General features: G+C 41.1%; 9 protein-coding genes, 5 long non-coding RNA genes and 1 other non-coding gene across 20 annotated transcripts in view; 11 read left to right on the forward strand and 4 right to left on the reverse strand.

Annotated features, from left to right (window-relative positions):
- The first annotated feature begins 12,056 nt into the window (after nucleotides 1–12,056).
- On the forward strand, nucleotides 12,057–16,139 carry LOC118213385. 2 transcript variants are annotated; one of them, XR_004762404.1, is made up of 5 exons: nucleotides 12,057–12,626; nucleotides 12,900–12,998; nucleotides 13,155–13,462; nucleotides 14,807–14,884; nucleotides 15,955–16,139. It is a non-coding gene; the product is annotated as an uncharacterized LOC118213385 (long non-coding RNA). The 2 variants fall into 2 exon arrangements; XR_004762405.1 differs by having other exon boundaries at nucleotides 14,807–14,875.
- A 3,994-nt stretch (nucleotides 16,140–20,133) lies between these two features.
- LOC118213033 lies at nucleotides 20,134–219,887 on the forward strand. The gene is made up of 24 exons (XM_035391633.1): nucleotides 20,134–20,149; nucleotides 20,268–20,404; nucleotides 21,256–21,379; nucleotides 21,691–21,803; nucleotides 90,949–91,017; nucleotides 179,815–179,890; nucleotides 187,342–187,683; nucleotides 187,831–188,178; nucleotides 189,853–190,035; nucleotides 191,562–191,609; nucleotides 192,040–192,087; nucleotides 193,413–193,508; nucleotides 194,979–195,065; nucleotides 196,727–196,801; nucleotides 197,398–197,505; nucleotides 197,964–198,047; nucleotides 204,872–204,955; nucleotides 212,324–212,416; nucleotides 213,429–213,512; nucleotides 213,865–213,957; nucleotides 214,235–214,330; nucleotides 214,502–214,517; nucleotides 214,741–214,819; nucleotides 217,968–219,887. Exons 1-24 carry the CDS (start codon nucleotides 20,134–20,136, stop codon nucleotides 217,995–217,997), a joined length of 2,529 nt encoding a protein of 842 aa, XP_035247524.1. The 3' UTR covers nucleotides 217,998–219,887.
- On the forward strand, nucleotides 51,910–64,840 carry LOC118213388. The gene is made up of 4 exons (XR_004762408.1): nucleotides 51,910–52,031; nucleotides 59,483–59,578; nucleotides 60,549–61,577; nucleotides 62,202–64,840. It is a non-coding gene; the product is annotated as an uncharacterized LOC118213388 (long non-coding RNA).
- LOC118213383 lies at nucleotides 71,042–76,500 on the forward strand. Of its 2 annotated transcripts, XR_004762402.1 has the most exons (5): nucleotides 71,042–71,134; nucleotides 72,545–72,628; nucleotides 73,294–73,386; nucleotides 73,721–74,418; nucleotides 75,610–76,500. It is a non-coding gene; the product is annotated as an uncharacterized LOC118213383 (long non-coding RNA). The 2 variants fall into 2 exon arrangements; XR_004762401.1 differs by having other exon boundaries at nucleotides 72,545–73,386.
- On the reverse strand, nucleotides 77,939–85,357 carry LOC118213384. Its single transcript, XR_004762403.1, has 2 exons — nucleotides 84,910–85,357; nucleotides 77,939–78,049 (listed from the first exon to the last, which is right to left on the reverse strand). It is a non-coding gene; the product is annotated as an uncharacterized LOC118213384 (long non-coding RNA).
- Nucleotides 78,377–81,639, reverse strand: LOC118213377 (protein NYNRIN-like). Its single transcript, XM_035392294.1, has 2 exons — nucleotides 80,141–81,639; nucleotides 78,377–79,086 (listed from the first exon to the last, which is right to left on the reverse strand). The coding sequence occupies exons 1-2, from the start codon at nucleotides 81,624–81,626 to the stop codon at nucleotides 78,920–78,922; spliced, it is 1,653 nt and encodes a 550-aa protein (XP_035248185.1). The 5' UTR covers nucleotides 81,627–81,639; the 3' UTR covers nucleotides 78,377–78,919.
- Nucleotides 91,301–174,529, forward strand: LOC118213375. Its single transcript, XM_035392292.1, has 19 exons — nucleotides 91,301–92,422; nucleotides 93,323–93,664; nucleotides 93,920–94,267; nucleotides 95,534–95,635; nucleotides 105,756–105,851; nucleotides 106,776–106,868; nucleotides 108,746–108,820; nucleotides 115,215–115,328; nucleotides 115,929–116,051; nucleotides 117,003–117,089; nucleotides 117,249–117,341; nucleotides 118,668–118,751; nucleotides 120,563–120,655; nucleotides 120,925–121,023; nucleotides 121,189–121,207; nucleotides 121,516–121,594; nucleotides 145,928–146,005; nucleotides 172,889–172,954; nucleotides 174,149–174,529. The coding sequence occupies exons 1-19, from the start codon at nucleotides 92,281–92,283 to the stop codon at nucleotides 174,176–174,178; spliced, it is 2,163 nt and encodes a 720-aa protein (XP_035248183.1). The 5' UTR covers nucleotides 91,301–92,280; the 3' UTR covers nucleotides 174,179–174,529.
- On the forward strand, nucleotides 126,421–126,492 carry trnae-cuc. The gene has a single exon. It is a non-coding gene; the product is annotated as a tRNA-Glu (tRNA).
- On the forward strand, nucleotides 141,687–144,310 carry LOC118213387. Its single transcript, XR_004762407.1, has 4 exons — nucleotides 141,687–142,074; nucleotides 143,440–143,523; nucleotides 143,797–143,889; nucleotides 144,167–144,310. It is a non-coding gene; the product is annotated as an uncharacterized LOC118213387 (long non-coding RNA).
- On the forward strand, nucleotides 149,513–152,785 carry LOC118213381 (translation initiation factor eIF-2B subunit alpha-like). Of its 2 annotated transcripts, XM_035392300.1 has the most exons (5): nucleotides 149,513–150,106; nucleotides 150,239–150,306; nucleotides 151,013–151,149; nucleotides 152,000–152,116; nucleotides 152,439–152,785. In XM_035392300.1, exons 2-5 carry the CDS (start codon nucleotides 150,294–150,296, stop codon nucleotides 152,652–152,654), a joined length of 483 nt encoding a protein of 160 aa, XP_035248191.1. In that variant the 5' UTR covers nucleotides 149,513–150,106; nucleotides 150,239–150,293; the 3' UTR covers nucleotides 152,655–152,785. The 2 variants fall into 2 exon arrangements, with proteins under 2 accessions (XP_035248191.1, XP_035248190.1); XM_035392299.1 differs by having other exon boundaries at nucleotides 149,514–150,306.
- A 1,303-nt stretch (nucleotides 219,888–221,190) lies between the features above and the next one.
- Nucleotides 221,191–227,561, forward strand: eif2b1 (eukaryotic translation initiation factor 2B, subunit 1 alpha). The gene is made up of 9 exons (XM_035392073.1): nucleotides 221,191–221,621; nucleotides 222,129–222,230; nucleotides 222,670–222,806; nucleotides 223,619–223,735; nucleotides 224,045–224,157; nucleotides 224,585–224,653; nucleotides 225,546–225,621; nucleotides 226,169–226,294; nucleotides 227,366–227,561. Exons 1-9 carry the CDS (start codon nucleotides 221,609–221,611, stop codon nucleotides 227,519–227,521), a joined length of 909 nt encoding a protein of 302 aa, XP_035247964.1. The 5' UTR covers nucleotides 221,191–221,608; the 3' UTR covers nucleotides 227,522–227,561.
- A 1,472-nt stretch (nucleotides 227,562–229,033) lies between these two features.
- ddx55 (DEAD (Asp-Glu-Ala-Asp) box polypeptide 55) lies at nucleotides 229,034–236,474 on the reverse strand. The gene is made up of 14 exons (XM_035392070.1): nucleotides 236,273–236,474; nucleotides 236,107–236,157; nucleotides 235,914–236,000; nucleotides 235,646–235,737; nucleotides 235,506–235,568; nucleotides 234,550–234,699; nucleotides 233,903–234,092; nucleotides 233,440–233,522; nucleotides 232,634–232,765; nucleotides 232,052–232,144; nucleotides 231,459–231,573; nucleotides 230,878–231,046; nucleotides 229,922–230,214; nucleotides 229,034–229,415 (listed from the first exon to the last, which is right to left on the reverse strand). Exons 1-14 carry the CDS (start codon nucleotides 236,378–236,380, stop codon nucleotides 229,212–229,214), a joined length of 1,830 nt encoding a protein of 609 aa, XP_035247961.1. The 5' UTR covers nucleotides 236,381–236,474; the 3' UTR covers nucleotides 229,034–229,211.
- Nucleotides 236,475–237,630: 1,156 nt separating this feature from the next.
- Nucleotides 237,631–243,575, reverse strand: LOC118213244 (transmembrane emp24 domain-containing protein 2). The gene is made up of 4 exons (XM_035392075.1): nucleotides 243,327–243,575; nucleotides 241,467–241,659; nucleotides 239,999–240,106; nucleotides 237,631–239,222 (listed from the first exon to the last, which is right to left on the reverse strand). Exons 1-4 carry the CDS (start codon nucleotides 243,522–243,524, stop codon nucleotides 239,098–239,100), a joined length of 624 nt encoding a protein of 207 aa, XP_035247966.1. The 5' UTR covers nucleotides 243,525–243,575; the 3' UTR covers nucleotides 237,631–239,097.
- A 1,083-nt stretch (nucleotides 243,576–244,658) lies between these two features.
- Nucleotides 244,659–257,044, forward strand: ptpn11a (protein tyrosine phosphatase non-receptor type 11a). 2 transcript variants are annotated; one of them, XM_035392071.1, is made up of 16 exons: nucleotides 244,659–244,945; nucleotides 248,560–248,682; nucleotides 249,344–249,538; nucleotides 249,959–250,151; nucleotides 250,792–250,911; nucleotides 251,380–251,493; nucleotides 251,585–251,681; nucleotides 252,256–252,353; nucleotides 252,548–252,706; nucleotides 252,991–253,122; nucleotides 253,622–253,776; nucleotides 254,035–254,102; nucleotides 254,421–254,572; nucleotides 254,709–254,821; nucleotides 255,535–255,630; nucleotides 256,278–257,044. In XM_035392071.1, exons 1-15 carry the CDS (start codon nucleotides 244,932–244,934, stop codon nucleotides 255,602–255,604), a joined length of 1,803 nt encoding a protein of 600 aa, XP_035247962.1. In that variant the 5' UTR covers nucleotides 244,659–244,931; the 3' UTR covers nucleotides 255,605–255,630; nucleotides 256,278–257,044. The 2 variants fall into 2 exon arrangements, with proteins under 2 accessions (XP_035247962.1, XP_035247963.1); XM_035392072.1 differs by having other exon boundaries at nucleotides 252,256–252,335.
- Nucleotides 257,045–264,820: 7,776 nt separating this feature from the next.
- LOC118213240 (rabphilin-3A-like) overlaps nucleotides 264,821–268,068 on the forward strand; it is a 34,811-nt gene continuing 31,563 nt past the window's right edge. For both annotated transcript variants that reach the window (XM_035392067.1, XM_035392069.1), the window contains exon 1: nucleotides 264,821–265,093. The gene's annotated coding sequence lies outside the window, so the exon portion shown is untranslated. The remainder of the gene's footprint in view (nucleotides 265,094–268,068) is intronic.

Raw genomic sequence — 268,068 nt, forward strand, 5'->3', positions numbered from 1 at the left:
TGCCACTGGTACGTTTTTCTTGTCAGTTTTGCAGGTAGCTAGCTAGCTAGTATTATGTTAATTGCCTACCGCATGTTCTGTGTTTGTTGGATTAGTTCAAAGCACCCAAAAACATTCACTTGCTAGTTAACTAGTTTCTATATTGGAGCCTGCCCACTTTGAATGATCAAACGAGCCAGTTAACGTTTCAAATCCATGGTTTATTTAGAAACCGGCTACTGTGGGCCGTAGCACACACCAAATAAACACAAGAACAACAATCCGTGTATGTGCAGCTTTTTGGGAAGATGGGCAAAACCAGGAAAAGTGCCAGGACTTCCACTTTCTCATCTTGATGGTATAGTAGTTTCTGGTTTACATCCAGAGGAGAAGTTTTCTACCAGAATTGGTTGTCAGTGCCTTCAAGACTTGGCAAAAATAAATGTCAATGATGTCAACACAATTGTTGACATGTTGTCCTCTGCCTGCTCAAGCAAGTTGTGGATTACAGGGGAGTTTGGGGTCTGACACCTTGATTGAGACTTGAACCCCTTCTGAAGGAAGTAAAAACAAAAGTTTACTGTGGTTATAAAATCTTTTCATTAACTAAGCCATTCTTATAGTAGGTGTAGTAGTATGAATATTCGTAGTAAATATTCAAATGTGTTTCCGTAGCCCTGTCTAATGAAATATTGTACTACAGTTTTGTTCAGTTGATACCATTTCTTAACCATTGAGTTTGCCTGAGCACAGGGGTGGCAGAGGGAGCTGAGGTCCCACCAAAAAGACCTGAACCTCCCTGATCACAATCCCCTGAAAAAATCATTAAAAGTCACAATTCCTTTGCAGAGATTTCAAACTCACAACAGTGACAGGGCCCTCATTATGAACATAGTTATGTACTAATTGGGTTGGTGCCATCTTGAATTGGTTGCCATTTTGTATTATATTTACTAATTTATTTCTTATCTGCTTGGCTGGTTCTTATGAAACTCTGCATATTGATAGAGGGTAATATCCAATAACACCAAAAAATAATACCCTATCCCAGATTTGGTTGTGATTGGCCACTTGGTGGCACTATAATAGTCCATTGAATTTGCACTTATTAAACAAAACTCCTGCTGTGTTTGACCTAGAGACTTGAAAACAATGTCAGTAGATGTCAATGTACAGTAGATGTCAATGTGTCAAAAAGATGTCAACAATGTCAAGACCACCACTTTTTATTTTCCACTGATTTGAATTTTTCAAAATACTCAAAATGCTTCTTCTCCTATAAAAATTAACCAATTTGCACGTGATTTGGTGTTTTGGCTCAACTCACATACTTTTATACAGGCATTACTTTTCTAGTACTTCTTTAAAAATATGGACAAATTTAGAGGCAACGAAATTGCAGCAGGTGTGGCTTTTCTCCAAAATGCTAATAATTCCATAACCAGATGACATAAATCATGAGACGTGGTAGGCTTATTAGTGGCTAAATTAAGACTCAAGGCCTAAAGTTGTAGCCCAGTCCAACCATGTGGTGGTGCTATAGAGATCCAAATATAAAAAAATATTGAAAAAAAATCGCTTTGAAAATCACTGTTGCATCAGACAATTCCCTATGTTGATTGTGTGCTCCGTCATCTCAGTTGGAACCTATATATCTAAAGTTTGTATCAACCTTCATAGATGTTCTGTGCTTGTCAACTGTTGTTATGCTGCTTGGACCTCAGGAGTTGCTGCTTGCAGCTGAATTGTAACTAGGCTTGCTAGCTCAAACAAATTTCCAATAGGGTTCCCATGCATCCTAGGAAATCTGGAATCTTAGGGACTAGTTTTCCAATCATGGAAAGCATCTGGAAAATTAGTCCTGGAAATATTTGTGACATCCTGGAAAACTGTAGGCTAGGTTATAAGCTATTAGTGTTGAGAGAGCATATTTTTCAGTATTTTTAATAGAATTTTTAGCCGCCGAGATCACATGTCAGCCAAAGTTTTGATAGTTTGTCACTGCCCGTTCGAGTTGTTTAAACACCCCACAGGCTGCAGCAATATTGGACACTCATGAATGCACCGTAACTTGTCTAATTGCAGTTTGTTGTTGGTTAGAAACATGCAAGTCATTATTCATATTGCAAATATTTGTCACTGATGAATAAGACTCTACTTAAAAATATGTTTGCTTCACATGATGGCTAAATTTCTTTGATGTATTAATTAGATGTATAATTAGCAACTTTGTTTTCTTGTGAACTTAGCTAATGTCAGCCAGCTTAGCTAATGTATGTAAGCTGCATGTCTTCATTCCCTACTCAGTGTGAAATGTAACATTACACATGGAGATGTAATTGTAAGGCACTCATGCATATGTTTGTCACTGATTAATGTTCAGACACCCGTGTAGTTCCAAAAAGATTTAGTGGAAAATGAAATATTGGTAACTTTATATACAAAGAGGCTTGGAAACATAAACCTTGCTTGAACTCGGATGTATTTTTTCTGTTGTTTGATGTTCTCATTCTGGCACTGAGGGGAGTTCAGGAATAAGGTGCATTTTTTTATCATGCATTTTCGGTATTTTCTCAAGAATAACATCTATAACATAACAACTTTGCCTGTGCATTCAGTTTCATTAGCCCAAGAACGAGGCTGGGGCTCACCAGTTTTGTTATGTACTAGCTAACCTACGGATTATGCCCAGAATTTTAGGATGTAGGCTAGTGGTGCTGGGATGTATTTCATGATATCATATGATAGATCTACAACTTGAATCACCAGTTTTTGGCTTAAGGGAACTTTGACAAGGTGGACCGGACAAAGTTTTATAAGCACGCTAATGTATCATACTTTATTAAAATAAGAAAGTGTGCTTGGGTCACTTTTGAACTATTATGCACTATTTTATGCACTATTTTTGAGTTTTATTGCTTGTGTCTGCTGTTGCTCGATTGCTTTTGTCTGACACGCATTTTCTGTTTGTGATGAAAGGAGTGAGGGGAAGGAGGTGTTTGGAACTTAACTTAACTAACTGAACTGTAGTTTATTAAAATCCGATTTTGGATTAATTTTGGTTGTATTTTGAGATATAGCTAAATAAAATATTACCTAGTTCAAGGGTTTTTTCAGTTATTGCTATTTAGTAAGAGCTAACTAAGTTGGTTGGATTCCGCACCTGGTGGTTCTTTTTCATGTTATTAATTCAATTCTTAACTTTAGATAGTTAAAAGTGCCTTTTTCCCTCTCCGATTTCTGCTGTTAGTTGTCTGTTTTTAAGTTGTAGTCTTGGTCTCTCCATCTAGGCAGTAACTTACTTGACTTAGGGAGAGATGGGGTGATAGTTAGGGGGGAAAAATGTGGCCAAAGCTGTGTGAGGGTTGCAGGATGATCGCTCTGCTGGAAAGCAATTTCCAAAGGGAGTTCATCTGCCATTGTTGAGCAGTTTGAGAGCAAGATCCTTGATCTTGAGGGTCAGTTTGCTGGACTGCACAGTTTGCAATTGGTAGAGTTCCAGGAACTGAGTAGCATGTCCTTTAAGGAACTGGCATGCATGTCATAGCTGGGAAGGGGGGAGAATCCAGAGCAGGCAGGGAGAGATAGTTGGGTGACAGTAGGGGGTTAGTGCAGAAAAGGGCGTGCACACCTCACAGGGACAGGATCTCCAGAGGTTGTGGTGTCAAACTGATTCCAGCTCTTGTAGGAATTGGACCTGGTATTTGACCCTGAGAGTGGGAGGGCCACATGAAAAAGGGAGTTGGTGATAGTGGGGGACTCAGTTATTAGAGCGGTAGACAACATAGTCTGTTTGCACAAAAAGAAATCCTGTACCGTGTGTTGGCTGCCTGTTGCCCATGTAGGAGATCTCCTGGAGTGTGTGGGCAAGCTCCTGGCCAGAGCGGGGAGGGATCCAGTGGTCATGGTTCACATAGGAACCAATGACATCGGTAAGGGTAGGTTTGAAATTCTGCAGGACAAATTTGTTGAGCTAGAAGAAAAGATTAGGAATGCTCTAATGGAAGCTGTCGAGGCAACCTATAGGCTAATATTGTGAATACCAATTAAATCAATCAAAACAAAATTTTAGTGAGGGTGGCTTGGGACGTCGGGGGCTGAGGGAATGAGAGAGGATGTGTTGAAGTAGCCTAATAATCTGAAATGGTTTTTTTATGCTAGAAGTATTAAAAAATTCATTTTTTGGAACTTGAATGTGCTATGTGAATAGTGGGGGTAATGACACAGTTGGGATTACAGAGACATGGCTTGGGGAAGAGGATGGGGATGAATATAGCCTAATATAGAGGGGTACAAACTCTTTAGGAAGGATAGATCCAGTAAGAGAGAGGGTGTAGCTTCCTATGTAAAATAAAAAATTTTAATGTGCAGGAAATTCCAGAAATTGACCAGCTCATGCCTAGAGAGAATATTTAGATTAAGCTCATAGGGGAACATGAAAGGGCCTTATGGTAAACATGTTACCCGCCAGCTTCAGACACTAGTATGAATTCAGTGCTCTTTGGAAACATAAAACAAGCTTGTCAGGAAGGTGAGACTAATATTATGGGTGACTTCAATTACCCTGCTCTTAATTAGGAATTAATGTCAGGACAAGGAAAAAGTACAAATTTTTAGATGTTATAAATGGCATTTTTTGGCACAGTATGTCAGTCAGCCTACAACAGGGAAATCAATTCTGGGTCTGGTGCTGTGTAATAATCACAACAGAATTTGTAGCATAGAGGTAATAAAGCCACTTGGGACTAGTGAGCTTTCTACAGTTAGTTTTGATGTATTTTGGTCAAATTAACAAGGCCTTGTCTACCACCAGAATGTTTTATTCTATATGAGCAAATTTTAACAAGATGCGGGCAAATTTAAGTAATGTTGGCTGGGTGCAACTTCTTGTCTGCAAGACTGTAAATGAAAAGTGGGGCAGGTTCAAAAGGGTTATTCTTGAGGCACGATGTCAATTTATTACAAAAGTAAGGAAAAGTAAGTTGAAGAAGGAGTCTCCCCAGTGGATGAGCAAAGCCACACAGGAGAGTTTGAGAAAAAAATTAACTGTATAAGATGTATAAAAATGATAGCACTGAGAGCAATAAGGCTGAATGTTGTAATATGCGTGCTAAGGTTATAAAATAACTACAGGAAGCTAAAAAGCTGTGAAATACAAATTTCCCAAGATGCAAAAGTAATTTAAACATTTCTTTTAATGCTGCAGTGGGAAAAGGAAATTGAAGGAGGATATCAGGTGCATCAGAAATGAAGAAGGAGCATTGCTTTATAAGAATAAATACATTGCTGATTTCTTTAATAGTTATTTTGTTGAGAGTTTTACTTTAGGAATGTCATATCAGATATTGAGAGAGGATAAAGAAGTACTGGATGAATTACTTAAACTAAAGACAAATAAGGCAGCAGGCCCTGATGGCATATACCCAAGGGTATGTAAAGAGTTAGGTGAGATCGTCTTTAAACCATTGGCAGGTATTTTTAGACAGTCTTTAGAAACTTGAGAAATACCTGAGGACTGGAAGCAAGGTAATCTAGTATCAGTATGTATGTAAAATACTGGAATCTATCATTAGAGGCAAGTTAGAAGTGTTTCTTGAAAATGACAGCATCCTAAATGATAGCCAGAATGGTTTTCGCAATGGAAGGTCATGCCTGACAAACCTCCTGGTGTTCTTTGAGGAAGCTACTGTGGGAAAGAAGTGCATTTAAAATCACAAGCCATCACCACCATGATGGATCATATTATTAACAGAAGAAGTACATGTAGAACTAACAACGGCCAGATCTTGGTCAAAGCATTAATAATCTGTAGAGGTTTGCACTAAATATAAAACACAAGCTGTAAAAGTCCATATACAATGTAAGCACAGCTTCTGGCATGCAAACTAGGCCTTTCATACAAACGTGTTGTGAATGATAAAATCCAGCAGTTAGATGAGGCGAATACATGTTTTGCGCCAAGAAAGGGAGGAAGAGAAGGGAATGCTTATTTTTTAAATAAAGAAAGGAAGGGGGCTTGGAAATAATGGTGTCTGAAAGATGGGAGATAATGGTGTCAAGGACAGAACCTAAGAAACCAAAGCGAACAGGTGGGAAGTACCAAACTTAAGCTTCACAACAGGAGGAGCTGTCAAAAGTGAATAAAAGGAAATGGAAAGCCCCAGGGGTTTGCAGAGTGTTTGGGGAATGATTGAATGTCTTCTCTCTGCGTTATGAATGATTGTTTGTATTGGTCTGTGCAGATCAGCCCGGGTTCTTGTATGTAATCTTTGATTCACCTACAGTAAATCCAGTTGCATCAGACTCTGTGGATTGTGCATAATTTTGAAGAAGCATTCAACAGTGTGAGGAGAGCGACCCCGGCGCTTCTGGCCCAGGCTGGAGCCTGTTTTTCCCCCACACTACCAAGCGTTTTGACTATAACAAGGCTTATGATATTACATACTTGGATTTCCAAAAGGCATTTCATAAGGTACCACACCCGAGACTTGTTAGCAAAATGATAACTGAAGGAATTAGAGGAGGAGTCCCACAAGGATCGGTGCTGGGACCACTCCTCTTCCTCTTTTATATCAATGACCTTGACAGGGACATAGAAAATACATAAATACAACAGGCAGGATTACTTTATGGGAGGAATAAAACTGGAATGTGCTCAATTTGAAAAAGACTTGGGAGCAATGGTTGATCAAACCACTGTGCTGTAGCAGTAAAAAAAGACCAACAAGATGCTCAGATATATAGCCAAATGTATTGAGTATAAATCCAAGGAAGTTAACTTATACAATACATTTATTTGTTAGACCACACTTGGAGGATTGTATGTAGTACTGGGGACCATACTACAAGAAAGATATAGAGGCTCTGGAAAAGGTTAAAAAGGGCCACCAAATTGATTCCTGGTATGAAAGACAAAAACTATGATGAAAGACTTAAGATGCTTAAACTCGGGGTCTCTCGTGGCATAGCCTGTTGAGCACTGTCCACATGCTCGTTATGAGCCATGATGTCGGCGGTTCGAGTCCAACCGTCTCTTCCTCTCTCTTCCCCGTTCTTCCTGTCTCTCTACACTGTCCTGTCCGATAAAGCTGAAAAGCCCATAAAAAGTTTTTTTTTTAAAGATGCTTAATCACTTCAAGCTTAGTCAAATATATGATCTAGTCTGTAGGTAATCAGAGCATTGACAAGCATTGTTGGGCTGAATAGCCTGTTCTCATCATTATGTTATGCTATGAAAAAGTGTGCCAGTTTAGACCTAAAGTTGCCAAAGTCAGACTAGTTCACATGCTGCCTACAGTTTTTAGTTTCTTTTTCATATCTTTGTGATGGGGTGCAGTGCTATGATGGAATTATAAACAGATTGAGTGGGTGATTGAGGGTTTTTTTTGTTGATGTATGGTAGGTTTGATCTAAAAAAATATTTTTTAAATGCCTGTAATGTAAATGCAGTGACAGCATATAGCCTTTTTTCCAAGGGTGGTATTTCCCAATATAATCGTGCCGCCATGGTGACACATTTCTATGGATGCGTGTCAGGCACTCTTCTTGGAAAAAAGAAATTTTAGGACAGCTACAAAATATTTACGAATATTGAGAATTGAGAATATTTTGACATGTTGATGGAGGTGGAGTATTTGACTTAAACTTCAATCAATGAACCTCAGTCAGGCTAATATATTTAGCCTATTTTGTACAATCTTCTAGACCTGCTGCTGCCACAGGTTGCAAGGGGAGGGAGGTGACAGGCAGCGGGAAGGCAAGCTACTTTTTCAAGAGCATACTTCTTTCAAGAGCATGCAGTGTATACATTATATAGAATTTTACACCTCTAAAGACCGATAATATTGTAACGGACCTAGAACCACCCGTAGGCAATCGCCTGCAATACTAGGTCGTTTTAAAGTAGCGTGAAGCTGCCATCACCTTATTTTCAACTGGTCTGGTCCAGCGTCAGAACCCAAAGAACTCAGTCACCCAATCACAGCGTAGAAAAATAAGTCTTTATTACATACTAAATTCATTCCAGCCTTAAACCAGTCATGACCAAGTCATTCTGGGTTTAGAACTAACACTGACAAGAAGGGTGTGTACACCAACAAAGGCCATAACCACACTAGGCACGCCACCACTGCACACAATCTCAATCCCAACACACAGAGCTAGGCTACATTCTTTGATTATACAACATACGTGAAGAAAAGAACCCACCCCACCCCTTTCAGTACAACCCCCTAAACCGCCTGTCTGCCAGCAACTTATTTAAAAGCTTTTTTAAAACAACACACACGCACAAAACGTTAGGCTAATCACATTACATAACTATTTAAAATATCTCACTTCCTAGTTCACCGACAAAGCCCATCCATCGGGTTCCAGTGAGGGGGTAAAGGTAGAAAGTTGGCCCAGACGGTACCGCAGTAACTAGCGGGCAACACTGAAAATGTCTGAAAGCCCTCTATAGTAACCACCCTATGCTATCTTACTGTAGCTCGCTATCTATCTATCTTCATTGCCAGGCAAACCCTAAACGGTCCTGAGCGACTCAAAGCACCCACACAATTCCCTTAGGGCTTCTACTCCTCTCCAAAGGACACAGAAATACCCCCAACCCATCAATGACTGCTCACCCAACTGCAACTTCCCAGCTCTGCTATTGAAAAGTTCCCAAGAGTCCCAGACAGAAACTTCAATTATCCACAGGTATCGACACTTTTTCATAGAATCACTTAATCAAAATTGCATGCCATGCCCAGCAGAGTGACACGCCATGCAAAAATTCACCACAATATTATTTGGTTACCATGTGTCCATTGGAGTCCACAAATGGCCTTTTTGGAAACCTGCCTAGACATAGCTCAGAAAAAACAATGCAAAAAGCTTATTTTCGGTGGTATTGTCACCAAATTTGAACCAAAATTTGTCCAGCATTGTGGCTGTGGCTTCACTGTGCTTCTTAGCCCACAGCCACAAGCATCTGTATCCACCCAAAAATATCTTTTAGAAGAGAAAAACCTTCCACTTCCACTGTGTTTGAGCTTCGGTTACTTTGTTTAAGTAATATTTAAAGTAATCCTGAACTTTTCAGAGGATACCAAAATTATGCATATATTCAAAAGGTTTCAACAATAGAAGCCAATTTATTTTGGGTAGGTCATTTTCAGGCTTTTGTTTAAAAAAGGGAGAGTTACTTAAGGGGTTAAGCCACATTATGTCTGAAATAGATATGCTTACCATGAAGAATAAAATATTCTTCCCATATTCACATTTGCGCTATATTGCAGATGATTGCATGATCTTTTTAACTAAGCTAATCTAATCAGGAGGTAAGAGCGGTTGTCTGGCAGTCGGAGGGTTGCCGGTTCGATCCCCCGCCCTGGGCGTGTCGAAGTGTTCCTGAGCAAGACACTTAACCCCTAATTGCTCTGGTGAATGAGAGGCATCAATTGTAAAGCGCTTTGGATAAAAGCGCTATATAAATGCAGTCCATTTACCATTTACCATTTAAAGACTGAGGTGAAACTGAGGCTCTTAATTGGTGAAAGTGTGAACACCTGGCTACTGAAACTCATTTGGTAGATAATGAAAAATGGCTCACAGTCAGTGTTCCAATTCATCCCTAAGGAGTTTAATGGGGTTGAGGTCAGGGCTCTTTGCAGGCCTGTCAAGTTCTTCAACACCGAACTTGGCAAACCATTTCTTTACAGACCTCATTTTGTGCATGTGGGCATTTTCATGCTGAAACAGGATAGGGCCTAACCCAAACTGTTCCCACAAAGTTGGAAGCACATAATTCTCTAGAATGGCATTGCATTGTGTAGCATTAAGATTTCCCTTCACTGGAACTAAGGGGCCTTGCCCAAACCATGAAAAGCAGCACCAGACCATTATTCCTCCTCCAAACTTTACAGTTGGCACTATGCATTCAGGGAGGTTGCATTCTTCTGGCATTCCCCGAACCAGATTTGTCCATCAGACTGCCAGATAGTGAAGTGTGATTCATCACTCCAGAGTACGCCTTTCCACTGCTCCGGAGTCCAATGGCAGTGTGCTTTACACGGCTTCAGCTGACACTTGGCATTGCATATGGTGATCTTAAGCTTGTGTGCAGCTGCTCAGCCATGGAAACCCATTTCATGAAGCTCTCAACAAGCAGTTCTCCATAGTGAGTGTTGCAACCGAAGACTGATGATTTTTACTCAATAGGCACTTCAGCACTCTACGGCAGTGTGCTGTGAGTTTGTGTGGCCGACCACTTCACGGCTGAGCTGTTGTTGCTCCTAGATGTTTTCACTTCACAATAACAGCATTTACAGTTGACCAGGGCAGCTCTGGCCAGGCAGAAATTTGACTTGTTGGAAAGGTGGCATCCTATGACATTGCCACGCTGAATGTTACTGAGCACTTAAGTACGACCCATTCTACTGCTAATGTGTGTCTATGGAGATTGCATGGTTGTATGCTTGATGTTATTCACCTGTTAGCAATGGGTATGGCTGAAGTAGCCAAATCAACTTATTAGATGTGGTGTCCACATAATGTTGGTTATGTACTGGCAAAAATTTTGCATTTTGTGATACAAATGAACCTCATTTTATTACTCGCTTATTAGAACTGATGGTATAGAGTATCATGTGAATATAATAAAATATGTTATTATTCATTTGCATTGAACCTTTTCAGCTGTACTTTTCTTTATTTTTATTTTTAATTTTTAATTAAGAAATACCAGTATTGAGGGTGCAGGTGTAGACTCTCACACCATATGCCACTAGTTAAACCAAACACCGTGGCAAGCCTGTTTTGGTGTAGGTTTCTTATAATGTTACAGGCTAATAACCCATACAATAAAGCTTCTGAATATCATTTGATGAAAATTCTATACCATCATTCATTGCCAGAAAAAAATTATGGCAGAAAAATATAATAAATCCAGTAAATATAACATGGTTTTTCTGACTTAATGCCAACACATTTTCTTTCAGATTTATGTAAAAAGGTCCTTGATGTGCTTTTTTTCATTCTTAAAAGAACAACCTACCTTCTGCTTCTGAGCATTTTTTCAGAAAAGGATAAAGGTATGGAATTTGGTATTTGTTGACGTGAATATTCATTGAATTATTTTGCTGTTCTTGATTGATTAAGCTTAGTCTGCTCCAGTGTATTGGACAAAGCTTAAGACTGGTTGAACATTTTTGTATAATGGATATATTTGTACATGTATAGGACTGGGAGAAGTACTGGGGAAAATCACATTGTATTTATTTATCATTACACATTATTACATTTTCCATGCTACATCACATCTCCACAATTCTTGCGAGAGTTTAGATGAGCACATGCTCTCCTCAGAATCTCACCAGCTGCTTCTTTTCACACCGCGGCCCACAAGCCAAGCTTTGCACAGACAAGAGTCAGAGGAAAACAGCAGCTTTAGCAAGCAGATCACAGGTTTCTGATTAACCAGTAGGGGTCACGAGAAAGCATTGTGGATCCTAGCTGACTGAACCCTCCCTAAAATTTGGCTGATGCTCCTACTAATTACGCATCACCTTGTTGGGCCATCGGCACAGTTGGCATTCAGTCCCCAATCCTGGGGCTCATCCATGCCCTAGAACAGATACCCAACCGTGGGGCCTATCCAGGCTGTAGAACGGTGACTCAAGAGATACCAGACCGCGGGGCCCATTCATGTACAAGAACAGTGACTTAACAGATACCAGACCATGGGACCCATCCATGCACTAGGACAGTGAGATGAGCCACCCGACACCCCAATGATTACATTTATTTACAAAAGGAATGCCTGCCCTTTTTTAATATTTTTAATTATTCAAAGAGGGTGACAGGCTCACAGGGTGCCATGGCAGGGGATCGGACCCACACAGGGGGATTCATCCTACAGACTGTACCACACATCTCACCCCCATTATTACATTATTAACCACTGCACAGACTGCAGTCTGTTAAAATACACGACATTATCAGCCAAAATTTTCAGTACTGGAAAAAACACTTGAATTCATTAGCTCTTTTTTGTTTAATTAAAAATAAATTCAAATTTTGAAATAATTTCATTATCTTTTTCATAACTTTAATGAACTGATATTTGTGTTACTGCAGATTACCTGGCATTGATGTCTTTCATTGCATTCCTCTACATCCTGAATGCAATACAGCAATTTAAACACAGCAGTAATTTCCCTGGTACAGTATCATTATAACATCAATGCATTTTAATCATTGATTATGCAGCTTAATAGACTTTCAACTGGTTTTAAATAATATTTTGTTGAAACACACAGCCAGTCTGAATTTTTCATTTAACGGACTTCCCTTTGTTTTTCTGATTTGACTGAAATTAAGAAATATGACTTAAGAAAAAAACTTTTTTTCCTGTATCAGGAGTAACTGTAGAACCAGAAAAAAAATTAAAAATCAGTTTGTGTTTTGAACTATTTTCATGCAAGTAAAATTGAAAATAGTTCAAAAAGCATGGCGAGATTTTTTTGCCTTAGTCTTACATACTTACTAAAACAGGCCTGATTGCTTTTCAGCTGTTCTTCATATCCTAGTATATGTGTTTGGTTCTGCTGTCCTAAGTGTCCTTAATTCAGCTGCTCTAGCAACAGAAGTCATTCTGAAAGCAGGTGAGTACAGTAAACACCATTTTACATCTTAATGAAAACATCTGAGGTGATTACTTCCTTTTCTGGGGGAAGTCAAGTATTCTTATCTAAAATTTATACCTACTGCCTAATTTACATTGTATTTTGTACCACCCACACATTCATAGGTGTTAAATGCCAATTTTAAACGTGACCACGTCTGATAAATGTGACTAATGTGCTAACTCTGGAAATCACAAGACCAAACTGTGGGATTCTCTGTAAGGGTTTTTGTAAACGCGTGTTTAATTTCAGAAAATGGGGAACGAACTGTGGAAGATCTTCGGTTGATCGTCTTTCCCCTTGAGTCTTTCTTTTTGGCCTGTTGGCTAGTTTTACAGATCTATGCATACTGTAAGTATCCTTTGGAAATATTACGTATTTGGTACATATCAAATATGGCTGATACTCGCATATAACTCAGATTCCTTCAAATTGACAAGAACATTATGCATGTATAAATGGAATATTTAGGAATGTTGACCATCTTTGTTACTTTCTGAAATGCAGGTATGCAGAATACAGGGTAAGTACAAACTACCTGTAGTAAATGCATTTGACTAATTATGAGTATGTTTATCTGTTATAAATCCAACTAGGCTTTAAGTCTTAATACAATTTAAGCCTAGTTGTATAAAATAAGTTATAATGTAAAACCTTCTAAATTAGCGGGACTGTGTCTCAATCCGTAAGTTCCTTTCACTGTTTGTGGTAACACTACCATTCCATTTTACCTTAGAATTAAAAAATACTTGAAGCGCATTGTCCAGAGCTGCAAAATCTGTGGCCAATCTTCAACATCATCTCAGCAAAATCAGGTGTGTTGTGAGAAGTGCTATGGCAGTTAAAAAGCATTTTTCTTTCATAAAATGGCCATGCCATCTCCTAATGTTGAGGCTGTCATTGTGCTGATTTCAAGGGCCATCAGCTATTGTTGCTTGAAGCAATGAAGTTTCTTCTGGTTTAGTTGTCAAACCACCCACCTGGCCCTGCCAGACAGGATATATTCAATTTATGTTTTAGGAGAGCAGTCAGTTTGCACTCCTTTTTTTCTTCACTTTATTAAACCAGGGGGCAGCAGAGATGGTTGCAGACAGTGGGGCAGCAGAAAGGGGTACAGACGGGGCAGCAGAGAGGGGTACAGACAGGGGGCAGCAGAGAGGTTTACAGACAGGGGGCAGCAGAGAGGGTTATAGACAGGGGGCAGCAGAGACGTTGCAGACAGTGGGGCAGCAGAAAGGGATACAGACAGGGGGCAGCAGAGAGGGGTACAGACAGGGGGCCGCAGAATGGGGTACAGACAGGGGGCAGCAGAAAGGGGTACAGACAGGGGGCAGCAGAGAGGGGTACAGACAGGGAGCAGCAAAGAGGGTTACAGACAGGGGGCAGTAGAAAGGGATACAAATGGGGCAGCAGAGAGGGGTACAGACAGGGGGCAGCAGAGAGTGTTACAGCCAGGGAGCAGCAGAGAGGGGTACAGACAGGAGGCACTAGAGAGCGATACATACAGGGGGCAGCAGTGGGCAGTAGAGAGCGATACAGACGGGGCAGCAGAGAGCGATACAGACAGGAGGCAGCAGAGAGGGCTACAGACAGGGGGCAGCAAAGAGGGTCACTGACAGGGGACAGCAGAGAGGGGTACAGACAGGGGGTGGCAGAGAGGGGTACAGACAGGGGGCAGCAGAGAGGGTTACAGACAGGGGGCAGCAGAGAGGGCTAAAGACAGGGGGCAGCAAAGAGGGTCACTGACAGAGATGGGACGAGAGTACAGAAAGTCCCACAGCTGGGATTCAGACTCCCAGCAGCTTAGAGGTATTTAGTATTCAGATCAAATACCTGAACTACAGTTTTAATTCACTAGGGAAGCAGCACATACACGTTGTTAATGGGGGGATATTGTTCTCACAAATATACACTATCACCAGTTGGAAAATATACAGTGGGAATGAGATAGAAGTGCAACAGTTTCAGGTTTTAACTACGCTGCCAGTATTTTAAGTAATTCATGGTTTCTAATTAATACAAAACAAGAGAGATAATCCTTAAGTGTCAATCCTTAATCCATCAAAGTGTACTTGAGTGCATCTCTTTGAATATTCAGATTGTCCGACTTCCCTAAAATTTATGTGTAGGTAAAATTTCATTATCATTTCTCTTTGTAGACGCCGCAGGAACTTCAAGAGATAGTACCTCTCTCTCCACCTGAGCAGAGTACAACACACACACAGGAGGTATTTTCTGTGAGTCAGTCCATCACAAGAGAGAATTCCTGCAATCCTCAGGATGGCAAATTGCACAGTTTCTAGTGCAGAAACACAGTGAAGACGTTTAATTTGCAAAGCATACTGGGAAATATGGTACTCAGACTGGAATTCATTGTTCCACACAGCAGTGTAGGTCATTTTGGGTAATGTAGTATTTTTAGTATGGGGCAGAGTTTATCGGGGATGAACAAAACAAGAAGCTCAATCTGGGCCCCAACTGGATCAAGACAATGACCCCAAACAAAATCACAAATCAACCTAGAAGCAATTAAATGGCTGAAAAATGTTGTCAATTGGAAAAATGTCTCTAGATTTTTACCAAATTTAAAAATTTTGGTTTAAATTGAAGGAGACAGTCCACATTTGTAGAACGAAGGTTCTGAAGGATCTTTACTGATCCTGTGGTCAAAGATCCACCCCAACATATTCTCCAGTCTCATAAAAACACCGTAGAAGACTCAGTACTGTTATCCTTGCAAAGGCATAGACCACAAAGTACTGAAAACAAAGGTGTGAATATTTTCAGCTCGTATGTTTTAAGGAAATAAATGAGAAATTTGAGAACAGTGTTGATGGATTCAATTAAAACACTAAAACTTGAATGTTTTCCACATTTGAGAATCAAAAGAAAAAATCTCAGTACTTGTTTTATTATTATTATTTTTGTTCATCTTATTCAAAGGTATAAATTATTTTGTAGTGCAGTCTATATTACACATACACACATTGAGCAGAATTACTGTGAGGGAATATTTCCATTTCATCCCAAATAAAACTATTATGTACACACAGACTAATGGATAGTGTTAAATCAGCTATATTTTTTATTGTGTGGAGCCCTGTTAGAGTTCAGTTCCACTGAACATCTTACTGTGCGGTATACTGTAGCTCAATAGCATTGGCTCACATCAGACTGAACTCTAATTCATATTTGGGATGAGATTATGTCACACTCACATACTGTCGTCCTTTTTAACCACATCACATATTTTCAGCCTCTGAGTTCTTGTGTAATGATATTCATTTTTATCTCTGTGGTTTTACAGGGAACAGATGATGGTCTCAGTGAGGTGTAAAGGATCCTTTCTCATCTACAAAAGGACACAGTCTTAAGGCCTGATTCTGTGTACCCACAATGCACTTTGTAATATTTGTCTTTGCTAATTGGTACACAGAATTATGACGTCATTCGTCTCAAAACATCACTCCTACGTTTCCGTGCTAATACTGCTCAATGCTGAAAAATTGTTCCTGGTTTATTTATCACAGTGTTTCTCAACCCTGGTCCTGGGGACCCACTGTGCATACTGGTTTTTGTCATTGCCAATCTCTTAGTTGATCAGTTAAGGTTGTTGAAAGTGTGCTTTATCATAACTGTGTGCTTAAACTTATTTTAGCACAATGAAGGTTTGGCTTGTTGCCATTTGCTGTCAGTAAATTCCTTTCATTGTGAGTAACTTGCCATTTTTGCCAAACGTGTTTTTCTTCAGATATTGCCTACAGCACAGTAAATGAAAGCATAAGTTGGTCTGACCAATTGAAATTCCTCGGATGTGAATATGGCACATTCATTTTTACGGGCATATATAGGTATTTCTGGCATAATGTGGGTTTAAGGGGGCACTTTTTGTAACTAAGGAAAGACTGTGGCCTCTTTGTACACTGATGCATACGATCTAGAGAATCTTTGAACCCCAGTTGCAGGAGGAAAATTGTAAACATTTACTTATTGGAATTTTGTAAGTAACTTATGTTGGGAAACAGTGTGCAGACCTTTGAGTTGCAAGAGAAGAGAAAGGACACTGACCTAGAAAGAACTGTTTTGCTATATCTAGTTATTGTATATATTATATTCTATTAAAATGAATAAATGAAAATCAAATGAATAACAGCAACAGTAATAGTATACACGTATTCTGTTAGAACATGTTGATGTGTTTGTATATGAGTTAAATATTTCATTTGGATTACAGCATGTATTGAATGCATTTAAAGTGCATGTACATTGGAACTGGAAGATTAAACAATTGTTAATCATGAGAACAAATACTTGTTTTTCAAGTCATGCATATACATACCTCTGTAAGTGTGTGTGGTGAAATATCTGTCATTTATTGAAATTGAAAAATAGCTATTGTTAAACTAGCTGGTGAAACATAAGTGTGACCTAGGCTGGGATTGGTTGTTTTAGAGGGAAGATACATCATGGTAGAGGGAGATCTGAATGTATAAAAAAGGATGTAAAATGTAATTCGGAGAGCTCTCTGTGTGTCTTTATGGTACTGGAGACCTCCCATAGGCCTGTGTGAAATAAAAAGATAAGAAGAATAAAATAAAGAGTATTAGAAGAAATCATAGTTTCTAGTCTTTCTTCTTACATCGCCGACTCACCCATCGAACCTAAGAGGAGGTTTTCCTCCACAGGATGCTTTTGTTCCCCAAGAACATCTTGGTTGCATTCCAGTGAACCTAGCTAGTTATATTCAATGATGTAAAAAATAACTTGTAGATCCAGATGTTAGTAAACTGTCGCTGTCGCCATTTTTGTTGAATTCATTTCCACTTTGTGTACTGCAATTTCTGTTTTACAGACACTGTCATAAAGACAGATTAGAGGAAAACTGCACTTGAATTGTACATTATGACATTGCTGTGCAAATAAATTGATGTTACTTGTCTTGTTTGCATTTGTATTGTGTGTGTGCCCTGCAAAGGATTGGTGGCCTGTCCAGGGTGTAACCCTGCCTCTTGCCCAATGCACGCTGGGATGGGCTCCAGCTCCCCTCGCAACCCTGCCCAGGATAAGCGAGTATAGTTAATGGATGGATGGATGGATGAAAAAACATTACAAAAAATGATTTTGTTTTTATTAATTAATGTCGCTTGACTGTATTTGTGGTGGTTTTATATGGTGAAAGTTGTCAGTGGGTGGTGGATGTTAAGCATAGTGTCCTTGACATTATGTTCAGCTCTGAGACTAGTACATTCGTTAACATGACGCAGGTTTCGCTCATTATCATTTACAAAGCAATTAGGAGTCTATTGATTCACGTCAGTCTTTAATATGATCAGTTCTTTCTTTCTTTACCTCTCTTTATGTAATGTAATACAGTACAATATCAATATGGGACTTTTATTCTTTGTGGCATCCATAGCCATTTCTGACATAATGTCGCCTAGGAGGACAAATAATCCTTTGAGAGTAATTGAGAGTAATTTAATTTAATTGAGAGTAAGTTAACTGCTGGTTGAAATTCTGGTATTGCGTGGAACGAATGTGGTTGGAACGAAAACCAACATACACGGGGGGTCCGGAGGACTGAGTTTGAAAAATAACTGCTTTAGACCACAACCGCAGGAAGGGAACTATCACTTTAACCTTTCTCCAGTGTTCGTTGCTCCCCCCCTTATTATAGTGTTTGCAGCCGAATTTGGCCGGTCAGTTTTAACTGCTCTTATATTAACACATAAACCATAAATCATCACCAAATTTTGTTTAACAGTGGAGGGCGGGTGGGAATGGATGAAAGGGTGGGGGGCAGATGGGTGGGGGGTGAGTGGGTTGTAGTTGTGGATGTGTGGGTGAGTGGGTGTGTGTATGGGGATGTTTTCCATCTTCTGGATGAACATAATATACAGTAGTCTTACCCATTCATTTCCAATGGTGGTCATTTTAAACCCGGAACACCACAGGTGTGACAAAGTCGACTAAGCCACTCAAAATTCAATGGAAGTGGTGATCAGCAATTTTATATGTTCAAATGCCGAGTGTGGAGGAAAACATAAGGTCTCGAGGCAATCAGATGAAAAACACAATATTTATGATTTAGGAAAGTTGTAATTCGGTCATATTTGACCCGAACACTGGAGGAAGGTTAAGGTTTAAAAATCTAAGCTCTCTTGTAATTCACCCTCCGGCACGGTAGACGGAGGTAGCTGTATAAGAACCCTCCACCCGCTGATTAAAATGTGATTACGCACGGGATATGAGCGAATGTGCAGATTACAATTGAACTAAATTCTTTTGTAACAATAACTGGCCGACTATCTCGATTGCAAATAAATACATAAATACACATATAGCTAGTTTTCTGAACAACATTTGCTTTTTGGTTAGCCAGCTAGGCAAGCACTGGAAAAAGCAAGGTGTCAAGCTGTCATAGTGATAACTTGGTTATCAGTTACTGAGGCAGCTCATCATCCTCGCTTGTGAGCTAGTTAGATAAGCCTTTTATGTTTATAGATTCTCTCCGGTTTCGGGAAACATTTTAATCACGAAAATCCACTGTTCGTTAATACTGACCGTTATCTGGCTGGCTAGCTAGTCCCCCTGGTCCAGCTCTGGCAAGAAAGACATCTGACTGCACCCTCACCGAATGAACGAAGACGGTACGTTATCTTACTTTGATGCAAACGCAGTACTGATTCCAACTCAACGTGTTTGCTTTTTTCTTTTTTTACAGTGCTATTAGATTAGCCATCTATAACAATAACTGAAACCAGTACTTTTGTTAGTGGTCTGTGTTTTATTCAGTTTTGTTTTTATGAATAGGCTGGTTAGCAAAAGTCGCTAGTTTACTAACATTCTTTATTGAGTATCTGTAAGATATGTTACCTTTTATTTCAATCTGGTAAATTTAGTGAATAAGAAGTAACTTTTCATTCAAATTTACGGAAATTATGTAATGTTCAATTTTGTTCACTGCAAATTGCTTGTTTTGGCGTTAGAAGATCAATTGACCAGTGTGCTTTCGCATAACAATATATATGGAATAGGTCCTTGTCTAACTGGATTGGGGATAAATTCAGATTGATTTTTTTCAGAGTTGGTAGAGTATTTTAGGGCTCAGATGAGGCAGGATCCGGATGTGGCCTCTGCTGTCGCAGCCATCCGCACTCTGCGTAGTAGAGGTACGTAGTTCGTCTAACATGGGCCTAAACCGATAAGTGTTTTGTAAACTGGTGGCAAGTTTAATCTAGACACAGTAGCAACTATTTTATCTACTGTCTTCTAATTTTACTAAACAAATGTGTACAAATGCTATTTTTGTTTATAAGTCATGGAGATATCAATTTAAATATTTTTCTTAATTGTTTTTGACTCCAGTGAGAGACTGTTGGAAATATGAGGACTTGAATGTGTGATGAGTGAACCGAGGACGTGATTGGTCCTAACAAACGTAGGACATGTGATTAGCCCCAAAAAACAGAGGACGTGATTGCTTATGACTAACAGAGGATGTGTGATTGGTTCTGATCGGTTCTGACTGTACAGCCCTGTGTTGTGATTGTTTCGGACTGCACGGCCCTATCCTGTGATTGGTTCTGACTGCACGGCACTGTGCTGCGATTGGTGCAGGTGAAACCATCCAGGGTCTGAGGGAGAACCTGACGCAGGCCATCGACCAGCTGACGGGAGCGGACTCCTATGTGGCCGTGTCCTCAGGAGGAGAACTTTTCCTGCGTTTCATCAGCCTCACGTCCCTGGAGCACGATGTGTGTATCTCTCTCTCTCTCGCACGCACACACACACACGCACACACACACACACACACACACACTCACACACACTCCCCCCCCCCCTCCCCCACACACTGAATATGCACTTGAAACACACTAGCAAAATGTGAAAACAATCCTGCAGATCCCTGAATGATTTTAATGTAATCTTTCACCAATCAAAATGTGCATATGAAAAACTACATTTTACGGTTAATGAAACTAATTCATTTGAGTTCATTTTCTCTTTGAAAATGAATATCAAAGGGAAAATGAGAAAATTGTTCTGTTTCAGTCCTCTAGACTAGAGTAAGGTCAGAGGTTAAAATGCTCTCTGACTGATTCCATCAGACATTAGGAAGAATTTTTTCACACAGAGAGCAGTCAATGTGTGGAATAGCCTGCCAGGTTATGTAGTAGAGGCAGAAACTCTGGGGATTTTCAAGACTAGGCTTGATACAGTGTTAGATACCATCTAGTCTGTAGGTAATCAGAGCCCTAATTTAGTTAGGAAAATGGCAAGCATCGTTGGGCTGAATGGCCTGTTCTCGTAATTATGTTATGTTATGTTATGTTATGGTATATTATGTTTTGTTAGGTGCATTAATTCCCTTGAGTGAAGACAAATGCTAGAAGCCCCTAATACCAGAACTGGGTAAAAAATGTATTCTGTTTCTCAGCAGCAAAAATCATACCAGAGTGCAAAGCTGAACATTCAACCGAGTGCACACATGGTCATGATAGCCTGACGCATGTTTGTCTTTAGATCCTCCTGCTTACAGGCTAACAAGCCACCAGCATGATATCAGGAGTCTAAAGCAACTAACCGGGCTGTTTCTTTTCCTCAGGATCTGTCACGATGCAAGAAAGTTATGGTTGAAAGAGGGGAACTTTTCCTGAAGAAAATCTCTCTCTCCAGGAACAAAAAGTTGTGTCGCCAAGCTGTGCCACACCTTCATAAAAGACGGAGCGGTGAGGGTTGTCGTGTTCTGCGCCCTGTCCCAACACTCTTCAGACGCAACATTTCAGTAGGCAGAGCAGATGAGGCTCCTTCTAAATCTCTAAATATTTTGGGACATTCAGGTGCATAATTAGCATGGAACAGTATACGAAAAAAAACAGAGAATCTGACACACACGTCATTTTTTCTGTTGAACATTGCAAACATTGTTACACTCAAACTGAGCTGAAGTGCCTGTTTGTCAGAGGAGAGTAAAAAGAGTTCTGGGGGCCCCCCTGTCCTGTTCCTGCCTCATATACGCGCTCCTCGTTCCCTCTCACAGAAAATCCTGACGCACTCGTCCTCCAGAGTGGTGCTGAGGGTGCTGGAGAAGGCAGCGGCCGAGAAGAAGCGCTTCACCGTGTACGTCACAGAATCCCAGCCGGACTCCGCAGGGTAAGCAATGCTCTAAACGGGGGAAACACACACACATGCGCGCACACACACACGCACATGTACACATGCACACACACATGCATATGCACACACACACTCACACACACACACACTCATACACGCCCGTTCATGTTCTAACTTTATGGTCTGTAAGTAATCTAAATCCCTCATTTAGGGTATCTACTAAGCAAATATTAATAAAAACATTAGTGATTTTTTTTTCTTACTGTTGCAGGAAAAAAATGGCTGAGGCATTGAAAAATCTCAACGTTCCTATCACTGTAGTTTTAGATGCTGCCGTGGGGTAACGCTTTCTCCTGTTCTAAATTCACCACGACTGTTTAAGGCCTCAGATGTGGGCTGTATCTGGGCTGTGTCTGGCTCTCTGAAAACAACTGCTGAGGGTTAGACAAACAAGAACAGCACATACCTTATCCATTCCAATGGTCAAACAGTTTGCCACGTGTGTGTTATCAGCCCAGTCAAACATACACATTTCAATCCCAGCAAATATCCTGCATATTAATGATATTAATTAAAAATATATATATCTGTGCCCAATGTGGGACTGAATACATCCAATTTCCTCCCTAATTTGGCATTTTGTGGAAGCACGTTCATGTACGATCACCACTGCCGATTCAGGAGAGCGTAGACATCCACGGTTCTCTGAAAGTGTCGCAAGCTGCTTCATTTTACACTGCAGACCACAGCTAAGCTCACACAAAGCGGAGGTGGAGGAAGACCGTTCATATGTGTCACTGGCCGATCGGCCACCAGGGGCCGCCAGAGAGCTATGAAGTGCAGACACCCTGACTGACCGAACCCCCCCCCCCCCCCCCAAACCCTGGACGATGCAATTGGCTGACTGTGCATCTGCCCATGCAGCTACCTGCTACAGTCCGCACTGGCACAGTCCGCACTCGATCTGAGACTGTGGGGCTCCTCCACCAGTCCCCCAGCAGACCCCATTTATGATATTTTTCAGAGAACCAAAGATTATTCACCAGTACCACAGAGTTCTTTCACGATTGTACATTTTGAATCGGTACTGAAATCGAAATTGAAATCCCTCTTATTTGCTATCCTTTCACTCTGTAGTTGCCATTAAAATGCGAAGGTAGCCCAGGAGAGTTTCTGGGAAAGTGTTGTGATTTTCTGCAGGTACATCATGGAGAAGGTCGACCTGGTGATAGTGGGAGCGGAAGGAGTGGTGGAGAGTGGAGTAGTCATCAACAAGGTGGGTCCAGCAGCCCAGGCAGTGGGAAGGATTCCACAACAGCCATTAGCAAAAAGAGGCTAATACTGAAACCACTATAAAATCCATCTATTTGAGTCTTTTAAAGGGAAACTAAACCCTAATGTCACATTTTTGAAGTAATTATCCCTCCCCCATTAGGTAAAAAAAAGAGGGAAAAAAATCATTTTGACAATTGTCAGACACAATCTGTTGTGTTGCAGTTGTTTAGATATCTTACTTGCCACACAGTGCATCCAAAGCAAGCTTCTCTGTCTTTCTGAGTTGTGTGGTTCATTCAGGTATACTGAGTCAGGAGACTGGAAAATCAGTTTGTGTAACTGGCCCATTCATTATTATTGGTGGAATGACCTACCATCAAAAAGGTGCGAGTGAGGCAATCGAGCAAAAATCGATTTTAGAGTGAAGGTTCCCCTTTACCACAGTGTTCCAGTGTGGGTACGTTTCATTTTTTTAAAACCCATTTGTAGAATCTTGAATGCGGCCAGTTGCCTATTTTTCATCGAGGCTGGGTGCAGGAGCTCAAGCACTGCCACAGTGCTTACAAGCAGTAGATGGGGCTACGGACTCTCTAAGGCAAGCACTGCCACTGATAGGAACACAGGATGTGGGAATTATTGTGCCTCACACTGTCCTTGCTATTTTGACTGAAAAAAATCTTCTGTAGTCCACATATATAGCTAGCTAGAGTGAGAGCACCTATTATCGACCACCTTCGTTCGACAGGCAGGAAAACGTAAACAGATTTGCAAATATATTTTGGCGAGATTTTATGTTGGACTGTAAAATGGAGATTACCAGTTAAGACTGGGCTATTTTTTGTTGCGGAGTAATGCCCTGCAGTGCATACTTTGTTTCTTGTTACATTTGTTTGTTTTTAAGAGAAGATGATTGAATAAAATATTGAAATATTAATGAGACAGGTTTTTGATATTTTTTTGGGGTAAATTAATTGTTATATTAATCGAGTAAAAAAAAATCATCTTTGGAATAATCAATAAATTAGTCGTTAGATTCATTGACTAATCGAAAAAAAGAATAGATTAATCGATAAAAAAATATTCGTTAGTTACTTAAAAAAAACCCTATTACTTATAATGTCCGCTATATTGTACTATATTATATATTCCGCTATTTTCTGCCATTTTGGACGTTCTGAGAAACACTCATTGCTTATTCTTCTGTGGATGACACTGGTTTAATTCTTCTGTGGACGACACTGGCTTAAACCAAATCATATGTGCTATAACTTTGGGGGACACTGTGTGCTGCAGTCTGTGGGGCAGCTAGCTCTTAAACATAACATAACATAACATAACATAATGTTATGTTGTTCTCGTTTGTGTTAGTGTTAATCAGTTTAACCTTCAGGGTCCAAGTTGAACTATGCGGTTGTTCCCTGCACTTGGACCGGTACTTCTCTCTAGGGTTTTCGTCATACTTGTTCCTGGTTATGGTTATACACTTTGTTGTACGTCGCTCTGGATAAGAGCGTCTGCCAAATGCCTGTAATGCAATAATGACGAGAACAGGCCATTCAGCCCAACGATGCTCGCCATTTTCCTAACTGAATTAGTGCCCTGATTACCAACAGACTAGATAGTATCTAACACCAGGGTTCGTACGGTCATGAAAAACCTGGAAAAGTCATTGAAATTTAAAATGCAATTCCAGGCCCTGGAAAAGTTATGGAAAATAATATTTTTTCAAACGTTTTGGAAAAGTAATGGAAATATAGCTAAAGTTGCATCAAATATAATTACTAATTAATCCAATCATACAAATAGTATGTATAGTAATAAAACGTAAATTGGCACGTAACCTTCGCGGTATTTTCGTGATGTGAGAAGTTAATTCGGTCCGGCTCAGTCTGTTTACAGGCACGCCTCTGCTGATGTAGCAGTTAGTAAACGTAGGCCCTACTGTGCCGACAATATGCCAAGGAAGTGCAGCTTCAATAATATATCAGGGCTCGAAATTAACTTTTTTACTTGGTAGCACTGGTGCTCCCAACTTCAAAAACTTAGGAACACCCACCGAAATGTAAGGAGCACCAACAATATATGCAATAGATTTTTTATTGATAAAAACGACAATATAACAGTACGGTTTACAAGTAACAGTTAAACTGTCACGCATAAAATGTGTCGACTCTTCAAGGAATTGCGTGTTATGCATTCAAACTACAAAGCGCTTCTCGTGACATTAATACCGCTAATTAAATCAACCGCCAGTAAACTGCATCGGAGAAATTAGCTGTTCCAACCGGGTCGCTACCAGAGACTGTAAAAAATACACAAAACGTCCGCTTCAACTTTTCAGCTTTCGATAACGCTAATAAAGTGAACATAAACTTTTGTCTTCAGGTAACATTAGTTAACGCGTTAGCTCTCTGTGTCGCGTGACAGTGGAGTGCAGCGAAAGGGAGTGATTGAAGGCTAATATTAACCAATTTAAAATCAGCATTAAAGGTAAGAATGTCAAGCTCGCGATTGGTTAGAAGGGTCACCGTCAGCTCACAAGGGACATGCTGAGTGTACTAACTAGCGAATGTACAGAGAAAGAGACGTTAGAGTGAAAAAAGAAAAGAAAAAAAAAAGGTCGTACCAGAACAATTATTTGCACTCGCACAAATGCTCCCAATTATATTTCGAGGACGCACAGATTAAATTTCGGGAGCATATGCGACCAAAATGGTCGCAAGTTCGAGCCCTGTTTGAGACATTGACAAAAATGTTAAACTATTCGAATTAAAATATGAGAGAATGTATCTAAGTGTGTCTGTCTGGTGTTTATTTGTTTTAGAGAGGCACCATATGTTTCAGATGCAGACCTAATTTTACTTAGTGTTATTTATTTATTTATTGACCTTTCAGCATTATTACAGGTTCATAAAGACAGTTGTCATTAAAAACACTGAATTATTTTGCTGTTACAATAAAACATCAATACTAAGTAGACAAAAAATTTTAAATATTGCAATTATCTAAGCTGAGATCTAATCTCGTATCCCAAATTTAAATTTAAAATCCGCTGTCATTTAGGAGTCTGCACATATAGGGGATTGGTGATCTCCTGTATCTCTCAGTTCGACATCTTGGGATGGCCAGTTTGTTTGAGTTCCTTGTCTGACGACCTGTGAGCTCCTCCCTGAGGGGTGGTAGCCAGTCACTGAAGTTGGACTTTAGCAGCTTTCTGGCAAAGCCAAGACACAGTTGAGTGTGTCTCTCTGATAGAGTGCACAATCCGAGATGCAGAGAGCCTCTGGGTACCCTGAGTACCTCTGGCCAAGTATGGTTTTACAAGCCCGTTTCTGCTTTCCAGCCTTTTAGCCTGGTCTTTAGTCAGGGAACTGTGCCAGACAGGGACTGCGTACTCCAGCACCGGGCGCACGTAGCCTGTGTAGATGGAAACCAGTTCTGGGTCTCGGACACCAAATTTCTTCAGGCGACGCAGAGCAAAAAGCTTCCTGTTCTCTGAGGTCAGCATGGTGGACCAGGTGGACCACCTGACTGTCCCAACGCAAATTACTCTGGATGGTGACCCCCAGGACCTTGACAGTGTCACAGACTTCCAGGATGTTCTGCTCAATGGAGAGAGTCGGCAGGGCGGGTGGATGCCTCATGTGGGTGACATGTAAAACTTTACATTTCTTTGGGTTGAGTTTCATTTTGTGCTCCTCTACCCAGATATCAAGACCATTCAGGGTCTGTTGGAGGGTACAGGGTAGTTGGAGCTGTTACAATAAATCATTTTAAATCGTCCCGCTGAGATAGTCATTTGTTTTGGTCATGGAAATTCAGTTAAAGGTTGTGGAGAAGTCATGGAAAAGTCATTGAAAATCATTGGTGAAAAAGTGTATGAACCCTGTAACACTGTATCGAGCCTAGTCTTGAAAATCACCAGAGTTTCTGCCTCTACTACATGACCTGGCAGGCTATTCCACATATTGACTACTCGCTGTGTGAAAAAATTCTCTTGAAGAGGTGAAGCATCTTATGTCTTTCCTCATAGATTTTATCTTTCATACCAGGAATTAATTTTGTTGCTCTTCTTTGAAATTTTTCCAGAGCCTCTATATCTTTCTTGTAGTTGTGAACCCCTTCACCGACCATGCAGCTGGGGGTTCGACACCCACCGTGGCACCCTCTGTACTGCGACCCCATCTCCATCTGTAACCCTCACGGCTCTCCCCTGGTTTCAGGCTCTCCTTTAACCCTTTGAGGTGCGAGATGACAAATATGTGATTCTTAACTGAACATTCAAATGCTGATGTAGCAATCACTAATATTATTTGAAAGCAATGGAATTCTAGGAACACTGACTAGACCAAAAGTAGACCAAAAAATCTACTCTTCAAAAGGATTAAAACATAACTTCAAGCAGAAGATCCATCCAACCATTATCTTTACCCGCTTATCCTGAGCAGGGTCGCGGGGTCAAGCAGAATATATTTTGATTAAACTTTTTCCTTTTTTTTACATTTTTTTTAAATTTTTTTAAAGTGACCAGAATTTGGATTTTGCAGTAATGGGACATGCTTACAGATGCATTTAGGGATTCTGAACTGGGGTGAAATGGGGAAAGGATAAGTACTGTTTTTATTTATGTCATTCAAAACATTTTAAGTCAGAAAACGGTTGAAAAACTCAGCACCTCAGTAACTTGCAGTACCCATTTCCTGATAGTGTAATGGTAATATTATGCATGCATGGTTTTGCTGATGCATCAGATCTTTTTTTGTCAAACTAGAGTAACTTTTGTGTGACTAGAGGATCACATTCTATCAGCTGGCTTTTTCGTGGTAACAAGAAATGAATTAATCATTACTTAATGAGGTTAATCAGATTAAGATGTAACCCATATACACTTATAGCAGTGAGGTGTTGTGTCATGATCAAATAACAAAAGCTCAGCTGCTGTTGTCTCTCACAGGTTCAATAGACCTGAGTCACGTCATGTATTTAATTCGTGGCGCGATGTTGTACGAAGGGTCCGCCTCGTTCTCAACCGCAGGCGCACGCATCTATTTACATCATGCATTACAACGTCTTGAGACAGTTAATAATTTTACATGCAAGTATTTTTATGTACTTTAGAGGGCGCTGTTGCAATACATGTGGTAAAGGCGCGGTAGCCATGGAAGTGAAAGTAAAAGTAAGAACCTTTTTTTTGTTATTGTGCGTTGTTAGAACGTGTATGTACGGAAGAGGATTAGGGCCACAGGTGAAAAAAATTTTTGAGTTCTGACTTTAAAGTCAGAATTCTGACTTTATTCTCAGAATTCTGACTTTAATCTCAGAATCTGTTATATCACAGACTTGCCAAATACATGGCGGTATGCAGTCTGCTATCAAAAAAATACCCAGAAAAATGGCCAGAAGAAGCAATGGTTTTGATTGTTTGCCCGTTACAATCAGTACAATCATTTTCCCCAAACAGTGGCAAACTGATGTGGGTCTGTGGAAAAGTTTGCCTCCGGTAATGTTTTCTGGTGTACGTTTCAGACCACGCCTAGCCAAAACACTCTGATTGGTTGGGAAAATACAACTAGCCCGGGAACATAGACATATATACCTGGGAAGGTTGCCTGCTTTGTTTATGCCTAGAACGTCAAGGCATCGGCCAGGCTTTGTTGAACGAAATGAAAAAAGAGACTGGCTCGCGAGGCTACATATTACCTAACACAGGATCTATAAAATGGGACTAACAGAATTGGTCATATGCAAGCACTGCACCTTAGACACCCCGGACAACTATTTTCATGTCAACTGCTTCTCTCGACAATCAAATGCTACAATTCAAAGAAAATGGGGAGCCATATAATAAGACTCTAAATCTATCAACATTTTAAAACACCACCCAAACTTACCTTTTAACCAGTGCCTTCACGCACACACACACACTCTCGATACACACAATCGCACTGGTTAACACATAATTCACACACAACACACACACACACACACACGGTAGCTCAGAAACACATACCAACACACACTCTCACAATGATTACCCCTCAAACACACATGCCTATACACAACACACAACACTGGTTAGTTCAAAAACACACAATTCACGCACCCCAATTAGTTCATAAGCACACATGCCTACACAGTCTATACACTCCCATATACATTACATACCCTATGACTACATTCTTATTATTGTTGGTATTATATATTATGTAATTAATACATATTCTTTTTTTGGTTAATTTTACATTTTTGGTTCTGCATGTGGGAAATAAACACATTAGGCAGGATTACTTTATGAGAGGAACAAAATTGGAATGTGCTTAGTATGAAAAAGATTTGGGAGTAATAGTTGATCAAAGCCTTGCAGGTTCTAGGCACTATACTGTAGCAGTAATAGGATGCTGGGATATATAATCAGGAGTATTGAGTATAAATCCAAGGAAGTTATACTTTTCTTACATAATACATTTGTTAGACCACACTTGGAGTATTGTGCACAATTATGGGTACCAAACTACAAGAAAGATATGGAGGCAGTGGAAAGGTTTCAAAGAAGAGCAACCAAATTGATTCCTGGTATGAAAGATATCAGCTATGAGGAAAGACTCAAGGTGCTTAATCTCTTCAAGCTCAATAAAAGGAGACTTGATTGAGGCGATGGTGATTTAATTGAGGCTTTTAAATTCAAAAAGGGGATCAACAAAGAGAACTACAAGTTATGTTAGTAAAACGAGGGAACGTAAATGGAAATTAGCAAAAGGTAAATTCCGTACAGACATTTCCGTAGACATTTTTTTCACGCAGAGAGTAGTCAATGTGTGGAATAGCCTGCCAGGGCACATAGTAGAGGCATAAACTCGGAATTTTCAAGACTAGGCTTCGTGCAGTGTTAGATACTATTTAGTATGTCGGTAATCAGAGCACTAATTTACTCAGGAAAATGGTGAGCATTGCTGGGCTGAATGGCCTGTCTTCGTCATTATGTTATGTTAAAAGACATTTTAGGAAAGGCACTGTCCTTAGATGAATTAGAGCATACGTGACAAGACACCCGTGTACAAGTTGTTTTTTCTGACAAACGGAACAACTGTGGTTTATCTGCCTGCACGAACCACAAGTGCCTTTTTGAATTTTTTTTGTCACCATTCTACTCTCTCCACTCATGAAGATTTTTTTTCACATGCAGCAGCACTACATAAAGGGCTTGCATTTGCATTTGCATTTGCATTTGCATTTTCATTACATTACATTACAGATATTTAGCAGACATTCTTATACACAACTCATACACAACTTACACACAATACAGATGATTCAGAATGCTACAGATGATTCAGAATGCCACTGCCCGACTCATCTACAACCTCCCCAAATTCTCCCACGTCACTCCTCTGCTGCGATCACTTCACTGGCTACCGGTCGCCGCCAGGATCCGGTTCAAAGCCCTGACCCTTGCCTACACTGCTGCCAACAGGACAGCCCCCATCTACTTGCAGGACATGACTCAATTCTATGTGCCTGCTCGACCACTCCGCTCTGCGGCAGCAGGGCGCCTTGTAACCCCTCCCACCCGCCCAAAGGGATCACAGAGTTTCTCCACCCTAGCTCCCCAGTGGTGGAACGAACTCCCCGTCCCTCTCCGAACCTCCCCCTCACTACCCATCTTTCGCCGTGGCCTGAAGACTCATCTCTTCAGACTATACCTAGACTAACCACCACCACACTGTATATTTCACTCTTTTTTTTTTTTTTTTAAACCCTTTTCCTGTCACTTGTTACATGTTGCCTCATCCCAACACCTCTTGGTAATTTGTATTTGTCCTAATACTGTAGCTTATTCTTCTGCCTAATTGGCTTTGCAGATGTTAGGCCAGAATAGTGTTCACTGTTCTCGGCTAGAAATAGCTGTACAAAATAAGTATTGTACCTTACTGAACCCGTGTTTAGCAGTTGTCTACGACCATGAAATGCACTTTTTTGTACGTCGTTTTGGATAAAAGCGTCTGCCAAATGAATGTAATGTAATGTAACAACTCTTACCTAGCATTTACATTGCATCCATATATACAGCTGGATATATACTGAAGCAATGCAGGTTAAGTACCTTGCAGGTTAAGTACCTTGCTCAAAGGTACAACGGCAGTGTCCTACCCGGGAATCAAACCTGTGACCTTTAGGGTAATGCACTGTTTTAATATTGTCCCGTGATTTTACATTATTTCTTATTTTATTTTTTCACTTTGTTTTATTGTTACCTTCTGTAAAGCATTTTGAGATCATCTCTGTATGATGAAAAGCGCTATATAAAGAAAATGTATTATTAAAATGTATTACAAGACCAGTTACTTAGCCATTATAGTACAATGCCACCCTTTGCACTCCTAAGTGTAGAGATCTCTCCATGCTGCATGAATAAAGAAGCCTTACAGCCCTTAACAGAGAGCGGTGAGGTCTATACTGTTGTATGCTAAGTTCAATGTAAGTAGATGATTGTATTTTGTTCTATCCTATTATGTGTGATCCTGTACAGTTCCTGTCAGTATTGTGAGATTTTCTGTGCCACGGTTTCTAATTCTACTTCATCACCTATCTCTCTATATGCCTTCAGTTTGTTGTGTTGTCTGGATCTTATCTTGTATGCATCTTAATGACCATTACACAAAGCAGACATATACAGTTTGTGGCCAATAAGGCCAGAACACTGACGTGAAGTCACTTATTAGGGAGTTGGGCACCACATGCTACCAGAACAGTAGGTATCCAATGTGGCACAGAATCTTCCAGCACCTTTTTCTATAAAAATCAATCAACTATTACCTTGATGACGGCCTGCCTGTTCAAACCCTCAATTCAAATTTTCAGCCAACTGTTTTTGACTTCCTTGACTTTTTCCTTGTCTTTCCCTCACAGTTCCATGCTAACATTGCCTTATACTTTTCCTCATGAAACATCAGCAAATCAAGTTGTCTTCATCACTGAAGCTCCTGCCAGATGTGCCCCAACAAATCACCCCACTTTCAAATGCTCTGAGGTCTCGTCTTCTAACGATTCTAACGAACCAGGCCCACCAAGCATTTTTGTATGTGACCCTAAACCGTTTGGGATAGTTAATGCAGTTTAGTGAGTTTTCAGAGCAAATTAAAACTCACAAATTAATATGCAAATTAATCAGGTAACTCCAAAGAAGCTTGTACAGTGACATCGTGACTCCAGAGGCTGTGTGTATTTCACCTAATTATTTAAAAAAGACATTTATTCTCATCTTCAGTTGTAAAGTTGCGAGAAAAAGTTTGTGAACCCCTTGGATTTACCTGGATTTCTGCATTAATTACTCATCAAATGTGGTCTGGCCTTCATTTAAGTCACAATAATAGACAAACACATTCTGCTTCAACTAATAAGACACAATCAATTGCACTTTGCATGTCTTTATTGAACACATTGTCTGAACATTCACAGGAAAAAGTGTGTGAACCTTTGTATCTAGTAACTGGTAGGACCTCTTTAGCAGCAATAACATCCATCAAATGTTTACTATAACTGCTGATCAGACTTGCACAATGGTTAGGAGGAGTTTTAGATCATTCCTCCTGACAAATCTGCTTCAGTTCATTGAATTTTCTTCTTGTGGCATCACCCAATTTATATTAAGGCGACGGCTTCAGGTGACGGACTGCTACCCTGACATTCTGCTGTAAAATGTCTTACAATTTTGAGTCCTTTGTACCCTCAATGATTACAAGCTCTTTTCCCTGAGGTAGCAAAGCAGCCCAATCCATGATGCTCCATCCACCATGCTCCACAGTTGGGATGAGGTTTTGGTGTTGGTGACCAGCACTTTTTCCTTCAAAAATGTACTTTGTGCATTTCTGCAAAAAAGTTCAACTTTTGTCTCATCAATCCAGCCAATATTGTCCCAGAAGTGTTGTGGAACACCCAGGTGGTCTTTTGCAAACATGAGACATGCAGCAATGCTTTTTTGGAGAGCGGTGGTTTCTACTTTGGTGTCCACCCATGAATACCATTCTTGTTTAGTGTTTTTCTTATTGTGGACACACAAACACAGAACACAAGCAAGTTTCCTCTGTTTGTAGACAACTTGTCTTATTGTGGATTGATGAACGCTCAGGCCTTTAGATATATTTTTGTAGCATTTTCCAGCTTTATGAATCTCTACAGTTCTTCTAAGTTCCTCTGATGCAGGTCCTCTAATGCAGAAATAAGTAAGTAAGTCCAAAGGGTTCACACACTTTTTCTTGCAACCATATTTCCTGTGTTGTAAGAGCGCTGCACTTACGGAAATAAGTGACACGGCTTCCTGTATCAACAGTACTGCCCATGGAAATTAGCAAAAGGTAAATTCTGTACAGACATTTCCGTAGACATTTTTTTCCACACAGAGAATAGTCAATGTGTGGAATAGCCTGTCAGGTCACAGAGGCATAAACTCGGGATTTTCAAGACTAGGCTTCATGCAGTGTTAGATACTATTTAGTATGTTGGTAATCAGAGCACTAAATTTACTCAGGAAAATGGTGAGCATTGCTGGGCTGAATGGCCTGTCTTCGTCATTATGTTATGTTAAAAGAAATTTTAGGAAAGGCACTGTCCTTAGATGAATTCGAGCGTACGTGACAAGACACCTGTGTACAAGTTGTGTTTCTGACAAACGGAACACCTGTGGTTTATCTGCCTGCACTAACCACAAGTTCCCTTTTGAATTTTTTTTGTCACCATTCTACTCTCTCCACTCATGAAGATTTCTTTTCACATGCAGAAGCACTACATAAAGGGCTTGCATTTGCATTACATTATAGGCATTTAGCAGACATTCTTATACACAACTCTTACCTAGCATTTGCATTGCATCCATATATACAGCTGGATATATACTGAAGCAATGCAGGTTTAGTACCTTGCTGTCAGGCATGGGGTAGGACTCAGACGCAGACCCGGAAATTCAGAGAAATTCTTGGCGATTTATTATCACAAAAACAGGGTAACAGAAACAGCAACAGTCTCGTAATCACTATACAGGCGTAGGTCGAAAATCCAAAATCCAATCAGGCAAAGGTACAAAACAGGAGCTGAGACCAGGTCAGGTAAACAGGCAAGAATCGAAAACCAGAAGCAAGAATAACAGAGCAGGCAGGCTAAATTTGTAGTCAGAGTAACAGGCAAAAAATCGAAAACCAGGAAATTCAGCTAAACAGAATATAAGGCTCAAACGGCACTGAGAAAAACAGAGGCACGATCTGGCAAAGACTACATGAACTAGCAGGGAATAAATACCTGGCGAAATGAGTAAACGATGAGTTGCAGGTAGAGACGGTAGCTGAGGCTTGATTGAATAATTGACTAATGAACTGGGTGTGGCAGAATGGCTGGCAGGAACTGGGGGTGGAGTGTGGGTGAGAACCAGGAACTCAAGGGATCTGAAACAAAGTGCAAAACCATGCGCACACCCACACACAACTCATGCGTACATACCGAAAAACAAAAACAGAAAAATAACACAAAGGAAACTGAGGCAGAAGTTCTGACAGTACCCACCCCGACCCCCCGACGGACGCCTCTTAGCATCTCAGAATGAGGGTGCTGGTGGTGCAAATTTTGGATGAGTGACCGGTCCAGGATGTCACGGGCAGGTACCCAGCTTCTCTCTTCCGGACCATAACCTTCCCAATCAACAAGGTACTGGAAACCTCGACCACGGCAACGGACATCCAACAGTCGCCTGACTGATTAGGCGAGCGTCCTATCGATGAGTCGTGGAGGGGATGGAGCTGGGGTAGGAGGTGAGTGAGGATCTTGATTTAAGAGGTTTAATCTGGGAGACGTGGAAGGAGGGGTGTACTCGGCAGAGGGAACTTGGAAGCTTGAGGCGGACTACTGATGGGCTGATGATCTTGGAAATGAGGCAAGGACTAATGAACCGGGGCGCCAGTTTTCGGGAGCACGCCCTCAGCGGAAGGTCCCGGGTGGACAACCAAACCCTCTACCCACGTCGGTAACGGGGAGCCTTGGTCCTATGCCGGTCCGCTGCCCTCTTCACCCGTTCGCTGGACCAAAGCAAGGCCGCACAAGCTCGCCTCCAGGTACGCCGACACTGTTGGATAAACGCCTGGACAGAAGGAACACTGGTCTCCTCCTCCTGAGAGGGAAACAGAGGGGGTTGATAACCAAGGCAACATTGGAAAGGGGACAACCCAGTGGAAGCTACAGGAAGCGAGTTGTGAGCATATTCCGCCCAGGCCAAGTGCTGATTCCAGGAGGACGGGTTCAGGGTGGCTGGGCAGCGCAGCATACGCTCCAGATCCTGATTAGCTCGCTCCATCTGGCCATTGGTTTGGGGGTGAAAACCAGAGGACAGGCTGACGGAGGCTCCAATGAGTCTGCAAAACTCCTTCCAAAAGTTGGATACAAACTGAGGGCCTCTGTTAGAAACGATGTCAACAGGTAAGCCGTGAATTTTAAAAACGCGAGCGACCAGAAGTTTGGCCGCTTCTTTAGCAGATGGGAGTTTGACCAGTGGAATGAAGTGAACTGACTTAGAAAAGCGATCAACTACTGTAAGGATGGTGGTGTTACCGTTGGATGTGGGAAGACCAGTCACGAAGTCACGAGCTAGGTGGGACCATGGGCGTCTAGGTACCGGCAGGGGTTGAAGCAGACCAGCAGGGGGTTGGTTGGAGGACTTGTTACGGGCACAGACTGAGCAGGCGGCTACGAAGTTGTTAGTCTCTTCAGACATTGAGGGCCACCAGAACCGCTGCCGAATGAAGGCCAGAGATCTTCTGCACCTGGGTGGCAGGTCAACCGGGAATAGTGCCTGTACTGGAGAACCTGTGAACGTACAGATCTTGGGACGAACAGCAAGTTAGCCGGACAGTTATCAGGAGGGGGTTCTCTCTGCTGGGCATTGCACACCGCGTTTTCGACGTCTCACACCACTGCGGCCACTAAACATCTCGCTGGTAGGGGCGACATAGCTCAGGAGGTAAGACCGATTGTCTGGCAGTCGGAGGGTTGCCGGTTCAAACCCCGCCCTGGGCGTGTCAAAGTGTCCTTGAGCAAGACACCTAACCCCGAACTGCTCTGGCGAATGAGAGGCATCAATTGTAAAGCACTTTGGATAAAAGCGCTATATAAATGCAGTCCATTTACCATTTGGTAAAATGGTCTCAGGCTTGGGGCTGTCCTCCGAGGTGCAGAACTGGCGGGAGAGGGCGTTGGGTTTGGTGTTCTTGGAGCCTGGTCTGTAAGACAACGTGAAGTTAAAACAGGCAAAAAACAGGGCCCAGCGAGCCTGATGCGAGTTGAGGCTGTCATGTCTAGGAAACGACAGACTTCCACGCCAATCGTCAATCTGTAAAAAACAATTTCACAAGGGAAAAGACACAGCAGCAGCAAGCTCTTCAGAAAGTTTAGACTTTATTGCACAGGTGCACAAGGATTGTGCACCTGTGCACAATCCGATTGTCAGTTTTGCACACATTTTATACACAAATTGCGCCCACAACCCCCCTTTAACACATTCCTAAAAGGTTTTTTTTGGCACAGTCTGGAGTTTGTGGTTTCCTGTTCATAGGTCAACGTGACTTTCTTGGCACAAAAATGACATTGCTTTCTGTACTTTTTCTTTTTTTTACTTTATTCAGGTTACACAGGGGTCACAGGTGTTAGTTTTCTAGCATATCTATTTGGCACTAATTTTCTGCTGAGTAAGTATGGGTTTTTTAAGCCTTCTGCATTTGCCTTTTTTCTACAGTGTACACTGTGGTTTCTTGCGTTTCCATAAGCTTAGCTGCAACTACTGATATAGGTCTATTGGATTACATATTGATTATATTAGTATATAGTTATACATGTGATATATTTTTATCATGCAGCATCGAGAGTTTGGAGGAAACAGTCTGATCAACATTGATGGGAATACCTTAACTTTAACATGTGACGTCATCACACTCATGGGGAGTCTCAAAATTCTCCTACAAGGCGTTTAGCCGTCCATATGTACTAAGTTTTTATGATCAGTGTAGACCAAAAATGGGATCTCTGTGCCCTCCAACCAGTGACGCCACTCCTCAAGGGCCAGCTTCACTGCCAGCAGTTTCCAATGTCATAATTCTGTTCAAAGGGAGTGAGATGGTGAGAAAAAAAAAAGCACAGGGGTGAAGTTTGTTATCCCGGCCCGAGCCCCCACGCCCATGTCTGAGGCGTCCACCTCCACAATTAACTGATGGGAGGGGTCTGCGGGGATCGAAATGGGTGCTGTGGTAAAGCACCTTTTGAGCTCGTTAATGTGGAATTTTTAAGAATTCAATTTATTCCGTCGTACTTTTGTTAGTAGAAAAATAAATGCAGGCACGTCTTCGTTTCAAAATAGGTCGTTTAATGTAGCAAAGGAACTAGTGGGTCTGTTACCCAAGTACAGATAAACACAGAACCAACAAATGACGGAGACAGTGAATACTTATACCCTGTTCCTTCAAGGAAACAAAGGGCCAAATGGTTATCTTAAACACATCACGGGAAAAGGGGGGGGGGGAGGTAATCAGACATTGGGGGGATAGAAACAAGGTGTGGGGGAGTTGGACTGAAGTAGGGGGTAGAGGATATCACACAATGGTACTGCATATCAAAGTGAGACAATTTGACTGGGCGAGGGGGTAGAGGATGTAGCACAAAGGGTGTGATTAAAAGGTTAATTTAACTGAGTGTGGTGGTAAACAATCAATGTTGTCTGTAACTGGCCCACTACAATGTGAGACACCTCAGAAGGGTAAACTGGCTCTCATGTTTTCCAACAGTTAAATGCCTTATTGGCACTGTCTGTCCAATAGAACTTAATAGCAGTATAAGTAAGGGCAGTAAGAGGAGTGGTGACCTTACTCTAATCCCATACAAATCTCCGGTAGAAGTTGGCAAAGCCCAGAAACCTCTGGAGGTCCTTACGGGTCTTGGGGATGGGCCTCTCCGACACCGCCCTGACCTTACTGCCATCCATCTGGATGTTTCCGGCAGAGACAATGAACCCCAGGAAGGAGACTGACTGCTGGTGGAAGGCACACTTCTCTGCCTTTATATACAGCTGGTTCTCCAGCAGCCGTTGTAGGACCCGCCGGACGTGCTGCACATGCTCCTGGACTGACTTAGAAAAAATCAGAATGTCATCAATATAAACAAAGACAAAACGGTTTACCACATCTCCTAAAATATAATTGACAAGAGTCTGAGTCTGGAACACAGCAGGGGAGTTGGTAAGGCCGAAAGGCATGACAAGGTACTCGTAATGTCCGGTAGGAGTGTTAAAGGCAGTCTTCCACTCATCTCCCTCTCTAATGGGGACCAGATGGTAGGTGCTTCGGAGATCCAGTTTTGTAAAAACAGTAGCCCCCTGCAGGAGCTCAAAAGCAGATGACATGAGGGGTAACGGACAACAATTTTTTACAGTAATCTCATTAAGGCCCCGGTAACCAATGCACGGACGGAGGGAGCAACTCTTCTTTCCCACAAAAAAAACCCTGCACCAGCAGGAGAGGATGAGGGACAAATAATCCTGGCAGCCAGAGGCTCACTGATGTACTTGTTCATCGCTTCAACCTCTGGGGAAGACAGCAAGTAAAGACGACCCCGGAGAGGTGAAGTACCAGGCAGCAGGTCGAGGGAGCAATCATACGGGCGGTGTGGGGGCAGCAAGGTAGCTCGGGACTTGCTGAAAACTGTCTGTAGATCCAGATATTCAGGAGAAACCAAAGACAGGTCAGGGTAATCCTCCTGAGGCACTGGGAGAAAGGGCATGAAACACTGGGCAGACCAGAGACAGTGGGTGTGACAAAATGGGCTCCAACTCATAACAGAATTTTCTGTCCAGTTAATGTGCGGATTGTGTTTAACCAGCCAGGGATGGCTCAACACCACAGGATGCAGAACAATCTCTTCACAAAGGTTGCCAGAAAGGAGAAGACTCACCGGGGCTGTGACGTGAGTGATGCTGGCTAATCTTTGCCCGTTCAAGGTATTGGCCACCAAGGGAGAGCAGAGGGCAGAGACGGGCAGTCCCCACTGGGCGGCAAGGGAGGCATCGATGAAGCTCTCGTCTGCACCGGAATCAATCAGAACAGAGAGGGGGCGCTGCTGATCCCCCCACAAGAGAGTAGCGGGTAGCAGAGTCCGAAGGGCTGTGGAATTCAGGACAGGGGTGACGCTCACCAGTACTCCCCGTTCTACTGGCGAGCGTTGTCTTTTACTGCACAGGTGGCAATAAAGTGTCCAGTCTGCCCACAGTAGAGACAAAGCCTCTCGCTTATCCTCCTCTGCCTCTCTGCGAGGGTCAGGCGGGTGCGGTCAACCTGCATGGGCTCCGGATCACGCAATGGAGTAGGCCTAGAGACAGGTGAGACATGCGACTATAATTCTGAAGATGACCACAAGGGGGCACTCACGTCTCTCTCCCAGCGACATTGGGTCAGCCGATTGTCCACACGGATCGCCAGATCCACCAGGTCATCAAAGTCGGAGGGGAGCTCACGGGTGACGATCTCATCTTTAATGTATTCGGCCAGACAATTGAGGAAGGTGTCTTAACAAGCCGTCCTGTTCCACGCACTGGTAGTGGCGAGAGTGTGGAACTCAATAGCATAATCGGAGACAGATCAGCGACCATGGCGTATCTGGAGCATCTGGCGACCGGCCTCTCTCCCATGCGTGGAGCGATCGAACACCTTGCGCATCTCGTCAGCAAAAGAACTGTAATCATTGCAGAAGTTAGCACCAGCCTCCCATACAGCAGTTCCCCACTCCCTGGCCCGACCCGACAGCAGTGTGATAACAGCGATCTTCCCTTGCTCCGTAGGAAAAACGGAGGGTTGTTGATCAAAAATGAGCGTGCACTGAATAAAAAATGACCAGTATGTACCTGGTTCACCGGCGTAGCACTCTGGAGGAGGCAGGTGAGGTTCCTGGGCTGGCAGGGAAGGTGGACTCGGAATGGGTGGAGTCGGTGGTGGACGCAGAGTGCTGGTTTGTGACCACTGGAGCTGCTGTAGCTGAGCAGTGACCCCCATCATCATACTGGCGAATGATTCCAGCGCTTGCTTTACCGACTCAAGCTGGTGCTGGTGTTATCCCAGCAGGGCTCCCTGCTGTCCCATGGATGATTGCAGCCGACTTAGGTCTGCTGGGTCCATGTTGGCCAGATCGTACCGTCAGGCATGGGGTAGGACTCAGAAGCAGACCCAGAAATTCTGAGAAATTCTTGGCGATTTATTATCACAAAAACAGGGTAACAGAAACAGCAACAGTCTCGTAATCACTATACAGGCGTAGGTCGAAAATCCAAAAATCCAAAATCCAATCAGGTACAAAACAGGAGCTGAGACCAGGTCAAGTGAACAGACAAGAATCGAAAACCAGAAGCAAGAATAACAGAGCAGGCAGGCTAAATTTGTAGTCGGACTAACAGGCAAAGAATCGAAAACCAGGAAATTCAGCTAAACAGAGTAGAAGGCTCGAACAGCACTGAGAAAAACAGAGGCACGATCTGGCAAAGACTACATGAACTAGCAGGGAATAAATAGCTGGTGAAATGAGTAAACGATGAGTTGCAGGTGGAGACTGTAGCTGAGGCTTGATTGAATAATTGACTCATGAACTGGGTGCGGCAGAATGACTGGCAGGAACTGGGGGTGGAGTGTGGGCGGGAACCAGGAACTCAAGGGATCTGAAATAAAGCAAACAGCATGCGCGCACCCCCACGCACACACAACTCATGCGTACATACTGAAAAACATAAACAAAAAAGGAAATGCAACACAAAGAATACAAAGGAAACTCAGGCAGAAGTCCTGACACTTGCAGGTTAAGTACCTTGCTCAAAGGTAACACGGCAGTGTCCTACCCGGGAATCAAACCTGTGACCTTTAGGGTAATGCCCTATTTTAATATCGTCCTGTGATTTTACATTATTTCTTATTTTATTTTTTTACTTTGTTTTATTGTTACCTTCTGTAAAGCATTTTGAGATCATCTCTGTATGATGAAAAGCGCTGTATAAATAAAATGTATTATTAAAAGACCAGTTACTTAGCCATTATAGTACAATGCCACCCTTTGCACTCCTAAGTGTAGAGATCTCTCCATGCTGCATGAATAAAGAAGCCTTACAGCCCTTAGCAGAGAGTGGTGATGTCTATACTGTTGTATGATATGTTCAATGTAAGTAGATGATTGTATTTTGTTCTATCCTATTATGTGTGATCCTATACAGTTCCTGTCAGTATTGTGAGATGTTCTGTACCACGGTTTCTAATGCTACTTCATCACCTATCTCTCTGTATGTCTTCAGTTTGTTGTGTTGTCTGGATCTTATCTTGTATGCATCTTAATGACCACTACACAAAGCAGACATATACAGTTTGTGGAAGTCACTTATTAGGGAGTTGGGCATCACATGCTACCAGAACAGTAGGTATCCAATGTGGCACAGAATCTTCCAGCACCTTTTTCTATAAAAAGTCAATCAACTATTACCTTGATGACGGCCTGCCTACTCAAACCCTCAATTCAAATTTTCAGCCAACTGTTTTTGACTTCCTTGACTTTTTCCTTGTCTTTCCCTCACAGTTCCATGCTAACATCACCTTATGCTGTTCTTCATGAAACATCAGCAAATCAATTTGTCTTGACAGATGTGCCCCAACAAATCACCCCTCTTTCAAACTCTCTGAGGTCTCGTCTTCTAACGATGCTAGGCATAATTATAGGCAACCAGGCCCACCAGCATTTTTGTATGTGACCCTAAACAGTTTGGGATAGTTAATGCAGTTTAGTGAGTTTTCAGTAAGTCCAGATGGTTTTTGTACGCAAATTAATCAGGTAACTCCAAAGCAGCTTGTACAGTGACATTGTGACTCCCGAGGTTGTGTGTATTTTACCTAATCATTTAAAAAAAAACATTTATTCTCATCTTCAGTTGTAACTACAGTTGCAAGTAAAAGTTTGCGAACCCTTTGGATTTACCTGGATTTATGCATTAATTACTCATCAAATGTGGTCTGGCCTTCATTTAAGTCACAATAATAGACAAACACATTCTGCTTCAACTAATAAGACACAATCAATTGCACTTTGCATGTCTTTGTTGAACACATTGTCTGAACATTCACAGGAAAAAGTGTGTGAACCTTTGTATCTAGTAACTGGTAGAACCTCTTTAGCAGCAATAACATCCATCAAATGTTTACTATAACTGCTGATCAGACTTGCACAATGGTTTGGAGGAGTTTTAGATCATTCCTCCTGACAAGTCTGCTTCAGTTCATTGAATTTTCTTCTTGTGGCATCACCCAATTTATATTAAGGCGACGGCTTCAGGTGACGGACTGCTACCCTGACATTCTGCTGTAAAATGTCTTACAATTTTGAGTCCTTTGTACCCTCAATGATTACAAGCTCTTTTCCCTGAGGTAGCACAGCAGCCCAATCCATGATGCTCCATCCACCATGCTCCACAGTTGGGATGAGGTTTTGGTGTTGGTGACCAGCGCTTTTTCCTTCCAAAATGTACTTTGTGCATTTCTGCAAAAAAGTTCAACTTTTGTCTCATCAATCCAGTGAATATTGTCCCAGAAGTGTTGTGGAACACCCAGGTGGTCTTTTGCAAACATGAGACGTGCAGCAATGTTTTTTTGGAGAGCGGTGGTATCTACTTTGGTGTCCACCCATGAATACCATTCTTGTTTAGTGTTTTCCTTATTGTGGACACACAAAAACAGAACACAAGCAAGTTCAAAAGATTTCAGCAGGCCCTTTGTTGTTACCCTAGGGTTTGTTTTGACCTCCTTCAGCATTGCGCAAAATTTAATTTTTGCAACAGAATTTAATTACAGAATTTCCTCCGTTTGTAGACAACTTGTCTTATTGTGGATTGATGAACACTCAGGCCTTTAGATATATTTTTGTAGCATTTTCCAGCTTTATGAATCTCTACAGTTCTTCTAAGTTCCTCTGATGCAGGTCCTCTAATGCAGAAATAAGTAAGTAAGTCCAAAGGGTTCACACACTTTTTCTTGCAACCATATTTCCTGTGTTGTACGCATCTTGAGAGCACTGCACTTGCGGAAATAAGTGATACGGCTTCCTGTATCAACAGTACTACCCATGAGAGAAGAACTTCAATGCAGCAACAAATCAACAGAGGAAACTGGTTGAGCAATTTTGATTTGTGGGGAAAAGTGGCAAAGACATGTTCAAGTCACTCACACCAACTACTTTTAGACCACCAATATCAAACTGCAAACTGTCATCTATTTCATAGTCAGACATCATCGTAGCTTCAATTTCAATTTGTAAGCAGCTTAGCTAATGTTAGGTATGCAGAAACAGGCAGTGTGCTAGCAGCTTGGCTAACGTTAGGCATGCAGAAACAGGCAGTGTGGTAGCTGTGTAGCTAACGTTAGGCATGCAGAAACAGGTAGTGTGGTAGCAGCTTGGCTAACATTAGGCATGCAAGATCAGGCAATGTGGTAGCTACCCTTTGGCCAGGCCATCAGCCTCTACACTATGCCTGTCTGGTCCTTAACCTTGGAAGTGAAGAGCTTGTGCCACTTGTAAACAAAGAAGGAAAGTACTGGTATGGAGTAAAAGGATGTTCAAATTGAGATAATGGATAATTTAATCCTTTCTAGAGAATTTAAACATGTTGCAGTGAACATTTGTCAAATACACAGTGGCCATAGAAAGTTTACACACCTTTCAAAATGTTCAACTTTTATTGCAGCTGTTTCTGTAGACTTGTTCTGCTGGGTACTGCATTGCATTGTAAAGAACAAGCAACAAGGGGCTTTCAATATCATTTAGAGATCAAGTTGTGGACAGACATAAGTCAGGAGATGTATAATAGCCCCTTTGCGCAAACCCTCTCGTGGCCAGGACGCCGACATCATGAGATTTCTAAACTCAGAACTTCAGTGCTCCTGCAACCGTTCTACGAGTGGAAACAACAAACTGTTTATTCTAGCTTTATTAGTACATGATACACTACAACAATACTAAAGACGGAGTTCATAAGTGCCACCATTGCTGTGTAGTTCATCAATTTAACAAGCATCCCCAGCCCAGTCTCATCTGAAACTATACCAACCAAGCGTGACAAACTGGACAATCTATCTTGGAATTCATAAAAAATATTCTTTCACCACCAAAAATTCATAGTCCACCATAGCAAACAATAGTCCAAAGATATGCCGAAAATGCTGCTAACTACAGTATACACTCACCGGCCACTTCATTAGGTGACAGGAGTGGCACCCGGTGTTGTCTTCTGCTGCTGTAGCCCATCTGCTTCAAGGTTTGACGTGGTGTGCGTTCAGAAATGCTCTTCTGCATACCTCGGTTGGAACGAGTGGTTATTTGAGTTACTGTTGCCTTTCTATCAGCTCGAACCAGTCTGGCCATTCTCCTCTGACCTCTGCCATCAACAAAGCATTTTCGCCCAGAGAACTGCCGCTCACTGGATATTTTATCTTTTTCGGACCATTCTCTGTAAACCCTAGAGATAGTTGTACGTGAAAATCCCAGTAGATCAGCAGTTTCTGGAATACTCAAACCAACAACCATGCCACGTTCAAAGTCACTTAAATCACCTTTCTTTCCCATTCTGATGCCTGGTTTGAACTTCAGCAGATCATCTTGACCATGTCTGCATGCCTAAATGCATTGAGTTGCTGCCACATGATTGGCTGATTAGATTTGCGTTAACTGGTGCAGTTTGCAGTTCAACAGTTGTACCTAATGAAGTGGCCGGTGAGTGTATAAGGAAATAAACCAGTGAAATTCTAGTGTAATTATAACACGTAATTCTACTATGAATATCAGCTATTAAATATGGAATAAATACACAATCTGAATACCTTCTGAGATAGCTGTGCATAAAACCACACATGCTGTGTATGCCGTTGAGACCTAGTTCATTTTCTAGTTCATTCTGGCTTGATCACCAATTCTTTTGTCAAGTAAAGGACAGAATAAGCTTTCCAAGGATGTATGATGTGACACGGGCATTGATCATGAGGGCGTCCCACAACAACCTACGTGGACGTACTAAAGGAAGATACAGGGGCGGAAAGTACTGGCGAGCAAGCCAGATGCATGGAGGATCGAGATGACTGGAAACGCCGCTGGAGGGCTCGTCTGAGGACGACCTAAAAGAAGAAGAAGAAGAATGATGTGTCTAATTGAATGTTTGGAGCAGCGATTTAAGTCCAGGTGTAATAGCAAGTTTGGTCATATGGTCACAGCTTTACGCATTCAGCCACAGTGTTAGCAGGAAAAGACACGCATCCGATGAGGTGTAAATGTTGTTTTCCTTAAATTTTTTGAAAATATTATTCATCTTGAGAAAGTCTCAGCATGGCTGAGGCATATCCTCCCCTAGCTAATATGGATTTTGGGAGTGAGTCAGAAGAGGAGTGCGAGGGAGGCTACAATTCTTTTGAGGAGTATACATACAAACATGAAAAAGATGTCCTCCTCAATATGTAATTATTACTGTTTGAAATATTTCAATTGTGTATGTTTTTTCACTCCACCTTTGCCTTTACCATATTTCTGATATGGTACAGTGCTTTGAAAAAGTATTCATGTTTTTTTTCAATAATGGTATGTCATCCAGGTCCTGAGGCAGCAAAGCAACCCCACACCATCACACTTCAACCATGTTTGATGTTCTTACTGTGTGGTAAGTGTCATCCATAAAGTTTCACTTTTGACTCATCTGTCCACTGAACAGGTGCTTTTTTTGCAAATGTGAGATAAGCATTGATATTCCTCTTGGTTAGCAGTGTTTCAATCAATCAATCAATCAATCAATCAAACTTTATTTATATAGCACAAGTCATACATCAAATTCAACTCCAAGTGCTGTACATAAAAAGTGAAAATAAGAGTAAGTTAAAAAGGACATGAGTTTAAATAAAAAACATGAAAATTAATAAATAAAATGTAGTATAATAAAACTAATAAAAAGATAAAAAATAACAGTAAAAGTGCAAGTCGAAATCAACACACACTAGATAAAAGCCAGCCTAAAAAAGTGTGTTTTAAGTTTTCTTTTAAAGATATCCACACTCTCTGCCACCCTGAGGTCCTCCGGCAAGCCGTTCCACAGGATGGGGCATAGTGGCTAAAAGCGGCCTCGCCGTGGGTCTTGCCACTCCCCCATGAATTCAATTTTTTCCCTGTCTCTTTCTTATTGTGGTGCCATGAACACAATAGCTGAGGCTTGAGAGGCCTGAAATTTCTTGGATATTCCTCTGGGATCATTAGTGAGTTTTTGGATGTGTTGCCACTGCAATCTTGGAGAAATTTTGGAGGGCCAGTCATTCCTGGGAAGATTTACCACTGTTCCAAGTGTTCCTCATTTCGAGATAATGGCTCTCATTGTGGTTTGGTAGAGTCCCAGAGCTTTAGAAATGGCTTTGTAACCCTTTCCAGACTGATATATTTCAACAACTTTTTTTCTCACTCTTCTGGAATTTCTTCTGATTGTGGCATAGTGTGCTTGTAGAAACTTTGTGGTGGCTACTTCACCCTGATGGTTCAATATGAGTAAGGTTTAAATTCAACAGGGCTGGCTGCAACCAGGCCCATCTCTGTTCAATCAGCTGAATCTAATTATCAATTCAAGTTAGTTAATAGGTTGATTGAGTAACTAAGAGGGCAAGTACTTTTTCACATGGGTGATATGGGTGTTAAATAAAATAAATAGTAATTTCAAAAATAAAGTTTTGCATTTACTCAGTTTCTCTTTGTTAAACGATACATTTGTCTAAAGATCTGAAACCATTCAGTGTGACAAACAATGCAATATGCAATAATAGAGAAAATCAGAAAATAGTTTACTTTTCGCAGCACTGTATTCGCATTGGTCATAATCGACAAGGCCGATTTGCCTTTGCTAATAACACTCAACATTGTATTGGGAGCTAGCTAACAGGTATTCACTGTTATTGAAGTGAATTGAAGACTTTTTGTGGCCAATTTTGTCAGAATTCATACCTTTCACAATGAAATTGAGTGTCTTTCACGAGGTTAGCACTATTCTTTAATGAAGACATTTCATATATTGCAGTGTAAGCGTTCGTTGGTGGCTCTCGTCTTATGTTTGATGCACCATTCTGCCGTAAAGCTAGAATATTGGCAGCATTTTCCTGATGGTGGCATATTATCTTTTTATTGTACATAAGGTAGACTATGGGGTATTAGTGTCTCCATGAGCATGGAAAGTAGTTAATCAAATTTTCTGTACTGATATGTGCTAGATGAATGTAAAATGTTAGGATCGTGCTGTTTGGCTATGTAAAACTGTTGAGAGCGAGTCTAGTAAAAGACCTAGCCTAATTCATTGTGTTCATACATTGTTTCTCCTAGGTTACCACAATCCTCATCAATCTGTTTAGTAGCTTAAAATTCCTGCCATATTGGATTTTCTGAAAAACACTTACTGCTTATTCTCCTGTGGGTATACTGGCTGAATTATATGCACTGTTACACCAGTGAGGGTTTTTTTTTTTTTTTTGTTTTTTTTCGAAACATGTGGCATTGTTGAGTTTGAAATCAAATCATAAGTGCTCTGATTTGGGGGGACCGGGTGGTGCAGTGCATTTTTTTTTTTTTTTTTTTTTGAAGTGAACAGCATTGGGATTTAGCTATGGGACATGCCTACAGGTGCGGTGCATTTAGGTATTCTGAACTGGGTTGAAATGGGGATAAGTAAGGATAAGTACTGTTTTGTCTGTCATTCAAAACATTTTAATTCAGAGAACAATAGGAAAACTCAGTATCTCCGTAATTTGCAGTACCCCTTTTCTGACAGTGTGATGCCCATATTGTGCACGGATAATTTTGCTGACACATCAGATTATTGGTCAAATCACTTCCCTTGCCAAGAGAAGCGCATTATATCAGTTGCCTTTTCGTGGTAACAAGGAATTAATGAAGTGTTAATTTATTAAATTATTCCGATTAAGATTGAAATTACCCATATAATCATATAGTAGTGAGGCTTTGTTTCACGACCAATAATAAAAGCTCAGCTGCTGTTGCTGTTGAAAAAAAATGTAAATTCCGTACAGACATTAGGAAGAATGGTCAATGAGTAGTCAGTGTGTGGAACAGCCTGCCAGGTCGCGTAGTAGAAGCAAAAACTCGGGGATTTTCAAGACTAGGGTTGATACGGTGTTAGATACAGTATTATCTAATTTGTGGGTAATCAGAACGCTGATTTAGTCAGGAAAATGGCGAGCATTGTTGGGCCGAATGGCCTGTTCTCGTCATTATGTGATGTTTTACCTGAGTCACGTCATGCATGTAATTCGTGAGTTCCTTAGTCGCCTGATGCAATGCGAACTGTTCGCCTCTTTCCTACCAACAGGTGCTTTTCGCTATTTTCGTATAATAATGAGTGCCTGCGTTGTTCCATTTCCGTTTACCCGATAAATAAACAGCTTGAAACAAAGCACCACTTGTCACAAACACATACATATATGAACTGTAAGGTCAGCTAACCTTATTTTCTTCCTAGTGGGAAAACTAAAAGACATTCGCAGGCTAGTATTGCCGCACGGCTAGCCTACCCATAGACGGATAGCCCCCATTCAAAGCCTGCGAGAGTAGGCTGTCAACTCTACCGATATCGTCGACAAGTGCCAAATTGTTTCATTTTATGCACTCGGACAGGGTGATGTTTATTAAACACTTCATAATATGCCCATATATGTTTGGATGGACAAGAAATTTCACACAAAGATAGATTAATTACCCTAAATACGGGACAACTACTTTTTTGCCCACGTCCTTTCGAAATTTTCAATGAAAATGACGGGACACACCACAAGGGAGCGTGTCAGCCAATTGATCATTCTACGTGCAAGTATTTTTCTCAACTTTAGAGGGCTCTGTCGCGCTGCAAGTGGTAAGCCACAGACATGAAGGTAAAAGTAAAAATCTTGTCGTGCGTTGTTAGACGTGTATGAAGCAGCGTTTTCATAATTCCTTTTCAGTAGCCAACTTTAATATTGTTTTCGAGTTTTAACGTACTCATAAAAGTTTGCAAATTTTGTTGACTTTCGTTGACCTAATGATGAAAATCAAGATGAGAGTTTTCTGTTGGCTTCTGTCGTTGTTCTGCGCTATCAGGACTGAAGGTAAACTGACTTTTCTCAGAGGTAGCCTACGGGAACAACTGGTGTTTAAACGAAAAAAAGTCATATATAACATTTAAAAGCATTTTTTCTAATTTTCTTAAATGAAGCATCTGTGCGTGTAATTTCTATATTAGCCGATGTAATTAAAAACATTTGGATTGCTACATAATTAGTACCGTTTTAATTCAGTTTCGTTTTTAATTATGTTTGTGTTTTACGAATATACTTATTTTGTTGCTATATGGTTTTGACTCCATTTGCATTCTAGCTTCGGTTTGGTATTATAATTTGTTCATGAAATAAAACGGATGCCACGGGATTTTTATACGTTTTTGCACGTATTGTGAAGGAATTTCAAACTAATCTATTTGGTTCCAGGATTTGCAGTGCGGAGTCCTGCAATGCCCCTAATTGTCCAGTTGGGGGCATCTGTAACGTTGCCGTGCTCTGTGGATACCCCACTACCTCTGCGCGAGCTGAAGGTGCAGTGGATGAGGGAGGATTCTGAATCCCTGGTGCATCTGTTCCAGGAAGGAGAGAGTAGGCCAGAATCACAGAGCCCAGCTTACAGCGGCAGGGCCGATTTTTTCTCTGAAGAAATCTCCAAAGGAAACTTCTCTCTGCTGCTTAGGAATGTTACTACTGAAGACAAAGGACTGTACAAGTGCGTAGTTCACACTGTTCACAAGTCCAATGAAACAAAGGTGAAAATAGATATTGGTAAGTACGCCCAGCCCACTTGCCCAAATGCAGATTCAGACAGCTCCGTTGTTTGTTGTGGGTTACATATCTGAAATGAAATTTGTTGGAAAACCAGCTGAATTTTCAATTTATATGTAAATAGAATTAATTCATAAAGTTAACTGAATGTATTTACTTGCATGCATAGAGGAACGTGAAGGTAGAATATGCCACAGCCTATAAAAGGGAAATGAAAAATGTAACTTTTTTTTCAGAACGGCTGGTTGTGACTGGTGCAGACCTGCCGATCTTTGCATATGCGGGTGAAGATGTGATTCTGAACTGCTCAGTGGACACCCATGTTCCTCTCAAAGAGTTACAAGTAGAGTGGATGAAGACAAATGGGGAAATCCTGGTGCTGCTGTTTTCTAAGGGAGAGAACAGACCAGAGTCACAGCATGAGAGATTCAGGGGGCGTGCTGAGTTCTTCAGTGAGGAGGTTCCCAAAGGAAACTTCTCTCTGAAACTGAGGGATGTAAAAACAGAAGATAAAGGAGAATTTGTGTGCAAAGTCCATACAGACAGAGAATCAGCCAATGCACCGGCATGGATACGAGGACTGGGTAAGTAACATGACCTCACAAATTCACTCCAAAATGTACCAGAAAAGGGGAAAACACAGAGAATTTAGTGTTTTAATTGTGAAACATGGATTTTTAAAAATGACATGTTAATGTTGTGAAAGACAAAATTTTGTCATCAAGTAGGTTTTGTCATTATTGTCTCACATTCAGATATTAATTATTAAAATTAAAATAATTAAAATGACTGAGTCAGGCGATAAATCTATGCAATCATGTAAATCATTTTCTTTTAATCCATAAATTACAGTGGTAATATAGTGTATGAAAAATACAAAATCTTCACAAAGTAATGTTTTTGTGCATATATATACAAATCTTTAAGTTATAAAATCATAGGTCGATACTTCTGTCTGAACTCTGTTATAAGATCATTATTTTACTTTTTTTCATGATTCAGTCCGGGCTTAAGTACACTTAAACATGTGCGGGTGTTTTCATCAGATCTACCAGTTAAGACTCCTACACTAAATAATTTTCTGTAAGATTTTATAATTGTTTAATGTGTGATTAAGTCCTGGCCTCTGCACTAATGAATGTATTTGAAATGCCCCCTTATACCAGTCAGGCCCAAAGCAGTACTACCAGCTCTTATATGCATTGTTTCAGATCTTTGTCCTCATATGTCCATCTTACAGTTTAATGTTACTGGGAAAATTAACTCAGAGATAATCCTTTGTGCTAATTCCTTTTTTTTTTTTCATGGTTTTTCATTTCTCTTCTTAGCACTGGTTATGGGTGCAATCTGCATGTATCAGGATTACTATTTTGGCTCTTGGTTAGCAATGTTTTCTTGCACAGGTGCTGTAGTGATGTTGTATCTTTACTTACTGTTGTGTCTTTACTCAGTTGTGTATCTTTACTCACTGTTGTGTCTTTACTCAGTTGTGTATCTTTACTCACTGTTGTATCTTTACTCAGTGGTGTATCTTTACTCACTGTTGTATCTTTACTCAGTGGTGTATCTTTACTCATTGTTGTATCTTTACTCGGTGGTGTATCTTTACTCACTGTTAAATGAATGCTAAATGAACAAGGCTCTTCAAAATGAATGCCATCTGTATCTTTTAAACTTCCCAATCATATGTTATTATTTATTAACAATTATGAATTGTTTGATGCTTAATAACATTGTAATTTTTAAAGTGGTGTAATGCAAGGAGAATGGGAATAGAGATGCCTCTAGACCCCATGAAGTTTGGTTATGGGGTTACTACTAAAAAGGTAAAAAAAAAAAAAAAATCTCCCTTACGGAAGAAGAGGAATTAGGACCAAATCATTAGGACCAATCATGCATGTTCCGGTGGTGCTACCACATTGTCTTATGTTCAGTCATTGATTCATTGAAATCTCTGTTATAGGTTTTTCCTCCTTACATGCATGTGTCCTGGTTTTAACCATCGCTGCTGCAGCTTTTGCAGTTTTAAGCTGCATTCCTGCTGTTTGGTGTTTTAACAAAGCAGGTATGTGTGTTTCAATTTTTTTTCTCCTATTTCTATTTACTATCCAATTATTTAACACTTTGTTTCACACCAGGTTTAAATTACAGGGTCTTTGGTTAGAGCAACGATAACTCGCTGCACACAATTTCACACTTAATGTATAATAAAATACTGACATAAAATTCCAAGTTAAATCCATATATTATTACTTACTCTTATTTTGGTAGCAGACCTGAATCAAATACGTATTTGTTTTGGATTCAAATACTTTGCTGTGCTCTATTGATCTTGCCTGGTGTAATTGAGCCTGCCAATATGACCAGAAGGTGGGGTTGCACTTTTTGAGAGTATTTAATTGCTTCTAATACACCAGGCAAGATCAGTAAAGTGTAGAAAAGTATTTGAATCCAAAACAAATATGTATTTGACCCAGGTCTGTTTGGTAGTAATCTAATCAAATAGAGCTTAAATGTTCATAATTTTACAGGTATTTTCATACATTTCCCATCAAGCATTTCACTGATATCTCACAGACATTTAAAAAAAATTGCAATGAATTATGGGTGCTTGAGGCAAGGGAATAATGGAAATGACTGAGTATACACAAACACATTTGAAGTTATGAATGTTTAATATGAATGTTTTACTGACGCACAACTTTTCTAAATCTTAGTAGCACAATCTTGTCAAATAGGCAGTGGTGGACAAAGTACACAACTCCATTACTTGAGTCAAAGTATAGATACCCCTGGTCAAATATTACTCCACTACAAGTGTGAAAGTTGTTCAGTCAAATTATTACTTAAGTTAAAGTACTGGAGTACTTGCTTTTAAAAATAATTAAGTATTCAAAAGTACATTTTCTTTTTAATGCCAACGCACTGTTGTATTGTTTCTATGATGCATTTACAGAAGCTCATTTACAGATGCATTTTTACTGTTATTAGATAGCAACACATGAACAGTCGGATGACCCTTCGCTCAAATTCCATAAAATTTCATCTGACCAATCCTAGCATAAAAACCGCAACCACTACAAGCTCAGACAACTTCATACTTAGCAAACGGGCTACAGTTAGCTAACGTTTACATACCTCGACCTCAGGGGTTAAATTGGGATTTGGGATCTGGGTGGACCCTGAGATCCGGTGGCAGGTGGGTGAAAAAAGGTACAATGAATGTCTCTGCTCAAAACAGCTGTATCCTTAATGTATTGTGCGCATATTTGTAATTAAGGAAAACAATGTTTTAAAAAGAATGTATACTATTGATGCAAGCTTTTACATAATATATTTCAAGTTTACTGAGTGTCATTAATGCTGAGGATTTTTTTTTACCCACGAAAATAATCAGTCATCCTCCTCTTGTCCTCACTTTCTTCCTCCTTTATCCATCTTTCTTAAACTGGTGAGGCGCAAAACAATCCTTTAAACTAATCATTGATCTTAAACTGTTTTAATTAATTTTCAGTGATTAACAAGCATGCAAACATCTGACTAATCAATTGGAAAGGGACACAGCATTCTTCGCATTGTGTTAGGGAGATTAAATGATAAATGTGATTTAGAAAAATCAGTTTTAATCACTAAGCAGTGGATTTTCATTGAGTATCAATACAATTAATCCACAAAATAGGCTAGGCCTACTCAATACTATCATATATAGCCAGCTCTCCACCAAATAGGCAGTTTTAGTGAGTAGCCTAGGCCTTATAGCCTACATTTATTTACATTTGCAATACGAAATTGTGCACATTTTGTTTGCGGATACATGCATTTCTTTCTCCTCACTCGTATTCATGGCAAATATCTGCAATGCGTAGATTGTAAACAAAACTGAAATGCAGGTTTTATTTTTCCTGGGTTATTCTGAAACTAACACGGTAGATAGCAGACTGGTGTATCTTGTTTGTTAAGTGTAGACTACTTGGTGATTAAAACGGATTTTTAATGGATAAATTGAATTTATGATTTAATCCCTCAATTACAGTAAGAAGACGCTGTTTGTTAGGCTACTTGCCATTTGATTAATCCGATCGTTGGAATGCTTTTGATTATAAATGAAAATTACTAATGAAAACTGGTTGAGATCAATGATTAGTTTAAAGGAAAGTTCTGTGCCCCACCAATTTTCAGCTCACCAGTCGCCGCTGAATAAAACGTTATGTAGGCTATGTGGGAAATGTTCAATCCTAGCTTAGGTGCTGACCAGCAACCTGCTGATTTTGCTCAAGCAATCAAAGTTGCCGTTAATAATAGCCGGCGTTCGTGGGGGCTGTTTATTCATCTCTCTTTAAAATGTTGCATAGATGAAATTACATGTTAATGAAATTACCTACCGCGTCCGCTTCCAAACAATCAAGACAATCAATGATATTTTTCTTTCTGTGCCTGTCTATATAAACGAATGTTCCTCCTGAGTTTTTTTTCTTCGGATTTTTGATTGGTTGAGCGAGTAACTGGCTAGAGGGAACACGTGGACTGGAGCCTACGAAAAATGGACTGGATTGTCATAGTTATTTGTAAAACTGCCGGTCAAAATTATTTATTTATTTATCAAAGGTGGGTGGACGCCGTCCACCCGCGTCCACCCCCAATTTAACCCCTGCTCGACATGCTTTTTCAGGTTGTACGGCGAGTTTGTTGAATGCAGCGATGTAGTTCGTGCGCGGTAAGCAAAGCAAACATTTAAAACAATATGAATCTTTTTGAATTTCACAAATCTCAAACATGGACTTGAGATATGGCCATGGGTGCTCTGGTGGCGAAGAATCATCCTTATCTTCTACCATCGCCATCATTACCGCTGCCAAGTTCAAATTGAACTGTTCAATCACTGGTGCAACAAGCAAGCACTTTGAACTTGACCGACAGCATATTAGGAGTAGGCTACTGTGGTTGTTCTCCTGTGAGGAACACAGCTTGTGGCCAGTCGCATTTTATAAAATAAAAAAAGATTCAACTGCTGACTTCAAAGCTATGCTTCAAAGTAACGAGTGTGGAATTTTTAAGAGTTCGATTTGTTCCGCCGTACTTTTGTAAGTAGAAAAATAAATGGCACGTCTTCGTTTCAAAATAGGTTGTTTAATGTAGCAAAGGAACTAGTGGGTCTGTTACCCAAGTACAGATAAACACAGAACCAACAAATGACGGAGACAGTGAATACATATACCCTGTTCCTTCAAGGAAACAAAGGGCCAAATGGTTATCTTAAACACATCATGGGGAAGGGGGGGGGGCGAGGTAATCAGACATTGGGGGGGGGGGGGGGGGGGGGGGGGGGGGGGGGGGGGGGGGGGGGGGGAAGAAACAAGGTGTGGGGAAGTTGGACTGAAGTAGGGGGTAGAGGATACTGCATACCAAAGGGAGAGGATGTAGCACAAAGGGTGTGATAAAAGGTCAATTTAACTGAGTGTGGTGGTAAACAATCAATCCTATCTGCAGCTGTCCCACTACAATGTGAGACACCTCAGAAGGGTAGAACTGTGGCTCCCATGTTTTCCAACAACGAGTAACGACAACCTTCATAGAAATGTAGTGGAGTCAAAAGTTCAATATTTGTCTTTCAAATGTAGTGGAGTAAAAGTCATAAGTTTCCAAAAAAATAAATACTCAAGTACAGTACAGATACTCGAAAAATGTACTTAAGTACAGTACTCAAGTAAATGTACTTCGTTACTGTCCACCCCTGCAAATAGGGCATTAGACATGCACAATCTCTGGGTGTTTGCATTATCATCTAAAGAAAGTAAGATACATTTTTTATTATTAGGGGGGATTTTCATTTTAAGCTCTACTGTAAATTATGATCCAGTTCTGATCAGATGAAGCTCTTGCAAGTTCTCAAAACATTATTCAGTGAGAGGGTCCTCTAGACTCTGGGTGTTGGATGAGACTGTAAACTATGGGGCATGGCAGGCTGTAAAATACATTTTATATTTTAGGTAATTACTCAGACAAATATCAAGGCTGTTGTGATCCTGTACATGACTCATAAAATACAGCTGAGGCCAAAAGTTTACATACACCTAGTCTAAAGATATTCAAACTCAGTTTTTCACAACTCCGCACATTTCATGTTACTGTAACCTTTATTTGTATCAGCCATGTGTATTATTTAAATCTTAACAATTGTCATTTTTGTAACTGGTAATACTGAACTATTTACATTGAACTCTTAAGTCTATACATTTCCATTTATACGCATATTGTATTCAGTCTTCATTAAATATTTAAGTTCCCCCTCTTGTGTTCCCCCTGGGACCTTAATTAGGGAACACATCTTGGTATGGTTAGTTTTGGGAAGGAGGATTGTGCTGGTAACATGCTGCTGTGCTACTGCTCCTGCCATGTTGGCTACTTCCATTAAATGTTATACCTGACGATACTCATTGTAGCCCAGTTCATTACACCTTCGCCTCGACCGAGACTTGGAGAACCGCCTCTTCCAAATATTCAGGTAACATTACCATACATTTCTTTTGGCAAGTCAATTAGGGCATCTACTTTGTTCACATCAGAGGTAATTTTAAAACAATCAAATAGAGAAAGATTTATTTCAGCTTTAATTCACTATATGTATATACAACTGAAGGTACCACGAGCATCTGTAAAAACAATTGTAATCAAATTTAAAAATCTTGGAACCACACAGACACTGCATTTTTCAGGAAGGTGGCTCAAATTAACTCACAGGGCTGAACGAACTTTGGTCCGAAAGGTTCAACCAGTGGCGTCGGTTTCGTTTGAACATTGGGGGGGGGACACATTAAGGGGGGTCTGGGGGTAGTCCCCCAGGAAATTTTGAACGTCAAACACTTCATTTCCTGCATTCTGGTGAATTTTCATGCACCAATTTGTGCCTTTTCTGCATCAATTTATGGTGGAAATGTAAAGGAAAACAAATTCAGGGGGACAAATGCACATGTTATAAATATTGAGGGAGAGCTAACAATAAAAAGAGATATCCATAGCTAAAACAAACTTGTAATTTTACAAGACGTGTCCATAACGTTAGACAAACATTGGCTAAAATACTAACACTGCAACATGGGGTGTCACGTTAATTCCCTGCTTAGCAACCGAGTGCAACTATCGCCAGGTAGTTTTCTAAGTTACGTGAACATCACATTCAGACAGTGTACCGACAGCTATTAACTAGCTAGCTATTTATGCTATCAGATATTATAGTCCATTCATTGACAACTAGCTAGCTAACAATGACGTTAGCTGGCATACTGATAGGTAACGTTACAAATATAAGATTACCGTTACCGTTCTTTCCAACCGCTGTGAGTCACTGACTTTAGCTGACGTTGTCATAAAAGTTTTCCAGATCGTGAAAACTGCCTGGCTTGTTTACATTTTGGACAGATGCTAGTTGGTAAATCTATCGCTGTTTCCGTCGCAGAACTTTCGACACAAGCAAATTCGGAAGCACTATCCTAAAATTTCTTCTTACCATTTTTATTTCTATAAGGGTCATGGGAAGTGAAGTCAATAGTATGATCGGCTTGAGCAATCACCTCTAATTGTTGACTACATATCCCATTTGTGCTTTCGTAAGCTCAAACTTTTCGTGGCCCTGGGGGCAAACCACTGCTACTGTATGAAGAGGGGAGTCAATCATTCACGTTATGTTTACAGGCATTACAGTCCTTTCCGCATAATTTTGAAGTAATCTTTTATTGCTGTTGCAGTCCTTATTGAAAGCTTTACATGGGAGAGGGATCAGTTATGGTTGGGGGGGACAATTAGATTCTTTACAAACATTGGGGGGTGACACGTCCCACCCATCCCACCCGGTTCCTACGCCAATGGGTTCAACTGAACCCCAAGACAACAACAAAGGAACTGATGAAGGTGTTATAGGCATCAGGTACCAAAGTATCTACATCCACCATTATGAGAATCCTACATCGCCATGGCCTGAAAGGCTGTCGCACAAGGAAGAAGCCCCTACTCCAAGATCGGCATAAAAAACCCAGAATGAAGTTTGCAGGTGATGACCAGGATTAAGACCGAGCCATAATGATCAGCGCTATGTATGGCGGAAAAGGGGTGAGGCTTTTAATCCAAAGAACACCATCCCAACTGTGAAGCATGTGGGTGGCAGCATCATATTGTGGGGGTGTTTTGCTGGAAGAAGGACTGGTGCACTTCAGAAAATAGATGGCATCATGAGGAAGGAGGATTATCTCGAAATACTGAAGCAACACCTCAAGACATCAGCTAGAAAGTTATAGGCCTAACTTGGTCACAACTGGTTCTTCCAGCAGGACAATGATCCTAAGCATACCTCTGTCATAAGGTTGATAGAACTTAGCTGAGTTATTAAATTTAAATTAATTAATACTATTGTATTATTTCAAATTTAATTAGGGGGCCACCCTCAGCTACCCTGTCAATGGCACAGCCCTCTGAATATAGAACCCAGAATAACTGGAGATCACCCTTTATCAACCTCAACGCTTAAAATTAGAGGGAATTGACCCTCGGCACTTATTAATTCAAATGTCTCTATTTGACTTTGTTGGTGGATCATTCCATCAGCATGAGAGAGGAAACACAAACACGCATATACAAAAATATAAGCTTTAATGACAACTAATTGTTATTATAAGTTAAGCAGTTTGGTTGTAATATGGGATAAGATACTGGTACAGTATAGCACGATACAATTCAGCTATTATTTTGAAATGACCTCTTATGGAAATAAAGTAGATACCCTAATTGACTTAACACAGGAAATGTATGGTAACATGAAATATGTGGAGTTGTGAAAAATTGAGTGTGAATGTCTTTAGCCTAGATGTGTCAGGAGTGGGTGCGGGAATGGACCCAAACGCAGAGTAAAAACTGAAAATCCAAAAATGGGGAAAACAAAGGACTTTAATAAACTAAGACAGGGAACAAAGAGTCTCACAGGGCGAAATTTACAAACAACGAAATCCTCAAAAAAACAAGACAAAAAATACAGAAACCCAAAAACGAGGAAAAACTGGGCAGGTAGGGCACAGGCAGGCAAACAACAGGTAAACAGGAATCAGGGCACAGGCAGGCAAACAACAGGTAAACAGGAATCAGGCAGGAACAGGTACAAACAGGTAGCAAGGCAAACAAACCAAACCAAAGGTTCCAGCGCCTGAGTCTGGGGAGAGGGCGATTTAAATAGAGAGACGCAGACGAGACACAGGAGGGCACGATGAACAATCAAGCCACAGAGAGGGAGGGGAACACGAGACAAAACGCAACTAATAATTAGATAATCAAAAACAATAAAACAATTAACTGAACACAAAACCGAGGTGCCGCCATCTGGCGGCCCAACGGAGAAACAACACGGGGGGGGAAGACACAGAACCCTGACAAGATGTATGTAAACTTTTGGCCTCAACTGTAATAGTTCCATAACTCCAATAATGTGTGCAATGATATGCGTGTGGTGATTGAATTTTTCTTATTTCTTCACAGATGTAAGCAACAGGGCTCTGTTGCTATACTGCCTTCAAGTCTCAGTTCCATGCATCCTGATATCCATCGCATTCTCCATATGGGGGAAAATTGAAAGTAAGTCTGTCTGCTTTGTTTTACTTAGTTTCTTTTTTTTAAAGTTTTCCATGCCCAATTCCCTCCCTAATTTTGAATGTTCTATTAGCTATTTACAGCTATGCTCATGCTGCGATACTCGTGGCTGATTTGCGAGAGTATAGACAAGGACGCATGATGTTGCCAGCCTGATTCTTTTCACATCGCAGCCCACAGCCAAGATTTTTACAGACATGAGGCAGAGGGAGAGTGATTAAACAGGGACCCCTAACTGACTGAACACTCCCATCCCTGGGCAACGCATTTGCTACTGGCCCTGGTCCTTGGACGCCATACATGACTGTGAAGCTCAGCCATTCTCCAGAACAGTGCCTAGACCAGATGAACCACCCAGCAGCCCTAACATTATATTTTTATTTGTCTTTTTTCTACATTGGTACACAGAGCACATGTAGGTGTATCGTGCCATTATTAGGTGACCTATGATATGTTTGATAGTATTTTTAAAGAAAAATAAATTATATTACTTGTTCTTTTGAATTGATAATTTTAAGACAGTTTACATGGATGGTCTACACTGTCTGATATCTGTTAAGGCGCTGTCCAAGTGCATGAATGGTCTCCACCGTCTGGTATGTGTTAAGGCACTGTTCTAGTGCATGAATCTGCGCTTCATCGCACTCTAGTGAACCCCAATGACCAGTTTGCTGCCAAAGCTGCATATGAAGTGTCTTCCTGTGACTTATGCCTATGCAAACCTTGGCTTGTGGGCGGCGGTGTGAAGATGCTGACCTGACATGCTTTGATGGAGAGCGCATACTCATTTACACTCTCCTGCATTGGCTGCAGGGATACCAGCATCAGGGCAGCTGTATAGATCAGCCATTCCAAAATGGGGAGAAAATTGGGGAAAAGTGTGAAAAATATAAATAAAAATACAAAGCTGCATATTTGTCACTGCTTACATTTTTATGTCCTTTTTGTTTTGCAGGCTCTTTTGTAGAGGCTAATGTTTGCAGTACCATAAATCTCATGAGGATCCTAGTGATATTTAAGGTGGCTCCATATATAAAGTTACCCCACACCTGTGACATTGAAGTATGTAAAAACCTACTTCTACATAAGCTACGTAAGTTAAAGCCCCATCTCTGCCCCTCTTCTTGATTGATGGATAAGTATTATGTATTCAGCCCGTCTAAAACGGCTGCACAAATTACCTTGCTCATTTCAGCCCACCTGCGGTCAAGTTGTAACAGCCTTTTTTTTTCATCTTTAGATTAACGTAGGTAGAAATCCTTTTGAGTCTTTCTTTGTTTCATGTTCTATATTGTTCTTTAGCTCTATATTTGGCACTTATTAGTTTGTTAGTGATAGTAATGTTAGTATTTTTATAGTTCATTCCAGTCCCAGATCTAGACTGCTGTGATTGGGGGGCAGACATAAATTTGGGGGGGACAACTTTTTATTCAAGGCACAGTACGTGCTATAGTTTTCAGGCCTGCATTGCTTACTGATTTTTAAGAACTTCATTATACAGATAAGAAATGAAAATACAGGGAAAACATACCCTGCATTCCATAAATATAGATATTGGTCTGACATTTGTGTTTTTTATTGAACATAATATTTACACATCTGTTGGCAGCATTGCGAGATTCAAAGAGAAAGCACTTAATTTGAATGAAAAGTGGATAACGAAATGGCGTGCTCCCTAGCTAGCTTTTTAAAAATATTTGGCGGAAGCTACTTATAATGGTCCCCTCTCACCCTCAGATACACTATGACAATGCCCCCTGGGCACACAGTGAGGTCCATATAGAAACACTTTTGTTGAGAACGGTGTGAAAGAACTTTACAGGCCTGCACACAGCCCTGACCTTAGCCTTATCCAACACCTTTGAGATCCATCGGAGAGCCAACTGCAGTGCCCGACCTCACAAATGCTCTTCTGGCTGAATAGAAGCAAATCCCTGCAGCAATGCTCCAACATGTAATATAAAGCCATCCCAGAAGAGTGGAGGTTGGTATAGCAGCAAAGGGTGGACCAACTCCATATTTATGCCCATAACTTTGGATGAGATGTTGGATGTCAGGTGTCCACATACTTTTGGCCATGTAATGGCCCAGCAATCTTTGCATATCAGAAAATAACACTAGTACCAAAGAAATGACCACAAATAATTAAATTGAATAGTTTGATTGAACACATTTTCTGTAGAATGGGTATATAGGCTAAGTTTGATATGATCACAGATGTCGTACAAGGAAAGCGTAGGCCTACTAACCATGATAGAGGTGAGTTTGCTTATTGAACAATATATATAAAACAGATGGCACCATTGCAATAAGCATGTTTTCTCTGATATTCACAGAGCATCTCAAATGCAGTGACTCTGCACGAACATACTTGTTTCATGTAGTGGTAGTTATCCATGGAGTGCCCTCGCCCCCTCCCCCCCGATGTGGCCCTGGTTCTTTCAGTGTTAAGATTTAGATAGACTAGGTTTTATAATTGTACATGGCAACTCCAATTGTAACGTTAGTGGCTCTGGTTTGGGTGACTAGGCATTTTTCTGTGGCTAAAGCTTAAAAAACATCATGAGCACTGGATAGAGCTGTTAAAATAACTGGTTTCTTTTCACAGGTATACATTACCAGCGATTCACTGACTTGGCTCTGCCTTTGGTGTATATTGTTGTTACAGCATGGATAAATTCTGGTAAGTGTACATACTGCAAAAATACTTTTGGTGGCTTAGCAACATAGTCAAGTGCAGACAAGACAGTTTATTAAAGGCATACGATGTACAATTTTTTCCTTGAAAATATAAAATAACCATGCTAAAACATATCTATGAAGCACTGGCAATTTGTGAACCTTTACCTGTATTTGTTATTCTAAGATGTGTTTGGGACATTTTGGGCGTGGCGCTCTTTTCTGTGTGGGGAGGGGTGGGTGTGGCTACAGAGCCTGTGGTTTGGGATCAGATTTCAGTGGAGTGCTTATTGCTACCTTGCTAGTGAAGAAGCCCAGATACAGCAAAAGCAAAAAGACAAGCTGACAGGGCTCGTTCAAGAACTACAGTTAACCTTAGAATTGCATTTCCTTGGTAGTCTGCAGAAGTTTGCCAAGAGGATGAAAAGCAATGTTGAGTTGGCTTGTTTTGTGTTGGATCTGTAAGTAACATTACCTGCTGTGCGAAGTCACTCATTACATGGTACTAACGTTTACCTCCTATCCAGCTAGATAGTACATTAGGTCGGGTACTTGGGGTGAGTGGACAGGGTTGATGATGGAGGAGGAGACTGTAAACACAGCAACACAGCATGGCCAAATAAAAACCTTGCATAGAGAAACATGCTTTATTTCTCTACAAGAATCCAATTACAGCTTTTGAGACAGATGTTCCATGTGAGGTTTAAAGGACAATCTAGTATCCAGACAAATTCCTAAATATTTCAATTTGGGTACCCTGAAGTGTACGAATGCAGACGTTAGAAGTTTTCCGTAATAAATCTCCTGAAAATAAAATGTGTTTTATTTTATCAAACATTAAAACAAGCTTGTGATTAATAAGAGCTAACTGAAAAGCATCAAATGCAGACTGTAAAGTAGTAATGGCCTGGTTAAACTTGGAGCTATACAAGGCATACAATATTGTATCATTGCATAAAAATGGACATTGCAATGCACTGTTGAGATTGCTGTTATTTGTATTAAGTGTGGATAAAAGTGGACATAGAATAGACCCTTGTGGGACACCTTTACTAATTTCAAGAGAGCTTGATTTAATACCATCAGTCGTCAGCAACAGTAGCTTGAGTTTTCTCCAAGAGGTATGGATAAAAGCAGTCAAGAGAAAGTTCATCCAATCCAAAGGAGGATTACATTTTTCAATAAAATATTATGGTCAACAGCGTCCGATGCCTTGGATTGGTTGATAAAGAGTGCGGCACAATGCCGCTTATTATCCAAAGAGTTGACAATATCATTAATCTCAAAAATTACTGCTAGTATTGTGATATGACAGGCCTAAAACCTGAATGTTGTGGTTGTAGAATGTCTTTCGTCTCCACAAAGGCCCATTGCTGAGAATTAGCCAGTGATAAGACTTTGGCTAAACAGGAAAATTTTGAAATTGGACGATAATTGTTTAGATCGCTGGTACAGCCAATACAGTATACAGTATATAGAGGGATAACCTGAGCTGCAATCCATAATTTTGGGATTCTACCTGAAATAAAAGTTATATTAAAAATGTGAGCAAGTGGTATGCCCATTATATGAGCCCTGAGACACAAAAGGCAAGGTCAAGTCAAGATTGTCTTGTCCGACTGACGTCCTTGTATTTTTGCTAGCTAGTGCATTGTAAACTTCATAATAACTTATAGGTCTAAAAGAGCATTTGCTAGGACAAAATGAATTGGATGAAGTTCCTATTTTTGGACTGAGGGTAGCTATCTGGAACAATTTCAAAAGACAGCCTATTAAACAAATGGCCATAGGACATAAAATGATGATTAAAAGCTTCCATCATATCTGTTTTATTTATAATAAAATAATTTAAATGAAAATGCAAGAAGGGAGAGTAGTGATGGAATTATTTTTCAGTGATTTCACCATTTTCCAAAAGCTATGTCCATCTCTACCAAAGTTTGAAAGAGAGGTCAGGTAATAATCGGACTGGACTTTTCTTATCAGGTAAATGCATCAGTGCTCAGTTTCCTAAAGTTAAGCTAATTAGCAGACGTACCAGTCTTCTAACTTAGGACCAAGCTTTGTCTCTGATATGAATAGCTGCAGAATGATCTGAGGAACACCAGGGGTTAAACTGGTTTTTAATCCTGAAGTTTTGACAGGGGGCATGTTTTCAGCAGTAGAATTTGAAAACACATGAGAGAAATGGTCCAAAGTTTGGTCGGAATCAAGGATGTAACAAGTTATTTCTAATTCAGAGTAAACAGATCATGAAGAGATAACCTTGTTCAACAAAATAATTGAAATTTCATTTTGTAATAATACTGGCTCTGAATGTTTGATTTCTAGCTTTTTGGATACATCTAATTTGCCAGTGGTCACTGCTGTCTTCAGCAGAGTCCTCACAAGCTTGGTATTTAAATTGCCTATTCGTTGGTATAATGTCAGTGTAGTAGTCATGTTCAGTACTTTGTCACACATCCTTTGCATGCAATGACTGCTTGAATTCTTTGATCCTTAGTCATCACCATTTGCTCAGTATCTTCTCTGGTGATGCTCTGCCAGGCCTGTACTGCAGCCATCTTCAGCTCCTGCTCTTTGGGGGCTAGTTGCCTTAAGTTTTGTCTTCAGCGTAAGAAATGCATATTTAATTGGATTCAAATCAGGTGACTGACTTTGCCAGTCAAGAATTATCCAGTTTTTTGCTGTGAAAAACATCAATGTTGCTTTAGCGCTATGTTTGGGTTCATTGTCTCGACATAGGATGAAGAACCATCCAATTAGTTTTGAGGCGTTTACTTGAACATAAGCAGATAAGATGCTTCTGTTCACTTCAGAATTCATTCTACTGCTGATGTCAGTAGTTACATCATGAATTGAAACAAGCGAGCCAGTACCTGTGGCAGCCATACATGGCCACATCATAGCACCCCCACCCCCATGTTTCACAGATGAGGTGGTATGCTTTGGATCTTGGATCTTCATTTGGACTTCACACTTTGCTCTTGCCATTACTCTGATACAAGTGAATCTTGGTCTTATTTATGGTCTTATTTGTCCTTAACACCTTTATACAGAACTCTGCAGGCTTTTTTTCAATACTTCTTAGCAGAATGTAACTTGGCTATCCTTTTTTTTTGCGGCAAACTAGTGGTTTGCATCTTGCAGTGCAGACTCAGTAGTTCTGTTTGTGAAGTCTTTTGCGGACAATAGTCACAGACTCATCCTCGCTGCATCCAGAAGAGCGTTTATCATGTCAGACAGGTGTTTGGGGGTTTTTCCTCATTATAGTGTGTCTGGGAAATGAGGATGAAATAAAATACTGTATGTTTATTTTCTGAAACCAGCAGTTTTAACAGCTAATGCCCTCATTTAATGTTTGGCACTCTGAATACTGAACACAAGTGCATCAACAGTTAAATTATCTCACTTATCCAACATATTTATTTGGTTTCATTTGATAATTATTATCAAAGATATCAATTATAAATTGTCAAATTTGTTGATTCAACAGGCAGAGCAACCTGTTCGATCCTCCTTTATGTTGGACCAACTTTTAAATTAAACAACCAGATTAAAATGTAATAAATGTTATTGCATCAAATTGTACAACCAGATTAAAACTAAGAAATTTATGAAGTTATACCAGATATTCACAGCTAATCTAAAGAGGAGGTTCTGCTGCCTTAAAAATGTATGAATGTATTAGGCATAGAAAATAACAGAATGGCACAATTTGAAGCTGTATGGGATGGGATAATGAAGGTAGTAGTTAAGGGGCATTCATAGTTATAGTAGGTAAATGCTTAGGAGGGTGCTTTTGTTTTTTTTGTTTTGGTTTTGTTTGTTTTTTTTTTTTGGAGGAGTGATAAAAATGAAACGGATAATGTGTCAATTTGCGAAAGAGGCTGTGTGAAAAGGTAATGGATAGCTAAGTTGTTAAAATGAATAAGGGGTATGATTTGGAAATATAGTAAATATGTAGGACTGAGCAATTATGTGGATTTGTATGTTTTGATGTAAGTCTAGTAATGCTTGGTGTGTATGGAATTTTGTATTTATGTTAGGATGTTTTGTGTGTGATACATGGATAAGAAGTCATGTTGTGTGTTCATAATGAAACAAAAATAAAATCATGCAAAAAAAAAAAAAAATGTATAAATGTAGCAGACAGACAGGTTACAGTCACACAAGAAATGAAAGGAATACCGAACCAGAGCTGTTTCTCCTATGGTAACCCCAGGATTGTGCCAAGAGCAAAATAAAAAAACCAGAGATGAAATGTAAAATGCCTAACCTAGATGCAGGACTCAGATGCCTACTTCCAACTAACTGTTAAAAACTGAACTCCTAAAGAAAGACACACATTTTATCTACTGACAGAGAGGGTGGGACACCCCCTATTCATACTTAATGATCATGCAGGATCCAAGCAGTACTGATTTTGTCTCTTTAGTATATTATGAGTTCAGATCAATCTACAGTACAACACTTATTTGTAAGGTTATAGGTAAATTAGGTAAATTAAATCTCTCTCCTCGTGAGGATTATGGTGACATTAAATATTAAAATGAATATTTTGAGATCTTTTTGTAGGGACAGCTTAGGCTATTACGGAGTGTTTGTGAGCTACTAGAAGGCACTAGATCAGGCAACAATTAAATCTCCCTGGCTTCCACTTTATTCTGCTTTATTCTGGTATGTCCTGCCCAGACATTTAACATAGTGAGATATTGGATGTCCGGTGTTCATATTTTTGGCCATGTAGTGTATTTGACTGCACAATGAATAACATACTGGATAAACATTTTTTCATTATCCTTTGTTTTAATTTTCTTTGTGTCCTATGCATGATTTAATTGTCGCTCACTTCTCTTCCAATCAGTTCTTCTCCAGAATGTTTTGATATACGATGCTCCAAGTGTAGGAAGAAAAGTTGCTTCTGGAGTCTACTTCGGATTTGTCTTATTGTGCAGTTTATTGGCAGTTTATTCTTCAGGTAAGACTATATTTAACAATATAGCAAAATACATGTTACACATGTCGGGGGTCAGGAGCAGCCCCGCGCTGCCTCCGGCCACCTAACAATGCTTCTTTTTTTTTTCCGGAACCCACCCACCACCAGGAGATCAGGACAAGGCAGGTAAGGGAAACTTTTATTTAACATTTAATTCATAAAACAGAGCACGCCACAATCTCGCACCAACCCCGTCCTTCCTTCTTCCCCCCGGCTTCCTCGAACACTTCCACTCTGGCCCTCCCCCTCCCTTCCACGGAGCCCCCGACGCAGGTAAGAGCAACACCCCTCACACACCACACACTTATGCCGCTGGGGTTCCCCTCACACGTGCCCACACTCAGCAAAAAAACAGTGTACCCACTATGGCCCCCCTGCGCCTCAGCCCCGCTGCCGGAGGGGGGAGACCTCACCCTGCCGTCTCACGGGGGGAGCCACTAACACAGGCGGGGTCTCACACACTCACACCTCTCACTCCCACACGCACACCACAAACAATCATCCAAATCAAAGAAAGGATGTAGTTGGCCCACACCTCACTGCTGGGCCACTCTACATCCAAAAAAAAAAAGAAAAAAGAAAAATAAATCAAACCCCCAAAGGTCTGCTGTCTCCCACTGTCCACGTCAGTCTCTAGGCTGCTGGGTGGTGCCCCGGCCCACTCTGCCGTCCGCTGTAGGTTCTTGAAGTTCCACTGGTTACCACGCAGTCCCTGCTGCGCCCTGTAGCTGGAGAGTGAGTCGGCGCCGGTTCCGGTCCTGGTCCGCGCTTTACAGTCTCGGAGTGGGAGACTCACTGTTCCTCCGCCCTCGTCAGGGCTTGTCCAGAGTCTCCCCTCGTGGCGTTGGTCCTGGCTGACGTAGCGCAGTGTCCTTGCCACAGGACCAGTCCGGCTCTGCACAGTGCCGCTCCTCCCCGGATCCCACCACGTTTTCCGCTTGGTCTGGGCGCAGCTCGCTCCTTGTGGCACCAGTGCAGCGTCCGGGACCGCCAGCCCACCACCAAGGACGGGAGACAGCTCAAACAAAGAGAAACAGAAATAATAATAACCAAAGAAACAGAAACCCAACTAAACTAAACTAAACTAAACTAAACTAAACTAAACTAAACTAAACTAAACTAAACTAAACTAAACTAAACTAAACTAAACTAAACTAAACTAAACTAAACTAAACTAAACTAAACTAAACTAAACTAAACTAAACTAAACTAAACTAAACTAAACTAAACTAAACTAAACTAAACTAAACTAAACTAAACTAAACTAAACTAAACTAAACTAAACTAAACTAAACTAAACTAAACTAAACTAAACTAAACTAAACTAAACTAAACTAAACTAAACTAAACTAAACTAAACTAAACTAAACTAAACTAAACTAAACTAAACTAAACTAAACTAAACTAAACTAAACTAAACTAAACTAAACTAAACTAAACTAAACTAAACTAAACTAAACTAAACTAAACTAAACTAAACTAAACTAAACTAAACTAAACTAAACTAAACTAAACTAAACTAAACTAAACTAAACTAAACTAAACTAAACTAAACTAAACTAAACTAAACTAAACTAAACTAAACTAAACTAAACTAAACTAAACTAAACTAACTTAAAGAAAAGAAAAAAGGAAAAATCCTCTTCCGAGGAACCAAACACCCTCCCCGGCGTCTCTCGTGTTCTCCCTCTCACCTGCCTTCTTATCCCTGCAAGGCTGTTAGGACCAAACACAAAACAGCTGCGCCACGCCCCCAACTCCCGCGACCGGCGAATCGGCTTAGGCCCCGATCTGAATGTGCACCCAGACTCCAATAATCAATCCCCCAGTGAATCAGGCACAGCCGTCAGGCTACCTCCTGACACATACATTGTGCATACAATCAGTGTTTGCCTGCAGATGTCCAGTGGGATGTATTACAGCATTATGGAATTGTGCTGACGGGGATGTGAGGATTAAGTAAAATATGTTTATTTTCTGAATCCAGTGGTTCCAAGAGTCAATGTTCTTATTAAAATGTTCAGCATCTTAATATCTCTGCGAGCCCTGGACACAGGTGCTCCCAATTGCACAAATGACCCCCTGCTCCGCGATTCAGGCACCTGTGAGCAAACACCAAAACAAGCAGCACGGGCAGCAGAGTACGGGGTCATCACAGATTGTATGCGCAGTTTGTATGTGGAGGGGAGAGGGACAGAGAACAGGCAGCTTTCTTACTTAGTAACAGCTAATACTATAATATCGTATGGACTTTGAACAACATTTAAAAATCAAAATATCACTGTTTCACTGAGATGTCAACACACACATGCATTTCATGTATAAATACATACTGCAGTAAGAATGTTTCGAAGTGTCCATTGAAACTTTTCATATGAATGTGTGTCCACATGCATTAGTAACCAAATAACTCAAACATTGTCCTTTTCTATACTTACAGTGTTAAAGGCTGTACCACAGATAACTACACAGTCATTCGCTGTGTTTCTGTGGCTAAACATTGCCACTTGTTTTGAAGGAGCCTTTCTGATTGTCACGCATGATGCAATTTTTTTTTCAATGGGTAAGTTGCCCTGTAAAATAACCCATATTAAACAATACCAAGCACATACAGGTAGTGCACAGAAACTTGTGTAAATGAGGATCAGAAAATATGTGGCTGTCACACCCATATAGCTAATCAAAATGACCAAATAACATCCCACCATTCATATAGTTAAAATCAAAGTGCTGGACAGCTAGTGTCTGCCGGTTTTTTTTTTTGTGTGTGTTTCAGCACCAGTTGATTGGCTAAATAATCCACACACCTCAAGGCCTTAATTGGCTACTGACTAAAATGAAACCACAAATGTAGAATACTGCAGAATTCCAAGATTACTGCAGATTCTAAAGCACACAGGACATGTGGGCTAAAATCTTATTAATTGGCTTACATTTGTATTTCCATTTTTTAATCATTAACTACACATGAAAAGAAGACTGTTTTTTAAAATTTCCCTATCACAAATATACAAATGATTATAATCTTAATATAAATGGGCTTTAATTATTGTGTTGATAATCCATGTGTCCATGTTATGTTTATTAAATGCCAGACAGCAAAAATCTGTTAACTGCAATAAAATAACTTCATCTAAGTCGTTAAGATCTATGTCACAAACAAGTCTGATAGTACCTTAAATTGAAAAGGAAGGTTGCTATTCATCAAAAGCACTTTCTTCTGCAGAAAATCTAAACTCCAAATTATTTTGTAAGATTTATAATTGGTAGGTTATGGTTTGCATTAATATTGAAACCAAGCTTATTTCAAAATAGATCAGCTATCTTTCGTGGTTTAAATTTTAAAATAAACATTACATCTGGTGTATGGGCATGATTTTCTTAGTGCACTTACATGATTTTTATTATCAACACTAATAATCATTAAAGTATATTACTAATATTTTAAAAAAATGCATATATATAAAATGCAAAAGAATCACCAGTAGCAGTGTATATCAATGTCTTTGTTGTGTACCTCTCTGTTTTTCAGGGTTGGTTCTGGGCGTTGTTATAAGTTGTTTTGGAGTTCTAATACTGTCTGTGTGTAAAAAAAAAAATATATATGGAGGTAAGTATAACTTAGCTACAAATATTGTGATTGAGAAGGGCTTTTGTAGCAAAACATTTGTTAAAGCTGTTTATACCATCATTCACAGCCAGAACAATATAATATGTTGAGTAAATATAACATGAATTTTCTGACTTAATGGTAGCACATTTTCTTTCAGGTTTATATTGGAAAGTCCTGCTGGTGCTTTGCTTAATTTCCGAAATTACAGTCTGCTTTCACTATCTGGATGTCCTTTCAGAGAAGGATAAAGGTATGGAATTTGGTACTTTTGACATTGATTTTGGATGAATCAGTTTTGGCCTACTTTATTGATTAAGTTCCTATGTTTTGTGCATAATGGCTTTCTTTTTTTTTTTCATAACGGGCATATGTGTATGAGACTGGAAGAAGTACTGGGGAAATCACTTAACATTAATTTATTATTATACATTATTATATTACATCTACGCAGCCGATATGAGAGAGTGTAGACATGCGCATGCTCACCTATGAAGCACGCAGTCACTCTCTCCTTTTTCCCCACATTGCAGCCCAAAAACGAAGCTCCACACAGACATGAGTTAGAGGAAGACACTTCATCTGTAGCTTTAGTAAGCAGACCATACGTTTCCAATCTACCAGCAGGGGTCAGTGGGGTGCAATATGGAACCTGGCTGACGGAACACTTCCCAAAATTTGGGCGATGCTCCTGCCAATTATGCATCACCTTGATGGGCTACCAACAGAGTCGGGCTTCAGTCCCAGGCCCATCCACTCACAAGAACAGTGCTTTAACAGATACCAGACCATGGGGCCCATCCATGCACTAAAACAGTGCCTTAACAGATACCAGACCATGGGGCCCATGCATGCACTAGAACAGTGCCTTAACAGATACCAGACCAAGGGGCCCATCCACGCACAAGAACAGTGCATGAACACATACCAGATCTTGGGACCCATCCATGCACTAGAACAGTGCCTCAACAGATACCAGACTGTGGGACCCATCCATGCACTAGAACAGTGCCTTAACAGATACCAGATCTTGGGACCCATCCATGCACTAGAACAGTGCCTTAACAGATACCAGACTGTGGGACCCATCCATGCATAAGAACAATGCATTAACAGATACCAGACCGCGAGGGGTCCATCCACCAACTAGAACAGTCCCATATTTTTTTCCCGAAAGGAGTCCTTCCTCCTTTCATATATTTTTAATTGGTCAGACAGGGAGAAAGCAGTGAGAGTAACAGACAGAGGGTGGATGATAACAGCTCAGGGGGTGCTGTGGCAGGGGATCTAACCGTCAACCACACAGGGAGATTTGTACATGGCTCAAGACTAGGCCATGCTACAGACTGCTCCACACATCTCACCCCCATTATTACTGCATAGACTGCAGTCTGTTAAAATATATGATATTACCAACACAAATGTGCTGTCCCGGGATACCTAAGTTGTAATGTCATTATATACTCATATTTTTAAAATGTCATTATTCTCTATTATTAACTATATCATTGCTCCTGGCAGGACTGTGGCATCTTATATGGTAATCCAGTCCCATAAAAGCTATCGAAATTCAAATTACGGAATCATTTGTTTAAAATTTTAGCATTCAAAGATGAAATATTTCGCTCAAAACTTTTATGAATTCATATGTGTGTTACCACAGACCGCCCAGCATTGATGTTTTTATATGCATTCCTCTTCATCCTGACTGCAGCAGCATCCTTTCGGCACAGTTGTGATTTACCAGGTACGGTATCATTTAATTGATGTGGTGACCAACACCTGAGGAACACACTCAGGAACCTCAAAGGATGAGAGGTCAACAGCGGGTCCAATAAGTGACAATCTATTTACCGGAGAGCATCTCATGGGCCGTCCAAGAGAACTCAGAGTAATCTTCCTGATACATTCGTCTTTTATTGGCAACAATCAGTAACCCCTCACATTGGTCACACCCATAGAACGTATTCATCAGTTTCTTCTCATCACGTTGATAATCATTCATCATCAAACGCAACTCTCTCCTGAGTACCTCATCTGGCCTTGAAGTGGCTGCGCCTGTCTGTACAATTGGTATTAGGACAGGAGTGAAAGAACAATAGCAAGGGATCTGAGGCTACCAGATGAGCAGAAGACACAGGGGAACACACAGGATTATACCAGGGCGGTAGTGTAGTATGATGGGTAAGGGGTTGGTCTTGCAACCCAAAGGTCGCTGGTTCAATTCCCAGGCTGGGCACTGTTGTTGTAGGGGAAAATTAGTAAAAGAAAAATAATTCAAAATGAAATAAACATTTAATGAATTGGTGTGTGTAATAGTAAAAAAACAATTCTCCCTCTGAAAATCAAGAAGGGCAAGTATTTTTGCTTTAAATTTACACACTTACTAAAACAGATCTCATTGCTTTTCAGCTGTTCCTCATATCCTAGTATATGTGTTTGGTTCTGCTGTCCTAAGTGTCATTAATTCAGTTGCTCTAGCAACAGAAGTAATTCTGAAAGCAGGTGAGTACAGTAAAAAAACTAAAATATCTCAATCCAAACATCTGTGTTGATTATTCTGTTTGTGTGAGAAGTCAAATATCCTGATCTAAAATTAAAACCTACTGCCTAATTTGTGTCGTATTTAGTACTACCAGTGCATTCGGCCCAGCTTAGTGTAAAGAATTGGGCAAGCACATTCTGACGTAGGACACGAAAGAAGAAGACCAGTGCATTCTTAGGTGTTAAAAGCCAATTTTAAATGTGACCATCTCTGAGAAATGTGCTAACTCTGGAAATCGCAAGGCCAAACTGTGGGATTCTCTAACGGTTTTTGTAAACACATATTTACTTTCAGAAAAAGGGGAGCGAACTGTGGATCTTCGGTTGATCGTCTTCCCCCTTGAGTTTTTCTTTTTGGCCTTTTGGTTGGTTTTACAGATGTATGCATACTGTAAGTATCCTTTGGAAATATTGCTAACGTTTGGTACATTTCAAATATGCCTGCCACTCACATATCACATAATTCCTTCAAACTGAAAAGAACATTATGCATGTGTTAATGCAATATTGTCGTATTTAGCTAAATGTTGACCATCTTTGTTAATTTCTGGAATGTAGGTCTGTGCTGCATTCATATGAGCAAAATTTGGTGTGTAGTGTTAAGTCATAGTTTTAATTTGCTAGGGAAGCAGTCACATACTGTACATGTTGTTGGTGGGGGAATGTTGTAAACATAAATGTTGTAAAAATAAACATTACCACCAGAGGGAAAATGTATTGCGAGAACAAGCCAGAAGAGCAAAAATTTCAGGTTTTATCTGCACTGCCAGTTTTTGAAGTAATTTATGGTTTTCAAATTAATACAAAACAAAAGCGACAAACTTGAATCAGTGTATATGTGTGCATCTCTTTGAATATTCATATAGTGCAACATTCTCACATATAATTGATGTATTTCATGTATAATTTCACTGTCATTTCTCTTTGTAGACACCACACGAACTTCAAGAGATGGTACCTCTCTCTCTCCACCTGAGCAGAGCACATAGACAGGTGAGTCAGTATGTCCACGAGAGGATTCCTGCAGTCCTCAAGATGGCAAATATAATGTTCTAGTTTGTAGTCCTAAAACCCGGAAGTAAGTTTGCTTTTTTGAGCCATGGGTTCCCTCGTCAGATTTCCAATGTATTTTTCCCATAGGGATTTAGTTCTTTGCCGAAAATAAGGTCTGTGGTGAACGTAAGCCCAAGAGAGCTCCACATTTTGTTCTATGAGATAAATTAAACCCATTAACCCCATTTTAAAGGTAAGTTGCTGTATTGAAACTACAACAATGGTCACTTTCTGGCAACTGCCATTCAAATTACCATAATAGCCTTCCTGCACACGACAACCGTTTCATCATAACTTGTTCGAAACTTTTTTTTTAAAGCACATAACGGCTTCTAAATTCACGGTTGAGATATTAATGGGTGTAATTTATCTCGTAGAACAAAACGTGAAAGTCTCTTCGACATACATTAAGCACAGACCTTATTTTCAATAAAAAACAAAAAGCCTATGGGAAGAATTAATTGGAAATTTGCCGAGGGAACCCATGGCGGAAGTAACTCCCGAGTTGGCCTACAAAAATACATAATCACTGTAACACTCTATTGCAGTTTGTGGTATAGAAACATACTGAAGATGATGAATTTGCAAAGCATACTGGGAAATATAGCACACAGACTTGGTGTTATTGTTCCATACTCAGCTCTTATTTCTTAGGAAATAAATTTGAAATTTGAGAATAGTGTTGGTGGATTCAGTTAAACCACAAAAAGTTGAAAATATTCAGCAAAAATATACAGTTAAAATAAATCTCAGTACTTGTATTATTTATTTTACACATACTTTTTGTTCATTATCAATGGTATAAATAATTCTGTAGTGCACTGTATATTACACACATGCACATAAAGCAGAATTGATGTGGGGGAATATTTTTTACTTCATCCCAAATTAAGCCTAATTATTTACACACTAATAATGGAGCCTGTTAGAGTTGAATTAACACAGGACATTTTACTGTCCAGCATACTGTTTCTCAGTGGGACTGATTCACATCAGTCTGAACTCTAATTCTTGGTTGGGATGAGTTGACACTATACTCACATACTGTCATCCTGTTTATCTACAACACTTATTTTCAGCATCTAAGTTGTTGTGTAATAAATTCTGATTTTTATCTCTGTGGTTTTACAGGGAACAGATGACAGTCCCAATGACATGTAAAGGATCCTTTTGTTGTCTACAAGAGCCAGATTATGTGTACTGTTATGTTGTGTCCATGAAAGGCTTGTCTTACTTAATCTGCTTAGTTTCAGGTTTGAGGTGTGCCTATGTGGGTGTGCCAATCAGCTGTGATTGTTGCTCAGAAACACCTGGTAAAAGCTCTTTAAAAAAGCTTGTCCTGCACCACTCTCTCTCTCTACCAGGAGGATGCTGGAAGAGCGTGTGAAGGACATATTAGCTGTTGCTTGCTATTGTATGTGTGATGCATAGGTATCTTGGTAGTCTTTTGTTTTGGCAATTTGGGCAAGCACAATTCCTTTTGAAGCAGCAAGTGGTGCTGTTGTATCATTGGGGAGTTTGGCCATTTCTGTTTTTTTTTTAAATGTTGCTTTTGACTTGGAATTTAATATGGGGTTGTATTTCTAGATAACCAAAGACTGCAGTCAGTATTGAGGACTTTATTGGTGACCCTTCTGAAGAGCTGTTGGAACTGTTTACAAAGGAGTAGCTATTGAAACTTGCTGATCATTACCAGGTTGAACTCACAAGAAGTGGAGAAGTGTCTTTTACATTGTGAACAAGAATAGCCTTGAGGGCAAAGGTATTCTTGAGCTTAGAGTGGAGGAACCTCCTGCAGTAATGCCAAATTTTCCCCACCTCTCAAACTGAGATTGAGTTGAGAAAAAAGGCTCTTGAAAAGCAGGAAGTTAGCTTGAAGGAAACAGTTGGAGCATGAACTAGGGCTGAAAGAACTCCAGCTAAAACATGATTCTAGGACCTCAAGCTCTCTGCCTTCTATGGTTTTTAATCTCCCTCAGGGTTTGATGTTGGTAGGCATATTAAAACAATTCCTCCTTTTTGTTAGAAAGGATTTTGAAGTTTTTCCTGCACTTTGAGAGGGTGATCACCAATTTAGGTTGGTTTAGCAATGTCTGGATGCTACTTTTGCAGTGTGCTTTTGTTGGAAAGGACAAGGAGGTGTAGTCATCCGTGAATCTTGAACAAAGTGCTAATTATGACGTTGTTAAGAATGCCATCTTGAGGGCTCTTGAGCTATTTCCAGAGGCTTATCAGCTGCAATTTAGTCAGATTTGGTCTCAGGGAATGTGGCTGTAGGTGTGTGCAATGAAATTCCCATTGCTGGTGTTGCCTTGATACTTTGCAATGATTTAGCCGGTAGCAGTGTTTTGGGCGGCAGTGTAGTATAATGGATAAGGAACTGGTCTTGCAACCTAAAAGGTCGTAGGTTTGATTCCTGGGTAGGATACTGCCGTTGTAAATGGTAAATGGACTGCATTTATATAGCGCTTTTATCCAAAGCGCTTTACAATTGATGCCTCTCATTCACCAGAGCAGTTAGGGGTTAGGGGTTAGGTGTCTTGCTCAAGGACACTTCGACACGCCGAGGGCGGGGTTTGAACCGGCAATCCTCCGACTGCCAGACAATCGGTCTTACCTCCAGAGCTATGTCGCCCCCGTTGTACCCTTGAGCAAGGTACTTAACCTACATTGCTTTAGTATATGTCCAGCTGTATAAATGGATGCAATGTAAAATTCAATGTCAAATGTTGTGTAAGTCGCTGTGGATGAGGGCGTCTGCTAAATGCCTGTAATGTAATGTTTTGGCTACCCCAGAAGTAATTCCTGATGAATTGGCTCAGGAACATCAAGAGGTGTTCCCAGTGTGTGCTGTTACTCAAGTCATGGCATGGGATGAAAAGAGTCAAAGCTTAATTAACAAGCTTAGCTCAATCAATTAATCAATTAAAGTTCTGCCAATGAGATTTACCAGATTGACAGTACCCAATGCATTTTGTAGTATTTTTCTTTGCTAATTGGTACACAGAATTATAAAATCTCAAAACATCACTCATACCTTTCCTTGCTAATAGTGCTCCATGCTGAATAAATGTTTTTGGTTTGAGTTATCAGTGTTTCTCAACCCCTGGTCCTGGGGACCCACTGTGTATATAGATTTCTCAAAGCCAATCTCTTGATCAATTAAAGTTCTTGAAAATGTGTTTGAAGGAGTGGCCCTTCAGTAGCTTAACAATTGTTTAATTGATTGTATTTATTGTTTAATTTTAATTTGTTAATTTGAGAGAATTGAAAACCAACTGATTGGCTCAACTATTTAAGTGTCTGTCAGTAGGGACAGGGAGAGGAAGGTGAGCTACTGATCATTTGTACTGCTGGTGCTTTTAAAATTAATTTAGTCTTTTTTTTTTTTTTTTTTTTTTTTTTTTTTTTTACAAGTCTTGTTTTTCTCAGTTGTTTTTAAGCCTTTTTGGTGTTCCACCATAATTGTGTGTAAAACAATGCATGTTTGGCTTGTTGCCATTTTCTGTCAGTAAACTCCATTTATATTACACAAATAGTTTCAGGTTCCCAAACACTGAGAAAATGGGACCTGTTAGGATATTTTGCCCTTATTCGTGGAGTCAAATGCAGGACGATGAGGAACACGCTGACAAAGTTTCCTCAGAGGATTTGTTGTTTAATTCAATGCGCAAGGGAGAGACAGACCCAGCACATTCGGGCGCTGCGCTGAGAGAATCTCTGCCCATCACACTGTGTGGTGTCTAGATATACAGTTTTCCTTCATACACATCAAAAGGTTGAGTTAAGTGGCGGACCGGAGACAAATGGTCTTGTCCCTTCCTGTGGACCCTCGCAGCCATTTAGCATAGGAATGTGACCTCCTTGCCGCAGACACTAGAGGTGTTATACGGAGACACACTACAGAGGTGCTAGACATACAGGCATACAAACTACAGACACAGTGATGGCAGAGAGGGAAACACAATACACTACATACAGTCTAATATATATATAGTAATACATGTACCTAAAACAGGGAACCTATCAGTCCCCCATTTTGTATTTGGGAATATGGTGCTAAATGCCATATTCCCCATAACCTATTCAGGCCTTTACCCCCAGTGAGCAAGCACATGGCAACAGTGGCAAGGAAAAACTCCCCTAGAGTAAAGGGGAGAAACCTTGGGAGGAACCAAGGCTCAGCAGGGGGGACCCATCCTCCTCGGGTTGGCCTGTGTACAGTTCTGGTGAGAGAATCAATTTCTCACAATTTAAAGATTGTCCAGAAGTTTTCCTGGGTTTTTCAAACCCCACAATTGACAGTTTACAACTCTCCATATGTCCTTGTTGCATTGGAAAGATCCCCATCCAGTTTGATTAAAAGTATGGTCCCAAGTCCAGATGTATCCACTCGCGTTGGTGCACATTTGAGAACTGCGGATCCGCATATCTTTCTGCCTTAAGGTGTGTTAACACAAACCGGCTTCCCAGTACTTTGTGGGGAAGAAGGATTGAGCTGCGCTTCATGTTGTGTTGGACTCGTGTACTTTCTCAGACGAGTCAGGTGAATCCATGTTGGTATTCCGGTCAAGCGGGCAGCTGATGGGGTGGTGAGTAGCACAGTATGTGGTCCAGTCCAGAAACTGTTAGGATATTTTGCCCTTATTCGTGGAGTCAAATGCAGGACGATGAGGAACACGCTGACAAAGTTTCCTCAGAGGATTTGTTGTTTAATTCAATGCGCAAGGGAGAGACAGACCCAGCACATTCGGGCGCTGCGCTGAGAGAATCTCTGCCCATCACACTGTGTGGTGTCTAGATATACAGTTTTCCTTCATACACATCAAAAGGTTGAGTTAAGTGGCGGACCGGAGACAAATGGTCTTGTCCCTTCCTGTGGACCCTCGCAGCCATTTAGCATAGGAATGTGACCTCCTTGCCGCAGACACTAGAGGTGTTATACGGAGACACACTACAGAGGTGCTAGACATACAGGCATACAAACTACAGACACAGTGATGGCAGAGAGGGAAACACAATACACTACATACAGTCTAATATATATATAGTAATACATGTACCTAAAACAGGGAACCTATCAGTCCCCCATTTTGTATTTGGGAATATGGTGCTAAATGCCATATTCCCCATAACCTATTCAGGCCTTTACCCCCAGTGAGCAAGCACATGGCAACAGTGGCAAGGAAAAACTCCCCTAGAGTAAAGGGGAGAAACCTTGGGAGGAACCAAGGCTCAGCAGGGGGGACCCATCCTCCTCGGGTTGGCCTGTGTACAGTTCTGGTGAGAGAATCAATTTCTCACAATTTAAAGATTGTCCAGAAGTTTTCCTGGGTTTTTCAAACCCCACAATTGACAGTTTACAACTCTCCATATGTCCTTGTTGCATTGGAAAGATCCCCATCCAGTTTGATTAAAAGTATGGTCCCAAGTCCAGATGTATCCACTCGCGTTGGTGCACATTTGAGAACTGCGGATCCGCATATCTTTCTGCCTTAAGGTGTGTTAACACAAACCGGCTTCCCAGTACTTTGTGGGGAAGAAGGATTGAGCTGCGCTTCATGTTGTGTTGGACTCGTGTACTTTCTCAGACGAGTCAGGTGAATCCATGTTGGTATTCCGGTCAAGCGGGCAGCTGATGGGGTGGTGAGTAGCACAGTATGTGGTCCAGTCCAGTGAGGGCCGAATGTCTTTTTCTGGAAGGACTTCACCAGGACTTGGTCTCCAGGTTGGACTGCGGGGCTCTCCTCCAGGTCTGTCACTGGATCCGGTTTTGTCCGTGGGTCCTGTGGTACACACTGAGATAAAAGCTTACAATATTCCAGCAACTTATCTCCCATCACATGCAATTCTCCTCCTGCAATACACAAATCCCCAGGAGTCCTCATGGGTCTACCTGTTAGCATTTCAAAAGGAGAGAGTGATTCAGGATTAGTGGGGCCTGCTCTTAGGGAAAGAAGTACAGCCGGTAAGTGTGAAACCCAGTCTTTTCCAGTGCCTGCAAACAACTGTTTGGTTAGTTTGTTTTTTAAGCTGCGGTTCGCACGTTCCACCAGACCGGAGCTTTGGGGATGAAAAGGGCAGTGAAACTTTTGTTTAATCCCCAGTGCTCGGCATACTGTTTTAATGATTTTTCCTGTAAAGTGAGTACCTTGATCACTGTCAATAGCACATGGCAAACCCCATCTTGGAATTATTTCGGTTAATAGCACTTTGGCTACGTCAGTTGCTGTGTTGTGCGCTGTTGGAAATGCTTCTACCCATTTAGTAAAATGATCAATGAGCACCAGCACATATTTCTTTCCCCTACATCCTGGTAGAGGACCGATGAAATCAATTTGCAATTGGGCAAACGGTTGTTCTGGTCTGGGCTGTTGTCTCATTCTCACTTTGATGGTTGGTCCGGGGTTGCATCGAGCGCATGTGATACACCTGCGGACATAGTCATTGATGTTAGTGTTTAATTTCGGATGCCACCATGTTTGCTTCATCCGATGTTGCATGCGCCGTGCTCCATCATGTCCTAAGGAGTGATATAAGCTAACCATAGTACTCATCAAAACAGCTGGTAAGATCACCGTATTGTTTGGACCCCTCCATATGTTGTCTTCCCCCAGCTTTCCCCCATTTTCCATCCACAGCCATTTTTCTGCCCTTGGGGCTGCATGTTGCAGTTGTTCTAGCTGTAAAACATTTTCTTTGGGGGATAACTGGGCAGTTTGCAAAGCTGCAATGGGAGCTATTACTTCTCCATCTGTGGCTGCCTTTCTGGCCCATTCATCTGCCCACCTATTCCCATTTGAGTGTGGGTCTGTACCTTTTGTGTGAGCTTTAATTTTAATTACTGCCACATTCTTTGGTAGTTCAATGGCTTTATGCAATTTTTCTACCATTCCCCCATTTTGTATGGGTGATCCTGCACTGGTAAGAAATCCCCTGTTAGCCCACAAGGTCAGGTAATCATGTACTACTCCAAATGCATAACGTGAGTCAGTGTATATGTTTACATTGTTCCCTCCCATTACTGTACACGCTTCCGCCAAAGCCCATAATTCCGCAACTTGTGCTGACTGATTCACCAGTCTACCATGTTTAACTAACTGTCCGTTTTGTGTACACACAGCCCATCCCGTGTGTTTTTTTACCATCTATATAAAAAGATGAACCATCAACATATAGGTCAAATGCACCCTGAATGGCGATTTCTTTCACCCTTTGGTTATCAAAATTACCTTCCCCTTCTACACAACAGTGATGAGGTTGTCCCTCATCAGGATTTGGGAATAGGGTAGCTGGGTTCAAAGTAGTTATACGTTTTAAATGTACTGATTGTACTTTGCGTGGGTTACACTTCACACCATGTTTTGCCAGATGTTTTAAAATAATATCTAGGTCTCTGCAATGCGTGTCCATATTTCTGGACGAAATTAATAAATCATCGACATATTGACGCACACACGATTTAATTTCAGGGAGGCTATTAATTACATCAGCTAACGCACGGTGGAACAGGGTCGGAGAGTTGTGAAAGCCTTGGCTAAGTCTAGTGAATGTATATTGTTTATTTTCAACAGTATCTCCCACAGTTGCTGCAAGGAGCTATCTCCTGTACCGGAGCCATGTGGAGGGGTGCTTTATTGTGAGAATGTGACCTCAGACCTGATCTTGCGCCCCCCTTGTTTACACCACTATGGTATTTATTTAAACATGCAGCCCACGAAATTAAATCGCTACAATCCTTCGGTCGAAAACCAGCCTTACCCGCTGTGTCTCGGTATAAAGCTACACTTCCCTCGAGTACATTCATCAGGAAATCGGGGTTATCTTTACTTGGATTGTCACCTGCATTACCATATGTGGAGTACAAACTGTATTTCTCGTCAATATACCTATCAAAAGGTTCATCTTCGCGTTGTTGGCGGGTAAGATATAATGAATACAGATTGGAACCTGTACCTAGAGCTTTATAAATTGTCTTCCTGAACTTTTCCACTGCTTCCTCCATCTCAAGCGTGGATGTGAAGCGGACAGATGCCCATGCAGAGTTATTAAATTCCCCTAACTCGCTCCATACAGCACTTGGACATTTTGCCTTTGTTAAAACATAAACGTCGAAAGCATGTAATCCCCCCACCGTCATGTACTGTGCTATTTTCTCCCAAAACGCCATGTTCGGGTCATCTCTTTTGAGATCGGGTAATTCCCGAACCATGCTACGCAAATCAGAAGGACTTAGTGGTGTATGTTTGATTTGTGTTATAATACTTGGCTGTCCCTCACTCCGATCCGGATTCGGAATCGAGTCTACTGCTATGGGGGCCATTGGGGCACTAGGCTCTGCAGATATACTATCCATAACTTGTGAATATGGGGGGGCCTTGTACAAATCCTCCTGTACCTTAGCTAACAGTTTGTTTTTGCTGTCTAGTTCGCTACGACACCTTTGCAGCTCATCTATTTCACTACGGCAGCGCTCCAGCTCTCCCTCATATTGTATGAGTTTGTGTGCTGCGCTCTTATATGCCATCACTACGCACATTGCTGCATATTTACCTTTCTGTTTATTATTTTTCTGTTGGGACCACCATACGTTCAATGCCTTCTCTGAAATTACCCCGGAATCATTTTTGCTAGGGAATGGGGGGTTAGTTCTAATTGCTTTCCCATATCTTTTAACCATAGCTTTTAATGCCGCTGCCATTAGATCCCCGCATAAAACTTCTTTCTCCGTCATCATTCCCGTAGTTGGTAGCCCTTCAGAATTATGCGGATTAGCTATTATGAGCCGAAAGTATTAACTACACGAAAGGAAAAATATGCGCTTTTACTCTTATATTATATGGGTTATATATACTATATTGTGTACACATATAACAAACATATCACGTAGGCCTAACACAACAATACGTTATTCTGTAGACATGACAACACTGATGGAGCTCCGAACAAAACAACATTGAGTGCACTTTCTCGCATTCACTCGCATTGGTAAACAACCAAGGTTCTCTTCTTGCACACACTTTGGCACGCAGCCCAGTTTTTTCACAATTCGCAGTGTTACTCCGAAACACTTAGGCTACTAACAGCAATCAGCAACACCAAAACTTGTCCAACAAGTTATTAAACAGACGCTCCCTCGTCTGATGGTTCCGAACCGAAACGTGTTTGTGTGTCCACTCCCGACACACACGTTACTAAACAGCTTAAGGAAAATGGACGCAACTTCGCCCTTGAGCCCGACGTGGCTCGGAACGTGTCCTTCTGTCAAATACCGACACACGTTACTAAACAGACGCTCTTCTTGGCGTAGTGGACCCGACGTGGTCCGGAACGTTACGCGACTTCACCCAGCACGCAGACGTTACTAAGGAAAGTGGACGCTACTTCGCCCTTGAGCCCGACGTGGCTCGGAACGTGTCCTTCTGTCAAATACCGACACACGTTACTAAACAGACGCTCTTCTTGGCGTAGTGGACCCGACGTGGTCCGGAACGTTACGCGACTTCACCCAGCACGCAGACGTTACTTAGGAAAATGGGCGCTATTTCGCCCGTGAGCCCGACGTGGCTCGGAACGTGTCCTTCTGTCCAATATGACACACGTTACTAAACTGACGCGTTACTCAGCGTCGAGGACCCGACGTGGTCCGGAACGCTGCCGTGCTCTACTTCAGCACGCAGACGTTACTGAACAGATTGACGCTCCCGCGTACTCTGTTAATACTGCTAGCACTACCACATTAAAATGACGTCAACATTAAAAGACAAACTCATTATCAGTTGTTACATCAAAGTCCCGTCCACGTAACTATTTCTTAAAATACAGAACAGGAGTCACTTCCCAATTGCACCAAGGAAAATCAACGCCTAATGAAGGTGGTAAGTTGTGTTTAATAAAAGATACTCACCTTCTTGTTGATTCTCGTTGTTTCAAGTGGAAGATATTTCCTGTCCCTTCGTGGTTGCCAAAACTGTTAGGATATTTTGCCCTTATTCGTGGAGTCAAATGCAGGACGATGAGGAACACGCTGACAAAGTTTCCTCAGAGGATTTGTTGTTTAATTCAATGCGCAAGGGAGAGACAGACCCAGCACATTCGGGCGCTGCGCTGAGAGAATCTCTGCCCATCACACTGTGTGGTGTCTAGATATACAGTTTTCCTTCATACACATCAAAAGGTTGAGTTAAGTGGCGGACCGGAGACAAATGGTCTTGTCCCTTCCTGTGGACCCTCGCAGCCATTTAGCATAGGAATGTGACCTCCTTGCCGCAGACACTAGAGGTGTTATACGGAGACACACTACAGAGGTGCTAGACATACAGGCATACAAACTACAGACACAGTGATGGCAGAGAGGGAAACACAATACACTACATACAGTCTAATATATATATAGTAATACATGTACCTAAAACAGGGAACCTATCAGACCCAACTGAGTTCACCTGTCAGTTTTTAAGTGAATCAATTTGCTATGGAACCTCTTTCAACTGAAATTATTTTCCATATAGTGCATACAGCACAGTAAATGAAAGCATAAGTGAATGTGAATATGGGACATTTATTTTTAAGGGCATACATTACTATTTCTGGCATAATGAGGGTTCAAGGGGATAATTTGTCATTCAAAAAGGCCAATTAAGAACAATTAGCAGCTCATTGTAATACAAAGCTTACTACTATGGTTAGAACACACACTGGCGTACATACGGGTCTCCAAGATCAGGACTGAGAAATTGAATTCAGTTATTATGGATGCTTGTCTTAAGAACATTTTGGTTGCATTCCAGTGGAAATCAAGCTATCAAACATGGCTTTAGTTAATACCGTAAAGAACTTGTCAATCAAGATATTAGCAAAATGTCGCTGTCGCCTTTTTTGTTGAAGTTTATTTGTTTATTTATTTTTTATAAAGTACACTTTATTTGTATACTGCACTCTTTGTTTTATAGACAACGTCATAAAGACAGGTCAGAGGAAAACTGCACTTGAATGGTACAATATGATATTGCTGTGCAAATAAATTGATCTCGTCTCATTTTGCATTTGTGTTATGTGATTTTCAAAAAGCTATTACAAAAAAATTAATTTTGTTTTTCTAATTCATGCTGCTTGACTGTTTGTGGTTTTATATGACAAAGGTTGTCAGAGGGTGGTGGATGTTCAGCGTTGTGTCCGTCCATAAATCAATCAATCAAATTTTATTTTTACAGTGTATTTTACAGCAATTGTCACAATACGCTTTACAGACAACCCTGGCCTAAACCCCCACAGGAGCAAGCCTAAGGTCACAGTGGCAAGAAAAATCTTCCTGTGGCAGATGGGAAGAAACCTCGGAAGGAACCAGGCTCAAGGGGGATACCCATCCTCCTCTGGTCAGCTGAGGGTGCCGACTGGTGACCAACATGTCAGTCAGTTTTACAGGGTTTATGTGGCTTAGCTGATGGGTGGGGCCGGGTGGCAGTGATGGGGAGCAGCAGGTGGCGACAGATGTGGGCAGGGTGGAGGCAATGATGAATTATAACATTATTTTAAGCTCTGAGATTAGTACATTCGTTAACATCATGCAGGTTTCGCTCATTATCATTTGCAAAGCAATTAGGAGCCTATTGATTCACTTCAGCCATTAATATGATCAGTTTTTTACCTCATTTTATGTAATGTAATACAATACTATATCAATATGGGACTTTTATTCTTCACTGCATCCATAGATATTTCTGACATTATGTTGTCTAAAGGGGATAATTACTCCCTCAAAACATGAAAAAAGTCATTAACAGCTGGTTTAAATTCTGGTATTGCGTGGAACGAATGTGGTTGGAACGAAAACCAACATACACGGCGGGTCCCGAGGACTGTGTTTGAAAAATAACTGCTTTAGACCACAACTGCAGAAAGGGAACTATCGCTTTAAGATTTTAAAAAAATAAATCGAAGCCCTCTTGTAATACATTCGCTTGTCAGCTAGCTAGGTAAGCCTTTTATATTTATAGATTCTCCCTGGTTTCGGGAAACATTTTAATCAAGGAAATCCACTGTTTGTTAACACTGACTGTCATCTGGCTGGCTACCTAGTCCCCTTGGTCCAGCTCTGGCAAGAAAGACATCTGACTGCATCCTCACAGAATGAACGAAGACGGTACGTTATCTTTGAAATACACGATGCAAACACAGTACTGATTCCAACTCAACGTGTTTGCTTTTTCCTTCTTTTCTTATAGTGCTATTAGATTAGTCATCTATAACAATAGATGAAACTCGTGCTACTAACATTCATTATTGAGTATCTGTAAGATATGTTACCTTCTATTTCAATCTGGTAAATTCAGTGAATAAACAGTAACTTTTTGTTCAAATTTACAGAAATGATGTAATGTTCAATTTTGTTCACTGCAAATTGCATGTTTTGTTGTTAGAACATCAACAAAACATGCCAATTGACCAGGGTGCCCAAACTTTTGCATAACAGTGTATATGGAGTAGGTACTTGTCTAACTGGATTGGGGATAAATTCAGATAGATTTTTGTCAGAGTTGGTAGAGTATTTTAGGGTGCAGATGAGGCAGGATCCAGACGTGGTCGCAACCCTCCGCACTCTACTAGAGTTCTTAAAAAGAGACAAAGGTACATAGTTTGTGTAAAACGGGCCTAAACACCATAAGTGTTGGGGAAACTGGTGGCAAGTTTACTCTGGACACAGTAACAACTATTTTATCTAATGTCTTCTAATTTTACTAAATGAATGTGTACAAATGCTATTTTTGTTGATAAGTCATGGAGATGTCAATTTAAATATTTTATATTTATATAAATATTAAATAATTGTTTTTGACTCCAGTGAGAGACTGTTGGAAATATGAGGACTTGAATGTGTGATGGAGTGAACCGAGGACGTGATTGGTCCTAACAAACATAGGACATGTGATTAGCCCCAAAAAACAGAGGACGTGATTGCTTATGCCTAACAGAGGATGTGTGATTGGTTCTGATCGGTTCTGACTGTACAGCCCTGTGTTGTGATTGGTTTCTGACTGCAAGGCCCTGTCCGTTGATTGGTTCTGACTGCACGGCACTGTGCTGCGATTGGTGCGGGTGAAACCATCCAGGGTCTGAGGGAGAACCTGATGCAGGCCATTGACCGGCTGACGGGAGTGGACTCCTCTGTGGCCGTGTCCTCAGGAGGAGAGCTTTTCCTGCGTTTCATCAGCCTCACGTCGTCCCTGGAGCACGATGTATCTGTCTCTCACGTGCGCGCACACACACACACACACACACTGAATATGCACTTGAAACACACTAGCAAAATATGAAAACCATCCTGCAGATCCCTGAATGATTTTAATGAAATCTTTCACCAGTAAAAATGTGCATATGAATGACTAAATTTTACGGTTAATGGAACTGATTCATTTGGGTTCATTTTCTCTTTGGGTTCATTGTTCTGTTTCAGTCCGCTACACTAGGGTAAAGTCAGAGGTTGAAATGCTCTCTGACTGATTCCATTAGACATTAGGAAGAATTTTTTCACACAGAGGTCAATGTGTGGAATAGCCTGCCAGGTCATGTAGTAGAGGCAGAAACTCTGGGGATTTTGAAGACTAGGCTTGATACAGTGTTAGATACTATCTAGTCCATAGGTAATCAGAGCACTAATTTAGTTAGGAAAATGCATCGTTGGGCTGAATGGCCAGTTCTCATTATTATATTATGTTAGGTGCATTAATTCCCTTGAGTGAAGAAAAATGCTAGAAGACCCTAATACCAGAACTGGGTAACAAATGTATTCTGTTTCTCAGCAGCAAAAATCATACCAGAGTGCAAAGCTGAAATATTCAACCAAGTGCACACATGGTCATGATAGCCTGACGCATGTTTGCCTTTAGACCCTCCTGCTGACAGGCTAACAAGCCACCAACATGATATCAGGAGTCTAAAGAAATTAACCAGCTGCACTAAATGAGGACTATAACAGGCTGTTTCTTTTCCTCAGGATCTGTCACGATGCAAGAAAGTTATGGTTGAAAGAGGGGAACTTTTCCTGAAGAAAATCTCTCTCTCCAGGAACAAAGTCGCCAAGCTGTGCCACACCTTCATAAAAGACGGAGCGGTGAGGGTTATCGTGTTCTGCGCCCTGTCCCAACACTCTTCAGACACAACATTTCAGTAGGCAGAGCAGATGAGGCTCCTTCTAAATCTCTAAATGTTTTGGGACATTCAGGTGCATAATTAGCATGGAACAGTATACGAAAAAAAACAGAGAATCTGACACACACGTCACTTTTGCTGTTGAACATTGCAAACATTGTTACCCTCAAACTGAGCTGAAGTGCTTGTTTGTCAGAGGAGAGTAAAAAGAGTTCTGGGGGCCCCCCTGTCCTGTTCCTGCCTCATGTACGCGCTCCTCATTCCCTCTCGCAGAAAATCCTGACGCACTCGTCCTCCAGAGTGGTGCTGAGGGTGCTGGAGAAGGCAGCGGCCGAGAAGAAGCGCTTCACCGTGTAAGTCACAGAATCCCAGCCGGACTCTGCAGTAGGGGTGTGCAGAGACATCATTATCTATATCTGTATCTGTATCTGTTTCTGTATTCGGATAGAACACTGGAAGTCACGTTAAATCGGGCAAATGTTGTATTTTCTCACATAATATTTATTGGCAAGGCAATCGTTGTGCCTGCAAAGGATCAAATTGATTTAATATTGACATATAATTAATTATGAAATATATTTCCACATCCTCATACTGTACTTTTCATCTTTCTCGCTTTTTTTTAATTTTTTAATTTTAAATAAACTAAGTTTCACGAACTGTATGAACCCCCCCCCCCCCCCTTAACTGGGGGACATTGAACAATCAGAAACTGAAAAAAAATGTTTCATAAATCGAAAGATTCTGTTTTGCATTGGAAATAGAAACTATTTACAGTAAAGATATATAGAAAAGTATCCTTCAGTTGAATAATTATGAATAATCTTAAATTCCAATGATGCTGCGTTCGCGTTTCTTAACGTTACTGCAGTTCGCTAGGGAAGCGTGCATTACGACTTTACAACAGTAATTACTTAACTGTAATACATTAACTTTTTTTTTTCCTGTTTTATTTTATTTATTTTTTCCCTACTGAACTAAGTTTGGATAGACTGCGACCATCCGAACCCCACCACCACCCCCCTAAACTAGGGGGGGACACTGACCAGTCAGTTTGAACTAGGAAAATGAAGCTTTATAAATCAAGACAGTCTTTTAAACATTTTCTCACTGAGCTCTTTTTGTAAGGCTATACCTCCCTAACATGGGTCAATGAATCAGTTAGCCAAGACCTATGGCTGATACACACAGCATACATCTTAAAAGGATGAATATTGACTGAAATACAAGGTAAAACGTCGGTTTTTTCAATATTTCAAATGGAGGAGATTAACACATACAGCTAAAAACTACAGGTTCTAAGCTTCATTTTGATCTATAGGTTGTGTGAGTTGGAAAGAAATCCAGCTGCCACACCAGGCTTTTGTCTCGCTAGCTCCCGCACCTGACGCCTCCTCCTCCTCGATGTGAGAGTTTCCCTGAATGATAGCCGGGAACGATCAGCCCACTGCCTGCTGTGCACTGACTCGGTGGGGGCGACTACAGAATATAGCGATCACGTTTCAATAATATGTAGTAAATGAAACAACTAGTTAGTGAAATCAAAGTCCTATGTTGCAAACAGAATGGGTATTATCTTTTAATTAGAGGTTATCTAAATGAATCCGATCTCTTCTGCTAACTAACTTTGTGCACATAGCAGCTGCAGGAGTTCCAGATATAGCTAGCAGCCGTGCATAACTGGTGCCGCCCCCCTCTCTCTCTCTGTCCATGTAACATTAGATAGAGGCTATGAGAACTCGACATGGAGCTGACTTTTTTAAAATTCCGAATCCGAATAATAACAAGCAACTTCAGGTAGAAGAAATATCTGTTTCCATCGCATTATTTGTGCTTTCCTGAATACCGCATTCGGATTCGGATTCACCCCAACTCTGCAGGGTAAGCAATGCTCTAAACGGGGGAAAAGGCGCATACACACACACATGCACCCACACACACACACGCACATGTGCACATGCACACACACACTCACACACACACTGAGTGAAAGCCTGCTGTGACATCAAACGGGGAAAACGCACATGTGCCCACGCACGCGCGCACCTACACAAACACGAACGCATACACACACAGGCTCACACGCACGCACACACACACACACAGGCTCACACGCACACGCGCGCACACACACACACACAGTGAAAGCCTGTTGTGACACCAAACAGGGAAAGCACATGCACGCACACACGCACTCACACATGCCCCTTCATGGATAAACTTTATGGTCTGTATGTTATGTAAATCACTGGTTTAGGGTATCTACTAAACAAATATTAATAAAAACAGTAGTGATTTTTCATTTTTTTCTTTCTGTTGCAGGAAAAAAATGGCAGAGGCATTGAAAAATCTCAACGTTCCTGTCACTGTAGTTTTAGATGCTGCCGTGGGGTAAAGCTTTCTCCTGTTCTAAATTGACCACGACTGTTTAAGGCCTCAGATGTGGGCTGTATCTGGGCTGTGTCTGGCTCTCTGAAATCAACTGCTAAGGGTTAGACAAACAAGTACAGCACATACCTCATCCATTCCAATGGTCAAATAGTTTGCCACGTGTGTATCAGCCCAGTCAAACATGCGCATTTCAACCACAGCAAATGTCCTGCATATTAATTATTTATTGATTAATCATTTATAAAATATATATATATATATATATATATATATATATATATATATATATATATATATCTGTGCCCAACGTGGGACTGAATATATCCAATTTCCTCCCTAATTTGGCATGTCTGACGCTTTGCAACCGCAAGCACGTTCATGTGCGATCACCACTGCCGATTCAGGAGAGCGTAGACATCCACGGTTCTCTGAAAGTGCTTCATTTCACACTGCCGACCACAGCGAAGCTCACACAGAGCGGATGTGGAGGAAGACCTTTCATGTCACTGGCCGATCGGCCACCAGGGGCCGCCAAAGAGTTATGAAATGCAGACAGCCTGACTGGCCAATCGGCCAACTGTGCATCTGCCCACGCAGCTACCTGCTACAGTCGGCACTGGCACAGTCCGCACTCGATCTGAGACTGTGGGGCTACTCCACCAGTCCCCCAGCAGACCCCATTTATATTTTTCAAAGAACCAAAGATTATTCACCAGTACCACAGAGTTCTTTCACGATTGTACATTTTGAATCGGTACTGAAATCGAAATTGAAATCCCTCCTATTTGCTATCCTTTCACTCTGTAGTCATAGTTGCATCCAAACCAAGCTTCTCTGTCTTTCGGAGTTGTGTGGTTCAATCAGGTATACTGAGTCAGGAGACTTGATATCTGGAAAATCAGTTTGTATAATTCGCCCATTTATTATTATTGGTGGAATGACCTACCATCAAAAATGTTTGAGTGATGCAATCGATCAAAAATATATTTTAGAGTGAAGGTTCCTCTTTACCACAGTGTTCCAGTGTGGGTATGTTTCATTTTTTTAAAACCCATTTGTAGAATCTTGAATGCGGCCAGTTGCCTATTTTTCATCGAGGCTGGGTGCAGGAGCTCAAGCAATGCCACAGTGCTTACAGGCAGTAGATGGGGCTACGGACTCTCTAAGGCAAGCACTGCCACTGATAGGAACACAGGATGTGGGAATTGTTGTGCCTCACGCTGTCCTTGCTATTTTGTCTGAAAAAAATCTTCTGTAGTTTACATGGCTCGGTGGACCCGATGGGAAACAAGCTTGCTTATGCCATCCGTTCATCTGAAACAACCCAGCTCTTTGAATCCAGCCACACTGCTGCCATCACCAGATGAGGGTGAGCCTCATCACTGCTGTGTTGACACAGAACCAGGTAACAATAATAGAAATAGAAACCGTGACAATAACTGTCTTTTGAATTTGCAACATTTAAACAAACTGGCCTTAGTTGATTTAAAGACTTAAAACCTGAGAATTTCCCACTCTTCCTCATCGATCTGTTTAGTTACTTAAAATGTCCCCTATATTGGATTTGCTGCCATTTTGCACGTTCTGATTCGTCGCGTGATGTTGTACGAAGTGTCCGCCTCGTTCTCAACAACAGGCGGACGCATCTATTTACATCATGCATTAGAACGTCTTGAGACAGTTAATAATTTTACATGCCAGTATTTTTATGCACTTTAGAGGGCGCTGTTGCAATAAATGTGGTAAAGGCGCGGTAGCCATGGAAGTGGAAGTAAAAGAAAGAACATATTTTTTATCGTGCGTTGTTAGGACGTGTATGAGTAAGCAGCGTTTTCATAATTCCTTTTCAGTAGCCTACTTTACGTTTTTCGAGTATTCGCATGGTCACACAAAGTTTGTAAGACTTTCGTAGACCTCATGATGAAAAGCAAGATGAGAGTTTTCTGTTGGTTTCTGTCATTGTTCTGCGCTATCAGGACGGAAGGTAAATTTACCTTTCTCAGTAGTAGCCTACGGGAACAGCTGGTGTTTAAACGGGAAAAAAAGTCATATATGACATTTAAAAGCAATTTTTTCATGATTTCCGCATGAACCATCTGTGCGTAGTTTCAATATTAGCCTATGGAATTAAAATTATTTTGATTGCTACATTATTACCGTAATAACGAAAATAAGTTTCGTTTTTAATTATGTTTGTGTTCACCAATATACTGATTTTATTGCTGTATGATTTTGACTCCATTTGCATTCTAGTTTAGATTTGGTATTATAATTTATTCATTAATTTATTCATCTTCGGTTCCAGGATTTGCAGTGCGGGGTCTTGCTATGCCCCTAGTTGTCCAGTTGGGGGCGTCTGTAACGTTGCCCTGCTCTGTGGAAACCCCACTACCTCTGGATGAGCTGGAGGTGCAGTGGATGAGGGAGGATTCTGGGACCCTGGTGCATCTGTTCCAGGAAGGAGAGAGTAGGCCAGAATCACAGAGCCCAGCTTACAGCGGCAGGGCCAATTTTTTCTCTGAAGAAATCTCCAAAGGAAACTTCTCTCTGTTGCTTAGGAATGTCACTACTGAAGACAAAGGGCTGTACAAGTGCGTAGTTCACACTGTTCACGAGTCCAATGAAACAAAGGTGAAAATAGATATTGGTAAGTACCCCCAGCCCACTTGTCCCGATGCAGGTTCAGACAGCTTTGTTGTTTGTTGTGGTTACATATTTGAAAAGTAAGCATCTTTACTGCATGAAATTTGTCAGAAAACCAGCTGAATTTTCCATTTCTATGAAAAATAGTTGTAAAAAAATTAACAGAACGTATTTGCTTGCATGCATAGAGGAGCGTGAAGGTAGAATATGCTACAGCCTATAAAAGTGAAATGAAAAATGTAACTTGATTTTTTTTCAGAACGGCTGGTTGTGACTGGTGCAGACCTGCCGATCTCTGCATATGCAGGTCAGGATGTGATTCTGAACTGCTCAGTGGACACCCATGTTCCTCTCAAAGAGTTAGAAGTAGAGTGGATAAAGACAAACGGGGAAATCCTGGTGCTGCTGTTTTCTGAGGGGGAGAACAGACCAGAGTCACAGCATGAGAGATTCAGGGGGCGTGCCGAGTTCTTCAGTGAGGAGATTCCCAAAGGAAACTTCTCTCTGAAACTGAGGGATGTGAAAACAGAAGACAAAGGAGAATTCATGTGTAAAGTCCATACAGACAGAGAATCAGTCAATGCAACAGTGTGGCTGCAAGAACTGGGTAAGTAATGTGATCACACACAAATTCACTCCAAAATTTACATTTACCAGAAATGGGGAAAACACAGAGAGTGTGGTGTTTTAATTTTGAAATAAGGATTTTTTTAAAATGACGTTAATGTTGTGAAAGACAACCTTTTATTATCACGTATGTTTTGTCACTAATGTCTAACATTCAGATATTAATTATTAAAACAGCTGAGTCAGGTGATAAATCTATGCAAATAATCTCAGTCATTTTCATAAACTACAGTGATAATCCAGTGTATCAAAAATACAAAATCTTCACAAAGTAATGTTTTTGTGCATATATTTACAAATCTTTAAGTTATAAAATCATAGGCCGATTCTTCTGTCTGAAATCTGTTATAAGATCATTATTTTACTTTTTTTCATGATTCAGTCTGGGCTTAAGGACACTTCAGCATGTGCGGGTGTTTTCATCAGATCTACCAGTTAAGACTCCTACACTAAAGAATTTTCTGTAACATTTTATAATTGTTTAATGTGTGATTAAGTCCTGGCCTCAGGACTAATGAAGATCTTTGAAATGCCCCCCTTATACCAGTCAGGCCCAAATTGTTTTGATTTAGGCCGTGCTACCAGTTCTTATATGCAGTGTTTCAGATCTTTGTCCTCATATGTCCATCTTACAGTTTAATGTTACTGGGGAAATTAACTCAGAGATAATCCTTTGTGCTAATTCCATTGTTTTATTTTTCGTTTTTTTTCATGGTTTTTCATTTCTATTCTTAGCGCTGGTTATGGATGCAATCTGCATGTATCAGGATTACTATTTTGGCTCTTGGTTAGCAAAGTTTTCTTGCATAGGTGCTGTAGTGATGTTGTATCTTTACTTACTGTTGTATCTGTACTCAGTGGTGTACCTTTACTCAGTGGTGTACCTTTACTCACTGTTAAATGCTAAATGAACAAGGCTCTTCAAAATGAATGCCATCTGTATCTTTTAAACTTCCCAATCATATGTTATTATTTATGAACAATTATGAATTGTTTAATGCTTAATAACATTGTAATTTTTAAAGTGTAATGCAGGGAGAATAGGAATAGAGATGCCTCTAGACCCCATAAAGTTTGGTTATGGGGTTACTACTAAAAAGGTTGTAAAAAAAAAAAATCTCCCTTATGTAAGAAGGAAGGAAGGAATTAGGACCAAATCATTAGGACCAATCCTAACTGCCTGTTCCAGCAGTGCTACCACATTGTCTTATGTTCAGTCTTTGATTAATTGAAATCTCTGTCATAGGGTTTTCCTCCTTACATTTGTGTGTCCTGGGTTTAACTATTGCTGCAGCAATTTTTGCAGTTTTAAGCTGCCTTCCTGCTCTTCGGAGTATAATCAAAAAAGGTATGTGTGTTTCAATTTTTTTCTAAATTTACTGTCCAATTATTTAACACCTTGTTTCACACCAGGTTTAAATTACAGGGTCTTTGGTTAGAGCAACGATAACTCGCTGCACACAATTTCACACTTAATGTATAATAAAATACTGACATAAAATTCCAAGTTTAATCCATATATTATTACTTACTCTTATTTTGGTAGCAGACCTGAATCAAATACGTATTTGTTTTGGATTCAAATACTTTGCTGTGCTCTACTGATCTTGCCTGGTGTAACTGAGCCTGCCAATATGACCAGAAGGTGGGGTTTGCACTTTTTGAGGGTATTTAATTGCTTCTAATACACCAGGCAAGATCAGTAAAGTGTAGAAAAGTATTTGAATCCAAAACAAATAAGTATTTGACCCGGGTCTGTTTGGTAGTTTCACTGATATCTCACAGACATTTAAACAATTTTGCAATGATTTATGGAAGCATGAGGCAAGGGAATAATGGAAATGAGTATACATAAACACATTTGAAGTTATGAATGTTTAATATGAATGTTTTACTGACGTACAACTTTTCTAAATCTTAGTAGCACAATCTTGTCAAATAGCCAGTGGTGGACAAAGTACACAACTCCATTACTTCAGTCAAAGTATAGATACCCCTGGTCAAATATTACTCCACTACAAGTGAAAGTTGTTCAGTCAAATTTTTACTTAAGTTGAAGTACTGGAGTACTTGCTTTTAAAAATACTTAAGTATTCAAAAGTACATTTTCTTTTTAATGCCAACGCACTGTTGTATTGTTTCTATGATGCATTTACAGAAGCTCATTTACAGATGCATTTTTACTGTTATTAGATAGCAACACATGATAGAAAGCATTGCCTGAAATGTGAAACAGTCGGATGACCCTTCGCTCAAATTCCATAACATTTAATCTGACCAATCCTAGCATAAAAACTGCAACCACTACAAGCTCAGACAACTTCATAATTAGCAAACGGGCTACAGTTAGCTAACGTTTACATACCTCGACCTCAGGGGTTAAATTGGGATTTGGGATCTGGGTGGACCCTGAGATCCAGTGGCAGGAGGGTGAAAAAAGGTACAATGAATGTCTCTGCTCAAAACAGTTGTATCCTTAATGTATTGTGCACATATTTGTAATTAAGGAAAACAATGTTTTAAAAAGAATGTATACTATTGATGCAAGCTTTTACATAATATATTTCAAGTTTATTGAGTGTCATTAATGCTGGGGATTTTTTTTTACCCACGAAAATAATCGGTCATCCACCTCGTCCTCACTTTCTTCCTCCTTTATCCATCTTTCTTAAACTGGTGAGGCGCAAAACAATCCTTTAAACTAATCATTGATCTCAAACTGTTTTAATTAATTTTCAGTGATTTACAAGCATACAAACATCTGACTAATCAATTGGAAAGGGACACAGCTTCTTCGCATTGTGTTAGGGAGATTAAATGATAAATGCGATTTAGAAAAATCTGTTTTAATCACTAAGCAGTGGATTTTCATTGAGTATCAATACAATTAATCCACAAAATAGGCTAGGCCTACTCAATACTATCATATATAGCCAGCTCTCCCCCAAATAGGCAGTTTTAGCGAGTAGCCTAGGCCTTATAGCCTACTTTTATTTTCATTTGCAAAATTGTGCACATTTTGTTTGCGGATACATGCATTTCTTTCTCCGCACTCGTATTCATGGCAAATATCTGCAATGCGTAGATTGTAAACAAAACTGAAATGCAGGTTTTATTTTTCCTGGGTTATTCTGAAAACTAACACGGTAGATAGCATATTGGTGTATCTTGTTTGTTAAGTGTAGACTACTTGGTGATTAAAACGGATTTTTAACGGATAAATTGAATTTATGATTTAATCCCTCAAACACAGTAAGAAGACGCTGTATGTTAGGCTACTTGCCATTTGATTAATCCGATCGTTGGCATGCTTTTGATTATAAAAGAAAATTACTAATGAAAACTGGTTGAGATCAATGATTAGTTTAAAGGAAAGTTTTGTGCCCCGCCGATTTTCAACTCACCTGTCGCCGCTGAATAAAACGTTATGTAGGCTATGTGGGAAATATTCAATCCTAGCTTAGCTGCTGACCAGCAACCTGCTGATTTTGCTCAAGCAATCAAAGTTGCCGTTAATAATCGCCGGCGTTCGTGGGGGCTGTTCATTCATCTCTCTTTAAAATGTTGCATAGATGAAATTACATGTTAATGAAATTACCTACCGCGCCCGCTTCCAAACAATCAAGACAACCAACGATATTTTTCTTTCTGTGCCTGTCTATATAAACGACTGTTCTTCCTGAGTTTTTTTCCTTCGGATTTTTGATTGGTTGAGCGAGTAACTGGCTAGAGGGAACACGTGGACTGGAGCCTACGAAAAATGGACTGGATTGTCATAGTCATTTGTAAAACTGCCGGTCAAAATTATTTATTTATTTACCAAAGGTGGGTGGAACAAAACATGCTTTTTGTACGGCGAGTTTGTTGAATGCAGCGATGTAGTTCGTGCGCGGTAAGCAAAGCAAACATTTAAAACAATATGAATCTTTTTGAATGTCACAAATCTCAAACATGGACTTGAGACATGGCCATGGGTGCTCTGGTGGCGAAGAATCATCCTTATCTTCTACCGTCGCCATCATTACCGCCGCCAAGTTCAAACTGAACTGTTCAATCACTGGTGCAACAAGCAAGCACTTTGAACTTGACCGACAGGATATTAGGAGTAGGCTACTGTGGTTGTTCTCCTGTGAGGAACACATCGTGTGGCCAATCGCATTTTATAAAATAAATAAAATTTTAAAAAAATGATTCAACTGTTGACTTCAAAGCTATGCTTCAAAGTAACGAGTAACGACAACATTCATAGAAATGTAGTGGAGTCAAAAGTACAATATTTGTCTTTCAAATGTAGTGGAATAAAAGTCATAAGTTTCCAAAAAAAAAAAAATACTCAAGTAAAGTACAGATACTCTAAAAATGTATTTAAGTACAGTACTCAAGTAAATGTACTTCGTTACTGTCCACCCCTGCAAATAGGGCATTAGACATGCACAATCTCTGGGTGTTTCCATTATCATCTAAAGAAAGTAAGATACATTTTTTATTATTAGGGGGGATTTTCATTTTAAGCTCTAGGCTACTGTAAATTATGATCCAGTTCTGATCAGATGAAGCTCTTGCAAGTTCTTGAAACATTATTCAGTGAGAGGGTCCTCTAGACTCTGGGTGTTGGATGAGACTGTAAACTATGGGGCATGGCAGGCTGTAAAATACATTTTATGTTTTAGGTAATTACTCAGACAAATATCAAGGCTGTTGTGAGCCTGTACATGACTCATAAAATACAGCTGAGGCCAAAAGTTTACAAACACCTAGTCTAAAGATATTCAAACTCAGTTTTTCACAAAATCCGCACATTTCATGTTACCATACATTTCTTTTGGCAAGTCAATTAGGGCATCTACTTTGTTCACATCAAAGGTAATTTTAAAACAATCAAATAGAGAAAGATTTATTTCAGCTTTAATTCACTATATGTAGCTATATACAACTGAAGGTACCACGAGCATCTGTAAAAACAATTGTATTCAAATTTTAAAATCTTGGAACCACACAGACACTGCATTTTTCAGGAAGGTGGCTCAAATTAACTCACAGGGCTGAACGAACTTTGGCCCGAAAGGTTCAACCAGTGGCGTCGGTTTCGGAAAATGTTAACGTCAAACACTTCATTTCCTGCATTCTGGTGAATTTTCATGCACCAATTTGTGCCTTTTCTGCATCAATTTATGGTGGAAATGTAAAGGAAAACAAATTCAGGGGGACAAATGCACATGTTCTAAATATTGAGGGGGAGCTAACGTTAAAAAGAGATATCGATAGCTAAAACAAACTTGTAATTTTACATGACGTGTCCATAACGTTAGACAAACATTGGCTAAAATACTAACACTGCAACATGGGGAGTCACGTTAATTCCCTGCTTAGCAACCGAGTGCAACTATCGCCAGGTAGTTTTCTAAGTTACGTGAACATCACATTCAGACAGTGTACCGACAGCTATTAACTAGCTAGCTACTTATGCTATCAGATATCATAGTCCATTCATTGACAACTAGCTAGCTAACAATGACGTTAGCTGGCATACTGATAGGTAACGTTACAAATATAAGATTACCATTACCGTTCTTTCCAACCGCTGTGAGTAACTGACTTTAGCTGACGTTGTCATAAAAGTTTTCCAGACCATGAAAACTGCCTGGCTTGTTTACATTTTGGACAGATGCTAGTGGGTAAATCTATCGCTGTTTCCGTCGCAGAACTTTCGACACAAGCAAATTCGGAAGCGCTATCCTAAAATTCCTTCTTACCATTTTTATTTCTATAAGGGTCATGGGAAGTGAAGTCCATAGTATCATCGGGTTGAGCAATCACCTCTAATTGTTGACTACATATCCCATTTGTGCTTTCGTAAGCTCAAACTTTTCGTGGCCCTGGGGGTAAACCACTGCTACTGTGTGAAGAGGGGAGTCAATCATTCACGTTATGTTTACAGGCGTTACAGTCCTTTCCGCATAATTTTGAAGTAATCTTTTATTGCTGTTGCAGTCTTTATTGAAAGCTTTACATGGGAGACGGATCAGTTATGGTTGGGGGGGGGGGGGGGGGGGGGGGGGCAATTAGATTCTTTACAAACATTGGCGGGCACACGTCCCACCTGGTTCCTACGCCAATGAGTTCAACTGAACCCCAAGACAACAACAAAGGAACGGATGAAGGAGTTGGAGGCATCAGGTACCAAAGTATCTACATCCACCATTATGAGAATCCTACATCGCCATGGCCTGAAAGGCTGTTGCGCAAGGAAGAAGCCCCTGCTCCAAGATCGGCATAAAAAACCCAGAATGAAGTTTGCAGGTGATGACCAGCCTTTTGGAGGAGTGTTCTCTGGTCAGATGAAACAAAAAATTGAACTGTTTGGCCATAATGATCAGTGCTATGTATGGAGGAAAAAGGGTGAGGCTTTTAATCCAAAGAACACCATCCCAACTGTGAAGCATGTGGGTGGCAGCATCATATTGTGGGGGTGTTTTGCTGGAAAAAGGACTGGTGCACTTCAGAAAATAGATGGCATCATGAGGAAGGAGGATTATCTAGAAATACTGAAGCAACACCTCAAGACATCAGCTAGAAAGTTATAACTTGTTCACAACTGGGTCTTCCAGCAGGACAATGATCCTAAGCATACCTCTGTCATAAGGTTGATAGAACTTAGTTGAGTTATTCAATTTAAATTAATTAATATTATTTTATTATTTCAAATTTAATTAGGGGGCCACCCTCAGCTACCCTGTTAATGGCACAGCCCTCTGAATATTGAACCCAGAATAACTGGAGATCACCCTTTATCAACCTCAACACTTAAAATTATTTAGAGGGAATTGACCCTCGACACTTATTAATTCAAATGACTCTATTTGACTTTGTTGGTGGATCATTCCATCAGCATGAGAGAGGAAACACAAACACACATATACAAAAATATAAGCTTTAATGACAACTAATTGTTATTATAAGTTAAGCAGTTTGGTTGTAATATGGGATAGGATACTGGCACAGTATAGCATGATACAATTCAGTACATATAATGTAGAATGTAGTGACTAATCAGACGTTATAGTATTAGTATTATGGTTCATAAGTGAAGCGCTCTCTCAACAAGTTTGCTGGGCATCGCTACACAAAAACTCCCTATGAACTAATACCATTTTACGCACGTAGCCTATGATTAGTATGAGACAGACAACAATCAGTTACACTCGACTCATAGCACAGTTGTGCAGGCTAGGGAACTCAGAAACGTGATACTGTAATATTCTAATAGCCTGCACTCACTTTGAGTTTTTCAGACCTGTTGGATATTGTAATTGCAGGGTTTCCCCCAGAAAAGTTGTTAGGCCCGGTATATTTTGACGGGGGCCTGGCGCGGGCCAGCGACAGACTGATGGTAGGATTAAGGTAGGGCCCTATAGTTTATGTGATAACGGAATCGCGGAATTGAGAATTTAAAAAAGCTATAACACAGATTCCATAGGGCCCTACGTTAAGTCAGTGCTAAAAGCTGACTGGAGATTTAAAAATATGACTAAGTAATGTGAATGTTGTTATAAATAAGTCATTTATTCAACACACATTTTAAAAAATCAACAACTATTTACAGCATAGCAGAGTCTTACAAAGAATCTGACAACAATACACAGTCTTGGAATGCTGTGTTTTCAACAACAACAAAATAAATTAAATTAAAATAAATAATATCAAAGTTTTTGCACTCTACAAAAAACTTGTATTCAAGTCCTGATTGGCTACTGCATCTTACAACAAGCCTTGGAATGGTGGGCACATTTATGGGAAACGAGAACCGGTTCCAACTTGTCCTATTCATTGGAATCGTATGCCTCAGAGCTTATCGATTCCGGTTATCGAAGCCCAAATGTTTTTACAACAGCCGCTCATTGCAAAACAATGACGTAACGCCTTGGGGGAGGCACGCAGGCAGGCAGCCTCTCTCAGGTGTTTGTTTTGGACGGCAGCTGTCACAAATTTGATCCGGGCTGCCAGCCTTGATTCTGTTGCGATAAAGATTCTAAGACAACTCAGCAATTTCTCTGGATTAACGGGTTATTTTCTAGCCTGAAATGCGAACGTGTTACTAAATGGCTACACATGTCATGAAACGTGCAAGTAGTTGGCTGTCGAACTGGATATGAAGTAAATGTTTTTAACCAATAAATAATAATAATAAATGCGATTTTATCCATGGAAATAGCTATACAAAAAGGCAAAATAAATGTCGTGGTCGCGATTGCCGTCGTAGATGTCAGAAGGAAATGTCACTGACAAAAAAAGTTTGCTCTCTTTGCAGTGGTTTGGGCTGGAAACGAGCTGTAAGAGCGGGATATGCACAACACAGCCTATCTGATTCGCTACTGAATCTTACAACAACGTACAGCCTTGGAATGCTGGGCACATTTCAACAACAACAAAATATCTATAGCCGCGTTTCCACCAAAATTACCCGGAACTTTTAGTCCCAGGAACTACTTTACCAGGAACTAAAAGGTTCCTTCAGCCCATGGTTGTCTGCGTTTCCACCGCGGTCTAAAGTCCCGCGAAGATTAGGCAAATTAGCCCACTGACATATGAAAAAGCGACGTTGTCGTCGGTCCATCTGTCATATGATTTCTTCTGTAACCCCATACTACCACCAAAGTAGCCTACATTATTTTCTAATAACCGGGACAGCCCGGAGGGGTTTATTCCACTTATATACAACGGGTTACCAACAATGACTATATATGGTTACTTTTGTATTTATTGATTTTCATATATCCTCTCAAACACATTCATTATGTTTTTATGCGAACATTCGCTTTCATGTCTTGACATCCGAAGCGACAGATTGCGTTCACATTTATATGTATAACTGGCAACAACAGCAGAAAACATGCACACGTTGTAAACAATTTGCTGTTTGATTACTTTCTCGTCGTCAATTCCATATAGGCTAATTGCAAAATGACAAGAATAGAACGAAAACTCGGACTTGCGTGAAAATTTAAATTAGTAGTGGTACAGCCACCGTTTGCTTTCCTTCGAAGTTACTGCTAGCCGAGCAGCGAAGTGTGCCCTCCAGATGCGAACCATGCTCCATAAATTAGTCCATAGTCTTCCTGGTCTTTTCGTGGAATTGAAAAATGGCAGTAAAATTGAGTAAAATTACGGCAGTCTGAAAAAGCTAAAGGGACGATTACTAGAATTAACCTGTTATTTTACCCTGACAAAAAGTGCGGAAGGTGATTTCCAGTTTGCTTGTACTGTATCACCAATGTTAATTACGCAGAACTACCGCATACCTCACATAACTGTATCAAACGTTTTGAGTCAATTACAATGGGCTAACAAAGAAAATCCGGAAGAAAATATTCAGCAACCGAATTAATCCGTTTGAATGTTTTGGTAGCCTACGTAATATGCTGTCCCAGCACGAATGCTTAGCATTTTATAAAACGAATACTAAAGCAAGAAAAGAACAGAAGAGCACACGTTATAATTCCAAGACGTTGGCAGGCTATAACCAAAACTAGGCTACTGCGCTGCATAACATACAAGTTTGATTTGAAGTTATTATGAAAATAAATTGGTTTGCGGCTGCATATTTTCAAACATGGCGGGTAATGGCGGAAAATAAATACAAAAAAATGCTGCGAGTAGCCTACTCTACCAATCAGAAATGTTCAGCGCTCCAAGCTCCACCCAAAAGGTTCCTCTACTTTCGGAAAGTACTACCCCCCGAGCAGGAACCTTTTGGGGGGTAAAATAAAGCCCCAGGAACTAAATGTAGACCCTAGTTCCTGCGGTGGAAACGCACTGAGTTCCTCAAAAGGTTCCTAGTTCCGGGGTAAAGTTCCTGCGGTGGAAACGCGGCTTATGTTACTGACTGTTTGGCTAGCTAGCTAAGTTAGCTAAATGACCACGTTGTCGTGCACATCAATGTCATCAAGCTAACATTATTAATAAACAAGTGAAGTCGTTATTTCGATGGCGATTAATAAGTAATGTAATGTTGCAATTTATCGAATATTACACTAATGCTATTAGTTTAACGTTACCTACACACTGCTTAAGTTAATATAAAAAGAATGTACTTGACTGACGAGATGAAGTGATAACGCAGCTTGTAACGAGGTTAATTAGCCTTCTAAATAAGAAATGGTGGCTTGCTAGGTAACGTTAGCTTGTGATAGTTGGAAGCCTCAAGTGTTGAACGTCCCTACGCACATTGAGAGTAAAGAACACTGATCTCAGACCTGCTGTTTTCCTATAGTGCATTCACGTTTAAACCAACAGATGTCGCTGGGGAGCTTTCCAACCGAGCCGCCCCACTGTAACTGTAGTTTAAAAAACATATTAAAAATACATTAAAAAAATTTTTTTAATTCCCCGATGCTTAGGCCCGGCGGGCCGCGGGCTTGCAATACACTGGCGGAAACCCTGAATTGTATTAGCCAACTATTCAATGAGGTTTTCCTCCATTCGCTGGGGTGAATGGTGCGGCCTTGAAATACTGACGATGCCTGCTAGTTTGCCGGTGGTGCTCTCTAGGGATACTCAGCAGTTATCTAGGCGCCGAGCTAGCGCAGTCCAGAGATATCACTCCATGGTGGGTTCATACCGTGAGAATGGTTAACAGCGAATAAACATTCATTACTATATGCCTCCACTACATGCAAGGAGGTTGTTTATCCCCCCAGTGTTATCCATAGCTTTGATCTTAGAATTATGAGTATTTGACGTGAGGGGTCTGGCGATCCTGAAGGGAAGTGGAAGATAGTGTTGGAATGTTGAAAGTAACAGACACAGGCTCATTTGGGAGCTTATGCAGAAATAAAGCATTTGAGCCCTCAGAGAGAGGACTGTAGAGAAACAACTTACAACTGCCCTACACCTCCAAAGTTGTAAAAAAAATGACATAAAGACAACAAAGTGACAGTATTGGGGTGGCCATCACAAAGCCCTGACCTGAATCCCATAGACAATTTGTGGACTGAACTGAAAAGGCGTGTCTGAGCAAGGAGGCCCACAAACCTGACTGAGTTACACCAGGTCTGTCAGGAGAAATGGGCACAAATTCTGGAAAAGTATTGTGAGACGCTTGTGGAAGGCTACCCCAAGCGTTTGATTCAAGTTAAGCAATTAAAAGGCAATGGCACCAAATACTAACAAAGTGTATGTAAAACTTTGACCCACTGAAAATCTGAAATAGTACATAAAAGCTGACATAAATCTGTCTCTTAGCTATTAATTTGAAATGACCTCTTATGGAAATAAAGTAGATACCCTAATTGACTTAACACAGGAAATGTATGGTAACATGAAATATGTGGAGTTGTGAAAAATTGAGTGTGAATGTCTTTAGCCTAGATGTATGTAAACCTTTGGCCTCAACTGTAATAGTTCCATAACTCCAATAATGTGTGCAAGGATATGCGTGTGGTGATTGAATTTTTCTTATTTCTTCACAGATGAAAGCAACAGGGCTCTGTTGCTATACTGCCTTCAAGTCTCAGTTCCATGCATCCTGATATCCATCGCATTCGCCATATGGGGTAAAATTGAAAGTAAGTCTGTCTACTTTGTTTTACTTAGTTTTTTTTTTTTTTTAAGTTTTCCATGCCCAATTCCCTCCCTAATTTTGAATGTTCTATTAGCTATTTACAGCCATGCTCATGCTGCCATACTCGTGGCTGATTCGTGAGAGTATAGACAAGGACGCATGATGTCGCCAGCCTGATTCTTTTCACATCGCAGCCCACAGCCAAGATTTTTACAGACATGAGGCAGAGGGAGAGTGATTAAACAGGGACCCCTAACTGACTGAACACTCCCATCCCTGGGCAACGCATTTGCTACTGGCCCTGGTCCTTGGACGCCATACATGACTGTGAAGCTCAGCCATTCTCCAGAACAGTGCCTAGACCAGATGAACCACCCAGCAGCCCTAACATTATATTTTTATTTGTCTTTTTTCTACATTGGTACACAGAGCACATGTAGGTGTATCGTGCCATTATTAGGTGACCTATGATATGTTTGATAGTATTTTTAAAGAAAAATAAATTATATTACTTGTTCTTTTGAATTGATAATTTTAAGACAGTTTACATGGATGTTCTACACTGTCTGATATCTGTTAAGGCGCTGTCCAAGTGCATGAATCTGCGCTTCATTGCACTCTAGTGACCTCCAATGACCAGTTTGCTGCCAAAGCTGCATATGAAGTGTCTTCCTGTGACTTATGCCTATGCAAAGCCTGGCTTGTGGGCGGCGGTGTGAAGACGCTGACCTGACATGCTATGGTGGAGAGCGCATACTCATCTACACTCTCCTGCATTGGCTGCAGGGACACCAGCATCAGGGCAGCTGTATAGATCAGCCTTTCCAAAATGGGGAGAAAATTGTGGAAAACCGTGAAAAATATAAATAAAAATACAGAGTTGCATATTTGTCACTGCTTACATTTTTGTGTCCTTTTTGTTTTGCAGGCTCTTTTGTAGAGGCTAATGTTTGCAGTACCATAAATCTCATGAGGATCCTAGTGATATTTAAGGTGGCTCCATATATGAAGTTACTTCCTGGTATGTTTTTATTTTATAATATAGTATTTTGTGAACATGTGCAAAATACACAATTTATTGCCTCCTTATATCACATGAGATTTTATATTCATATATAGTATGAGACAGAATTTATGCTTAGCTTAAAGAGGTATTAAACACTAAATCAGGATTTTTGAGTTCTAACGTCAAGTATTCTGTCTCCTCATTTGACACATTATTATCAGCCCTATTGTTAAAAAAAATCAATTTAAGGCTTGTCCCTCCAAAAAATAGCCATGCACTGCCACCCAAAGGGGAAAAGTTGTGTTTTGTTTCACTTGGATCCAACCCCACACCTGTGACACTGAAGTAGGTAAAAACCAACTTTAACGTAAGTTAAAGCCCCATCTCTGCCCCTCTTCTTGATTGATGGATAAGTATTATGTGTTCAGCCTGTCTAAAACGGCTGCACAAATGACCTTGCTTATTTCAGCCCACCTGCGGTCAAGTTGTAACAGCCTTTTTTTTCATCTTTAGATTAACGTAGGTAGATCCTTTTGAGTCTTTCTTTGTTTCATGTTCTATATTGTTCTTTAGCTCTATATTTGGCACTTATTAGTTTGTTAGTGATAGTAATGTTAGTATTTTTATAGTTCATTCCAGTCCCAGATCTAGACTGCTGTGATTGGGGGGCAGACAGAAATTTGGGGGGGACAGCTTTTTATTCAAGGCACAGTACGTGCTATAGTTTTCAGGCCTGCATTGCTTATTGATTTTTAAGAACTTCATTATACAGATAAGAAATGAAAATACAGGGAAAACATACCCTGCATTCCATAAATATAGATATTGGTCTGACATTTGTGTTTTTTATTGAACATAATATTTACACATCTGTTGGCCGCATTGCGAGATTCAAAGAGAAAGCACTTAATTTGAATGAAAAGTGGATAACGAAATGGCTTGCTCCCTAGCTAGCTTTTTAAAAATATTTGGCGGAAGCTACTTATGATGGTCCCCTCTCACCCTCAGATACACTATGACAATGCCCCCTGGGCACACAGTGAGGTCCATATAGAAACACTTTTGTTGAGAATGGTGTGAAAGAACTTTACAGGCCTGCACACAGCCCTGACCTTAGCCTTATCCAACACCTTTGAGATCCATCGGAGAGCCAACTGCAGTGCCCGACCTCACAAATGCTCTTCTGGCTGAATAGAAGCAAATCCCTGCAGCAATGCTCCAACATGTAATATAAAGCCTTCCCAGAATAGTGGAGGTTGGTATAGCAGCAAAGGGTGGACCAACTCCATATTTATGCCCATAACTTTGGATGAGATGTTGGATGTCAGGTGTCCACATACTTTTGGCCATGTAATGGCCCAGCAATCTTTGCATATCAGAAAATAACACTAGTACCAAAGAAATGACCACAAATAATTAAATTGAATAGTTTGATTGAACACATTTTCTGTAGAATGGGTATATAGGCTAAGTTTGATATGATCACAGACTATCGTACAAGGAAATCGTAGGCCTACCTACCATGATAGAGGTGAGTTTGCTTATTGAACAATATATATAAAACAGATGGCACCATTGCAATAAGCATGTTTTATCTGATATTCACAGAGCATCTCAAATGCAGTGACCCTGCACGAACATACTTGTTTCATGTAGTGGTAGTTATCCATGGAGTTTGGGGGGGCAGTGCCCTCCCCCCCTCCCCCCGATGTGGCCCTGGTTCTTTCAGTGTTAAGATTTAGATAGACTAGGTTTTATAATTGTACATGGCAACTCCAATTGTAACGTTAGTGGCTCTGGTTTGGGTGACTAGGCATTTTTCTGTGGCTAAAGCCTAAAGAACATCATGAGCACTGGATAGAGCTGTTAAAATAACTGGTTTCTTTTCACAGGTATACATTACCAGCGATTCACTGACTTGGCTCTGCCTTTGGTGTATATTGTTGTTACAGCATGGATAAATTCTGGTAAGTGTACATACTGCAAAAATACTTTTGGTGGCTTAGCAACATAGTCAAGTGCAGACAAGACAGTTTATTAAAGGCATACGATGTACAATGTTTTCCTTGAAAATATAAAATAACCATGCTAAAACATATCTATGAAGCACTGGCAATTTGTGAACCTTTACCTGTATTTGTTATTCTAAAATGTGTTTGGGACATTTTGGGCGTGGCGCTCTTTTCTGTGTGGGGAGGGGTGGGTGTGGCTACAGAGCCTGTGGTTTGGGATCAGATTTCAGTGGAGTGCTTGTTGCTACCTTGCTAGTGAAGAAGCCCAGATACAGAAAAAGCAAAAAGACAAGCTGACAGGGCTCGTTCAAGAACTACAGTTAACCTTAGAATTGCATTTCCTTGGTAGTCTGCAGAAGTTTGCCAAGAGGATGAAAAGCAATGTTGAGTTGGCTTGTTTTGTGTTGGATCTGTAAGTACCTGCTGTGCGAAGTCACTCATTACATGGTACTAACATTTACCTCCTATCCAGCTAGATAGTACATTAGGTCGGGTACTTGGGGTGAGTGGACAGGGTTGATGATGGAGGAGGAGACTTTGATTGTAAACACAGCAACACAGCATGGCCAAATAAAAACCTTGCATAGAGAAACATGCTTTATTTCTCTACAAGAATCCAATTATGGCTTTTGAGACAGATGTTCCATGTGAGGTTTAAAGGACAATCTAGTATCCAGACAAATTCCTAAATATTTCAATTTGGGTACCCTGAAGTGTACGAATGCAGACATTAGAAGTTTTCCGTAATAAATCTCCTGAAAATAAAATGCATTATATTTTTAAACATTAAAACAAGTTTGTGATTAATAAGAGCTAACTGAAAAGCATCAAATGCAAACTGTAAAGTAGTAATGGCCTGGTTAAACTTGGAGCTATACAAGGCATACAATATTGTATCATTGCATAAAAATGGACATTGCAATGCACTGCTGAGATTGCTCTTATTTGTATTAAGTGTGGATAAAAGTGGACATAGAATAGACCCTTGTGGGACACCTTTACTAATTTCAAGAGAGCTTGATTTAATACCATCAGGCGTCAGCAACAGTAGCTTGAGTTTTCTCCAAGAGGTATGCATAAAAGCAGTCAAGAGAAAGTTCATCCAATCCAAAGGAGGATTACATTTTTCAATAATAATAATACTGGCTCTGAATGTTTGATTTCTAGCTTTTTGGATACATGTAATTTGCCAGTGGTCACTGCTGTCTTCAGCAAAGTCCTCACAAGCTTGGTATTTAAATTGCCTATTCATTGGTATAATGTCAGTGTAGTAATCATGTTCAATACTTTGTCACACATCCTTTGCATGCAATGACTGCTTGAATTCTTTGATCCTTAGTCATCACCATTTGCTCAGTATCTTCTCTGGTGATGCTCTGCCAGGCCTGTACTGCAGCCATCTTCAGCTCCTGCTCTTAGGGGGCTAGTTGCCTTAAGTTTTGTCTTCAGCATAAGAAATGCACTGCTGAGATTGCTCTTATTTGTATTAAGTGTGGATAAAAGTGGACATAGAATAGACCCTTGTGGGACACCTTTACTAATTTCAAGAGAGCTTGATTTAATACCATCAGGCGTCAGCAACAGTAGCTTGAGTTTTCTCCAAGAGGTATGCATAAAAGCAGTCAAGAGAAAGTTCATCCAATCCAAAGGAGGATTACATTTTTCAATAAAATATTATGGTCAACAGCGTCCGATGCCTTGGATTGGTTGATAAAGAGTGCGGCACAATGCCGCTTATTATCCAAAGAGTTGACAATATAATTAATCTCAAAAATTACTGCTAGTATTGTGATATGACAGGCCTAAAACCTGAATGTTGTGGTTCTGGAATGTCTTTCACCTCCACAAAGGCTCATTTCTGAGAGTTAGCCAGTGATAAGACTTTGGCTAAACAGGAAAATTTTGAAATTGGATGATAATTGTTTAGATCGCTGGTACAGCCAATACAGTATACAGTATATAGAGGGATAACCTGAGCTGCAATCCATAATTTTGGGATTCTACCTGAAATAAAAGTTATATTAAAAATGTGAGCAAGTGGTATGCCCATTATATGAGCCCTGAGACGCAAAAGGCAAGGATCAAGATTGTCTTGTCCCACTGACTTCCTTGTGTTTTTGCTAGCTAGTGCATTGTAAACTTCATAATAACTTATAGGTCTAAAAGAGCGTTTGCTAGGACAAAATGAATTGGATGAAGTTCCTATTTTTGGATTGAGGGTAGTTATCTGGAACAATTTCAACAGACAGCCTGTTAAACAAATGGCCAGAGGACATAAAATGATGATTAAAAGCTTCCACCATATCTGTTTTATTTATAATAAAATAATGTAACTGAAAATGCAAGAAGGGAGAGTAGTGATGGAATTATTTTTCAGTGATTTCACCATTTTCCAAAAGCTATGTCCATCTCTACTACATTTTGAAAGAGAGGTCAGGTAATAATCACACTGGACTTTTCTTATCAAGTAAATGCATCGGTGCTCAGTTTCCTAAAGTTAAGCTAATTAGCAGGCGTACCAGTCTTTTAACTTAGGACCAAGCTTTGTCTCTGATATGAATAGCTGCAGAATGATCTGAGGAACACCAGGGGTTAAACTGGTTTTTAATCCTGAAGTTTTGACAGGGGGCATGTTTTCAGCAGTAGAATTTGAAAACACATGAGAGAAATGGTCCAAAGTTTGGTCAGAATCAAGGATGTAACAAGTTATTTCTAATTCAGAGTAAACAGATCATGAAGAGATAACCTTGTTCAACAAAATAATTGAAATTTCATTTTGTAATAATACTGGCTCTGAATGTTTGATTTCTAGCTTTTTGGATACATGTAATTTTCCAGTGGTCACTGCTGTCTTCAGCAAAGTCCTCACAAGCTTGGTATTTAAATTGCCTATTCATTGATATAATGTCAGTGTAGTAATCATGTTCAGTACTTTGTCACACATCCTTTGCATGCAATGACTGCTTGAATTCTTTGATCCTTAGTCATCACCATTTGCTCAGTATCTTCTCTGGTGATGTTCTGCCAGGCCTGTACTGCAGCCATCTTCAGCTCCTGCTCTTAGGGGGCTAGTTGCCTTAAGTTTTGTCTTCAGCATAAGAAAAGCATATTTAATTGGATTCAAATCAGGTGACTGACTTTGCCAGTCAAGAATTATCCAGTTTTTGGCTGTGAGAACATCGATGTTGCTTTAGCGCTATGTTTGGGTTCATTGTCTCGACATAGGATGAAGCACCATCCAATTAGTTTTGAGGCGTTTACTTGAACTTGAGCAGATAAGATGCTTCTGTTCACTTCAGAATTCATTCTACTGCTGATATCAGTAGTTACATCATGAATGAAAACAAGCGAGCCAGTACCTGAGGCAGCCATACATGCCTAAATCATAGCACCCCCACCCCCATGTTTCACAGATAAGGTGATATGCTTTGGATCTTGGATCTTCATTTGGACGTCACACTTTTCTCTTGCCATTACTCTGATACAAGTGAATCTTGGTCTTATTTATGGTCTTATTTGTCCTTAAAACCTTTTTACAGAACTCTGCAGGCTTTTTTTCCGATACTTTTTAGCAAAATGTAACTTGGCTATCCTGTTTTTTTGCGGCAAACTAGTGGTTTGCATCTTGTAGTGCAGACTCAGTAGTTCTGTTTGTGAAGTCTTTTGCGGACAATAGTCACAGACTCATCCTCGCTGCATCCAGAAGAGCATTTATCATGTCAGACAGGTGTTTGGGGTTTTTTTTCCTCATTATAGTGTGTCTGGGAAATGAGGATGAAATAAAATACTGTATGTTTATTTTCTGAATCCAGCAGTTTTAACAGCTAATGCCCTCATTTAATGTTTGGCACTCTGAATATCGAACACAAGTGCATCAACAGTTAAATTACCTCACTTATCCAACATATTTATTAGGTTTAATTTGATAATTACTATCAAAGATATCAATTATAAATTAAAATGTTGAATTTGTTGATAGGCAGAGCAACCTGTTCGATCCTCCTTTATGTTGGACCAACTTTTAAATTAAACAACCAGATTAAAATTTAATAACTGTTATTGCATCAAATTGTACAACCAGATTAAAACTAAGAAATGTATGAAGTTATACCAGATATTCACGGCTAATCTAAAGACGAGGTTCTGCTGCCTTAAAAATTTATGAATGTATTAGCCATAGAAAATAACAGAATGGCACAATTTGAAGCTGTATGGGATGGGATAATGAAGGCAGTAGTTAAGGGACATTTATAGTTATAGTAGGTAAATGCTTAGGAGGGTGCTTTTGTTGTTTTTTTGTTTTGGTTTTGTTTGTTTTTTTTGGAGGAGTGATAAAAATGAAACCGATAATGTGTCAATTTGCAAAAGAGGCTGTGTGAAAAGGTAATGGATAGCTAAGTTGTTAAAATGAATAAGGGGTATGATTTGGAAATATAGTAAATATGTAGGACTGAGCAATTATGTGGATTTGTATGTTTTGATGTAAGTCTATGTGGAGGAAAATCCCTTCTTAGGTTCGGTGGGTGAGTCGGTGATGCAAGAATAAAGACTAGAACTTATGATTTCTTCTAATAACCTTTTTATTCTCTTTAATCAATAATCCTTTTCATGTACGTAGGCCTACGGGAGGTCTCTAGTACCATAAAGATACATAGAGAGCTTCCTCTCATTATGTTTTTACATCCTTTTTATACAACCAGATCTCCTCCTACCCTGATGTATCTTCCCTTTAAAATAACCAATCCCAGCCTAGGTCAAACATATGTTTCATAAGTTAGTTTAACAATAACTATTATATAATCTTTCATTTTAATCAATGACAGATATTTCACTACACACACTTACAGAGAAATGTATATGCATGACTTGAATAACAAGTATTTGTCTTCATGGTTAACAATTGTTCCATCTTCCAGTTTCAAAGTACATGCACTTTACATGCATTCACTACATGCTGTAATCCAACTGAAATATTGACTCATATACACACCACCATGTTCTAACAAACTATGTTTATATCATTACTGTTGCCGTGATTACTTTGATTTTCATTCATTCATTTTAATAGAATATAATCTATACATTTACTAGATATAACAAATCAGTTCTTTATAATCAGTATCCTTTCTCTTCTCTTACAACTCAAAGGTCTTCTGCACAAGACTGTTTCCCACCAGAAGTTACTTACAAAATTCCACTCAAGTAAATGTTTACAATTTTCCCTCCTGCAGCTGGGGTTCAAAGATTCTTTAGGTAGTATGCATCAGTGTACAAGGAGACCACTGTCTTTCCTTAGTTACAAATAGACATAACACAGAATACCTATTGTTCTTCAGAGATCATCCCATAATCACATACATTTAAATATATTCTTGATCAGTACAATCTTTAATAAGAAGAAATGTAAAAACATTAAAAGAATGAAGAAAACCCATACTTCCACATCTAGTAATGTTTGGTGTGTATGGATGTTTTGTATTTATGTTAGGATGTTTTGTGTGTGATACATGTATAAGAAGTCATGTTGTGTGTTCATAATGAAACGAAAATAATGCAACAAAAAAAAAATGTATGAATGTAGCAGACAGACAGGTTACAGTCACACAAGAAATGAAAGGAATACCGAACCAGAGCTGTTTCTCCTATGGTAACCCCAGGCTTGTGCCTAGAGCAAAATTAAAAAACCAGAGTTGAAATGTAAAATGCCTAACCTAGATGCAGGACTCAGATGCCTACTTCCAACTAACTGTTAAAAACTGAACTCCTAAAGAAAGACACAAATTTTATCTACTGAAAGAGAGGGTGGGACACCCCCTCTTCTCCTGACTGTGCATACTTACTTAATGATCATGCAGGCTCCAAGCAGTACTGATTTTGTCCATTTCGTATATTATGAGTTCAGATCAATCTACAGTACAACACTTATTTGTAAGGTTATAGGTAAATTGGGTAAATTAAATCTCTTTCCTCGTGAGCATTATGGTGACATTAAATATTAAAATGAATATTTTGAGATCTTTTTCGTAGGGACAGCTTAGGCTATTACGGAGTGTTTGTGAGCTACTATGTGAAAGCACTAGATCAGGCAACAATTAAACCACCCTGGCTTCCACTTTATTCTGCTTTATTCTGGTATGTCCTGCCCAGGTGAGATATTACATATATATATAACATAGTGAGATATTGGATGTCAGGTGTTCACATATTTTTGGCCATGTAGTGTATTTGACTGCACAATGAATAACATACTGGATAAATACTTAACATTTTTTCATTATCCTTCTTTGTCTTAATTTTCTTTAAGTGTCCTATGCCTGATTTAATTGTCTCTCACTTCTCTTCCAATCAGTTCATCTCCAGAATGTTTTGATATACCATGCTCCAGATGTAGAAAGAAAAGTTACTTCTGGAGTCAGCTTCGGAGTTGTGTTATTGTGCAGTTTATTGGCAGTTTGTTCTTCAGGTAAGACTATATTTTACAATATAGCAAAATACACGTTACACAATACATTGTGCATACAATCAGTGTTTGTATTGGGATGTATTGCAGTGTTATTGTGCTGATGGGGATGTGAGGATTAAGTAAAATATGTTTATTTTCTGAATCCAGTGGTTCCAAGAGTCAATGTTCTTATTAAAATGTTCAGCATCTTAATATCTCTGGGAGCCCTAGACACAGGTGCTCCCAATTGCACAAATGACCCCCTGCTCCGCGATTCAGGCACCTGTGAGCGAACACCAAAACAAGCAGCACGGGTAGCAGAGTAGCGGGTCATCACAGATTGTATGCACAGTTTGTATATGGAGGGGAGAGGGACAGAGAACAGGCAGCTTTCTTACTTAGTAACAGCTAATACTATAATATCGTATGGACTTTGAACAACATTTAAAAATCAAAATATCACTGTTTCACTGAGATGTCAACACACACATGCATTTCATGTATAAATACATACTGCAGTAAGAATGTTTCGAAGTGTCCATTGAAACTTTTCATATGAATGTGTGTCCACATGCATTAGTAACCAAATAACTAAAACATTGTCCTTTTCTGTACTTACAGTGTTAAAAGCTGTACCACAGATACTTACACAGTCATTCACTGTGTTTCTGTGGCTAAACATTGCCACTTTTTTTGAAGTAGTCTTTCTGATTTTCACGCATGATGGAGATTTTTTTTTAATGGGTAAGTTGCCCTTTAAAATAACCCATATTAAACAATGCCAAGCACATACAGGTAGTGCACAGAAACTTGTGTAAATGAGGGTCAGAAAATATGTGGCTGTCACACCCATGTAGCTAATCAAAATGACCAAATAACATCCCAGCATTCATATAGTTAAAATCAAAGTGCTGGACGGCTAGTGTCTGCCAGTTTTTTTTTTGTGTGTTTCAGCACCAGTTGATTGGCTAAATAATCCACACACCTCAAGGCCTTAATTGGCTACTGACTAAAATGAAACCACAAATGTAGAATACTGCAGAATTCCAAGATTACTGCAGATTCTAAGGCACACAGGACATGCTTGTGGGCCAAAATCTTATTAATTGGCTTACATTTGTATTTCCATTTTTTAATCATTAACTATACATGAAAAGAAGACTGTTTTTTTTTTTTTAATTTCCCTATCACAAATATACAAATGAATATAATCTTAATATAAATGGGCTTTAATTATTGTGTTGATAATCCATGTGTCCATGTTATGTTTATTAAATGCCATGCAGCAAAAATCTGTTAACTGCGCTAAAATAACTTCATCGTTAAGATCTATGTCACAAACAAGTCTGATAGTACCTTAAATTGAAAAGGAAGGTTGCTATTCATCAAAAGCACTTTCTTCTGCAGAAAATCTAAACTCCAAATTATTTTGTAAGATTTGTAATTGGTAGGTTATGGTTTGCATTAATATTGAAACCAAGCTTATTTCAAAATAGTTCAGCTATCTTTTGTGGCTAAAATTTTAAAATAAACATGATTTTCTTAGTGTACTTAAATTATTTTTATTATCTACACTAATAATCATTAAAGTATATTACTAATATTTTAAAAAAATGCATATATATATAAAATGCAAAAGAATCACCAGTGTCAGTGTATATAAATGTCTTTGTTGTGTACCTCTCTGTTTTTCAGGGTTGGTTCTGGGCAGTTCTATAAGTGGTTTTGGAGTTCTAATACTGTCTGTGTGTAAAACCTGTTTGCTGAGAATAAAATATGTATGTAAGTATAACTTAGCTACAAATATTGTGATTGAGAAGGGTTTTGTAGCAAAACATTTGTTAAAGCTGTTTATACCATCATTCACAGCCAGAACAATATAATATGTTGAGTAAATATAACATGAATTTTCTGACTTAATGGTAGCACATTTTCTTTCAGATTTATATCGGAAAGTCCTGCTGGTGCTTTGCTTAATTCTTGAAATTACATGCTGCTTTCACTATCTGGATGTCGTTTCAGAGAAGGATAAAGGTATGGAATTTGGTACTTTTGACATTGATTTTGAATGAATCAGTTTTGGCCTACTTTATTGGTTAAGTTCCTATGTTTTGTGCATAATGACTTCTTTTTTTTTGCATAACGGGCATATGTGTATGAGACTGGAAGAAGTACTGGGGAAATCACTTAACATTAATTTATTATTACACATTATTACATTACATCTACGCAGCCGATATGAGGGAGTGTAGACGTGCGCATGCTCACCTGTGAAGCACGCAGTCACCCTCTCCTTTTTCCCCACATTGCAACCCAAAAGCGAAGCTCCACACGGACATGAGTTAGAGGAAGACACTTCATCTGTAGCTTTAGTAAGCAGACCATACGTTTCCAATCTACCAGCAGGGGTCACTGGGGTGCAATATGGAACCTGGCTGACTGAACACTTCCCAAAATTTGGGCGATGCTCCTGCCAATTATGCATCACCTTGATGGGCTACCAACAGAGTCGGGCTTCGGTCCCAGGCCCATCCACTCACAAGAACAGTGCTTTAACAGATACCAGACCATGGGGCCCATCCTTGCACTAAAACAGTGCCTTAACAGATACCAGACCATGGGGCCCATGCATTCACTAGAACAGTGCCTTAACAGATACCAGACCATGGGGCCCATCCATGCACTAGAACAGTGCCTTAACAGATACCTGACCATGGGGCCCATCCATGCACTAGAACAGTGCCTTAACAGATACCAGACTGTGGGACCCATCCATGCATAAGAACAATGCATTAACAGATACCAGACCGCGAGGGGCCCATCCACCAACTAGAACAGTCCCATTTATATTTTTTTCCCAAAAGGAGTCCTTCCTCCTTTCATATATTTTTAATTGGTCCGACAGGGAGAAAGCAGTGAGAGTAACAGACAGAGGGTGGATGATAACAGCTCAGGGGGTGCCGTGGCAGGGGATCGAACCGTCAACCACACAGGGAGATTTGTACATGGCTCAAGACTAGGCCATCCTACAGACTGCTCCACACATCTCACCCCCATTATTACATTATTAATACTGCATAAACTGCAGTCTGTTAAAATATATGATATTACCAACACAAATGTGCTGTCCCGGGATACCCAAGTTGTAATTTCATTATATACTCATATTTTTAAAATCATTATTCTCTATTATTAACTATATCATTGCTCCTGGCAGGACTGTGGCATCTTATATGGTAATCCAGTCCCATAATAGCTATCTAAATTCAAATTACGGAATCATTTGTTTAAAATTTTCTTTTGTCAAAGATGAAATATTTCGCTCAAAACTTTAATGAATTCATATGTGTGTTACCACAGACCGCCCAGCATTGATGTTTTTATGCGCATTCCTCATCATCCTGGCTGTAGCAGCATCCTTTCGGCACAGGTGTGATTTACCAGGTACGGTATCATTTAATTGATGTGGTGACCAACACCCTCGGAACACACGCAGGAACCCCAAAGGATGAGAGCAACAGCGGGTCCAATAAGTGACAATCTATTAACTTATTAGTGCAACCCTCCAGTGGCCATGACGCCAGCATCCTGAGATTGTTCAGCTCACACTTTCTGTGCTCCTGCAACCAAACTATTAGTTGAAAACACAAACTCTGTGTTTTAGCTTTATTAGTAGACAATTCAGGACAATTCCGCCAAAGAGTTTCTAAGTGCCGCCATTGTCGTGCCGGTAGTCCATTTACCAAGACCCCCCCCCCCCAGTCTCATCTGCAACTACACCCCCCACGCATGACACACTGGACAATAGTGTCTATCTGGGCCTTCATAATAATGTTCTTTCACCATTAAAAATTCATTTTCCGTCATAGCAACAAGATAAACCCAAAAATAGCCCTAAGATATGCCAATACAGCAGTGAAAACGCTGCACACTGAGTAACTAAATGAACAAGACAGATTTTTCTTTAAAAAGAACCATGTCGTTCTACTGTCAATATCTGGGACTAAATATGGAATAAATATACAACCTTACCATTGGTTTTGCACATAGAAATGTCCCTTTCGAGTCTGAGTGGTCTTATATTGTTTTGGACAATCCGTTTGTGTAATATACGATCATTTGTGAAGCCTGGGAACTTTCAAAAATTGCTGTGCGAAATACCACACATGCTGTTTACAGTGTTGTCGCACTTTATAGTACCGTCTGACTTGATTGACAATTAATTTATCCAATATAAGCTGTCTAACGATGTATCACATGTCTAATTTTACTTCTCGAATAGCGTTTTGTAGCTCAGCGTAACCAAGGGTTTTTTCTCATCATCGCAGCCTTACACATTCACTCTGTGGTTGCAGTAAAAGACACTGCACCTGGCAAAATGTTATCAATCAGTTTTTGGAAAATATTATTATTCTTGAGAAATTCTGAGCATGGCTAAGGCATATGTTTGCTGATAGACTCAGCTGATGCTGTTTTGTGGACCAAGTCAGAAGAGAACGACAACATTGATTCTCTCTCTGTGTCTCTATCTACCGAACACAGATAAGATTTCTTTGTCTATATGGAAGTGTTACTGCTCAATATATTTTGGTTATATAAGTTATTTTTTAAACAGAGTATCTGAGTGTAGGGTTTGTGTTTAATACGCCGGATGTGAAGTGAGCTGGAACATTGCCAAAATGTGGTGGATGGTTGAATATTGTTTTAATGTTATCTTATCCCCATACAAGAAAACATTACATACTGTAGAGTACAGAAAAACATATGAGAGTTAATGATTACACATTTAGGTACTGTACCACTTTGTGTGATGATTTTGCATTATTTTAAAATCTGATATCAATGTTTGGAAGCTACTGAAGTAATCCAAGAAGATTTAAATAAAATCCAGAAGTGGGTGGAAACCTGGCAAATTTAATTTAATATAGCCAAATGTAAGGTTCTGCATGTGGGAAATAAAAACTTTAGGCAGGATTATTTCATGGGAGCAACAAAATTGGAATATGCTCGGTTTAAAAAAGACTTAAAAGTAATGGATTATAAAAGCCTTTCTGGTTTTAGGCACTGTGCTGTAGCAGTAAAAAAGGCCAATGGTATGCTGGGATATATAGCCAAAAGTATTGAGTATAAATCCAAGGAAGTTAGACCACACTATTTTATAAGAGTATTGTGTGCAGTTCTGGGGACCGTACTACAAGCAAGTATTTTTGCCTTAAACTTACACACGTACTAAAACAGGTCTCATTGCTTTTCAGCTGTTCCTCATATACTAGTATATGTGATTGGTTCTGCTGTCCTAAGTGTCGTTAATTCACTTGCTCTGGCAACAGAAGTCTTTCTGAAAGCAGGTGAGTACAGTAAACAAAAAAAGACCTAATCTCAATCCAAACATCTGTCTTGATTATTCCCTTTGTGTGAAAAATCAAGTATTCGGATCTAAAATTTAAGCCTACTACCTAATTTATGTCATACTACCAGTGCATTCATAGGTGTTAAATGCCGATTTTAAATGTGACCACTTTTGAGAAATGTGATTGTACATGTGCTAACTGGAAATCACAAGGCCAAACTGTGGAATTCTCTGTGAGGGTTTTTGTAAACACGTATTTACTTTCAGAAAAAGGGGAGCGAACTGTGAAAGATCTTCGGTTCATCATCCTCCCCCTTGAGTTTTTCTTTTTGGCCTGTTGGCTAGTTTTACAGATGTATGCATACTGTAAGTATCCTTTGGAAATTGCTAACGTTTTCAACATTTCAAAAATGCCTGACACTCACATATCACATAATTCCTTCAAATTGAAAAGAATATTATGCATGTATTAATTCAATATTGTCATATCTAGCTAAATGTTAACCATCTTTGTTAATTTGTGAAATGCAGGGCTGCAGAAAAAAGAAAAGTAAGTACAAACACCCTGTAGTAAATGCATTTGCCAGAATTATGAATTATCTGTTATAGATCCTTTTCATAATTTTTAAAATGTATTTTTCCAATGTTTTTTTAGTTATTCAAATATTTCAAAATATACTACATGAATGCTTCATGTTTCAAAATTGGAAATGTTTTAGTTGACTTAGTCTTAATACATTTTAAGGCTAGTTGTATAAAATAAGTTAGAATGCAAAACCTTTTAAATTAGCAGGACTGTCTCGATCTGTAAGTTCCTTTCACTGTTTGTGGTAACACTACCATTTCATTTTACCTTAGAATTAAAGAACAGCTGGAGCTAATGTTTCAGTTCTGCAAAACACAAAGCCAATCACCAGCATCATCTCAGCAAAATCAGGTGTGTAGTGATAAGTCGTATAGTTTTAATTCGCTAGGGAAGCAGTCACAGTACAGACGGGGCAGCAGAGAGGTTTACAGACAAGGGCCAGCAGAGAGGGGTACAGACAGAGGGCAGCAGAGAGTGTTACAGACAGGGGGCAGCAGAGACGGTTGCAGACAGTGGGGCAGCAGAAAGGGATACAGACAGGGGGCAGCAGAGAGGGGTACAGACAGGGGGCATTTAGTATTCAGATCAAATACCTGAACTACAGTTTTAATTCACTAGGGAAGCAGCACATACACGTTGTTAATGGGGGGATATTGTTCTCACAAATAAACATTACCACCAGAGCGAAAAATTATTGTAAGAACAAGCCAGAAGAGCAACAATTTCAGGTTTTAACTACACTGCCAGTTTTTGAAGTAATTTATGTTTTTCAAATTAATGCAAAACAAAAGTGACAATCTTGAATCAGTGTAGATGTGTGCATCTCTTTGAATATTCAGATAGTCCAACGCTCTCACGTGTAATTGATGTATTTTCTGTATAATTTCACTGTCATTTCTCTTTGTAGACGCCACAGGAACTTCAAGAGATGGTACCTCTCTCTCCACCTGAGTAGATTACTGCACATAGACAGGAGGTATTTTCAATGAGTCAGTGTGTCTACAAGAAAGGATTCTTGCAGTCCTCAAGATGGCAAATATAGTGTTCTAGTTTGTAGTCCTAAAACCCTGATGTAAGTTCACTTTTTTGAGCCATGGGTTCCCTCATCAGATTTCCAATGCATTTTTCTCATAGGTATTTAGTTCTTTGCTGAAAATAAGGTCTGCGGTGAACGTAAGCCTAAGAGAGCTCCACGTTTTGTTAAGATAAATTAAACCCATTAATATCACCACCGTGGATTTTGAAGCAGTTATGTGCTTTTAAAAGGTAAGTTGCTATATTGAAACTACAATGGTCGCTTTCTGGCAACAGCCACTCAAATTTCCATACTAGCCTGCCTGCATGCGACAACCGTTTAGCATAGCAACTTGTTAGCAACTTATTTTTTTAAAGAACATAACGGCTTCTAAATTCACGTTTGAGATAATAATGGGTGTCATTTATCTTGTAGAACAAAACATAAAAGTCTCTTCGACATACGTTAAGCACAGACCTTATTTTCGACAAAAAACTAAAAGCCAATGGGAAAAATGAATTGGAAATTTGCTGAGGGAACCCATGGTGGAAGTGACTCCTGAGTTGGCCGACAAAAATACGAAATATAGCACACAGCCTGGGTGTTATTGTTCCATACTCAGCTCTTATTTCTTAGGAAATAAATTTGAAATTTGAGAATAGTGTTGGTGGATTCAATTAAACCACTAAAAGTTGAAAATATTCTGCAAAAATATGCAGTTAAAATAAAGCTCAGTACTTGTATTATTTATTTTATATATACTTTTTTGTTCATCATCAATGGTATAAATAATTTTATAGTGCACTGTATATTACACACATACATAAAGCAGAATTGATGTGGGAGAATATTTTTTTACTTCATCCCAAATTCAGCCTAATTATGTACACACTAATGTACACACTAATGTTATCTAACTAATAATTAATTAACACATAACATTTTACTGTGCATGTACTGTACTGTTTCTCAATAGGACTGATTCACATCAGTCTGAACTCTAATTCTTGGTTGGGATTAGTTGACACCATACTCACATACTGTCATCCTGTTTATCCACAACACCTATTTTCAGCATCTAAGTTCTTGTGTAATAAATTCTCATTTTTGTCTCTGTGGTTTTACGGGGAACCGATGGCGGTCCCAATGACATGTAAAGGATCCTTTTGTTGTCTACAAGAGCCAGATTATGTATACTGTTATTACGGTATTTTATGGTTTTGTGTTTCTTTTTAGGACTTGTTATGGATGTAATATGCTTGTATTCAGGATTTGTATTTTGGCTCTTGGTTAGTATCGTTAACTTGCACTGGTGCTTTAGTTTTTTTTGTATCTTTATTCACTGGTGTATTTTTACTTGGTGGTGTATCTTTACTCACTGTTCTATCTTTACTCAGTGATGTATCTTTACTCAGTGGTGCTGCTTCGCTCTGGGCGGAGGCAGCAGGGCGCCTTGTACCCCCTCCCACCCGAGCAAAGAGATCACAGAGCTTCTCCACCCTAGCTCCCCAGTGGTGGAACAAACTCCCTGTCCCTCTTCGAACCTCTCCCTCACTACCCATCTTCTGCCGTGGTCTGAAGACACATCTCTTCAGACTATACCTGGACTAACTACCACCACTCTGTATATTTCATTCTAGATCCACCCCCCCCCCCCCCCCCCCCCCATTTCATGACAGTATTTGTCCTAATACTGTAGCTTGTTCTTCTGCCTAGTTGGCTTTGCAGAGATTAGGTCAGAATAGTGTTAACTGCTAAACTGTGTTCTTGGCTAGAAATAGCTGTACAAAATAAGTATTGTATCTTATTGAACCTGTGTTTTTTAGTTGTCCATGACCATGAAATGCACTTTTTGTACGTCGCTTTGGATAAAAGCGTCTGCCAAATAAATGTAATGTATCTTTACTCACTGGTGTATCTTTACTCACTGTTCTATCTTTACCTAATGGTGTATCTTTACTCACTGTACTCTTTACTCAATGGTGTATCTTTACTCACTGTTTATCTTTACTCGGTGGTGTATTTTTACTCACTGTTGTATCTTTACTCACTGATGTTGTCGGCCTTGTCTGACGCTATTGTTCATATTAATCAGGTAAACGCAGGTCTATTTCTCCTACACTGGAAGCCACTCTGGACAAGAGAATCTGCTAAATGAACGAACCTCTTCTAAATTATTGCCATCTGTATCTTTTATACACATTAACTATTATTTATTATCAATTATTAATTAGTTAATGCTTAATAATAGTATTTATTTTTAACAGTGTCTTAATGCTTGGGGAACAGGGATAGAGATGCCCCCCAGTGTAAGTGTGACAGGGCCTGTTTTGCTGTTGTTGGTTTGGTTCTTGTATTGCAGGTTTGGAAATAAATAGGTTGTAAAAAGACACCTTTCCCTTACAGAGGAGGAAGAAACATCATGCTTGTTCCAGCGGTGCTACCACAAGTTCTTATGTTCAGCCTTTGATCCATTGACATCTGTTATAGGTTTGTCCACCTTACATTTATGTGTCCTGGGTTTTACCATTGCTGCAGCGGCTTTTGCAGTTATAAGCTGCATTCCTGCTCTTTGGTACATAAACAAATAAAGATGAGAAAAAATCAAGAAAGAAAAAATCAAAAAAGGTAGGTGTGTACAACTATTTAACACTGTATTTCACACCATTTCTTGGGTCTTTTCCTTATACAGCAATGATAACTCACTGCACACAGTTGGACACTGAATGTATGATAAAATACAGCTGTTGCTGTATTTTGCATGAATTTGTTCATGAATAGTTTTTTTTTTAAATATGCACAAATTGACCTGGAAGTTTTTTTTTCATGTAGGCTATTACTGTTATGTAATTACTTTTGTAAAGTAGTAATTCACGTTTCCCTAGCGAACTGCAGTAACGTTAACACATCAAGAATCGCGAACGTAGAATCATTGAAATTTAAGATTATTCCCTTCAACTGAAGGATATGTTTCTATATCTTTACTGCAAATAGTTTCTATTTCCAATGCAAAACAGAATCTTTCGATTTATAAACCATTTTTTTCTGTTTCTGATGGTTCAATGTACCCCAGTTAAAGGGGGGGTGCTGGGGTTCAGACAGTTCATAAAACTTAGTTTAGTGAAAAATAAAAAGAGAGAGAGAGAGATGAAAAGTACAGTATAAGGATTTGGAAATATATTCATAATGAATAATATGCCATTGAATTGCCAATGAATATTAGGTTAGAAAATACAACATTTGCCTGATTTAACGTGGCTTCCGGTATAAACCACGCCCACTTCCAGTCTTCTATCCGAATACAGATACAGATAATTTTGTTGGTTGAACAGATACAGATACAGATAATGACGTCTCTGCACACCCCTACAGCTGCCCCAAAACTACTGTAAATAAACTAATATGCTTTAAATTTAATATTTCACATCCTGTAAAAATATTTAAAAGGCAATGTGCTGCTGCTCTGGAGAGTCTGTTGCTAAGTCATTTTGGAGACAGCAAGTTTTTTCTGTTTATCCTTCGTCTAGCTAAACGTTCCGAATGGCATTCCGTGTTCTTCTGGCCATGGTGACTGCTCGGATTTCCTAGCAGTGCTCTATCTGTCACCACACAGGATTTCACCAGCTGTCTCTCGGCTCTCAGAAACCCCGTGGCTTAGCTAGCTCGCTGTTATCAGCTACGCGGCTAAACTCTGCGAGCACCCACCTTCTCTAGCCGCATTAGCCTGCGCTTTCTTTTCAAATGTATCAGAACAGGATTCTAACGGAAAGATGATTACATTTTTCTGTCTTGTGTTTTGTATGCATACTGTAACGTCTAGTTTACCACACTTCAATCAAAATTTCAGCAATACACCTTGGTTTTTGTATACTGAACTAGGGCACGGAACGAAATTGCCATCCACAACTGGTGAAAAATAAGTGAGTTGGACAACTTATGTCATGCTAGCTGAATGATAAGGAAGCGGGCATTAGGTCATTATGTGCCCAATGTGGCTGGAGAAACCCCACAAATATGCCATAATGTAGAGCTGCCCTGCTGAAAATTCCAGCTAAGACCAGCTGGGATTCTAAGCTGGTTTAAGATGTGTTTTCGACATTTCTAGCTGGTCATAGCTGGTCTGTTGCTGGTTAAAGCTGGTTCTTGCTGGACAAAGCTGGTTTCGCTGGTGGTCTAGTGGTTAGGATTCGGCGCTCTCACCGCCGTGACTGGGGTTCGATTCCCGGTTAGGGAACTGACAAAATTCAAAGTCCAATCATTAATTTGTATAAAACAACTTCGCGAGGGAAAAGATACCACAGCAGCAAGCTCTTCAGAAAAGGCTTTATTTGCACAAAGCCGGATTAATTCTGCAGAATTGAACCTCGATTGTCAGTTTTACATTCATTTTATACACTGTGCACCCCACAACTCCCCCTAACACAAAATACCATCTGTCCTTCTTGGCACCACAATGATTTCCTGTTCTTGGGTCTACCTGACCTTCTTGGCACCACAATGATTTTCTGTTCTTGGGTGATAACGTCATTGTGGAAAGTTACCCCAACTTTCCCTCAAAAAATATTAGTCTTTATTTCTGTAATTTTCCATTAAGAATACAAGTCACAGCCTCCTGTAATTTTCCATTGTATTCAGGTTACATAGGGGTCACTGTAAAATATTAGTCTTCTAGCACATTTATTAGCAGTTGATCAGTTTGAAAATATAAGTGTATGGTTAGTATTTGATTAATGTTTTCTGCTGAGTAAGTAAGTGTGGTTTTTTTAAACCATCTGCATTCTTTTGCTTTTTCTCTACAGTTGATACTGTGGTTTCTTGCGTTTCCATAAGCTCAGCTGCAACTAATGATACAGGTTTATTGGATTACATATTGATTATATGAGTGAATAGTCATACATGTGATGTACTTTTACCATGGAGCATCGAGAGTTTGGAGGAACCAGATCAACATTGATGGGAATACCCTAACTTTAACATGTGTCGTCATCACAATCATGGGGAGTCTCAAAATCTTCCTACAGTTTAGCTGATAGAGTAAGCTGGTGGTCAAACTGGTGGACTAGTTGACTATATAGGCTGGTCAACAGCTGGCCAACCAGCTAAAAGTGAGGAGAACACAGCTTAAACCAGCTTGATCAGCTTAGGCTGGTTTAAGCTGGAATTTTCAACAGGGTGTGGTGGCTATCAGTTCCAGCCCTGCGTTCCACTTTCTCCTTTATTGTTGGGTCTAGCAGGAACTAAATTTCTCTTTTTTCCAAGTGAGTTGTCCATCCAGGGGCTCTGTCACTGATGAAGATGGTGAGAATCACATGAGCAATGGAAGGATGATGACCTGAGCAGTAACAGTTCAGTCTGAAGAATGGGCTCAGAAAACCAGGCCACACAGAATGTGCAGAGTCATTAATTAACTGCCAGTATTACACCGTGTATTGTTTTCAACGGACTGTGTTCCAATAAGAAATACCAATTCTGCCATATACTATATTCTCCCAAAACACATTAACTTGAAATTATGTACATTAAATGCAATTCATTTAGACAAGTTAAAAGAGAATTGGGTCCCATTAACCTGGATTAACCACAATTGGCTTCACCAACTGATACTATTCTCAACAGAGCAATATAATGCATGAAGCACCATGCCTTGCATTGAGTTAGCTAGACAAGATAGCCAGTAGCCTAGCATTCACTGGCATACGGTGCAATTCGATAGTATAAACATATAAAAAAGCATTTAGTTTACGATTCATAGCATTCTCAACGAAGAGATAGGAAAATATGGATGGAGCACCAGGTGTTGCAGTAAGTTCTACTTCTTACCTTTCAGACTGTCAGTACGGCTGGAAGTATGGATAGTATCCTTCATGCTTGCGCTGGTTGAATCATTATACCCACAAAGTCTTGTCAGTGATGGAAAATAATGGCAGTATAGCGTCATCCCAAATCCACTCATCTAATTGGTTGGAAGAACAGACATTGTCACTCTCCTTCAGAGCGTTAGTATTAGCACAACTACAAATCCCATTTTACAAGTTTTCAAATCAGGGTACACTGCAAAATTTGGTGAAAATGAGAGGATGCAAGAGGTTGATTTGAGAGGTTGTAATTACTGAGTTGTCTTTACTGAAGTTGTGAAACTGTTATTGCGTGTATTCTCACATTAATTTACAAATTTATGAATCAGTTCTACAGATTTGTGAAACTCCATTTACAAATGTGAAACCATTCTACAGATTTGTGACTTTTGCTAAACCTCCATAGTAATTTAGTGGTTGTGATGGGAACTTTTAGGGACCACATGCAAAGTCTTGTTTAGGGCCACCAAAAACCTAAACTCAGCCCAGGCACCTAGGGTCCATCTAAATACATATATTGTTACTTACCTTTATTATGGAAGTAAATCAAATAGTCATGAAAACCAGGCTGCCATTACAGGATATTTTTTCACACAGCAGTCTAACTGAACTACATGACTGATGCTCGCTGAGGTCATTCCCATTCAAACTACAGCAACCAGGAGTACACATAATGTAGCGAATCATACAAAAGCCCAAAACATGACAATATGTGTGTGAATACTGCATTTTTATTTGCTTAGGTAAAAGCAACAGAGCTGTGTTGCTATATTGCCTTCAAGTCTCCGTTCCATGAATCCTGATGTCCATTGCATTCGCCATATGGGGTTATATTGAAAGTAAGTCTGCCTGCTTTGTTTTACTTTGTTTTTTATTTATTTAAGTTTTCTATGCCCAATTCCCTCCCTAATTTTGAATGTCCCATTAGCTAATTTAAGTCATGTTCATGCTGTAATTCCTGTGGCTGATTTTGGAGAGTGAGGACGTAAATGGTTTCCTCCGCAACATGTGTTGTACCAGCCAATTAACTAAAAACATTCTCTGTTTTGCCATATAAAAGTTGAATGTACCTGTTTTGTATTTTGTTTGTTACTTGATTTTGAGGTGCTACTAGCGCTAACTCAATCTGGGGTGTTAATGGGATTTTGGTGCTCATCAAAAGTGGTGCAATGCTGAAGTTTATGCTGCAGCAAATGTACGTAGATACTGGAGGCACTTCCTCCCTTGCATGAAATTAATTGACCGCAGCTTAGCCACACTTTAAACAGTTTACTGTGGTCAGCCATGTTGTAAACCACCATCTACATGCTGTGATGATGCATGCCTTAACCAGGGATGTGAATGTTAGAGCAGCTGGTCCTGGCAGTTGAACATTTTTATAGACTTTTATAGACTTAATGCTCCATGCATTTCACTCGTTCAGCGAGAATGTGAGTGAAAATACATTTTCAGGATTCGATAAGCAAATCTGAAACAAACATTTCTTAATGAATTCCTGGTTCATGGAAATTTGGAACTGCTTCCAATTCAGAACCGGGTGTCGATACCCAACCCTACAGAGAGCAATGAACAGGGAAGAGACCCCTAACCAACCTAATTGACAATATATCATGCAATTATATAGCCTTTTCAATTTAATTTAAAGTCAATTTAAAGTCTCCTAATGCATACATAATAAGCAATACAATTGACTTTTTATGGCATGGGTAAATATGACAGGTAAGATTAAGGTATATACTCTAGGTATGGTGATTTAAGCATTAGAATGGTAGGTAGTGCATTGCAAGATATGTGATACAACTAGTTCTGTCTGGCTTAGCCAGTGACGTCCAGGAACAGGCTGGATGACAACCATGAATAATGTGGCGACAGCTGGAGAGACAGTGGACAGCTCAGAGAGATGGCAACCAAAGCAGGGAGGGTTAGCACCCCAACCTGCAGCTCCTGAAAGGAAGAGCCCAGAAACAAGCTACGGAAACCCTTACACAGAAATACCCCCAGGGATGCCACAAGAGGGGGAGAGAATGAGCACCCCAGCCAGACAGACACACAGGCAACAACCCAAGCTAAAAAGTTTTAAAAAATCAACTATGAGTGCAGTATGTGTATGTGGCAAGGTCTGCAAAAACCCACGTGGCCTGAAGATCCACCAGGCCAAGATGAGACGCTTGAGGGGGGAGCAAGTGGTGCAATGCACAGGAGCAACATCAGGTGAGATGCAGGAGGAGCCAGGCTCGGAGTCACCCCACAGTGCCCAGAACATCGTCAGGAGGAAGCTCATCACTCTCCACAGAGCAGAGTGGCACAGAAGGAAGGGCAGAGAGAGGGCCAGGGCCTTCATCATGCACCCTTTTGGCTTCACCAGGCAGCTGCTTGGGCAGAAATGAAGTGGCCACCTCGCATGCCCTAAAGAGGAGATTGACCAGCACCTCCAACAGCTCCTACAGCAACTGAGCACGGGAGCAAGACCTGGGGAACTGCAGAGCCTCTGCGGCTGGACTATGCCAGTGCCTACAGGTCCATACCACAGAAGCTGGTGGAAGTAGTGCTGGTCCAGCGCCATGTTCCAGGCAAGATCAGGGACCTCATTCTGGACTATTACAACTGCTTCAGTGTGATAGTCACCTCTGGATCTACACCAGTTGGAGAAGCAGCCTGACTCAGGAGTTCATGGTCACTCGTTCAAGAGAGGTGCTTCAATACAGAGTCTCCACAGCCAGCATTGAAGTGAGGACTGGGAGGAAATGGAGGGCACAGGAGGCAGTCGACCAGGCTGAGTCACAGCTGCAGCACAGCCTCCTGGTGGGATCAGTGGCATCTGGGCATGCAGGGCTCGGTAGCGTCCAAAGAACTTGATACGAAAAGGCCCAAGGCAAAGAGAGATGTCAGCTGGTTTGAGGAGGGGTGGAGGAAGTTCACTCTTGTGGGATGCTGGGGATGCAGCAGCAGGGCACATGGATCAGATGGGAGCAAGCGATGGAATGGAAGATCTCTTGGGCGGAGCTCTGGAAGGGTGAGCCACTCCAGATGAAGTTTCTGATCCAGTTGATCTAAGACGTTCACCCCAGCCCAGCCAACCTTTACTGTGGGGTATGGTTGAGAGACCGGTTTGCCCACTGTGCCAGAGAAGAGGATCACTCTAACAAATCCTCAGCTGTTGCCTGAAGGCCCTGGGAGAGGGGCGCCATTGAGCTCCTTGGCATCACAGGACAGCACAGCATGAAATCCATCAAGGACACCGCTGAGGCTAGAGAGGGTGTCAAGATGGCTGTGGATCAAGAGGGGAGATCCATGGACAACACATGCTACTTGCACACAAACTAGGGCCTAGGTGAGAGTGCATGATTGTTGAAAGACCCGAAACACCCCATAACCCCTGGTTACATCACTGCTGATGTGTCCAAGTGCATCGCAAGATCTATGAAACAATTAGGTATGGTCTAGCATAATAGAATGGTAATGCAAAAAAATGGTATTTGTTATTAAAGTCCCTTTAAATTGTAAAATGTCAGTCACCTACAGTTTTTTTGCTTAATTCAGTAATGTAGCATATTGCTTATTGTTTTGCATGATGGGTTGTCATGGTGAATTTTCCTCTACCTGCTTAATAGTGGATTCCTGTGTACCTCATTATTATCCATCTGTTTCTCATGTTTAAGCTCCTGCACATAATTGTTTCACCTTACTGGTGTCCTCGTTAAATATGTCCAAATGGACATCTGATACTAGTGGCTTTATTGTGCAGCAAAAATGTAAGACTGAAATGTGTATCCATATGCATTAGTAACCAAATGTCTGAAACATTCTCCTTTTCTGTATTTACAGGTTTGTCTTTTTTTCATCTTGACAGCACTGATATAGAAATATTCTTTCTGATTATCACACGTTCTGCATATGGTTTTTCAGTGGGTAAGTTGCCCTTTAAAATAATTAATAATAAGCAATGCCAAGCCTGTACAGGTAGTGCACAGAAGTGTAAACCGTTGAGTAAATGAAGGACAGCAAATATGTGGCTGTCACATCCATGTGGCTCATCAAGTTAAACAAGTTAATTAAGTTAACATCCCAGAATTTATACGGTTAGTGTGTCAAAATCCAGTCCTGGTGGGCTGCAGTGTCTACTGGTTTTTGGTGTGTTTCAGCACCAGTGATTCACTTAAGCTGTTAATTGGCTAAATAATCTACACACCTTGTACTGAAGGCCTTAACTGGCTGCTGACTGAATGGAAACCACAAATACCTGCTGGCACTGCAGCCCTGCAGGACTAGAGTTTGACACCACTGCATTATTGTGATGTCAGCATTGGAATGATGAGGGAAAGACATCCCAACCGCAGGGTAACAGATCAAAGCTCATACTCCAGAGTTGTGCAGTCCATGCAGTTAGTCAAAGTGCAAGGAGTACAGGCTATGGACTACTGAACAGTGGAAAAATGCTACCAACCTAACAAACTACATCTGAGCGCTGATTTCCAGCAGGTTTTGGTTGCTCCATAATGGTGTATTTTCGGTACATTTATCTGGCGTGGCTTGGGTGAACAGGCATCCTTAGAAGGCACACTTAATGGCAGTCTTTAATGGTAGAGAGTTATTATCTTCACGCCATGTTCATTTAATTTTCCTGCAGAAAAGGGTGTCTCTGTAGATGAAGAATACCCCTGGAAACAGATCATGACTAGTTTTATGCCATATCTTCAGGGTTATGTGCAATTGCAATGATCATATAAAGTCAATCCCTTATAGTGGATTGAGGAGCATGGCACTGACATTATTCATATGTCACGGCCATCTCAGCCACCAAATCTGAACCCAGTTGAGCATTAATGGCATATTCTCAAAGAATTCCAGAGACAGTTTTGTCTACTTACCAACAGAGCGTGTAGAAGTTGATTGACTTTCATGGATGAAATGTGGCATAGTCCGAATTCAAAACAATGCTAGATTGTGAAGCACACAGGACATGCTTCAAAATCTTATTAACTAGCTTTGATCTGTGTGTCAATTTTTGATAACTGAATGTTTTTTTGCATCTTTATGAATAGAATCACCATGTAAATACATTTCCTAATTATTGTGTTGATAACAATTCATACATCTGTCAACGCCATGTTATTTTGTTTAAATGCCAGACAGCAAAAATGTGTTAACTATAATAACTTTTTCCAACTTGTTAAGATCACATGAGAATATAAGCTGCCATAAATTAAAAAGTTTGCTGTAACTAGCATTCTTCAAACACTTTGTTCTGCAGTAAATTTGAACTCCAAATTATTTTTGTAAGATTTGTGATTGGTAGTGTCTTGTGAGTTATGGTTTGCCTTAAATGGATATATATTACTTTGGTTGCCTATAACAGAAGTATTTTTGTGGAGCTTGACCCTTTGTGTTTGCCATGGCTGTGAATACTGGCAACATCTGTGTAATCTGTGCATTTATTGTCTTCCTTTTAACTCAGGCAAACACTGAAAAACTGGAATGACATAAAATATTCTATTTTTAGAAAGACAAAGCACAAGTAAATTATATACACAAACCGAGTCTCTGTTGGCTAGCAGCCATTTCCTTTTTTTGTTCTTTAAGTGTCCATGAAAGTTTTCGTAGCAATATGACCTGCTAGGCACAACCTTTTAGTGTACGTATGAAATGTCCATACAGACAAAGTTGTAATACGATAATAAATTGCACAAATAAAGCTAGATAACAAAACAATCATATACCGTGTGCGCCTTCTGACCAAAAATCTAGGAGTTGTTACAGACTGAGACTCTTCATTGACGTTAAGAGCTCTTTTCTGTATGGTAAATGGACTGCATTTATATAGCGCTTTTATCCAAAGCACTTTACAATTGATGCCTCTCATTTGCCAGAGCAGTTAGGGGTTAGGTGTCTTGCTCAAGGACACTTCAACATGCCCAGGGCGGGGTTTGAACCGGCAACCCTCCAACTGCCAGACAATCGCTCTTAACTCCTGAGCTATGTCGCCCCATGTATGAATCTCCCGGTGGTTCTGAACGCATGCACATCTTAGATCTGATAAGTGAACTCAGTCACGTGACTACAGTATCTATCCATTCCATAAAGCACAATGAATTGAACAGTAGGTGTCACTATAATAATGTCTATTCTAACAAACATTTCACACTGAAAAGAAATAAAAGATATTCAAAGTAAGAAATATAATAAATCATTTTTCTGCGACAGCTACAATCTGGGCTGTGTCCCAAACCAAACTTTCATGCTCCTCACTACCGTACTCCGCACTACCGAACTTCGGTTTGGACTCGCACTCCAAGATGGAGGCATGCTCGCTATACGCGCTCGGAGCATGGAAGTATGCGGTTTGGGACACAGCCCTGATGTCCCTGTTGACCATTAACGGCAGCACCGCTGATGTTGCTGAAATTAATCTTTCTAAAACACGAACTACAGAGAATAATAGGTTGATGAAAGAGAGGACAAATGTCAAGCGGTCCCAAGATTTTGAATATCTGATGTATTTTCAATGTTTCATTGCCTTATAACAGAAAAAGGAGACCCTGAAAACATTATTTTGATTAAGCAATGTATCATTTAGCACAATAATGTATTCACATGGATGTGAATATTTTTAAAAATCTAACTACGGCTTCCTGTATTTCTTTGCAGTAGCCAGTCTGAATGTATTCAATTTAGCTAAGCTAAACCTAGTCTCGCATAGCCAGACCTATCTCCACACTTCGTTTCAGCACTGTGCCAGCGCTGGAGAAAGGTCTGCCCAAAGAGAATCTCTTTGGTCTGGCTCAACCCATTATCATTCTGGTATAGGGGAAAAAAACGCACTGGCTTGTTTGTGTTTCTTTAAACCAATCACAATCGTCTTGGGCGACGCTAAGCCCAGGATGCAGCGACGATCCCCTTGCAAAAACGGTAACATCCAGATAGCGGAAGGGGAGGAGAATTCTGACTGAACTAGTCGGCCAATGGCAGGTTTATACCCACAGTCTATATCCTGTGAGTCAGACTAAGCTAAACCTGAAAACAGCTTATCAGCTTGAAAAACTTTGGACCATCTGACGTTTTAGTTTTCTCTTTTATCGACCTATTATTCTCCGTAGTTTGTGTTTTAAAAAGATTCATTTTGGCGACATCTTAGAAATTTATGGGAATGAACTGGGAACCAGAAAACCAAGAGGAATGGCGCTGCCGTTAATGGTCATCAGGGACTACTGATGTTGGCAGTAGGTCTATGCACGCAATGCAAATACAATGGGGTAAAGCTCTGAAAAATTACTTGTGTTATACCAAAGTGAAATATCCCTTTGATATCAATACCATGTTCTATTCAAAATAGATCTGCTGTATTTCATGGCTGAAAATTTTACCATTTAAAATAAAACTTAAATGATAACACTGGACATTTAAAAAATTGCAGTATTGTCGACATATCCTATGAATAGACCAAAACTGATAATATTTTGCTTCAACTATGAGTAAATTTATCCTGCAAACAATAAATTGTTACCGTGATGACATTTTTGGAGGCCAACTCAGAAGTTTCTTCCACTATGGGTTCCCTCTGCAGATTTCCAATGTTTTTTTCCCATAGGGATTTCATTTTCTGTAGAAAATAATGTCTGTGGTTAACGTAGGACTAAGAGAGTTTCACGTTTTGTCTATGAGATAAATGACACCCATTATTATACCAAGTGCTCTGATTACCTACTGACTAGATAGTATCTAGCACCTTATCAAGCCTCCTCTTGAAAATCCCCAGAGTTTCTGCCTCTACTACGTGACCAGGCAGGCTATTCCACACATTGACCACTCTCTGCGTGAAAAATTCTTCCTGTCTGTACCTTTTGCTAATTTCCATTTATGTCCCCTCGTTCTAATAGCAGAACTTAACCTGAAGAATCTCTTGTAGTTCACTTTGTTGATCCCCTTTATGAATTTAAAAGCCTCAATCAAATCACCTGTCTCCTTTTGCTAAACTTAAAGGGATTAAGCATCTTACCTCTTTCCTCATAGCTGTTAGCTTTACCAGGAATCAATTTGGTTGCTCTTCTTTCAACCTTTTCCAGAGCCTCTATATCTTTCTTGTAGTACGGTCCCCAGAACTGCACACAACACTCCAAGTGAGGTCTAACAATTGTATTGTATAAGTATAATTTCCTTGGATTTATACTCAATACTTCTGGCTATACATCCCAGCATCCTGTTGGCCTTTTTTACTGCTACAGCGCAGTGCCTAGAACTTGAAAGGCCTTTATCAACATTGCTCCCAAGTCTTTTTCAAATTGAGCACATTCCAACTTTGTTCCTCCCATTAATCCTGCCTAATGTTTTTATTTCCCACTTGTAGAACTTTACATTTGGCTATATTAAATTTCATTTGCCAGGTTTCTGCCCACTTATGTATTTTGTTTAAATCTTCTTGGAGTACTTTAGTAGATTCCAAACTATTAGCTGGGCCTCCCAGGTTTGTAACATTTGCAAATTTGACTTTTGTACTTTCTATGTCCCTGTCAAGGTCATTGATATAAATGAGGAAGAGCAGTGGTCCCAGTACTGATCCTTGTGGGACTCTACTTCCAACAGTTCAATGCTCAGATAATATCCCTCATACTACTATTCTTTATGTTCTACCCTGTAGCCAGTTCTGAATCCATTATGAAATAGGTCCTCTAATTCCTACTGTCTTTATTTCACCAACAAGTCTCTCATGTCGTACCTTATCAAATGCCTTTTGGAAGCCTAAGTATATAATATCATAAGGCTTGTTATAATCAAAACACTTGGTAGCTTCTTCAAAGAATACCAGAAGGTTTGTCAAGCATGACCTTCCCTTGCGAAAACCATGCTGGCGATCCCTTAGGATGTTATTATTTTCAAGAAACACTTCTAACTTGTCTCTAAAGGTAGATTCCAATATTTTACATGTGATGCATGTTAAACTGACAGGCCTGTAGCTTCCTGGATCAATACGGTCCCCTTTCTTATATATTGGTATGATATTACCTTGTTTCCAGTCCTCAGGTATTTCTCAGGTTTCTAAAGACTGTCTAAAAATACCTGCCAGTGGTTTAAAGAAGATCTCACCTAACTCTTTGAGTACCCTTGGGTATATGGCCAACTGACTTATTTGTCATTAGGTAATGTAATTTCTTCATTACATCTCAATATCTGCCAAGAGATTCTGAGTACTAAATATGCCTTCTAGTCTATTATAATATAGCAACTTGTTAGCAACTAACTCTTTTAAAGCACAAAACGGCTTCAAATTTCACGGTTGAGATATTAAGGGGTGTAATTTATCTCATAGAACAAAATGTGAAACTCTCTTAGGCCTTCATTTACCACAGCCCTTATTTTCTGCAGAAAACAAAATCCCTATGGAAAAACAGCATTGGAAATCTGCCGAGGGAACCCATGGCTCAAAAAATGCAAACTCGCGTGCTTTAGGTCTACAAACTTTGTCCATCCAATGCTGATATACCGGAAGTTGTAAAACTTAGAAGCCAAAAAGAGAGACATCCTGTTGCTTTGGTCAGCATAATTCCCATTACGAGGAACCTGGCCTTTGTATTTTTTACTGAAACAACTTTATAAAGTAATAACGTTCGCTTTTTTGATATGTGGAAAGTGGTTTGGTGAGGCATGAAAATGCTGAAAATTGGCCTCTTTGAAATTAATCATCTGCTCCATTGGGAAATAAATTTGGTAAAAACAACACTGGCCATAAGTTTCATCATAATAAGTTGTATTTTCTGAAAATGAAAATATGTCTTCCTGAGCTATATTTAACAACTTGAGCGCACAACTGAAATGAATGGTTTTCCTAGTTGAACGCTAAATGTAGTAGGAAAATGTCAGTTTAGGTATTTTCATAGGATGTGCTGACTATACTGAAAAAATGAAAATTACAGGTGTTGTCCTTTAAGTGTGGAATATGGGAATTGATATTCTTTGTGTGCTTAGTGATCTTTTATTAGTAATCATTAAGGTTTGTTACTATATTACTTATATTTAAAATAAATGTATATAGTAAATCAAAGAGATTCACCAGCATCCATTTATAACAAACATCTTTATTGTGTACCTTTCTGTTTTTCAGTGTTCATTATTTGGTTTATTCAACCTGCTTTATATGATATTCAGTTATCACTGGAAACTGCTTTAGACAAAAGAGGGTATGACTGTAAGTATAACTTGCTACTCATACTGTTTTGATTTGTAATGAGAATGTTAAATCTTTGCTGAGTCACTCAATCCCCATTGTTGAAACATGCTCGAGAGGTGGTGTTCAGTAGGTGGTGGTATTAATCCATTGTTGGAACGAGTACAAGTGGTGGCAGTGGAATTAATCTTAAATGACTAGCTACAGCAGGTGATTACAATAAATTTGAAGGATGGAGAAACGACTGTGGATTTGAAACTGTTCCTGTAGGTAGCTATTCAGCATTATGTTAACTGCCTATAGCTTGTTAAATTTGTTGAATAAGTTCAAAGCAGCAATGAAGCGGAGTGGGGAAGTTTAACCCAGAAGTGCATTACGTGCCACTCTTTTGAATTATTCAAAATACTTACAATGCCTCTTCTCCTTCAAAAAATTAACCAATTTGTGCATGATTTGGTGTTTTGGCTCAACTCACATACTTTTATACTGGCATCACTTTTCTAGCACTTCTTTAAAAATATGGACAAATTTAGCAAAAATTTAGCGAAAATTTAGTGAAATTTTGGCTATTCTCCAATATGCTAATAATTTCATAACCAGGTGACATAAATTATGAGACTTGGTAGGCATATTGGTGGCTATATTAAGACTCCAGGCCTGAAGTTGTAGCCCAATCCAACCATGTGGTGGTGCTATAGCGATCCAAATATTTTAAAAATATTGAAAAAGAATCACTGTTGCATCAGACAATTCCCTATGTTGATGGTATGCTCCATCATCAACATATATATCTAAAGTTTGTATCGACCTTCATAGATTTTCTGTGCTTGTCAACTGTTGTTCTGCTGCTTGGACCTCAGGAGTTACTGCTTGCAGCTAAATTGTAAATAGGCTTGCTTGCTCAGACAAATTTCCACCAGGGTTCCCATGTATCCTTGAAAATCTGGAATCTTAGGGACTAGTTTTCCAGTCATGCAAAGGATCTGGAAAATTAGGATCTTGTCAAATGTCCTGGAAATATTTGTGACATCCTGGAAAACTGTAGGCTAGGTTATAAGCTATTAAACAGTATTTTAGTGTTGAGAGAGCATATTTTTCAGTATTTTTAATAGAATTTTTAGCTGCCGAGATCACACGTCAGCACAAAGTTTTGATAGTTTGTCACTGCCCGTTAGAGTTGTTCAAACACTCCACAGGCTGCGGCAACATTGGACACGTAACTTGAATGCACCGTAACTTGTCTAATTGCAGTTTGTTGTTGGTTAGAAACATGTATGGCATTATTCATATTGCAGATATTTGTCACTGATGAATAAGACTCTACATAAAAATATGTTTGCTTCACATGATGGCCAAATGTATTAATTAGATGTATAATTAGCAACTTTTTTTTTTTTTTCTTGTGACCTTAGCTAATGTCAGCCAGCTTAGCTAATGCATGTTAGCTGCATGTCTTCATTCCCTACTCAGTGTGAAATGTAACATTACACATGGAGATGTAATTGTAAGGCACTCATGTGAATGTTTGTCACTGATTAATGTTCAGACACCCGAGTAGTTCCAAAAAGATTTAGTGGACAATGAAATATTGGTAACTTTATATACAAAGAGGCATGGAAACATAAACCTTGCTTGAACTGGGATGTATTTTTTCTGTTGTTTGATGTTCTCATTCTGGCACTGAGGGGAGTTCAGGAATAAGATGCAGTCCTTTTATCATGCATTTTCAGTAGTTTCTCAAGAATAACATCTTTGCCTGTGCATTCAGTTTCATTAGCCCAAGAACGAGGCTGGGGCTCACTTCAATTTTGTTATGTGCTAACCTACGGATTATGCCCAGAATTTTAGAATGGAGTGGTGCTGGGATGTATTTCATGATATCATATGATAGATATACAACTTGAATCACCAGTTTTTGGCTTAAGGGAACTTTGACAAGGTGGACCAGACAAAGTTTTATAAGCACGCTAATATATCATACTTTATTAAAATAAGAAAGTGTGCTTGGGTCACTTTTGAACTATTATGCACTTCAGGAAAATATGCTTAGGCGTATACTTGAATCTCCTTACAGCTTTTAGTACATCAGTTATACTGAAGTAGGCTACAGAAAATGATTCTAAATTACTTAACTAGTAGTAAGCCACTAGTGCTGACTGGATGTTTTAAGTTATTTTTGAGTTTATTGCTTGTTTCTGTTGTTGCTCGATTGCTTTTATCTGACACACATTTTCTGTTTGTGATGAAAGGAGTGAGGGGAAGGAGGTGTTTGGAAAAGTTGGTTTAAGGATTTTATTGTGCTTTCAAGTGTGCATTTGATATTAGTTTGAGTTTTTAACAACCCAAGGGGGAATTTTTCTCGTTTCTTTCCTTTCAAATTAGCCGCTTAGCTAATTCGGCCACCTTCTTGCTGACCGGAGGTCAGGTATTTTGTGGTATTTTGCCGCCCCAGGAGCAAAATATAATTGTAGTTGGATAGTTTGTTCTATTCTTTATTGTTACGAGTATTGTAACTTAACTGTAGTTTATTATAATCCGATTTTGGAAAGGAAAAGACTAGCACAATGTTGGTCAATCTGGACGCAGAAAAAGCGTTTGACTGTATGGTTTAGGAATTCTTATATCAGGTCATAGGAAGGTTTGGCTTCAGCATATATATTTTATACAGTGTAGTAAAACAAGGTAATGTGGGCTAGTAATGGTTGACCATGCACTCATTTTCTGGACCTGTGTATTTTATTCAGTTTTTATTCTGGGAGGACGTTCATCAATCAACAAGATACTGGGCTTCAAAGTTAAATACTCTTTTGTCTCTCTGTACCTGTGTGACCTGCCCAATGTTTTGCGCACCTATGACAAATACCTGTTGAAAGTCTTGCTGGCTGCATGTAAAAAGGCCATCAGGAGGCATTGGTTCTCCACAGATCCCCCTGCAGTGGCCCAATGGATGGACATTGCTAATGACATTTATAATATGGAGTCACTGACTTGCATTAAGACCTGATAAAGGCAATGGTGCTGGCAGAAATGGACATCTTACTTAAAGGCATACTATGCAGGATTTTTTTTTCTTCAACCCCGCCCACTCACCCCAAGTACCCAACTTTGATAAATGATAATTCAGAAATTAGTAGACTACATTCATGCATGGAACCTATATAGCTAGCTAGCAAAACCTGTGCTTCATGAGCGTTTGAATTATAAAGCCTGCATTGCAGATTTTTGCCATGAATATGCAGAGAGCAAAGAGGTCATCTATCCAAAATTCTGAATAACGTTGATAAAATGAGCACCATTTTGTGATACAAATACACCTGATTTTATTACTCGCTTATTAGAACTGATGGTATTGAGTATCATGAGAATATAATAAATGTTTTATTATTCATGTAGCATTGAAATGTTTTAGCTGTACTTTTCTTAAATTTTTTACTTTTATTTTAATTATGAAATAACAGTATTGAGGGTGGAGGTGTAGACTCTCACACCATATGCCACCAGTTAAACCAAACACCGTGGCAAGCCTATTTTGGTGTAGGTTTCTTATAATGTTACAGGTTAATAACCCATATAATAAAACTGCCGAACATCATTTTATGAAGATGTCTATACCATCATTCATTGCCAGAAAAAAATAATGATAGAAAAATATAATAAATCCAGTAAATATAACATGGTTTTTCTGACTTAATACCAACACATTTTCTTTCAGATCTATGTGACAAAGTCCCTGATGTGCTTATTTTCATTCTTAAAAGAACACTCTACCTTCTGGTTCTGATCATCCTTTCAGAAAGGGATAAAGGTATGGAATGTGGTATTTGTTGATATATTAATATTCATTGAATTATTTTGTTGTTCTTGATTGATTAAGCTTTGTCTGCTCTGGTGTATTGTACATAGCTTAAGACTGGCTGAACATTTTTGCATAATGGGCATATGTGTACATGTATAGGACTGGGAGAAGTACTGGGGAAAATCACATTGTATTTATTTATCATTACACATGATTGCATTTTCCTTGCTACATCACATCTCCACAACTGATGCGAGAGTGTAGATGAGCACAAGCTCTCCTCGGAATCTCACCAGCTGCTTCTTTTCACACCGCGGCCCATAAGCCAAGCTTTGCACAGACATGAGTCAGAGGAAAACACTTGTGCAGCTTTAGCAAGCAGATCACAGGTTTCTGATTAACCAGTAGGGGTCATGAGAAAGCATTGTGGATCCTAGCTGACTGAACCATCCCCAAAATTTGGCTTGTTCCCCCACTAATTATGCATCACCTTGTTGGGCCATCGGCACAGTTGGCATTCAGTCCGCAATCCTGGGGCTCATCCATGCACTAGAACAGTGACTTAACAGATACCCAACCATGGGGCCTATCCAGGCTGTAGAACAGTGACTCAAGAGATACCAGACTGTGGGACCCATCCATGCATTAGAACAGTGACTGAACAGATACCAGACCGTGGGGCCCATCCATGCACTAGAACAGTGTCTTAACAGATACCAGACTGTGGGACCCATCCATGCATTAGAACAGTGACTGAACAGATACCAGACCGTGGGGCCCATCCATGCACTAGAACAGTGTCTTAACAGATACCAGACCGTGGGACCCATCCATGCATTAGAACAGTGACTGAACAGATACCAGACCGTGGGACCCATCCATGCATTAGAACAGTGACTTAACAGATACCAGACCGTGGGACCCATCCATGCATTAGAACAGTGTCTTAACAGATACCAGACCGTGGGACCCATCCATGCACTAGAACAGTGACTTAATGAGATGAGCCACCCGACACCCCGATGATTACAGTTATTTACAAAAGGAATGCCTGCCCTTTTTTCATATTTTTAATTATTCGTAGAGGGTGACAGGCTCACAGGGTGCCGTGGCAGGGGATCAGACCCACACGGGGATTCATCCTACAGACTGCACCACACATCTCACCCCCATTATTACATTATTAATCACTGCACAGACTGCAGTCTGTTAAAATACACATGACATTATCAACCAAAATTTTCAGTCCTGGAAAAAACACTGTTATTAACTTCATTAGCTCTTTTTTTGTTTAATTAAAAATGAATGCAAATATTGAAATAATTTTATTATCTTTTTCATAACTTTAATGAACTGATATTTGTGTTACTGCAGAATACCCAGCACTGATGTCTTTCATTGCATTCCTCTACATCCTGAATGCAATACAGGAATTTAAGCACAGGAGTAATTTCCCTGGTACAGTATCATTATAACATCAATGCATTTTAATCATTGATTATGCAGCTTAATAGTCTTTCAACTGGTTTTAAATAATATTTTGTTGAAACACACAGCCAGTCTGAACATTTTTTTCTGTATCAGGAACTGTAAAACCAGAAAAAAAAATTAAAAATCAGTTTGTGTTTTGAACTATTTTCATGCAAGTAAAAATGAAAATAGTTCAAAAAGCATGGCAAGGTTTTTTTGCCTTAGTCTTACATACTTACTAAAACAGGCATTGCTTTTCAGCTGTTCTTCATATCCTAGTATATGTGATTGGTTCTGCTGTCCTAAGTGTCCTTAATTCAGCTGCTCTAGCAACAGAAGTAATTCTGAAAGCAGGTGAGTACAGTAAACACCATTTTACATCTTAATGAAAACATCTGAGGTGATTACTTCCTTTTCTGTGAGAAGTCAAGTATTCTGATCTAAAAATGTATACCTACTGCCTAATTTACATTGTATTTTGTACCACCCACACATTCATAGGTGTTAAATTCCAATTTTAAACATGACCACTTCTGATAAATGTGACTGCACATGTGCTAACTCTAGAAATCACAAGACCAAACTGGGGGATTCTCTGTAAGGGTTTTTGTAAACGTGTGTTTACTTTCAGAAAATGGGGAACGAACTGTGGAAGATCTTCGGTTGATCATCTTTCCCCTTGAGTCTTTCTTTTTGGCCTGTTGGCTAGTTTTACAGATCTATGCATACTGTAAGTATTTGGAAATATTACATATTTGGTACATATCAAATATGGCTGATACTCACATATAACTCAGATTCCTTCAAATTGACAAGAACATTATGCATGTAATATTGTCATATTTTGGTAAATGTTCACCATCTTTGTTACTTTCTGAAATGCAGGTATGCAGAATACAGAGTAAGTACAAACTACCTGTAGTAAATGCATTTGACTAATTATGAGTATGTTTATCTTTTACAAATCCAACTAGGCTGTATATCTTAATACATTTTAAGCCTGGTTGTACAAAATAAGTTATAATGTAAAACCTTTAAAATGAGCGGTATTGTACCTCGACCTGGAAGTTCCTTTCGCTGTTTGTGGTAACACTGCCATTTCATTTTACCTTAGAATGAAAAAAGAGTTGAAGCTCATTTTCCTGAGCTGCAAAACAAAAAGCCAGTCATCGACATCTCAGCAAAATCAGGTGTGTAGTGATAGGAGAAGTGCTGAGGCAGTTAAAAAGCATTTTTCTTTCCTAAAATGGCTGTGCAATCTCCTAATGTTGAGGCTGCCATTGCTAGTGCCATCAGCTATTGTTGCTTGAAGAAATGAAATTTCTGAGTCTCCAGTACTGCTTGGAGTGCAGCACTTCTGTAGTTATTTAATGTGGTTCAGTTTCCAAACCAAGCACTTGGCCCTGCCAAACAGGATACAATTACAATATTTTTTATTTATGTTTTAGGAGAGCAGTTAGTCTGCACTTTTTTTCTTCACTTTATTAAGACAGGGGTCAGCAGAAAGGGGTAAATACAAAGCAGAGGGGGTTATAGAGAGGGGGCAACAGAGTGGGGTACAGACAGGGGGCAGCAGAGTGTGTTACAGGCAGAGGGTAGCAGAGGGGGCAACAAAGTGGGGTACAGACAGGGGGCAGCAGAGGGGGTTACAGACAGGGGGCAGTAGAAAGGGTCACAGACAGGGGGCAGCAGAGAGGGTCACAGACAGGGCAGCAGAGAGGGTTACAGAGAGCGGGAAGCAGAGGAGGTTGTAGACAGGGGGCAGCAGAGGGGGTTACAGGCAGGGGGCAGCAGGGAGGGTCACAGACAGGGGGCAGCAGAGAGTGTTACAGACAGGGGGCAGCAGAGAGGGTCACAGACAGGGGTCAGCAGAGAGTGTTACAGACAGGGGGCAGCAGAGAGGGTCACAGACAGGGGTCAGCAGAGAGTGTTACAGACAGGGGTCAGCAGAGAGGGTTACAGACAGGGCAGCAGAGAGGGTCACAGACAGAGATGGGACCACAGTACAGAAAGTCCTATAGCTGAGAATCGGAACCCCAGCAGCTTAGAGGTATTTAGTATTCAGATCAAATACCTGAACTACAGTTTTAATTCACTAGGGAAGCACACATACACATTGTTAATGGGGGGATATTGTTCTCACAAATTTACACTATCACCAGTTGGAAAATATACAGTGGGAATGAGACAGAAGTGCAACCATTTCAGGTTTTAACTACGCTGCCAGTATTTTAAGTAATTTATGGTTTCAAATTAATACAAAACAAAAGAGACAATCCTGCAACAGACTTGAATCAATGTGTAATTGAGTGCATCTCTTTGAATATTCAGATTGTCAGACTTCCCTAAAATTTATGTGTAGGTTAAATTTCATTATCATTTCTCTTTGTAGACGCCACAGGAACTTCAAGAGATAGTACCTCTCTCTCCACCTGAGCAGAGTACAGCACACACACAGGAGGTATTTTCTGTGAGTCAGTCCATCACAAGAGAGGATTCCTGCAATCCTCAAGATGGCAAATTGCACAGTTTCTAGTGCAGAAACACAGTGAAGACGTTTAATTTGCAAAGCATACTGGGAAATATGGTACTCAGACTGGAAGTCATTGTTTCACACAGCAATGTAGGTCATTTTGGGTCATGTAGTATTTTTTGTATGGGGCAGAGTTTATCGGGGATGAAAAAACCAGGAAGCTCAATCTGGGCCCCAACTGGATCAAGACAATGATCCCAAACAAAATCACAAATCAACCAAGAAGCAATTAAATGGCTGAAAATATTTGTCAATTGGCAAAATGTCTCTAGATTTTTACCAAATTTTAAATTTTTGGTTTAAATTGAAGGAGACAGTCCACATGTGTAGAACGAAGGTTCTGAAGGATCTTTACTGATCCTGTGGTCAAAAATCCACCCCAACATATTCTCCAGTCTCATAAAACACCGTAGAAGACTCAGTACTGTTATCCTTGCAAAGGCATAGACCACAAAGTACTGAAAACTAAGGTGTGAATATTTTCATCTCTTATGTTTTAAGAAAATAAATGATAAATTTGAGAAGTGTTGATGGATTCAATTAAAACACTAAAACTTTAATGCTTTCCACATTTGAGAATCAAAAGAAAAAATCTCAGTACTTGTATTATTATTATTATTATTATTGTTCATCTTATTCAAAGGTATAAATTATTTTGTAGTGCACTCTATATTACACATACAGCAGAATTAGTGAGGGAATGTTTCCATTTCATCCCAAATAAAGCCTTACTATTATGCACACTCAGACTAATGGATAGTGTTAAATCAACTATATTTTTATTGTGTTAGAGTTCAGTTACACTGAACATCTTACTGTGCGGTATACTGTAGCTCAATAGCATTGGCTCATATCAGACTGATGTATATATTTGGGATGAGATTGTCACACTCACATACTGTCATCCTTTTTAACCACATCACATATTTTCAGCCTCTGAGTTCTTGTGTTATGATACTCATTTTTATCTCTGGTTTTACAGGGATCAGATGATGGTCACAGTAAGGTGTAAATGATCCTTTATCATCTACAGAAGGATACAGTCTTAAGGCCTCATTCTGTGTACCCACAATGCACATTGTTATATTTTTCTTTGTTAATTGGTACACAGAATGACATCATTCGACATCAAACATCACTCCTACGTTTCTGTGCTAATACTGCTCCATGCGGAAAAAATGTTCCTGGTTTATTTATCACAGTGTTTCTCAACCCTGTGTCGGGGTGCGTGGGGGGTTAGGACCCAAACGCAGAGTGAGAGGAAAAAACTCCAACCTCCAAATGGTGTGAACAAAGACTTTACTAAACAGAACCGGAACTAAAGCAGGGAACAAAAGGCCTCGCAGGGCAACTCTCAAAAAACGCAAAGAAAAACTTCAAAACACTGGAGACAAAGAAAATCCAAAAATCCAAAAGCACGTAAAAATGGAAAGTGGGCAAAAACACAGGAAGCTACTCTCAGAGGAAACACATGGGGCAGAACACAATCAGAGACAAACACAGAAACAAGGATCCAGCACCTGAGTCAGGGAGAAGGGAACTTAAATAGACAAGACACTGACGAGACACAGCAGGGCACAATGCACAATCAGGCCACAGAGAGGGAAGGGAAAACGAGACAACCAAAAAACAATAATTGAACAATTGAAAACAATAATACAATTAAATAGGGTACAAGCAGGACACAAAACAGAAGTGCCGCCATCTGGCGGCCCAACAAGGAAAGACAGAGACGGAAACACAGAACCATGACACCCTGGTCCTGGGGACCCACTGTGTACACTGGCCAATCTCTTAGTTGATCAGTTAAGGTTGTTGAAAGTGTGCTTTATCATAACTGTGTGGTCAAGCTCCACGTATAGTTAAAACCAAATTTTAAATTCTAATTTCATTTGGAGTCAGATAATTGCGAGAGTAAACCATAGTAACTGTTACGCTTACTTGCTGTGGTCATAGATATGTTTGATGCCTTGTTCCGCTCCTTTGTGAATATTCTGATGCTCCCATTGGAATATTGACAGTCCGGCGACAAGTCAGATATATCTCTGATGACAACATAGCCCCGTTTGCGAACGGAGAGTAACAAGAATGTTACTGGTCCGTTTCAGGCCCGTCTTAAGCGGGATATGGAGCAGCGCATTCATATCTGACCCGTGGCGACGGATCCACTGCATTCTTAAGTATAATTGTGCCCTGTTCTTATGAACAGAGGAAAAATAAATAACATCTCTGGTTTTGACTCACACCAGCCAAGGGAAAACACGCTGTGCCTTCCCCTCCAGCTACAAACCCCCATTGGTCTAGCTGTGAGGTGTTTACAATCCAGATGTTAGTAAACTGTTGCTGTCGCCATTTATGTTGAATTCAATTCCACTTTATTTGTGTACTGCAATTTTTGTTTTACAGACACTGTCATGAAGACAGATTAGAGGAAAACTGCTCTTGAATTGTACATTATGACATTGCTGTGCAAATAAATAGATGTTTCTTGTCTTGTTTGCATTTGTATTGTGTGTGTGCCCTGCAAAGGATTGGCGGCCTGTCCAGGGTGTAACCCTGCCTCTTGCCCAATGCACGCTGGGATGGGCTCCAGCTCCCCTCGCAACCCTGCCCAGGATAAGCGAGTATAGTTAATGGATGGATGGATGGATCAAAAAACATTACAAAAAATAATTTAAAAAAAAATGTATGTCGCTTGACTGTATTTGTGGTGGTTTTATATGGTGAAAGTTGTCAGTGGGTGGTGGATGTTAAGCATAGTGTCCTTGACATTATGTTCAGCTCTGAGATTAGTACATTCGTTATCATGATGCAGGTTTTGCTCATTATCATTTACAAAGCAATTAGGAGTATATTGATTCACGTCAGTCTTTAATATGATCAGTTCTTTCTTTCTTTACCTCTGTTTATGTAACGTAATACAGTACAATATCAATATGGGACTTTTATTCTTTGTGGCATCCATAGCCATTTCTGACATAATGTCGCCTATGAGGACAAATAATCCTTTGAAACATGAAAAGAGTAATTGAGAGTAAATTAATTGCTGGTTGAAATTCTGGTATTGGGTGGAACGAATGTGGTTGGAATGAAAACCAACATACACGGGGGGTCCGGAGGACTGAGTTTGAAAAATAACTGCTTTAGACCACAACCACAGAAAGGGAACTGTCGCTTTAACCTTTCTCCAGTGTCCGTTGCCCCCCCCCCCCCCCCCCCCCCCCCCCCCCATTATAGTGTTTGCAGGCAAATTTGGCCAGTTTGTTTTAACTGCTCTTATATTAATACAAAAACCATAAATCATCACCAAATTTTGTTTAAAAGTGGGGGGCGGGGGGTGGGGGGTGGATGAAAGGGTGGGGGGTGAGTGGGTTGTGGTTGTGAATGTGTGGGTGAGTGGGTGTGTGTATGGGGATATTTTCCATCTGCTGGATGAACATAATGTACAGTAGTCTTACCCATTCATTTCCAATGGCGGTCATTTTAAACCCGGAACACCACAGGTGTGACAAAGTTGACTAAACCACTCAAAATTCAATGGAAGTGGTGATCAGAAATTTTATATGTCCAAATGCCTAGTGGAGGAAAACATGAGGTATTGAGGCAATCAGATGAAAAACACAATATTTATGATTTAGGAAAGTTGTAAATCGGTCAGCTTTGACCCGAACACTGGAGGAAGGTTAAGATAAAAAAAATCTAAGCCCTCTTGTAATTCGCCCTCCGGCACGGTAGATAGAGGTAGCTGTGTAAGAACCGGCTCCACACTCTGAATAAGAAGTGATTGCGTCATAAACCCGCGACAACAGAGCAGGGAAACTCATCGGAAGTACGGGATATGAGCGAATGTACAGATTATAATTGAACTAAAAATTTTTGTAACAATAACTAGCCGACTAGCTCGATAGGATTGCAAATAAATACACATATAGCTAGTTTTCTCAACAACATTTGCTTTTTGGTTAGCCAGCTAGGCAAGCACTGGAAAAAGCAAGGTGTCAAGCTGTCATAGTGATAACTTGGGTATCAGTTACTGAGGTAGGTCATCATCCTCACTTGTGAGCTAGCTAGATAAGCCTTTTATGTTTATAGATTCTATCCGGTTTCGGGAAACATTTTAATCACGAAAATCCACTGTTCGTTAATACTGACCGTTATCTGGCTGGCTAGCTAGTCCCCCTGGTCCAGCTCTGGCAAGAAAGACATCTGACCGCATCCTCACAGAATGAACGAAGACGGTACGTTATCTTGCTTTGATGCAAACACAAATTTACGGAAATCGTGTAATGTTCAATTTTGTTCACTACAGATTGCTTGTTTTGGTGTTAGAAGATCAACAAAACATGCCAATAGACCAGGGTGCCCAAACTTTCGCATAACAATGTATATGGAGTAGGTACTTGTCTAACTGGATTGGAGATAAATTCAGATTGATTTTTTTCAGAGTTGGTAGAGTATTTTAGGGCGCAGATGAGGCAGGATCCGGATGTGGCCTCTGCTGTCGCAGCCATCCGCACTCTACTAGAGTTCTTAAAAAGGTACGTATTTCGTCTAAAACGGGCCTAAACCCACAAGTGTTGGGGAAACTGGTGGCAAGTTTAATCTAGACACAGTAACAACTATTTTATCTAATGTCTTCTAATTTTACTAAATAAATGTGTACAAATGCTATTTTTGTTGATAAGTCATAGAGATGTCAATTTAAATATTTTTTTTGAATTGTTTTTGACTCCAATGAGAGACTATTGGAAATATGAGGAATGTGTGATGGAGTGAACCAACAAAAACAGAGGACGTGATTGCTTATGACTAACAGAGGATGTGTGATTGGTTCTGATCGGTTCTGACTGTATGGGCCCTGTGTTGTGATTGGTTCTGACTGCAAGGCCCTGTCCTGTGATTGGTTCTGACTGCACGGCACTGTGCTGTGTGCGATTGGTGCAGGTGAAACCATCCAGGGTCTGAGGGAGAACCTGACGCAGGCCATCGACCGGCTGACGGGAGTGGACTCCTCTGTGGCCGTGTCCTCAGGAGGAGAGCTTTTCCTGCGTTTCGTCAGCCTCACGTCCCTGGAGCACGATGTGTGTATCTCTCTCTCTCTCGCACGGACACGGACACGGACACACACTCCCCCCCCCTCCCCCCCCCCCCCACACACACACACACTGAATATGCACTTGAAACACACTAGCAAAATATGAAAACAATCTTTTAATGAAATGAAAATTTTAATGAAATCTTTCACCAATCAAAATGTGCATATGAAAGACTAAATTTTATGGTTAATGAAGCTAATTCATTTGGGTTAATTTTCTCTTTGAAAATGAATTTCAAAGAGAAAATTAGAAAATTGTTCTGTTTCAGTCCTCTCGACTAGAGTAAGGTCAAAGGTTAAAATGCTCTCTGCCTGATTCCATCAGACATTAGGAAGAATTTTTTCACACAGAGAGCTGTCAATGTGTGGAATAGCCTGCCAGGTCATGTAGTAGAGGCAGAAACTCTGGGGATTTTCAAGACTAGGCTTGATACAGTGTTAGATACCATCTAGTCTGTAGGTAATCAGAGCACTAATTTAGTTTTTAGGAAATTTAGGAAAATGGCGAGCATCGTTGGGCTGAATGGCCTGTTCTCGTAATTATGTTATGTTATGTTATGGTATATTATGTTTTGTTAGGTGCATTAATTCCCTTGAGTGAAGAAAAATGCTAGAAGACCCTAATACCAGAACTGGGTAACAAATGTATTCTGTTTCTCAGAGTGCAAAGCTGAACATTCAACCGAGTGCACACATGGTCATGATAGCCTTACGCATGTTTGCCTTTAGATCCTCCTGCTTACAGGCTAACAAGCCACCAGCATGATATCAGGAGTCTAAAGCAACTAACCAGCTGCACTAAATGAGGATCGTAACGGGCTGTTTCTTTTCCTCAGGATCTGTCACGATGCAAGAAAGTTATGGTTGAAAGAGGGGAACTTTTCCTGAAGAAAATCTCTCTCTCCAGGAACAAAGTTGCCAAGCTGTGCCACACCTTCATAAAAGACGGAGCGGTGAGGGTTGTCGTGTTCTGCGCCCTTTCCCAACACTCTTCAGATGCAACATTTCAGTAGGCAGAGCAGATGAGGCTCCTTCTAAACCTCTAAATGTTTTGGGACATTCGGGTGCATAATTAGCATGGAACAGTATACTAAAAAAAAATCCCCTCCAACAGAGAACCTGACACACACGTCACTTTTGCTGTTGAACATTGCAAACATTGTTACCCTCAAACTGAGCTGAAGTGCTTGTTTGTCAGAGGAGAGTAAAAAGAGTTCTGGGGGCCCCCCTGTCCTGTTCCTGTCTCATATACGCGCTCCTCGTTCCCTCTCACAGAAAATCCTGACGCACTCGTCCTCCAGAGTGGTGCTGAGGGTGCTGGAGAAGGCAGCGGCCGAGAAGAAGCGCTTCACCGTGTACGTCACAGAACCCCAGCCGGACTCTGCAGTAGGGGTGTGCAGAGACATCATTATCTGTATCTGTATCTGTTTAAGCAACAAAATTATCTGTATCTGTATCTGTATTCGGATAGAACACTGGAAGTCACATTAAATCGGGCAAATGTTGTATTTTCTCACATAATATTTATTGGCAAGGCAATCGTTGTGCCTTCAAAGGATCAAATTGATTTAATATTGACATATAATTAATTATGAAATATATTTCCACATCCTCATACTGTACTTTTCATCTCTCTCGCTTTTTTAAAAATTTTTTATTTTTAACTAAACTAAGTTTTACGAACTGTCTGAACCCCACCACCGCCCCCCGCCCCCCCCCCCCCCCCCCCTTAACTGGGGACATTGAACAATCAGAAACTGAAAAAAATGTTTCATAAATCGAAAGATTCTGTTTTGCACTGGAAATAGAAACTATTTACAGTAAAGATATATAGAAAAGTATCCTTCAGTTGAATAATTATGAATAATCTTAAATTCCAATGATGCTGCGTTCGCGTTTCTTAACGTTACTGCAGTTCGCTAGGGAAGCGTGAATTACGACTTTACAACAGTAATTACATAACTGTAATACATTAACTTTTTTTGCCTGTTTTATTTTATTTATTTTATTTATTTTTTCCCTACTGAACTAAGTTTGGATAGACTGCAACCATCCGAACCCCACCACCACCCCCCCTAAACTAGGGGGGGACACTGACCAGTCAGTTTGAACTAGGAAAATGAAGCTTTATAAATCAAGACAGTCTTTTAAACATTTTCTCACTGAACTCTTTTTGTAAGGCTATACCTCCCTAACATGGGTCAATGAATCATCAGTTAGCCAAGACCTATGGCTGATACACACAGCATACATCTTAAAAGGATGAATATTGACTGAAATACAAGGTAAAACGTCGTTTTTTTCAATATTTCAAATGGAGGAAATGAACACATACAGCTAAAAACTACAGGTTCTAAGCTTCATTTTGATCTATAGGTTATGTGAGTTGGAAAGAAATCCAGCTGCCACACCAGGCTTTTGTCTCGCTAGCTCCCGCACCTGACACCTCCTCCTCCTCGATGCGAGAGTTTCCCTGAGTGATAGCCGGGAACGATCAGCCCACTGCCTGCTGTGCACTGACTCGGTGGAGGCGACTACAGAATATAGCGATCACATTTCAATAATATGTGGTAAATGAAACGACTAGTTAGTGAAATCAAAGTCCTTGTATGTTGCAAACAGAATGGGTATTATCTTTTAATTAGAGGTTATCTAAATGAATCCGATCTCTTTTGCTAGCTAACTTTGTGCACATAGCAGCTGCAGGAGTTCCAGATATAGCTAGCAGCCCTCTCTCTCTCTCTGTCCATGTAACGTTAGATATAGGCTATGAGAACTCGACATGGAGCTGACTTTTTTAAAATTCCGAATCCGAATAATAACAAGCAACTTCAGGTAGAAGAAATATCTGTTTCCATCGCATTATTTGTGCTTTCCCGAATACCGGATTCGGATTCGGATTCACCCCAACTCTGCAGGGTAAGCAATGCTCTAAACGGGGGGAAAGGCACGCACACACACACACACATGCACCAACATACGCACACACACACTGAGTGAAAGCCTGCTGTGACATCAAACGGGGAAAACGCACGTGCCCACGCACGCGCGCACCTACACTAACACTGTATCGAGCCTAGTCTTGAAAATCCCCAGAGTTTCTGCCTCTACTACATGACCTGGCAGGCTATTCCACATATTGACTACTCTCTGTGTGAAAAAATTCTCTTGAAGAGGTGAAGCATCCTATGTCTTTCCTCATAGATTTTATCTTTCCTACCAGGAATTAATTTTGTTGCTCTTCTTTGAAATTTTTCCAGAGCCTCTATATCTTTCTTGTAGTAGTGAACCTAATGTGAACCCCTTTACTGACCATGCAGCTGGGGGTTCGACTCCCACCGTGGCACCCTCTGTACTGTGACCCCATCTCCATCTGCAACCCTCACGGCTCTCCCCCGGTTTCAGGCTCTCCTTTAACCCTTTGAGGTGCGAGATGACACATATGTGATTCTTAACTGAACATTCAAATGCTGATGTAGCAATCACTACTATTATTTGAAAGCAATGGAGTTCTAGAACACTGACTAGACCAAAAGTAGACCTTAAATCTACTCTTCAAAAGGATTAAAACATAACTTCAAGCAGAATATCCATACATCCATTATCTATACCCTCTTATCCTGAGCAGGGTCGTGGGGTCAAGCAGAATATATTTTGATTTAATTTTTTCCTTTTTTTAAATTTTTTAATTTTTTAAAAAGTGACCAGAATTGGGATTTTGCAGTAATGGGACATGCTTACAGATGCATTTAGGGATTCTGAACTGGGGTGAAATGGGGAAAGGATAAGTACTGTTTGTATTTATGTCATTCAAAACATTTTAAGTCAGAAAACAGTTGAAAAACTCAGTAACTTGCAGTACCCATTTCCTGATAGTGTAATGGTAATATTATGCATGCATGGTTTTGCTGATGCATCAGATCTTTTTTTTGTCAAACTAGAGTAACTTTTGTGTAACTAGAGGATCACATTCTATCAGTTGCCTTTTTTGTGGTAACAAGAAATGAATTAATCATTACTTAATGAAGTTAATCAGATTAAGATGTAACCCATATGCACATATAGCAGTGAGGCGTTGTGTCATGATCAAATAACAAAAGCTCAGCTGCTGTTGTCTCTCACAGGTTCAATAGACCTGAGTCACGTCATGTATTTAATTCGTGACTTCGTCGCGTGATGTTGTACGAAGTGTCAGCCTCGTTCTCAACCACAGGCGCACGCATCTATTTAAATCATGCATTAAAACGTCTTGAAACCGTTAATAATTTTACATGCAAGTATTTTTATGCACTTTAGAGGGCGCTGTTGCAATAAATGTGGTAAAGGCGCGGTAGCCATGAAAGTGAAAGTAAAAGTATGAACATTTTTTTATCGTGCGTTGTTAGAACGTGTATGAGTAAGCAGCGTTTTCATAATTCCTTTTCAGTAGCCTACTTTACGTTTTTCGAGTATTAGCATGGTCACAAAGTTTGTACAGACTTTCGTAGATCTCATGATGAAAAGCAAGATGAGAGTTTTCTGTTGGTTTCTGTCGTTGTTCTGCGCTATCAGGACGGAAGGTAAATTGACTTTTCTCAGTAGTAGCCTACGGCAACAGCTGGTGTTTAAACGAAAAAAAAGTCATATATGACATTTAAAAGGAATTTAAATTTTATGATTTCTGCATGAAGCATCTGTGCGCATAGTTTCAATATTAGCCTATGGAATTAAAATCATTTTGATTGCTACATAATTATTACCGTAATAACTCTGTTTCGTTTTTGATTATGTTTGTGTTTACCAATATACTGATTTTATTGCTGTATGATTTTGACTCCATTTGCATTCTAGTTTAGATTTGGTGTTATAATTTATTCATTAAGTAAAACGGATGCCACGGGAATTTTACGCGTTTTGCACGTATTGTGAAGGAATTTCCAACCTATGTTCGGTTCCAGGATTTGCAGTGCGGGGTCCTGCTATGCCCCTAGTTGTCCAGCTAGGGGCGTCTGTAACGTTGCCCTGCTCTGTGGATACCCCACTACCTCTGCTCGAGCTGGAGGTGGATTGGATGAGGGAGGATTCTGGGACCCTGGTGCATCTGTTCCAGGAAGGAGAGAGTAGGCCAGAATCACAGAGCCCAGCTTACAGCGGCAGGGCCGATTTTTTCTCTGAAGAAATCTCCAAAGGAAACTTCTCTCTGTTGCTTAGGAATGTCACTACTGAAGACAAAGGGCTGTACAAGTGCGTAGTTCACACTGTTCAAAAGTCCAATGAAACAAAGGTGAAAATAGATATTGGTAAGTACCCCCAGCCCACTTGTCCCGATGCAGGTTCAGACAGCTTTGTTGTTTGTTGTGGTTACATATTTGAAAAGTAAGCGTCTTTACTGCATGAAATTTGTCAGAAAACCAGCTGAATTTTCCATTTCTATGAAAAATAGTTGTAATAAAATTAACAGAATGTATTTGCTTGCATGCATAGAGGAGCGTGAAGGTAGAATATGCCACACCCTATAAAATGAAAAATGTAACTTGATTTTTTTCAGAACGGCTGGTTGTGACAGGTGCAGACCTGCCGATCCTTGCATATGCAGGTCAGGATGTGATTCTGAACTGCTCAGTGGACACCCATGTTCCTCTCAAAGAGTTAGAAGTAGAGTGGATGAAGACAAACGGGGAAATCCTGGTGCTGCTGTTTTCTGAGGGGGAGAACAGACCAGAGTCACAGCATGAGAGATTCAGGGGGCGTGCTGAGTTCTTCAGTGAGGAGATTCCCAAAGGAAACTTCTCTCTGAAACTGAGGGATGTGAAAACAGAAGACAAAGGAGAATTCATGTGTAAAGTCCATACAGACAGAGAATCAGTCAATGCAACGGTGTGGCTGCAAGAACTGGGTAAGTAATGTGATCACACACAAATTCACTCCAAAATTGACATTTACCAGAAAAGGGGAAAACACAGAGAGTGTAGTGTTTTAATTTTGAAATAAGGATTTTTTTAAAATGACGTTAATGTTGTGAAAGACAACCTTTTATTATCACGTATGTTTTGTCACTAATGTCTAACATTCAGATATTAATTATTAAAACAGCTGAGTCAGGTGATAAATCTATGCAAATAATCTCAGTCATTTTCATAAACTACAGTGATAATCCAGTGTATCAAAAATACTAAATCTTCACAAAGTAATGTTCTTGTGCATATGTATGCAAATCTTTAAGTTATAAAATAATAGGCCTGTACTTCTCTCTGAAGTCTGTTATAAGAGCATTACTTTTTTTCATGATTCAGTCTGAGCTTAAGGACACTTCAGCATGTGTGGGTGTTTTCATCAGATCACCAGTTAAGACTCCTACATTAAATAATTTTCAGTTAGATTTTATTATTGTTTAACATGTGATTAAGTCCTGGCCTCAGGACTAATGAAGATCTTTTAAATGCTCCCCTTACACCAATCAGGCCCAAATAATTTTGTCCTCGTATGTCCAGTTTACAGTTTAATGTTACTGGGAAAATTAGCTCCAATTCAGAGATAATCCTTTGGCTCTTGGTTAGCATAGTTTACTTGCACAGGTGCTTTAGTGATGTTATGTCTTTACTCACTGTTTCTTCACTCAGTGGTGTATCTTTACTCACTCATATATTTACTCACTGTTGTATCTTTACTCAGTGGTGTATCTTTACTCACTGTTGTATTTATACTTGGTGGTGTATCTTTTCTTGGTGGTGTATCTTTGCTCACTGTTGTATCTTTACTCAGTTGTGTATCTTTTCTTAGTGGTGTATCTTTACTCACTGTTGTATCTTCACTCGGTGGTGTATCTTTACTTGGTGGTGTATCTTTTCTCACTGTTGTATCTTTACTCAGTGGTGGATCTTTACTCACTGTTGTATCTTTACTCAGTGGTATATCTGTACTTACTGTTGTATTTGTACTTGGTGGTGTATCTTTTCTTGGTGGTGTATCTTTGCTCACTGTTGTATCTTTACTCAGTTGTGTATCTTTACTCGGTGGTGTATCTTTACTCACTGTTGTATCTTTACTCCAGTGGTGGATCTTTACTCACTGTTGTATCTTTACTCAATGGTGTATCTTTACTCACTGTTGTATTTATACTTGGTGGTGTCTCTTTACTCAGTGGTGGATCTTTACTCACTGTTGTATTTTTACTTGGTGGTGTATCTTTACTCACTGTTGTATATTTACTCAGTGGTGGATCTTTACTCTCTGCTGTATCTTTACTCAGTTGTGTATCTTTACTTGGTGGTGTATCTTTACTTGGTGGTGTATCTTTACTCACTGTTGTATCTTTACTCAGTTGTTTATCTTTACTCACTGGTGTAGTTGGCCAGGTCTGACGCTGTTGTTCATATTAAACAGGTAAATACAGGTCTGTTTCTGTATTTTTTAAACTTCCTAATCATATGTTATTATTTATTAACAATTGTGAATTGTTTAATGCTTAATAACATTGTAATTTCTAAAATGGTGAAATCCAGGGAGAATGGAGATAGCGATGCCTGTTGGCCCCATATAGGTTGGTTATGAGGTTACTACTAAAAAGGTTGTAAAAACATAATCTCCTTAATGTCTAACACTAAAATACTAATATATTATTAAAAATTTCGTGTCAGATGTTTAATCTATGTGTGGCATTCAGTTTGACAGTGAACTGGATTGGTCTCGGCAATGGCAGCTGGTACAAAGAGCACACACACCTGGGTTGAATTAGCTAATCAGCCCAGGTGCTTAATGGTGTGTTCCTCTCCGCAGTTTGAGGCAGAGACTGGGAGCACACATCGAAAGAGCGAGTCTTTGAGTTTAGTTTATCTGCACACAAAAATACAAAGAACTTAATAAACTGGCAGCAATAAAAAGGTTGTAAAAACATAATTTCCTTCTAGAGGAGGGGGAAACAGGACCAAATCATGCCTGATCCGACAGTGCTACCACATGATCTTATGTTCAGTCTTTGATTAATTGAAATCTCTGTCATAGGGTTTTCCTCCTTACATACGTGGGTCCTGGTTTTAACCATCGCTGCTGCAGCTTTTGCAGTTTTAAGCTGCATTCCTGCTCTTCGGTGTATCATCAAAAAAGGTAGGTGTGTTTCAATTTTTTTTCTATTTCTATTTACTGCCCAATTATTTAACACTTTGTTTCACACCAGATTTCAATTACGGGGTCTTTGGTTAGAGCAATGATAACTTGCTGCACACAATTTCACACTTAATGTATAATAAAATACTGACATAAAATTCCAAGTTAAAGCCATATATTATTACTTACTCTTATTTTGGTAGCAGACCTGGGTCAAATACATATTTGTTCTGGATTCAAATACTTTTCTGTGATCTATTGATCTTGCCTGGTGTAATTGAGCCTGCCAATATGACCAGAAGGCGGGGGTTTGCACTTTTTGAGAGTATTTCATTGGTTCCAATAGACCAGACAAGATCAGTAAAGCGTAGAAAAGTATTTGAATCCAAAACAAATGTGTATTTTACCGAGAAAAAATTCCCATCAAGCATTCCACCGCAGGGCTCCAGACTAACTTTTTACATTGGTTGCACTGGTGCGCCTAACTTTTTAATTTAGGTGCACCAGCACATAATTTAGGTGCACCAAAATTTTTTCACCGCGCCTTTTGGCACCGCAATAATACATTTTAAGCGTTACCTTTTTTGTCAGTTCCCATACACATTGGTAATTTCTTAACACATTATGTAAATGATTGTCAACAGGAATAAAGGTGCAGATAAATGTTTTTTTCTTTATTTAAATCACAGCACAAACAATAAATCGCAATAACCTCAATTGTTTAAAAAATAAACTTAAAGTGTTGATGTTTAAAGTGCTTGACAAACTCAAATAAATAACTCAAACTCAAATAACTCAAACAAAAGTGTGCGCTGCTCCCGGAGGAGTACAGGGCGCGGTTTCACACATACACACTAGTGATGCGCGGATCGGCTCTGACGTCATCCGAATCGCATCATCCACCCGCTACCCACCCGAACTAATTATTTTCTCCAATTTAGAGACCCGCACCCCTACGACGGAGTATTAAGGCCACATTGAGGGCGAAAAAATCAGAGATTACGAGAATAAAGTCGTAATTGCGAAAAAAAGTCATAATAGTACGAGAATAAAGTCATAATTTAATGAGAATAATATAAAGTCATAACATATCAAGAAAAAAAATCGTAATATTACGAGAAAAAATCATAATATAACGTGAATAAAATCGTAAAATTTCGAGGAAAAAAACAATTTTTAGTAAAATATATTACCAGCAACCAACAAAACAGGCAGAGGACAGTCTAGTGGCAGCCTGAGCCTGCAATTTCCTCCAAGTCCGTGTGGTTCTTTTTTCGGAATAGAAAAGTTTCTTGCACAATCTTTTCAAAGTCCTGTTACTTATGATAATGTGGTGCTGATGTGCTAAAAGATTAAGTATCTCGTTATTTGTGAAACCTATACTAAAGTATAACTTCACAAGATGCTCCACGTTCCTCATTTTAACGCAGGCGGCAGGCTGCTCTTCTGATATTTCCACACGTAGCCAAAAATTACGACTTTATTCTCATAATATTATGACTTTATTCTCGTAATATTACAACGTTATTCTTGTAATATTACGACCTTATTCTTGAAATCTCATATTCCCCCCCCCCCCCCCTCGTCATGGTTAAGTATTTCACTAAATCGCACACGGAACTTTTCTGCCCTTCCTTTAAAAAAAAAAAAAAAAAAAAATTCTCCTTTTTTAATTTTCTGTCCGGTCTTTTTTGCCTCCGTTGCTGCTTAAGACAAATGGACGCCGCAATTGGCGCAATGAGAGTCTAGTCTGCTAATTCGTGCCTGACGAAAAATTGAGCTTTAAATGGTCACATTTTAGAGAATGTAATTAGCCTAATATTTTCCTCATTAATGATGTATTATTTCACCCACCCACAACGCATCCGCTTTAAATCAGAATGTTAATTTTTATGACTCGGCCCGCCCGTCAACGGATTAACCTCGGTGCCCGCGGGTATACGATCCGTCCATTAAGCACACACCTTCCTTATTTTTTTCCCCCACCCGCATTCAGCGAAGAAGAATATCACGGTCAGAGCCAATCAGAGGCAGAGTAGGGGCGGTTCTTCGCAGAATGCGGGTGGGAAAAAAATAAGGCTACACACATACACACACAGAGACAGACCTGCTAAATGTCAGGCGCACCGGTGCGACCAATGAAAATGTTCAGTCGCACTTGACAGATTTTTGGTCGTATGTGCGACCGAAATGGTCGCACTCCGGAGCCTTGCACCGATATCACACAGACATTTAAAAAACTCTGCAATGAATTATGGGTGCTTGAGGCAAGGGAATAATGGAAATGACTGAGTATACACAAACACATTTGAAGTTATGAATGATTAATATGAATGTTTTACTGACGTACAATTTTTTAATATCTTAGTAGCACAATCATGTCAAATAGTGCATTAGACGTGGACAATCTCTGGGTGTTTGCATTATCTAAAGACAGTTAGATACATTTTTTTTATTAGGGAGAATTTTTCATTTTAAGCCCTACTATAAATTATGATCCAGTTCTGATCAAATGACTCTGGGTATTGGATGAGAATGTAAACAATGTGGCATGGCAGGCTATAAAATACATTTAATATTTTAGGGAATTCCTCAGACAAATATCAAGGCTGTTATTTTCCTGTACATGACTGATAAAATAATATTTCCACCACTCAAATAATGTCGGCAAGGACACGTGTGTGACAACTGCATTTCCCTTCTTAGAACAAAGCAACAGGGCAATGTTGCTATATTGCCTTCAAGTCTCAGTTCCATGTATTCTAACATCCATCGCATTCGCCATATGGGGTTATATTGAGGGTAAGTCTTCCCCCTTTTTTACTTTTGTTTATATTTATGTTTTCCATGCCAAATTCCCTCCTTAATTTTAAATGTACAATTAGTTATTGTTACTATTAGGGGACAAAAACATTAAATAGAGTTACGCTTTTTCAATGATTATATTTTGCTGTCATATTTGTTTTTCAGGCTCTGTCGGAGAGGCTTTTGTTGGCAGTGCTATAAATTTCATGAGGATCCCAATTTTATTTCGGGTGGCTCCATATATAAAGATACTTCCTGGTATGTTTTGATTTTATAATTCAATATTTTGCCTCCAATATCACAAGATTTTATGTGCATATACAGTGTGACACAGAGGCGTAGGTGTGATTTTGACTCTGGGGGAGGACACGTAAATGCCAGGGGGGTCTGGGGGAATGGTCGTCTGGGAAGAATTTTTTTAAGTTAAGGCACTTGAATGCTTATTTCTGGTTACTTTTGAGAAGTGAACATACTATTTACTGTGGTTGTAAGAGGGTCACATGGTTCTCCTGTAAACAGCTAATTAATGCAAAAACTTTTAGGTAGACCCTGGGACAGTGGTTCTTAACCTGGGTTCGGTCGAACCCTAGGGGTTCGGTGAGTCGGTCTCAGGGGTTCGGTGGAGCCTCCGCCGCAGAGGTCCACCCCTCAGTCTAGTCTGCATTATTACACTATTTTTTACTAAAGAAGGGTTCGGTGAATGAGCATATGAAACTGGTGGGGTTCGGTGCCTCCAACAAGGTTAAGAACCACTGCCCTGGGAAGTAAACTCAACTACCATATTTTCCTGACCAGAGTGCTATCCAATAGGACACCTCCATGTGAAAAAGAGCATAGCTCTATCTGTATTATTATCCAGAATATATATGGTTCAGTTTACCAGTGAATTGTAGGAAAGTGGAAGCTAAAAACCTGCCCAATATAACAAAAGAATAGCCCAAAATTATGACAAAGCACCAAAAACACTATATCGGGTACTTCATATTTCCAAACAGGGAAATACAAGAACATCATGAGCGCTGGATACTGCTGTTAAAATTACTGGTTTTCTTATCACAGGTACACGTTACAAAAGATTCACAAACATGGCTCTGCCTTTGGACAATTTTGTCATTACAACAGGGATTAATTCTGGTAAGTGTACATACTGCATATATTAATTTTGGGGACTTTACGACATAGAATGCATTTTCCTTATTATATGACATGGTTTAAAATGTAAACAATTTATTCAGATGATTTTTAGAGATGGAATTTGAGGTAGCAGTAGCATCCTGCCCTGCCCCTGTCAGTACAGGGACAGCTTAAGAACCCATCTAGCCTGGCTAATGAATTAGTGTAGCATGTGCTTATGGAGAATGCCTTTACTCCAGCAGACCCACATTTGTAACACACTGTGATGCTTTATAATGCATCATATCACTTGCATCACCACTTTGACCCCCCTATGAGTTAATGGCAGAATCCATTAGATCAATGGGGCATATAATGTATAATAAATTTTTGTTTTAGATTTTTAGATTTATAGATTGTTTTCATCATCTTTAATGCTGATTGTTGCTACATATGATGCAAGTTATTAACTAATCTATTTTATCAGTAAACAGTTGTGAATTTATGAATGGAATGCTTCACTTGTGTTATGAATGTATTGAGCTTTGTAATTTTCATTTAATACTGTAATTATTTAAAATAAATCATGTACTTTAAAAAGTTGTGACGAACATTATTGATTTGACTATTTTTTCTGTTGCTCAGTATTTAAGTGCTAATAGTGATATTATGGTCAATGTAAGAAAGGTGTTTGGCTGCATTGGCACAAGGAAACATACTTAATTTTGAACATTTTTACATTGTCCTTCTGTAGATAATTTTAATTTCTCTCTCTCTCAATTATCTTCACATCAGTTGTTCTCCAGAGGTTTTTTATATACCGTGCCCCAGATTCAGGAGCAAAATCATCAATTGGAATGTTTTTTGGACTTGCGTTATTGTCATCGTTTATTTCATTGGCAGTTCATTCAGGTAAGACTGTATTTTGCAGTATAGTAAGATACGTTACACATATACATTGTGCATGCAATCAGTGTTTGATAAAAATGTACAGCAGCATTATGTAACAGTGCAGAACTTACTTTAAATAATTATAGGTTTGTAAATGTCATATATGCAACCTGCTTTCCTTTCAGAAATGAAAACATCACTGTTTCAATGAAATGTCAACACACATGCATTTAATGCATAAATACGTAGTGCTGCTTGAACGATTCAAAGAGTTCCTTAGGAACTCTTCCTGTGAATGTGTGTCCACATGAATTGGTGACCAAATATCTCTAACACTGTCCTTTTCTGTACTTACAGAGTTAAAGGGTCAACATAAATTTTTTGTTTTATTTTGTCAAACCTTTACCATTTTTACGGAAACAGCATTTCTGGCTTTCACACATGGTTCGGGTTTTTCCTTATCCGGTAAGTTGACCTTAAAAAGAATTCATATTAAGTGTATATCAAATGTTTTAAGTATATAATAACAGTCAACACCATGGCACGTCACATTGGCTTTGTTTCATCTTTTAATCATACCTTGCCACTATTTATTAACTTTTTCTATATTTTTGTATTTTGTACGTAATAATGAGGGGACACAGTTTTTTACATTCGGGCATGGCAATCCAGCCCAGACCGGGAGAGTAGGAGGTTGATGCAGGCAGAAACGCAAAGAGATGGTGTGCAGATAACTGGATTTAGGCAACTAGATCCGATCTCTTAAGACACACTCGTACGTCCAGGCGAACTTTACTCGATCGGTGGCAGTTTGCCAAAGATCTCAGACTCACCTTATGCCATGCTGTGCCATTCTAAGATGAACTGTTCTCTCACCAACCCCAAAAAGAGTTGCAATGTGGGGGACAGACAAACCAGCTAATAAATAACTCTCCACAGCTTCCACAGGCAGTAGGCCTGTGTGAGAAGTGCAATTTTGCAGCCTTACTGTATGTATGCCACGGTTCTTTAAGCTCTAAAGTAAAGTTTATCATAAACCATTCCATACGATCCGCATGTTCCTTTCCGTACTGAAGTTGTCACTACTTTATTCTCCGGTTCCCGTCGAATGTCTTTGACCCAAACAGCTGTATCAGTCCATGTCACAAGTCACACGTAAATATGAGCTAAGCTATTTTTCATTGATGTTAAACTGAGTTAAATATATTTCTGAAGATCAGGTCTGAATTGAACAACTCCAATCAATTGGATAATCAATAGTCAATGACAACATGCAGGCTGTCAATTTAAATTTTTTTATTTCCAAAATACCAAAGACCTCCCTGCAGACCCGTCAGTTGTTCTCTTTCTATTTCTCATTTGTGCACTTTTCAGGGTTTCCTACTGAAATGACCATTACATCTATTTTTTATTTATGACCACAATGACCGCAGACTCTCAGCCCTTAAGAACATTAACTTTTGTACCTTCTGACCTCAGGCAAACAGACAGATTTACAAACAACAAACAACTTCACACTTCCACACCATAAAGCCCCAAACTTAGGGGATTTTTTAGGGGATCTGTAATGCATTATCATCAAGCTTGAAGATTCCAGTTAAAGATAAAAATAACTGTGAGAAGTATAGTGTTTCTTCAGATGCTTTATCAAATTCATTGTATTGTAAGAAGCTGTGCTAATGTTGCCCTTTGAAACACTGGCATTGCAATCGTTGCAAGTGACCGAAGGGCTGCTTTTGGATTCCACTTCCTATACGTTCCACACAACAGACATCGTAGCAGTTACTACTCATAAAGCTTGTTCACGGGTGTGACAGTGCATTCAGGCAATTGGTGTAATCAGAGTACAAAGTCAGAAAGCATGGAGGCAAAGCTTTGCTACAGACTAGAAGTAATATACATATTATTGTAGTGTCAGACTGGATCGGATTCAGATCGGGTGTGTCCTAGTCCATACCCGGTCCACAAAATATAGTGGTTTCGGGAACCCATACCGATCCATGGCTCAGATGGAATTCTGAGGGAAAGAAATTCCAACCAAAGGGTAACATAAAAGCTCATGCGCCAGAATTGTGGGGTTCATGCACTTACTCAAAGTGTAAGGAGAACAGGCTGTGGACTACTGAGGAGTGGCAAAATGCTGCCGACCTTAAGAACTTTACATCCGAGTAAAGGGTTTGGGTGGTTCCATAATGCTGTACGTACGATACATTCATCTGGCACGGCTTGGGTGCACTCACACCCTTAGAAGGCATGGTTAATGGCAGTCCTTACTTAATGTTACAGAGCGATCATATTCACTCTGTGTTCCTGTAAGTTCTGCTGCAGAGAAGATGTCTCTGAAGATGACAAATACACTTGTACATAGAGAGTAGTTTATACCATGTGTCATCAGGGATATGTTCAATTTCAAGTATCATATGAAGTCAGTCTATCATAGTCGGACAGTGGATTGAGAAGCATGGCACTGGCATTGTCCATATATTCTGGCCTTCAGACCCACCAGATCTGAACCCAGATGGGAAATATATGGCAAAATTTTGTCAGAAAGCCAGAGACAGCATTGTTAGCTTCTGTCACAACAGAGCTTGCACCAGTTGATTTTCATGGAAGGAACAAGGCATATTCTTCCTGTAGAATTTCAGACACTGGTAGATTCTGGAGCACAGAGGACATGCTTGTGACCCAAAACCTTATTAATTGGCTTACATTTGTGTTTCTATTCCATCATGAAATATACATGAAAGGAAGACTTCTTTTTTGTTTTTCTCGTTAATAAATGCAAGAATAGAATCACAGTGTAAAAAACTTTTTTTATTATTGTGTTGATAACAATCAATATATCATCCAATGTTATGTTACTTTGATTATATGACAGACAGCAAAAATGTGTCAACTGCAATAATATAGCTCAACTCTTAAGACCTATGTAAACAAACATGTCTGAGAATAGAAAATGTCTTAAACTAAAATGCTCATTAGCTGCTGCTTGCATTTATCAAAAGCACTTTGTTCTGCAGAAAATCTGCAAATTATTTTTGTAAGATTTGTGATTGGTGGTGCATTTTGAGCGAAGGTTGGCATTAATATCAATACCAGGTTCTTTTGAAAATAGATCAGCTATATTTCATTGCTGAAATTTTAACAGTGCAAAGTAAACATTAAGTCTGGTGTATGGGGATTGATATTATTTGTGCACTTAATGATCTTTTATTAGTAAGACTAGTAATCAATAAGATGTATTACTATATAACTTACGTTTAAAATATATGCATATATTAAATCAAAGGCATTTTCCAGCATCAGTTCATAACAAAACCTTTTTATTTTGTACCTTTCTATTTTTCAGGGTTTATTTTGTTTATTATTTCATTGGGAATTAATGCAGGAGTAGCAGTATTTCATGATTCGAAGTCACGTTTGCGCAGAAAAAGATATGGATGTAAGTATTGCTTTCTTTGTATACTGTGATTGCTAAAGATGTTGTTATTTGAAGTGATCTCCTAAAATATGGTAGATTGAAATATTTATTTTTATTTTTGCTATATACTTAAGGCATTTTGATTTGAGATCTAAAAATTAATATGAGACAAATATACAAATAACAGGGCTTGTAAATTGAATTTTTTTCTTTGTCCGTACGCCCTGAGCAGAATCTGAATTTTAACATTTCTACTTTTTTATTCCTTCTGCAACATAACATTCCTGAACCGGTCTTATTTCCTGGAATTTTCAGTGATTTCTCAAATTAACACATTTCCCTGTGCAGTCAGTTTCATTAACCCATAAACATGGCTGAGGCTTACTTTAGCTTTCTCATGTACATACTAACTACAGATTCTCCCCTGGAGTGGTATTAGGATGTCTTTCATGATATCATATAATAGGCCTACTACTTGCATAACCAGTTTTAGTCTAACGGGAACCTTCACAAAGTGGACCCTACAAAGTTTTATAAGCACACTAATATTGCATACTTTGTCAAAATAAGAAAGTGTGCTTGGTTCACTTGAACTATTATACACTTCAGAAAAATATATTTAGGCTTATACTTGAACTTCTTTACAACTTTTAGTACATCAAGTATACTGAAGTAGGCTACAGAAAATTATACTGAAATAATGAACTAGTAGTAAGCCACTGGTGCTCACAGGATGTTTAAGGTTTGAGTTTTATTAACTGAAAAGTGAGCCAGTTTAGTCCTAAAGCTGTCAAAGTCAGCCTAGTGGGTCTATATTTAAAGTTCACGTGTAGCCTACAGTTTTTTTTTTTCCCTTCCTTTTTTTGTAAGGGTGTGTAGTGCTATGATGGCATTATAAACAGACTGAGCAGGTGATTGACCATTTTTTTTTTTTTTTTTTTTTTTTTTTTTTTTGGTGCAAGGTAGGTTTGATCTAAATAGCGTGACAGCATATAACCTGTTTTACCATGTTGACCATGGTAATACATTTCTACGCTTACAGGTCACACACTGTTCGTGAGAAGAGATTTTAGGACAGTGCTTCCAGTATTGCCTGTGTCAAAAGTGCAGTGACAGAAACAGTGATAGATTTACCTACCTAATGGGGCGACATAGCTCAGGAGGTAAGAACGATTGTCTGGCAGTCGGTGGGTTGCCGGTTCAAACCCCACCCTGGGTGTGTCGAAGTGTCCTTGAGCAAGACACCTAACCCCTAACTGCTCTGGCGAATGAGAGGTATCAATTGTAAAGCGCTTTGGATAAAAGCGCTATATAAATGCAGTCCATTTACCATTTACCTAGCAGTCACATCTGTCCAGAATGTAAACTATTTAGGGATAATGTGGAATTTTTAAGTGTTCATTTTACCCCGCTGGGGGGGGGGTAGAGAATATCACACAAAGGTAGCCTATTACATAACAAAGGGAGAGAATTTAACTGTATTATGTGGTAGACAAGCAAGGTTATCTGGAGCTGGCCCACTACAAGGTGAGACGCCTATGGCAAAACCATGAAGTCAAAAATGCAGTATGTACTGCACCAAGATTTATTGTACTAGTACGGTATACGTGCAAACACAGCTGTCATTTGTTGCAGTTGTTAACCATCATTCATAGGCAAAGTTAATATTTATTTAATGGCAACACGTTTTCTTTCAGATTTATGTGATAAAGTCCTGCTCGTGCTTCATTTCATTTTTCAAATTATATTCAGCTTTCAACTTCTGGATCTCATTTCAGATAAAGGTATGGAATTTGGTATTTTTGACATTCATATTCATTGAATCATTTTTACTCCTCTAGATCGATTAAACTTAATTCAGCTCTGATGTACTGCACTTAGCTTAAGATTGGCTGAACATTATATCATTTTTTGGCATACAGTTGAGGCCAAAATTTTACATACACCTAGACTAAAGACATTCAAACTCAATTTTTTACAACTCCAGGCATTTCATGTTACCATACCCTAATTGACTTAACACAGGAAATGTATCTACTTCATTTCCATAAGAGGTCATTTCAAAGTACTATTACTTTGAAATGACCTCTTTTGGAAATGAAGTAGATTTATTTGAAATTAATCAAATAATTTATTTTCCAAAATTTATTTGGAAGACAGATTTATTTCTGCTTTTATGTACTATGTCAGATTTTCAGTGGGTCAAAATTTTACATACACTTTGTTAGTATTGGGTGCCATTGCCTTTTAATAGCTTAACTTGAATCAGAGCCTGGGGTAGCCTTCCACAAGCTTCTCACAATACTTTGCCGGAATTTTTGCCCATTCCTCCTGGCAGAACTGGTGTAAATCAGTCAGGTTTGTGGGCCTCCTTGCTCGGACATGCTTTTTCAGTTCAGTCCACAAATGTTCTGTGGCATTCAGGTCAGGGCTTTGTGATGGCCACCCCAATATTTTCTCTTTGTTGTCTTTAGATGATTACCTTCAGTTGTTTGGAAATTTCTCTTATGGAGGAACCGGACTTGTGGAGGTCCACAATTTATTTTCTGAGGTCTTGGCTGAGTTGCTTGGATTTTTCCATGGTATCAAGGGCAAAAAGGCAGTGGCTTTAAAGGTAGGCCCTTAAATACAGCCACAGGTGCCAGTTAACTCCCTATTGACTCCTAGTTATGTCAATTGGCCAATCAGAAGCTTCTAAAGTCATTACATCAATTTCTGGATTCTTCCATACTGTTTAAAGAGACATTCAACTTGGTGAATAAGATAAGCCACCCAGCTGCCCCATTATTCTTTACAATTGAAGTTAGAAAGAAAGCAGAGAGGGTGACAGATGGGGGGGGGGGGGGGGGGGGGGGGGGGGGGGGGTGATAGCTCAGAGGGTGCTATGGCAGAGATTCGAGCCCCACCCACACAGGGGATTCCTGTATAGACTCAAAACAAGGCCATCTCACAGCCTGCTCCACGTCTCACCCCCATTATTGCATTATTAATCACTGCACAATATCACGTATTTTACATATGTAAGGTAAAATATATGATATCACCAGCCAAAATTTACAATCCTGGGATAATCATTGTAATTAGGCTAGCTCATATTTTCCTAAATGTCATTATTCTGAAGTAACTAAATTATTGCTTCTGGCAGTGCAATGGCATCATATATGGTAAAATCTATCAGAATTAATATTATGGAATCATTTTGTTGTCATTTTTTCTTTTATCAAGGATAAAATATTTTGCTCAAAACTGTAATGAATTCATGTGTTACCACAGAACTCCCTGCATTGATGTGTTTCATGGCAGTCCATTTCATCCTGAATGCAACATCACTTGTTTGGCACAGGAGTGGTTTACCAGGTACAGTATCATTTAACTGATACACACTCAGGAACCCCAAAGGGTGAGAGGTCAACAGCGGGTCCAATAAGTGACAATCTATTTACCGGAGGGCATCTCATGGGCAGTCCAAGAGAACTCTTCCTGATACATTCGTCTTTTATTGGCAACAACCAGTAACCCCTCACATTGGTCACACCCATAGAACGTATTCATAAATTTCTTCTCATCACGCTGATAATCATTCATCATGGAACGCATCCAGTACCTCATCTGGCCTTGAAGTGGCTGCACCAATAATAATAACAAGGGATCTGAGGCTACCAGATGAGCAGAAGACACAGAGGAACACACAGGATTATACCAGGGCGGTAGTGTAGTATGATGGGCAAGGAGTTGGTCTTGCAATCCAAAGTTTGCCAGTTGAATTCCCAGGTTGGACATTGTTGTTGTAGGGGTAGATTAGTAAAAGAAAAATAATTCAAAATGAAATAAACATTTAATGAATTGGTGTGTGTGAGTTTTTTTTTTATTTTTTTTTTACTATTTTCCCTCTGAAAATCAAGAAGGGCAAGTATTTTTGCTTAAAATTTACACACTTACTAAAACAGATCTCATTGCTTTTCAGCTGTTCCTCATATCCTAGTATATGTGTTTGGTTCTGCTGTCCTAAGTGTCCTTAATTCAGTTGCTCTAGCAGCAGAAGTCATTCTGAAAGCAGGTGAGTACAGCAAAAAAACAAACATCTCAATCCAAACATCTGTGTTGATTATTCTGTTTGTGTGAGAAGTCAAATATTCTGATCTAAAACTCAAACCTACTGCCTAATTTGTGTCGTATTTAGTACTACCAGTGCATTCGGCCCAGCTTAGTGTAAACCATTGGACAAGCACAGTCTGACTGTGAGGACACGAAACAAGACCAGTGCAATTCAAAAGCCAATTTTAAATGTGACCGTCTCTGAGCAATGTGACTGCACATGTGCTAACTCTGGAAATCGCAAGGCCAAACTGTGGGATTCTCTGTAACGGTATTTGTAAACACATATTTACTTTCAGAAAAAGGGGAGCAAACTGTGGATCTTCGGTTGATCGTCTTCCCCCTTGAGTTTTTCTTTTTGGCCTTTTGGCTGGTTTTACAGATGTATGCATACTGTAAGTATCCTTTGGAAATATTGCTAACGTTTGGTACATTTCAAATATGCCTGCCACTCACATATCACATAATTCCTTCAATCTGAAAAGAACATTATGCATGTGTTAATGCAATATTGTTGTATTTAGCTAAATGTTGACCATCTTTGTGAATTTCTGGAATGTAGGTCTGCGGAAAAAAAAAGCAAGGTAAGTACAAACTACCTGTAGTAAAAGCATTTGCTAGAATTATGAGCACATGTATCTGTTATAAATCCTTTTCATAATATTTTTTGGATTTTTCCCATGTTTTTTTTTTTTTTTTGGTTATTCAAATATTTCGAAATATACTACATGAAAGCTTCATGTTTCAAAATTGGGGTGTTTTAGTTGGCTGTCTTAGTATATTTTAAGCCTTGTTGTATAAAATAAGTTAAATGCAAAACCTTCTAAATTAGTGGGACTGTGTCTCGATCTGTAAATTTCCGTTTATGGTAACACTGCCATTTCATTTTACCTTAGCATGATAAAACAGTTGGAGCTCATTTGTCTGTGCTGCACAACACGAGGCCAATCTCCGGCATCATCTCAGCAAAATCAGGTGTGTAGTGATAAGTCGTATAGTTTTAATTCGCTAGGGAAGCAGTCACATACTGTACATGTTGTTGATGGGGGGATGTTGTAAACATAAATGTTGTAAAAATAAACATTACCACCAGAGGGAAAATGTATTGTAAGAACAAGCCAGAAGAGCAAAGATTTCAGGTTTTATCTGCACTGCCAGTTTTTGAAGTAATTTATGGTTTTCAAATTAATACAAAACAAAAGCGACAAACTTGAATCAGTGTATATGTGTGCATCGCTTTGAATATTCATATAGTGCAACGTTCTCACATATAATTGGTGTATTTCATGTATAATTTCACTGTCGTTTCTCTTTGTAGACGCCACAGGAACTTCAAGAGATGGTACGTCTCTCTCCACCTGAGCAGAGTACAGCACATAAACAGGTGAGTCAGTGTGTCCACAAGAGAGGATTCCTGTAGTCCTCAAAGTGGCAAATATAATTTTCTAGTTTGTAGTCCTAAAACCCGGAAGTCAGTTTGCTTTTTTGAGCCATGGGTTCCCTTGTCAGATTTCCAATGCATTTTTCCCATAGGGATTTAGTTCTTTGCCGAAAATAAGGTCTGTGGTGAACCTAAGCCCAAGAGAGCTCCACATTTTGTTCTGTGATATGAATTAAACCCATTAACCCCATTTTAAAGGTAAGTTTCTGTATTGAAACTACAACAATGGTCACTTTCTGGCAACCGCCACTCAAATTACCATATTAGCCTGCCTGCACACGTCAACCGTTTCATCATAACTTGTTAGAAACTTTTTTTTAAAGCACATAACGGCTTCTAAATTCACAGTTGAGATATTAATGGGTGTAATTTATCTAGTAGAACAAAACGTGGAAGTCTCTTCGACATACATTAAGCACAGACCTTATTTTCGACAAAAAGCGAAAAACCTATGGGAAAAGTTAATTGGAAATTTGCAGAGGGAACCCATGACAGAAGTAACTCCTGAGTTACTGGGCCTACAAAAAAATGTAATCACTGTAACACTTTATTGCAGTTTGTAGTATAGAAACATACTGAAGATGATGAATTTGGAAAGCATACTGGGAAATATAGCACACAGACCGGATGTTATTGTTCCATACTCAGCTCTTATTTCTTAGGAAATAAATTTGAAATTAGAGAATAGTGTTGGTGGATTCAATTAAACCACTAAAAGTTGAAACTATTCCGCAAAAATATACAGTTAAAATAAATCTCACTACTTGTATTATTTATTTTATATATACTTTTTTGTTCATCATCAATGGTATAAATAATTTTGTAGTGCACTGTATATTACAGACATGCACATAAAGCAGAATTGATGTGGGGGAATATTTTTTACTTCATCCCAAATTAAGCCTAATTATTTACGCAATAATAATGGAGCCTGTTAGAGTTGAATTAACACAGAATATTTTACTGTGCTGTATACTGTTTCTCAATGGGACTGATTCACATCAGTCTGAACTCTAATTCTTGGTTGGGATGAGTTCACACCATACTCACATACTGTCATCCTGTTTATCTGCAACACTTTTCAGCATCTAAGTTCTTGTGTAATAAATTCTAATTTTTATCTCTGTGGTTTTACAGGGAACAGATGACAGTCCCAGTGACATGTAAAGGATCCTTTTGTTGTCTACAAGAGCCAGATTATGTATACTGTTATGTTGTGTCTATGAAAGGCTTGTCTTACTCAATCTGCTTAGTTTCAGGTTTGAGGTGTGCCTATGTGGGTGTGCCAATCAGCTCTGATTGCTGCTCAGAAACACCTGGTAAAAGCTCTTTAAAAAAGCTTGTCCTGCACCACTCTTTCTCTCTACCAGGAGGATGCTGGAAGAGCGTGTGAAGGACATATTAGCTGTTGCTTGCTATTGTATGTGTGATGCATAGGTATCTTGGTAGTCTTTTGTTTTGGCAATTTGGGCAAGCACAATTCCTTTTGAAGCAGCAAGTGGTGCTGTTGTATCATTGGGGAGTTTGGCCATTTCTGTTTTTTTTTTAAATGTTGCTTTTGACTTGGAATTTAATATGGGGTTGTATTTCTAGATAACCAAAGACTGCAGTCAGTATTGAGGACTTTATTGGTGACCCTTCTGAAGAGCTGTTGGAACTGTTTACAAAGGAGTAGCTATTGAAACTTGCTGATCATTACCAGGTTGAACTCACAAGAAGTGGAGAAATGTCTCAAGAGTCTTTTACATTGTGAACAAGAATAGCCTTGGAACTGGTCTTGCAACCTAAAAGGTCGTAGGTTTGATTCCTGGGTAGGATACTGCCGTTGTAAATGGTAAATGGACTGCATTTATATAGCGCTTTTATCCAAAGCGCTTTACAATTGATGCCTCTCATTCGCCAGAGCAGTTAGGGGGTTAGGGGTTAGGTGTCTTGCTCAAGGACACTTCGACACGCCGAGGGCGGGGTTTGAACCGGCAATCCTCCGACTGCCAGACAATCGGTCTTACCTCCTGAGCTATGTCGCCCCCGTTGTACCCTTGAGCAAGGTACTTAACCTACATTGCTTTAGTATATGTCCAGCTGTATAAATGGATGCAATGTAAAATTCTATGTCAAATGTTGTGTAAGTCGCTGTGGATGAGGGCGTCTGCTAAATGCCTGTAATGTAATGTTTTGGCTACCCCAGAAGTAATTCCTGATGAATTGGCTCAGGAACATCAAGAGGTGTTCCCAGTGTGTGCTGTTACTCAAGTCATGGCATGGGATGAAAAGAGTCAAAGCTTAATTAACAAGCTTAGCTCAATCAATTAATCAATTAAAGTTCTGCCAATGAGATTTACCAGATTGACAGTACCCAATGCATTTTGTAGTATTTTTCTTTGCTAATTGGTACACAGAATTATAAAATCTCAAAACATCACTCATACCTTTCCTTGCTAATAGTGCTCCATGCTGAATAAATGTTTTTGGTTTGAGTTATCAGTGTTTCTCAACCCCTGGTCCTGGGGACCCACTGTGTATATAGATTTCTCAAAGCCAATCTCTTGATCAATTAAAGTTCTTGAAAATGTGTTTGAAGGGGTGGGCCTTCAGTAGCTTAACAATTGTTTAATTGATTGTATTTATTGTTTAATTTTAATTTGTTAATTTGAGAGAATTGAAAACCAACTGATTGGCTCAACTATTTAAGTGTCTGTCAGTAGGGACAGGGAGAGGAAGGTGAGCTACTGATCATTTGTACTGCTGGTGCTTTTAAAATTAATTTAGTCCTTTTTTTTTTTTTTTTTTTATATACAAGTCTTGTTTTTCTCAGTTGTTTTTAAGCCTTTTTGGTGTTCCACCATAATTGTGTGTAAAACAATGCATGTTTGGCTTGTTGCCATTTTCTGTCAGTAAACTCCATTTATATTACACAAATAGTTTCAGGTTCCCAAACTCAATAAATCCGTTATTATGGATGCTTGTCTTAAGAACATTTTGGTTGCATTCCAGTGGAAATCAAGCTATCAAACATGGCTTTAGTTAATACCGTAAAGAACTTGTCAATCAAGATATTAGCAAATTGTCACTGTCGCCTTTTTTGTTGAAGTTTATTTGTTTATTTATTTTTTATAAAGTACACTTTATTTGTATACTGCACTCTTTGTTTTATAGACAACGTCATAAAGACAGGTCAGAGGAAAACTGCACTTGAATGGTACAATATGATATTGCTGTGCAAATAAATTGATCTCGTCTCATTTTGCATTTGTGTTATGTGATTTTCAAAAAGCTATTACAAAAAAATTAATTTTGTTTTTCTAATTCATGCTGCTTGACTGTTTGTGGTTTTATATGACGAAGGTTGTCAGAGGGTGGTGGATGTTCAGCGTTGTGTCCGTCCATAAATCAATCAATCAAATTTTATTTTTAGAGTGTATTTTACAGCAATTGTCACAATACGCTTTACAGACAACCCTGGCCTAAACCCCCACAGGAGCAAGCCTAAGGTCACAGTGGCAAGGAAAATCTTCCTGTGGCAGATGGGAAGAAACCTCGGAAGGAACCAGGCTCAAGGGGGATACCCATCCTCTGGTCAGCTGAGGGTGCCGACTGGTGACCAACATGTCAGTCAGTTTTACAGGGTTTATGTGGCTTAGCTGATGGGTGGGGCCGGGTGGCAGTGATGGGGAGCAGCAGGTGGCGACAGATGTGGGCAGGGTGGAGGCAATGATGAATTATAACATTATTTTAAGCTCTGAGATTAGTACATTCGTTAACACCATGCAGGTTTCGCTCATTATCATTTGCAAAGCAATTAGGAGCCTATTGATTCACTTCAGCCATTAATATGATCAGTTTTTTACCTCATTTTATGTAATGTAATACAATACTATATCAATATGGGACTTTTATTCTTCACTGCATCCATAGCTATTTCTGACATTATGTTGTCTAAAGGGGATAATTACTCCCTCAAAACATGAAAAAAGTCATTAACAGCTGGTTGAAATTCTGGTATTGTGTGGAACGAATGTGGTTGGAACGAAAACCAATGTACACGGCGGGTCCCGAGGACTGTGTTTGAAAAATAACTGCTTTAGACCACAACTGCAGAAAGGGAACTATCGCTTTAAGATTTTAAAAAAATAAATCGAAGCCCTCTTGTAATACACTCGCTTGTCAGCTAGCTAGGTAAGCCTTTTATATTTATAGATTCTCCCTGGTTTCGGGAAACATTTTAATCAAGGAAATCCACTGTTTGTTAACACTGACTGTCATCTGGCTGGCTACCTAGTCCCCTTGGTCCAGCTCTGGCAAGAAAGACATCTGACTGCATCCTCACAGAATGAACGAAGACGGTACGTTATCTTTGAAATACATGATGCAAACACAGTACTGATTCCAACTCAACGTGTTTGCTTTTTCCTTCTTTTCTTATAGTGCTATTAGATTAGTCATCTATAACAATAGATGAAACTCGTGCTACTAACATTCATTATTGAGTATCTGTAAGATATGTTACCTTCTATTTCAATCTGGTAAATTCTGTGAATAAAAAGTCACTTTTAATTCAAATTTACAGAAATTATGTAATGTTCAATTGTGTTCACTGCAAATTGCATGTTTTGTTGTTAGAAGATCAACAAAACATGCCAATTGACCAGGTTACCTATACTTTTGCATAACAATGGATATGGAATAGGTCCTTGTCTAACTGGATTGGGGATAAATTCAGATTTTTTCAGAGTTGGTAGAGTATTTTAGGGCGCAGATGAGGCAGCCTCACGTCCTGGTGTTATGTTAGGTGCATTAATTGCCTTGAGAGAAGACAAATGCTAGAAGCCCCTAATACCAGAACTGCGTAAAAAAATGTATTTTGTTTCTCAGCAGCAAAAATCATACCAGAATGCAAAGCTGAACATTCAACAGAGTGCACACATGGTCATGATAGCCTGACACATGTTTGCCTTTAGATCCTCCTGCTTACAGGCTAACAAGCCACCAGCATGATATCAGGAGTCCAAAGCAACTAACCAGCTGCACTAAATGAGGATCGTAACGGGCTGTTTCTTTTCCTCAGGATCTGTCACGATGCAAGAAAGTTATGGTTGAAAGAGGGGAACTTTTCCTGAAGAAAATCTCTCTCTCCAGGAACAAAGTCGCCAAGCTGTGCCACACCTTCATAAAAGACGGAGCGGTGAGGGTTGTCGTGTTCTGCGCCCTGTCCTAACACTCTTCAGACGCAACATTTCAGTAGGGAGAGTAGATGAGGCTCCTTCTAAACCTCTAAATGTTTTGGGACATTCGGGTGCATAATTAGCATGGAACAGTATACAAAAAAAGCCCCTCCAACAGAGAACCTGACACACATGTCACTTTTGCTGTTGAACATTGCAAACATTGTTAGACTCAAATTGAGCTGAAGTGCTTGTTTGTCAGAGGAGAGTAAAATGTTTTGGGCGGCCCCCTGTCCTGTTCCTGCCTCATATACGCGCTCCTCGTTCCCTCTCACAGAAAATCCTGACGCACTCGTCCTCCAGAGTGGTGCTGAGGGTGCTGGAGAAGGCAGCGGCCGAGAAGAAGCGCTTCACTGTGTACGTCACAGAACCCCAGCCGGACTCTGCAGGGTAAGCGATCCTGCCATCATACAAAACGGGAAAATGCACACATACAGGCACACACACACACACACACCACACATGCACGCACGCACGCACACACACACACACCACACATGCACGCACGCACACACACACACACCACGCATGCACACACACACACACACTCATACACGCCCGTTCATGTTCAAACTTTATGGTCTGTAAGTAATCTAAATTACTCATTTAGGGTATCTACAAAGCAAATATTAATAAAAACATTAGTGATTTTTTTTTCTTTCTGTTGCAGGAAAAATATGGGTGAGGCATTGAAAAATCTCAACGTTCCTATCACTGTAGTTTTAGATGCTGCCGTGGGGTAAAGCTTTCTCCTGTTCTAAATTCATCACGACTGTTTAAGGCCTCAGATGTGGGTTGTATCTGGGCTGTGTCTGGCTCACTGAAAACAACTGCTGAGGGTTAGACAAACAAGAACAGCACATACCTCATCCATTCCAATGGTCAAACAGTTTGCCACATGTGTTATCAGCCCAGTCAAACATACACATTTCAATCCCAGCAAATATCCTGCATATTAATGATATTAATTAAAAGAATATATATCTGTGCCCAATGTGGGACTGAATATATCCAATTTCCTCCCTAATTTGGCATTTTGCGGAAGCACGTTCATGTACGATCACCACTGCCGGTTCAGGAGAGCGTAGACATCCACGGTTCTCTGAAAGTGTCGCGAGCTGCTCAATTTCATACTGCAGACCACAGCTAAGCTCACACAGAGCGGAGATGGAGGAAGACCGTTCATATGTGTCACTGGCCGATCGGCCACCAGGGGCCGCCAGAGAGTTATGAAATGCAGACACCCTGACTGACCCAACCCTCCCCCCCAAACCCAGGACGATGCAATTGGCCAACTGCGCATCTGCCCATGCAGCTACCTGCTACAGTCGGCACTGGCACGGTCCGCACTCGATCTGAGACTGTGGGGCTCCTCCACCAGTCCCCCAGCAGACCCCATTTATGACATTTTTCAAAGAACCAAAGATTATTCACCGGTACCATCGAGTTCAATCCATCGATTGTACATTTTGAATCGGTATTGAAATCCCTCGTATTTGCTATCCTTTGACTCTGTAGTTGCCGTTAAAATGCGAAGGCAGCCCAGGAGAGTTTCTGAGAAAGTGTTGTGATTTGCTGCAGGTACATCATGGAGAAGGTGGACCTGGTGATAGTGGGAGCGGAAGGAGTGGTGGAGAGCGGAGTAGTCATCAACAAGGTGGGTCCAGCAGCCCAGGCAGTGGGAAGGATTCCACAACAGCCATTAGCAAAAAGACGCTAATACTGAAACCACTATAAAATCCATCTATTTGAGTCTTTTAAAGGGAAACTAAACCCTAATGTCACATTTTTTAAGTAATTATCCCTCCCCCATTAGGTAAAAAAAGAGGAAAAATAAGCATTTTGACAATTGTCAGACACAATCTGTTGTGTTGCAGTTGTTTAGATATCTTACTTGCCACACAGTGCATCCAAATCAATCTTCTCTGTCTTTCTGAGTTGTGTGGTTCATTCAGGTATACTGAGTCAGGAGACTGGAAAATCAGTTTGTGTAATTGGCCCATTCATTATTATTGGTGGAATGACCTACCATAAAAAAGGTGCGAGTGATGCAATCGAGCAAAAATCGATTTTAGAGTGAAGGTTCCTCTTTACCACTGTGTTCCAGTGTGGGTACGTTTCATTTTTTTAAAACCCATTTGTAGAATCTTGAATGCGGCCAGTTGCCTATTTTTCATCCAGGCTGGGTGCAGGAGCTCAAGCACTGCCACAGTGCTTACAGGCAGTAGACAGGGCTACTAAGACTCTCTAAGGCAAGCACTGCCACTGATAGGAACACAGGATGTGGAAATTGTTGTGCCTCACGCTGTCCTTGCTATTTTGACTGAAAAAAATCTTCTGTAGTCCACATGGCTTGGTGGACCCGATGGGAAACAAGCTTGCTTATGCCATCCGTTCATCTGAAACACCCCAGCTCTTTGAATCCAGCCACACTGCTGCCATCACCAGATGAGGGTGAGCCTCATCACTACTGTGTTGACATAGAACCAGGTAACAATAATAGAAATAGAAACCGTGACAATAACTGTCGTTTGAATTTGCGACATTTAAACAATCTGACCTTAGTTAATTTGAAAGACTTAAAACAAACCTCAAAATTTCCCACTCGTCCTCATCAATCTGTTTAGTTACTTAATAGGGCTGGGGCGACTCGTCAACGTAATCGATTATGGAAATACGTTGATTTGCATAACATGCGTCGGCACATCGCAATGAAGTAAGATGGCTGCACCCGGTCAAAGCATGGATTCCCCCAGAGAACAAGCTGCAGCTAAACAAGCGCGAAATCGTCCAGACCCACGGCGCACCTGTACTAACTATATAGCTAGCTAGAGTGAGAGCACCTATTACCGACCACGTTCGTTCGACAGACAGGAAAACAAATATATTGTGGCAAGATTTTATGTTGGACTGTAAAACGGAGATTACCAGTTAAGACTGGGCTATTTTTTGTTGTGGAGTAATGCCCTGCAGTGCATACTTTGTTTCTTGTTACATTTGTTTGTTTTTAAGAGAAGATGATTGAATAAAATATTGAAATATTAATGAGACAAGTTTTTGATATTTGTTTTGTACTGTGTACTGTGACCAGTACACAGTACTCAGTACTCTGTACTGTGACCCCATCTCCATCTGCAACCCTCACGGCTCTCCCCCGGTTTCAGGCTCTCCTTTAACCCTTTGAGGTGCGAGATGACAAATGTGATTCTTAACTGAACATTCAAATGCTGATGTAGCAATCACTACTATTATTTGAAAGCAATGGAGTTCTAGGAACACTGACTAGACCAAAAGTAGACTAAAAAAAATCTACTCTTCAACGGGTTAAAGCATAGCTTTGGGCAGAAGATCCATCCATCCATTATCTTTACCCGCTTATCCTGAGCAGGGTCGTGGGGTCAAGCAGAATATACGTTGACTTAATTTTTTCCTTGTTTTTTACATTTTTTTAAAAAAGTGACCAGAATTGGGATTTTGCAGTAATGGGACATGCTTACAGATGCATTTAGGGATACTGAACTGGGGTGAAATGGGGAAAGGATAAGTACTGTTTTTATTTGTCATTCAAAACATTTTAAGTCAGAAAACGGTTGAAAAATTCAGCACCTCTGTAACTTGCAGTACCCATTTCCTAATAGTGTAATATTAATATGCATGCATGGTTTTGCTGATGCATCAGATTTTGTCAAATCATCTCCTTTACCTAACTAGAGGATCACATTCTATCAGTGGGTGTTTTTGTGATAAGAAATGAATGAATCATTACTTAATGAAGTTAATCAAATTAAAATGTAACCCATATACTGTGACCTCTCTCAGCCATTGAGTGACGGATGCCCAGAAGAACCAGAACGGTGAGACGGAGGTAGTGGTTAACAAAAAAGTTCTTTAATCATTGTAATGAGTGGGGGTAGGGGTAGGGGTTGCCAAAAACAACTAAAACATCTTCCCGGTTGGGGTATCGGTGCTCCACTCCAGGTCTTCACACGCTCTTCTAGAGAGAAACGAGAAACAATTGGGTTAGGGGGAACAGGGCGTGGTCCGCCCGATCCGGGTCCGGCTCCTTGCTCTGGCCGCCGGCTGGTGATCCTCCGGTCCCCAAGGGGTGTAGGGGAGAAGGCTTCCCTCCCAGTGCGGTAGCACTCCACTCTTCCCCAGCTCAAGTTCTGAGCTGTTCCTGGCGTTGCCCCCTGCCACACGGTCTACAGGAATCACTATTACTCTTTATACTTTACACTTCTCAGGTTGTCACAATTATTCCTCGGTTTTAAGAGAGTTGGCCCACGGCCGCTTACAGTCTCTTCCAGGGGTGGAGAGTCGTCCGGCGTAGCTGTGACGGAAGCCCCAGCAACTCTGCCATTCCTGTGGTTGTGCTGGTCTACAAAAGCCTGCATGCTCGTCAGTGCAAGCAGCTTCAGGTGGGCGCTGGCAGCCAATCCAGCAAGCAGCTTCAGGTGTGCTGCAGAGTGGAAAATTCCACCTACCTTCCCTCTGCTGCAGCCCTGTCCATGGTGCTGCCTGGTGTCACCTCAGTTGGTCTGTCTGGGGCTGTCCAGGGTCCTGAATGTCTCTAGACTGTGGTTTGGTAGGTAACGCCCACTCACAACTTTTCCTAGCGGCCGCCGGTGTCGATGGGCTCGGCCGTCCTGGTGGTCTCGTGGGGAGCACCGATAAGGGATCGGGGCGCCACAATACACATACAGCAGTGAGGCGTAGTGTCATGATCAAATAACAAAAGCTCAGCTGCTGCTGTCTGTCACCGTTTCAACAGAATACAAACGCAAGTTTTACGTGATGTATTTAATTCGTGGCTTCGTGGCATGTTAAACGAAGCGCTTGCCTCATTATTTCAATCACAGGCGCGCGCATCTATTTATATAGTTAATGCATTCAAGTGTCCTGAGCCAGTTAAAAATTGTACACGCAAGTACCTTTCTGCCCTCTGCACTAAATATAGTAAAGGCGCGGTAGCCATAGATGTGAAAGTGAAAGTTAAAATATAATCGTGCGTTGTTAGAATGCGTATGAGTAAGCAGCGTTTTCATAATTCCTTTAATGTAGCCTACCTTCATTTTTTTTTAGAGTATTAGGGTAATCGCTCAAATTTTGACTTTCGAAGAGCTCATGATGAAAAACAAGATGAGAAATTTCCGTTGGTTTATGTTGTTGTTCTACGCTATCAGGACTGAAGGTAAATTGACTTTTCTCCGTTGTAGCCTACGGCAATAACTGGTGTTTAAACGAAAAAAAAAAGTGAAGCATCTGTGCGTGTAGTTTCAATATTATCCTATGGCATTAAAAAAATTGATTGCTACATAATTAGTTCCTTTTCTATTTTCATTTTTTGTACCTACTAAAGGGTTAATGATATAATTATTGTAAGAAGGGTAGGTCAAATTAGCTAAGGCTTATTCCTACACCCTTTCGGATATTTTAATATTGTTTCTTTTGTATACACCTTTTGGAAAAATGATTTATTATCATTTACTGATATCTATGTACACTCATTTTTATAAAGAAAATGTTAATGACCGAAATAAACTAACTAACCGTTATGACTCAATTTAGTTTTTAATTATGTTTGTGTTTCACCCATGGGCGTTGCTACACCCCTTTTACCCAGCCAGTATTGATCTGCTGTGCCCCAGTAAAATCTCACGTTCGAGTTTTAACAAGCTCCTATATTTGACAGTAGATTGATAATAACGGGAAAAGAATGGATTTTTTTCTAATCCGCAATGTCAAAGCAACGCAGTTTAACCAGAAATACAAGCTGAGGCGCGCACCTTGTGGTCCGGGTCCGTACTCCGTGGCGCGCACATTACTGTCCGTGCACGGCTGTGTGCATGTCGTAGCCGGTGCACCGCGGCGCGCACGCAGCAATCGGTGTATCGGCGCGCGAAATAAGAATCAGGATTGAGGAATGATAACACAGCGGGACTAAAGTACGTTTTTAAACCGATGGTATTATTTTAATTTCGATTTGACTCAAACATTATTGACTCCTGTAGATGGACCTCAGTAAATTCTTTGAACGTTGCAGAGACAGGGAAGCAGTAAGGAGAGATGAGACTGAGAGAGGTAAGACCTGGCTGTAGTTGGTGATAAACAAGCTAGCTAGCTAACCCACTTGCAGGTCTGGCAAATGTAAAAGCCTGAATGGTTATATGAATTTGGGGAGGAAGAGAAAGAGGAGCAGAGTGCAGGAGGAGGAGGAGAGTCGGAGCTGGATGAGCAGTCGGGGCAAAGCGAGAGAGAGGGAGCAGTTGCCACAATAGCAGAGAACATCAGACTGGGGGCAAGTGAAAAAACCAGTGTCCGCAATGTAGAAGGGAACATTAGTGACCTAGGGGAAAAGCATTGTGGTCCAAAACAAGTGAAGTTGTCCCAATATCCCCAGCACAACTTTGGCTTAAAAAAGTGATCCTTTAATTCTAACTGGTTTGGAAGCTTGGTTAGAATATTCCATATCTAGAGATGCAGCTTTTTGTTTTTCATGTAGGATGTTTGGTAAACACATGAAGCATGACACTTTTGTAAATACTGGCCTAACAAATTGGAAAAAAGCTCTGGATCTCTTTAGAGAACATGAAGAAACACCTGCCCATAAAGCAAGCCTGCTTTCCTGGCACAGCTTTAAAGCCAGTGCTGCTCATGGTAGTGCTGTTGAACAGTTACACTCGGCAAATGAAGCAGAAATCAAAGAGAGACGGGAGTACATCAGCCGCATTGTGGCTGTCACACAATTCTTAGCTAAACAAAACATTCCATTCTGTGGCCACGATCGGGGAAACTTTCTTGAGTGTATGAAACTCCTAAAACAGTTTGATCCGTTTCTGCAGTCATACTCATCCCCATCACACAGCACATATTTATCACCTTCATCTCAAAATGAGATAATTGAGTGCTTTGCTCAAGAGGTAATAGCAACTATTGTCAGTGAATTAAAACATGCAGAAATGTTTTCAATTATAGCAGATGAAGCCAGAGATGGAAACACTGAGCAGTTGGCTATATGTGTCCGTTATGTCACTGAAGTTAGAGTAAAGGAGTGTTTGCTGGCCAAGACAGAATTGAAAGAATTTGATGCAGAATGCATAACTGCTGCAATTTAAGAACAGCTGGCTCATAATGGCATTGAACACCTTAAGTGTGTTTCACAGGCTTATGATGGTGCAGCAGTAATGGGGCAGTTGGAGGTGTCCAAGCCAGATTTAAAGTGAATCATCCATAGGCCATTTATGTGCACTGCTATGCACATCAACTAAACTTAGTACTGTGTCACACCTGTCAAGCAGTACCAGAAGCCAGGGATTTATTTGACCTGTTACAGAGTGTGTACTCATTTTTCAGTGTTTCGCTTGTAAACCGTCACAAATTCAGAGATGTTCGAAATCAGCTGGGGCTACAGCCATCTGAACTTGTGCAGCTCTCAAAGACCTGCTGGTCATGCCAGTTGCGGTCTGTAAATGCCATCTTAGAGAATCTCTCTGCAGTCCTTCAGTGCCTCTCCAGCATCAACAACTCCATGGCAGTAGGACTCCATGTCAAACTTAGTAGATTCTCCACAGTATACCTGTTGATGATGTTCAAGACCTTTCTGTCTGTACCCGAGAACCTGCACAAATATCTGCAAAGTGAAACAGTAGACCTTGCTAAAGCTGCAGAGTACAAAGGAGCTGTGTGTGGCACTCTAAAACAAATGCGCACAGATGAGAAGGCTGCTAAGCTGTATGATATAGCAAGGACCTTTTGTGTAGCAAATCAGATCCCAGAACCATGTGCTGCTACCAGACAAAGGCAGAGGCAGAAACGCATGGAGGTTTACGTAGTGGACTCTAGTTGTGGAGTAGTGCGTGACCTCAGTGATGCAGAGCAGCTGAAAAGAAACCTGTTTCTATGTTGCCTTGACAGGATGGTTGCCGAGATGGATCAGCGTTTTTCATCTCTTAACAGCCAAATTCTAAGAGGTGTTCAGGCCTGAGCTTTCTCTGTGAGGAGCACCTCAGAGGTCTGGCAGATCATTACAATGTTGGTCTAAAATCTGAGGAGGTTTTAGTGGCCAAAAACTCTGGCCTGCAACAAGGAAAGCCTTCCAATTAAAGATATGCAATATGTTATCAACTTGCTGGATAAAGTCATGATCCCAACCTTGACACAGGCCATTCAGATGTCTCTGACAATCCCAGTTAACAGCTGCAGTTGTGAATGGTCATTCAGTGTGCTGAGATGGCTCCACACTTGGCTGAGGTGCACAATGGGACAAGACAGGCTTCACCATCTTGCTGGTTGAGAAGGAAGAAGTTTGTAAGTTGAGTCACAGTCAAGTGATTGACCACTTTGCCAAAATGAAAAATGGACGGTACAGTTCAATGCTCAAAAAATGAACCAACTCAGTTTGGACTTGGTGTTGGACATGAGAGGCACTCTCAAACTGCTGGGGAATACTTTGTTTACTTGGAGATTATATATTTATATATATACTTTATTTTAAATGGTTGCTCAAGTCATGAAATTATTGTTTGTTTGAAATGTTCTTTGTTCTGAAATTGTTTTTATTAATTATTATTATTGTGGAAAAACAGAAGAATGTGAATGTGCAATAGTTTAATGACTTGAGTCAGGTTTTGTTGTTATTATTTGCATATGCAGGATATGACTTTTATGCCTAAAAAAACATGTTGAGAATGTTCATAATGTATGTTGAAATAAATATTTTCATAAAGATTAATAACTCTACATTTTTACGTTGACCAGTAGTAGTTGTTTCTGTTTCAGCAGCAGCAGTATGGCAGTGGCTGTAATAGTGGGCTAAGCAAGGAAAGTTCATATAGCACATTGTATAGCATGTCATACACGCAGCAGGCATTCAAGAAAAAAACTGTGTGATTTGAGTAATGGGGGGGCCTGTGCCCCAGTAGAGCTTTATGTCCAGCAACGCCCCTGGTTTTACCAATATACTGATTTTATTGCTATATGATTTTGACATTTGCATTCTAGTTTCGGTTTGGTATTATAATTTGTTCATGAAATAAAATGGATGCCACAGGATTTTTACACGTTTTTGCACGTATTGTGAAGGAATTTCAAACGTATCTTTGGTTCCAGGATTTGCAGTGCGGGGTCCTGCAATGCCCCTAATTGTCCAGTTGGGGGCGTCTGTGACGTTGCCGTGCTCTGTGGATACCCCACTACCTCTGCACGAGCTGGAGGTGCAGTGGATGAGGGAGGATTCTGGATCCCTGGTGCATCTGTTCCAGGAAGGAGAGAGTAGGCCAGGATCACAGAGCCCAGCTTACAGCGGCAGGGCCGATTTTTTCTCTGAAGAAATCTCCAAAGGAAACTTCTCTCTGCTGCTTAGGAATGTCACTACTGAAGACAAAGGGCTGTACAAGTGTGTAGTTCACACTGAACACGAGTCCCATGAAACAAAGGTGAAAATAGATATTGGTAAGTACTCCACCCTACTTTTCCTAATGCAATACAGCTTAGTTTTCTGTTATTACATATATGCAGTCTAAATTTTGAGAAAGTATTCTCAAGGTACAATTTGCCGCACCCTAAAAGCAAGTGAAAAATGTAACTTGTATTTTTCAGAATGGCTGGTTGTGACTGGTGCAGACGTGCCAGTATTTGCATATGCTGGTGAAGATGTGATTCTGAACTGCTCAGTGGACACCCATGTTCCTCTCAAAGAGTTAGAAGTAGAGTGGATAAAGACAAATGGGGAAATCCTGGTGCTGCTGTTTTCTGAGGGGGAGAACAGACCAGAGTCACAGCATGAGAGATTCAGGGGGCGTGCTGCGTTCTTCAGTGAGGAGATTCCCAAAGGAAACTTCTCTCTGAAACTGAGGGATGTAAAAACAGAAGACAGGGGGGAATTCATGTGCAAAGTCCATACAAACAGAGAATCAGTCAATGCAACGGCATGGCTACAAGAACAGGGTAAGTACAGTATGAAGTAGCGTGATTACATGCTGTATGCAATTTTCTCACAATAAATGGTTTGGGCTCTTACTCACAAATTCACTCCAAAATGTTAATTTACCAGAAAATGGGAAAACACAGAGAATGTTATGCATTAACTGTGAAATAAAGATGAAATAAAATAATATTTACTCTGGGAAACAGTTTATCCAGTATATTTTGTCATTAAAGTCTAACAGTAAATATACACATATAATTAAAATGGGCATCACGGTGGTGCAGTGGGTAGCACTGTTGCCTCATAATCCTGGCCGGGCCTTTCTGTGTGGAGTTTGTATCACGTGGGTTTCCCCCGATACTCTGGTTTCCTTCCACAGTCCAAAGATACACCGCTTGTGCTTCCGCATTCGACATGCAAGTGACTGTGCGTGTGCCATCGCATTTGAATACTTTGCGTGATTGTCACGCTGAATACCACCAGCAGAAACTGAGCAAGTAGCGGAGCAATTACAGAACCCAAACACATTGATTCAGTATTGCTACAAAAACACCAGTGTGAAAAGCTATCAAATATGGCATTTTTTAACATGGAAAAATTAAGGATTGATACTGTATGGTAAGACTCCCCCATAAAGTAATTTTTATTTTTCTGTGATTAAGTCCTGGCCTCAGGGCTAATGAAATTCCCCCATACACTGATCAGGCCCAAAGGTATTTTGATTTAGGCAATGCTGCCAGTTCTTCTATGCAGTGCTCAGTTAATTCAGATCTGTCTTCATATATGTCCACCTTACAGTTTAATATTACTGGGAAAATGAGTTACAGCTCAGTGTTAACTTTTTATACTAATTCAAGTTATGGAATTTTATGGTTTTATGTTTCTTTTTAGGGCTGGTTATGGATGTAATCTGCTTGTATTCAGGATTTGTATTTTGACTCTTGGTTAGCATTGTTAACTTGCACTGATGCTTTAGTTTTTTTGTATCTTTACTTACTGGTGTATTTTTACTCACTGTTGTATCTTTACTCACTGGTGTATCTTTACTCAATGGTGTATCTTTACTCGGTGGTGGAGCTTTACTCAGGGTGTATCTTTACTCGGTGGTACAGCTTTACTCGGTGGTGGAGATTTACTCAGTGGTGTATCTTTACTCACTGTTCTATCTTTGCTCAGTGGTGTATCTTTACTCACTGTTCTATTTTTACTCGGCTGGTGTAGTTTTCCTCAGTGGTGTATCTTTGCTCACTGTTGTATTTTTACTCACTGTTGTATCTTTACTCACTGTTGTTGTTGGCCAGGTCTGACACTATTGTTCATATTAATCAGGTAAATGCAGGTCTATTTCTCCTACACTGGAAATCACTCTGGACAAGAGAATCTGCTAAATGAGGGAACCTCTTCTAAATTAATGCCATCTGTATCTTTTAAACACCATAACCATTATTTATTATCAATTATTTATTACATAATAATATTATTTATTTTTAACAGTGTCCTAATGCTGGGGGAATGGGAATAGAGATTCCCCCCAGTGTAAGTGTGACAGGGCCTGTTTTGCTGTTGTTGGTTTGGATCTTGTACTGCAGGTTTGTCAATAAATACCCTTCCCTTACAGAGGAGGAAGAAACATCCAGCGGTGCTGCCACAAGTTCTTATGTTCAGGCTTTGATTAATTGAAATCTCTGTTATAGGTTTTTCCACCTTACATTTATGTGTCCTGGGCTTAACCATTGCTGCAGCGGCTTTTGCAGTTGTAAGCTGCATTCCTGCTCTTTGGTATATAAACAAAGAAAGACAAGAAAAAATCAAGAAAGAAAAAATCAAGAAAGAAAAAATCAAGAAAGAAAAAATCAAGAAAGAAAAAATCAAAGAAGGTAGGTGTGTTTACATTTTTTTCAGTTTACTGTACAACTATTTAACACTTTATTTCACACCATTTCTTGGGTCTTTTCCTTATACAGCAATGATAACTCACTGCACATAGTTGGACACTGAAAGTATGATAAAATACAGCTGTTGCTGTATTTTGCATAAATTTGTTCATGAATACTTTTTTTTAAATATGCACAAATCGACTTGGAAGGGGATTCCATGGAAAAATAGACAACACCTAGCATAGCCAGCTGCTAGCATAAACGGTCTATGAGGTCCTTTAGAGCCACTACTTCTGGAGAGCAATTTCTTTCATCTTTGTCCCCAGCTGACACAAAACTACTGTAACTAAACTAATATGGCCTAAATTTTATATTTCACATCCTGTAAAAATATTTAAAAGACAATGTGCTGCTGCTCTGGAGAGTCTGCTGCTAAGTCATTTTGGAGACAGCAAGTTTTTCTGTTTATCCTTCGTCCAGCTAAACGTTCCGAATGGCGTTCCGTGTTCTGGCCATGGTGACTGCTCGGATTTCCTAGCAGTGCTCTACCTGTCACAGGATTTCACCAGCTGTCTCTTGGCTCTCAGCAACCCTGTGGCTTGGCTAGCTCTCTGTTATCAGCTACGCGGCAAAACCCTGTGAGCGCCCACCTGCTCTAGCCGCATTAGCCTGCACTTTCTTTTCAAATGTATCAGAACACGATTCTGACAGAAAGATGATTACATTTTTCTGTCTTGTGTTTTGTATGCATACTGTAACGTCTAGTTTACCACACTTCAATCAAAATTTCAGCAATACACCGTTCCAGGGCACGGAACGAAATTGCCATCCGCACCTGGTGAACAATAAGTAAGCTGGACAAGTTATGTCATACTACCTGAATGATTAGGAAGCGGGCATTAGGTCATTATATGCCCGATGTAGCTGGAGAAACCCCACAAATATGCCATATGAAGAGCTGCCCTGCTGAAAATTCCAGCTAAGACCAGCTGGGATTGTAAACTGGTTTAAAATGGTTTAAGATGTGTGTTCGACATTTCTATCTGGTCATAGCTGATCTGTGGCTGGTTAAAGCTGGTTCTCGCTGGACAAAGATGGTTTAGCTGGTAGAGTAAGCTGGCGGTCAAACTGGTGGACTAGTTGACTATATAGGCTGGTCAGCTGGTCAACAGCTGGCCAACCAGCTAAAAGAGATGAGAACACAGCTTAAACCAGCTTGATCAGCTTAGGCTGGTTTAAGCTGGAATTTTTAACAGGGTGTGGTGACTATCAGTTCCAGCCCTGCGTTCCACTTTCTCCGTTGTTGTTGGGTCCAACAGGAACTAAATTTCCAAAGAAAACAAAACAAAACAAAAACAAATCTGAGATCTCAAAAATACTTGGAAAAATGTATCATAATTTAAGGGTTCAGAAAATAGATGCAGTCAGAATGAATGAAGGCCTCCATAAGTGTTAGTTTCTCTTTTGGCTTTATATGAGTGCACTCAAGTTCATACGAGCCCTGCTCTTTTTCTCTTTTTTCCAAGAGAGTTGTCCACCCAGTGACTCCGTCGCTAATGAAGATGATGCAGAGGGTGAGAATCACATGAGCAATGGGAGGATGATGACCTGAGCAGTAACAGTTCAGTCTGAAGAATGGGCTCAGAAAACCAGGCCACACAGAATGTGCAGAGTCATTAATGACCTGCCAGTATTACACAGCCTTGCATTGAGTTAGCTAGACAAGATAGCCAGTAGCCTAGCATTCATTGGCTTATGGTGCAATTTGATAGTATAAACATGTAACAAAGCATGTAGTTTACCATTCAGAGCATTCTCAACAAAGAGATAGGAAAATAATGCATGAAGCACCAGGTGTTGGAAAAATGTATCATAATTTAAGGGTCCAGAAAATAGATGCAGTCAGAATGAATGAAGGCCTCCATAAGTGTTAGTTTCTCTTTTGGTTTTATATGAGTGCACTCAAGTTCATACGAGCCCTGCTCTTTTTCTCTTTTTTCCAAGAGAGTTGTCCACCCAGTGACCCCGTCGCTAATGAAGATGATGCAGAGGGTGAGAATCACATGAGCAATGGGAGGATGATGACCTGAGCAGTAACAGTTCAGTCTGAAGAATGGGCTCAGAAAACCAGGCCACACAGAATGTGCAGAATCATTAATGAACTGCCAGTATTACACTGTGTATTGTTTTCAATGGACTGTGTTCCAATAAGAAATACCAATTCTGCAATATACTATATTCTCCCAAAACACATTAACTTGAAATTATGTACATTAAATGTAATTAATTTACACAAGTTAAAAGAGAATTGGGTCCCATTAACCTGGATTAACCACAATTGCCTTCACCAACTGATACTATTCTCAACAGAGCAATAGGAAAATAATGCATGAAGCACCATGCCTTGCATTGAGTTAGCTAGACAAGATAGCCAGTAGCCTAGCATTCATTGGCTTATGGTGCAATTTGATAGTATAAACATGTAACATGTAAAGCATGTAGTTTACCATTCAGAGCATTCTCAACGAAGAGATAGGAAAATAATGCATGAAGCACCAGGTGTTGCAGTGAGTTCTACTTCTTACCTCTCAGACTGTCAGTACGGCTGGAGGTATGGATAGTATCCTTCATGCTTGCGCTGGTTGAATCATTATACCCACAAAGTCTTGTCAGTGATGGAAAATTATGGCAGTATAGCATCATCCCAAATCCACTCATCGAATTGGTTGGAAGAACAGACATTGTCACTCTCCTTCAGAGCGTTAGTATTAGCACAACTACAAATCCCAAGTTTTCAAATCACAAGTTTTCAAATCAAGGTACACTGCAAAATTTGGTGAAAATGTCGAGAGGATGTAATTACCGAGTTGTCTTTACTGAAGTTGTGAAACTGTTATTGCGTGTATTCTCACATTACATTACATTACATGTGTATTCTCACATTAATTTACAAAGTTATGAATCAGTTATACAGATTTGTGAAACTCCATTTACAAATGTGAAACCATTCTACAGATTTGTGACTTTTGCTAAAAAATACCTCCATAGTAATTTAGTGGTTGTGATGAGAACTTTTAGGGACTACATGCAAAGTCTTGTTTAGGGCCACCAAAAACCTAAACCCAGCCCAGGGACCTAGGGTCCATCTAAATACATATATTGTTACTTACCTTTATTTTGGAAGTAAATCAAATAGTCATGAAAACCAGGCTGCCATTACAGGATATTTTTTCACACAGCAGTCTAACTGAACTATATGACTGATGCTCGCTGAGGTCATTCCCATTCAAACTACAGCAACCAGGAGTACACAATGTGGCAAATTATACAAATGCCCAAAACATAACGTGTGTGAATACTGCATTTTTTTTGCTTAGGTAATAGCAACAGAGCTGTGTTGCTATATTGCCTTCAAGTGTCCGTTCCATGCATCCTGATGTCCATTGCATTCGCCATATGGGGTTATATTGAAAGTAAGTCTTCCTGCTTTGTTTTACTTTGTTTTTTATTTATTTAAGTTTTCTGTGCCTAATTCCCTCCCTAATTTTGAATGTCCCATTAGCTAATTTCAGTCATATTCATGCTGTAATTCCTGTGGCTGATTTTGGAGAGTGTAGACGTAAATGGCTTCCTCCGCAACATGTGGTGTACCAGCCAATTAACTATAGGGGTCACAAGAGAGTAGGGTTGGGTATCATTTGGATTTTATCGATTCTGACTCTGCTTTTTGAATACAGTTCTTACTGAATCCTCGTTCCGATTTATATTGTATTTTTTGAGGAAGAAACCAAAATGTTTTCAAAACAAAAACTACCTTTAAATCTTAGCAGATTGCGGGTGCTACAAAAATTGTAAATTGTCAAAAATGAAGATAAGGTGTCTTTTCCTTCGTTTTGGTAAAAACAGAGCAAAATAAAGAAAAATTAAGAAATGGTGCTCTCTGGGGATGAGCTGGAGGAGGTGATACTATTCTGTGAACTTGTATCTAAGAGAAACATAAATATCATTCTCTGTTTTGCCATGTAAAAGTTTAATGTACGCTGTTTTTTGCTCTGTTCGTTACCTGATTTTGAGGCGCTACTAGCTCTAACTCAATCTGGGGTGTTACTGGGACTTTGGTGCTCATCAAAAGTGGTGCAATGCTGAAGTTTATGCTGCAGCAAATGTACATAGATACTGGAGGTACTTCCTCCCTTGCATGAAATTAATAGACCGCAGCTTAGCCACACTTTAAACAGTTTACTGTGGTCAGCCATGTTGTAAACCACCATCTACAAGCTGTGATGATGCATGCCTTAACCAGGGATGTGGATGTTAGAGCAGCTGGTCCTGGCAGTTGAACGTTTTTGTAGACTTTTTTGATGCTCCATGCATTTCACTCGTTCAGCGAGAATGTGAGTGAAAATACATTTTCAGGATTCGATAAGCAAATCTGAAACCAACCTTTCTTAATGAATTCCTGGTTCATGGAAATTTGGAACTGCCTCCACTTCAGAACCGGGTGTCGATACCCAACCCTACAGAGAGCAACGAACAGGGAAGAGACCCCTAACCGACCTAATCGGCAATAGTGTCTTGCCCTGCAGATGCCTTCCGTGACCATGGAGCTGAGCCGTGCTCCATATCATATTTATATTGGTGCCTTAACATGCTGAGCCACCCAGCAGCCCTTACTTTTATATTTTTATTTTTCTTTATTGTACATTGGCACACATAGCATCTCTAGGGGTATCATGCCATCTTTAGGTGTGCTTTGATATGGCAGTATTTTAAAACCTATTGCTTGTTCTTATGGATGTATAATTTTAAGTCAGTTTTAATATAAGAAAAGTTTATTAGCATTGTTTATTAGTTATCCTAAATTAGAGAAAAAATGGGGAGAAAAGCATTAAAAATTACAGTTACAGATTTGTCACCACTTTGATGTCATTTTTGTTTTTTAGGCTCTATTGGAGAGGCTTATGTTGGCAGTACAATAAATCTCATGAGGATTCTTGTGATTTTTAAGGTGGCTCCATATACACTTCCTGGTAGGTTTTTATTTTATCATACAGTATTTTGTGAACATTTGTATAATTTATTGCTGCCAATATCACATGCGATTTTGGGCTCTGTTTACCGGAATCAATGTCATACGGTGTAGGGGCGCAGTCAAGCACGTGGCTCACTGGGCACGGTCTGGGCCTTTCTGTGTGGAGTTTGCATGCATCCCCCCATCCATGTGGGTTTCCTCCAGGTACTCCCACAGTCCAAAGACATGCAGGCAGTCTTAATTGGAGACTCCAAATTGCCCATAGGTACTGTATGAGTGTGTGCGTGAATGGTGTGTGTGCCCTGCGATAGATTGGCAGCCTGTCCAGGGTGTAATCCTGCCTCTTGCCCAATGCACGCTGGGATAGGCTCCAGCACACCCCATGACCTTGCCCAGGATAACCGGGTATAGATAATGGATGGATGGATTTTAGGTGAGAAATAGGCAGTGCAGTTGCTTGGTTCATTTTTGCAGATTTTTTCTGCAACACCTAGTTTGAAAGTTTGATATGAGTTTCAATGGCCAGAGTGAGCTACTTGGACAGCTTCATTTTCATAGAACAAAGATGGAGTACAAATGCAGACACAGCACCACACCACTCGCCAGTCTGCTTCCATCATGCACCGCATGGCCTGTCCATAGAAAATGAATGACTGGAGGCGACTACGAAGTGGTTTCTCATCAAAGGATGTGTGGCTTTACCCTAAGGGTCTGTCATCTTGAATATGCTGTATCATTTACTATGTTAATCTAACAAAATCTAAAACTTTTTTGGTAAAAATGGGTGAAAAATCCTAAAACGTAGACAGTAAAACATTAAGCAATTATTATATATAATAATGATTAATTATCTGACAGTGCTTATTAGCATATTTTTATGTCATAGTCACCTGGACCTGCAGGTTCTCCCTTCACAACATCAGTAGAATCTGCCCCTTCCCTCACCTGAGAGGCCACTTAGTTACGCATACAAGCCCAGGAAATCTCTCATCTGGGCCACTGTAACTCCTTCCTGAACGGTATATACTGACCTGTACCATCAGACCACTGCAGCTGGTCCAGACTGCTGCTCCCCACCTTGTCTTCCACCTCCCCAAAGTCACACCAAACCAATTCAGAACACCCTACACTGGCATCTAGTCTCTGCCTGCCTTTAGTTTAGATCTCTCACACTGGCATAGCAAGCTGTGAATGGTACTGCCCCTACTTCTGGCGCAGGTCACACCTTCACCCTTCCCCCTCACGGGTTCAGAGCAAAAACAGTTAACTAAAACAACAAACTAAAATAACAAAGACAAAATTAATTAATACCCAGGAGTGCTTTTCAGCATGCTGCTGGGATCCGCTGACCAACTTTTCAGTTTCTTTGCCTTTGAACCAAAATGAAACAAAAATCAAAAATGCGCAGTCAGTGTGAGCTCCTGGTCTCGGCCCCAAACTGAGGAGAGCAGCACACCTTTAAGCACCTGGGCTGATTAGCTAACGCAGCCCAGGTGCGTGTGCTCTCGCCACCAGCCGGCACAGTCAAGACCAGTCCACTTCTCCAGCGGACCCAATGCTCACCAGTACTCAAATATTTTTGACCCAAGCTATTAGTGTGTTGTGGTTGGGTGACTGGCCATTTTTCTGTGGCTGAACCTTCCTGGCTTCTTTTTACAGGTACATGTTACACAAGATTCACAAACAAGGCTCTGCGATTGGAAAAGTTTGTCATTACAACAGGGGTAAATTCTAGTAAGTGTATGTACCGCATCAAGCAGTTTTGTCGCTTAACGTAGGTTTCTTTTCCTTTTTATATCACATGGTTTAAAAAGTAAATAAACAATTTATTGATATGGTTTTAGCAAACATTTATTATTACTTTACTTGTGTATGGCTTTGCTGAAGTAGAGCACTATTTTCCCTATGGGCCCTATTTTTGTGATGATGTAAGCAATCAATGAAGTATCAGTAAACATTGTGCATTTATGAATACTGGAAATTATTATGTCAGACATTAATCAAAAATAATTTAGGGCATATAAAAATTTGTCATGAATGCAATAAGCTACGTAATTTTATTTATTATATGCGATTTCTTAACATAAACTATGCCCTTCAAAAATTGTGTCCAACATCATCAACTTGACTATTTTTTCTGCTGCTCAGTATTTAGCTGGTAATAGCAATATTATGGTCAGTGTAAGGTCATTAGTTGCACAATGCACAAGGCAGGAATTGTACTGGAAAAATACTTAATTCTGAACATTTTCACATTGTCCTTCTCAGTTTTAATTCTCTTTCCGTGTTCTGTGCATAATTTAATTATCTCTCAATTCTCTTCAAATCAGTTCTTCTCCATAAGCTTTTGGCATCTGCCGCAGATGTAGAAACAAAATTATTTTCTGGACTCATGTTTGCAGTTGTCCTGTTCAAGCAATTAACAAAAGATAAATTAGGTAAGACTATATTTTACTATAATAAAATACACGTTATGCATCAAAATTGTACATACAATTAAGTGTCTGGCTGTAGAACATAATAGAATGGTAATGCAAAAAATGGTATTTGTTATTAAAGTCCCTTTAAATTGTAAAATGTCAGTCACCTACGGTTTTTTTGCTTAATTCAGTAATGTAGCATATTGCTTATTGTTTTACATGATGGGTTGTCATGGTGAATTTTTCTCTACCTGCTTAATAGTGGATTCCTATGTTCCTCATTATTATCCATCTGTTTCTCATGTTTAAGTTCCTGCACATAATTGTTTCACCTTACTGGTGTCCTCGTACAATATGTCCAAATGGACATCTGATCCTAGTGGCTTTATTGTGCAGCAAAAATGTAAGACTGAAATGTGTATCCATATGCATTAGTAACCAAATGTCTGAAACATTGTCCTTTTCTGTATTTACAGGTTTGTTTTATTTGGATTTTGACAGCATTGAAATGGAAATATTATTTCTGATTATCACACGTTCTGCATATGGTTTTTCAGTGGGTAAGTTGCCCTTTACAATAATTAATAATAAGCAATACCAGGCCTGTACAGGTAGTGCACAGAAGTGTAAACCATTGGGTAAATTAAGGACAGCAAATATGTGGCTGTCACATCCATGTGGCTCATCAAGTTAAACAAGTTAATTAAGTTAACATCACAGAATTTATAGGGTTAGTGTGTCAAAATCCAGTCCTGGTAAGCTGCAGTGTCTACTGGTTTTTGGTGTGTTTCAGCACCAGTGATTTACTTAAGCTGTTAATTGGCTAAATAATCTACACACCTTGTACTGAAGGCCTTAACTGACTGCTGACTGAAAGGAAACCACAGATACCTGCTGGCACTGCAGCCCTGCAGGACTAGAGTTTGACACCCCTGCGCTATTGTGATGTCAGCATTGGAATGATGAGGGAAAGACATCCCAACCGCAGGGTAACAGATCAAAGCTCATACTCCTGAGTTGTGAGGTCCATGCACTTATTCAGAGTGCAAGGAGTACAGGCTATGGACTACTGAACAGTGGAAAAATGCTACCAACCGAACAAACTACACCTGAGTGCTGATTTCCTCCAGGAAACGGTTTTGGTGGTTCCATAATGGTGTATTTTTGGTACATTTATCTGGCATGGTTGGGTGAACAGACATCCTTAGAAGGCACACTTAATGGCAGTCTTTAATGGTACAGAGTGATCATGTTCACGCCATGTTCATTTAATTTTCCTGCAGAAAAGTGTAAAAATACCCCTGGAAACAGATCATTAGTAGTTTTTATGCCATATGTCTTCAGGGTTAAGTGCAATTGCAATGATCATATAAAGTCAATCCATTATAGACAGTGATTGAGGAGCATGGCACTGACATTATTCATATGTCACGGCCATCTCAGCCACCAAATCTGAACCCAGTTGAGCATTAATGGCATATTCTCAAAGAATTCCAGAGACAGTTTTGTCTACTTCCCAACAGAGTGTGTAGAAGTTGATTGACTTTCATGGATGAAATGTGGCATATTCCGAATTCAAAATAATGATAGATTGTGAAGCACACAGGACATGCTTCTGGTCCAAAATCTTATTAACTAGCTTTGATCTGTGTGTCAATTTTTGGTAACTGAATGTTTTTTTGCATCTTTATGAATAGAATCACCATGTAAATACATTTCCTAATTATTGTGTTGATAACAATCCATACATCTGTCAACGCCATGTTATTTTGTTTAAATGCCAGACAGCAAAAATGTGTTAACTATAATAACTTTTTCCAACTTGTTAAGATCACATGAGAATATAAGCTGCCATAAATTAAAAAGTTTGCTGTAACTAGCATTCTTCAAACACTTTGTTCTGCAGTAAATCTAAACTCCAAATTATTTTTGTAAGATTTGTGATTGGTAGTGTCTTGTGAATTATGGTTTGCCTTAAATGGATATATATTACTTTGGTTGCCTATAACAGAAGTATTTTTGTGGAGCTTAACCCTTTGTGTTTGCCATGGCTGTGAATACTGGCAACATCTGTGTAATCTGTGCATTTATTGTCTTCCTTTTAACTCAGGCAAACACTGAAAAACTGGAATGACATAAAATATTATATTTTTAGAAAGACAAAGCACAAGTAAATTATATACACAAACCGAGTCTCTATTGGCTAGCATCCATTTCCTTTTTTTGTTCTTTAAGTGTCCATGAAAGTTTTCGTAGCAATATGACCTGCTAGGCACAACGTTTTAGTGTACGTATGAAATGTCCATACAGACAAAGTTGTAATACGATAATGAATTGCACAAATAAAGCTAGATAACAAAACAATCATATACCGTGTGCGCCTTCTGACCAAAAATCTAGGAGTTGTTACAATATCGGACTGAGACTCTTCATTGACGTTAAGAGCTCTTTTCCGTATGGTAAATGGACTGCATTTATATAGCGCTTTTATCCAAAGCACTTTACAATTGATGCCTCTCATTCGCCAGAGCAGTTAGGGGTTAGGTGTCTTGCTCAAGGACACTTCAACATGCCCAGGGCGGGGTTTGAACCGGCAACCCTCCAACTGCCAGACAATCGCTCTTAACTCCTGAGCTATGTCGCCCCACGTATGAATCTCCCGGTGGTTCTGAATGCATGCACATCTTAGATCTGATAAGTGAACTCAGTCATGTGACTACAGTATCTATCCATTCCATATAGCACAATGAATTGAACAGTAGGTGTCACTATAATAATGTCTATTCTAACAAACATTTCACACTGAAAAGAAATAAAAGATATTCAAAGTAAGAAATATAATAAAACATTTTTCTGCGACAGCTACAATCTGGGCTGTGTCCCAAACCAAACTTTCATGCTCCACACTACCGTACTCCGCACTACCGAACTTCGGTTTGGACTCGCACTCCAAGATGGAGGCATGCTCGCTATACGCACTCGGAGCATGGAAGTATGCGGTTTGGGACACAGCCCTGATGTCCCTGTTGACCATTAACGGCAGCACCGCTCCTTCTGGTTTTCTGGTTCCCAGTTCACTCTCATTCATTTTTGCAATGTTGCTGAAATTAATCTTTCTAAAACACGAACTACAGGGAATAATAGGTTGATGAAAGAGAGGACAAATGTCAAACGGTCCCACGTTTTTGAATATCTGATGTATTTTCAATGTTTTATGGCCTTATAACAGAAAAAGGAGACCCTGAAAACATTATTTTAATTAAGCAATGTATCATTCAGCACAATAATATATTCACATGGATGTGAATATTTTTAAAAATCTAACTACGGCTTCCTGTATTTCTTTGCAGTAGCCAGTCTGAATTTATTCAATTTAGCTAAGCTAAACCTATTCTCGCATAGCCAGACCTATCTCCACACTTCGTTTCAGCACTGTGCCAGCGCTGGAGAAAGGTCTGGCCAAAGAGAATCTCTTTGGTCTGGCTCAACCCATTATCATTCTGGTATAGGGGAAAAAAACGCTCTGCCTTGTTTGTGTTTCTTTAAACCAATCACAATTGTCTTGGGCGACGCTAAGCCCAGGATGTAGCGACGATCCCCTTGCAAAAACGGTAACATCCAGATAGCGGAAGGGGAGGAGAATTCTGACTGAAATAGTCAGCCAATGGCAGGCTTATACCCACAGTTTATATCCTGTGAGTCAGACTAAGCTAAACCCGAAAACAGCTTATCAGCTTGAAAAACTTTGGACCATCTGACGTTAGTACACTCTTTTATCGACCTATTATTCTCCGTAGTTTGTGTTTTAAAAAGATTCATTTTGGTGACATCGTAGAAATTTATGGGAGTGAACTGGGAACCAGAAAACCAAGAAGAATGGCGCTGCCGTTAATGGTCATCAGGGACTACTGATGTAGGCAGTAGGTCTATGCACGCAATGCAAATACAATGGGGTAAAGCTCTGCAAAATTACTTGTGTTATACCAAAGTGAAATATCCCTTTGATATCAATACCATGTTCTATTCAAAATAGATCAGCTGCATTTCATGGCTGAAAATTTTACCTTTTAAAATAAAACTTAAATGATAACACTGGTCATTAAAAAAATTGCAGTATTGTCGACATATCCTATGAATAGACCAAAATAATATGATAATATTTTGCTTCAACTATGAGTAAATTTATCCTGCAAACAATAAATTGTTACCGTGATGACGTTTTTTGTAGGCCAACTCAGAAGTTTCTTCCACTATGGGTTCCCTCTGCAGATTTCGAATGTTTTTTTCCCATAGGGATTTCATTTTCTGTAGAAAATAATGTCTGTGGTTAACGTAGGACTAAGAGAGTTTCATGTTTTATCTATGAGATAAATGACACCCATTATTATACCAAGTGCTCTGATTACCTACTGACTAGATAGTATCTAGCACCTTATCAAGCCTCCTCTTGAAAATCCCCTGAGTTTCTGCCTCTACTACGTGACCCGGCAGGCTATTCCACACATTGACCACTCTCTGCGTGAAAAATTCTTCCTGTCTGTACCTTTTGCTAATTTCCATTTATGTCCCCTCGTTCTAATAGCAGAACTTAACCTGAAGAATCTCTTGTAGTTCGCTTTGTTGTTCCCTTTATGAATTTAAATGCCTCAATCAAATCACCCCTGCCTCCCTTTTGCTAAACTTAAATGGATTAAGCATTTTACGTCTTTCCTCATAGCTGATATCTTTCATACCAGGAATCAATTTGGTTGCTCTTCTGTCAACCTTTTCCAGAGCCTCTATATCTTTCTTGTAGCACGGTCCCCAGAACTGCACACAATACTTCAAGTATGGTCTAAGAAATGTATTGTATAAGTGTAACTTCATTGCATTTATACTCAATACTTCTGGCTATATATCCCAGCATCCTGTTGGCCTGTTTTTACTGCTACAGCACAGTACCTTGAACCTGAAAGGTTTTTATCAACCATTGCAAGTCTTTTTCAAATTGAGCACATTCCAACTTTGTTCCTCCCATGAAGTAATCCTGCCTAATGTTTTTATTTCCCACTTGTAGAACTTTACATTTGGCTATATTAAATTTCATTTGCCAGGTTTCTGTCCACTTATGGATTTTGTTTGAATCTTCTTGGATTACTTTAGTAGATTCCAAACTGTTAGCTGGGCCTCCCAGTTTTGTATCATCTGCAAATTTGACTAATGTACTTTATATGTCCCTGTCAAGGTCATTGATATAAATGAGGAAGAGCAGTGGTCCCAGCACCGATCCTTGTTGGACTCCTCCACTTCCAACAGTTGAGATAATATCCCTCCTACCACTCTTTGTGTTCTACCCTATAGCCAGCCCCAAATCCATTCTGAAATACGTCCTCTAATTCCTACTGTCTTTATTTCACCAACAAGTCTCTCATGTCGTACCTTATCAAATGCCTTTTGGAAGCCTAAGTATATAATATCATAAGCCTTGTTATAATCAAAACACTTGGTAGCTTCTTCAAAGAATACCAGAAGGTTTGTCAAGCATGACCTTCCCTTGTGAAAACCATGCTGGCGGATGTTATTATTTTCAAGAAACACTTCTAACTCTAAAGGTAGATTCCAATATTTTACATGTGATGCATGTTAAACTGACAGGCCTGTAGCTTCCTGGATCAATACGGTCCCCTTTCTTATATATTGGTATGATATTACCTTGTTTCCAGTCCTCAGGTATTTCTCAGGTTTCTAAAGACTGTCTAAAAATACCTGCCAGTGGTTTAAAGAAGATCTCACCTAACTCTTTGAGTACCCTTGGGTATATGGCCAACTGACTTATTTGTTATTAGGTAATGTAATTTCTTCATTACATCTCAATATCTGCCAAGAGATTCTGAGTACTAAATATGCCTTCTGGTCTATTATAATATAGCAACTTGTTAGCAACTAACTCTTTTAAAGCACAAAACGGCTTCAAATTTCACGGTTGAGATATTAAGGGGTGTAATTTATCTCATAGAACAAAATGTGAAACTCTCTTCGGCCTTCATTTACCACAGCCCTTATTTTCTGCAGAAAACAAAATCCCTATGGAAAAAAAGCATTGGAAATCTGCCGAAGGTACCCATGGCTCAAAAATGCAAACTCGCGTGCTACAAACTATAAAACTGTATTGTCCATCCAATGCTGATATACCGGAAGTTGTAAAACGTAGAAGCCAAAAAGAGAGACATCCTGTTTCTTTGGTCAGCATAATTCCCATTACGAGGAACCTGGCCTTTGTATTTTTTACTGAAACAACTTTATAAAGTAATAACGTTCGCTTTTTTGATATGTGGAAAGTGGTCTGGCGTGGCATGAAAATGCTGAAAATGGGAGTCCTCGAAATTAATCATCTGCGCCATTGGGAAATAAATTTGGTAAAAACAACACTGGCCATAAGTTTCATCATAATAAGTTGTATTTTCTGAAAATGAAAATATGTCTTCCTCAGCTATATTTAACGACTTGAGCGCACAACTGAAATGAATGGTTTTCCTGGTTGAGCGCTAAATGTAGTAGGAAAATGTCAGTTTAGGTATTTTCATAGGATGTGTTGACTATACTGAAAAAATGAAAATTACAGGTGTTGTCCTTTAAGTGTGGAATATGGGAATTGATATTCTTTGTGTGCTTAGTGATCTTTTATTAGTAATCATTAAGGTTTGTTACTATATTACTTATATTTAAAATAATTGTATATAGTAAATCAAAGAGATTCACCAGCATCCATTTATAACAGGCAGTCAAGGGATCAGCCCCAGCATACCTTCACAAGATATTCAAACCCTACATGCCAGCCAGATCCCTCCGTTCTGCTACCTCAGGACGCCTAGCACCTCCCCCTCTTCGCACCTGCACTTCCAGAACACGTCTCCTGTCTGTTCTGGCCCCACGATGGTGGAATGACCTCCCTGTGGAGGTCAGAACAGCTGAGACTGTGAACAATTTCAAACAATGACTGAAGACCCACCTCTTCAGGCTGCATCTCTCCCCATCCCTCCCTTCCCCCCTGTAAATGACTAAACTCAGGGTTGTAACTAGGCAGCTGTTTCATAGGTTACTTAGTTGATGCGCCTGTCTTAATGACTACTTGTATTTTTATTTATTTTTATTTTTCCATAGATTGCGTTGTTGCCGTTCTCGTTGTTAGTGTTAATCAGTTTAACCATCAGGGTCCAAGTAGAACTATGCGGTTGTTCCCTGTACTTGGACCGGTACTTCTCTCTAGGGCTTTCGTCATACTTGTTCCTGGTTATGGTTATACACTTTGTTGTACGTCGCTCTGGATAAGAGCGTCTGCCAAATGCCTGTAATGTAATGTAATGTAATAACAAGCATCTTTATTGTGTACCTTTCTGTTTTTCAGTGTTCATTATTTGGTTTATTCAACCTGCTTTATCTGATATGCGGTTATCACTGAGAACTGCTTTATACAAAAGAAGGTATCTATGTAAGTATAACTTGCTACTCATACTGTTTTGATTTGTAATGAGAATGTTGAATCTTTGCCATTCACTAATTAATTGGCGTACATTCTAATAAAGAAGTGTCTTCAACTTGTAGTATCTAGGTGGGAGAAGAAATATAGTTTCTCTGATCTATAATGCTGCATTGTTGTGAGCACCTACGTTTTTCCCGGAGCTGTAAGAGTATAATTCGAATTAGTTAATTATTCGAATTATTCGAGCCGGAGAGGGAGGACTAATACATGAATACTATATTCAGCAAGTGAGTGTTTTATTAATGGTGACATATGCAAAAAGCACTTGAACGACTCGATAACTCGATTCATTTTGATGTGCTGACTGGAATGTACTGATTCATTTTAATGAATCAAACTTCCCAACACCAGTGCTAGGCCTACCATATGGGCCTTTCTACAGTGCACTTGCTTTAGCTAACTACATAGCTTGCAGTGCATTAGCCAGCAGATTAAAATGGGTAATAATGTCCAATGCAGATCTTATGCCAATAAGCGTATAGTTACTCATGCTCAGCCTTGTATCCAAGAAAGTGTTCGATACGTCTAAATGACACCTGAAGCAGAAACAGATTTACACAGGTTTGGCAGGTGCACCGTTTTTTGTAATTACACCGGACCCTGAGGGCTGGCTAAGAACAGTGAATGTCTCTTACTGAGGGGCTGGCTGACGTGCTGAGTCACTCAATCCCCATTGTTGAAACATACTTGAGAGGTGGTGTTCAGTAGGTGGTGGTATTAATCCATTGTTGGAACAAGTACAAGTGGCGGCAGTGGAATTAATCTTAAATGACTAGCTACAGCAGGTGATTACAATAAATTTGAAGGATGGAGAAACGACTGTGGATTTGAAACTGTTCCTGTAGGCAGCTATTAAGCATTATGTTAACTGCCTATAGCTTGTTAAATTTGTTGAATAAGTTCAAAGCAGCAATGAAGCGGAGTGGGGAAGTTTAACCCAGAAGTGTGTTACATGCCACTCTTTTGAATTATTCAAAATACTTACAATGCTTCTTCTCCTGCAAAAAGTTAACCAATTTGCACATGATTTGGTGTTTTGGCTCAACTCACATACTTTTATACTGGCATTACTTTTCTAGCACTTCTTTAAAGTGACAATCTCAAAGATTTCAGTTTCGTTCTCTATGGCGGTGCCAATGGCGAGAAGCGGTAATTGCAGGTGTGTTTTTGGACCTCTCTTCCCATAGATCCAACCGGATCCAACCAGTGTCGCCTGTGTGACGTCAGTCAGTTGGCACGCCAACTATAACACTTACTATTTACTGAATAAAAAACGGTTGTTATAAAAGTAACGTTATGTACATACTCATTCGTTGTCTAACATTAGGCTAACTCAAGATGTCTTTACACTGCCGAGCCGGGTTAAAATGCCGTAGCAAACCTGGGGTAGAATTAGTGATGATCAATTTCTGCAAACTTTCTTTATCCACCTTTTGCCCGGTATGAACATCTTTACACTGCAGAGAAGAATTTGCGGGATTCGCTGTGGTTCGTGCAATTATGTATCTCATGCACAATAAGCACTTTAATAAGTACTTTAGTAGATTCCAAACTATTAGCTGGGCCTCCCAGGTTTGTAACATTTGCAAATTTGACTTTTGTACTTTCTATGTCCCTGTCAAGGTCATTGATATAAATGAGGAAGAGCAGTGGTCCCAGCACTGATCCTTGTGGGACTCTACTTCCAACAGTTCAATGCTCAGATAATATCCCTCCTACTACTATTCTTTATGTTCTACCCTGTAGCCAGTTCTGAATCCATTCTGAAATAGGTCCTCTAATTCCTACTGTCTTTATTTCACCAACAAGTCTCTCATGTCGTACCTTATCAAATGCCTTTTGGAAGCCTAAGTAAATAATATCATAAGCCTTTATATAATCAAAACACTTGGTAGCTTGTTCAAAGAATACCAGAAGGTTTGTCAGGCATGACCTTCCCTTGCGAAAACCATGCTGGCGATCCCTTAGGATGTTATTATTTTCAAGAAAAACTTGTCTCTAAAGGTAGATTCCAATATTTTACAAGTGATGCATGTTAAACTGACAGGCCTGTAGCTTCCTGGATCAATACGGTCCCCTTTCTTATATATTGGTATGATATTACCTTGTTTCCAGTCCTCAGGTATTTCTCAGGTTTCTAAAGACTGTCTAAAAATACCTGCCAGTGGTTTAAAGAAGATCTCACCTAACTCTTTGAGTACCCTTGGGTATATGGCCAACAGACTTATTTGTCATTAGTTAATGTAATTTCTTCATTACATCTCAATATCTGCCAAGAGATTCTGAGTACTAAATATGCCTTCTAGTCTATTATAATATAGCAACTTGTTAGCAACTAACTGTTTTAAAGCACAAAACGGCTTCAAATTTCACGGTTGAGATATTAAGGGGTGTAATTTATCTCATAGAACAAAATGTGAAACTCTCTTCGGCCTTCATTTACCACAGCCCTTATTTTCTGCAGAAAACAAAATCCCTATGGAAAAAAAGCATTGGAAATCTGCCGAAGGTACCCATGGCTCAAAAATGCAAACTCGCGTGCTTTAGGTCTACAAACTATAAAACTGTATTGTCCATCCAATGCTGAAATACCGGAAGTTGTAAAACGTAGAAGCCAAAAAGAGAGACATCCTGTTGCTTTGGTCAGCATAATTCCCATTACGAGGAACCTGGCCTTTGTATTTTTTACTGAAACAACTTTATAAAGTAATAACGTTCGTTTTTTTGATATGTGGAAAGTGGTCTGGCGTGGCATGAAAATGCTGAAAATGGGAGTCCTCGAAATTAATCATCTGCGCCATTGGGAAATAAATTTGGTAAAAACAACACTGGCCATACGTTTCATCATAATAAGTTGTATTTTCTGAAAATGAAAATATGTCTTCCTCAGCTATATTTAACGACTTGAGCGCTAAAGCTGAGCTGGGTGTTAAATTAGCAATCAGAACAAGAAGAATAAAACAAAAACAAAGGCGATTTCATCAAAAAAGGACATAAAGGCTGAAGCAACATATGAGGAAGCGTAATAAAATAATAACATGCTAATCCATACTGCCGTATTCTTTTATTTAGTTTTCTCCTGCATGATGTCTTCAGAAATCAGACCCGGCTCTGCTCCACATACCCCGGCTTCATTTCCGATCATTATAATATATTGATGAACTCGATGACAATGTAAATAACGGTAACGTTAAGGCCAGTTCAGATCAATGATTCGCAACGAGGCGAAACGGTTTTAGAATGTTGCAGAGAAAATTGCAGCGGTGTGAAGTGGCTAGTAGCAGAGCCGTTGCCTGCCCTGAGGTTTTTTAAAGACCATCCTTGTCAAATCGCCAAGTGCAGTTTTAGAACGTTTACAATCAGACGTCTTGGAATTTTGCAAGTTGCACCCAGTCTCGTTGCGAATCATTGATCTCAACTGGCCTTAAGTTAGCTACACTGCAACGTTGCAACAAGGTAGCATTGCATTCGAGAGACGGTTTGCGAGGTTGGTACCAGTCGGTAGCGTTAGCTAGCATTTTTTTTCTAATTGTTAGCTGACATTAGATTGTGTTAATTACATTAGCTAGCTAGCTAACGCAATGTTACCTGATATGAGAGATGGATACTGTGTGCAACGTTGTCTAAACTAATGTTGTCTTCCTTGACATGGTCCGGTAGCTAGCGTTAGCTGTGCAAATAGCTATGTAATTTAGTAAAGTTACATTATCATTAAATGTAATACGAAATCTACATCAACAAATAATATGATCTCTCATGTTACACGAAAACTTTTTAGGGTTCCATAACTCCCCCAACCCCCCCCCCCCCCTTCTCTGTTATTGTAACGCATGCAGACGCTGGAAAAAACAGTACGCCGCTCACACACGAGTGAGTTGAAGAGCGAGCCTGTTGCGTTAGTTCCGCCTACCCTCTCTGGCGGACCAACCACTAATGGGTGATGAAAAACGCATCACTAACTGTGCGCCGCTTGTGATTTTTTCCCGGGAATGTCGCCACAGACACCAAGTTTTTTAATCATGAATTATGCTAATAATAATAGTATAAATTATTATAAAAATAGGCTCAATCACCATTGTGTTACCTAATGCAGCGATAGATAGTGACTTAAAAGACATTTATTTTAATGGAAATCTTCGAGATTATTACTTTAAAAATATGGACAAATTTAGAGTCAGTGAAATTGCAGCAGGCTTGGCTTTTCTCCAAAATGCTAATAATTCCATAACCAGCTGACATAAATTATGAGACTTGGTAGGCATATTGGCGACTATATTAAGACTCCAGGCCCAAAGTTGTAGCCCAATCCAACCATGTAGTGGTGCTATAGCGATCCAAATATTTTAAAAATATTGGAAAAAAATCACTGTTGCATCAGACAATTCCCTATGTTGATGGTATGCTCCATCATCAACATATATATCTAAAGTTTGTATCGACCTTCATAGATTTTCTGTGCTTGTCAACTGTTGTTCTGCTGCTTGGACCTCAGGAATTGCTGCTTGCAGCTAAATTGTAAATAGGCTTGCTTGCTCAGACAAATTTCCACCAGGGTTCCCATGCATCCTTGAAAATCTGGAATCTTAGGGACTAGTTTTCCAGTCATGGAAAGGATCTGGAAAATTAGGATCTTGTCAAATGTCCTGGAAATATTTGTGACATCCTGGAAAACTGCAGGCTAGGTTATAAGCTATTAAACAGTATTTTAGTGTTGAGAGAGCATATTTTCAGTATTTTTAATAGAAATTTTAGCTGCCGAGATCACACGTCAGCACAGAGTTTTGATAGTTTGTCACTGCCCGTTAGAGTTGTTCAAACACTCCACAGGCTGCGGCAATATTGGACACGTAACTTGAATTGCAGTTTGTTGTTGGTTAGAAACATGTAAGGCATTATTCCTATTGCAGATATTTGTCACTGATGAATAAGACTCTACATAAAAATATGTTTGCTTCACATGATGGCCAAATGTATTAATTAGATGTATAATTAGCAACTTTGTTGTCTTGTGACCTTAGCTAATGTCAGCCAGCTTAGCTAATGTATGTTAGCTGCATGTCTTCATTCCCTACTCAGTGTGAAATGTAACATTACACATGGAGATGTAATTGTAAGGCACTCATGTGAATGTTTGTCACTGATTAATGTTCAGACACCCGAGTAGTTCCAAAAAGATTTAGTGGACAATGAAATATCGGTAACTTTATATACAAAGAGGCATGGAAACATAAACCTTGCTTGAACTGGGATGTATTTTTTCTGTTGTTTGATGTTCTCATTCTGGCACTGAGGGGAGTTCAGGAATAAGATGCAGTCCTTTTATCATGCATTTTCAGTAGTTTCTCAAGAATAACATCTTTGCCTGTGCATTCAGTTTCATTAGCCCAAGAACGAGGCTGGGGCTCACTTCAGTTTTGTTATGTACTAACCTACGGTTTATGCCCAGAATTTTAGAATGGAGTGGTGCTGGGATGTATTTCATGATATCATAAGATAGATATACAACTTGAATCACCAGTTTTTGGCTTAAGGGAACTTTGACAAGGTGGACCGGACAAAGTTTTATAAGCACGCTAATATATCATACTTTATTAAAATAAGAAAGTGTGCTTGGGTCACTTTTGAACTATTATGCACTTCAGGAAAATATGCTTAGGCGTATACTTGAATCTCCTTACAGCTTTTAGTACATCAATTATACTGAAGTAGGCTACAGAAAATGATTCTAAATTACTTAACTAGTAGTAAACCACTAGTGCTGACTGGATGTTTTAAGTTATTTTTGAGTTTATTGCTTGTTTCTGCTGTTGCTCGATTGCTTTTATCTGACACACATTTTCTGTTTGTGATGAAAGGAGTGAGGGGAAGGAGGTGTTCGGAAAAGTTGGTTTAAGGATTTAATTGTGCTTTCAAGTGTGCATTTGATATTCGTTTGAGTTTTTAACAACCCAAGAGGAAATGTTTCTTGTTTCTTTCCTTTCAAATTAGCCGCTTAGCTAATTCGGCCACCTTCTTGCTGACCGGAGGTCAGGTATTTTGTGGTATTTTGCCGCCCCAAGAGCAAAATATAATTGTAGTTGGATAGTTTGTTCTATTCTTTATTGTTACGAGCTAACTTAACTGTAGTTTATTATAATCCGATTTTGGAAAGGAAAAGACTAGCACAATGTTGGTCAATCTGGACGCAGAAAAAGCGTTTGACTGTATGGTTTAGGAATTCTTATATCAGGTCATAGGAAGGTTTGGCTTCAGCATATATATTTTATACAGTGTAATAAAACAAGATAATGTGGGCTAGTAATGGTTGACCATGCACTCATTTTCTGGACCTGTGTATTTTATTCAGTTTTTATTCTGGGAGGACGTTCGTCAATCAACAAGATACTGGGCTTCAAAGTTAAATACTCTTTTGTCTCTCTGTACCTGTGTGACCTGCCCAATGCTTTGCGCACCTATGACAAATACCTGTTGAAAGTCTTGCTGGCTGCATGTAAAAAGGCCATCAGGAGGCATTGGCTCTCCACAGATCCCCCTGCAGTGGCCCAATGGATGGACATTGCTAATGACATTTATAATATGGAGTCACTGACTTGCATTAAGACCTGATAAAGGCAATGGTGCTGGCAGAAATGGACATCTTACTTAAAGGCATACTATGCAGGATTTTTTTTTTCTTCAACCCCGCCCACTCACCCCAAGTACCCAACTTTGATAAATGATAATTCAGAAATTAGTAGACTACATTCATGCATGGAACCTATATAGCTAGCTAGCAAAACCTGTGCTTCATGAGCGTTTGAATTATAAAGCCTGCATTGCAGATTTTTGCCATGAATATGCAGAGAGCAAAGAGGTCATCTATTCGAAATTCTGAATAACGTTGATAAAATGAGCACCATTTTGCGATACAAATACACCTAATTTTATTACTCGCCTATTAGAACTGATGGTATTGAGTATCATGTGAATATAATAAATGTTTTATTATTCATGTAGCATTGAAACGTTTTAGCTGTACTTTTCTTAAATTTTTTACTTTTATTTTAATTATGAAATAACAGTATTGAGGGTGAAGGTGTAGACTCTCACACCATGTGCCACCAGTTAAACCAAACACCGTGGCAAGCCTATTTTGGTGTAGGTTTCTTATAATGTTACAGGTTAATAACCCACGCAATAAACCTGCCGAACATCATTTTATGAAGATGTCTATACCATCCTTTATTGCCAGAAAAAAAAATAATGAGAGAAAAATATAATAAATCCAGTAAATATACCATGGTTTTTCTGACTTAATGCCAACACATTTTCTTTCAGCTTTATCTTCAAAAACCCCTAATGTGCTTAATTTCATTCTTAAAAGAACAATCTACCTTCTGGTTCTGATCATCCTTTCAGAAAGGGATAAAGGTATGGAATGTGGTATTTGTTGATATATTAATATTCATTGAATTATTTTGTTGTTCTTGATGGATTAAGCTTAGTCTGCTCTGGTGTATTGTACATAGCTTAAGACTAGCTGAACATTTTTGCATAATGGGCATATGTGTACATGTATAGGACTGGGAGAAGTACTGGGGAAAATCACATTGTATTTATTTATCATTACACATTATTACATTTTCCTTGCTACATCACATCTCCACAACTGATGCGAGAGTTTAGATGAGCACATGCTCTCCTCAGAATCTCACCAGCTGCTTCTTTTCACATCGCGGCCCACAAGCCAAGCTTTGCACAGACATGAGTCAGAGGAAAACAGCAGCTTTAGCAAGCAGATTACAGGTTTCTGATTAACCAGTAGGGGTCACAAGAAAGCACTGTGGATCCTAGCTGACTGGACCCTCCCTAACATTTGGCTGATGTTCCTACTAATTACGCATCACCTTGTTGGGCCATCGGCACAGTTGGCATTCAGTCCCCAATCCTGGGGCTCATCCATGCACTAGAACAGTGACTTAACAGATACCCAACCGTGGGGCCCATCCATGCACTAGAACAGTGACTTAACAGATACCAGACCGTGGGGCACATCCATGCACTAGAACAGTGAGATGAGCCACCCAATAGATGATTACATTTATTTACAAAAGGAATGCCTGCCCTTTTTTAATATTTTCAATTATTCGAAGAGGGTGACAGGCTCACAGGGTGCCATGGCAGGGGATCGGACCCACACAGGGGGATTCATCCTACAGACTGCACCACACATCTCACCCCCATTATTACATTATTAATCACTGCACAGACTGCAGTCTGTTAAAATACACGACATTATAAACCAAAATTTTCAGTCCTGGAAAAAACACTGTTATTGAATTAATTAGCTCTTTTTTTTTTTAATTAAAAATAAATTCAGATTTTGAAATAATTTCATCATCTTTTTCATAACTTCAATGAACTGATATTTGTGTTACTGCAGAATACCCGGCATTGATGTCTTTCATTGTATTCCTCCTGATCCTGATGCCAATACAGGAATTTAACCACAGGAGTAATTTCCCTGGTACAGTATCATCATAACATCAATGCATTTTAATCATTGATTATGCAGCTTAATAGTCTTTCAACTGGTTTTAAATAATATTTTGTTGAAACACACAGCCAGTCTGAATTTTTCATTTAACGGACTTCCCTTTGTTTTTATAATTTAACTGAAATTAATAAATATGACTTAAGAAACAAAACATTTTTTCCTGTATCAGGAGTAACTGTAAAACCAGAAAAAAAAATTAAAAATCAGTTTGTGTTTTGAACTATTTTCATGCAAGTAAAAATGAAAATAGTTCAAAAAGCATGGCAAGATTTTTTTGCCTTAGTCTTACATACTTACTAAAACAAGCCTCATTGCTTTTCAGCTGTTCTTCATATCCTAGTATATGTGTTTGGTTCTGCTGTCCTAAGTGTCCTTAATTCAGTTGCTCTAGCAACAGAAGTCATTCTGAAAGCAGGTGAGTGCAGTAAACACCATTTTACATCTTAATGAAAACATCTGAGGTGATTACTTCCTTTTCTGTGAGAAGTCAAGTATTCTGATCTAAAAATGTATACCTACTGCCTAATTTACATTGTATTTTGTACCACCCACACATTCATAGGTGTTAAATGCCAATTTTAAACATGACCACTTCTGATAAATGTGACTGCACATGTGCTAACTCTGGAAATCACAAGACCAAACTGTGGGATTCTCTGTAAGGGTTTTTCTAAACGCGTGTTTACTTTCAGAAAATGGGGAACGAACTGTGGATCTTCGGTTGATCATCTTTCCCCTTGAGTCTTTCTTTTTGGCCTGTTGGCTAGTTTTACAGATCTATGCATACTGTAAGTATCCTTTGGAAATATTACATATGGTAAATATCAAATATGGCTGATACTCGCATATAACTCAGATTCCTTCAAATTGACAAGAACATTATGCATGTGTAAATGGAAAATTGTCATATTTTGGTAAATGTTGACCATTTATTTATTTTGCTACTTTCTGAAATGCAGGGATGGCGCATACAGGGTAAGTACAGACTACCTGTAGTAAATGCATTTGACTAATTATGAGTATGTTTATCTGTTATAAATCCAGCTAGGCTTTAAATCTTAATACATTTTAAGCCTGGTCGTATAAAATAAGTTAAAATAAGTTACAATGTAAAACCTTCTAAATTAGCGGGACTGTGTCTCAATCCGTAAGTTCCTTTCGCTGTTTGTGGTAACACTACCATTCCATTTTACCTTAGAATTAAAGAAGACTTGGAGCGCATTGTCCACAGCTGCAAAATCTGTGGCCAATCTTCAACATCATCTCAGCAAAATCAGGTGTGTTATGATAAGTGCTGTGGCAGTTAAAAAGCGTTTTTCTTTCATAAAATGGCCATGCAATCGCCTATTGTTGAGGCTGTCATTGTGCTGATTTCAAGGGCCATCAGCTATTGTTGCTTGAAGCAATGAAGTTTCTTCTGGTTTAGTTGTCAAACCACCCACCTGGCCCTGCCAGACAGGATATATTCAATTTATGTTTTAGGAGAGCAGTCAGTTTGCACTCCTTTTTTTCTTCACTTTATTAAAACGGGGCAGCAGAGGGTTGCAGACAGTGGGGCAGCAGAAAGGGGTACAGACAGGGGGCAGCAGAGAGGGGTACAGACGGGGCAGCAGAGAGGTTTATAGACAAGGGGCAGCAGAGAGGGGTACAGACAGAGGGCAGCAGAGAGTGTTACAGACAGGGGGTAACAGAGACGGTTGCAGACAGTGGGGCAGCAGAAAGGGATACAGACAGGGGGCAGCAGAGAGGGGTACAGACAGGGGGCAGCAGAAAGGGGTACAGACAGGGGGCAGCAGAAAGGGGTACAGACAGGGGGCAGCAGAGAGGGGTACAGACAGGGGGTAGCAGAGACGGTTGCAGACAGTGGGGCAGCAGAAAGGGATACAGACAGGGGGCAGCAGAGAGGGATACAGACAGGGGGCAGCAGAAAGGGGTACAGACAGGGGGCAGCAGAGAGGGGTACAGACAGGGGGCAGCAGAGAGGGGTACAGACAGGGGGCAGCAGAGAGTGTTACAGACAGGGAGCAGCAAAGAGGGTTACAGACAGGGGGCAGTACATTACATTACATTACAGGCATTTAGCAGACGCTCTTATCCAGAGCGACTTACACAAGTTTTTACACAGCATTTTACATTGCATCCATTTATACAGCTGGATATATACTGAAGCAATGCTGGTTAAGTACCTTGCTCAAGGGTACAACGGCAGTGTCCTTACCCGGGAATCGAACCTGAGACCTTTCGGTTACAAGCCCAGCTCCTTACCCACTGTGCTAGAAAGGGATACAAACGGGGCAGCAGAGAGGGGTACAGACAGGGGGCAGCAGAGAGTGTTACAGACGGAGCAGCAGAGAGGGTTACAGACAGGGGGCAGCAGAGAGGGTCATCGACAGGGGGCAGTAGAGAGGGGTACAGACAGGGGGCAGTAGAGAGCGATACATACAGGGGGCAGCAGTGGGCAGTAGAGAGCGATACAGACAGGGGGCAGCAGAGAGGGGTACAGACAGGGGGCAGCAGAGAGGGTTACAGACAGGGGGCAGCAGAGAGGGTTACAGACAGGGGGCAGCAGATAGGGTCACCGACAGGGGGCAGTAGAGAGGGGTACAGACAGGGGGCAGTAGAGAGCGATACATACAGGGGGCAGCAGTGGGCAGTAGAGAGCGATACAGACAGGGGGCAGCAGAGAGGGGTACAGACAGGGGGCAGCAGAGAGGGATACAGACAGGGGGCAGCAGAGAGGGTTACAGACAGGGGGCAGCAGATAGGGCTACAGACAGGGGGCAGCAAAGAGGGTCACTGACAGGAGGCAGTAGAGAGGGGTACAGACAGGGGGTGGCAGAGAGGATTACAGACAGGGCAGCAGAGAGGGTCACAGACAGAGATGGGACCACAGTACAGAAAGTCCCACAGCTGGGATTCAGACTCCCAGCAGCTTAGAGGTATTTAGTATTCAGATCAAATACCTGAACTACAGTTTTAATTCACTAGAGAAGCAGCACATACACGTTGTTAATGAGGGGATATTGTTCTCACAAATATACACTATCACCAGTTGGAAAATATCCAGTGGGAATGAGATAGAAGTGCAACAATTTCAGGTTTTAACTACACTGCCAGTATTTTAAGTAATTTATGGTTTCTAATTAATACAAAACAAGAGAGACAATCCTGCAACAGACTTAAATCAAAGTGTAATTGAGTGCATCTCTTTGAATATTCAGATTGTCCGACTTCCCAAAAATGTATGTGTAGGTTAAATTTCATTATTATTTCTCTTTGTAGACGCCACAGGAACATCAGAGATAGTACCTCTCTCCACCTGAGCAGAGTATATCACACACACAGGAGGTATTTTCTGTGAGTCAGTCCATCACAAGAGGATTCCTGCAATTCTCAAGATGGCAAATTGCACAGTTTCTAGTGCAGAAACACAGTGAAGACGTTTAATTTGCAAAGCATACTGGGAAATATGGTACTCAGACTGGAAGTCATTGTTTCACACAGCAGTGTAGGTCATTTTGGGTCATGTAGTATTTTTAGTATGGGGCAGAGTATATCGGGGATGAAAAAACCAGGAAGCTCAATCTGGGCCCCAACTGGATCAAGACAATGATCCCAAACAAAATCACAAATCCACCTAGAAGCAATAAAATGGCTGAAAAATATTTTTCAATTGGCAAAATGGCTCTGGATTTTTACCAAATTTAAAAATTTTGGTTTAAATTGAAGGAGACAGTCCACATGTGTAGAACGAAGGTTCTGAAGGATCTTTACTGATCCTGTGGTCAAAGATCCACCCCAACATATTATCCAGTCTCATAAAACACCGTAGAAGACTCAGTACTGTTATCCTTGCAAAGGCATAGACCACAAAGTACTGAAAACAAAGGTGTGAATATTTTCATCTCTTATGTTTTAAGAAAATAAATGATAAATTTGAGAAGTGTTGATGGATTCAATTAAAACACTAAAACTTTAATGTTTTCCACATTTGAGAATCAAAAGAAAAAATCTCAGTACTTGTATTATTATTATTTTTGTTCATCTTATTCAAAGGTATAAATTATTTTGTAGTGCAGTCTATATTACACATACACACATAGAGCAGAATTACTGTGAGGGAATGTTTCCATTTCATCCCAAATAAAGCCCTACTATTATGTACACACAGACTAATGGATAGTGTTAAATCAACTATATTTTTTATTGTGTGGAGCCCTGTTAGAGTTCAGTTCCACTGAACATCTTACTGTGCGGTATACTGTAGCTCAATAGCATTGGCTCACATCAGACTGAACTCTAATTCATATTTGGGATGGGATTATGTCACACTCACATACTGTCATCCTTTTTAACCACATCACATATTTTCAGCCTCTGAGTTCTTGTGTAATGATACTCATTTTTATCTCTGTGGTTTTACAGGGAACAGATGATGGTCTCAGTGAGGTGTAAAGGATCCTCTTATCTACAGAATGACACAGTCTTAAGGCCTGATTCTGTGTACCCACAATGCACTTTGTAATATTTGTCTTTGCTAATTAGTACACAGAATTATGACGTCATTCGTCTCAAAACATCACTCCTACGTTTCCGTGTTAATACTGCTCCATGCTGAAAAAATGTTCCTGGTCTATTTATCACAGTGTTTCTCAACCCTGGTCCTGGGGACCCACTGTGTATGCTGGTTTTTGTCATTGCCATTCTCTTAGTTGATCAGTTAAGGTTGTTGAAAGTGTGCTTTATCATAACTGTGTGGTTAAACTTATTTTAGCACAATGAAGGTTTGGCTTGTTGCTATTTGCTGTCAGTAAATTCCTTTCATTGAGTAACTTGCCATTTTTGCCAAACATGTTTTTCTTCAGATATTGCCTACAGCACAGTAAATGAAAGCATAAGTTGGTCTGACCAATTGAAATTCCTTGGATGTGAATATGGGACATTCATTTTTACAGGCATATATAGGTATTTCTGGCATAATGTGGGTTTAGGGGGGCACTTTGTCATTCAGTAGATGCAAAAAGTCTAATTAAGAACAATTAGAAGCTTATTACAATGCAACACTCGTTACTGCGGTTGGAACAAACAGCAGCATAAACATGGGTCCCCAGGCCCAGGATTGATAAATATTGAATTAGGGACTGTGGAAGTATGCTTCTCCTGTAGGCTTTTAATGTTTTTACATTTCTGCTTATAAAAGATTGTATTGATCAAGAATATAGTTAAATGTATGTGATTATGTGAAGATCAATGAAGAACAGCAGGTGTTCTGTGTTACGTCTTAGAATTTGTAACTAAGGAAATACTGTGGCCTCTTTGTACACTGATGCATACGATCTAGAGAATCTTTGAATCCCAGTTGCAGGAGGAAAATTGTAAACATTTACTTATTGGAATTTTGTAAGTAACTTATGTTGGGAAACAGTCTTGTGCAGTCCTTTGAGTTGCAAGAGAAGAGAAAGGACACTGACCTAGAAAGAACCGTTTTGCTATATCTAGTTATTGTATATATTATATTCTATTAAAATGAATGAATGAAAATCAAATTAATAACAGCAACAGTAATAGTATACACATTCTGTTAGAACATGTTGATGTGTTTGTATATGAGTTAAATATTTCATTTGGATTACAGCATGTATTGAATGCATTTAAAGTGCATGTACATTGGAACCGGAAGATTAAACAATTGTTAATCATGAGAACAAATACTTGTTATTTAAGTCATGCATATACATACTTTTGTAAGTGTGTGTGGTGAAATATCTGTCATTTATTGAAATTGAAAAATAGCTATTGTTAAACTAGCTGGTGAAACATAAGTGTGACCTAGGCTGGGATTGGTTGTTTTAGAGGGAAGATACATCATGGTAGAGGGAGATCTGAATGTATAAAAAATGGATGTAAAATGTAATTCGGAGAGCTCTCTGTGTGTCTTTATGGTACTGGAGACCTCCCATAGGCCTATGTGAAATAATAAGATAAGAAGAATAAAATTAAGAGTATTAGAAGAAATCATAGTTTCTAGTCTTTCTTCTTACATCACCGACTCACCCATCGAACCTAAGAGGAGGTTTCCTCCACAGGATGCTTTTGTTCCCCAAGAACATCTTGGTTGCATTCCATTGAACCTAGCTGGTTATATTCAATGATGTAAAAAATAACTTGTAGATCCAGATGTTAGTAAACTGTCGCTGTCACCATTTTTGTTGAATTCAATTCCACTTTGTGTTCTGCAATTTCTGTTTTACAGACACTGTCATAAAGACAGATTAGAGGAAAACTGCACTTGAATTGTACATTATGACATTGCTGTGCAAATAAATAGATGTTACTTGTCTTGTTTGCATTTGTATTGTGTGTGTGCCCTGCAAAGGATTGGTGGCCTGGCCAGGGTGTAACCCTGCCTCTTGCCCAATGCACGCTGAGATGGGCTCCAGCACCCCTCGCAACCCTGCCCAGGATAAGCAAGTATAGTTAATGGATGGATGGATGGATCAAAAAACCTTACAAAAAAATGATTAAAAAAAAAAATTAATTAATGTCGCTTGACTGTATTTGTGGTGGTTTTATATGGTGAAAGTTGTCAGTGGGTGGTGGATGTTAAGCATAGTGTCCTTGACATTATATTCAGCTCTGAGATTAGTACATTCGTTAACATGACGCAGGTTTCGCTCATTATCATTTACGAAGCAATTAAGAGTCTATTGATTCACGTCAGTCTTTAATATGATCAGTTCTTTCTTTCTTTACCTCTCTTTATGTAACGTAATACAGTACAATATCAATATGGGACTTTTATTCTTTGTGGCATCCATAGCCATTTCTGACATAATGTCGCCTAGGAGGACAAATAATCCTTTGAGACATGAAAAGAGTAATTGAGAGTAAGTTAACTGCTGGTTGAAATCCTGGTATTGCGTGGAACGAATGTGGTTGGAACGAAAACCAACATACACGGGGGGTCCGGAGGACTGAGTTTGAAAAATAACTGCTTTAGACCACAACCACAGAAAGGGAACTGTCGCTTTAACCTTTCTCCAGTGTCCGTTGCTCCCCCCCCCCCCCCCCCTTATTATAGTGTTCGCAGGCAAATTTGGCCGGTCAGTTTTAACTGCTCTTATATTAACACAAAAACCATAAATCATCACCAAATTTTGTTTAACAGTGGGGGGCGGGGGGGGGGGGGGGGGGGGGTGGATGAAAGGGTGGGGGGTGAGTGGGTTGTGGTTGCGAATGTGTGGGTGAGTGGGTGTGTGTATGGGGATATTTTCCATCTGCTGGATGAACATAATATACAGTAGTCTTACCCATTCATTTCCAATGGCGGTCATTTTAAACCCGGAACACCACAGGTGTGACAAAGTTGACTAAACCACTCAAAATTCAATGGAAGTGGTGATCAGAAATTTTATATGTCCAAATGCCTAGTGGAGGAAAACATGAGGTATTGAGGCAATCAGATGAAAAACACAATATTTATGATTTAGGAAAGTTGTAAATCGGTCAGCTTTGACTCGAACACTGGAGGAAGGTTAAGGTTAAGGTTTAAAAATCTAAGCTCTCTTGTAATTCACCCTCCGGCACGGTAGGTGGAGGTAGCTGTCAAAGAATCCTCCACCTCTGATTAAGATGTGATTACGTCATAAACCCGCGACAACAGAGCAGGGAAACTCATCGGAAGCAGGGGGTATGAGCGAATGTGCAGATTACAATTGAACTAAATTCTCTTGCAACAATAACTGGCCGACTATCTCGATTTTAAATAAATACATAAATACACATATAGCTAGTTTTCTCAACAACATTTGCTTTTTGGTTAGCCAGCTAGGCATGCACTGGAAAAAGCAAGGTGTCAAGCTGTCATAGTGATAACTTGGTTATCAGTTACTGAGGCAGCTCATCCTCGCTTGTGAGCTAGTTAGATAAGCCTTTTATGTTTATAGATTCTATCCGGTTTCGGGAAACATTTTAATCACGAAAATCCACTGACCGTTATCTGGCTGGCTAGCTAGTCCCCTTGGTCCAGCTCTGGCAAGAAAGACATCTGACTGCATCCTCACAGAATGAACGAAGACGGTACGTTATCTTACTTTGATGCAAACGCAGTACTGATTCCAACTGAACGCGTTTTCTTTTTTCTTTCTTTATGGTGCTATTAGATTGGCCATCTATAACAATAAGTGAAACCAGTACTTTTGTTAGTGGTCTGGGTTTCATTCAGTTTTGTTTTTATGAATAGGCTGGTTAGCCATTTCTCACCTTAGCAGTGGAACAAATGAATACTTGGTCATTTAAAGTTTTGTGCAGAATGTTTCTTTATGGAAAGTCGCTAGTTTACTAACATTCTTTATTGAATATCTGTACGATATGTTACCTTTTATTTCAATCTGGTAAATTCAGTGAATAAAAAGTAACTTTTCATTCAAATTTACGGAAATTATGTCATGTTGAATTTTGTTCACTGAAAATTGCTTGTTTTGGTGTTAGAAGATCAATTGACCAGGGTGCTTTCGCATAACAATGTATATGGAATAGGTCCTTGTCTAACTGGATTGGGGATAAATTCAGATTGATTTTTTTCAGAGTTGGTAGAGTATTTTAGGGCTCAGATGAGGCAGGATCCGGATGTGGCCTCTGCTGTCGCAGCCATCCGCACTCTACTAGAGTTCTTAAAAAGAGACAAAGGTACGTAGTTCGTCTAAAACGGGCCTAAACCGACAAGTGTTTTGGAAACTGGTGGCAAGTTTAATCTAGACACAGTAACGACGATTTTATCTAATTTTACTAAACAAATGTGTATAGATGCTATTTTTGTTTATAAGTCATGGAGATGTCAATTTAAATATTTTTTTTAATGGTTTTTGACTCCAGTGAGAGACTGTTAGAAATATGAGGACTTGAATGTGTGATGGAGTGAACCGAGGACGTGATTGGTCCTAACAAACATAGGACGTGATTAGCCCCAAAAAACAGAGGACATGTGATTGCTTATGCCTAACAGAGGATGTGTGATTGGTTCTGATCGGTTCTGACTGTACAGCCCTGTGTTGTGATTGGTTCGGACTGCACGGCCCTATCCTGTGATTGGTTCTGACTGCACAGCACTGTGCTGCGATTGGTGCAGGTGAAACGATCCAGGGTCTGAGGGAGAACCTGACGCAGGCCATTGACCGGCTGACGGGAGTGGACTCCTCTGTGGCCGTGTCCTCAGGAGGAGAGCTTTTCCTGCGTTTCATCAGCCTCACGTCCCTGGAGCACGATGTGTGTATCTCTCTCTCTCTCTCTCGCACGCACACACACACACTCCTTCCCCACACACTGAATATGCACTTGAAACACACTAGCAAAATCTGAAAACAATCCTGCAGATCCCTGAATGATTTTAATGTAATCTTTCACCAATCAAAATGTGCATATGAAAGAATACATTTTACGGTTAATGAAACTAATTCATTTGAGTTCATTTTCTCTTTGAAAATGAATTTCAAAGGGAAAATGAGAAAATTGTTCTGTTTCAGTCCTCTAGACTAGAGTAAGGTCAGAGGTTAAAATGCTCTCTGACTGATTCCATCAGACATTAGGAAAAATATTTTCACACAGAGAGCGGTCAATGTGTGGAACAGCCTGCCAGGTCATGTAGTAGAGGCAGAAATTCTGGGGATTTTCAAGACTAGGCTTGATACAGTGTTAGATACCATCTAGTCTGTAGGTAATCAGAGCCCTAATTTAGTTAGGAAAATGGCGAGCATCGTTGGGCTGAATGGCCTGTTCTCGTAATTATGTTATGTTATGTTATGGTATATTATGTTTTGTTAGGTGCATTAATTCCCTTGAGTGAAGACAAATGCTAGAAGCCCCTAATACCAGAACTGGGTAACAAATGTATTCTGTTTCTCAGAGTGCAAAGCTGAACATTCAACCGAGTGCACACATGGTCATGATAGCCTGACACATGTTTGCCTTTAGATCCTCCTGCTTACAGGCTAACAAGCCACCAGCATGATATCAGGAGTCTAAAGCAACTAACCAGCTGCACTAAATGAGGATCGTAACGGGCTGTTTCTTTTCCTCAGGATCTGTCACGATGCAAGAAAGTTATGGTTGAAAGAGGGGAACTTTTCCTGAAGAAAATCTCTCTCTCCAGGAACAAAGTCGCCAAGCTGTGCCACACTTTCATAAAAGACGGAGCGGTGAGGGTTGTCGTGTTCTGCGCACTGTCCAAAAACTCTTCAGACGCAACATTTCAGTAGGCAGTGCAGATGAGGCTCCTTCTAAATCTCTAAATGTTTTGGGACATTCAGGTGCATAATTAGCATGGAACAGTATACAAAAAAAAACAGAATCTGACACACACGTCACTTTTGCTGTTGAACATTGCAAACATTGTTACTCTCAAACTGAGCTGAAGTGCTTGTTTGTCAGAGGACAGTAAAAATAGTTCTGACGGCCCCCCTGTCCTGTTCCTGCCTCATATACGCGCTCCTCGTTCCCTCTCACAGAAAATCCTGACGCACTCGTCCTCCAGAGTGGTGCTGAGGGTGCTGGAGAAGGCAGCGGCCGAGAAGAAGCGCTTCACCGTGTACGTCACAGAATCCCAGCCGGACTCCGCAGGGTAAGCGATCCTGCCGTCACACAAAATAGGGGAGAATATATGCATACATGCACACACACACACACCACACATGCACGCACGCACACACACACCACACATGCACGCACGCACACACGCACGCACACACACACACACACACCACACATGCACGCACACACGCACGCACACACACACACACACGCACATGTGCACATGCACACACACATGCATATGCACACACACACACACACACACACAAACACACAGTGAAAGCCTGCAGTGACACCAAACGGGGAAAACGCACATGCGCACACACACTCATACACGCCTGCTCATGTTCAAACTTCATGGTCTGTAAGTAATCTATATCACTCATTTAGGGTATCTGCTAAGCAAATATTAATAAAAACATTAGTGATTATTTTCTCTTTTTTTCTTTCTGTTGCAGGAAAAAAATGGCAGAGGCATTGAGAAATCTCAACGTTCCTGTCACTGTAGTTTTAGATGCTGCCGTGGGGTAAAGCTTTCTCCTGTTCTAAATTCACCACGACTGTTTAAGGCCTCAGATGTGGGCTGTATCTGGGCTGTGTCTGGCTCTCTGAAAACAACTGCTGAGGGTTAGACAAACAAGTACAGCACATACCTCATCCATTCCAATGGTCAAACAGTTTGCCACATGTGTGTTATCAGCCCAGTCAAACATGCGCATTTCAACCACAGCAAATGTCCTGCATATTAATGATTTATTGATTAATGATTTATAAAATATATATATATATATCTGTGCCCAACGTGGGACTGAATATATCCAATTTCCACGCTAATTTGGCATGTCTGACGCTTTGCAACCACAAGCACGTTCATGTGCGATCACCACTGCCGATTCAGGAGAGCGTAGACATCCACGGTTCTCTGAAAGTGTCGCGAGCTGCTTCATTTCACGCTGCAGACCACAGCTAAGCTCACACAGAACGGAGGTGGAGGAAGACCGTTCATATGTGTCACTGGCCGATCGGCCACCAGGGGCCGCCAGAGAGTTATGAAATGCAGACACCCTGACTGACCGAACCCCCCTTCCCCCCCCCCCCCCAAACCCTGGACGATGCAATTGGCCAACTGTGCATCTGCCCATGCAGCTACCTGCTACAGTCGGCACTGGCACGGTCCACACTCGATCTGAGACTGTGGGGCTTCTCCACCAGTCCCCCAGCAGACCCCATTTATGATATTTTTCAAAGGACCAAAGATTATTCACCAGTACCACAGAGTTCTTTCACGATTGTACATTTTGAATCGGTAAAATATTTTCTTGAAATCCATCATATTTGTTATCCTTTCACTGGATGTGCCAATAAAATGCAAAGGCAGCCCAGGTAGGGTTTCTGAGAAAGTGTTGTGATTTGCTGCAGGTACATCATGGAGAAGGTGGACCTGGTGATAGTGGGAGCGGAAGGAGTGGTGGAGAGCGGAGGAGTCATCAACAAGGTGGGTCCAGCAGCCCAGGCAGTGGACAGGATACAACAGCAAAAAGAGGCTAATACTGAAGCCACTATAAAATCCATCTCTTTGGCTCTTTTAAAGGGAAACTACACCCTAATGTCACATTTTTAAAGTAATTATCCCTCCCCCATTAGGTAAAAAAAAAAGCATTTTGACAATTTTCAGACACAATCTGTTGTGTTGCAGTTGTCTAGATATCTTACTTGCCACACTGTATATTCAAACCAAGCTTCTCTGGCTCTTATGTTGTGTGGCTCATTCAGGTATACTGAGTCAGGAGACCTGATATCTGGAAAATCAGTTTGTGTAATTGGCCCATTCACTATTATTGGTGGAATGACCTACCGTCAAAAATGTGCGAGCGATTCAATCGATCAAAGATAGATTTTAAAGTAAAGGTTCCCCTTTACCAGCGTGGGTACGTTTCATTTTTTAAACCCAGTTGCAGAGTCCTGAATGTAAAGTTTGCGGAACAGCAGGCTTTCGGTTGGAAGGGCACTTGTGTGGTTACGCGTTCCCTGTTTGTTTGCAGATCGGTACCTATCAGATGGCCGTGTGCTCCAAAGCGCACAACAAGCCCTTCTACGTGGTGGCAGAGAGCTTCAAGTTCGTCCGGCTTTATCCTCTCAACCAGCAGGACGTCCCCGACAGATTTAAGGTGAAGGAAGAAATTGGATAATAACTCTCTCACCGCCCTCCTCTCAAATCAGTTATCGATCGTGAACCCGACACTGGTTCTGAATGGCTGGAGACGTTTCAGATTGTCTGAAATGGGATTTTAAAACAACAATCAGTCCAAATAGATACTGCATGTGTGCAAAGAGAAAATAGCAGAGCAGAAATATAAAAATAATCTTTTAGGAATCCTGTAAAATTCCATGGCTATCACAGCTGTCATTGATATAATTTTGTTAATGTACTGCATTAGACTTTAATTCCTTGTTTGAAATGCAGTGCTAGCAGAAGTTGTAGACAAATTTTGCCTGTAATTCTGTACATCACATTTTCTGATACGTTAGAGCAGTTATAAGCAGCTCACCCTAACCTTCCGTCTCTAAGGGGAGGAACAGCTGCTGATGAGCAGCCACTCATTAAGAGCAGAAATAAGGCTGAGACCAGGCAGGAGCTTCAGCTGTGTTTAATAGGTGAACAAGCTCCCAAGTCATCCCGATATTTGGGTTGATGGAGGCAGTGTCTCAACCCTAACTCCCACTCAGCAGGCTGTAGGTCCTCTGGCCTTGTGTCCTGGGGACCCCACTTCTCTCTTAGGGAATTTTGAAGGGTCAGGCGCCGTCTACCATTTACGCTCTTAGGGAATTTTGAAGGGTTCGGGTCGTCTACCATTTACGCTCTTAGGGAATTTTGAAGGGTCAGGCGCCGTCTACCATTTACGCTCTTAGGGAATTTTGAAGGGTTCGGGTCGTCTACCATTTACGCTCTTAGGGAATTTTGAAGGGTTCGGGTCGTCTACCATTTACGCTCTTAGGGAATTTTGAAGGGTCAGGCGCCGTCTACCATTTACGCTCTTAGGGAATTTTGAAGGGTTCGGGTCGTCTACCATTTACGCTCTTAGGGAATTTTGAAGGGTTAGGGGCCGCCTACCATTTACGCTCTCAGGGAATTTTGAAGGGTTAGGGACCATCTATCCTATATACTCTTGGGGCCGACGGAAGGGTTAGGGACTGTCTGCCATTTACGCTGTGTACCAACTCGGCGCTTTCTCCCTCAGTACAAGGCAGACACGCTGAAGACGGCGGAGAATCTAAACGAGGAGCACCCCATGATCGACTACACGCCCCCCTCCCTCATCACACTGCTCTTCACGGACCTGGGCGTGCTCACCCCCTCTGCAGTCAGCGACGAACTCATCAAGCTTTACTTGTGACAAGCCTGGTAACGTCAATAAAATACAACCAACAAAGATGTCCACGTTCGGATTTATGAAAATACTGCAACACGGACCAACACAAAGCACGATGAGAGGTTTTTTCTCGGGTTTGTTCTGATTTAAATTGGGAAGGGGGGGGGGGGGGGGGACAGTGCAGGGAGGGGCACAGTGCAGGGAGGGGCGAGGAGGGTCATGTCCATTTCAGGACAAGTTCTGCTCTAAATTCTTTAACTCAATCACACAGGGAGCTCATGAAGGAATGGGCAGCAGTGTGGTACAGTGGTTAGGGAGCTGGGCTTGTAACTGAAAGGCTGCTCATCTGCTCAAAGGCTGCACCGGGTGATGGCATCTGCTAAACACCTTCATGTAAACTGCAGGTAATGACAACTGATAACTTTTGTAAACTTGCATGAGCGGTTTTATGGTGGTGTAAAACCCAGGGTTGGGCAACTCCGGTCCTGGAGGCCCGGAATGTATGCAGGTTTTTGTTTCGACCAGTTACCCTGGGTAAATGAGCCACCAGGCTGTATTTACCCCTGTAAAACATTTCACACAGGGACACGAGAACAGTCCTCGGCTGGCGTTCATGCACTTATCAACAAATGTAGCAAAAATGTCCGATGGCTTAAATGTTAGGGCTAATTAAATAACCAAGGCCAGGAGTTGGCATGTAAACCAAAAACAGGTACAGCCCTCGTTGGTGTAATCTATGACTGAACCACCATGGGTATATAGACAGCCAGCTGTGGTAGGGGCAATGAGTGGAAACAAAAACCTGTATACGCACCAGCCCTCCGGTGTTCCCTCACACTGTGTGTGGAAAGGTGAAATTAGCACAGCTGACGTGTCGATTAAGACGATTGGCTGAAATGATCAAGGCGTGAACTTGCGGTGCACACCCTAAAGTCTGGCAGGGCTGTGTGAAGGTTGGGGTGCTGGTCTGTGTTAGTGTTAAAAGCAGGGGTGCACAACTCTGGATCTGGAGGGTCGGTCTGCGTGCTGATTTTTGTTAGAAACTATTCCCTTAGTTTATAGAGCTGTCAGAAGATAACTATGCTGTACTTACTCCTGTACATGAGCACAGTAAAATATTTATTATTAGATTGAGATATGATTGAGCTAACTTAATAATTAAGAGCATAAGCTGGCACAAAATCCTGAAACGGATCGGTCCATCTCGTGTACCCCTAGGTGAGAGTGTTCTTCTTAGGAACTACAGTGGGAGACACAAGCTCCCCTACTGCTCCACCTGTGTCAGCTGGTGCAGGAACAGGGCTGTGATTGGCTGTAATAGGTGGTCACCTGGACTAGTGTGGATGTAACAGACGGGGGGGGAAGAGCTTTCATGAGCCGTCAATCACTGAGCCAATTTAGTGCTTTCTCCCTCAACAGGCGATTGAACTCGTAGTTCTGTCCCTAAGACAGTCTTCACACCTGCAATGATGTACACAAACTGGAGAACTCTCCTTTAGAGAACACATCCTGGAGATCCCCCCCCCCCCTTAGAGAACACATCCTGGAGATCCCCCCCCCCCTTAGAGAACACATCCTGGAGAACCCGCCCTTAAAGAACATGTCCTGGGGGACATGCTGTGGAGAACATGCCTTCGGGGACTCACACAGGCAGGGGGCCATTTAAAGAGGTCTCTATAGGGTGGAAACGGGGTTCCGCTGTTTGGGTGGCTGGCTACGGGGGGGGGCAGCCTCGCATCTCGTCCTCCGTTCCAGAATCGTCCCCTCGGGCCGGCCCCGTCGCTCTGTCCCGGGACCTCCGTCCCGCCGTCACCTGCGTCTCAAAGTCCTCCTCGCTGATCTTGCCCTTCTTCAGCTTCTTCAGCAGCCGAGTGTCGCTCAGGAGCTCGCGCATGTCCTCCTCGTCCACGTCCGACCCCTGCCATCACAAGTCGCCTCGCTGGTTAGCGGGAAAGGTCGATGCACTTCGCTCACAACTTTCCCAGACTTTTTGAAAGACATTGGGGTGTTTTATCACTTGACTTTTCCGTGACTTCTCAGGATGCAAATATTTTCAAGGACTTCCCAGGGCTTTGGGGAACCCTGGTATTGCATCACAAAAAGCCTGTGGGATGCCACAGTCCATTTGAACCAGGGGTGTCCAATCTTATCCGAAAAGGGCCGGTGTGGGTGCAGGTGTTTGTTTCAGCCCAGCATCACGACACCTGATTCAACTAATTAACTAATCATGGTCTTCAATCAAAACCTAAGTAGAATCAGGTGTCACTGTGCTTGGCAAGCACAATGCAAACTTGCACCCACACATGGCCCTTTTTGGATAAGATTGGGCACCTCTGATTGAAACCATTTCTACTGTTTAAAAAAAACCCCATTCTACCTTCTGTAATGGAATTTAAAAAGGGATGAGAGACTAAAATCCATTACCTCGTCTAGCTTTCTCTTGGCAGCCATCTTTTTCCTGCGGTCCCTCTTGCTGGACTGTTTGGACCAGGCCTTGTTCTTAGCGAAGCTCCTCTTCCCCGGCGCCGAGGCCTCCCTCTCTCTCAGCGCCAGCAGGGCCTTCTGCCGCTGCTTCTCCCTGTTCTTGTCCTTGAATCGGATGGAGTCCGTGTCCACTGCCTCCTGTGCGAAGTCGGGGAAGGTCTTGCCCCGCAACTCGGGCATTTTGGGCATCCGGAGAAGGGCGAAGCCGCGGGCCAGAGCTGCGAAATCCAAATCTGCTCGACACGGGTCAGAGCCAGTCAGAACCAGTCAGAACAGGCGGGCTCAGCGTCTCCTTTACTTTCTGTGACATCATTCACATCATTCTGCTCCAGTGTATTCAGCTCATCAAAGCAGCAGCAACTGCAGATGAGTTTAATGCTCTTAAGAGTCAGAAGCGGATAAAAAGTGTGACTAGATCGACTGCAGTTGCTGTCAGCCAAAGTAAACCTTTTCCTCTAACCTGACCACATATCCAGTAATGAATGAAGTGCTAAGAGGGGCTAGAATTAATTCCTAACCACTGGAAAGTTTTTCTATGAAATGCTTGTGAGGGGGTAGGGTAAATCTAAAGATCAATTTCAAAGTTAAACTTTACACTGTAAACCGATACCGCATTTACAGTATGTGCCACACCCTGGTTACCATCACTGATTCTTGGGATTCGCCAAACACTCAGTGCCATATTCCTGTCATACCAAGTTCTGGATCCCTTTGAATCAGAAACATTTGGATGCCCTATGTATATGCATGAAGGGGCGTGGTCGAGAGCGAATAGTAGTAGAACCTCCTGCAGTTATGTTAAGAAGCAGAGAAGGTGGAAGGACCCCCGAGTACCTGGCGAATCTGCGGAAATCTGCGCTGTCGCTTTTAGGGCGATGTCCATTTGGGAAGCTCACCTTTGACCCGGAAGATGAGGCTGCACTCGTGCTTGGCGTAACCCTGGACGTAGGAGACGAAGGCCCTCATGCCCTTCTCGAAAACGGCGCGGTCCCGCAGCGACAGGGCCTTCACCTTGGACAGGACGTCCACCACGTCTTTCACCGGGGGCATGCGCTGCAGGGGACACTGGGAGAAACCGGCAGTGGAGCATTACGTCGTTTTACCGAGGAGAGACCGCACATTTAACCAGGGTAATTACGTCAGAAGACACTGGGCATCCCAGAGGAGTGAAGACACTCTCCACACATTTCCACACATCTGTGGCTTGTATTATTGCTATAGTATATGAGATGGCTTTGGTATGTAGAACAGCTCGTATTTGACCCGTTCATAACATCTTATACACAGCATCACATCTCGATTCCAAAAAACGTGATCCATAGACTAGTTTTTAAAAAAAATAAAAAAAACTAATCTAGACTAGGGTTTCCTATGTCCACATTCAAAATGTTATTGCAATGCATTAAAAAAATGCTTAGAAACCATTTTTCTCTATAGTATTATTGCCTATAATACTACTCTGTTGGCTGCTGCTCACCTTCTGATTGATGGACAGGAAGTTGACGTAGGACTCCTCCATGGGGAGCAGGAAGACGAGGGCACTTCCCTGGTTACCGATGCGCGCCGTGCGTCCGCACCGATGCACGAAAGCGCTGCGGGAAGAAAGAGGCGTCTCCCATCAGCTCTCGCTTACAGTCTCAGCACCTTCAGAGTGCGCCACACGCACCTCATCACATCCAGGAGCACGAGGTTTTATTAACCCGCAGGCCCTCCGTCCTTAACCCATTTCAGCCAATCAAAACATTGTGCCATTCGCAGGAAAACACAATGATTGGCTGAAATATCTGAATTGAAGAGAACTGAGAGTTCTGCCCATCTTTGATTCAAGAAGCCCCATTCTTCCATTACCTTATGCTCAAATTGGGGGGGGGCACATAGATGTAGGTGGGATTGGGTGGAATTCAGCGTGGGCTGTACCTGGCACTGCTCGGTGGGGGTGGGGGGGGGGGGGGGCGTGTAGGTGTGTAGGTGGAATTGGGCGCAGGCCGTACCTGGCACTGCTCATGGGGGTGGTGGTGGTGGGGGGGGGGGGCGTGTAGGTGTGTAGGTGGAATTGGGCACAGGCCGTACCTGGCACTGCTCGGTGGATCGTACTGCAGGACCCAGTTCACCTCCGGGATGTCGATGCCACGCGCCATGACGTCAGTGCACACCAAAACCCCGCTGCAGCGCAGAGCAGAACGCGAGTCAGCAGAGACATAACACAGAATCAGCACCCCTGTTAAGTCTCTTCAAGAAGCATTCCTCTGTACGGTATCATTTACTCTACGCTGCTACTCTTAGTTGATTGTCACAATATAGAAAGATCTGGAAACTTTCTGAATAATAGAGACGAGAACAACAAGACTAGTTCCAGCACTGAAAGATGCTTATGAACAGAGATTTTGTTTGGTCTATCCTTTTTCTCTTTTAGTGAGAGAATGGAAGGTGTGGTGGAACGTGAACCAGACCTTTACCATTTAAGAAGTTATGATGGATGGCGAAGGTAAGTGCCATCAACTTCAGGAAGGACTTCTCAGAAATTTCCATAACATTCCCAGATCTAAGAGCTGGAGACACTGGGTCCCCCCAGATTCATATGTTTTGGGGCCCACGGCATTCCCGCCAGTGACTGGACTGCCCTGCAGTGCCGGCGTACATTAGACTGCTCACCTCTTCAGCTCCCGAAACTCGGAGAAGATTTTGTTGCGCTTGTCTTTCATCTTGCCGTGGATGCAGAGGATTGTGACGTTCTTCACCAGGGCCTTCAGAGCCATGCCGTAGTACTCCACACAGGCGCACGTGCTGGGGGGGGGGGGACACAGGAAACACTCGGTAAGGACCCTGGCCCCGCCCTGCTCCTCTAAAACCCCACCCCTCTGCTCCCTCAGAGCTCAGCACCAACCAGCCAAAACTGGCTTCCTTTTTGAAGCTCACTTCCTGGTCTCGTTGAAAGACGTTGCTCACTAGCGCCAGTGTGGTTGGCTCCAGTATAGGTGATTCAGCCACCCGTTTCGTTTTAAGTTGGTACCAATATGGTAAAAATACAAAGTCAGTAATTTTTTCCCCAACAAGAATATGTAGTCGCAATAGGGTTTTTTTCTTTGTATAATGTCACTATAACTCAAATCAGAACAGGGGGAAACATTTGACAGTATTTGAATATTTTTTGGACGAATGAAGAGATGGTTTGCTTCAGGCACTTAGTGGATGATACGGACTCAGCCCGGACTTCATGATCTTAAAAAGCCCCCCCCCCCCCTTTTCCCTACTGCGCAGTCTCTGGCTCTAAACCTGTTCTCTGGCTCCAATTTACAAAATGGTGGGACTTCCACAGTTCCAAAACACTTTTCACCACCCCATGGAGAGTCAATGGGTGACATCACAGTCACTTAGTCCATATTTTTTCTACAGCCTATGCTCAGCACACCTGATCTGCCCCACCTATATCAATGGTCACCATGGAAACGTGTACCTACCTGAAAAAGACCAGCTGCTTCTCGTGCTTGTGCTGCCGGAGAAAGGCCACCAAGGTGTTGAACTTCTCCTCCGTACGGCAAATCTGCGGAGAGACAGCGGGGGGGGGGGGGGGGGACAGTTCACAAGATTCAGACACAATTTGTCCTTACAGATGTTTTGGAAAAGGATGATGACTTTATTTTAGGGGACAGTTTCAGTTCTAAACACATTATTTGCTTCTATCATGCATAGAGCTGGATGAATGTTCATCTTGCTAAAGCAGCAAGCTACAACCGACCCAGCATTCTCTTTACACTGTGTCCTGAGGGCCTAAATTATTAGTGTCGGGTGACTGACAGAGGTTGTCAGGTGATCTGATGGACAGCATCAGGTGATTTACGGACAGCGTTGGGTGATTTACGGACAGCGTCGGGCGACTGACGGACAGTGTCGGGTGATTGACAGACTGTGTCGGGGCCTCACCGTGTAGTAGTTGCTGAGCCTAGCGGGGGTCTTCTGCACGCTGCTGGCCGCCGCCCCCTTCTCCTTGACGGTGATGCGGACGGGGTTGCGTAGCCCCGCCCTCACCAGCTTCTCCAGCTCCTGCGTCTGCGTGGCGGAGAACAGCCCCGTGCGCCTCTGCTTGGGCAGGAAGCCCAGGATGGCGTTCAGACTGAACGCGCGCGGACGGACGTGCACACGCACGAGACACGCACGCAAAGAAACACATGCACGCCACGCATGCCCACACACACATACACACATACACACACATACAACGGAACAGTAAGGGCATGGCACTGTTGGCGTTTGAAAGGCATACGCTCTGTGACTAAATGGACTGCAGGAACAGTGTGTTGCCTACATGCGCACTGCTACACATAACCTGCAGTCACCTTCTCCAACACAGTCTACTTGTTGTAAAATAAGTACGTACTACTGACAATGTTACAGCTTCTCTCTGATAATGTGTACATCTATGTGCACAAAAATCTGTAGACACCAGTAAAAAGGTCCAATTCATTAATGTTTGCGGGGCCTCTAACCTGCAGGTACATTAGCGCACTTCTGTTACCAGTGAACCCAAGACACCCCCGCCCCCCCCCCAGCCGTTACAGTCCCTGGTGCACCTTGCTTCAAAGCCCATGTCCAGCAGCCGGTCGGCCTCATCTAGAACCAGGACATCCAGGGTCTTCACAGAGCTGGCCAGGTCCAGCCCGTCCGCCTTCCTCCGGAACATGTCCTCCAGCCGACCCGGAGTGGCGATCACTATGTTGGCCCTGTCACAGGTACAGGTGACGGTCAGCGCCAGATCACAGTCAGAGGGGGTGTCTCATCCAGGTAATCAACAATGTTTTTAACAAGCACTTTACTCCACATTTTCTTTCCTCCCCAAAATTCAGGATGCCCAGGTGTGAATCCAGGCCTGTTCCATGGCTGTAGCGTGCTCTGTTATACTCGGAAGGGTGCACAGTTAAGACTGGACAATTCTGAAGTGCGAGAAGCCAGCTATCAAGACGTTTCACTTTTTAATCCACCGGCTGAGCTGTGCAGGTCTATGCTGAAGGACTAAAGGCAGATTGCAGATGCCCAACTGGCCAAGAGGAGGCGCTATTTAGTATGGAGATGGGCAAAGCTCTGCTGGCTAAAACCTGGGCACACAGAAGGCCAGTTATGTGACATCTCCGGGGAATTCAGACCACAACCTGGTGCTGGCATGGGCACTATTCCATACAAACCATCACCAAAGTCTTCGCAACACCGAGAAAAAATAACACTGCTGCATACACTACTCCATTACATTTACATTACAGGCATATATACTTAAGCAGGTGCCTTAAGATTAGCTGCCTTGCTCAAGGGTACAACGGCAGTGTCATATGCAGGAATCGAACCAATGACCTTTAGGTTACAAGCCCAGTTCCTTACCCATTATCCAACAGTACGAGGGTGCAGTCATGACATTGTATGATTTCATTTTCTATAACGAACAACCGCACTGAAAATATAACATAAAACAGCGCACACCAAGTTCAAGTTCCTACTGGCTTGAACAGGTCTGAAAGGTAAAACCCAAAATACTTGCCCAAGGGTCTTGAACTTCTCCACATCTGCTATAGGGTTGCTGCCTCCAATCAGAAGTATTTGTCTGGAAAGGATAAAAGTCTATGGTGAGTGGGCGTGCATTTCAGCCTACCTGTGGATACTTAATTGGGCTTCACGCACCTGAACTGAGGGAAGCTCTGGATAAAGCGACCCATCACCTCGCTGATCTGTAGGGCCAGTTCACGCGTCGGAGTGACGATCAGCGCTCCGACCTGCAGAGATGCCATCATGACCTCGTACGTTCAATTGCCAGGTAAAAACTAAATCACGAGTCACGGCGACTAAATACTTCTGAATACCGTCACCACTTGCCATTTCTCAAACCATAACTAAAAAAACAGGCATTTCCGTACTCCAAGACAAGTAGCTAACATGATACCATTTGTACCTGCATTTTCTTCAGCTTGTCCTCCCGTTTCAACAGAATCTCTAGTATAGGGATTACAAATGCCAGCGTCTTCCCGCTGCCAGTCACCTGAGCAAGATAACGTTAACATAACATTCAAGGTTCTGTACCGTCCACGATAAAAATAAAACATACCACTGTACACTTCTAGCTACTAACAAGTATCCTAACTTACCGCTTCGGCAGCAACGTCTTTATTGCTCATGAACAGTGGAATGCAGGCAGACTGAAAATAAGAGAACATATTTTACAAAACAGTATCATAGCACATTAATCTGGGTTGAGCAGAGACTACTCGCATGCTACTGCAGAAAACTAGCTTGCTAACTTGTAAACAATACCTGAACGGGCGTCATGTGCGTAAATCCCAATTCGTCGAGTGTCTTCAAAATATCGTCATTAAGTTTAACGGGTAAACTTTCCCACTTTCCTTCAGTTACATTCTCCATTTTAAGAAACTTTTATTTTCACAAGAACATGAGGAATTAAAACACGTTGTTCCCACTTCCTTCCCATCTACGTATACTGTCCGGGTGGAAACGCATGGTAACATAGTTATTGGCCTACTGTGCGCAAATTAAGTGGTATATGGCTCTCCACGTGTCTCAAAGCTGCTAAACCGATATAGTGTGCCGACGTGAATCTTACAGCTCATAGCAGTTGTAAAGTACAAGAGCGGCTGTCTTTAAATCAATAAGTCACTTGTATTACATGCGTTTATGAAATAAAACATGGAAGTGAAAATATCATTCTTGAAGTTTCTCTCGGGATACCCAATATGCAATCTTCAAATTGCCTTCTCTTTTGTTTAAGGTTCAGGTTTAAGCATAAGCCTGTTCATTTTGCCCAATATTTTTGAAGTTCGTGTTTCCTCATTACACATCTCAACAATCTACTCTCCATTTTTCACTCCCATTAGTTCAGGTGCAAAAATAAATTCAGCGATTGCGAGATTCCACATGTAAGGCGCGAAATATCTGAAACTCGAATTTCCAAATTCAGTAGAGGTACGACGAATTTACGACGAAAGAGTATCACATCACTAGAGCGGAGGTGATAACTATGTGTATTTCTAATTAGCAGACAGCTGAGGTATGAAGGAAATAGACCAATTGTTTTATAAATGAATATATGCCAGTGCTTCAATCTACGCAGATTAAATTAAGTATATCCTTATAAACGTTTAATTGTGGATCAGAGTTCATTGAATCTATTCCAGACAATTATCAATAACAGTGAGGTCTTGTTGGGGTAGTTTGATGGTGTAACGTTCGGAATATTCAAGTCATTTAAAAAATCGTTAATGGAAATTTTGTTTCTTAAAAACTATTTTTACAAGATTACAAATCTGATCATAAGGTTGGATAGTTAAACCCAACTCGACCTGGCATGTAACTCTCACACACTCACTCACGTTTAGCAGGCTGAAGATTCTCCACAAGTGGGAGCTATTAGCACTAAAGTAGCTGAATGGTGCTTTGTATGGTCCTACTTCTTTTTTTTTAACACAATGCGTGCCAAATTACGCTGAGATGGTTACATGCGTATGTCCAATGAATACAGCATAATTTATGAAATAATTACAATTTTTAAAAAGCAGCAGCAGAAATGCACCAGAATACTTTAAAAAATGTTAAAACTAAAGCAATTTGTTCATTGTGTAATCCAATTTCAGATTTACAAAAGTAAACCACTTCAACACATTTTAAGAATGTTGTTTATTATTTACTAAACCTGGGTCATTTGACAAACATCTGCCTTAATAATTGTACATCTTTACAGTTGCTTCCAAGCCGTCCTGTGTTGCACAGAATTTCTGAGATGGCACACGTCAGGTCGTCCCAGCCCGTTTCTGGACTCTGGTGGCCTCAAATTCCCAAAAGTAACAAACATTTTGTTTGATAAGGAATACTCATGACCAGGAAATTAAATATACAAAAACAGTGTTGCCAACAAATAATGTTTCCGCACCCCAACCCTCTCAATTCAATTAAACAAGAAAAGTACAAGCAACTATCTTACAACAAACACAACACTGTCTTGATCCACAGCCACACGCTTAATTTACACCAGGGATGGCCAACCCTGGTCCTGGGGAGTCGCAGGGTCTTCTGGTTTTTGTTTTCACCTTAAATACAACAACCACTTAGACCAAAGAAACCAGGTGAGGAGAGTTAACTGTGTAATCACCTGCTTTAATTGATCAATTAAGTGCAGAGTAAAAAAAAAAAAAAAATTTTTAAACCCCCAGCAGACCCTGCGGCTCTCCAGGATCTGGGTCGGCCATCCCTGATTTAGGCCATCATTAATACAAGGGAAGAAGAAAGCCTTTCCCACCCCGAATGTACAGAAACATTCCCAAATTCTTATGTTCCTTGGATGTGGGGGAGGAGGGGGGGAGGACATGTAATTCCCAGGACATTCCCGGAACATTTGGGCGCCTTGCCAATGGTCACTGGTCACAAACATGGCAAATCAATAAGGTGTTTATGTGCAACCGATCAAGTGTCGTTATTCTGCTATTTTCTTTTCGAGACTGAAATGTAGTTTTTTTTGTTCGTTTTGGTCTTTTTTTAAACCAGTGATGAAATATACTCCATACATTGAGAAGATGGCATTTTAATTTCAAATCATTTTAACCCCAAAATTTGCAGGCATTCTGACCTTGTTACATGTAATTTGCAACAGAAAATGCCCCCCCCCTTCCATCCCATCCCAGTTAGAAGCCTCTTCAGTGTGACTGGCAAATTGACGTCTGTTGATTACAAGCAGGGACAAAGTTCATTTTGTTGTTTCAAGTTTGTTGTCACAGTTGTCCCAACTGGATTAAATAAACACAAACCTCCCAAAGATTTAAAACCAAATAAATTACAAGTATCTGCAAGCTTGACAACCCAAAAGCTAAAATAACCTTGGCCTCAAATTCTAAGATGTTTTTCTTGTTTAAAGGCAAGGGTTACAAAAACAAAATGTACAATGGTAACAGCTACGCCAATAATTAGACAAAAAACAAACAGGAAAACAAAATGGAAGGTGGATACAGTGGAAGAGTAATATGGACCGTGGTTCCAAAGGAAGTCGGATTTCCAATCTTGAAGTAAATGGTGTGGCTAACGGATCTGGGCCCGCTAATGGTGAAACGCTTTGGAAAACGGAATATGCCCTTTTAGACCACTCTCCGCACTTCGAAAAACCTCTTCAGGTAGTAAATCTGTCCGAGGGTCATGGCTACAAGAACCAGAGCTTCGAAGAACGACCAGAGAACCACCCGGCTGTTCGTGTTGTCGTTGACTGGAGAAGAAAAATGAGGCGGGGGGGGGAGACAGGAGAAGAAAGAATGAAAAACAGAGTCTCTGTACATTCCAGACCACTTCTTAACAACAATCTGCACACTTCTGTGGTATAAAGCCAAAACATTTTGTTGCCCTAGACAAAACCACACTTCACAAACAGTCCTTGACACTGAATTTTGTGAGGCAGTTTAAAAAGAATCAATTGGTTCCTATATGAAAGAGAGACAACAACAATCTGGCCAGATTTAAGCTGAACCAGGGGCTCTTTCCAATCGCTTGTTTTCACTCCCAGCATCTGTTCTTCTCTCCTTAGCTCCACCCAAAAGAAGGATGAAAGGAAGTGAAGAAAGGATGCTAAGATGGAGGAATCCTGGAAACATGTAAAGGTGCAAATGGAATATCCTTGCTCAGTCAAACGTCAATGCAAAGAATGCGCTTGTGTCTCCTTGCTCAAGCATCCTCTGGGATCCTCCTCGCTCCTCCAAAGAGCATTTAACTGATCGGAATGTCATTAAAGATGGTGGACCTCGATAAATTTCCGGAACAAGCGAAGACCAAGGAGAGGAGGACGGATAAAATAAGCGATTGGAATGTGCCCCAGGTGCTAGCTACACACACTAACTTCCTGCCACCAAGTGTTTCCTTATTGGCTGAACTCTACTGTCCCACACCGAGCCTACAGGTCATGTGACATATTGGTCATGTGATGTGGTTTTCTGGGGGCAGAACTGCACTAAGGGCCTTTTTGGATGGATGGATGGGGGGAGTTCTTACTTGCTCTGTGTATCCTCTCCCGGACCTCCATGTACTCCTGCTCGTGTTTGACCGCCGTCATGGCAATCGCCAGCTCGTTGATCATCTCCTCCAGCTTGTTCTGGTGGGCTGAGGGAGAGGAGATCCTTCGGTGAGCAGCTGTGTGCCATTGCACTGTGCGCGTGCACACGCACACACAATCTCTCTCTCTCTCAAACACACACAAAACACGCACACTCTCAGGCACGCACACATGCTCTCACGCACGCACGCAGACGCCAGCAGGGGTCAGGGCATCCACAGCTGAGAGCAGGGGTAGGGAACCCTGGCCCTGAGCTGCCAGAGGATAAATGTCCAGGCTAAATGTGGGCTGGAGGTGCTCAGATTTTAACCAGTCACACTCAACATTCAGGCTTAGTCTTAAACAGTTCAATCAAGCTCAGGACCAAAACCATCAGCATCTCTGGCCTTTCAGCCCCCGACCTCCTACCCACCCCGTATCCATGAAAATAAGAAATCAAGCTCAACACTAGCTAGGCCACACCATACTTCAGATATGACCACACAGCAACACTGCAGCTACAACTGCTAAAGGGCATGTGAATGAACCACACACAACATGCAAACGCACTCGCTGTAGAGAATGACAAGTGATAACCACTTGTTTCACATTTAATAGAGAAGACTTGAGGTGCAGTGCATCAGTGAAGGGGCAAACCACCTATTTATCCACCAATATCAGGCCCACCACATTGATGCGTAGCAGCCATATTGCATCACAAACAAATGCAAACTTGCAGTAGCTAAGGCTACACCTTCAGCATCTTCTCATGTAGCTAGAAGTTGGTCATTTTACCTGCTTCAAGTTAGCCAATGTGCTTTAAAATACTCGATAGGTTAGTAACAAATATTATCCGTCCACGTTATTTCCATTGCCAGGGAATATGTACGTGCTTAGGCAAAAAGAGCGTCGTTGGAAAACAAGCAAACCACTCAGAGCTTATTGGATTACAGCCAGCCACTGCCCTTACAGCACAAGGCCAAAGAGCTCTAGGTAACAGAGCGACCATTTTTTTCATGCTACCTACTACCCACCATCCCAGCTGTCACCACCACCTGAGGGGGAGGAGTCAACAGGACCAACACAGAGAACAGAATCAGAAGGGCAGGGTCAAGGCATTAGTCAGGGTCAAGGGTCAATCGAGAGACTCTCACAATGATCCCCAATAGACCCAGGCCTGTGATCAGGGTGAAAATACAGTACAGCATACATTCAATACTCACACAAAGCTTGTAAATGTAAAGAAAGGAGGGGGGAGAAGGAGAAGGGGAAGGGGGGGGAGAGAGAGAGAGAGCGAGAGAGAGAGAAAGAGAGAGAGTCCTTTGACTGTTAACCAATCCTTTCTTCACACTTTATAATCCTTTATTAGAGAGAGCTGTAAGTCCCTGACCACCAGTACCCCTTCACCAGTGAAACTCCACATCCCACCTTCTGTCTCCATGTCCTGGCCCTTGGGGGCCTCGCCGATGTCAATGGTGAACATGACGATCTTGGGGGTCATGGTGGACATCTTGTTGCTGAAGCAGAACTTGTAGGTGCCGTCCATATGTGCGGCTACAGAGTACTTCCCGCTGGACTCCCTGTCCCCTTTATAGATCTGCTTTCCATCGGGCCCCGTAATCTGCAATTAGAAATGAATGTAAATTCCCACCTTTAAGAGCAAACCCAAAAAAAGCAATCCTCGTGCAGTAACTGCCGGTCAAGCAGGGGCCTCAAGCCCAGGTCCTGGAGGGTTACACAATTTTTATAGCCAACTTAGGCCTTTAAAATGAACCGCGTGTACCATTCAGCCAATGAAGTACGTAACTAAGCACTTATGAGCTTTAAAAACCAGCAGGTTCTGCAGCCTTCCAGGTCTGGATTTTGAGATCTCTAACTTATACCCTCCCCGAACATGAAACCGATATAGAGCTGCTCTATATTACTGGCCCATGTGGTTCTTATATAATGATAATTTCATAATTTTATGTGCTCAACAGCATTATGAGAGTAGTGTGGGCATCACCACTCAAGTCTTGAAACAGATCAAGTATTCAAAAATGAAAACACTGCTTTTTTCTAGCCTGTCAAATGGGTCTGTAACCAAGACTGTTTTGAGGTATGAGCAACATATTTGATTAACATCTACTTTTGAAAATGCAAACTGCATCACTGTTGATACACTCTGCTATTTAATCTGTTATGACAGCATCAGGTGACGGTCAAAAGAATTAGGCAAGAAACACTGGATGTTCATTCAGTGAAAAAAAAAACTTGAAATGCTATATAACCCCCAGATTTAGGTGGTCGTACCTAAATTACCCTGAAAGTTTCATAGCTTCTTAACCGTCATTCAAGTCTAACTGCATACATATGAAAATTTCCGCTCAGATTTTTATTGAAATTTGGTACGGTTTTTATTGAAATTTGGTATGGTTATGGTTAAGGAAACCATAGTAGTTTTTACATATATATCAAAAAAGAACAACATTTGAGATTAAATGGAATTCCTTATCTTTTGCCATTTGTCATACGGAGTCTGTTTTCCCTTTGCAAACAAGCTCAGAGTGGGCCCGCCTCTATATTCGGCTCTGTGATGTGATTAGGGGCGAGTGGTGTTCATTCAAATACATTTGCATCCGGAATAAACCGGTAATGTGCTGAAATCTGAAATGGTGGTCTCAACCGCGATCACAGATTTATCCACGTAAATTCATCATCATTTACAGAGAAAAACAATTAGCTCGTCTTTAATTGAGAAGTAAAACAGACGTTAAAGTCTGTCAGACAGCGACGGAGAACACAGATGGAGCTCGCTAATAACAGCAAATTGTACCACAGCCTATCGGTCAGTAACGTTACGCTTTGCAATGCTGCTATAACAACTTACACAGATTTCCTCACCTCGCTGGCTGCACACGTCTGGAAACTAAACAGAACTTCACTGGAACCATAGTGAACTAACGTTAGCCAGCTATAGTTAATGGTGCAATAAAGACACAGCTGTCTGCTGCTGTTGAGGGCTGCTAAGCTTCCAGTCAGTATTGGACTTATTCTAGCTAACGTTACACGCTTGATTAAGTAAATAAGAACTAATTTAAGGTATTTACGCATCAACTAAAGCACTGCTAGTCTGTTCACCTTGCTGATGCCAGATGGGTAGCATTAGCTTAGCATATTTGTATACCTAGCTAACGCTACATGGCCTAACGTTACTTCAGCTGTCCACCGCGTAGCCGGGTCCATGGCACACAAAACCGCTTCGGCCAGGCGGAGCTTTGCTGATCTGTCACAATCCCTGGGGCTCACCTCCACATCGATGTCCAGGAAGCCTCCTTCGGCAACCTCAAACATCAGGCCCATCTTAGTGCCTGAGTTGACCCGTTCAAAGAAGCATTCCTCGGCGTGAGCGTCTATGCTGACGAAGTACCCAGAAGCTGTGGCGGAGAAGACGGCTAGGAGGACAGTGAGCTCCGAAAGGGTGAACATCGCTGTTTTTCTGTGCATATAAAAGTGTAATCAACTGTTTTCTTGGCTTAACACAACAGACAGAAAACAGAGCGCCCAGTAAGCTACCAGGCACCGACGGACGGAGGTGGAGTTTCAGTCTGTGCTGAGTCTGTTAGAAAAGGAAACGCGGATCAGTCCTGATACTGCCACGTAAAGACAAACGGAGAGCGGTGCGGGTCAAACTACTAAATGCGATTTATAAAAAAACCGATCAGCTAAGATAACAAACGACACAAGTGAAAGTAACTTGATGTGAATCGACTTCATTGTGGTTTTATGACCACAGAACAGAGTTTAGACCAAGGCTGCCCCACTCCAGGTATTGTGGGCCACAGTGCCTGCTGGTATTTGTTCCAACCGTGTAGTACACCGCCCGATTTCACTAATGAGCTTACTTTCTATACCAATAAGGTAAAATAATTAGTGAAATTAAGTGGCATAGTGCATGGTTGGAGAAAATACCTGCACACACTATGATTTGTTGGACCCACAGTTGAGTAGCGTTGTTTCAGGCAGTTAAGGATACTCATTTAACAATGTTTATATTAAAAAATATTAAGAAGAATAAACATAAGAATGATAGCCTGCATAAAGATGCATGCAGTTTCCAGATGGAAAAGGAAAACTAAGGTTGCAAAACTACTTGTGTTGTACATATAGGTTTAAATATATTTGTAGATGCTTGGTTTAAAAACCATTTGTGAATGGTCCCATGAACAGTACCCATTATATTCTATATGTGTTGATAATATAAGAATCAAAAGTATAATTAATAATATTAGCAATTATTATTATTATTATTATTATTATTATTAATGACAGATAAATACTAAGCGCTGTGAAGAAAAACCCTAAAATACTGGTAAGTGACGGCACCAGCAGTCTCCAGAGATGAAAATATTCCAGAGGAGCATATTCTCTTATCTTTCATAGTGCATGAATCGATTAATATCGTAGGTGCGGTACATAGTTAGCTTATGCAGTGTCTCTGCAACGTTGCCAAATGTCTGAAAACTTCAGTCGGCCAGTTTCCCTTATTAGCTAAACTCCTGGGCGTCGCCTGTGTAATTTCTGTGCGAAATGATTGGTTTTGAGGGGCAATTCGATCGCACTGCGCATGTCCAACAGAAGGCGTTCTACTCCGTCGCATGTTTGGTGACGTTTTAACCTCGACGCCAGTCTCAGGGGCTGCGGCCTAGCAAATTTTAATTCGTATAATATTTTTTGAACAAATGTACAATTTCTTGTACCCGTTTTGAGCGGGGTCACGACCTTATGAGGCCTTGTTTTAGGGTAGATGGTGGGAGAGCAGCGTAGCTGATAGCTGGCTAGCTAACTCTGTAGCTATCTAATAACAAGGAACTCGAGTCGAGGAAACTAGGCTTGAAGAATAAAAATTGAAAAATGACATCTCGGAGGTAAGGTATGATTATGGGACAAAAACACGTATCAAGCCTACTGGGATTTAGTGATTGTCACTGTCACGAAATCTAAACACCACTGGTTATCTACAGATTGCTGCCGATGTCTTTGCATTTAACATTAGCGAGCTTTAGCTAATGTTAGTCTAGCTACTTGCCCAGCTAAATAAATAAACTATTCCAGTGAACGTTACACGTCGATTCGCCGGTTTACCTGATACAGAGATCTGTATTGGAATCCAAATGAACACTGCCGTCAAACCCAGCCCATAATGATTAGCTAGTGATACGTCGAACGACCCACAAATTATTCCTAGCTGTTTGTAACCAGTTGTTTGTGGATGAAACGACCAGTTAGCAAGGTAGCTAACAGGCTACGGCGATGTTTGCATCAGCACGAGCCGAACCATAAACTGTGTATTCTCGGGAAAAAAACAGAAATATAACTCGGTTGAATCTGTATATTAAAGTAACCTCATGCGTCAAGTGTCTGTTGCAGTTTTTAGTTACCCTGGTTTACTAGTTTAAACCGAGTCTCCGACCGATGTCATTTTCCGGCTGTTGATAAATATAACTTTAGTTTGTGTTTATCGGGTTACTTTGAACTTGTCCCCTTATCAATTTTATGTCTGTGGTTTTTGTTGTATGCGGCTATCAGTTGGGTAAGACATTAAGGTTTTAGGGTCTAACGGGCTTCCAACATCAGGCAAGCATTATCGGGAAGAGTATGTAAGAATATTGGGTGTAACGTTAATGGTTGGAGCTGGACTGCCTGATCTTTGATCGGTGGGGCTTCATCCGTCGACTCAACGACAGATAGATTGAGCCTGGGTACCATCAAGCGTGGCTGTTGATCGCTAGCTTTTTAAGTAAATAAAGATAAGAGTTGCCGTAGTATAGTTCCTTTTAAAACCCATTTGGCCACCCTCCTTCATGTTTTTTTTTAGAAATGATTCACTAATACATAGTTGCTAAATTACATATAGATGTGCCAGTGCCTGTTAACCTTGTCAGTCATAAGTCCTCTGGCCACTTGAGGAGTGTTGATCCCCTTTGGCCGTGACCAACCAGCAAAATACCTCGAGCATTGAACATAAGAAGTGTAACTGCTCATACCTAGCTAACAACCCTGTAACGGATACCGTAGCTTGGAGAGAGCCTAGTACAGTGTCATTGTGGTAAATGGGGAATGTGTTGTAACGTTCAGTAATGTGCAGTGCACCGTAATTTATGTGTTTTTGTGGGTGTTGTTTCTTCGTGATTCACACATTTATTAGTGCAATGTGTAGCCCACATAATTCCAGAAGTGCTTTCATAATTTACACCATGCTCATTGTTGTTATTTTAGAATCTAATCAGTCTGATTGCACCTAGTAGTTTTGTGTTTTCTCACATTAAAAAATGTATTGTTCTTGCATATCCTCTGACTGTAATTTAAACGCAAAGAGTAAAAAACAAACAAAAAAAGTTATTTCCACCTCTTTGTACTGATGTTTCTTTGGGCTTCTCCTGGCAGACCATCAGACAGAATGTTTTACTGTCATACTCTCCTAGTTTAATGTCTGAAATAAACACAGGGATGGTCAAACTCTGTGCGATGCACAATAAAGCAGGATGATTTTGCTCTGTTTTTAAAAAAACTTGTTTGGACAGGCAGTTCTAGCCCCAGAAACCATTCCTACATTTGTTGTTGTTTTTTCCCCTTCTAATTTCAGCTGCTGTCAGGTTTAGGGTTCTACGCTCACAGTGACGTCAGGTTTAGGGTCATGTGCTCACAGTGATGTCAGGTTTAGGGTCCTTCGCTCACAGTGATGTCAGGTTTAGGGTCCTCCATTCACAGTGATGTCAGGTTTAGGGTCCTTTGCTCACAGTGACGTCAGGTTTAGGGTCATGTGCTCACAGTGACATCAGGTTTAGGGTCCTTTGCTCACAGTGATGTCAGGTTTAGGGTCCTTCGCTCACAGTGACGTCAGGGTTAGGGTCATGTGCTCACAGTGATGTCAGGTTTAGGGTCCTTTGCTCACAGTGATGTCAGGTTTAGGGTCCTCCACTCACAGTGATGTCAGGTTTAGGGTCCTTTGCTCACAATGATGTCAGGTTTAGGGTCCTCCACTCACAGTGATGTCAGGTTTAGGGTCCTTCGCTCACAGTGATGTCAGGTTTAGGGTCCTTCGCTCACAGTGACGTCAGGTTTAGGGTCCTTCGCTCACAGTGATGTCAGGTTTAGGGTCCTTCGCTCACAGTGACGTCAGGTTTAGGGTTCTACGCTCACAGTAACGTCAGGTTTAGGGTCCTTCGCTCACAGTGACGTCAGGTTTAGGGTCCTTCGCTCACAGTGATGTCAGGTTTAGGGTCCTCCATTCACAGTGATGTCAGGTTTAGGGTCCTTTGCTCACAGTGACGTCAGGTTTAGGGTCATGTGCTCACAGTGACATCAGGTTTAGGGTCCTTTGCTCACAGTGATGTCAGGTTTAGGGTCCTTCGCTCACAGTGACGTCAGGGTTAGGGTCATGTGCTCACAGTGATGTCAGGTTTAGGGTCCTTTGCTCACAGTGATGTCAGGTTTAGGGTCCTCCACTCACAGTGATGTCAGGTTTAGGGTCCTTTGCTCACAATGATGTCAGGTTTAGGGTCCTCCACTCACAGTGATGTCAGGTTTAGGGTCCTTCGCTCACAGTGATGTCAGGTTTAGGGTCCTTCGCTCACAGTGACGTCAGGTTTAGGGTCCTTCGCTCACAGTGATGTCAGGTTTAGGGTCCTTCGCTCACAGTGACGTCAGGTTTAGGGTTCTACGCTCACAGTAACGTCAGGTTTAGGGTCTTGTGCTCACTGATGTCAGGTTTAGGGTCCTGCGCTCACAGTGACCTCAGGTTTAGGGTCCTTCGCTCACAGTGACGTCAGGTTTAGGGTCCTTCGCTCACAGTGATGTCAGGTTTAGGGTCCTCCATTCACAGTGATGTCAGGTTTAGGGTCCTTTGCTCACAGTGACGTCAGGTTTAGGGTCATGTGCTCACAGTGACATCAGGTTTAGGGTCCTTTGCTCACAGTGATGTCAGGTTTAGGGTCCTTCGCTCACAGTGACGTCAGGGTTAGGGTCATGTGCTCACAGTGATGTCAGGTTTAGGGTCCTTTGCTCACAGTGATGTCAGGTTTAGGGTCCTCCACTCACAGTGATGTCAGGTTTAGGGTCCTTTGCTCACAATGATGTCAGGTTTAGGGTCCTCCACTCACAGTGATGTCAGGTTTAGGGTCCTTCGCTCACAGTGATGTCAGGTTTAGGGTCCTTCGCTCACAGTGACGTCAGGTTTAGGGTCCTTCGCTCACAGTGACGTCAGGTTTAGGGTTCTACGCTCACAGTAACGTCAGGTTTAGGGTCTTGTGCTCACTGATGTCAGGTTTAGGGTCCTGCGCTCACAGTGACCTCAGGTTTAGGGTCCTTCGCTCACAGTGACGTCAGGTTTAGGGTCCTTCGCTCACAGTGATGTCAGGTTTAGGGTCCTGCGCTCACAGTAACGTCAGGTTTAGGGTCCTTCGCTCACAGTGAGCGTGTCAGACGCACATAGCCACTGATTCGTCTCACAGGTGAGAATCTGGGTTTCACGCTCCTGCAGGTGGTTCCACCCAAACATCACGGGCGTGGAGGCGGAGAACCTGCTTCTGACCCGCGGCGTGGACGGCAGCTTCCTGGCCCGACCCAGCAAGAGCAACCCGGGGGACTTCACGCTGTCCGTCAGGTGAGCAGCTCCCACCCCCCAGGCCTCCCGCTCTCTGCTCTCCCCGAGGGAGGAGCAGCCAGTTTAAAACGGGGGAAAACTCTGTTGTGCATCATTAAAAGATGAAGTGAAATTTGTGAAAAGTCAGCTTAGGTAAGGTGATGAATATAATTTGGGTGATATTGTATTTATTTGTGCAGTCCAGTTCTGGTGTAGTTCCTGTTACACCGCTCTCTGGGACAACCCCATTGTCTGTGTATCAGACACTACGTTGTCCCTGGCAAAGTGTGTTTTTCAAGTGTGTGTGTGTCTGTCTGCCTGTGTGTGTTTGTGTGTGTGTCTGTCTGCCTGCCTGCCTGCCTGCCTGCCTGTGTGTGTTTGTGTGTGTGTGTGTGTGTGTATTTGTCTGTCTGTCTGTCTGTCTGTCTGTCTGTCTGTCTGTCAGCCTGCCTGCCTGCCTGCCTGTCTGTGTGTGTGTGTTTGTGTGTGTGTGTGTGTGTGCGTGTGTGTGTGTATGTGTGTGCTTGACAGGGTGATTTCTAAGCCTTTATTGATTGTTATTAATAGAAGTGTGTATGGGGTCAATTTTCACAACGATCCACTGATAGACTCATAAAGGCTTTGTGTCATCACAGCACCCCTGTGCAGTTTTTCAATCCTCCTATCCTCCCCCCAAAACCAGGCGGAATGGAGCGGTCACCCACATTAAGATCCAGAACACGGGCGACTACTACGACCTGTACGGGGGGGAGAAGTTCGCCACGCTGGCTGAGCTGGTGCAGTACTACATGGAACACCACGGCCAGCTGAAGGAGAAGAACGGCGACGTCATCGAGCTGAAGTACCCGCTGAACTGTGCCGACCCCACGTCCGAGAGGTGAGTCCCCCCCTCCTCTCCTGGAGAGCCACAGGGTCTGCTGGATTCCCCAGCCCTGGTTCCAGAGAGCTGCAGGGTCTGCTGGGGTCCTCAGCTTTAGCCCTGGAGAGCCGCAGGGTCTGCTGGGGTCCCCAGCCCTGGTTCCAGAGAGCTGCCGGGACTGCTGGGGCCCCCAGCCCTGGTCCTGGAGAGCCACAGGGTTTACTGGGGTCCCCAGCCCTGGTCCTGGAGAGCCACAGGATCTGCTGAGGTCCCCAGCCCTGGTCCCGGAGAGTGCCTCACCCTGCAGACCCTGTGACCCTCCAGCACCATGTTCAGAGGGCCCCCTGCTCAAGCTCAGCAGCTGTAGAAGCGTGTGCTAGCGCGCGTGACGGTACGTGAACCGCACGCCCTCACCCTCCCCCCCCCCCCCCCCCTCAGGTGGTTCCACGGGCACCTGTCGGGCCGCGAGGCGGAGAAGCTGCTGACGGAGAAGGGGAAGAACGGGAGCTTCCTGGTGCGGGAGAGCCAGAGCCACCCGGGCGACTTCGTGCTCTCCGTGCGCACCGGCGACGACAAGACCGACAGCAGCGACAGCAAGCCCAAGGTCACCCACGTCATGATCCGCTGCCAGGTACCCGCGCCGCCGCCGCCCGGCCGCAGGGAATCATGGGAGCTGAGTATAAGCTGCGGGTGGGATTCCATCGACACGGCCGCTGGGCTGCAGGGAATCATGGGAGCAGGGTATAAGCCGTGGGTGGAATTCTATCGATATTTGTCCTTAACTTTGAAGTTAACCCATGGGAGAACCCATTTTTGATTCAACAATTAAAATCAATTATCTTTTTTTTGGATGATGTGTTTAAATCAAGCATTCACTAGCAATTAAATTCAGGAATGATTTGCTTCCTTCCCAAACTTGCATACACACTTGCAGACGTAGATGCTTACAAACATACATATGTACATGCATGCATACGTGCATACATACATACATGTATGTGCTCTGCCCATATCGCATTGGAGATGGAGACATGGTCAGTGGAAAGGGTGTTCTGTGAACCTCAGCGTTGCGTTGGCTATACTCCTTAGTAAAATGACAGGGTTTAGAATGCGGGACTTTTCTGTTTGGGGGGGCCTTCTAACGCGTCCGTCTGAAGGGAGCGTTAACCGCTGGGCTGGATCGAGATTCGGCGGAATTCTGGGGGGAGAGACGTTGGCATGACGATGGGCCGGACAGTGAACTATCCCTCTCTCCTCTCTCTGTCTCTTAGCACGACCTGAAGTACGATGTGGGCGGGGGGGAGAAGTTCGACTCCCTCACTGACCTGGTGGAGCATTATAAGAAGAACCCCATGGTGGAAACACTGGGGACGGTCTTGCAACTTAAACAGGTAACCCCGCCCAAAATGGCCCTCCACGTGATTGGCTACAGGACAGGGAACCCCGCCCCAAACAGCCCTCCATATGATTGTCTAAGGGACGGGGAACCCCGCCACAAACAGCCATCCATATGATTGGCCAAGGGACGAGGAACCCCGCCCCAAACAGCCCTCCATATGATTGGCTAAGGGACGGGGAACCCTGCCCCAAACAGCCCTCCATATTATTGGCTAAGGGACGGGGAACCCCGCCCCAAACAGCCCTCCATATGATTGGCTAAGGGACGGGGAACCCTGCCCCAAACAGCCCTCCATATTATTGGCTAAGGGACGGGGAACCCCGCCCCAAACAGCCCTCCATATTATTTGCTAAGGGACGGGTTAATATTCCTCTGAAGTGTCAGAGCTTTTTTTGCTCTTTGATGATAATTGAGCATCGCAGCCTGGGTTCACCTTTTATCTCCTCCCCCCCCCGGAAAGCCGCTGAACACTACGCGCATCAACGCAGCGGAGATCGAGAGCCGGGTGCGCGAGCTGAGCAAGCTGGCGGAGGCCACCGACAAGGTCAAGCAGGGCTTCTGGGAGGAGTTTGAGGTAAGAGGCCTGGCCGCCGCCGAGGTACCGCCGCAGCGTGCAGCCCCGCCCCCTCCTCTCGCATCACTTCCTGTCTCCTCCTGCCACGCAGACGCTGCAGCAGCAGGAGTGCAAGCTCCTCTACAGCCGCAAGGAGGGCCAGCGCGCCGAGAACAAGAACAAGAACCGCTACAAGAACATCCTGCCCTGTGAGTAACGGCCGCACCTTCGCTCCGAAATAACGCTTTCACAGTAAAGAGATCTGGGTGTTTTTTTACTTCAGCGGTTTAAATCTACATCCAACAAAGACAAGCAGAAAGGCATCACCGTTGTGCCGTTACTGCTGCTGCACAGCAGATCTTTTTGGGGCTTTTGCCAAGACTACTGGATTCATTCAGAATCTGACTCTGGGAGGTAGAACTGAGCAATTGTATGTTACATGACATTACATTACAGGCATTTAGCAGACGCTGTTATCCAGAGCGACTTATGCAACTTTTCACACAGCATTTACATTGTGTCTAATTATGCAGCTGGATATACACTGAAGCAATGCAGGTTAAGTGCCTTGCTCAAGGGTACAACAGTAGGGTCCTACCCGGGAATCGAACCTTTGACCTTCATGTTACAATACCAGTTCCTTACCCATTATACTACGCCGCTGCCCCACTACGTGGCACATTAAAAGTTCCTGAGCGCTGTTATTTTGCCCTCTGCGGATTGTGCACATGCAGTCCTGGGACGGTTGTGTGTCACTGACTCTGACCGTCTGCCGCCCCACAGTCGACCACACCCGCGTAGTGCTTAACGACGGGGACCCCAACGAGCCCGGATCCGACTACATCAACGCCAATATCATCATGGTAGGAGCTGACTTCACGGTAACCGCCTCCGACCGCCTCCTCCTACTCTTCCCAACACGCTCGCTTCATGTGGTTTTTGTAGAGAGAGTGCAGTAGAGAGAGTGCAGTGATGTAGTGGCAGGCATGCTTTAACTGGCTGCTCTGTGCTTGTTGGGGGCGGGGCTAATGTCCCCCTGGTCCTCCCGGTCGTGATGCTCTCGCGCTTCCCTCAGCCGGAGGCGGAGCCTAAGTGCAACAGCGCCAAGCTGAGGAAGAGCTACATCGCCACGCAGGGCTGCCTGCAGAACACCATCAGCGACTTCTGGAGGATGGTCTTCCAGGAGAACTCCCGCGTCATCGTCATGACCACCAAGGAGGTGGAGCGGGGAAAGGTACCGGCTGCCACGCCCGTCCGCGCTTCCTCTGCACACATACGTGGGTGTAGATAATTTATGGATGTTACATTGCGTAGCATCACCCCACCTGGTATCTGAAACTGCAGCCTCAGTCGCCATCCCAGAATGCTCCAACCCGCATTAACAATTTAGTTTTTAGTTTTCACGAACCAAATCAGAAAAGTTGTTTTGCTTTCTTGGTTTTGCGGCTGCAACCGAAAATTGAACTGCTGAGAGTGAAAGTGAGGGTGAAACTGAGTGAGTGCGCTGGTTTCCCGCAGAGCAAATGTGTGAAGTACTGGCCGGACATGTCGGCGCTGAAGGAGTACGGCGCCATGCGCGTGCGTAACGTCAAGGAGACGTCCGCTCATGACTACATCCTGCGGGAGCTCAAGCTGTCCAAAGTGGGCCAGGTGAGCCTCACCGGTCGTAACCGCAGCTGCCACAAGGGGGCGCCAGAGCTGAAGGTGCAGCATGCCAGAGCACCACGGCTCTGTCTTCACCATTCGCCATGATTGGTCAGGACTGCAGCTCACAGCTGGTGTGGGGCAGCCTTTGGGTTCAGGAACGTGATTTCTCCTGATGTAATAATCGGGAAGTGCTTTTGCTGACCCTACGTGTCTTCTACCAGAGGTGGAGGACTTAGGTGTGTCATAATCTCACACACACACGCACACACACAAACACACACACAGTGCTTTTGTGCTTTCTGGCACAAAAACCACTGGCATCCGACAGCAGCAGAGACTCTTCCACAATAACGCGGTAGTACCGCTGCTCCCAGAGCCATTTTAAAACGCGCGTCTCTCGATCAGTCTGAGAAAGTCGGGAAGAATCCCGCTCCCGGCTATTGGCGGCTGCCATGGCGACGCGCTGTGCGGGGGCGGGCCTAAACCGGGCTGTGCGTTGCAGGGCAGCACGGAGCGCACGGTCTGGCAGTACCACTTCCGCGCCTGGCCGGACCACGGCGTGCCCGCCGACCCCGGCGGCGTGCTGGACTTCCTGGAGGAGGTCAACCTGAAGCAGGAGAGCATCCTGGAGGCGGGGCCCATCGTGGTCCACTGCAGGTGAGGGGGCGGGAGAGGGAGTATTGCTGCATTTAAGTAATGGCACCAGTCCTTAAACATGAATTGGATGCAGTCTTAGAGCGTACAGCGTTTGTAAGGCTGAGGGTAGTTAATTGAATGGGACTGGAGAAGAGCACTGAGGAGGGAAGAACTGCCACCGGCCAGCCTCAGCAGAGCTGACATCCTGCACTGTGTTGTGTGTTTGAGACGTGCATTTTGAGTTCAGCTCTCGCTTGTGTTGTGTTTGTTCCGTTGCAGTGCCGGGATTGGTCGAACGGGGACGTTTATCGTGATTGACATCCTTATCGATGTGATCAGAGAGAAAGGTTTGTTCGCCAAATTCTTAAGGACACCTCCAGCTCATCTGTCGTCCAGCAAAGACTCTTTTTGTAATCTGTATATGCGGTTTACAATGTGTGCTCGCAGAATAAAATTGTAATTTGAAATCTGCAGTAGAACTTTAAATATTTAAATTCAAGGGTTCAACTGGTACGTCTGAGCAGAGCTACTGGCCTGCTCAACGGAGCCATTTAGAGCCAATCCCGAGTCTGATAATAAAGGCGCTTGTGGGACTGTCGCACGGAGGCGTCGCTGTGTCCCAGGGTTTTATGGGATTGACGCGCGGAGGCCTGCCTGTGTTCCAGGGGTGGACTGTGACATCGACGTGCCCAAGACCATCCAGATGGTGCGGTCGCAGCGGTCGGGGATGGTGCAGACCGAGGCGCAGTACCGCTTCATCTACATGGCTGTTCAGCACTACATCGAGACGCTCCAGCGGCGGATCGAGGAGGAGCAGGTGAGCGCTGTACTGCCCCCCCCCACCCCCCAACCCACACACACTGATCTCTACTGCCCCCCCCCCCCAACCCACACACACTGATCGCCCTGCTCTGCGTGTGCTGTGACCTCTCTTTACCCCGTTCTGTTTGCAGAAGAGCAAAATCAAGGGGCGGGAGTACACCAACATCAAATACTCTCTGTCGGACCTGACCGCGGGAGACCAGACCCCTTTGACCCCCTGTACCCCGACCCCGACCTGTGCAGAGTGAGTATGAGTGTCCGGCCCGGTTCCACCGTGTGTGCTGCTTATACTGCCTTGTGTGTTCTGGCCTTGCAGCATTTATCCAGTGATGATAACCAGAGAAATAATGACTGATTTTTCCCACAACCCGGTATCGCTGATCGATAGAGAACACAGCAGCATGAGAGCAACATGAAACACAGTGCAGTGTGAGAACTTGTGTGTGATAACTATCACTGTGGTTCTACAGGGCTATGGTTCTACAGGGCTGCAGTTCTACAGGGCTGTGGTTCTACAGGGCTGTGGTTCTGCAGGGCTGCAGTTCTACAGGGCTATGGTTCTACAGGGCTGTGGTTCTGCGGGGCTGCAGTTCTACAGGGCTATGGTTGTGCAGGGCTGCAGTTCAGCAAGGCTGTGGTTCTCACACTGCAGTTCAGTAGGGCTGCAGTGCCTGCTGGCTTTTGCCATGTTTCAGCTCCTAAGTGCTCTGAAATTACTTAAATGAAGTCACATCTCGTCTCTGAGGCCTAAGTGGCTGCTGACTGAAGGAAAACATAAAAAGCTGCAAATACGGTGGCCACCCAGCGCTGGATAATCACTGGTGTGGGAACAAAGTGACAGCTGTTCTTCCCCCTTGATGTAATATTCATGTACACGAGTTCGACCAGTACCAAAGGAAGACCATTTTAAAATGTGAAAATAAAAAATAAAAATATATGTGAATACTTTCTTGGCAGTGTGAGGGAGGAGAGCTCTCGGGTGTACGAGAACGTGGGCCTGATGCAGCAACAGAAGAGTTACAGATGAGACTCGCCCTCCTGCTGAAGTCGGAGGTAACCCTCCCCCTCCCTGCTTATGGTGTCAGTGACAGCTTCCCTTAAACTGTGGACTGAGTGAGCACACCACCAGAGTGCACTGTAATGGTCTAAGCACTGTAATGGTCTGAGTACCGGGTCACTACAATGGGAACTCAGTGTGAAATCAGCTTCCTTTTTGTTTTGGTCTAAGATTTGTCTGTTTCTGATAAAACAGATTGATTTTTTTAAATTTCAGAAATAACATTTGATTATACTATACAGACTTTTTACCATGGTTCAATTTACTTAAATACATAAATGGAAAGCTTAAATTACCAGTAGTGCACTGTCAATATTATGTGGGTCCGTGACTAATATAGATATAAATATTTTCTTTCATATCCAACCTGGGTCAAATATGTTTTTGTTTTGGATTCAAATAATTTTCAGTGCTCTATTGATCTTGCCTGGTGTAATTGAGCTTGCCAATATGACTAGAAGGAGAGGTTTGCACTTTTTGAAAGTATTTCATTGGTTCCAATACACCAGACAGGATCAGCAAAGTGTAGAAAAGTATTTGAATCCGTAACGAATCGGTATTTGACCCGGGTCTGGTAATGACGCTGACCGTGTCCAGTGTGAATGCTTACTGTGGAGTGAACGTGTTTGTGTTTCTTTTGCAGGAGGCTGTTGGTTTGAGTTTGTTAAACTGCGGCTGAGTGCCTGAGACCTGATCATGACCAAACTGAGAAACACAGACTGAGCCCTGAAGGCTCCAACCCCCCCTCCCCCCCCCCCCTTTCTTTTTCTTCCTCCACGTAACGCAGTTTGTCTTTTAACCCCCTCCCCCACGCCCCCGTCCCCCGCCCCGTCGTCGAAAAAAAAAACCACTGTGACACCATCATGGAGCCTTATCCTGAGAATCAACATGGACACCCACTTTAGTTGACCCTGAATATTTCCTGCCCCCCCCCCACCCAGAACAACCTATCAGACGACTATGAAACTGGGAGGGGGGGGGGGGGGTCCTGTTTTCATCTGGCATGCGTGGAGGAAAAACTATTTTGCCTCTTAAGTTTTCTTTTCCCTGGTTCTAACATGTATTTGTTTCTTTGTGTTTTTTTGTCTCATTTTGTTGTCTTTTCTTTTCTGCCAAAGGATGACGCAGTGTAGTCAGCAGTGCGAGGCGTTTTCAGGACAAAAGCCTGTGCCAAAAAAAAAACACTTTTCTCCCCACCTTTTCAGCAGCCTTTCTCTGCCTTGTCTGAAGACGCAAAGGGACCCTTTTTAGTATTAAAGGGATTTTGTTAACGTTTGTATGTATACGCTTGTCCTCCATGTAGTACTTTATTTTTTATTTTTTTCTCTCGTTCAGCTTCCTGGTCCTGAATGCGGCATTCTGGGTAAACGGCAGTTTAGTTTTGGCACAGGCTGATGGGATACGGCCGTCCCCCAGAAAGTCCATTCAGCCCAGAGAAAGCAGGAAGTGCTTTGGTCTATTAGCGCTTTAGTGATTTGGCCGTCTTTAAGTGACCCCCCCCCCCCCCACGCTACATGACCGTTTCCATGGCTTTGTATGGCCTCGTGTACGAGGCCCACAGGGAACTGGGTGGGGGTGGGTCCTCCTGTGCCTCTCCTCAAAACTGTGTTTGTGTCAAAGTTACTGCAGTAACTGCAGATTGGAGGGCCACCTAGCAGGTCCTCCAAGCTCTCCTGAAAAACGTTTTAAGTTTAATTTCTTTCTTTTTTTTTTTACAATGTAATACACTTATTTTGTTTTAAATACCTGTTGTGTACTTAAGAAACACCGTGTGAACTTAATTTCAGATAAAGGAAATGCTGGCACCTTCTTACCCCGGGCGTTAACGGGCAGTACCTAACGGCAGTAACGATTAGCATTAGTTACGGTTTCTATGGCCAAGTTCTCAGCGTGCTCCTCAGTGTTTTGACTTGAATATCGGTTTCGACCACGTCGCCAGTCCGGCTCACACACCGTGGCCGCGCAGCACCGAAATGGTGGTCCTGGGTTTTTACACGCTTTTCACAGGGATCGATGCAAATTTGGGCTCGCCATCTTTTCATTTAGTGCAGAACACTTAACTACGTTCAGAACATTAAGTACAGTATTTTCAGATGTGTAATTCAGACAGTGATAATTTAATGGTTGGTTTTTTTTTATTTTTGTTTTTTTATTTTTATTCTTCATTTTGGCATTTGTGTCCTCTATCCACTTCATTTCAAATGTGTAATGTGAGCGTTGTAATCCTCTTACAGTTTGACCTTACTCTCACCCCTGCATGTTGGACAAACTTTGCCTAAAAACTAATGAAAGGCTGCCTGTATGCGTGAGATCCTGTAAGAGGAACCCTAGAGCCCTCATTCTCGGGATTTCGAGGCCTTTTTTTCAAGCCTAGGAGCCGGAGAGTCCCTAGTTTTGGGGGCTCCATCAGAGTTCCTGAATCTTGTGTCCCCTCAGGAGCTGCTGGGAGGGACCACAAGGGGGCAGTGTCTGTAACAAGAGGGGTGAACTGAACATTGTGGTCTCAGACCGTGTCGGTTTTTGGGTGAGGGGTGTGTGAGAACAGGAGACTGGGGGGGGGGGGGGGGTGTTTCCCCACAGACAGAGTTGGGATATTCTGTATCAGTGTACTGTACTGAGTGTGTGTGTGTGTGCGCGCATGTGTGTGTGTATGTTTACTATAGCATTTGTTATGGTTTGTGTGTGTGTCTGTGTTCTGTGTACTGTAGTGCAAGTGGGATTGTGTGCGTGCGCGTGTGTGTGTGTGTGTGTGTGTGTGTGTGTGTGAGAGAGAGAGAGCGAGAGAGAGAGAAGTGAATACTGATGTCCAACTGCTCCTTGGCATTCTGTCCTCATTTTTTCTACAGCCATAATCATGCAACAGTAGTTTAATTCATTTAGGTTTCATCAGCATATGCATCTATGAACACACCTGTCTAAACATGTAAGGGCAACAGTATAGCAGTTAACTTTGTTTTATTAACCAGTACTGTAGAAGCGCCACAGTTAAACCTACAACTAAAACCCACAGACTCTCAATGTGAATTTTATCATCCTGAATAATTAAGAAAAGGAAAATGTTGAACTCAATGCAAACAGACTATATTTTTTAACTTGTATATTGTACATGAATATCTTGTAGAGGAGAATGTACTCACTTAACATATCTAATTGCCAATAAAATAAACAGTATGTGTAATCCAGCGGTTCTGGTTTTGTCGGAATGGGAAGCTTTTCAGAGCAACAGCTAATAAGGTCTGTTGTATTGTATGCCTACCAGTACTGGTAACCATGGTATCTGTTTCCTTGATGATAATAAATAGCAAGCTCACACCTCTATGGCTGTTTTGTCCTTGTGTGTCAGACTGTGTGAATTCCACACCACGAGCGGTGTCATCGTTAAGCAGCAACAGTGACTTCATCTTTCCCAGCGCCAGGTGTTGACCCACCAGCCCAAGGACGTCATTGCGAGAAAAATGCAACTCCTCTGCAATTCACAAGTCAGTTGTCCCGGTCGCAAGTTCCCCCATGTCGGTCACAGGATGCTAAATAAGAATATTAAATTAAAATACAGAAGAACAACTAATCACAGAATACTGGATTTAAGCAAATTAAAACACACAGGAAACTGATAAAAGCCAGGAAGCCCGAAGTGAAATTCACGCACCTTTGGGCTGCTGGGTAGCGCACTCCGTAAAAGCCTTGATTGTGCGGATTGAGCACCACGGTCTCTGGTCAAATCCAACCTACGCCAGTGCCGATTGGCCAGCAGCCCCACAGGCGTGGCACGTAACCGACTTTGCATGGGCTCAGGCGCATGGGAGGGACACTGGCTGTGTCCCAAAACGAAGTCGGCTGCCTCACTACCTGCATCCTTAGAAGGCAGCTCCCTCTGCAGGCAGCATCCTAACGGAAAAGGAACCTCGAAAAAGCAATGAATTTGGGACATGCCTATGAAGGACAAGTGTGGAAACTAGTGAAAATGCTGCCTTCTAAGACGGCTGACTTTGTATTGGGACACAGCCACAGTCGGTAGGGATATTGTTCCTTGCTCAAGCAGCTCCTGCTGGCTGATTTGAAGGAAAACTACGGATATCTGCAGACACCATAGCCCGCTGTTACTCAAATGGGGGTCCTTGAGGGCCAGGAACTGCTAGTTTGTCACCCTCCCTTTTACCTGGGAGTCGAGTATGACTCGACTGCTCAGTTAATTACCTGGGAGAAAAGAAAACCAGGGCCGGAATTGGATTCAAGGGCCAGATTTGAGCATCCATGCTGTAGCCCTCAAGGCCAGTAGAACTACCTGGTTTTTGTTTTTTCCCTCCAATCAGGACGGATTTAAACCTGGGCTCTTATCCAGAGCGACTTACACAACTCTTTTTTTTTCTTTTTTTATGTAGCATTTACATTGCATCCATTTATACAGCTGGACATATACTGAAGCAATGCAGGTTAAGTACCTTGCTCTAGGGTACAATGGCAAGGTCCTACCTGGGTATCAAACCTGTTACTTTTACACTGCTGCCCCCAGGACTGGAGTTTCAGGGTTCCAGGTTTTACTTGGTGCAGTTATCCAACTAACTCCATAATCCTGCTTTGTGGAAAACCCCCCTGGAAGGTTGCAATGACTACAAGTTTAACTCCAGTCCTGGAGGGCTACAGTGTCCACAGGTTTTTGTTGTTTCCTTGCAATCAGAAGCCAGTTTAGACCTTGGGAACAAAGAGTGTATGACTCTTTAGCCAATCAAGGACTTAGATTAAGCACTTATGTACTTGAGCCGACTGGAACACATTGAAAACCACAGGTTTTTGTCGTTTCCTTGCAATCAGAAGGCAATTTAGACCTTGGGAACAAAGAGTGAAGCCTCTTTAGCCAATCAATGACTTGGATTAAGCACTAATGTGCTGGAACCAGCTGGAACACATTAGAAAACCAGCAGGCGCTGCAGTGAGTTGTTTGAGACCCCTTGCTTAGAGTTTTTGGACACAGCACAATACTTATTAAATTTGGCGCCTTGATTTTCAACTACTGGCACGCAGGTCCAAAAAGTTTCCCGACCGTTATAAAGAGCACAGATGAGGGAGTCACTTGGAGCCGAGCATGAAGGTAGTCAACCGAAATTAAAACCAGCAATGTGAACACAAAAATATAACCGCTGTTTGAGGGAGAGGGACGGGTCTGGAGTCGGGAATATCTCTACGACGTATGTTTACACGGCCCAAAATGTAATATTTAGCATTTTGTAATTTCTCCTACATCTGCTCCCACAACCCAGGATGTCGAGCGTCAGACATTACGCCGCATAGCACGTAGTGTTACTCGGTTAGTTTACTTTAAAGAATCTCGAAATGATTTCGACTTGCACATCCCATTTCATATTCATTTTACGCCTGGGCACGTTATTCATCGAAAACAGCGTTACTTTAGCGTAGTACAAATTAAGTGCTTTTGACAAGATTTTAATTCGCCCAAGCGAGCCAAAGGAAAGTCCAATGGATGGTTTAAAAAAGTGTCGTTACCAAGAGTGGAGCGTTTCCAGCGGTAATGCTACGTGGCAGCAGGGTCGGTCATTAAACAGCTCGTTTGTGATTGCATTGCTTTTTTTGCCAGCATGATCGATGCCCCACAGCGGCGTTATGTCCCCGTGCATCCACCAAAGTATTACGTGCATGAAGGGAGGTGGGCTGTTGGAAGACTTATTACTGCAATCTGAGGCGTACGTACATACATAATTCCGCGCTCAATGGGCGTTTTATAGAAATGAACGAATATGATTATGGCGTAATATGATGTCAGCACCATCACTTTAATATCGCCCCTCAGCTGGTGTGTGGCTGGAAATGGCGGCCGCGAATCACCTTGGTGGGTGTGATGATTGCTGGTGGTGTTAGTGGCTGAGCTGCGGTTCAGTATTCTGTAAAATGCTCTATAAATGCACATTGTCGACTCGTCATCATTGAGATTTGAAACACTGATGTATGCAGCTTTAGGCGGCGTAATTGGTGGAAACAAAACAAAAACCTACATGCACACCGGCCTCCCAGGCTTGTACTTGTCACTGGGCGATATGGCAATGTTCACAATATTGTGCTGCACAGCAGTAGTGCTACCAGCAGGCTTAATATGTCTTGGCACATAAAGACCTTTGACTTGGCATAGGGTGTGCTGGTGAGATATACCAGCACAGCTGTCCTGTTTTCTGCATAATGTTTACTTTAATTCCAATGTGCAGTGTAGTTTCATGACTCACCATCGAAGAACCTCATCACAGAAACTGCCATTTTTATATTTTTCATTTATTTCCACATTTCTACCACAATTGTCTGTCATTGGCAATGAATGGAAATCCTGAGACCAGCATAGTGTTTTGAACCTTTAAAATGTTTAAACATCCATGGACAGGAGTGCGGTTTATTTTAGGCAAAGCAATAAGCTATCAAAATTAAGATGGCTTGTCCTTCAAGATGCCTAAGAATATATACCCCCTGTGGTGGTGTGGATGACTTTTCACATGCTGCCTCTTTATGCTCATGTGCTCATGTCTTGCATCAACCAATTACAGCTGTGATTTGTGATTTGTATTGACAGCTTTGTCTGTGATTCAGCTTTATCTGTAATGATTCCGTGCTCTGCTCAAACTGAGACTGAGGCCTCCGTTTCTTCCATCATGATGATGATGATGATGACAGCGCTCCCATTTTTTCATTTCATGACTGCATCTGATCAAATGCTTCGAGTTTTAAGCTGACTTCTTTTCCTTGTGGCACCAACGGCCGGCTGAACCTGCCGATAATCACCCATCTCCGGGGGCGACGGGGCATGCAGTACATCCTAAAGGCGATTCAAAAAGTATTCCTTAGTGAAGAACGGTGCTGCCATTACGGCGATGGTGAGATGCCCCAAGTCCTGAGCAGGTATCACCTCTCCCCCAGCTGAGATCTGCAGGCTGGCTGTGTGCGATTTCTCTGAGCGTCTCACCTGGGACAGGTGGCTGCTTGTGGAGTTCTGATGTAGGCCGAAGGAGGGGGGAGGTGTGGGAGTAGGCTTGCGGGAATGAAAGGTTGTGATTTGACAGCGCAGACAGCCCCCCCCCCCCCCCCCCCCCCCCCCGCCCCCGGGCCGTCCCCGCTCAAGAGGTGTGCAGAGGAGGATATCAATCGAGGGATTGTCAGGGGGCACTTAATGAGCCCGTCTGACAGGCAGTCAGTGCTGCACACCGCCCTGCTTTCTCTCCTGTCAGTCATCGCAGACCGACACTGAAATGTAAGTCTTAAATAGAGGGTCACTTGCATTTTTATTTTTTTTATACCATTTGAGAATATCATTGAAATATTAATACTGATGTGTTTTTGTTTTATATATGCACACACGGTGAGCTCCATAATGTTTGGAACAGAGATTTTTTTTTTCTTCTTGATTTGGCTCTGTACTCCACAATTATAGATTTGTAATCAAACAATTCACACATGATTAAGTGAAGATTCTCAGCTTTTTTCATATTTTGGTTTCATCCTGTAGAAGTTACAGTACTTTTTATACATAGCCCCCCCTCATCATTCCAGGGCACCATGATATTTTGGACATCTTAATGTTGTGTGAAGTAGTCATGTTTAGTATTATGTGACATCCTTTTTGCACGCAATGACTGCTTGAAGTCTGTGACACATAGACCTCACCAGGTGCTGAGTATTTCTATCCGCATCCATCCACAAGATCTTTTTCCAGAACTCTACAGGCTCTTTTCGGTGGTACTTTGCAAACTGTAACCTGGCCACCCTGATTTTGTGGCTAATTAGGGGTTTGCGTCTTCTGCAGACAATTGTCAGTGACACATCTGCATATAATAGTGTTTCTGATTTGTCGGACAGGTGTTTGGGGGTTTTTCTTCATTATGGTGAGAACTCTTCTGTCATCAACTGTTGGTGGTCTTCCTTGGCCTACCAGGCACTTTGCAATTACTAAACTCACCAGTGCCCTCTTTCTCCATAATGATGTTCAAAAGATTTAGATTTTAACCCTAACCATAACCTATGTCTCTGACTGTTTTTTTATTTCTCAGCCTCATAATGGATTCCTTGACTTTCACCGGCACAACTCTGGTCCTCATGCTGATAAATGCCAATAACTAAGACTCCAAAGGAAATCTAAAGCCTAGAATCAAGACTAGATACTGAAAGTCCTCCTATACCTGCACTAAGGAAGCGATTGAACACACCTGGCTAATCAGAAATACATGCGCAGCCATTTGTCCCAAAACATTATGGTGCTCTGAAATGGGGGACTATGTATAATAAGAAAAGCTGAGAATCTGCACTTTAACCACATGTGAATTGTTTGATACAAATCCAAAATTGTGGCGTCCAGAACCAAATAAAAATGTCTTTGTCATCAAACATCATGAAGCTCACTGAAGGTATGTATAAAAAGAGGGAAAGCAAAGATAAGTTGAGTGGTTTAAGATCGTGCAGAATGTTTCACTTTAATTACATTAGATATTTAGTAATAATTAATGGCACCATTACTTTGAATAAAAAACATCGCACCTGGATTTTTTTTTTTTCATTTAAAGTTTAAATACTCAAAAGTAAAACCAATACCAACTACTGATACGCAATAAATGCAAATGCAATTTTATAAATTGCGTAGCCGCATAAAATAAACAGCAGTTTAGCTACCTAAAGAAACTGACGCGGTACTGTAGAGTTCCTGTTCAGTAGAATTACTGTACTGTACCAAAATAAATGGACGTTCTCTTAGCTGGCCACGGGAGGGCGACAACTGAATGATTCATTCAGCCAGTACGGCGTAGTTTAAAAATAAATTGGCACAGGCAATGGTATTAAACACAGCTGGCCATTTACGCGGCTTGAAGCCAACTAAAGCAATAGGCTATTGGAAACCATATCCTTAGAATATAATGTGAAATAACTTCGAAATGCAAATCTGATTTGCGGTTCAATATCGACACCCGTCACGGTGTTTTGTTGATGGGCTCACACGATATTAAGTGTAGAATTACCCCGTCATGGCATGGGGTACAATCTCTAAGATGCAGATGCACATAAGAATGGACATAAATTTGCCGTTAAACCGGCAAAAGATTAAAGTCGTGTTTAGAGGGTGATAAATTATAATAACAATCATCATCAGTGTGTCCACTGTCCATTTCTGGTGCATTCTATGCATTTGGTTGATGCAGGGGTTTCCTTCCCCGGGTAACAAGGGCTTCTCATTCTTTGGGTGCTGATTCTGACTGAGCCCGGTGAGAGAGCGCGCAGTAGTAGCTCGGAGCGGCGATGCTGCGCGACACCGAGGCGTTATCAGCTTAAGAATACTGGAGCACCCCTCGCGGCAACTGTTAACTGGCTCGTGAGAGTGCCTGCATGCGCAAAACACGTTCCCGTTGGTAACTCCCGACTGTGCAGAATTAGGCGGCATCATTCGCTCATATCTTCATTAGAGAACCGGCTGACTCCCAGGTAAGTGGGTTTATAGCAATGCTTTTCCCCAATGCAATTTGTTTGCCGCAGCTCAATAATTTGTCTCCGTGGAGAGGGTGTTGGCTTTACCCAGTTGAACGGTTTGAGCAAAAGGGCTTGCAAAAAAGAACAATGGTAGATATAGTGGACCAGCACAGCTGGTGGTCTATGCCTATTTGATCAGCTCTGTCTATTTCTATTATTGTACATGCCGTGGGTGAAGTGGATTTTATTTTAATCTGAAAATGTCATTTAGTCTGAATTGTCCAGGAATGTTGTTGATTGGATATTGGGGGGCACCATCCCCCTTACTATGCACAGTTCTCTGAATGGAATTTTTTCTACGGTTACATATTTACACACGTTTACTAACACACACGCTCACAGGTGCATGCGTAGGAACACATTAAGTGAATATTATTTGACTGAATACAAAATAACAAAGTACCTTGCAAAAGCCGTGAAATGGTGATTTCCTCTGAACGCCTTATTTTTTGAAAATCGGTGGACATCGGTGGTGTGAGTGCTGCTACCCCCTTTTGCTGAGCTGAAAGAAAGAAGTATTTGGAAGTATCAAACAGCTTTTATTAATATTTTTGCGTGTGTGTTGGGGATTGGGCGGTTCTGCCGTTCATTTCTTAACGTGCCAGTTCATTGACTGACGGGTGACTAACGACCGTTCTGGTCAATCCAGTTTTGGCATCACTGCTTCCTTGTGTTCTATCAGATACTCCACTGTCTATTTTTAGGTGAGAGGCAGGTAGAGCTTGTGGCATTCTTGGTGGGGGGGGGGGGGGGGGGTCGGGGGCGTACCCTGGGCTTTGGTGGTCTTCCAAGCTCCTGAAGGACTGAGGGACACCTGAGGGGTAGGTGGCTCCCCTCTATCCGTGTGGCCAAAAACTCTGGGCCATTTCAGGGGGGTGTGGGGGGAGGGGGTGTGGGAGTGGTCCCCCCCCCCCTTAAGGTTTGCGGAGTGCTACCAGTGGGCCTCTTCAGCACTGGAAGCCTGAACGCCTGCAGCCCTTTCAGCCACCTCTCGATGAACACTCAGACTGGCTGCTGATTGGTCAGCACCGTTTACCTCAGATCCACAGCTGCCTGGATGTTACAGCCGCAGAGTGAGTGAGTGAGTAAAGGAGGAAAGAGTGCAGAGCGAGAGAGTAAGAGAGAGAGAGAAAGGGTGGGATGCCAAAGAGAGCACGGGCAGTTTGAATGAGAAGGATGTAATGAGTCAAAGAGGGAAAGACATAAAGAGCATAGAAATTGGTATAGACAGCAGATACTACATGCCTCTCTGTTTGCGTGTCTGTGTGCGTACACAAGCTCGCATGTGTGTATGTTTGCATGCGTGTGCGTGCGTGCATGCGTGTGTGCGCGCATGCATGCATCCATATGCGTGTGTGTGTGTGTGTGTGTGTTGCAGAGTCAGATAAAGTGGCAGGGAAGTTATAAGAAACCTCTATACCAGGGTAAGGGGTTTGAAAGGGAAGGAAAGTGTGTTATGTGCATGTGTGTGGGTGTGTGCACGTGTGTATTTGTGTGTGCGTGCGTGTGTGTGTGTATTTGAGTGTGTTCATGCGTGTGTGTGCACGCATGCATGCATCCATATGCATGTGTGTGCGTGTGTGTGTGTGTGTGCATGCGCATGCACACACGTGAGAGGGAGCTCCATAAGCAAGCTGTGCACTAGAGCATCTGTGCATAATTTAAAGGGTTTGCGGTTTTACAGGCAGATGGACCCTTTTTCCGGCGCTATATGGAACTGTGAGGAAAACCTGCGCCTTCTTAAGCGACTGCATCTATTTTAGACCTCGCTACGCTGCACTTCTGATCCTCCGCCCTGGGCCTGCAAAATAATTCATTTAAGCCAGCGGGTCTAAAACAGTTTTGGCCAAAGTTCTATTTTACGTGACTATTTCAGTTTTCTCTCTCTCCAACAGTGATGTAATATCCCCCCCCCCTCCCCTTTTTTAAAATTTGTGCGAACATGAGTTGACTCCTCTGAGCTCTCATAGGGGTCGCACTGAGGTGGTAAACGTGCGATTGCACAAGCGCATGATGTGGTCGGGGGGAGGAGGGGGCTGGGTTGATTTATGGACTGCCACATGAGTGACCAGGTATCAGACCGCCTTGGGTTCTTCCAGCGGTGACCCCCCCCCCCCCCCCCCCCCCCCCCTTGCTGCCTGTCCTTCCGGGATAGAATGTAATGTATAGCTTATATAGTATGATGTAACGCTTGGTTAAACTAATATAACATGTATGGTGTTATTTCAGTAAGGAGCTCTCCTACATTATGACATTTTTAACACTGGATGTGCCAGGTCAGTCTTTGTGCTCAGAGAGGGGGGGTGGGGTAGGGGAGGGGGGTGCTGGTGGGGGCTCACCTGAAGTCAGGTGTACGGAAGTGCCTCCCTTTGGTTATTCTGCCAATTTTTGGATCTCTCTGCCTAAGATCAGAACAGCAGGAACGGGGGTGGGTTTTTAAAAACCCAACTGAAGAAGATTTCTTTTATTTGTGCTTTTGTGTGAGCTGTACGCACGTGACTGACAGGACTGCGCCTTGCTCGTGTTTCGCCGGTTGGAATTTAACTGTTCGGCACCCTGGGCGACCCCCGATATGAACAGCGACACTGAGAAATAAAATTGACTGAAATCGATTGTTGATTGAAATTGAGAGCTTTTCGGTTGGAATGAAGCCCAGCCTTTGCCGCTTCTAGAAGGTTTGCGAGCTCCCCATTGCTGTGAAGCCTTTTTCCGTGAAGGCGTGAAGCCTCCCCCCCCCCCCCCCAGTTATGGAATGCCCAAGGCCGTCACAGGCAAACGTGCATGTTATCCTCCAGAGTGTGTTGCGCTAATGAAAATGAAATTTACTGCATATATATTGAGATAAAATATATTGCAAGATGGGAAAATATATTGCAACACGTCGCTGTTAATGGGCAAGTAGGCAAGTAGCCATTTTCAGTTTGTGAGAG

This window comes from Anguilla anguilla, chromosome 14, assembly GCF_013347855.1.
Source record: "Anguilla anguilla isolate fAngAng1 chromosome 14, fAngAng1.pri, whole genome shotgun sequence".
Classification (NCBI taxonomy): domain Eukaryota; kingdom Metazoa; phylum Chordata; class Actinopteri; order Anguilliformes; family Anguillidae; genus Anguilla; species Anguilla anguilla.

Excerpts from the sequence above, each read along its gene's own strand:
- LOC118213033 (XM_035391633.1), top strand. Across the intron at positions 179,891-187,341 it reads GCGGAGTAGTCATCAACAAG|GATTTGCAGTGCGGGGTCCT; the intron begins GTGGGTCCAGCA and ends CTTTGGTTCCAG. Across the intron at positions 213,958-214,234 it reads AGAAGTCATTCTGAAAGCAG|AAAATGGGGAACGAACTGTG; the intron begins GTGAGTGCAGTA and ends GTTTACTTTCAG.
- LOC118213377 (XM_035392294.1), bottom strand. The coding sequence starts at position 81,626 with ATGGTAAAAAAACACACGGGATGGGCTGTGTGTACACAAAACGGACAG. Across the intron at positions 79,087-80,140 it reads CCCTCACTGGACTGGACCAC|ATACTGTGCTACTCACCACC; the intron begins ATACTGTGCTAC and ends GGACTGGACCAC.
- LOC118213375 (XM_035392292.1), top strand. The coding sequence starts at position 92,281 with ATGGCTCGGTGGACCCGATGGGAAACAAGCTTGCTTATGCCATCCGTT. Across the intron at positions 94,268-95,533 it reads AGTGTGGCTGCAAGAACTGG|GGTTTTCCTCCTTACATTTG; the intron begins GTAAGTAATGTG and ends TCTCTGTCATAG. Across the intron at positions 146,006-172,888 it reads ACACACAGGAGGTATTTTCT|ACGCCACAGGAACTTCAAGA; the intron begins GTGAGTCAGTCC and ends TTCTCTTTGTAG.
- LOC118213381 (XM_035392300.1), top strand. Across the intron at positions 151,150-151,999 it reads TCACGTCCCTGGAGCACGAT|GATCTGTCACGATGCAAGAA; the intron begins GTGTGTATCTCT and ends TCTTTTCCTCAG. Across the intron at positions 152,117-152,438 it reads CCTTCATAAAAGACGGAGCG|AAAATCCTGACGCACTCGTC; the intron begins GTGAGGGTTGTC and ends TCCCTCTCACAG.
- eif2b1 (XM_035392073.1), top strand. Across the intron at positions 222,231-222,669 it reads GTTCTTAAAAAGAGACAAAG|GTGAAACGATCCAGGGTCTG; the intron begins GTACGTAGTTCG and ends CGATTGGTGCAG. Across the intron at positions 224,158-224,584 it reads TCCCAGCCGGACTCCGCAGG|GAAAAAAATGGCAGAGGCAT; the intron begins GTAAGCGATCCT and ends TTTCTGTTGCAG.
- ddx55 (XM_035392070.1), bottom strand. The coding sequence starts at position 236,380 with ATGGAGAATGTAACTGAAGGAAAGTGGGAAAGTTTACCCGTTAAACTT. Across the intron at positions 232,766-233,439 it reads AAGCAGCTGGTCTTTTTCAG|CACGTGCGCCTGTGTGGAGT; the intron begins GTAGGTACACGT and ends CCCCCCCCCCAG. Across the intron at positions 231,574-232,051 it reads GATCCACCGAGCAGTGCCAG|CGCTTTCGTGCATCGGTGCG; the intron begins GTACGGCCTGTG and ends TTCTTCCCGCAG.
- LOC118213244 (XM_035392075.1), bottom strand. The coding sequence starts at position 243,524 with ATGCACAGAAAAACAGCGATGTTCACCCTTTCGGAGCTCACTGTCCTC. Across the intron at positions 241,660-243,326 it reads TCCTGGACATCGATGTGGAG|ATTACGGGGCCCGATGGAAA; the intron begins GTGAGCCCCAGG and ends TTCTAATTGCAG. Across the intron at positions 239,223-239,998 it reads GGAGAGGATACACAGAGCAA|TCAACGACAACACGAACAGC; the intron begins GTAAGAACTCCC and ends TTTCTTCTCCAG.
- ptpn11a (XM_035392071.1), top strand. Across the intron at positions 249,539-249,958 it reads GCCGACCCCACGTCCGAGAG|GTGGTTCCACGGGCACCTGT; the intron begins GTGAGTCCCCCC and ends CCCCCCCCTCAG. Across the intron at positions 251,682-252,255 it reads CTACAAGAACATCCTGCCCT|TCGACCACACCCGCGTAGTG; the intron begins GTGAGTAACGGC and ends GCCGCCCCACAG.